Below are 266,661 nucleotides of genomic sequence, written 5' to 3'. Positions count from 1 at the left end.
GTCTGCTACTGTAGGCTTTTCTACATCATCTCGTCCTTTCTTTCTTTTTTTTTTTTTTTTTTGAGATGGGGTTTAGCTCTTGTTGCCGAGGCTGGAGTGCAATGGTGCAATCTCGGCTCGCTGCAACCTCTGCCTCCTGGGTTCAAGCGATTCTCCTGCCTCAGCCTCCCAAGTAGCTGGGATTACAGGTATGCGCCATTGTGCCAGCCTAATTTTGTATTTTTAGTAGAGACAGGCTTTCTCCATGTTGGTCAGGCTTGTCTCGAACTCCTGACCTCATGTGATCCGCCTGCCTCGGCCTCCTAAAGTGCTGGGATTACAGGCATAAGGCACTGTATTGAGCCCATCTCGTCCTTTCTTAAAATGAGTTTTCCATTTGCAAACTGCTGATTTACTTTGGGGCATTGTCTCCATACACGTCTCATTAAGCATCAGTGACTTCGCCATTCTTCCATCTAAGCCTCACCATAAATATGATATTTTTTCTTGCTTTGATTTTATCAGGATACATGTTGATCTAATAGGGACTCCCTCCCTCCCTCCCTCCCTCCCTTTCTTCCTTCCTTCCTTCATTTTTGAGACAGGCTCTCACTCTGTCACCCAGGCTGGAGTACAGTGGCACGATCTCAGCTCACTGCAACCTTTACCTCCTGGGTTCAAGCGATTCTTTTGCCTCAGCCTCCCGAATAGCTGGGACTACAGGCGCATGCCACCATGCCCGGCTAATTTTTGTATTTTTAGTAGAGACATGGTTTCACCATGTTGGCCGGGCTGGCCTCAAACTCCTGACCTCAAATGATCCGTCTGCCTTGGCCTCCCAAAGTTCTGGGATTACAGGAGTGAGCCATTGCACCTGGCCTTGAAATACTTTATTGGATAAATACAATACTAAACAAAATTCATTCAAATACTTTCCCCACAAAATCAATTTTTGCTCGGGTTCAGTAGCTCACACCTCTGATCCCAACACTTTAGGAGGCCAAGTTGGGAGGACTGTGGTGGCGAGTGCCTGTAGTCCCAGCTACTTGGGAGGCTGAGGAGGGAGGATCACTTGAGCCCAGGAGTTCAAGACTACAGTGAGGGGTGTTCACACCACTGCACTCCAGCCTGGGTGACAGAGTGAGAGCCTGTCTCAAATATATAAGGCCTTTCTATTCAGGCCAATGAGAAACACAACAAAGATAGATATGCTAGTTTAATGTAATTGGCTGATTTTTTTTTGTTTGTTTGAGACGGAGTCTCTGTCGCCAGGCTGGAGTGCAGTAGTGCAATCTTGGCTCACTGCAACCTCTGCCTGCCTGGTTCAAGCAATTCTCCTGCCTCAGCCTCCCAAGTAGCTGGGATTACAGGTACCCGCCACCATATACTGCTAAATTTTGTACTTTTAGTAGAGACAGGTTTTGCCACATTGGCCAGGCTGGTCTCAAACTCCTGACCTCAGGTGATCCACCTCCCTTGGCCTCCCAAAGTGCTGGGTTTACAAGAGTGAGTCACCATGCCTGTCCTATGTTTTCTTTAATTAAAAAAATGCTTGGCTGGGTGTGGTGGCTCATGCCTGTAATCACAGCACTTTGGGAGGCCAAGACAGGTGGATCGTGAGGTCAGGCATTCAAGACCAGCCTGGCCAAGACGCTGAAACCCCGTCTCTACTAAAAATACAAAAAAAATTAGCTGGACCTAGTGGCACGTGCCTGTAATCTCAGCTACTCAGGAGGATGAGGCAGGAGAATCGCTTGAACCCAGGCGGCAGAGGTTGCTGTGAGCTGAGATTGCACCACTGCATTCTAGCCTGGACGACAGAGCGAGACCCATCTCAAAAAAAAAAAAAAAAGAAAAGAAAAGCTTAATTAAGACAAGGTCTCATTATGTTGAACTCCTGAGCTCAAGTAATCCTGCCACTGCAGCCTCCCAAAATGCTAGGAGTACAGGCATGAGTTACCGTGCCTGCACCCCTCTCTTTTTTTTTTTTTGTATTTTCAGTAGAGATGGAGTTTCACCATGTTGGCCAGGCTGGTCTTGAACTCCTGACCTCAAGTGATCCACCCACCTCAGCCTCCCAAAATACTGGGATGACAAGTGTGAGCCACCACACCAGGTGCCAGTTTCCATTTTTTAAATTACACAGGAAATTCATTAAGTCACATTCCTTACATGATGAAATTTGGAGAAAATATTTAATACGAGCACAAACAGAGCTATCATGCAGGCTTGTTTGCAGCTGTGAATTTGCCCAGTGTAACAAGGTGTCAGGTACTGCTTTCCCTCCTTCTGTGGAATTGCTGAATGCAGTTCATATCCATGCACAGAGGAGTCAAGTACCAAAAGCTGCACATCTACACTGATCTCCAGGGTTTAGTAAGAAATGTCTGAGCTGGCCAAATCACCCAAAGCCATCACTCTAGGTGCCTCCTCCTCCTCCTCCCTGCCTACATAACAGACTAGAGAGGGAGAGATTAGCAGAGTTTTGGATTGTTGGACTGGGAGTTTCATTGCAAATGTCCCCTTTGCAGAAAGTGCACAAATGCTAGATCTCTTGGTGGTGAATATATGAGTTTCATGCTGGGAGTAGGGAGGATAGGTCATGGGGAACAGGTAGTGTGAACCAGGTAGATCTACAGACCTCCACACTGCATAATTTCTGAAAGACCCACTTCTGCTCAGTATATTGGAATTAGTTCCCCCATCTCTGTCTCCACAGCTTCTTTCTTCTCCAGGAGTCTCCTTCTCCTGGGACCATGGTAGTTAGTCTCAATGTTGGCCTTCCAGTGCACTACAACTCTCTTGCATAGTCTCCTCCCATGCTGAATCTGGTTTGGTCTTCTGATCTGCTTTACCAATAAAAGGAGTTGGAAATGACACTGAAATTTCTGAAACTGGGTGATAAGTCTTGTGGTTTCCAAGTTGGCTTTTCACAACATGCACTCTAGGGAAACCAACAGCCATGTAAGAAGTCCTATTACTCTGGAACCAGCACGCTGTGAGGCTGCTCATATTGAAATACCTGATCAGGAGCTTTCTGCTCCATCAACTGCTACTGGAGAGGAAAAATAGCTGTGTGTCCTCATTATCTCAATGTTGGTAGCTTAAAAGACAAGATGATGAGAATTGCAGAGCTTTGGCCCTAGCTCATGAAAAGGCAGTAAATTGGGGGGATCATCATGGAGGATCATGGCAGACAGGAGACAGGACTAGATTGCAGCTCCCACTTGGACAGCAGTGTGTGGAGTCTTGCTTCGTGATCTTTTGCTCCAGAACTACTCAGGAATAAATCAGAAAGCTGAGAGAACCCACGAACCCTCTGGAGAAAGTGGATTGCTCCTGTAGGACACCGCAAATAGTGTGCTGGTATCCACAGCTGAGAGACCCACAGACGGCTCATATCAGAGGACTCTGTACAGACAACCACAGTACCAGCCTAGAGCCTGGTAGACTTGCTGGGTGGCTAGATCCAGAAGAGAGATAACAGTCACTACAGCTTGGCTCTCAGGAAGCCACATCCCTAGGAAAAGGGGGAGAGTACTACATCAAGGGAACACCCTGTGGGACAAAGTAATCTGAACAACAGCCTTCATCCCTAGACTTTCCCTCTGACAGAGTCTACCATGACTCTGTCATGGGAACCAGAAAACCAACTCTGGTAATATGACAAAACAAAGTTCTTTAACACCTCTAAAAAAACCACACTAGCTCAGCAGCAATGGCTTCAAACCAAGAAGAAATCCCTGATTTACCTGAAAAAGAATTCAGAAGGTCAGTTATTAAGCTAATCAAGGAGGTACCAGAAAAAGGTGAAACCCATTTTAAGGAAATTAAACAAAAAAAAAAAAAGATACAAGAAATGAGGGGAGAAATCGTCAATGAAATAGATATCATAAATAAAAAACAATCAAAACTTCAGGAAACAATGGACGCACTTAGAGAAATGCAAAATGCCCTGGAAAGTCTCAGCAATGGAGTTGAACAAGCGGAAGACAGAACTTCAGAGCTCAAAGACAAGGTTTTCCAATTAACTCAATCCAACCAAAGCAAAGAATAAAGAATAAGAAAATATGAACAAAGCCTCTAAGAAATCTGGGCTTACATTAAATGACCAAACTTAAGAATAATTGGTGTTCCTAAGGAAGAAGAGAAATCTAAAAGTTTGGGAAACATACTTGGGGGAATAATCAAGGAAAACTTCCCTGGCCTTGTTAGAGACCTGAACATCCAGATACAAGAAGCACAAAGAACACCTGGGAAATTCATCGCAAAAAGATCATTGCCTAGGCACATTGTCATCAGGTTACCTAAAGTTAAGAAGGTGGAAATAATTTTTGTTTTTCTTTCTTAGAAAGACATTTATTCAGCGTTATGATCAGACTATCACATTTAGCAATCGACAGCATGGGTGCAAAAAAAGAAAAAAATCTACATTAAAACCCTTTGTTGGAATGTTTTACACTTTCCACAGAACAGAAGCTAAAATAACCTGTTATACAATTAGTCACAAATACAGTCCTCTAGTTTTTTGCCCATACACATGAGTATTTGTCTAAAACATGTCTTCTTTGTAGCAGCTAGGCCCTGCCACTACTGTGCTTGGCTGAGTTCACAAATGTGTTGTAACCTGTAGCTTCCCTGTCACTTCTCTGGCTCTCCTCTCCTGCTAAGCTTTGTTTCCTAATTAAAATCTTCTGCCACTGCTATAGCTACTGCTGCCGCTGGAACCGCCATAGCCACCTTGGTTTCATGGTTTTGCCAAGTATTGGCCTCCACTGCCATAGGGGCAAGAGCTTCTGCCTCCAAAATTTCCTCCCTTCATGGGTCCAAAATTTGAAGACTAATTGTTGTAATTGCCAAAACCACTGTAGCTTCCACCACCTCCAAAATTGCTTCCATCATTACCAAATCCATTATAGCCATCCCCACTGCCACCATATCCATCACCACCATGGCTGCCACCAAAGCCACCACGACCACTGAAGTTTCCTCCATGACCAAAGTTGTCATTCCCACCAAAACCACCTCCACAACCACCACCAAAGTTTCCAGAACCACTTCGACCTCTTTGGCTGAATGAAGCACTAGCCATCCCTTGCTTTGACAGGACTTTCCTAACTTCACAGTTGTGGCCATTCACAGTATGGTATTTCTGAATGACAATCTTATCCACGGAGTCATGGTCCTCAAAGGTTACAAAGGCAAAGCCCCTTTGCTTGCCACTGCCTTGGTCAGTCATGATTTCAATCACTTCAATTTTTCCATACTCCTCAAAATAATCTCTTAGGTGATATTCTTCAGTGTCTTCTTTAATGCCACCAACAAATATGTTTTTCACAGTTAAGTGGGCACCTGGTCTTTGAGAATCTTCTCTTGAGACAGCTCTCTTTGGTTCCACAACTCTTCCATCTACCTTGTGTGGCCTTGCATTCATAGCTGCATCCACCTCCTCCACAGTGGCATATGTGACAAATCCAAAGCCCCTGGAACGTTTGGTGTTTGGATCTCTCATTACTACACAATCCGTGAGCGTTCATCATTGCTCAAAATTGCTCCTCAGGCTCTCATCGGTTGTTTCAAAGCTCAACCCTCCAATGAAGAGCTTCCTCAGCTGTTCGGGCTCTTTAGGAGACTCTGACTTAGACATGAGGGCAGGGAGAAGAGAGACTTTAACGATGCTTCTTTGGCGGTGTCCACAGGCAGAAAGCAGCAAGCTGACGAACGTATCTCTGAGTAAAGAATCTTAAGAGCTATGAGGGAAAAGCACCAGGTAACCTATAAAGGAAAACCTATCAGATTAACAGCAGATTTCTCAGCAGAAACCGTATAAGCTGGAAGAGATCGAGTCCTTATCTTTGGCCTCTTTAAACAAAACAATTATCAGCCAAGAATTTCGTGTCCAGCAAAACTAAGCTTCATAAATGAAGGAAAGATGCAGTCTTTTTCAGACAAACAAATGCTGCGAAAATTTGCAACTACCAAACCAGCACTACAAGAACTGCTAAAAGGAGCTCTAAATCTTGAAACAAATACTGGAAACACATCAAAACAGAATCTCTTTAAAGCATAAATCTTACAGGATCTATAAAACAAAAATCCAATTAAAAAAACACAAAAAGGCCGGGCGCGGTGGCTCAAGCCTGTAATCCCAGCACTTTGGGAGGCCGAGACGGGCGGATCACAAGGTCAGGAGATCGAGACCATCCTGGCTAACATGGTGAAACCCCGTCTCTACTAAAAATACAAAAAAACTAGCCGGGCAAGGTGGCGGGCGCCTGTAGTCCCAGCTACTCGGGAGGCTGAGGCAGGAGAATGGCGTAAACCCGGGAGGCGGAGCTTTCAGTGAGCTGAGATCCGACCACTGCACTCCAGCCCGGGCAACAGAGCGAGACTCCGTCTCAAAAAAAAAAAAAAAAAACAAAAACACAAAAAACAAATGTATACAGGCAACAAATAGCACAATGAATGGAATAGTACCTCACATCTCAATACTAATGTTTAATGTAAATGGCCTAAAAAATGCTCCACTTAGGCCGGGATGGTGGCTCACACCTGTAATCCCAGCAGTTTGGGAGGCTGAGGTGGGCAGATCACAAGGTCAGGACATCGAGACCATCCTGGCTAACATTGTGAAATCCCGTCTCTACTAAAAATACAAAAAAATTAGCCGGGCATGGTGGCGGACGTCTGTAGTCCCAGCCACTGGGGAGGCTAAGGTAGGAGAATGGCATGAACCTGGGAGGCGGAGCTTGCAGTGAGCCAAGATCACGCCACTGCACTCCAGCCTGGGGGACGGAGCAAGACTCTGTCTAAAAAAAAAAAAAAAAGCTCCACCTAAAGGATACAGAATTGAAGAATGGATGAGAATTCACCTGCCAGCTATCTGCTGCCTTCAAGAGACATACCTAACACAGAAGAACTAAGCAAAAAGAAGAAATCTGGAGGCATCACATTACCTGATTTCAAACTATAGTGTAAGGCTGTAGTCACCAACCAGCATGGTACTGGTATAAAAATAGGCATATACACCAATGGAATAGAACAGAGAACCCAGAAATAAACCCAAATACTTACAGCCAACTGGTCTTTGACAAAGCAAACAAAAACGTAATGTGAGGTAAGGACAACCTATTCAACAAATGGTGCTGGGAAGCCAAATGTAGGAGAATGAAACTGGATCCTCATCTCTCACCTTATACAAAAATCAACTCAAGATGGATTAAGGACTTAAATCTAAGACCTGAAACTCTAAAAATTCTAGAAGATAACATCAGAAAAACTCTTCTAGGCATTGGCTTAGGCAGGGATTTCATGACCAAGAACCCAAAAGCAAACACAATAAGAACAAAGATAAATAGCTGAGACTTAATTAAACTAAAGAGCTTTTGCATAACAAAAGGAACAGTCAGCAGGGTAAACAGACAACCCACAGAGTGGGAGAAAACCTTCACAACCTATACATCTGACAAAGGACTAATATCCAGAATCTACAAGGAACTCAAACGAATTAGCAAGAAAAAAAAAATCAAACAATCCCATCAAAAAGTGGGCTAAGAACATGAATAGAAAATTCTCAACAGAAGAAATACAAATGGCCAAAAGACATATGAAAAAATCCTCAGCATCACTAATGGTCAGGGAAATGCAAATCAAAAACACAATGCGATACCATCTTACTCCTGCAAAAATGGCAATAATCAAAAAATAAAAAATAGTAGATGTTGGCATCGATGTGGTGAACAGAGAATACTTCTACACTGCTGGTGAGAATGCAAACTAGTACAACCACTATGGAAAACAGTGTGGAGATTCCTTAAAGAACTAAAGTAGAACCACCATTTGATCCAGCAGTCCCACTACTGGGTATCTATCCAGAGGAGAAGTCATTGTACGAAAAAGATATGTGCACACACATGTTTATAGCAGCACAATTCACAATTACAAAAATGTGGACCAACCCAAATGCCCATCAGTCAGTGAATGAATAAAGAAACTGGTATTTATATACAATGGAATACTACTCAGCCATAAGAAGGAATGAATTAATAGGATTTGCAGCCCCCTGGATAAGACTGGAGACTTATTCTAAGTGAAGGGACTCAGGAATGTAAAACCGAACACTGAATGTTCTCATTCATAAGTGGGAGCTAAGCTATGAGGACGCAAAGGCACAATAATGACACAAGAGACTTTAGGGACTCAGGGGGGAAAGAGTGGGAAGGGGGTGAGGGATAAAAGACTACAAATTGGGTGCAGTGTATACTGCTTGGGTGATGGGTGCACCAAAGTTTCACAAATCACCATTAAAGAACTTACTAATGTAACCAAACCCCACCTGTTCCCCAATAACCTTTGGAAATAAAACATTTAAACAAGAAAGAAAGAAAGAAAAAAATACCTGATCACCTCCCAGCTATTTCTGCCAATCCAGCTGAAGTGTCAGACATGTGAGTAAAGAAGCCACCTTGGAATGTTCAGCCCAGTGAAATCTGTAGATGACTTTGGCCTCTGACGTCATCTGACTGCAAACACACAAGAGACATCAAGCAAGAACTGCCCAGTGGAGCCCAGCCACCCTACAAAACTCTGAGAGGTAATGCATTGTTGTTGAAGCAACTAAGTTTTGGCTGAGTTCTTAGGCATCCATAGTTAACCAAAACTATGGCCAACTATCTTGGGTGAGATACTGGCAAGACAGGTTCAAGTTCAGGCACCTTCCTTGGTGTTAGTAGACAAAGGACCACGTGGGGCTGGGTACAGTGGCTTGTGCCTGTAATCCCAACGCTTGGGGAGGGTTATGTGGTGAGGCCAAGAGTTTAAGACCAGTCTAGGCAACGTAGTGAGACCCTCGTCTTTACAAAAACCATTTAAAAAAATTAGCCAGGCATGGCTGGCCACGGCGGCTCACAACTGTAATCCCAGCACTTTAGGAAGCCGAGGCAGGTGGATCACCCTAGGTCGGGAATTTGAGACCAGCCTGACCAGCATGGAGGAACCCTGTCTCTACTAAAAATACAAAATTAGCCGGGAGTGGTGGCGCATGCCTGTAATCCCAGCTACTCGGGAGGCCGAGGCAGGAGAATCGCTTGAACCCAGGAGGCGGAGGTTGCAGTGAGCCAAGATCATGCCATTGCACTCCAACATGGGCAACAAGGGCAAAACTCCTTCTCAAAAAAAAAAAAAAAGAAAAAAAAAAGTAGGTTCCAAGTTGCCAGGCATGGTAGCTACTTGGGAGGCTGAGGTGGGAGGACTGCTTGAGTCCAGGAGGTTGAGGCTGCAGTGAGCTATGATTATATCACTGCATTTCAGCCTGAGTGATAGAGTGAGACCTTCTCTGTAAAGAAAGAAAGGACCATATGAAATCATATGTCAGTAATTAATTTTTATTATATTTTAAATACTACCCTCAATAGATTGGAAGTATTAAAAATCTCTGAAACAGACTTTAAAAATATTTTATTTCTGAGATAGAGTCTCGCTCTGTCACCCAGGCTGGAGTGCAGCTGTGTCGTCTCTGCACACTGCAACCTCTGCCTCCTTGGTTCAAGCGATTCTCCTGTCTCAGCCTCCGGAGTACCTGGGACTATGGGCATGTGCCACCGTGCCCGGCTAATTTTTTTTTTTTTTTTTTTTTTTTTTTAGTAGATGGGGTTTCACCCCATTGGCCAGGCTGGTCTGGAATTCCTGACCTCAGGATCTGCCCTCCTCGGCCTCCCAAAGTGCTGGGATTACAGGCACGAGTCACCGCGCCCAGCCCAGTCTTTCCTTGTTTTTATTTTTATTTTTTATTTTGAGATGGAGTCTTGCTCTGTTGCCCAGCCTGGAGTGCAGTGGCAGGATCTCGGCTCACTGCAACCTCCACCTCCTGGGTTCAAGCAATTCTCCTGCCTCGGCCTCCCGAGTAGCTGAGATTACAGGCTCCTGTCACCATGCACTGCTAATTTTTGTATTTTTCGTAGAGACAGGGTTTCACCATGTTGGCCAGACTAGTCTTGAACTCCTGAACTCGTGATCTGCCCGCCTCAGCCTCTCAAAGTGCTGGAATTACAGGCATGAGCCACCATGCTCACCCCTTTCCTTGTTTTTATGACCTTGACATGCTTGAAGAAAACTGGTCAGGTATCCCGTAGAATGCCTCTCAGTCTGGGTTTGTCTGATATTTTTTCTCATGATTGGAGTGGTTACGGGTTTTTGGAAAGAATACCTCAAAGGTAAAATGCCTTTCTTATCACGCCGTATGAAGGTGTACCTAATAGCCACATGACATCACCAGGAATGTTCACCTTCCTCACTTGGCTAAAGCAGTTGTTGACCAGGTTTCCCCACTGTAAAGTTACTGTTTGGAAGAGAGTCACAAGTCTAGCACCCTCTTAAGAGGGATGTAGCAGAAATTAAGCTCTACCTCCTGAAGGAGGAAGTATCTATCTATATATTATTTGGAATTCTTTTATGAGGAATATTTGTCTCTTCTCCCCATTTATTTATTTATCCAGTCTTTTACTTGTATCAGTATGGACTCAATGTATATTTACTTTATAGTTGGATCATAATCCACAACAATATTATTTATTTTGTTTTGCGAATTCTTCCAGTGTTTGCTTTTGGAATTTCTTTTATGTTGGCTTCTATGTCCCTTTGACATGCCCCATAATTTTGTTTTCTTAAGCAATTCCTTGCTTTGTGATACTTTGTGGAGCCTGATGCTCCAGGCTTAGCTTGTATTTTCCCTATCTCAGGCCTAGAATCAGCCATGTCACTAAGGAGCCCTGGTTTCCCTTATTGCAGAATGATATTCAGAAACCAAGATGTGGATTCTGAATGTGCTCACTGCTACTGGATATCACTGCTTTTCGGGCCTCTCAGTCAACAGAGCTAGGCAATATATATGTGTATAATATTAAACCATGTGTATATACATATCTATAATTGGTTTTTATAAATCCACATCTGTTTATAAAGTAAGCTAAACATAAATTCAGAGCATAACTTTTTTTTTATTTTATTTTAAGAGATGGGGTCTCCCTACGTTGCCCACATTGGTCCTGAACTCAAGGGATCCTCAAATCTCGACCTCCCAAAGTGCTGGGATTACAGGCATGAGCCAACATGCCCAGTCCAGAGCATAACTCTTTTATGTGAACTCCCTCAGGGATTTTAGGAGGGATTAAACTTCTTAGCAATGTTTTTGATATTTTATTTTTGATTTTTGGTTAAAGTAACATTCTATCTGTGGCTGATCTGAGTACAGTGGTGTTTACAACTAATTGATCACAACCAGTTATGGAAGAAACAGATTTCTTTGTTTCTTCTTTACTCCCACTGCTTCACTTGACTAACCTTAAAAAAATTCTATCTGTGATAGGATACAGACTATCCTTATCTTCCTCAAGTCTACGTCAAATCAGCAACAGAAATCAGAAAGAATACAGAGTGGTTTATAATTACAGAGAATGCCAAAACTGAAAATCATAACATATACGTTTAACGAAAAAAAATTTAGGTTACATTCAATTAAAAAATATATTAGAGTCAGCTGGGTGTGGTGGCTCATGCCTGTAATCCCAGCACTTTGGGAGGCCGAGGCGGGCGGATCACGAGGTCAGGAGATCGACACCATCCTGGCTAACACGGTGAAACCCCTTCTCTACTAAAAAAAATACAAAAAAATTAACCTGGCATGGTGGCGGGTGCCTGTAGTCCCAGCTACTCCGGAGTCTGAAGCAGGAGAATGGCGTGAACCCACGGGGCGGAGCTTGCAGTGAGCCAAGATCGTGCCACTACACTCCAGCCTGGGTGACAGAGCAAGACTTCTCACAAAAAAAAAAAAAGACAAATGTCATAAATTATTTATTAATAAACCACTGTGACCCTAACCTCAGGTGTAATAGTTATTGTACTATTTGTGGCCCTAATTTTAACACTAACAATTTGATTTTCAATTGATTCATTTCTTTTAGAGCACAATTCTGTCTTAGGAACTGAGGCTGGAGAGTTCAAGATGAAAAAATTTAAAATGTGGAAGGGGAAAAGGTCATGTTGGAAAGGAGGAATGTATATGTGGGGCCCCCTGTGGAGTCCTAGTGAAGAAGCAAGTTGAATTATTTGAAGGCTTAAGAAGTGGTTAAAGGCCGGGCGCGGTGGCTCAAGCCTGTAATCCCAGCACTTTGGGAGGCCGAGGCGGGCGGATCACGAGGTCAGGAGATCGAGACCATCCTGGCTAACACAATGAAACCCCGTCTCCACTAAAAATACAAAAAAATTAGCCGGGCGTGGTGGCGGCGCCTGTAGTCCCAGCTACTCGGGAGGCTGAGGCAGGAGAATGGCGGGAACCCGGGAGGCGGAGCTTGCAGTGAGCCGAGATCGCGCCACTGCACTCCAGCCTGGGCGACAGAGCGAGACTCCGCCTCAAAAAAAAAAAAAAAAAAAAAAAAAAAGAAGTGGTTAAAGGGGCAGATGAGGTTGTGGTCCCTAGTCCCCACTCCCGAACTGTACTGTTTACACTTACCACTGAAGCCTGCAGTCGAAATCTGCTTAAAGCTTCCATCAGCATCAATTTGTGTTTATTAAATTCAGGGTTTGACAGCCAAGTCGTATCCATAATAGGGAGATAAGTTACCTTCCTCCAAGGTAACTGGAGTCATTTGAGAGTATCTTCCTCTGGAGGGGATTAATTTACAGACTATAACTTAACTGGACGAACATAAAGTAAATAAATGCTTCCTCTTCCTCCTTCCCTAGGAGAACGTCAAAGACACACTTTGTGTAAAATTGAAAGACAGTCGAATGGGAAGGAAGGAGGGAAGGAAGGAAGGAAGGAAGGAAGGAAGGAAGGAAGGAAGGAAGGAAGGAAGGAAGAAAAAGAAAGGGAGGGAGCGAGGAAGGAAGGGAGGGAAGGAAAACTATCAGATAGGTTCAAATGCAATGATTGAGATACAATTATTTTAATAAAACCTCAGTATAAATCTTCTCTTTATTTCCTCTTCATGCAAACATGTAACTTTCTGATCATAAGTTGTTAAAAGAGAATTATTTTTGGCCACCTCGGCATCTGTGAAAACACCCTGTTAACTCTCAAACAGCTTGTTTACAAGTGTGGAGTGGCCATATGAAATAGTTCAGAGATGTGGTAAAATCAGTTTTGAAGCAAGGCAACTCATTTAAGTTGAAAAAGAATGGAAAAGAGGCTGGGTATGGGGTCTCACAGCTGTAATTCCAGTGCTTTGGGAAGCTGAGGTGGGAAGATCACCGAGCCCAGGAGTTTGAGGCTGCAGTGAGCTATGATGGCACCATTGCATTCCAGCCTGTTTGACAGAGCAACACCCTGTCCATTAAAAAAAAAAAGAGAGAGAGAGAGAGATTGAGATTGGCTGGGCGTGTTGGCTCACTCCTATAATCTCAACGCTTTTGGAGGCTGAGGTGGGAGGATTGCTGGAGCCCAGGAGATGAAAATCAGCCTGGGAAACACAGCAAGACCCATCTCTATTGAAAAAAATTGGTTAATGAGAGTAATCTGTCTACATTTCGATTGATTGAAAACAGTTCAGTGTCATCTGCATTAGATATAACACTATCTTGTCCTGAATTCGTGTATCTCCCTTGTCTCCCCTTTGGGATTTTTATGTCCCTCATCATGCCCCAAAACTTCCGCAGTTATAAAAGATGCTAGGGTTCAGAGTGAACACTGAAGCTAGTGTGTCCGGAAATGGTTCCATCTGGTGGGTTCCTGGTCTCACTGACTTCAAGAATGAAGCCGTGCACCCTTGCGGTGAGTGTTACAGTTCTTAAAGATGGTGTGACCAGCGTTTGTTCCTTCAGATGTTCAGATATGCCTGGAGTTTCCTCCTTCCGGTGGGTTTGTGGTCTTGCTTGACTTCAGGAGTGAAGCCGCAGACCTTCGCAGTGAGTGTTACAGCTCTTAAAGGTGGTGGCGTCTGGAGTTGTTTCTTTCTCCCGGTGGGTTCGTGGTCTTTCAGACTTCAGGAGTGAAGCTGCAAATCTTCGCACTGAATGTTACAGCTCGTAAAGGTAGTGTAGACCGAAAGGGTGAGCGGCAGCAAGATTTATTGTGAGGAGTGAAAGAACAAAGCTTCCACGGGATGGAAGGGAACTGGAGCAGATTGCCAAGGCCGGCTGGGAGTGGCCAGCTTTTATTCCCTTATTTGGCCCCATCCATGTCCTGCTGATTGGTCAGTTTTACAGAGCTCTGATTGGTCCATTCTACAGAGTGTTGATTGGTCAGTTTTTACCGAGTGCTCATTGGTGCGTTTACAAAAGTTTAGCTAGACACAGAGTGCTGATTGGTGCGTTTACAAACCTTTAGCCAGACACAGCGCTTATCGGTGTGTTTACAACTGTTTAGCTAGACAGAAAAGTTCTCCAAGTCCCCACACGACCCAGTCGGCTTGGCCTCTCAGTAGGCCCCATGATTTTGAATCCTGGCTCTAGGCCGGGCGCGGTGGCTCAAGCCTGTAATCCCAGCACTTTGGGAGGCCGAGGCGGGCGGATCACAAGGTCAGGAGATCGAGACCACAGTGAAACCCCGTCTCTACTAAAAATACAAAAAAATTAGCCGGGCGCGGTGGCGGGCGCCTGTAGTCCTAGCTACTCAGGAGGCTGAGGCAGGAGAATGGCGTGAACCCAGGAGGCGGAGCTTGCAGTGAGCTGAGATCGCGCCACTGCACTCCAGCCTGGGCAACAGCGTGAGACTCCGTCTCAAAAAAAAAAAAAAAAAAAAAAAAGAATCCTGGCTCTAATACTTGCCTATTATGTAACCTTGACCAAGCTGCTTGACTCCATCATAACAGTATAGACTTCAGGGAGTGGCTATGTGGATTGAGATGATGCATTAGTTGACTGAAATCATTGCCTGTATATCCTTTCACTCATATGAACAATGATTCCCAAATGCTTCTACATAGATACACTGCATTAAAACCCTAAGTTCAGTGAAAAATATGAGACTCACAGCAAAGTCCATGTAAATGGGAGAATCAGAATCCTACTAGGTGGTTATTCTGAAGATCATTCACTTTGGCAGTGGAGGAAGTTCTGGGGGTTTACATCCTGGTTCTGCTCTCAAGGATGAACACTGTTTTGCACTTATTTCTGTTGCATTTGGCTCCACACTCTGGAAGATTCTTCCTTGTTTATTATTCTCCAGAGCCACATGTTAAGGGGGCACTGGAAAGTAAACCCTCCTAGGAGGCTTCACAGTTTAATTTCTTTTTTTTGAGACAGAGTGTTGCTCTGTCGCCCAGGTTGGAGTGCAGTGGTGTGATCTCAGCTCACTGCAACTTCTACCTCCCAGGTTCAAGTGATTCTCCTGTCTCAGCCTCCTGAGTAGCTGCGATTAGAGGGGCTGACCACCATGCCTGGCTAATTTTTGTGTTTTTAGTAGGGACGGGAGTTTTACCATGTTGGCCAGGCTGGTCTTGAATTCCTTACCTCAAGTGATCTGCCCGCCTTGGTCTTCCAAAGTGCTGGGATTATAGACGTGAGCCGCCGTGCCTAGCCCACAATTTAATTCGTAATAACGAACAGTGGCTGGGTGTGGTGGCTTACAGCTGTAATCCCAATACTTTGGGAGGCCAAGGTGGGAGGATTGCTTGAAACTAGTAGTTTGAGACCAGCCTGGGCAACATAACAAGACTCCCTAATCTGCAAAAAACAAACAAACAAACAAGCAAAAACAATAAAAAGTTAGCCGGGCATGGTGACACATGCCTGTAGTTCTAAGTACTTGGGAGGCTGAGGTGAGGCGATAGCTCGAGCCAGGGAATTTGTTAAAGTGAGCTGTGATCATGGCACTGCATTCCAGCTGTGGTGGCAGAGCAAGACTCTGTCTTAAAAAAAAAAAAAAAAAAAATAGAGTCCAGAGGTCAGGAATGAAAAAGAATTCAGAGACTCTTTGGTTTCCTGGCCTTGAAGAAGCAAGCTGCCACGGGTTCTACAGCTGCAAGAAAATGAATTCTGCAAGCAATCACATGAACTTGGAAGAGGACCCTGAACCTCAGATTAGACTAAAGCCATGTCCAACCCCTTGATTGCAACATTGTGAGACTCTGAGCAGAGAACCCAGCTAAGCTGTGTCTAGAGCGCTGACCCTAGGAAACTGAGAGCAAATAAACATGTGTTTTAAGCTACTAAATTTGTGACAATTTGCTAGGCAATAGGAAACTAATATGCAGTTAGTCATTTCCATTCTCTGGTACCTTCAACTGCCTCCCCCTTCCCTGCCCTTGGCTCTCTCTTATCAGCAATTAAATAAAGTCAAGTCTTTCTTGTCTTAAAAAAACTCTCCCTAGGCTGAGTATGGTGGCTCACGCCTGTAATCCCAGCACTTTGGGAGGCGGGTGGATCACCTGAGGTCAGAAGTTCGAGACCAGCCTGGCCAACATGGTGAAACCCCATCTCTACTAACAATACAAAAATTATCTGGGCATGGTGGTGGGCACCTGTAATCCCAGCTACTTGGGAGGCTGAGGCAGGAGAATCGCTTGATCCCAGGCGGTGGAGTTTGCAGTGAGCCGAGATGGTGCCATTTGCACTCCAGCCTGGGTGACAAGAACAAAACTCTGTCTCAAAAAACAAAACAAACAAACAAAAAAACCCAAAAAAGACTATCCCTAATCCAATGTCTTCTTGTAGTTACTGGTCCACCTGTCCTCCACATCATTACCAATATCTTAAAAGAGTAGGGTGTCAGACAGAAATTGCATATGCTTATACAGGGGACTTCATCAAGATAGGGCCTCTTCTTTCTCTTCTTTTTTGAGTTTATTGGTTTTGATTGACTCATACTAATTGTACTTATTTTTAGGGTCCAGTGTGATATTTAGAATCATGTAAACAATGTGTAATGATCAAATCAGGGTAATTAGCATATCCACGATCTCAAACATTTATCGTTTATTTGTGTTGGGAACATTCGAAACCTGCTCTTCTAGCTATTTACAAATACGCAATAAATTGTTGCCAGTGATAGTCACTCTATTGTGGTACACAAAACTTGAGTTTATTCTTCCTAAGATAGGACCTTTTCTTTCATGTGACAAAAAGTCTAATGCCAGGTAACCCAGGGTTGTGGCCACAACTCAAAGGATGTCGTCAGTGTCCTTGGCTGCTTCTTTCTGCTGCTCAGTGTGTGGTTACTTTTATGACTTCCCCAATCATTTCAACCGCATCTCAGGCAGGTGCTTGCAGAGGTGATCTCTTTAAGGAGCTATCTCAGACAGCCCACTCAATGACGTGCTTATATATCTGATTATACAGAACTGTGTCACATGGCAACATCACTTCTATAGGTCTTTGGGAAAGATAGTTATTAGTTGGGTATTTCCCTCAACAAATCTGGGTGTGGTTAGTGAGGGAGATGGTGTCTTAGTCTGTTTGGGTTTCTATAACAAAATATTTTAGACTGGGTAATTTATAAACAATAGAAATTTATTTCTCACAGTTCTGTAGGCTTAGAGGTCCGAGATCAAGACACCGGCTGACTTGATGTCTGATGAGGGCTCCATTCCTCGAAGATGGCACCCTTTTGCTGTGTTCTTTCATGGTAGATGATGCAAGAGGGCTCCCTCAAGCCTCTCTTATTATGATGATTATAATTTTTGAGAAGGAGTCTCGCTCTGTCACCCAGGGTGGAGTGCAGTGGCATGATCTCAGCTCACTGCAACCTCTGCCTCCTGGGTTCAATTGATTCTCCCACCTCAGCCTCTCAAGTAACTGGGATTACAGGCACCCGCCACCATGCCTGGCTAAGTTTTGTAATTTTAGCTGAGACAAGATTTTGCCATGTTGGCCAGGCTGGTCTCTAACTCCTGGCCTCAAGTGATCCGCCCGCCTCAGCCTCCCAAAGTGCTGGGACTACAGGAGTGAGCCACCCACCGCACCTGGCTCAAGCCTCTCTTATAAAGGCACTAATCCCATTGCCCTCATCACCTAATCACCTGCTAAAGACTCTACTTCTTAATGCTATCACATGGAGATTAAGTGTCAACACATGAATTTTTGGGGGACAAACATTCAGATCACAGCAATCTATGTGCCTTGCTCCTGGACTTTGCAGCCTCAAGAACTGTAACTAAGGTATTTTGATATAGCAGCTTAAATGGACTAAGATGGTTGGAAAGAATGAATATTGGTTCAAGAACTAGCCATCTATGCCAACGTGGTTGCACTATCTCACCTTCCTTGAATTTCTTAATTCTTCCATCTATTGTAGTCTGATTTGTGCCACCATGAAGCTTCTGAAATTACTCTTCTCAAGGTCATCAGTGTCTTCTTTGTTCCTGTGTCCTTTAGATCCTTTTGGTTTTCATGTTTTCCTTTCTTCAGCTGATATTTCTCCTCCAAGCTTCCAAATTATGTTTAAAAAATTAACACTGGTCTATGTTGCGGTGGCTTACGCCTGTAATCCCAGCACTTCAGGAGGCCAAGGCGGGCAGATCACCTGAGATCAGGAGTTCAAGACCAGCCTGGCCAACATGGTGAAACCCCGTCTCTGCTAAAAATAAAAAAAAATTAGCCGGGCGTGCTGGTGCATGCCTGTAGTCCTGGCTACTCAGGAGTCTGAGGCAGGAGAATCGCTTGAACTCAGGAGACGGAGGGTGCGGTGAGCCGGGATCGCGCCACTGCGCTCCAGCCTGGGAGACAGAGTAAGACTCTGTTTTAAAAAAAAGCAACCATGCTTTTGTTGTTCTCTGTCTCAGTGAATGGCTCTACCCTTTCACTTGGTTGCCCAAGCCAGAAAGCTGTAATTGCACTGGTCCAGGTCACCATCTTCTCTCTATATTAGTTTGATGGTCTGCCAAACAATTTCTCTGACTTAAACCTCAATCATTTCAAATTCATTATTTATAATGCGACTAAATTGCTTTTTGTGAAATCCAAATTTGATCATGTCACTCCCTCCTTCAAACTCTAATAGCTTCTCATTGCTTTTAGGATAAATTTCAACACAGCCTTGCAGGCCCTCTACTTCTCTCTCTTGTTCTTTGTTGAAGCCATGCAGATCTTTTGGTTTCTCCAGTGTTTCATGCTTTCCCCCTCTTGTGCCTATGGGCCTTCATGTATGCGGTCCCTTTTACCTAGAAATTTGGAGTTGTCTTTTTTACTTTCAACTCCTGAGCGAATTGGCCAACTTCTACATACCTTTCAACCCTTGGTTAAAAATATTTCTTTGATCCATTAAAATGGACTTAAGTGCCCCTTTCTGGGTTTATTCCCATCAAATACACTTATCTTTCTGAATTGTATGTACCTGAGTATTGGTCTTGATTTCCCACCAGATTATAAGTTTCTGGGGTGCAGTGACTATCTTTCTTAGTCATCAATCAACCTCTAGCATGCAGGTACTTTATTTTTGTCTAGCTTCTTTCACTCAGCATAATTATTTTGAGATTCATCCAGGGTGTTGCATGTTTCAATATTCATTTCTTTTTATTGCTGAGTATTATTCTGTTGTATGACTATACTGCAAGATGCTGATCTATTCACCTGTTGAAGGACAGATGATATTTTTGCCAGTTTTCAACTATTATAAATAATGCTGGCCGGGCGCAGTGGTTTACGCCTGTAATCTCAGCACACTGGGAAGCTGAGGCGGGTGGATCATGAGGTCAGGAGATCGAGACCATCTTGGCTAACACGGTGAAACCCCATCTCTACTAAAAATAAAAAACATTAGCTGGGTGCGATGGTGGGCGCCTGTAGTCCTAGCTACTCGGGAGGCTGAGGCAGGAGAATGGCGTGAACCCGGGAGGTAGAGCTTGCAGTGAGCCGAGATCACGCCACCACACTCCAGCCTGGGTGATAGAGTGAGCTTCCATCTCAAAAAATAAATACATAAATAAATAAAGCTGTTGTGAACATTTGTGTACAAAACTTTGTGTGAATATGGAGACTTCAAAAACTTTGTGGAAAAATGGAATTAAAAGATAAAAATTAAAAATGCAAACTTTATTTCCTAAAGTAAGTGCCATAAAGTTTAAGACACTTTTGTAAGCAATGATTCTAGCCATTTTGTCCATCCTTAAAGAACGGAGGGTACTGAGAATTTAACCATATTGATACAGTATTTTTTACATTAAAGAAGAAGAAAAATGTGTGCCCTTTATTGAAGTAAGATGAGTGCCCTTTAAACATACACACACACACACACACACACACACATATATATATATATATATTTTTTTTGATGGCCATGCGTGGTGGCTCATGCCTCTAATCACAGTACTTTGGGAGGCTGAGGTAGGCAGATCACTTGAGGTCAGCAGTTTAACAGCTGCCTGGCCAATGAACATGGCAAAACTCAGTCTCTACTAAAAATACAAAAATTAGCTGGGTGTGGTGGTATGTGCCTGTAATACCAGCTACTAGGGAGGCTGAGGCAGGAGAATTACTTGAACTCAGGAGGCAGAGATTGCAGTGAGCCGAGATCATGTCGCTGCACTCTAGCCTGGGCAACAGCATAAGCCTCCATCTAAAAAAAATTATATATATATATATAATTACACATATATAATTACATACATATATAATTACACATACACATATATAAGATACACACACACACACACAGACACACACACACACACACAGACACACACACACAGACACACACACACACACACACACACACAGACACACACACACAGACACACACACACACAGACACACACACACACAGACACACACACACAGACACACACACACACAGACACACACACACACACAGACACACACACACACAGACACACACAGACACACACACACACACACAGACACAGACACACACACACACAGACACACACACACAGACACACACACACACACAGACACACACACACAGACACACACACACACAGACACACACACACACACAGACACACACACAGACACACACACAGACACACACACAGACACACACACACACAGACACACACACACACACAGACACACACACACACAGACACACACACACACACACAGACACACACACACACAGACACACACACACACACAGACACACACACACACACACACAGACACACACACACACAGACACACACACACACAGACACACACACAGACACACACACTCACACACACAGACACACACACACACAGACACACACACACACACAGACACACACACACACAGACACACACACACACACAGACACACACACAGACACACACACACACACAGACACACACACACACAGACACACACAGACACACACACACACACAGACACACACACACACAGACACACACAGACACACACACACACACACACACAGACACACACACACACAGACACACACACACACACAGACACACACACACACAGACACACACACACACACAGACACACACACACAGACACAGACACACACACACAGACACACACACACACACAGACACACACACAGACACACACACACACACACAGACACACACACACACACACAGACACACACACACACAGACACACACACACACACACACAGACACACACACACACACAGACACACACACACACACAGACACACACAGACACACACACAGACACACACACACACACAGACACACACACACACAGACACACACACACAGACACACACACACACAGACACACACACACACACACAGACACACACACACACACACACACAGACACACACACACACACACAGACACACACACACACACACACACAGACACACACACACACAGACACACACAGACACACACACACACACACAGACACACACACACACACACACACACAGACACACACACACAGACACACACACACACACAGACACACACACACACACACAGACACAGACACACACACAGACACACACACACACACACAGACACACACACACAGACACACACACACACAGACACACACACACACAGACACACAGACACACACACACACACACACACACACACAGACACACACACACACACACACAGACACACACACACAGACACACACACACACAGACACACACACACACACACAGACACACACACACACACACACACACAGACACACACACACACAGACACACACACACACACACAGACACACACACACACACACACACACACACACACACACACACACAGAACAAGAAAGAGAGAGAGAGTGAGAGACAGAGAAACAGGATTGTCCTTGCTCTGTTGCCCAGTCCGGAGTCGTGCGGTAGCTTGATCTAGGCTCACTGCAACCTCCACCTCCTGGGCTTAAATGATCCTTCCACCTCAGCCTCCTGAGTAGCTGGGACCACAGGCATGTGATCAAAAAGCCTGTCTAGCTTTTTGATTTTTCTGTAGAGATGGGATCTTGCTATTCATGACTAGGCTGGTCATGAATTCCTGGGATCAAGTGATCCTCCTACCTTGGCCTCCCAAAATGCTGGGATTACAGACCTTGAATATTTTTTAAGATTAGGAAACAAACTATTTTTAAGGTTAGTAAACAAAAAGAAGTTAGGAAACAAACAAACAAAAAAAGCCAAAGCAGGACTGTCAGTTGGATGCCTAATGATTTCCCTTCAAAACTCTCACAAAATATCCCTTGTTTGAGGAGAGGAATGAGTAGAAACACTGCTGTGGTGGAGAAGAGCTCTCTGGTGAAGGTTTTCTGGATGTTATTCTCAAAACACTCTTGTAATAAGCAGATGTTATTGTTTTTTGGCTCTCCAGAAAGTCAACAAGCAAAATGCCTCCAGCATCTCAAAAAACTGTTGCCACGACCTTTGCTTTTGACTGGTTCACTTTTGCTTTGACTGGACCACTTCCACCTCTTGGTCGCCATAGCTTTGATTGTACTTTGTCTTCAGGATCGTACTGGTAAAGTGGTGTTCCATCTCTTGTTGCAATTCTTTGAGAAAATGCTTCAGGGTCTTGATTCCATTTGTTTAAAATTTCCTTTGAAAGCTCTGCTCTTGTCTGCAGCTGATGTGAGTGAAATAGTTTTGGCGCCCATTCAGTGGAGAGTTTGCTTGATTTTGATTTTTCAGTGAGAATTGTGTAAGCTGAACCAACTGAGATGTCTATAATATTGGTTTGTTGTTGTTGTTGTTGTTTTTGAGATCATAGTTTCCTACAGTCGTGAACTCCTAGGCTCAAGATTGCTTGATTTTAATTTTTCACTGAGAATTGTGTAAGCTGAACCAACTGAGATGTCTATAATTTTTTTTTTTGAGATCATACTTTCCTACAGCCTTGAACTCCTAGGCTCAAGTGATCATCTTGCCTCAGCCTCCGAAGTAAGTGGGAGCTGGCTACAGGTGTGTGCACCTACACTTGGCTCATTTTTATTTTTAGTTTTTAAAAGCGACTGGGTCTCACTATGTTACCCAGGCTGGTCTTGAACTCCTGGCCCCAAGCCGTTCTCCCACCTCAGCTGCCCACGTAAGCCTTCTGAGGGAATAAAGGTGTGAGCCACACCACCTGGCTGGTATTGCCTATTTTTGTGCTGTTAATAGTTGGTCCTGTTCAATTAGAGCATGAACAAGATTAATTTTTGTCTTTACAAATTGAGGTGGAGGGTCTGCTGCAGTAGGCTTTTCTACATCATCTCGTCCTTTCTTTTTCCTTTTTTTTTTTTTGAGATGGGGTTTAGCTCTTGTTGCCGAGGCTGGAGTGCAATGGTGCAATCTCGGCTCACTGCAACCTCTGCCTCCTGGGTTACAGAGATTCTCCTGCCTCAGCCTCCCGAGTAGCTGGGATTATAGTTATGCACCACTGTGCCTGCCTAATTTTGTATCTTTAGTAGAGACAGGGTTTCTCCATGTTGGTCAGGCTTGTCTCGAACTGCTGACCTCAGGTGATCCGCCTGCCTCGGTCTCCCAAAGTGCTGGGATTATAGGCATAAGGCACTGCGCTGGGCCCATCTCGTCCTTTCTTAAAATGAGTTATCCATTTGTAAACTGCTGATAACTTTGGGGCATTGTCCCCATAAACGCCTCATTAAGCATCAGTGATTTCGCCATTCTTCCATCTAAGCCTCACCATAAATATGATATTTGTTCTTGCTTTGATTTTAGCAGAATTCATGTTGCTCTAATAGGGACCCTCCCCTCCCCTCCCCTCCCCTCCCCTCCCCCCTCCCCTCCCCTTCCGCTCCCTTCCACTCCCCTCCCCTTCCCCTCCCTTCCCCTCCCCTTCCCCTCCCTTCTCCTCCCCTTCCCCTCCCTTCCCCTCCCTTCCCTTCCCCACCCCTCCCCTCCCCTTCCCTTCTTCCCTTCCCTTCCCTTCTTCCCTTCCCTTCCTTTCTTTACTTTCTTTTTTTTTTGAGCCACAGTTTTGCTCTGTCACCCAGGCTGGAGTGCAGTGGCATGATCTCAGCTCACTGCAACCTTTACCTCCTGGGTTCAAGCGATTCTTTTGCCTCAGCCTCCCGAATAGCTGGGACTACAGGCGCATGCCACCATGCCCAAGTAATTTTTGTATTTTTAATAGAAACACCATGTTGGCCAGGCTGTCCTCGAACTCCTGTCCTCAAATGATCCATCAGCCTCAACCTCCCAAAGTGGTGGCATTACAGGCATGAGCCACCCCGCCTAGTCAGGGACTCTTTTCAAACTACTGTCTTATCCTTCTTAGTGCTTCAAACTAGATCCTGTTTAGACATGTTATAACAAGTCAATAGGAGTTAATTTTGGCACCAAAAAATATAACTTTATGCAGTTTTTTCACAATACACATTTTCCATGAACATTTTCAAGTCTCCTTGTGTATCTTCTTTCCTTTTGGGTAAGTACTGAAGGGTGGAATGGCTGGATCATATGGCAATATATGATTGTTGATTTTAAGAACCTGCTGGCTGGCAAGATGGCCAAATAGAAACAGCTCTCGTCTGCAGCTCCCAGCGAGATCGATGTAGAAGGCGGTTTCTGCATTTCCAACTGAGGTAACCGGTTCATCTCAGTGGGTCGGTTGGACAATGGGTGCAGGCCACGGAGGGCAAGCTGAAGTAGAGTAGGGCATTGCCTCACCCAGGAAGTACAAGGGGTTGGGGGAAATCCCTCCCCAAGCCAAGGGAAGCCATGAGAGACTGTACTGGGAGGAACAGTGCACTCTGGACCAGATACTGTGGTTTTCCCACAGTCTTCACAACCAGCAGACCAGGAAATGCCCTCCGGTGCCTATGCCACCAGGGCCCTGGATTTCAAGCACAAAACTGTGGGTGGTCATTAGGGCAGACACCGAGCTAGCTGCAAGAGTTTTTTTTTTCATACCTCAGTGGCATCTGGAACACCAGCGAGACAGAACCGTTCACTCCCCTGTAAAGGGGGCTGAAGCCAGTGAGCCAAGTGGTCTGGCTCAGCAGGTTCCATCCCCACAGAGCCCAGCAAGCTAAGATCCACTGGCTTGAAATTTTCACTGCTAGCACAGCAGTCTGAGGTTGATCTGGGATGCTCAAGCTTGCTGGGGGGAGGGGCATCCGCCATTGCTGAGGCTTGTGTAGGCGGTTTTACCCTCACAGTGTAAGCAAAGCTGCCTGGAAGTTCGAACTGGGTGGAGGCCCTCTGCAACTCAGCAAGGATGCTGCAGCCAGACTGCCTCTCTAGATTCCTCCCCTCTGGGCAGGGCATCTCTGAAAAAAAGGCAGCAGCCCCAGTCAGGGACTTATAGATAAAACCCCCATCTCCCTGGTACAGAGTACCTGGGGGAAGGGGCCGCTGTGGACACAGATTCAGCTGACTTAAATGTCCCTGTCTGACAGGTCTGAAGAGAGCAGCGGATCTCCCAGCACAGCGTTTGAGCTCTGATAAGGGACAGATTGTCTCCTCAAGTGGGTCCCTGACCCCCATGTATCCTGACAGGGCGACACCTCCCAGTCGGGGCTGACAGACTTCTCATGCAGGAGATCACTGGCTGGCACCTGGTAGGTGCCCCTCTGGGATGAAGCTTCCAGAGGAAGGAACAGGCATCAATCTTTGCTGTTCTGCAGCCTCTGCTGGTGATACCCAGGCAAACAGGGTATGGAGCGGACCTCCAGTAAATGCCAGCAGACCTGCAGCAGAGGTGCCTGAGTGTTAGAAGGAAAACTAACAAACAGAAAGGAATAGTATCAACATCAACAAAAAGGACATCCACTCAGAGACCCCATCCAAAGGTCACCAACATCAAAGACAAAAGGTAGATAAATCCACGAAGATGGGGAGAAACCAGCACAAAAAGGCTGAAAATTCCACAAACCAGAATGCCTCTTCTCCTTCAAAGGATCACAACTCCTTGCCAGCAAGGGAACAAACTGGATGGAGAATGAGTTTGACGAATTGACAGAAGCGGGCTTCAGAAGGTCAGTAATAACAAACTCCTCCGAGCTAAAGGAGCATGTTCTAACCCAATGCAAGGAAGCTAAGAACCTTGAAAAAATGTTAGATGAATTGCTAACTAGAAAAACCAACTTAGAGAAGAACGTAAATGACCTGATGGAGCTGAAAAACATAGCACGAGAACTTGGTGAAGCATACACCAGTTATCAATAGCTGAATCGATCAAGTGGAAGAAAGGATACCAGAGATTGAAGATCAACTCAATGAAATAAAGTGATAAGACAAGATTAGAGAAAAAAGAGTGAAAGGTAAAGAATAAAACCTCCAAGAAATATGGGACTATGTGAAAAGACCAAATATATGTTGGATTGGTGCAGCTGAAAATGATGGGGAGAATGGAACCAAGTTGGAAAACACTCTTCAGGATATTATCCAGGAGAACTTCCCCAACCTAGCAAGGCAGGCCAACATTCAAATTCAGGAAATGCAGAGAACACCACAAAGATACTCCTTGAGAAGAGCAATCCCAAGACACAATCATCAGATTCACCAAGGTTGAAATGAAAGAAAAAATGTTAAGGGCAGCCAGAGAGAAAGGTTGGGATACCCAAAAAGGGAAGCCCATTAAACTAACAGTGGATCTCTTGGCAAAAACCCTACAAGCCAGAAGAGAGTGTGGGCCAATATTCAACATTCTTAAAGAAAAGAATTTTCAACCCAGAATTTCATATCCAGCCAAACTAAGCTTCATAAGCGAAGGAGAAATAAAATCATTTTCAGACAAGGAAATGCCAAGAGATTTTGTCACCACCAGGCCTACCTTACAAGAGCTCCTGAAGGAAGCGCTAAACATGGGAAGGAACAACCGGTACCAGCCACTGCAAAAACATACCAAAATGTAAAGACCATGGACGCTATGAAGAAACTGTATCAACTAATGGGCAAAATAACCAGCTAGCATCATAACAACAGGATCAAATTCACACATACCAATATTAAACTTAAATGTAAACAGGTTAAGTGCCCCAATTAAAAGACACAGACTGGCAAACTGGATAAAGAGTCAAGACCCATCGGTGTGCTGTATTTAGGAGACCCATTTCATGTGCAAAGACACACGTAGGCTCAAAATAAAGGGATGGAGGAATATTTATCAAGCAAATGGAAAGCAAAAAAATCAGGGGTTGCAATCCTAGTCTCTGATGAAACAGACTTTAAACCAACAAAGATCAAAATGACAAAGAAGGGCATTACATAATGGTAAAGGGATCAATTCAACAAGAAGAGCTAACTATCCTAAACATATATGCATCCTATACAGGAGCACCCAGATTCATAAAGCAAGTTCTTAGAGACCTACAAAGAGACTTAGACTCCCCACAATAATAGTGGGAGACTTTAACACCCCAATGTCACTATTAGACAGATCAACAAGACAAAATTAACAAGGATATCCAGGACTGGAACTCAGCTCTGGACCAAGCAGACCTAATAGACATTTACAGAACTCTTCACCCCAAATCAATAGAATACACATTCTTCTCAGCACCACAGTGCACTTATTCTAAAATTCTGATATTGTTATATGTGAATTGATCCTGTCATTATAAGGCTAGCTGGTTATTCCACATCATTGGGAGTAAAACACTCCTTAGCAAATGCAAAAGAATGGAAATCATAACAAACAGTCTCTCAGACCACAGTGCAATCAAATTAGAACTCAGGATTAAGAAACTCACTTAAAGGCCGGGCACGGTGGCTCAAGCCTGTAATCCCAGCACTTTGGGAGGCCGAGACGGGTGGATCACAAGGTCAGGAGATCGAGACCATCCTGGCTAACGCAGTGAAACCCCGTCTCTACTAAAAAATACAAAAAAATAGCCAGGCGAGGTGGCGGGCGCCTGTAGTCCCAACTACTCGGGAGGCTGAGACAGGAGAATGGTGCAAACCCGGAAGGCGGAGCTTGCAGTGAGCTGAGATCCGGCCACTGCACTCCAGCCTGGGCGACAGAGCGAGACTCCGTCTCAAAAAAAAAAAAAAAAAAAAAAAAAAGAAACTCACTTAAAACCGCACAACCACATGGAAACTGAACAACCTGTTCCTGAATGACTACTGGGTAAAAAAGGAAATTAAGGCAGAAATAAAGATGTTCTTTGAAACCAATGAGAAGAAAGACACAATGTACCAGAATCTCTGGGACTCATTTAAAGCAGTGTGTAGAGGGAAATTTATAGCATTAAATGCCCATAGAGAAAGCAGGAAAGATCTAAAATCGACATTCTAACATCACAATTAAAATAACTAGAGAGGCAGGCTGCAGTGGCTCACACCTGTAATCCCAGCACTTTGGGAGGCTGAGGTGGGCGGATCACAAAGTCAGGAGATCGAGACCATCCTGGCTAGCATGGTGAAACCCTGTCTCCACTGAAAATACAAAAAATTAGCCAGGCGTGGTGGTAGGCGCCTGTGGTTCCAGCTACACGGGAGGCTGAGGCAGGAGAATGGCCTGAACCCAGGAGGCGGAGCTTGCAGTGAGCCGAGACAGCGCCACTGCAGTCCAGCCTGGGCGACAGAGTGATACTCCATCTCAAAACAAAACAAAACAAAACAAAAACCTAGAGAAGTGAGAGCAAACAAATTCAAAAGCTAGCAGAAGACAAGAAATAACTAAGATCAGCGCAGAACTGAAGGAGATAGAGACATAAAAAACCCTTCAAAAAAATTAATGAAGCCAGGAGCTGGTTTTTTGAAAAGATCAGCTATGTAGATAGACCACTAGCCAGGCTAATAAAGAAGAAAAGAGAGAAGAATCAAATAGACACAATAAAAAATGATAAAGGGTATATCACCACCAATCCCACAGAAATACAAACTACCATCACAGAATACTATAAACACCTCTACGCAAATAAACTAGAAAATCTAGAAGAAATGGATAAATTCCTGGACACATACACCCTCCCAACACTAAACCAGGAAGAAGTGGAATCCCTAAACAGACCAATAACAAGTTCTGAAACTGAGGCAATAATTAATAGCCTAACAACCACAAAAAGTCCAGGACCAGACGGATTCACAGCCGAATTCTACCAGAGGTACAAAGAGGAGCTGGTATTGTTCTTTCTGAAACTATTCCAAACAATAGAAAGAGAGAGAATCCTCCCTCCTTCGTAAGACTCATTTTAGGAGGCCAGCATCATCCTAATACCAAAACCTGGCAGAGACACATCAAAAAAAGAAAATTTCAGGCCAATATTCCTGATGAACATCGACGCGAAAATCCTCTATAAAATACTAACAAACAGAAGCCAGCAGCACATCAAAAAGCTTATCCACCACGATCAAGTCTGCTTTATCCCTGGGATAAACACTTTGGGAGACTGAGGTGGGAGGATTGCTTGAGCTCAGGAGTTCGACACCAGTCAGTCCGGCCAGGGAAAATAGTGAGATCCACGCCCCAAAAAGCTCCCCGGCTGCCCCCTGCTCGCCTCTGCCAAAAATACAAAATATTAGCTGGGCGTGGTTGAGCGTTCCTGAGGTCCCAGCTACTCAGGAGGCTGAGGTGGGAGGATCCCTTGAACGCAGGAGGAGGAGGTTGCAGTGAACCGAGATGGCGCCACTGCAGTCCAGCCTGGATGACAGAGCGAGACTCTGCCTCAAAAACAAAGCAAAAAAAAAAAAAAAAAAAAAAAAAAAACCAAACCAAAAAACATTTTATTTCAGTACATAATAATTCCTTGGGTACATTTTACATCACTTCTCTTGTCTTTCCCCTTGATTATCCATTCTGTTAGAGTTTCCTCTTGACTATCAGGAAAAGCAACAGTTTATGCTAACAATGCATGTTGACAGTGCCAACAGTGCTGGCCTGTGGAAACAACGGTTTTAAACCCTACGCAGCATAATGTCATTTGAATAATGGCAACCAGAAACTTCGTTTATAATCCTCGAATCTTCCTTTGAAGGTTGTATTTTGTAATTAGGGACTAAATTTTTTCGTGAGTGGAGGCAATTATTAATGAGTCTACCTACCACCCTACTTGTGCATAAACGCAAGACACACCTTCTAAAAGGTTTTACCATGGCTCACAACATTCCATACCATGCTGTTCAGCTTAAAAACACACTACTAACCACCTGCTCTGTCTGGTTTTAAATGTTTTCTTTTTTTTTTTTTTTTTTTTTTTTTTTGAGACGGAGTCTCACGCTGTTGCCCAGGCTGGAGTGCAGTGGCGCGATCTCGGCTCACTGCAAGCTCCGCCTCCTGGGTTCACGCCATTCTCCTGCCTCAGCCTCCTGAGTAGCTAGGACTACAGGCGCCCGCCACCGCGCCCGGCTAATTTTTTGTATTTTTAGTAGAGACGGGGTTTCACTGTGGTCTCGATCTCCTGACCTTGTGATCCGCCCGCCTCGGCCTCCCAAAGTGCTGGGATTACAGGCTTGAGCCACCGCGCCCGGCCTAAATGTTTTCAATTTACACCCACACAAATACAGGTCGCCCTGAATCGGTGGATGTATTTCTGCCTTCGTTAAAAAAGAAGACTAAAAGAATATGGAATCCCCTATTCACACTTAGTTCGCCTAGGAAAACTAGCAGTCAGTGAAAAACTGGCCACATCACAGCCGTCCAATTTCGGCAGCCGGGGTAGCCTCCCTACCCTCACTTTCTCCAGCCCCGCCTCCAGGACGGCCCAACTGCTTTCCTCACAGCTCATTGGGCGCGCGGCACCATCGGGCGGCAACTCCAGGGATCCGCCCCTCCATCGCCGGAGGCTGGGGTTGGGCTTCCCATCCGCCCTTTTTCTAGACCGCGCGCATGCGCATTCTCATTGGACCCTGGAGTGCCGCTTAGGGATCGGTTTTCTCCTCCTTTCTTCCCGCGATCGCGCGGCTCCCCGAAACCCTTCCCACTGTATTATTGCCGAGGATCCCCCTCCTAGACGCTCTGAGAAGGTGCCGCTCCGGCCGTGGGTACGGCGGTACCCGGATGTGGAGCCGCTCTCGCCGGGCTGGGACTCTGTGGCGGGGCGGAGCGCGGCGGTTGGTGCGGGGGCAGAGAGAAGGGGGCCAGAGGGCCCGGGCCCTCGCCGGACGCCGGGAGGTACCACCGCTGCCCACGGGGGAGGAGGCGGCGCCGGCGCTCGGGCTCCCTCCCCGGAGCCAGGGCCCGGGGTCGCAGAAAGGCCGGCAGTTAAGCTTGCTCCCCGCCGCCCTCGCCGCCCCCCCCGGGCTAACCTCCCCCGGCCCCCTGCGCTCCTCGCGCTCCCGGCCGGGGGAGAGCGTGGTTTCCTGGCGGCCGTCGCTGTAGCCTGGCCGGGGAGCCCGGAGGAAGCGGGAGAGTCCCCGCCCACGGCCCCCTCCCCTCCGCCCGCTAGCAGCCGCCGCCTCCGAGCAGCCGCGGGCCGCCCTCCAGTCCGAGCGGGGGGCGCGGCGGCGACGGCTGGGCAGCGGCTTTGGGCTCCGCGGGGACCGCGCCGCCGCCTCCGTGAGTTATTCCCACGTCCCCCGGGGCTCGCTGCCGCCCCCGCCGGCGCCGAGAGTCCGGCCCGGGCCCAACTCCCTCACGGGCCCCCCGGCGGCAGCGGCGGCGGCGGCGGCAGCGGCGGAGCCCACCGCCCGGGCCCCGATGAGTAACTCCCGGAATAACCGGGTGATGGTGGAAGGGGTTGGCGCTCGGGTAGTGCGCGGCCCGGACTGGAAGTGGGGGAAGCAGGACGGCGGCGAGGGCCATGTGGGCACCGTCCGGAGCTTCGAGAGCCCCGAGGAGGTGGTGGTAGTGTGGGACAACGGCACCGCTGCCAACTACCGCTGCTCCGGGGCTTACGACCTCCGCATCCTGGACAGCGCGCCCACCGGTAAGCCGCGGCCACCTGGCCCGGGCCTGCGCGCGCGGGGGGAAGGGTCGAGCTGCGGTGGACGTCGGTGGCGCGGGGAGAGGTCTGCGGTGGGACACCTGGTGGGCAGCGCCCGGCTGGAGTGAGCGGAAAGGGAAAGCGCAAAGGGAATTCTAGGTTCAGAACGGGTGAACAAAAACTTACAGAAAAGACCCCCTACCCCCAAGGGAAATGATGGCAGCACCATCACCGGGATGCTTTCAAGCCTGGAAAACACAAAGCACCGGGAAGAGAACAGACACAGCTCCCCCAACCCGACTCCTCCTCTTGGGAAGGAGTCTGGAGAGGCCTATCTAATAAGCCATTGAAATTAATCAGCCACCAAGTGATAACTGTCTGAAGGGAGGCTTGCCTTGCCATATGGTGCTCAGTTGACCGTTTACAATTGCCGAGGGGCCGTTCATACCTCGGATTTGTGGAGATGCCTTTTTTCTTACCGCCTGTGACACAGAATGACTTGGAGTTCAGTAGCCAAATGTTACTTGGGACTCTGTGGAATGATTTTTCATCCATATTGTTCTATTTTGTATCTTTATATCAATAGAGGGAAAACCAGCCTGAGCTCTTGAACCATTTCTTTGTGTTAAATACTTTTTCCAAGTGGCAGATCGGCATAGGGGACACCTGATTTTATTTTTTGTTACACTAACATCCGTCTCAGTAAGGTGATGTCAGAATCTTACCCATTCACCTAGCAGTGAGTCAGGATCCTTGATTAGTGAATCTTGATTAGTGACTTTTAGGGGTCTGTTATTGACGCTAGAGTTTCTAAATGATTAAACCAAAGGCTTGCTTTCACAAAATAAATTTCAAATTCATTTTCATATAGATTCATCTTTGGTATTATTTATCCTTGATTCTGTAGAAAATAGTTCACATTTAAAATTGGGTACTTTTCAGTATTCCTAAATGAGCTGCTTCTAAGACATTGATTGAGTTTGGCAAGGCCTTACAAATCTTGGAATGGGCTCATAGTTATTATTAGTAGCAATAAAGAACTTAACACAAGCCAACTCAATTTTTGAACAGCTAATTCAACAAATTGTATTCCTTAGCCAGTTTTTTAAAAACAATTATTAAAAAAAAATTTTTTTTTAAAGCGACAGTTGTCTCGCTTTATTTCTTGGGCTGGTCTTGAACTCCTGACCTCAAGCAGCCCTCCCATCTTAGCCACCCAAAATGCTGGCATTACAGGAGTCAGCCACAAGGTCAGGCTTTAGATAGCTTTCTGAATATTAAAAAGAGTGTATGTACATGACCAGAAGAAAATGAAAAGATTCAACAGCCCAAAAAGGGGCAGCCATTGTTATCAGTTTTTTGTGTAGTCTTACAGAATACTCTATTGCATGGCAAGCATGTGTGTGACTATACTATAAATCTAATCCCCTTTTAAGTACAAATGATAACTATATTCACTCCTCTGCATTTTTGTTTCTTTCACTAAATTATATTGGTGATTGTTCCATTGTTTCATGGCTGCATAGTATTCCAGTGATTGGATACGGTGATTTATCTAACCAGGAGTTTATCGATGGCCGTTTTATTATTTCATGTTTTCTTTACAATGATGCAGTGAATAGGTCCTTGCACATATATCCTTATGCATATGTGCTGAGTATTTCTGAAGAAGTGGAATTGCTGAATCAAAACATTGCACATATTTAACATTTTGGTAGATACTGACTAATTGCTTTTTGAAGACGTTTTATGAGTTGACACTGCCAGCAACAGTGTTTGAGGCCTAATTTCTGCCTACTCTTTTTTTTTTTTTTTGAGACAGGGTTTTGTTTTGTCACCTGCAGCCTTGAAGTTTTGTTGTCATGCTAGCTCAAACTAAAGTCTGACCACAACCCGTATTTGGAGGAATTCTTGGTATCAGTAATTGTAGCTTTATGAGGAAATTTAAATATCTAGGGTAAAGTGTAACAGATTCTTTACTACGGTGATTTTTGAAGGGATAGTAATGTTATCTATATGTTTGTAGTATGGGGTATATCTATCATATTAATAGTTTTATTATCTTACTATAAAAGTAGATTTTTTCAGAAGTAACTTTTAGAATCTTTGTTTAATAAGATCATTTTATATATTGTTATATGTAGTGGTTTATCTTGTTCATCTAATCTTTTTTTTTTTTTTTTTTTTTTTTTTTGAGACGGAGTCTCGCTCTGTCTCCCAGGTTGGAGTGCAGTGGCCGGATCTCAGCTCACTGCAAGCTCCGCCTCCCGGGTCCACGCCATTCTCCTGCCTCAGCCTCCCGAGTAGCTGGGACTACAGGCGCCCGCCACCTCACCCGGCTAGTTTTTTTTGTATTTTTTAGTAGAGACGGGGTTTCACTGTGTTAGCCAGGATGGTCTCGATCTCCTGACCTCATGATCCACCCGTCTCGGCCTCCCAAAGTGCTGGGATTACAGGCTTGAGCCACCGCGCCCGGCCTCATCTAATCTTTTAATAAACCTTTTAAGAGCAGGATGGACACAGGACAGCCAATCTTCATATGAAATACTTGTTGAAATATATTTTAATTTCTATGGTTTAAATTCTTCAGGTTTTTTTTTTTTTAAAGAATTGAACAAAATTGTAAGCTCCTGGCTCTTGTTTTGCCCCAGTACTATACTACTACTTTCAGTGTTTTTTTTTCTTCAAAAGATTTAATAATCAGTGTTCATTGACATTTTGTTACATTCTATAAGATTTACTCAATATTTATTAAGTACTTGATATTTGTTTGCATAAAATTAACATTTTAAAAATTAACTTTTGTTTTTGAAACAATTGTAGTCTTCCAGAAAAATTACAAAACTAGTAAGAGTTCCCTTTTGCCCTTTACCCACCTTCTGCAGCTGTTAATATCTTAGCAAGTACAATGATCAAAACCAGAAAATTAACACTAATACGGTAATACCGTATTAACTAATCTATACACCTTATTCAAATTTCATTTATTCAAATTATATGTAGTGGTTATTATTAGTGTCCTACTAATATTCTTTTTCTGATCCAAGATCACACGTTGCATTTAGTGGTCTCTTCCAATCTGGGCGAGTTCTTCAGTCTTTAGTCGGTGTCAAGATAATGAAAAACAATCTTGTTATCTCTCAAATTGGGTATTTCTGCTGCTTTTTCATGATTAAATTCAGATTATGTATTTTCGGCAAGACTATCGTAGAAATGATGTTTTACCCTTGTTAGTGCATGATACCAGGAGGTAAATAGTATCCATGTGTCTCATTAATGACAGGGTTAACTCAGCTAAGTCACCAGAAATTTTACCAACTGTTGCTTTTGTACCAGCAATGTGATGCCAATATGAAAAAGATAACTTGTATCTTACGTATTATTGTGAAAATACTTTTGACCTCATGAAGCCCTTCAAAGGGTCTTGAGGATTTCCCTAGTGGTTGAAGAACAACACTCTGAAAGTCACTGTCCTGGAGAGAATCTCTGTTTGAGCACATGGAGGCTTGTATAAGAATGTTCACAGCAGTTACTATGGTTTTGAGATAAATAAAATAAAATTTAAAAAAGAATGTTCACAGCAGTGTTGCATGTAAAAACAGAAAATTGGAAACAACTTAAATGTACATTAACAGGAGAATGGATAAATTGTATGAATTTATATAGTATAGTACTGTATATAAAGAGAATGTTAAGCAAATAAAGTAAGTTGCAAAAGAAAACCTATGGTATGTTAAAGTGCGGAACAAAACTATTTTAGGGTAGGGTTTTGCAACCTTGGCACTATTGACATTTTAAATTGGATAGGATAATTTTTTGTTATAGGAATGTCCTGTGCATTGTAGGCAGGCATCCCTGGCCTCTACCCATTAGATGCAGTAGCACCCCACCTCCTTGTGGCAACCCACAATATCTCCAGACGTTGCCAGATGTCCCCTAGTGGGGGCAAAATTGCTCCCAATTGAGACTCATTGGTTTAGGGATATGTACATGTGTGGTAAAAGTGTGCCACATAAAGTTAATGATAAACACTAAATTCAAGGGAGTGGACTGGACCTCCTTATGGTGAAGGGAGTGGAGAGCACAATTGGTAGAAGTACACCAGGGGCTTTTAAGTATTTTGGTAATGTTCTGGGATTAAACCTACCCCGTGGTGAGTGCATAGGTGTTATACACACACACACACACACACACAATTTTATTTTTTTTGAGACAGTCTCCCTCTGTGGTCCAGGCTGGAATGTAGTTGTGTGACCTCAGCTCACTGCAACCTCTGTCCCCCAGATTCAAGCGATTCTCCTATCTCATCCTCCTGAGTAGCTGGAATTACAGGCATGCACCACCACACCTGACTTTTGTATTTTTAGTAGAGATGGGGTTTCACCATGTTGGCCAGGCTGGTCTCGAACACCTGACCTCAAGTGATCCATAGCTTCAGCCTCCCAAGGTGCTGGGATTATAGGTGTGAGCCACCGCACTCAGCCCGTTCTATATTTTTGTGTGTGACATATTTTTATGCTTAATTAAAAAAAAACATATTTATCAGAGGGAGAACTGAGGTTGCCTTTGATTATTCATCCTTTGTTCCCTAGTTCCACCTACATTATATGAGTAGAAAATTTATTGCAGTATTATTGAGAATTAAGAAATGGGTAACCTTCAGCATAAGATTCCTTGCAACTTTTCTGGGAGTTAAGGATTCTGGAGTGGTTGGATCATTGTGAATCTTTCTGATATGATTTTTTTCACTACATTTTGAAGATTTTGTCTGGGAGTTGTATGCGGGTCTGTAATATTTTGGCATATCAGCTTTATTTTTTCTTTCAGGACACACATGATATGTTTGAATTTATGGTCTAGGATAGTTAAACTTTGCAGAGAGGAGCATTTAGTATCTGTTTGAGTGATATAACTTCTATCTTGTTTCCAGATTCATTTGGCTCATTTGTAGTGAGCAAGAAGATTTTGGAACTATATGGGATGTTATTTAATTAGTTTGGATTTAATTTTGTAAAGTCTGTAGTCAAGTAGGTGTAGTTGACATTTTATCATCTAGGCACTGATTTTATAGGAGTTGGGGAGAAATGTGTTTTTATTTATGCTTGTTTTGTGTTCACTTGACTACACTGTTGTAGTGTTACCAGAGGTAATAGAGAAAATGAATGTAGCTTTCCTGTTAAGGTTCTATCATTCTTGGTATAGATAATACAAAGTTAAAGGTATAGAAAATCAGCTTTATTCAAAACCAGCTTCGGGTCATTGTTCATTCAAACTGTTTTGGGGGTAGTTCTTTGTCCTTTTCTTTGACCACTAGCAAAGAATGCCTCTCCGGTCATATGTGGAAAAACTTATCAGATGTTTTGTATTCAATTGAAGGTTTAAAAGGGCTGACCCTGGATTAAAAAAATGAAATGAATTAATAATCCTCAGCTTTTCCTTTTCTGAGTCCGCTATTCTGATCTGTTTCTAGAACTACAGTAGAAAAGGGTATTTGTCAGGACACAAAGCCGTAGGAAAAAACAGGACTTGAGGGAACAATGTTTGGGCAGCAGGATGCCACACCTGGAAAGGATGAAATATCACAAAATGTTTTTTACTAATGACATCTGCAAGGAAAACTTTATTTCCTCATATATCCTACCTATTTTAAAAACTTCTGTAAAATGTCTTTCTTATTTCCTCCACTAAAACAATGTTGTAAATTATGAAAGTCTATCTAGTTCTTAATAGTCCCTGTAGATTGCAGCTTAGTTGAGCTGAGGACTTCAAGTAATCAACTAGTAGACCCCTGTGTCAGTACTTCTCAAGCTTAAAGCGCACAGATCACCTGGGGACCTTTTAAAATGCAGATTCTAATTCAGTAAGTCTGGGATTCTGCGAGAATATTTCTAATAAGCGCATAGGTGATGCAGATACTGCTGGCTCAAGGACACACTTTGAACAGCAGAGTACTGAGTGACTGTTTGTCTACTTGAGATTCCCTGCGTTTCTGTTTTCTCCTTTTCCTTTCAACAGATTTCAAGCCTTGATTTTTTGTTGGTAATACATGTTTTTAAAACTAGATTGGCATTATTAGTTGGGGAGAAGAGAATTGTGTGCAACTGAAAGGAGCATGTAACACCTTTCTAATATATGTACTTTTTGTAAGTGTAATGCTATCTTAAGGTATATTTTCGATCCTATACTTTCCAGCCTGTCCCTCTGATTAGATTAGATGTTTCTTTTTGAATGTGTTCTCAGGTAGCCATCCACCAGGGTCTCTCCTCCACCCTCTTTAATTGCTAGCTAGTGTGATCTCATCACACGTGTGCTTTCATCTGTTATAGCAGGGTATGCTGTGTTGTAATTGTCTTTTGCACTAGATTATTAGTTTAAGGGAAAGGGTCTGTGTTATTCTTGTATCTCCATTTTCCAGCAGAGCCATGTCTCTGGATGAGTATTTTCTGAATCAAACACACTTTTCAAAGAGCTTTTAACTCATTGGACCCGAGATTAGATAGATATTATCCTAAAACAAGATAAAAGGAAACTGAGGTTCAGAGAGATTAAGAAATTTGTTCAGTCACAAAGCTGGTGAGTGGCAGATAGTAGGGATGAATACCAGTTCATTGCTTTTCCTCTGTATCATTCTCTTTTTCTTTTATAGTATAGTCATTCAGAAACGTGACCACCTGTAATACTTTGCTTGTTGGAAAATTGATAATGAAATGTAAACCAATTTAGAAATGAAACTTTGTGATATATCCTGTTGTAAATTGTTTAGTGCTCTTTTCAAAATCATTCTTTTTTAATTTTTATTTTCTTCCCCTCTCCCTCCCCCTTCTCCCTCCCGACCCCTCTCTCTCACTCTCTCCCCCTCTCTTCCCCCTCCCCCTCTCCTCCTTTCCCTCTCTCCCTCTTTCTCTCTCTCTCCCTTCTCCCTTTCTCTTCTTTCTTTCTGGAGTTTCACTCTTGTCCCCCAGGCTGGAGTGCAGTGGCACAGTCTCAGCTCACTGCAGCCTCCGCCTCCTGGGCTCAAGCCATCTTCCCACCTCATTCCCACCTCAGCCTTTGAGTAGCTGGAACTAGAGGTGCGCACCACCATGCACAGATAATTTGTGTATTTTTTTGTAGAGACAGGGTCCTGCCATGTTGCCCTGGTTGGTCTTGAACTTGTGAGGTCAAGTGATCCACCTGCCTTGGCCTTCCAAAGTGCTGGGATTACAGTTGTGAGCCATCGTGTCTGGCCTTTTTTTTTTTTTTAAAAAAAAAAAAAAAAAAAGTTTCACTCTGTTGCCCAGGCTGGAGTGCAGTGGTGTGATTGTAGCTCATTGCAACCTCGAGTTCCTGGGCTCAGGTGATCCTCCCACCTCAGCCTCCCGAGTAACTAGGACTATAGGTGCACTCCACCGAGCCTGGCTAATTTTTTTTATTTTTTATTTTTCTTAGAGTTGGGGTCCTGCTGTATCACCCAGGCTGGTCTCAAACTCCTGGCCTCAGGTGATCCTTCAACCTCAGCATCCCAGATTGCCTGGATTACAGGCATGAGCCACTGAGCCCTGCTAGTTTCTTTCTAGTGTGTTCTTTTTGCACAGCTAAGGTTTTATGGTATACATAGTTTTGTTTCATTCCTTTTTTCTACTTGACATATGTGTTTTCTGTTTTCCTTATAAGTAATCTAATATGTACTTCCTATATGGTAAAACAAGGTGACAGTTATTTTTATGTGTTAAACTTAACTACTTATAAAGAAATATATATGTATTCCCATATAGGTATGCCATACGTACTGTTCTTCAGTTTTCTTTTTAAATATATATTGTCTTGGACATCTTGCAGTGTTAGCACATAAGAATCTGTCTCATTCTTTTTATTAGGTACATGGTATTTAACAGTTAAAAAATATTTTACTTAACTATTTTGATAGACATTTATAGTGTTTCCTTTTTGTCATTTTAAACAACACTGCAACAAGTATATTTGTGTATATATACCTTTGTTTACTAATTTTTAGCTTTTAAATTGATTTGTTATAGCAATTTCTGTTATAAATGACATGGTTAAATATTATCCTCACTGACTTTGAGAACCTTTGTCTTTTAATAGAGGAATTTAACTTGTTCATATGTATTGTGGCAACTGATACATTTTTTCTGATGACTGCTACCTGACTTTTTTTTTTCTTTTGAGACAAAGTTTTCCTCTTATTGCCCAGGCTGGAGTACAATGGCGCGATCTTGGCTCACTGCAAACTCTGCCTCCCGGGTTCAAGTGATTCTCCTGCCCCAGCCTCCCGAGTAGCTGGGATTACAGGCATGCCCCACCACTCCCAGCTAATTTTTTATATTTTTAGTAGAGACGGGGTTTCTCCATGTTGGTCAGGCTGGTCTCGAACTCCCGACCTTAGGTGATCCGCCTGCCTCGGCCTTCCAAATTGCTGGGATTACAGGCATGAGCCATCGCAGCTGGCTGCTACCTTACTTTTTAACTTTCCAGTTTTCTTGTATTTTTTTTTTTTAACCAGTGAGTTAGAAATTTTATCACCTTTTTTTTTCTGCTCTGCTAATTATTACCTTTTAATATGTAACAAACAGATAAAAAAATTAGTTTTTTTTGCATTAGTTTTTTTTTGAAAACTAGTCAGTCTCTTAATTACTCCTGCCCATACTTCTTTCTTTCTTTATTTTTTTGAGATGGAGTTTCACTCTGTTACCCAGGCTGGAGTGCAATGGCATGATCTCAGCTCACTGCAACCTTCACCTCCTGGGTGCAAGTGATTCTCCTACTGGGTGCAAGCAATTCTTCTACCTCAGCCTCCCAAGTAGCTGGGATTACAGGCGGGTGCCACCATGTCTGGCTAATTTTTGTATTTTTTTTTTTTTTTTGAGACGGAGTCTCGCTCTGTTGTCCAGGCTGGAGTGCAGTGGCAAGATCTCTGCTCACTGCAAACTCCGTCTCCCAGGTTCACGCTATTCTCCTGCCTCAGCCTCCCGGGTAGCTGGGGCTACAGGCACATGCCACCGTGCATGGCTAATTTTTTGTATTTTTAGTAGAGACGGGGTTTCACTGTGTTAGCCAGGATGGTCTCGATCTCCTGACCTTGTGATCCGCCGGCCTGCCAAAGTGCTGGGATTACAGGTGTGAGCCACCGCGCCCAGCCTAATTTTTGTATTTTTAGTGGAGATGGGGTTTCACTATGTTGGCCAGGCCGGTCTGGAACTCCTGACCTCAGGTGATCCACCCGCCTCACCCTCCCAAAGTGCTGCGATTACAGATGTGAGCCACTGTGCCGGGCCATCTCCTGCCCCATACCTCTTACCTTTTTCATTGTGTTGGTTTTATGTAAATTTTCAGGAAAATTAGTCCCAAATTTTTGTTTGCATTGTCCTCTCTCCCCCACCATACTCCTGTAAATACTTGCTTCTTTTTATGTTGTAAGATTTGCTCAGCTGGGCACAGTGGCTCTCGCCTGTAGTCCTAGCACTTTGGGAGGCTGAGGCGGGCAGGTTGCTTGAGCCAAGGAGTTTGAGACCAGCCTGGGCAACATGGCAAAACCCCGTCTCTACAAAACAATATAAAAATTAGCCCACCATGGTGGTGTGTGCCTGTAGTCCGAGCTATTTGGTGGTGAGGCTGAGGCAGGAGAATCAGTTGATCCTGGGAGGCAGAGGTTGCAGTGAGCTGAGATCATGCTACTGCACTTCAGCCTGGGTGACAGAATGAGACCCAGTCTCAAACAGAGGAGGGAAAAAAAAAAAGATTTGCTCATAAAATTGCATTAAACGTCACAGTTATTATTATTATTTTATTTATTTATTTATTTTGAGACATAGTCTGTCGCCCAGGGTGGGGTGCAGTGGTGCGATCTCAGCTCACTGCAACCTCTGACTCCTGGGTTCTAGTGATTCTCCTGCCTCAGCCCCGCAAGTAACTGGGACTACAGGCATGCACCACCATACCCAGCAAAGTTTTGTATTTTTAGTAGAGATGGGGTTTCACCATGTTGGCCAGGCTGGTCTCTCAAGCTCCTGACCTCAAGTGATCCATCCATCTCTGCCTCCCAAAGTGCTGGGATTACAGGCGTGAGCTACCACGCCGGCTCACAGTTATGTTACTAGTAATTAATTGGATTTAAAATTGTAGTTCTCTCTTATTACTCCTTCTTATACTATATCTCATGTCATTCCCTTCTCATTTTCTTGGGGGAAAAATCCTTTTCCCTTCCTTTCTTTCTTCCCTTTTTTCCCTTTTCTTTCTTTATAGGAGTTTGAGTCCTTGCAGGCCTGAAAATTGCTTTATTTTGCTACACTGTCTCTCTCACCCCCAAAACTGACTGATAATTTGGTTGAATACACAATTCTATTCAAAATCTTTTTCTGTCAGAACTGCCTCCCTGTTCTAGCATTTAATGTTGGATATCAGAAGTCCTATGCTAGTCCATGCTGTGGTTATTTGATTAACTTAATGTTATACCATTGTTGGACATTAATAGGTTTTTGGGAGTGTGTGTGTGTCTACACAATATGTCACAGGTAGTTTATTACATATAATTATATTTAGCTTCTTGTAAGAAAACGTATTAGTCCCATGAAAGTTTTTGTTGTTAAAGCAAGTAATTGAGCTTCATATAAGGCTGTCAGATCCTCCAGTTTGAGCTGGTCAAACTTCACTGTTATAGTAGTACTGGGGTCCTTTATCTTTTATTCTTTATTCCAAACACATTGGGCCAAAGTCCCAGCTCTGCTCTTGAGGACAAGCTCTGCTCTTGGCAGAAGATGTGACATTGTCATATCTACTCAACTATCATATCATTGTTAGTATTCAAATTACTGAAATGTTAGGTTTTTTGTAAAGTTTTTTTTATTTAATGAGAAAAATTGACCTATTAATATTTATGTTTGTATGTGGTCATGGATAATTACATTACCTGGTAAGGCAGAAAATTTTCAGGTAGCAGTTAGAATTGGGCCAACCAGCTGTCTTTTTCCTTTAGGAAATAAATGGATTAGATAAATTTAAATATAAATATTTCTCTGGCTTTGAAAAAGCTAATAACTATAATTATTCACACAACGAACTCATAGGTAACCTGGGAAGTACAAATGAAACAAAAGATATCTTTTCACTTCAGTTAGATTGACAAAAATTAAAAGTCAAATTATAGTATGTATTAATGAAGAATATAGGGAAACAACTCTCCAGGCCTTGTGGTAGAGTAAATCCGTACAACCACTTTGAGAAGCAAGTTGGCAACATCTTGTAAATTAAAAAACAAACAAACAAAAAACAACAAAAAACACATGTTCTGCAGCTGAAAACATCTTCCAGGTGTATATTCATGAGATTCTCAGGCACATATTTATAAAGATGTGTATGAAGAAATTCATTGCAATATTGTTTATGAAAAATAACAATTGGGGAATTATTAAAAGTTTATATACAGACTAATGAAAACACAAATAAGTAAAATATTAGCAGTTAAAGTGGAAGAATTGGATGTATGTTTGCCAAATATATGTTGAGTGAAAAAGCAAGTTTCAAAGGACTAACATAGATACTGTGCTTTTTCTTTTTTTTTCTGCCCCCTCCCTACCCCAATATTGTGCTTTTAATGTAAATTTTTGAAAGGCTAAAATATTATTTATGGGAAAATATATGTAGAAAAAGGATGAATAGACTGAAAGGATTAAACCTTCAGAATGATATTTTGGTATTTTGTTTCTCAAAATATTCTTTATTTTTATTTATTTATTTTTGAGATGGAGTTTTGCTCTTGTTGCCCAGTCTGTAGTGCAGTGGCACGATCTCGGCTCACTGCAGCCTTTGCTTCACAGGTTAAAGCGATTCTCCTGCCTCAGCCTCCTAAGTAGCTGGGATTGCAGGTGCCCACCACCACACCCGGCTTATTTTGTATTTTTAGTAGAGACGGGGTTTCACCATGTTGGCCAGGCTGGTCTTGAACTCCTGACCACAAGTGATGCACCCACCTTGACCTCCCAAAGTGTTGCAATTACAGCATGAGCCATCATGCCCAGGCTCAAAATCTTCTTTTTTTTTTAAATGAGATGAGACCAATTTGATTTTATTTTTGAAAATTTCAATGTAACAGTAAGTCAAGTCTAAGTTTTGTTTGTTTCAATTCTTGGTTTTACTGGATGCTGTAGCTAAAACATAGACCTCACAGTGACAGATCATAGAGCCTAATAAAAGAAGTACATTTCTTTTTCTTTCTTTCTTTCTTTTTTTTTTTTTTTTGAGATAGAGTTTCATTCTTGTTGCCCAGGCTGGAGCACAGTGGCGCGATCTTGGCCCACTGCAACCTCTGCCTCCCAGGTTCAAGTGATTCTCCTGCCTTGGTCTCCCAAGTAGCTGGGATTATAGGTGCCTGCCACCACGCCCAGTTAATTTTTCGTGTTTTTATTAGAGATGGGGTTCCACCATGTTGACCAGACTGGTGTGGAACTCCTGACCTCAGGTGATCCACCTGCCTCAGCCTCCCAAAGTGCTGGGATTACAGGTGTGAGCCACGGCGCCCGGCCAAAAAGTGCATTTCTGATGGATGTATGCTGGTTATTAACCTCACCTCCTAACCCCCATCTCTGCCCTGTGAGGCTGGACTGGTTCTGCACACTGTATTTCTCCTTTGCCAGTTGGATATTTCTCCTTTGCCAGTAGGAGGCACTAGAGGGAGACTGGAAGGCTAGATTGGGAATCTGACTTGCTCTTTCCTGTTTGGTGTCGTTCTACCCAGCAGGCTAGGATGGGATGTTGATTTCCGTATCAGTATTTGATTCTAGTTTACATATAGTAGTCCCCCTTTATCCATGGTCTTGCTTTCCTCATTTTCAGTTATCTGAGGTCAACCATGGTCTGAAAATATAAAATCAGAAATTCCAGAAATAAACAATTCATACGTTTTAAATTGCACAGTATTCTGAATAGTGTGATGAACTCTCCTGCCTGGGACCAAATCTGTCACCGTGTCCGGCTTCCCTACACTGCCCACCTATTTAGTCACTTAGTAGCTGCCTGTTATCAGGTCAACTGTCATGGTATTGTGTGGCTCGTGTTCACGTAACCCTTATTTGACTTTATAATGGCCCCAAAGCTAAGGAGTAGTGATGTTGGCAATTCAGACAGGTCAAAGAGAAGCCATCAAGTGCATCCTTTAAGTAAAAAGGTGAAAGTTCTCAGGGAAATAGAAAAAATCCTGTGCTGAGGATTCTGAGATCTACAGTAATGAACTGTCTATCCATGAAATTGTGAAGAAAGAAAAAAATTTCATGTTAGTTTTGCTGTCACATCTTAAACTACAAAAATTAGGGCCACAGCGCATAAGCGCTTAGTTAAGATGGAAACAGCACTAAATTTGTGCTTGGAAGACGTGAACAGAAATGTGTTCCATTTGGCAGCAGTTGGGGTCAGTGTTATCTGCACTTTAAGGCATCCATTGGGGAGTGTTGGAAAGTATTCCCTTTGGATAAGGAGGGTCTACTGTATTTCCGACAACAGCAAAACTGGACTTTGTACCCTCCTCCAGGACACCTGTATCAACCAGTCATAGCAGCTTTTTAAAGGTCTGTATTCTAGTTCCTTGGGGCCTCATTAAGTCCTTTCTTTTCCCGTTGTTTCCCCACTTCTAGGGGTGGTGTATTATATGGTTTCTATTTCCTGATTGGATCCTAATACAATGTGTTTACTAAATCTTGATTCTTATTTTTCTATCTCATTTACCAGTTAAGTAAAAATTTCCATTGAAATTTAGCTGCTGTTTGCCCATCTTTTCTGATGCTAATCATTTCTTGCAGACTAAATTGGAAGGCATTCACTTTTATATTTTGAACAAATGAATTAAACATCCATTGAATTTAAAATTAAGTAAATATTACCGTCTTTTAAGGATGCAGATGAGTTTGTTGGTACTACACATCATTTTAGCATTAAGAACTATGTAATGATGGAAACAGCTCCAACATCCGCAATCAGTTTCACATTGTTCATGTTAGTTTCTTTGGGAAAGCATCTGACATTTATTGCCAGATATTACCTTTCCTTGGAAGGGACAGATTCAATAGGTGTAATTAGAAAAAAAAAATTCCTAAGAGGTACACCACCAATAATTATTTTTCATCACAGAATGAGTGTACAGTTTTGCAACACTATTATTTTGTAAAAGAAAAATATGAAACTCATTCTTAATTTTGACTCTTCTAAGTACTCTGTTTCAAGGTAATCAGTGACATTTTATTTTGTATCATTAGGGTATACGCCACAAAAATGCCGAAGTAGGTACACAAAAGCTGCGGCATGTGCTAATGTGTCAGAAGCACACAACACAGAGGAGCTTTGTTAACTCCCTCATGTTCTCAAACTCCCACTCACCGTCAGTATACCTTTTGTGTTCCAGGTGTTTCATGTGGGTTTTTTTCAGGGACCCACTAGGATGTTAATGTCAATAGACTGATTTACAATGAGTGAAACTTAATTTTATTCTTCTGTTTTTAGGAAAAAAAGTAAATATAAAAGTTGACATTTTAAGGGAAGTTCACAACACCTTTTTGAGAATGCTTGGCACTGAGTTTATGAACTTTTGGATTTTAGCATTATATGGTGTGTTTGCCATGTAGCACATAACATGCACTTTGAGATCTACAGCTACAGCCTATAAATAAAGAAATACAGGCCGGGTGCGGTGGCCCAAGCCTGTAATCCCAGCACTTTGGGAGGCCGAGACGGGCGGATCACGAGGTCAGGAGATCGAGACCATCCTGGCTAACACGGTGAAACCCCGTCTCTACTAAAAATACAAAAAACTAGCCGGGCGAGGTGGCGGGCGCCTGTAGTCCCAGCTACTCGGGAGGCTGAGGCAGGAGAATGGCGTAAACCCGGGAGGTGGGGCTTGCGGTGAGCTGAGATCCGGCCACTGTACTCCAGCCTGGGCGACAGAGCGAGACTCCGTCTCAAAAAAAAAAAAAAAAAAAAAAAAAAAAGAAATACATTAATACTTCTGCAGCAAAGCACAGGAATAATTCTAAGGGGATAAATAAAGACTATATTCTGTATGTAGCCTTTTGTTTGTTCAGATGAGTTTACCATTAAATGAGTTTGCTGCTAACTTACTAAAAAAACTGTTCTGGAGTTTGGAGTTTTTTTTGGATTTTGGCATTATAGATAAGGGATTGTGGACAGATAAAGGATTTTCTCTTGCATTTCAAAGGTCATCTTCTATATCTCCTGGGTCATGTAACTCACTTTTGGAAACCATTGCTTTAAGTTATCAAACAGGAGCTTGTGCATTTTAAGTACCTGTAGGAAAGTGGCTCTTTAAGAACATTCCTCCTCATGCTTTTAAACCCATTTCTTTACTCACATACATTCATACGGCTGCACACCATTTAGCTTGTCTTATCATGTCTGGGAATATAGTTAGAGCAGTTTAACCATTTCCTCAGATGGAACTAGGAACACAACATGTTTTATCTTTTAAGCCTGCAGATTAGCGCTATGTAGTGTAAACAGGTTCTTGTGAACTAGTCTGGTACCTAAGTTACCTTTAAACTTTTGTTTCTGAGGGAAAATGGGTTCTGAATTCTAAACAACTGGCTTTTTTTTTTTTTTTTTTTTGAGACAGAGTCTCGCTCTGTTGCCCAGGCTGGAGTGGAGTGCAGCGGCGTGATCTCGGCTCACTGCAAGCTCCGCCTCCTGGGTTCTTGCCATTCTCCTGCCTCAGCCTCCTGAGTAGCTGGGATTACAGGCACACACCACCATGCCCAGCTAATTTTTGTATTTTTAGTAGAGACGGGATTTCACCGTGTTGGTCAGGCTGGTCGCGAGCTCCTGATACCTCATGATCCGCCTGCTTCAGCTTCCCAAAGTGCTGGGATTACAGGCATGAGCCACCGCACCCGGCCAGCAACTGACTTTTATAAAATGGACTTGTGGAACATGACTAAGATAAGGTAGCATTTAAATTAGTGGAGGAGATAATGTCATAAGAAATGGAAAACAGCAGATAGTCCAGACATTCATTTTTGGCTTTGGAATACTTACTTATTTATATATTTATTACTTTTTAAAAGCAAATTTACTTTCATGAATATTTGCTTGGGTTAGAATTCATTTATATTCTCAGAGCACACTTATGATAAGAGTATTTGGTTTCCCCCAGGAGTGGATTTATTGTCTTGATGATAATTTTGTTCCTAAACCAACAAGAAATGGAGCAGAGACTTTGTAATATCAAAATAAATTATTGTTTGATTTGTGGCAGTTTTGCAGGGCTAGTGATAATAAATCCAGAGAGCTTTGAATCGTAATATTTTACATCATGGTGCCTTACTGTCCCTTACCCCCCAGTTTCTTTGCAGGGGATAGTAGAAAATGCAGTAGCTTAGGAGCCGGGAAATTAAGGATTTTATCAAGTGAGCCTATTAAGTAGTGGAATGAATTAACATTTACTGAACTCCAGTCATGTGTCAGGCATTGTATACTTTATCTCATTGTTGTTTGTTAGGCTTCATTTTATTGATGATAAAATAGGCCATGAGAAATAAACTAATTTGCCCAAGACTCCACGAGTAGTAAGTTGATGGTGGAGATTCGAGTCTTGGTCTGTCAGTCATTTCCCCCCCCCCCCATTTCGAGCCTTCATTCGTCACCTGTAAAATGAAATCACAGTAGTTCAAGGTACACAGGTGTTGTGCTTCTAAAATCAAATAATGAGTTTTTACCAGTTAGTGCAGTTATTTTAAAAGGTATAAAAATCTTTTTTTTTTTGAGATGAAATCTTGCTCTGTCACCCAGGCTGGAGTGCAGTGGCACAATCCTGGCTCACTACAACCTTTGCCTTCTGGATTCAAGTGATCCACCTGTCTCAGCCTCTCGAGTAGGTGGGATCACAGGTGTACGCCACCGTGGCAGGCAAGTTTTGTATTTTTCGTATAGATGGGGTTTTGCCATGTTGGCTAGGCTGGTCAAGTAGCTGGGACTACAGGCGTGTGCCACCACACTTGGCTAATTTTTGTATTGTTAGTAGAGATAGGGTTTCACTATGTTGGCCAGGTTGGTCTTGAACGCTTGACCTCGTGATCCACCTGCCTTGGCCTCCCAAAGTGTTGGGATTACAGGCATGAGCCACCACACCTGGCTGACTTGTACATTTTTTTTGATGTTAGGTGAAATCTTTGAATTTGGGCAAAGTTTAGGGTATAGCTAGGCACCATACTAGTCTAGAAGGAATGTTTCTTTTTAAGAAAAGTTTTAAAATTTATTGCATAATATTTAGCATATACAAGTGAATAAACAAGTAATATAACCAATAACTAGAATCCATCTAGAAAGAAAGCATTACTAACACATTTGAACACCCTGTGTAGTATTTCTCACTTGCATTCCTTCCCCTCTTCTCCTAAGGTAACCAACTGTCACAAATTAGTTTTTATCATTCCCATGAGTTTCTTTATGTTACACATTTTTCTATATCTGTAAATAATATGTATTTACATTCAACACTTTGTATTCTTTCTCTCTCTATATATTATATATATACACTATATATATATTATATATATACACACTATATATATGTGTGTGTGTATATATATATATTTTTTTGAGATGGAGTCTGGCTGTGTTGCCCCGGCTGGAGTGCAGTGGCGTGATCTCGGCTCACTACAGCCTCCTCCTCCTGGGTTCAAGCGATTCTCCTGCCTCAGCCTCCCGAGTAGCTGGGACTACAGGTGCGCACCACTGGGCCCGGCTAATTTTTGTATTTTTAGTAGAGATGGGGTTTCACCATGTTGGCCAGGTTGGTCTCGAACTCCTGACCTCTTGATCCGCCTGCCTTGGCCTCCCAAAGTGCTGGGATTACAAGTGTGAGCCACCGTGTCTGGCCTTTGTATTCTATATTTTTAAAAATTCAGCATTATGGTGAAGGGTATGTCCATGTTGAATTGTGTGGCTGTTGAACATTCATTTTTGATATTCCATTGTATCCCTAATATATATATCCATTCTGTTGTTAATGAACAGTTATGTTGTTTACTTTTTACTTTTGCTGTTTTATGAAGTGATAATTTAGAGATTTTTGTTCTGTTGTTGAAGCACTTCATATGTATTTAACTGCTTGTAGTGAAAACTCTACTTTTCTCTTTCAGCCATCATTTCTACCCAGAAATTTAACATTTTACTTAAATCAGTGCTTTGTGAGTTTGAGCTATTTTCATTAGGTCTGTTAAGAATGTAGTTATTGATCTTAAGCAACATGTTTTACTATATTCATAAAATTTTCCAACAAAAATACTTCAGTTATACAAATTCTCTAAATTATTAAACTCAGGCAAGATACCATTAAAACTTAGAGCAGATGGTCATTTGAGTATTAGTAGAATGAGTCAAAAGCTATCAGGTGGTTCATTTAACGGTGGCAGATGTCTTCATAAAGCTTAGCAAAGGAGAAAAGGACATTAACTCCTTAGGGGTAATATGGTATTCTGTAGAAAGGAAAAAAAAGGAAAAAAAAAAAGGTTCAGTTAAGGAGTTAAATTTTATGAAATAAAAATTTTTAAGGAAAAACTCTTGCCAGGGCTAATGGTTTTAGATGAAAATGAATTGGGTGGATGTAGTGAGGGAAACAAAAAAGCTACCATGGTACAGTAAGAGATTAGTAAAATGTTGGTCTTGTTTATTTAATGCCCTTTCTTCTGTTTTATGTTTTCTTTAAATATCAACTTTTGTTTCAAAGTCAATTAATTGTATTCTCATTAAAAATTCTGTAGTGCTCATTTTGATAGAGGAATGGGTTGCTTTGTTTACGTTTTTCAGTTCTTAGTGTTAGTCTGTTTCACAGCTGTTCAGTAGCTTTGTTGGCATTTGAACTGTGGGAACCAAGAAAGCAATTGGATGTGCTTTTGTGTGCATTAATGGTTTTCCTGAGGTATTCTTTAAAACCATGAATTTTTTTAACCGGTTGTCATTGTGTGTTTAAATGGTTCCTTTTAAAGAAAGCCTGTACATAGATTATGAGCTCATGACTGTTATCATTGTATGTTGTGGAAAATGAACTTAGAAATGAAAAATATGTAAATGAGGCAGTGGTTGCAAACTGGACAGTTTTTTTCTGTTGTTGTTGAGTTGGGTAGTTGGGGATACATTTTCCCTACGTCTTTCATCAACCAAGTCACATTTGAAGAGCTGCACAGTTAATTCAGGATAAATTCAGGATAAACTGCTTAAGTGTGTAGTGAGTACTGATTTGTTTAGTGCATTTTACTTTTTTGTGATGATGGAACTAAATCAGATTTATTTTAGACCTTGTTCAGAAACTTAGCCATTTTGTGGACATTTACTATGATTGGTATTTGATATTAATTGTGATATTTTTCGTCAGCTTTCCTGTGCTAAAACAGATACGGTTATTAGAATCTAACTTCAGGCGTGTGGCAGTGAGGTTGCTTTAAATCAATATGTAATCAATTCCATATAATGTCCATTTTGGAAAAATAATTCTATAATTATTTCTGTATTATTGCTTCTAACACAAATATCAAAAGTTTACAAAATTAGGTACAGAACTATTCTAGGTCACACAAAGTTTTCTTTTTCTTTTTTTTAAAGGTAAATTGTGAAACCCATAAACAGAAAAAGATTTTGAAGAACTGTCATAGTTGTCTGGTGCAGGGCTATTAAACTGAATATTAAATTTTCATAGAACTGCCATTTTTAAAGAGAAATGCCAACTATAACAATCCATTTAATTAGTTTTTTTAAATTCACATTTTAATACTGAAATACAGGCATACCCCTGTTTTATATAGGCATTATACACAGTTCTATTCCTGGAAAACCAAGTTATATTTAAAATGGAGGAGAGGCATGCCAGGTGGTATTTTTCAAAGATGGCCGCACCAATCTACATCCCATCTCACGTGCTCTTCTTAGGAGACAATGATATTCCACCTCAAGAGGCTGCTTCCCTCCCTCAGTGGACCTGGGTAGACATTTGTAACTGCCTCAATTAATAGAGTAAAGAGGAAGTAACACTGTGAATTCTGAGGTTTGGTCACAAAAGGCAAGGCAGATGTCGCTTGTCTGTCTGTGTCTGTCTGTCTGTCACTCTCTCTCCCCTCAGGATTCACAACCTGCCTGCACCGGGAGCTCTGAGCCAGTTCTGAGAAAACCATAAAAGTGCTAGGTTAAGAGTTGAATAGTATATTTTACCATTTTAAGGAAAGTCTTTCTAAGCATGAAGCCTCAGAAGTCACACACACGCCGACGAGAGCACACATAGAAAATGTGTACCCAGAAAACAATCTGGAAACCCCCACCAAACTGCTAACAGTGGGTGGGAGTGCACGATGACGGGGGACTTTCACATTTTGTTCTCTATGCTTTTGGGTTGTTTAAAGTTTTATGATAAGTGTGTTATTAATTTTAGAATTTAAAAAAGAAAATAAACAAGAAATACCAATTTTTTCCTCTCAAATTGGCACAGATTAAAAATACTACTTCAGTGCATGCTAAAGATGTGTCAAGAAGGCCAGTCAGATACTGCTGAAAGGGAAATATAAATGGATACAATCTCTATAGAAGGCACTTACAGAGTGTTTCAGATGTGGTCAGACTTTGACCCTGCCTTCAATGTTTAAAAAAGGCACATTCAAAGATACTTGTTTGTGGCAGATAAAGACAAAAAGTTAACATAACCAGTGTTGAAAATATGGGACTATTATATGTAAATTATGTTAATCCATAGAGGGAAATTCTATACAGTTATTAAACCATGTTGTAGAAGAATTATTACTGACATGGTAAAATATCATTTTATAAAGTAGTTTGCAAGAAACTACAATGTGACATTTTTGCATCTAAATTGTATGTTACATGTAATATAAAAACTAGAAAGATAATTCCCTGGATGTGCTGATGGGATTAGCCTTTGTGGTTTTCCAGGTTTTCTACGCTGAGTGTATATTAATTCTAGGAAGCAGCTGGGTGAGCAGGAGCATTTAACATGAAGTATAAGCATCAGAGATGTCGTGTATATCACTTTAAACTAAAAACAAACAAAAACATGAAGGAACCTAAGCAAATCTTTACACAAACCAACTTTCAAATTACTTTAGTTACTTTAGTAATACGGTATATAATTGCTATTTAGAAGTTTTTATTTTTTTAATCTTTTAATTCACAGATGAATAATTAAATGTTCCCCATATACAGTCTCTGAAAAATTTAAACTTTTATTAAGCTCTTTGATTTCTGTATAAGTATTGCAAAATTTGTCTGGGATAGTTGATGATTCTGATTATATTATTTAAATAGATGACTAGTGCATTTACTAAATCTATATTAAGATGAAGTTAAGTGCAGTATAATTCTTTATATGTATATTTTGCTTTAAAGTTTTTCAAAGTGTGTTTACCTATCACTTTAATTTTTTTTCTTTTTTTAAATGAAGTTTCTGTTTCTAGGAATGTCTAACAATTTAGCCTCACAATGTCTCTTTCCTTGTGAAAGGAAGTGTTTTCTTAATTTATAGATGAGAATATTGGCCCCAGAGTATTTAAGTTGATTTTGAATATTAAGTAAGTTATACAAGTAAATTCTTAAATCACATACGCTTGTTTTTACCATTTGAGATAGCAATTTAAATACCGTATTGTATACAGGTTAGAAATCATGTCTGATCTTGTTAATTTCTAGCCTGACTCTATAATTTATCTCCAGGTCTCTGGCTGTATTGCATGTTTCTGCTAAGCAAAGTCGTTCCTGGTTCGTTGAACATACTCTGTTTTTCTGTGATTTCTTCCTTTCTTTGAAAGTTCCACTCATCCATCATTTCTGTGGAACTTTTCCTCATTCTTTTTCCTATTTAGTTTCTCAGGCGAATTTCTATCAATGGAGACCTGGGCTTGTATTTTTTGATTAGATATTCTTATTTTTTGTTGGTGACTCCATTCTAGTTTTTAAGCAGAGCAGTTCTAGATTTCAGTTTACTGTACTGTTTAATTGCTAAATATCTCTAATACTTCACCTGTTTTCTCTTGAACGATCTCGTTTAGACTTTCTCATTTATATCCTCTATATCTTTTGTCTCCTGACCCATAGCTACCAAGCCCTAAATATCTCTGGAACCCATTTCTCTCAATTTCTACTGTCATCACCTTAATTTAAGCTACCATTATCTTAGCTGGGCTGCTACTAACTTCTTTTAACCTGACTCCCTTTCTCTAGCCGTTTTTACTTTTTTCATATCTTTTTTCTCCACACTACAGCAGGCGTGATTTGTAATTTTTTAATTTTTTTTGAGTTAGAGTCTTTCTTAGTTGCCCAGGCTGGAGTGCAGTGGCGTGAACATGGCTCTAAGAGTGATACTTGAAAGCAGCAGAGGGCATGCCTGCAGTAGGAATAAAGAAATAGTTTTGAATGAATCAGTAGACACTCATGTCCACTGTCTTCTGTCCCTACAGTCAGGCATTTATGTGGCAGGAGACTGCAGAAGGATTGCACATAAAACATATTTGGTGTTGGGGTATAAGGCTTTTTGTAGTCCATTAGTATCCCAATTCTTTCAGGTGTTCGTTCCTTCCTCCTTCCTTCCCTGCTTCCCTCCTTCCTGCCTTCCCTCCCTCTTCCTTCCTAATCCTTGCCCCTCCCCTCCCTTTCCCTCAAAACAGGCATACACTCAAGTTTGGCCCTTTGTTTAGAATCTGGTTATTTGAATATAGAAAATGAATAACATAGGTTTTTTTTTTTCCTTATCAGGAAGTAGCAGTAGTGTATTATGTTAGTAATATGACTACTTTTGTACTCTAGTTTTTACATATGTAGCATGTTATTTGATTTTTAGAACATGTTGTCTCACCTTTAAAGAATATATTACATTCTCCAAAGGGGACGAGGCTGTGAGAATGAAAGGGCTCCTTTCTTCTATTTAATTATGGAAATGTTCTAAATGGATACAAAGAGAAAGATAATGTAATGAACTCCCATGTACCCATTACCCAGCTTCAACATGGCTAATCTTGTTTTACCTGAATCCCACTTTACTTTCTCTCTGCCTCCCTGCAATTATTTTGAAAAACAAAAACAAAAACACAAAAAAAACACAACACACACATTATTTTATACGTAAATACTTCTGATAAAACGACCTTTTCAAGGGCGTAAAAGTAAATACAGAGGCAGAACTTGAATCCAGGAGAATGTCACTTTTGCACAGATAATACAGCCCTTGTTTGTTCAGCATTGAGCTTGACCATTCAGGATGTGTTTATAAAGTAGTGACACTGATGTTGACAAGCCACATATTGTTGAAAAAAAAAAAATCCTAGTTTTTATTTATTGAACAAGTGATACTAATATAACAATAGAATAGTAAAGGAGTTTTACCCCCAATTATTTCACCTGAAAATGAAGGGTGTTTTCATTACCTATATTGGTACCTTTTATAGTTTTAATGTCTGTCTCATTCATCCATGTGATTAATTTTAGTGGAGGTCATTTTACCAAGTGTTTATTTTTTCTAGAGCTTATTATTTCTTGTTCCCTAAGGGGATAAAGCCCCACTATAGTGTACTGTTTCCTTTAAAATAGGGAAACTTGTTTCCTAGTCATTTTCTAAATTTTCTTGACTATGGGAAAAACTTGTCAATATCTAAGGGTAGTAAATGCTTAAGTTCATTGATAGTTTGTTTCCATGATATCGTAAGGGCAAAATGGTCTTTTCTTTTGGAGTAATTGTTTACCTAGAAAATAGTTGAAAATTCTTTCAAAGATTTCTGAGGTTTTGTAGTCTGAAACATCTCCTTAGTGATAAAGGATTCTTTCTTTCTGTGTGTCGAACATAAGTTCTAGTTTGTGGATGAGAATGAGGAAAGAGTTACTGAGATGTGTTCTTACTAATGAAAAAGGAAGCAAAGGGAAAATATAACTTGCATTGATTAAAATAGTGGAGATCTATTATCTTGAAGCTATATGTGTTAAATTTGAAGTGTTATATCCCAGTTGATTAGAGTATCTTGTAAATGTTCTGATCTTATTTTTTTCCCCCAAGGAATAATATTCAGATAAATAAAATTTGAGGTTAATCAGAGCATGTGTCCTTGTTTTAATAGGCATCAAGCATGATGGAACCATGTGTGATACCTGCCGCCAGCAACCGATCATTGGCATTCGATGGAAATGTGCCGAGTGTACAAATTATGATTTGTGCACAGTGTGTTATCATGGAGATAAACATCATTTAAGACATCGCTTTTACCGAATTACTACACCAGGAAGTGAGAGGTAGGGAGAACCCTTTTTTTCTTCAACCGAGGGTTTTTGTTTGTATTCAAGTTATGTACTTCTGGGCCTTAAAAATAGGATTAGCAAATAGCTTCTGACAGTTGGTTTAGTAACAGGAGGTACCAAATAGTAGGATAGATGTGGACCAATCTGCCTTATAACAAGTGAAGAGCTCTGTGAAGATGGAGCTGTCTGTACTTTTCCAAGGTAATCTGGACTATTATTTCTCTGGCTTAGAGGGTTAGCACTACTGTACATTTGGAAATACAAGGGCATCCAAAGAGATAGCAATTATTTTCTTCTCACTATGCCTTCTATTCTGTTAATTGATATCAGATGAATGGTAGGGCCCATTGATTGAGTCAATAGGCATTTATTAGGACTACACGGGATCTACTATGTTTATGGACACTAGAAGATAAATAAGACACCTAGTAGTCTTAAGGAGTTTACAAATTAAAGGAAATAGTGAATCAGTGATTGTCATGTGATGTTTTAGACTGTGTTGGAGATATGTATTAAGTGTCTCAGGAGCAATGAGAGAGGAGTATTCATTGTTAACGGGCGCAGAGTTTTAGGCGATGGGATCTTCTCATGTAGATACAGATAATGCAAAGGAGCAGGAATCCAGACAGTCATAGGGAGGCAGCTAGGAGTAGGAGTAGATAAATAGATTTTGGAGTCAGACTCTCTTGGTGTAGATCATAATCGTGCCACTTATTAACTGAGTAATTTTGAACAAGTTGGTTATTTTTGTCTTTTGTTTGCAATTAAAATTAAGGAATAATAAAGACATTGCAAAAATGAATAGGACTGGGCGTGGTGGCTCATGCCTTTAATTCCAGCACTTTGGGAGGCCTGAGGTGGGAGGATTACTTGAGGCCAGGCATTCAAGACCACCCTGGACAGCATAGTAAGACCTCATCTCTATTAAAATAAATAAGTGAAAAGAGTAGAACAGTGAAATAAAGTTAGAAAAACAAAGCAAAAATCTCCAAACCTTTCTGATTATGTGAATGAGAAGGATGTAGAACAATAGGGATACATGGTCTTGGAGAACCAAGCTGGCCCAGATACTTGACTGTAGAATCTTTATCAAGGTTCATAATCTTCTGTAAGTATGTAGTACTGTGAGAACAGGTTAGCATAGGTAAAATCCAGACCACAGATGTATTTTACTGATATATACGTTTATTAATCCATTTTCATACTGCTGTGAAGAAATACCTGAGACTGGGTAATTTATAAAGGAAAGAGGTTTAATTGACTCACAGTTCAGCATGGCTGGGGAGGCCTCAGGAAACTTTTAATCATGGTAGAAGTGGAAACAGACATGTCCTTCTTCATATGGCGGCAGCAAGGAGAAGTGCTGAGCAAAAGAGGGGGAAAGCCCCTTATTAAAACCATCAGATCCCGTGAGAACTCACTATCAAGAGAACAGCATGTAGGTAACCGCCCCCACAATTAAGTTACCTCCCACTGGGTTACTCCCATGACATGTGGGAATTATGGGAACTACAGTTCAAGATGAGATTTGGGTGGGGACACAGCCAAATCATATCAATACAGTACTCTAAATTTTTGAATAATGGCTAGTTTTTTTTTTTTTTGAGATGTAATCTTGCTCTGTCGCCTAGGCTGGAGTGCAGTGATGCGATCTCGGCTCACTGCAAGCTCCGCCTCCCAGGTTCACATCATTCTCCTGCCTCAGCCTCCCAAGTAGCTGGTACTACAGGCGCCCGCCACCATGCCCAGCTAATTTTTTGTATTTTTAGTAGAGATGGGGTTTCACTGTGTTAGCCAGGATGGTCTTGATTTCCTGACCTCGTGATCCACCCGCCTCGGCCTCCCAAAGTGCTGGGATTACAGACGTGAGCCAGCACGCCTGGCCAGAATAATGGCTAGTTTTAAAAAACAGGTGATTTCACACAAAAATCTGTTGATGGATTCATAGAACACCTTGCTCCCCTCCCCCCCCCATACAGAAGACTATCAATACTGGGCTTACGTTTGTTCCTGGCAACAGTTTGTTGAAGCAGTGGAGCCCTTTAGAGATCCTTTAGATTGATGATGCTTTTGAGTCAACCAAAGTCCTTGCCATTCCCTGTTACCTTCCTAAGTCTGAGGTCAAGTGCCATTTGCCACTGTAGTGCTGTCTTTCTTAGGCTGTCATTTATATTACTCACCTGGAAGCTATAGAGAATTTGAGTTTGCCACCTCTACAATAGTGAAGAGTATAGTGATAGATACCCTGAATTGCTTAGACTAGGATCATATGTGGAGTCTATTACATTTGAACTTTTGTGGCCTTGGGCACATTACTTCTTTGAGACTGAGTTTCCTCATTTATAAAGTGGGTAATACAGTGGTAACTTTCTCTTAAGGAGTGTAACACACTTTACTCCTATGCAAGTGCTTTTACATATTATATAATAAAAGCTCAGTAAAAGTTAGCTGTGATTATTATTACAACTACTACTGCCATCATCATCATCACCTGTGGAATATAAAAGGTATTCCTGTGTCATGCTGTTATGGAAGTAACCAGAACAATTAAGAATCCTTTTACTTTCTTTTTTTTTTTTTTTTTTTTTTTTGAGACAGAGTCTCGCTCTGCCGCCCAGGCTGGAGTGCAGTGGCGTGATCTTGGCTCACTGCAAGCTCCGCCTCCCGGGTTCACGCCATTCTCCTGCCTCAGCCTCCCGAGTAGCTGGGACTACAGGCGCCCGCCACCTCGCCCGGCTAGTTTTTTTGTATTTTTTAGTAGAGACGGGGTTTCACTGTGTCAGCCAGGATGGTCTCGATCTCCTGACCTCGTGATCCGCCCGTCTCGGCCTCCCAAAGTGCTGGGATTACAGGCTTGAGCCACCGCGCCCGGCCAAGAATCCTTTTACTTTCAAAATAACATTTTTATAATTTTGTTTTAAAAAGTAAATTATTATTACCTATTTTTACATAAACTTGAAAATAAATAACTTTATTTTTAGGGTTCTGTTAGAGTCTCGTAGGAAATCTAAGAAGATTACAGCCAGAGGAATCTTTGCAGGTGCCAGAGTGGTGCGAGGAGTGGACTGGCAGTGGGAAGATCAAGATGGAGGAAATGGACGTAGGGGAAAGGTACAGTATTTTTCTTAATTCATCATGTATTCTAGAGTATATGTGTTCAGAAGCTTTTTATCACTACTGTAAATGAATTTCTTGGTCCATTGTTTTCTATGCCAGTAAAAATTTTTAAAATCTTGATTTCTTTTTTCTCTGGAAGTAGAAAGATTGTTCTTGCTTTTTATAAGCATTGATGTTTCTTAGAGGGTCATTAGATAGGTTTTACCTTCCCACCTTCAGGTTTCATATTGTCATTTTGTTACCTAGCATGCTTTTCTGAATGCATTTGGACCAGTCTTCCCTAAACAGTGTCTCATGTCCTCGACTTTCCTGCTATTCAAATTTCATTTGAATTGACTTGTTTTATATTATCTTCCCTCAAAGGTCTTTTTCTGAGGGACAGTGGACAATTACGCTGTTATCTAGCCCGCCTACCTCTGTTACCCTTTGCAGATAGTGTAGTGGACTCAGAGTTTTAGGAGTAGGTCAAAGCAGAATATTCTGTGTGGTGAAATGAGAGACCTCAGCTGGTCTAGGTGGCAGGGAATGAGGGTGAAGAGGAGAGTGGGAATGTCATCATTACATAGTCCAAATAAGCCAAGTACACTTGAGACTGTGAGTCAGGTTCACTTGGGCAGTGTGTCCACAGTTGAATAAAAATGGTACAATGGTACAGTGGCAGTAGGGATAAGAGCCTTCAACTTGTTTGGCCCCCACGTATTACACGGCTGCAATCTGGACGGGTCACTTTCAATACCTGGTGCCCAGCAATCATCCTGGAAGCTCCCTTTGAAGCCCTGTGATGAACAGAGATGCCTTTGCCTCTCTTCCTGACTGGATCTCATGTTTTCTGTATCCCATTATATCATCTTACTTAGCTTACCATCTCTTTTGGTAGAACACACATTCTGGTAACTTGTTTTGAAAGAGTATGTGAGAAGTAAAATTTTAATACTTTTATTTTGAAAAATTGACTTTATAGTCTTCCCCATAGTTAATTATGTGGTCAGAGGGGGTTGGAAGTCATCTTTCCTCATCAGCTTTTGAAGGCATTTGCTGTTTGAAGCCACATAAATGGAACTTTCTGTTTTTTGCTATATTGGCACTTTTTTTGGGATAAAAGTAGGCATTCTTGAGGCTTTGAGTCATTCGTGTTACATTTTTGGTTTGCTTTGATTTAACAGTTTTGAGAACAAAATGAGGGCCAGGCATGGTGGCTCATGTCTGTAATCCCAGCACTTGTGGGAGGCTGAGGCAGGTGGATCACTTGAGATCAGGAGTTTGAGACTAGCCTGGCCAACATGGTGAGACCCTGTCTCCACTGAAAATACAAAAATTAGCCAGGCATGGTGGTACACGCCTGTAGTCCCAGCTACTAGGGAGGCTGAGGCAGGAGAATCGCTTGAACCTGGGAGGCAGAGGTAGCAATGAGCCAAGATTGTGCCACTGCACTCCAGCCTGGGTGACAGGGTAAGACTCCATCTCCAAACAAACGAAAAGAACAAAATGAAAAAGAAATGAAACCGTCTTGTACATGTGACTCCAAGTGAGAGAACTTCGTAAAATAAATCTTTAGAGTAACATTATTAAGCACATTTTTAAGACCAAATGTGACTTCTATTGTCTGACTTTTTTGTTTTGGCCTATGTATGTGAATGAAGAAAGTTAACATCCCTTTTTCCCCTTCAGTGCTGGATGCTTTATCCCACTCCCCTGATGTAACCCATATTCATTGTATGTAGTGTATTCTTCCTTTTTGTTTTTTAAATGTGTATTAGAGATGGAGTCTTGCTGCGTTGCCCAGACTGGTCTCAAACTCCTGGGTTCAAGCGATTCTCCTGCCTCCACTTCCCAAAGTGCTGGGATTACAGGCATGAACCACTGTGCCCAGCCTGTTCTTAAAGGGTTTCTTAAGTCTTGCTATACATGTTAGTCTTTTAAAGCTGTTTTTTATACAAGTATGATTAAATATACTAGATCATAATTTTTTTTAACTCTTTATTATGGAGTATTTCAGACGTACACTTGAGTAGAAAGTATAGTATAATAAATTCCCATGCACTCATACCCAACTTCAACAATTATTAACTTAAAAAAAATACCATTTATTTGTTGAAGAAACCAGATTCTATTTGGCCAATTGATTCTTTATAGTATTCTTTAACTTCTTTAACTTGTTCTTTTAATCTTTGTATTTCCTGTAAACTAGTTGTTAGAGCTAGAGGCTTGATTAGATTCAGGTTCAATTTTATTTTGGCAAATATACCTCGTATGTGATGCTGTATATTTTCTACTGTATCACATAAAGGGGCACATGAAGTCTGATGATCTTGCTATTAGTGATGTTAAGATTGATGAACAGGTGCAAATTTTGTCAGATGTATCCTTTACAGAGTTTCTTGGCAACATTCTACCTAATGGTTTTAGCAACTGTTCCTTGCATGTGAAATTACTATAGTTACTTTCTTATGCCTTCCACTTTGTTTCCCCCTCAGTAATAAATCAAGTCATATTAAAAATGAAGGAATTTCGTTTAATGATTTGGACCTTGACTAATGAACTTACTTCTATTTCAAGTAATTTGAAATTTAAAGTAAATTTGATTTAAACAAAATTTGTCTTTGTTTTTTAGGTAGTTAAATGCTTTTTACTCATCCTATGAAATACAGACTTAATATAGCATCACATTTTTGAAAACAAATGAAGTTAAATCTGAATATATTAGAATCAGAAGGAACTTTTTACTACAGATTGCATGTTTTACCTTCGAGTGCTAGAAACTGTTATTTTGGAAGGTTATATAGTGGTTAGTAGAGCAGAAATCATAAAGCAAATTAAGGTAAATGGTGGACTTTAACTTCAGGATGGTAGTTACCTCTAATGGGAGGCAGGAGTATGGGATTGATGAGATGGACATAGGGGACTTGAAAAGTATTGGTTATATTTTTTTTCTTAGGTTGGGTAATAATTACATGGGTGTTCCATTTATTTTTTTCTTTAAAGTTTATATATGCTTTGGGAGGCCGAGGCAGGTGGATCATGAGGCCATGATCACGAGACCAGCCTGGCCAACATGGCGAAACCCCATCTCTACTTAAAAAAACATACAAAAATTAGCTGGGCATGGTGGTGGGCACCTGTAATCCCAGCTACTTGGGAGGCTGAGGCAGGAGAATCACTTGAACCTTGGAGGCGGAGGTTGCAGTGAGCTGAGATCGTGCCATTGCACTCCAGCCTGGGTGACGAGCAAAAAAAAAAAAAAAAAAAATTTACATATGCTGTATTTTATAATGTGTAATGTATGTCAAAATTTAAAAGAATAAATGGACTAATTTACTAACAATTTAAAATACGTTTCAAGTGATTCATCAGATCTTAAACATAAAACCTTTTTATTTCCACAAATACATCATGAAATACCTGGCTTACAAAACTGTTTCTTTAGTACAGGATGAAAAAGAATGGTCATTATATATCTTATTTAAAGTAATAGTTTTTAAGTGTATACCTTAAAAGTTATACTTCAGCCTGTCATTCTAAGTAACTATGAAGGATGGCTGTGATTGTAAGTATCAAGATGGAGAAGAGTAATATGAATTGCATGTGTACAGCTTCCCACTCTTTGCTGTAGTCAGGTTTACTTGAGAAGGTCCAAGTTTAATACTGTTTGTCATTTTTGTGTACAGGTTGAACATTCCAGATAAAAAAATCTGAAACCCGAAATACTCCAAAATCTGAAACTTTTTGAGCACTGACATGATGTTCAAAGGAGATGCTCATTGGAGCATTTAGAATTTCAAATTTTTGGATTTGGGGTGCTCTGAGTACAGTGCAGATATTTTAAAATCTGAAAAAATTTGAAATCTAAAACATTTCTTGTCCTAAGTATTTCAGATACGTACACTCAACCTGCATGTGATTCTAGGCCTTAAAGCAATGGCAACCCCAGTATTTTTTTTTTTTTTAATTTTAATCCAGTGAATTCAAGAATCAGACTAGTTGGGTGTGGGGCTCGGAGATAGTGTCTGAGTTTCCATGGTAGGCGTGCCATTTTAGGTGGCCTGCAACTGTGGGATACTGCTGGAGGAGCAAAAGCAACTCAAGACCTACTTAAACATTGCCACCAAGGCTCTTCAAGAGCTTTGTGCTTGTTAATTTTTAACTGACCAAAAAGGTTTATCTTGAATCATTTTGGGGATTTAAAATTTCATATTGAGTAATGGGCTTAAAAGAATATACTGTTTTGGCCGGGCGTGGTGGCTCACACCTGTAATCCCAGCACTTTGGGAGGCCAAGGCGGGCAGATCACCTGAGGTCAGGAGTTTGAGACCAGCCTGGCTAACATGGTGAAACTCCATCTCTACTAAAAGTACAAAAATTAGCCAGGCATGGTGGCAGTCACCTGTAATCTCAGCTACTCAGGAGGCTGAGGCAGGAGAAGCTTGAACCCGAGAGGCGGAGGTTGCAGTGAGCCGAGATCACACCACTGCACTCCAGCCCGGGCGACAAGAGCGAGATTCCATCTCAAAAACAAACAAACAAACAAACAAAAACCAAAACTGTTCTTAAAGGAATCCCTTTAAGATTAAAAATATTTTAAATTTTGTATCAAATTCTATTTTCTGATAATCTATCACTGTAATCCCCAAGCCTCTTGATTTCACATTTCTACAGTGGTTTTAGAAATTACCTTACAATTCTGGAAAAATATGGCTCTAGTGATAATTTAAATATATGTTAGGAGTGACATATTTGGCAAATAAGTATTTTTCATGATCCTGTTCCACAGGTTGCTAGATGAAATATTTTTAAGATTTACATGTAATAATTAAAAGAACTAAGCTCTTCCCTCCCCTTTAAAAAACTTCTTTTCTCAAAAAACGTCTGTTAGGTAACAGAAATCCAGGACTGGAGTGCATCAAGCCCACATAGTGCAGCATATGTCCTCTGGGATAATGGTGCTAAGAACCTTTACAGAGTTGGCTTTGAGGGCATGGTAAGTAGTGAAGAGCCATAGCAGGTGAAAGAAAATGTTGGATGGATGAATAGCTCTTACTGCTCTTTTATTATTTTTCCTTTGTCATCTCCCCTTGTCAGAACCTTTACGTTTTTACTATGTTTCTCTAAACTATGTAATAGTCAATATGATTTGCCTTTAGTTAATGTTTGGGTACCTTACTGTATATTGGTTGTGTAGAGCTGACCCATTTTCAGTGTAAGTCCAGGGGGTTTATTTACGAAAATCTGTCAAAAAGATTGGAAATCATCTGTAAGACCACTCCTTGGCATGGATGGACCTGGAAGACAGTATTATAATGAGATTTTGTGATATATTTGTATTCTGTGCTCTGGTAGCTTATAAAAATATAAATTACAACAGATATTAAAATTATTTTTTAGGAGATTCCTCCCCGCCCCTTGGTATTTTTTAAAGTATAGTGTTGATAATTGAAAATGATTGACTTAGAAACACCTTGAATTACTTAAGTGTTTAGAAAGATAGTGGAGGTTTATTCAATGAGTTGTCCTGTGTTTTTGTATTTTTCATGGACCATTGTTCAAGCGCTGATCTTGGCTGGACGCTGTGGCTCATGCCTGTAATCCCAGCGCTTTGGGAAGCCCAGGCAGGTAGATCAGTTGAAGTCAGGAGTTTGAGATCACACTGGTCAACATGGTGAAACACTGTCTTTACTGAAATACAAAAATTAGCTGGGTTTGATGCCATGTGCCTGTAATTCCAGCTGCTTGGGAGGCTGAGGCACGAGAATCGCCTGAACTGCGAGGGTAGGGGTGTAGAGCTTGCAGTGAGCCGAGATCACGCCATTGTACTCCAGCCTAGGTGACGGAGTGTGACTGTATCTCAAAAAAAGTTGATCTTGCTATTCAGTTTATAGAGTGTAATAAATAAATGCCAAAATATTAATGCCTTTCACATCCTTTTCATCTTGAATACATTCCATATTCAAAGAATTCTTTAAATTTCCTTTTTTAAAATCAACTGGCTGTGTTCTTGTTAGGAATGGAGACAGTATCCCAGTGTCCCCTTAATTTATTTCCATTTATTTATTTATTTTTTGAGACAGAGTCTTACTCTGTTGCCCAGGCTGGAGTGCAGTGGCATGATCTTGGCTCACTGCAAGCTCTGCCTTCTGGGTTCACACCATTCTCCTGCCTCAGCCTCCCAAGTAGCTGGGACTACAGGTGCCCACCACCATGCCCTGCTAATTTTTTGCATTTTTAGTAGAGATGGGGTTTCACTGTGTTAGCCAGGATGGTCTCAATCTCCTGACCTCATGATCCGCCCCCCTCAGCCTCCCAAAGTGCTGAGATTACAGGTGTGAGCCACCAGGCTTGGCCTTATTTATTTACTTTTAGAGACAGGGTCTTGCTGTGTCACTCAGGCGGGAGTGTAGTGGTGCAATCATGGTTCATTGAAGTCCTGAACTCCTGGGCTCAAATAAGCCTCCCACCTCAGCCTCTGGAGTAGCTAGGACTGTAGGCGTGTGCCACCATGCCCAACTAATGTTAAAAAAAATTTTAGTAGAAATAGGCTCTTGCTATATATATTGTCCACGCTGGTTTTGAACTCCTCTGTTCCAAGTGATCCCCCACCTTGGCTTTCCAAAATGCTGAGACTACTAGCATGAGCCACTACACCTGACCAATTCATTCCACTTATATATTAAAAGCCAGCCGTGTGAATTTAAACAAATACTTTAGTTGCCAATTTTTATTATTGTATATAGCAGTGGTTATCAGCTTTTCATTTTCTTCATGCCTCTGCCTGTTTTTAAATTGTCAGTTTTTTAGAATTCCAATTGATTATTAATTTTCTTCAAATGAAGCCTATGTGCTATATGTGCTCAGGTAGTTAAATGAATGGTATTTATGTAGACTGATGGCCGAGTATGTGGTTGTGCCATTATTTATTTAATGAGATTTCTCTTGATGGGGATCTGAGTTGGATTTTGTTTCCCCTACTGCTTCAAGCAGTGTGTCAGTAAGCATCCTTGTGTATATGCCTTTGTACATTATGGGTATATTTCCTTAGGATAGATTCCTAGAAGTAAAATTGCTGGGGTAAAGTATTATATTAAAACAATTTGACAGCCGGGAGTGGTGGCCCACACCTGTAATCCCAGCACCATGGGAGGCTAAAGCCAGTAGATCACTTGAGTCCAGGAGTTTGAGACCAACCTGGACAATGTGGCAAAACCGTGTCTCTACAAACAATAAAAAAATTAGCTGGGTATAGTGGTGTGCACCTATAGTCCCAGCTACTTGAGAGGCTGAGGTGGAATGATCACTTGAGCCCTGGGAGGTGGAGGCTGCAGTGAGCCGTGATCATGCCACTGCACCCCAGCCTGGGCAACAGAGAGACCCTGTCTCAAAAAAAAAAAAATCCCAAAAAAACAGTTTGACTCTTATGTCTCTTTGGCCAGGATTCAGTGACAGTAAAAGATGCTATAAAATAGTTGGGTCCTGTGTGTGTGTGTGTGTGTGTGTGTGCGTGTGTGTGCACATGCATGTGCATGCGTGCAGGTGCGCACGTGCATATGTATTAGAGGAGCTCCTTTCCTTGATAGGGTAAGATGTTCTAATCATCTACTATATACACCTGTACTATTAGGTACTTTAAGTAAATCCAAATCCAAATTTTCACAGTATACACAAGGTTTTTCCTCTAAGCCCACATTTTCTGTACTTTTAATTATACCGCAGCTACCTCCTCCATTCAGATACTTAGTAACTTGTTTTCTTGTAAAAGATAAGTGGGAAGGAACTTTAGTTAACCAGGTTATGGCGAGGTAAGGACTAAAGTTGATGTAAGGCCGGGCGTGGTGGCTCACACTTGTAATCCCAGCACTTGGGGAGGCAGAGGCGGGCAGGTCACTTGAGGTCAGGAGTTCGAGACCAACCTGGCCAACATGGTGAAATCTCGTCTCTACTGAAAATGAAAAAATTAACCGGACGTGGTGGCACATGCCTGTAATTCCAGCTACTGGGGAGGCCAAGGCAGGAGAATTGCTTGAAACCAGGAGGTGGAGGTTGCAGTGAGCCGAGATTGCGCCACTGCACTCCAGCCTGGGTGACAGAGTGAGACTCCATCTAAAAAAAAAAAAAAAATTGATGTCAGTAGGAAAATCAGCTAGACAAGGAATCAAAAGACTGTATTTGGTTTCGTTATTTTCTACTTTGTATTGGCTATTTAGTTTTGAATAATTTCCAGGTTTTGGTTTGTTTTTGGTAAAAGTGTCTTTAAAATGGAATGTGGTGGCTCATGCCAGTAATCCCAGCACTTGGGAGGCTGAGGTGGGTGGATTAGTTGAAGCCAGGAGTTTGAGACCAGCCTGGCCAACGTGGTGAAACCCTGTCTCTACTAAAAATGCAAAAATTAGCCAGACCCGGTGGTACATGCCTGTAATCCCCAGCTGCTCAGGTGACTGAGGCATGAGAATCGCTTGAACCCAGGAGGCGGAGGTTGCAGTGAGTCACTGTACTCCAGCCTGGGCAACAGATCAAGACTCTGTCACACACACACAAAAAAGAATGTGCTATGCACATTTCCAGTAATAGATATTTGTTCTTTTTTAGCACGTGGTTTTCAAAATATTATAATTAATATTTATTAATTATAAGTATTTTGGTTTAATGTAATAAGATTCAGACATTTTATTTTGTTTATTTATTTTTTGAGACAGAGTCTCTTGCTCTGTTGCCCGGGCTGGAGTGCAGTGGTGTGACCTCAGCTCACTGCAACCTCTGCCTCCCGGGTTCAAGCGATTCTCCTGCCTCAGTCTCTTGAGCATCTGGGATTACAGGTGCCCAGCAGCACACACGGCTAATTTTTTTGTATTTTTAATAGAGAAGTGGTTTCACCACGTTGGCCAGGCTGGTTTTGAACTCCTGACCTCAAGTGATCCACCCGTCTCGGCCTCCCAAAGTCCTAGGATTACAGGCGTGAGCCACTGTGCCTGGCCAGATTCAGACATTTTAATTTTGAACTTTAAAAGAAGGCTAAAAGTAAATAAAATATGACCTATCTGAAGATCAGGTTTCTAGTTTTTACAAGTTTTTACAAGTACTTTTGAAAGCAGTATTTAGTGTGATTGTTGACCTAGACTATTCTTGACTTCTGTTTTGGGTATGTTCTAAATGAATATTTTTGCCTATTTCAGATATTGAGCCATATTTGAAGTTTCATGGGTGATTTTTCTGGTTTCTTTTCTTCTTAGTCTGATCTGAAATGTGTCCAGGATGCCAAGGGAGGTTCTTTCTACAGAGATCACTGCCCTGTGCTAGGTGAGTGAGAAGATTAGAGAGTATTACTAAATAATGGGTCAGAGTTCGTGGAATCGGTAAAATGTTTAAATTCGACTTCAGAAAAGTTAATTACCACTGAAGTTACTTAGAGAAATTTTTTTTTTGGCTTTACTTTGGTCTTAAAGTATTTTTCCTTTTATTGTGGTTTATTTGGACTCAGTTGTCATGTCTTGAGAATTGATTGGCCATTTATGTCATAATGTATTTGAAACTTTTATGTTTTAACTGTAAATTACATTGTTGAAAAATTTTGCATTAGATTAAAACAGTTGTATGTCATAGACTATTGAGAATAGGATTTGACACTTTTGTGCTTAAAAATTCCTTAGAATTTTTGTCAAATTGTCTTCCTAAGAACAGCTCCAAGGTTAAGATAATATGTATAATTTCATGTATCATTAAAATGAAAAAAAAGGGAACAAGAAAACCAAAACTACCTTCATTTTATAGATTTATTGTTGCCTGGATGAACTTTTACCACACTCTCCTGATCTTTATTCTCTGGTTTCTTTCTCATGTGAACTGTGTTTCTCCTTCAAATCATTTGACTTGCCTTTGTAGCAAAAAGTGCTGTTTTTTTGCAGTATACCTTAATTTTTTTTTTTAAAAGGAGAAGGCATAAAAAAATTTATGTGTTTTAATGAGCTCATCTATTTATCTTGCTTTCACAAAACAAGCTTTCTTGTTTTGTGTCTTGTTTTCATAAGAAAAATGCAAAATCAACATGCATATTTTGGATCTCAGCCTAATGTTTCATGATCTTGAATTCATCTCAGAACTAGCTTTTGAAAATAATCTGGGGAATGGGCTTTGACATATTTTAAAATGCTCTTTAGGGCAAGAATCACAGGAACCATTTGTTAAAATGAAATAGTACTAAACACTTAAGGGAAAAACTAATTCCAGGCTTTCATTCATATTCTCTAGTTAGTTATTGTGGTTCTGATACAGTGGTAGTAAGTTATCCAGGCATAAAAGTGAGTATTTTCAACACCTGGAACTTTGTGTTCTGATGTAAGGTTGAATTGTCTTTTATAGACTCTACTCTTACTCAGTCTTTGTTATAACTCATCATATTATTTCAGTTTTTGAGTCTGTTTGGCTTTTTTCTTTTTTTAAAAAAAGCTTTCTAGTTCTAAAATTTTATACTTACAGTGAGTTCTCAAGACCTTTTAAAACTAGACGGTACCTGAAACTAAAATATCTACATGTTATTTAAAGATAACACAGCTGCATGTTGTTGTGAGTTTTTTTCCCTCCTTTATTCAATTGCCTCTGAAATTCACCTGCCATTCTACAGGTGAGCAGAATGGCAACAGGAATCCTGGTGGATTGCAGATTGGTGACCTGGTAAATATAGATCTCGACCTAGAAATTGTACAGTCTTTGCAGCATGGTCATGGAGGATGGACTGATGGAATGTTTGAGACTTTAACTACAACTGGAACTGTTTGTGGCATCGATGAAGATCATGACATTGTAGTACAGTATCCAAGTGGCAATAGGTTGGTGATATCTATCAATTTTTGATGATGATAAATAAAGCTAATATAGAGAAAAGAGTCTTAGAGAAAGCAAATAATGTGATACACCCAAATACTCATTAAAGCTAGCTTTTAGATGGTAAGTAAAAATCCAGAGTATATATTGGTAAGGTGGAGAGAAACAAATGGTAAGAATTACGTGTGTGTGTGTGTTTGTGTCTTGTGTGTATATGTGAATTTATATGAGGATGTTTATGATACAGTGTTCTGTACACTGTTTTTCCTTCAAGAGGAGAATACATTATATCACTATTAGGTCTAACTACAGCCTGAAAGTTCTGTGTTGGTAATGGACTATATCAGTCTACCCTGAATGGGAAGGGTTTTACATTAAAACTCCTTTGGTGCATATCTCCAGGGTCATCTCTTATTTTTTCTTTTTATTGATACACAAGAGGTGTACATATTTTGGGATACATGTGATGTTTTCATCCATGCATACAATGTGTAATGATCAAACAGGCAATTGGGACAACCATCAGTATTAACATCACCCCTTCTTTACATTGGGAACATTCTAATTCCTTTCCCCAGCTGTTCTGAACTATACAAGTTGTTAACTATAGTTGCCTAACTGTACTATCAAACATTAGATCTTTTTCCCTGTTTCTAACTGTAGTCTTGTACGCATTTACCATCTCTCTCATCCCCACCTTTCTCCTACTGTTTCCAGCCTCTGGTAACCACCAATCAACTTTCTATCTCCATGAGATCCACGCTTTATATCTCCTCATATGAGTGAGAACATGTGGTATTTGTCTTTCTTTCTTTGTCTTATTTCACTTAACATAATGACCTCCAGTTCCATTCATGTTGCTGCAGATGACAGGATTTCATTCTTTTTATAGCTGAGTAATATTTCATTGGGTATATGTACCACTGTTCTGTTCTGTTCTGTTCTGTTCTGTTCTATTCTATCCTATTCTCTATTTAGAGAAGGGGTCTCATTGTATTGCCCATGCAAGTCCTGAACTCCTGGTCTCAAGTGATCTTTCTCCCTTGGCCTCCAAAAGTGTTGGGATTACAGGAATGAGCCACCATACCTGGCCCACATTTTCTTTATCTTTTCAGTCTGTTTATGAACACTTAGGTTGATTTCATGTCTTGGCTGTTGTGGATAGTGCTGCAGTAAACATGGGAGTACAAATCTCCCTTTGACATACTGATATTCTTTCTTCTGGGTATATATACCCAACAGTGGGATTACTGGATCATGTGGTAGTTCTGTTTTTAGTTTTTTGAGGAACCTCCATACTGTTTTTCATAGTGGCTGTACTAATTTACAGTCCCACCAACAGTCTACGTGTGTTCCCCTTTTTGTGTGTTCTTGCCAGCATCCGAAAAGCCATTTTCTTTTTTTCTCTTTTTAAAAATTTAAATTAAAAACTTTTTTTGTAGTAGAGACAGGGTCTTGCCATATTGCCCAGGCTGGCGCTGAACCCCTGGCCTCAAGTGATCCTCCCACCTTGACCTCCCAAAGTGCTGGGGGCTTGAGCCACCTCGCCTGGCCGATAAAAGCAACAGTAGTTTGAGAAGACTGATATTTGTTCTTATTTAAATGTTTGGTAGAATCTAGCATTGAGACCTTTAGGCCCTGGGACTTTTCTCTGATGGGAGACATTTTTATTACTTCTTTGATCTTGTTACTCATTATTGGTCTGTTCAGGTTGTATATATATATATATAAATAATTTTTTTTAAACAGGGTCTCCCTCTGTCACCCAGGCTCGAGTGGCACCATGTCAGCTCACTTCAACCTCTGCCTTCCAGGTTCAAATGATTCTCTTGCCTCAGCCTCTTAAGTAGCTGGGATTACAGGCATGTGCCACCACACCCAGCTAATGTTGTATTTTTTAATAGAGGTGGAGTTTCACCATGTTGGTCAGGCTGGTCTTGAACTCTTGACCTCAAGTGATCCGCCCACCTCGGCCTCCCAAAGTGCTGAGATTACAGTTGAGCCACCTTGCCTGGCCAGGTTTGATATTTCTTCATGTCTCAATCTTGGTAGGTTGTTTATGTACAAGAATTTATTTCTTCTAGATTTTTCAATTTGTTGGTATATAGATGTTCATGATATTCTGTCATGACCCTTTGCATTTCTGTGGTATCAGTTATGTCCCCATTTTTGTTTCTGATTTTATTTGGGTCTTCTGGTTTTATCTTAGTTAGTCTACCTAAAGATTTGTTGATTTTGTTTATCTTTTGAAAAATCCAGCTTTTCATTTTGTTGATATTTTCTCTTTTTATTGTGTCAATTTCATTTATTTCTGCTGATCTTTATTACTTCTTCCTTCTACTATTGTATTTGCTTTGTTTTTGCTTTTCTAGTTCCTTGAGCTGTATTGTTAGGTTATTTGAAATCTTCCTACTTTTAAAATTATTATTATTTTTTTGATACGGAGTTTCACTCTTGTTGCCCAGGCTGGAGTGCAGTGGCGTGATCTCAGCTCACTGCAACCTCAGCCTCCCGGGTTCCAGCGGTTCTCCTGCCTCAACCTTCCCGAGTACCTGGGATTACAGGCATGTGCCACCACGCCCGGTTAATTTTGTATTTTCAGTGGAGATCGGATTTCTCTATGTTGGTCAGGCTGGTCTTGAACTCCCAGTCTCATGTCATCCACCTACCTCGGCCTCCCAAAGTACTGGGATTATAGGCATGAACCACTGCACCTGGCTTTAAATGATTGATTAGGTGTTTATTGCTATAGATATCCCTCTTGCTACTGCTTTTTCCATATTTCATAGATTTTGATATGTTGTGTTTACATTTTCATTTGTTTCAAGAAATTTTAAAATTTCCTTCTTAATTTCTTTATTGACCCTTTCATTGTTTAGGATAATGTCTAATTTCTTTCTAGTGTTATTCTATTGTGGTCAGAAAAGATACTTCATACCATTTCAACTGTTTTGAATTTAGTGAGACTTGTTTTGTGACTCAATATGTGGTCTCTTTTGGAGAATGTTCCTTGTGCTGATGAGAACCGTGTGTGTTCTACGGCAGCTGGATGAAGTATTCTGTGTGCCAGTTAAGTATATTTGGTTTGGATTGTAGTTTAACTTTGATATTTCTTTGTCGATTTTCTATCTGGATGGTGATCTCTTCATTAGTGAAAGTTAGAGGTTGAAATGTCCCCTCCTATTAAAGATATTGCAGTGTATCTTTCCCTTTAGATCTGTTGATGTTTGTGTTTCATATTTGGTTGCTCCAGTGTTGAGTGCGTATGTAATTGTTATATCCTCTTGCTGAATTGACCACTTTATAATTGTATAGTGACTTTTGTCTGTTTTTACAGTTTTTGACTTAAAGTCTATTTTATCTGATATAAAAGTGTAACTATTCCTGTTCTTTTTTGGTTTCCATTTGTGTGCAATATCTTTTTCCATCCCTTCATTTTCAGTCTGCATGTGTCTTTATAGGTGAAATGAATTTCTTGTAGGGAGTACACAGTTGGGTCATTAAAGCTGTTTTCTTTTACACATTCAGCCACTCTGTGTCTTTTTTTTTTTTTTTTTTTTGAGATGGAGTCTTACTCTGTCACCCAGGCTGGAGTGCAGTGGCACGATATTGGCTCACTGCAACCTCTGCCTCCCGGGTTCATGCAGTTCTCCTGTCTCAGCCTCCCAAGTAGCTGGGACTACAGGTGCCCTCCACCAAGCCCGTCTAATTTTTGTGTTTTTAGTAGAGATGGGGTTTCACCATATTGGTCACGCTGGTCTCTAACTCCTGACCTCAGGTGGTCTGCCCGCCTCAGCCTCCCAAAGTGCTGGGATTACATGCATGAGCCACTGTGCCTGGCCTCACTCTATGTCTTTTAGTTGGAGAATTAGTTCATTTACATTCATTATTGTTATTCATCGGTAAAGACTACTGCTATTTTTGTTATTTGTTATTTGGTTGTTTTGTAACTCTTCTCTTCCTTTTTTTTTTTCTTGCCCTCTTCCTTTGTGGTTAGGTGATTTTCTTTGGTAGTATGTTTTAATGTATTTTTTAAACAAATTTTATCACTTTTTGTTTTTGAGACAGGGTCTCACTCTGTCATTCGGGCTGGAGTGCAGTGACATGATCATAGCTCACTGAAACCTTGAACTCCTGGGTTCAAGCGATCCTCCCACTTTAGCCTTCCAAGTAGCTGAAACTACAGGTGCACACCACCATGGTCATTAAATTTTTTTTTTTATATAGATGGGGTCTTATGATGTTGCCCAGGCTGGTCTTGAACTCCTTGCCTCAGGCATTCCTCCTGCCTCAGCCTCCCACACTGTTGGGATTACAGGTGTGAGTCACTGCGCCCAGCCTGCGTTGTTTTATTTTTTTGATATGGAGTCTCGCTGTGTTGCCAGGCTGGAGTGCAGTGGTGTGATCTTGGCTCACTGCAACCTCTGCCTCCCAGGTTCAAGCAATTCTCCTGCGTCAGCCTCTCAAGTAGTTGGGACTACAGGCGCATGCCATCACGCCCAGCTAATTTTTGTATTTTTAGTAGAGTCAGGGTTTCGTCATGTTGGTCAGGCTGGTCTCGATCTTCTAACCTAGTGATCCACCCTCCTTGGCCTCCCAAAGTGCTGGGATTACAGGCATGAGCCACTGCGCCCAGCCCTGTGTTGCTCATTTTTAGTATAGCTACTATATGTTTTTTCTTCCTGGTTACCATGAAGCTTACAGAAAGCATCTTATATGTGGGTGGCAAACCACACAGGTGCTGAGGCAAGAGACCAAGGGCACAAGCTGTTCCAATATAATAAAGAAAATATATAGAATAAGAATAGTTATAATAGTTATACTAGAAATAGATTATAGATTTGATTATATATGAATATTATTAATCATTAGTTTGTAGCATTACTCTTTATTCCAATATTATAATAATCTTTGTTCTACAGTTATAACCTAGGAAAAACCAGGCCATACAGAGATAGGAGCTAAAGGGACATGGTGAGAAGTGACCAGAAGACAAGTGTGAGCCCTCTGTTACGCCCAGACAGGGCCACTAGAGGGCTCCTTGGTCTAGTGGTAACACTGGTGCCTGGGAAGGCACCCATTACTTAGCAGACCTTGGTCTAGCGGTAGTGCCAGTGCATGGGAAGGCACCCGTTACTTAGCAGACCGGGAAAGGGAGTTTCCCTTTCCCTGGGGGAGTTAGAGAAGACTGCTCCACCACCTCTTGTGGAAGGCCAGACATCAGTCAGGCCCGCCCACAGCCATCCGGAGGCCTAAATGTCTCCCTGTGATGCTGTGCTTCAGCGGTCACACCCCTGGTCCATTCTCATGTTTTGCCCTGTACATCTGGCGCTGCCTTCTAGATAGCAGTAGCAGAATTAGTGGAAGTATTAAAGCCATTGATCTCTCCGAAAAGTGCATAGAAGAAATAATGACGTAAGCTGTCCGCTCTCTCTTTCCGCCTCAGCTACCAAATAGGGAAGGGCCCCCTGTCCGGTGGACATGTGACTTGTGTGACCTTACCTATCATTGAAGATGACTCACACTCCTTACCCTGCCCCCTTGCCTTGTATACAATACATAACAGCGCGGCCAGGCACTTGGGGCCACTACCGGTCTCCATGTCTTGGTGGTAGTGGTTCCCCGGGCCTAGCTGTCTTTTCTTCTATCTCTGTCTTGTGTCTTTATTTCTACAATCTCTCGTCTCTGCACACGAAGAAAAAAACTCACAGGCCCAGTAGGGCTGCACCCTATATCTGGCGCCCAATGAGGATTTCTCTCTCATCTCTGCACACGAAGAAAAAAACCCATAGGCCCAGTAGGGCTTGACCCTATATTATACATATAACAAGTTATTTTAAACAGTTGACATCTTAACTTTGATTACAAAGAAAATCAAACAGAGGAAAACTAAAAGACTCTACACTTTTTAATTCCTCACATTGTGACTTCTCGTTGTCTCTGTCTACATCTTTTGATATTCCGTATCTCTTAACTGTTTGCTTTTGATAAATTTGTCTTTTAGTCTTATACTAGAGTTATGAGGGGATTGCACATAATTATAGTATTAGAGTATTCTGAATCTGTGTAATTACTTTTACCAGGGAATGTTGTATCTTCACATGTTTTCTTTTTGCTATTACTATCCTTTTCTTTTAGATTGATGAACTCCCTTTACCATTTCTTGTAAGAACTGATGGTGATTAATTTCCTCAGCTTTTTTTCATCTGGGAAAGGTTTTATCTCCCCTCCATGTTTGAAGGAAAGCTTTGGTTGGTACAGTATTCTTAATTACCAGTTTTTTTCTTTTAGCATTTTGAATATGTCATCTTGCTCTCTCTTGTCCTGTATGGTTTCTGTTGAAAAGTCTGTTGCTAGATGAATTGATGCTCCTTTATGTGTTATTTCCTTCTCTTCTGTTGCTTATTTTTGGATCCTTTCTTTGTCTTTGACCTTTTAAGAGTTTGGTTAGTATATGTCTTGGGGTAGTCTATTTGGTTATTATTTGGTTTTTATTTGTTTGATGATTTCTGACCTTGCTGTACATTGATTTTTTTTTTTTATAGTTTTTGCTTTTATCTTTCTCTAGATTTGGAAAGTTTTCTGTTATAATTTGAATAAACTTACCCCTTGTTCTTTCTCAACTCTCTCTTGAATGCCATTGACTCAATTTTGCTTTTTGGAGGTTAGTCTGTGTATCCTGTAGGCCTTCTCCATTCCTTTTCATTCTTTTTTCTCTTCTGTGTATTTTCAAATAGCCTATATCCAGTCCCACTGTTTTTATTTTTTTCCACTGCTTAATTAATTCTGCTGTTGAGAGCCTCTGATGCATTTTTCATTTCAACAAATATATTTCTCAGTTCTAGGATTTTTGTTTGATTTTGAAAACGTATTTCCACCTCTGTTAAATTTCTCTGATAACTTTCTGAGTTGGTTTTCTGTGTTATCTTAGAGTTCACTGAGTTTCTTTAGAACTGCTGTTTTGAATTCTTTAACTGAGAGCTTACACATTGCTGCCTTACTAGGGTTGGTCGTCACTTTGCTTTGTCCATTGGCTTCCTGTTTATTTTGTTTCTTATCGGCCTTTTATGGCTTCATATTGAAGGATCATTTTTTTTTTTCTAGTTTTTGCTGTCTGCTTGTTTTGGTCTTTCTAGGGCATACTTGCTTAGAGGTTCTTTTCAATTGCCTGTTGAATCCCCTCAATTCTAGATTGCTGCCTCCTTTTCAGAACTAAATGGTGCTTTAAGCCCCAGTTTGCGTTGGGTGTCACAAATGTTTGGAACTCTGTTCATCCTGAATTGGGCGGAAAGGAGTGGGAGCGGATCCCAAAAGTGGTACCTCGGCTGTGTGGGAAGTCTGGTTAGGGATTTATGGCCAGAAGACCCATGGAATGTGTGCCTCCTACAGTATAGTGCTGCTGAACAGCCACTCTGATTTGATGTCTGTTTTGGCTGAGATAAAGAGCAGAGTTTCAAGGGCCAGGCTTGCTAGTCCTGTATCTTCTCTTTGACTGTAGCTACCCTTAGGGATTTTTCTTCCTGCAGGTACTCATAAGGCTTCCTGTGGATTGAGGCAGGAATAATTTTCCTGCAAGGGAACCCAAGATGGTGGGGAAGCTGGCTCTCTGCCTTGATCTCACTTTTTCCAGGGTGGAGACTGTGATTCCTGGGGGAATTTTCTGTGCTTTGTGCCTGGTAGAAGGGGGAAGGATGTTGCAGATTCAGAAATTTGTTTCTTTTATTATCTGCTTGGAGTTTTTCATATCTCTGGCCCCAGGGATCATTTCAGCTTCAGACTTGAGTTCTGGGATATTGCTGGTGATAATCCTGGTGCTAGATATTTTTTTTTTTTGGTTTTCTATTGGGGAGGGTGAAGCCAGATTGTTTCTGCTCTGCGATTTTGGTGTTGCCACAGATATGTACACACACACTAATCCTTATCAGCAATATAAAATTGTGTGCATTTCCTCACTTCTGTACCTTTTAACATACTACTCCCTTTAGGTAAAATGCCCGCTCCTCTTTTTCTCCCTCGTTACCTGGATTAATTCCTCTACATCCTATAAATATTGAGTTTATATGATATGGGAACCTCCTCTCTCCTTTTACTCTCCATAGTATTATATATGCTTATACTCTTCATCTATTTAGGTTTACTTTTACCTATTAAAATTCATTTGATTTCTAAATTGCAAGTTTCTTGGAGGCTAGGGATGTCTTTTTAATTTTATTTGGGCCAAAATATATCTAATTCACTCTAGTAAGTTTATAATATTTTAAAGAAAAATCAATAAATTGAATAGTTGTCTTACTGACATGTACATAAAGAAGCTAACTCCCTGAGGTTCTTTGGGGGAAGGGATGTTATACAGAATAAGAAAAGTTAACATTAAGTTGCTTACCTAGGTATAGCATTAGGTCTGATTGTATTCAAATCTTATGAACATACATGATCATATCAGTAGATGCAGAAAAAGTACTTGACAAAATCCAACACCATTTCGTGATAAAAACACTAAAAATACTGGGACCAGAAGGGAACTTCTTTGGCTTGATAAAGGACATCTATGAAAAACCCACAGCTAACATCATCTTTAATGATGAAAGACTGAATACTTACCCCCTAATATCAGAAATAAGACAAGAATGTCCACTTTACTACTTCTGTTCAGCATTGTAGCAGAGGTTCTAGTCATAGCAACTAGGTAAGAAAAAGAAATAAAAGGAAGAAGTAAAAGAAAAAGAAGATGTAAAACTAACTCTGTTTACAGATGACCTGATATCGTATATAGAAAAACCCAAAGAATCCACAAAAGCCGTTGTAGCTAATAAATGAGTTCTGCAAGATTGCAGGAACCAAGATTGATACAGGAACATCAGTTGTATTTCTGTACACTAACAGTGAACAATATGAAAATGAAATTAAAACAATTTCATTTATAATGGCATCAAAAAGAATAAAATACTTAAGAATAAATTTAACCAAGGAGATGCGAGACTTGTACAGTGAAAACTACTGAACATTGTTGAAAGAAATTAAAGAAGACCTAAATAAATGACAAAACATTCCATGTTCTTAGATCAGGTTTAATATTGTTTAGATGGTGTATTAGTTTCCTAGGGCTGCTATAACAAATTACCATAAACTGGGTGGCTTAACAGAGATTTATTCTTTCACAGTTTCAGAGGCTAGAAGTCCACATTATGGGTGTTGGCAAGATTGGTTTGTTCTGGAGACTTTCAGGGAGTATCTGTTGTATGCCTTTCTCTGAGCTTCTGGTGCTTCCCAGCAATCCTTTTTCCTTGGCTTGTAGATGCATCACTCTATATTCTCTGCCACTCTCTTCACATGACCTTCTTCCCTGTGAGTCTATATTTCTTGGTGGGTATCTGTGCATGACTCTCTTATAAGGACATTAAACATTGAATTTAGGGCTTACCCTAATCCAGTATGACCTCACTTTAACTTGATTACATATGTAAAGTCCTTATTTACAAATAAGGTAACATTAACAGATACCTGGATTAGGACTTCAGCATATTTTGGAAGGGGGCATAATTCAACCCACAATAGATGGCAGTATTTCCCAAACTAATCTTCCGATTTAAGTGTAATCCCTATCAAAATCCTGGTACTTTTTTTGCAGATATTGACACACTGATACTAAAATTCATATGGAAATTCAAGGGACCCACAGTTATCAAAATAGTCTTGAAAAGGAAGAACAGAGTTGGAGATCTCACAATTCCTGGTTTCAAAACTTAACCACAAAGCTACAGTTATAAAGATAGTATATTAGTGATGTAATGTTAGACATGGATTAATGGAATAGAATTGAGAGTCCAGAAATAAGCCCCTTGCATTTAGGTCAATTTATTTATTTATTTATTTATTTTTAAGAGATGGAGTTTCGCTAGATTGCTCAGGCTGGAGTTCAGTGGGGTGTTCATAGGCACAATCATGGCGCACTATAGCACAGAACACCTGGGCTCAAGAGATCCTCCTGCCTCAGCCTCCTGAGTAGCTGGGACTACAAGCATGTGCCATTGCACTTGGCTGGTTAGTTGATTTTTGACAAGAGTTCAAGATACTTCAGTGAGAGATGAATGGTCTTTTCAACAAATGGTACTGGGATAATTGGATATCAACAAACAAGTTGAACCCCTACTATACACCATACACCAATATTATATCAAAATTGAACATAGACCTAAAGGTAAAAGGTAAAACTAGAAAACTCTTAGAATAAATCATAGCCATAAATCTTCATGACCTTGGATTAGACAATGGTTTAGTAGATATGACCCCAAAATTAGAAGCAACCAAAGAGAAAGTGGAGAAATAGTACTTCATCAAAATTAAAAACTTTTGTGTTTTAATGGAGACTATCAAGAAAATGGGCAACCCATGGAATGAGACAGAAAGTTTGCAAATTATATGGGTTAATAACGGACTTCTATGTAGAATATATAAAGAACTCTTAAAATTCAATAGTTAAAACCTAATAGAAAAATGGGCAAAGGATTTGAATAGACAGTTTTCCAAAGAAAATACGCTATAGAGATGGTTAATAATGCTATTGTATTATTTGGCTAGGGTTGCCATAATAAAATACCACAGACTAGGTTGCTTAAACAATAGAAATTTATTTTCTCAGCTTGGGTAACATAACAAAACTCCGTCTTTACAAAAAATACATAAAAAGAAAAAATTAGCCAGCTGTGATGGCATGTACTTGTTATCCCAGCTACTCAGGAGGATGAGGTGGGCAAATTGCTTGAGCCCAGGGAGGTCAAGGCTGGAGTTTGCCATGATCGCGCCACTGCAGTCCGCCATGGGTGACAGAGTGAGACCCTGTCTCAAAAAAGAAAAAAAAGTATTTTCTCACACTTTTGGATGCTAGAAGTTCAAGATCAAGGTGCCAACTGTGTTGGTTTCTGTTGAGGCCTTTTTTCCTGGTCTATAGATGGCCACCTTCTCTCCTCATTATGGCCTTTCTTCTGTGTGCACTTGGAGAGGGAAATCTTTGATGTCTCTTCCTCCTATAAGCGTACCAGCCCTATTGTATTTGAGACCCACCTGTAATACCCAATTTAATCTTAATTACTTCTGTAAAGGTCTTATCTGTAAATACAGTTACATTGGGGGTTAGGGATTCAGCGTATGAATTCTAAGGGGACATGGTTCTGTTCACAACATTCATGAAAATATGTTTGATATTACTATTAGGGAACTACAAAGCAAAACCACAATGGCATACCACTTCACACACTAAGATGGCTTGAATAAAAAAAAATAACAACTTTTGTTGAGGATGTAAAGCAATTAGACCCATCATGTATTGCTGGTAACACTGTAAAACAGTTGGGTTGCTTTAAAAAACAGTTTGGTAGTTTCTCAAAATGTTAAACATAGAGTTACCATAGACCCAGCAGTTCCGCTCTTAGGTGTGTACCCAAAAGAATTTAATAATGTATGTCCATACAAAAAACTGTATATGAATATTGTGGAAGCATTATTCTTAAGCTCCAGAAAGTAGAAACAACCCAAATGCCTATCAACTGGTAAATATGATATATTCATACATACCACAAAGGAATCAAGTACTGGCACATACTGCAACATAGATGAATCTTGAATTATGCTAAGTGAAAGAAGCCAGTCACAAAAGATCACGTTGTGTGATTTTATTTATATAAAATATCCAGAATAAGCAAATCCATAGAAACAAGAAAGTATATGACTGGTTATTTAGGGCCTGGGGAAAGGGGTGAATATGGAGTAACTGCTAATAGTTATGGGGTATCTTTATGACATAATAAAAATGAAATTAGATAGTGGTTATGGTTGTACGACTCCATGAATATACTAAAAACCACTGAATTATATACTTTAAGTGGGTAAATTTTATGGTGCGTGAAATACATCTTAAAGCTGTCATTAATAAAAGAAGTAAAAAAAAGGTACAATTATTGCCTATCAGTCAATAAATAAAAAGGAAAAAAATCTTAAGGATATGACTTAAGTTCTGATTAGCATGTACTAACACATTTTGTGTTAAATAATCTCTTTGGTAATGTTAGGTTAGCATTAATTAGGAGGAGTATTTGCAGAATTCTTTCTTTCTTTTTTTTTTTTTTTTTTTGAGACGGAGTCTCGCTGTGTCTCCCAGGCTGGAGTGCAGTGGCGTGATCTCGGCTCACTGCAAGCTCCGCCTCCCGGGTTCACGCCATTCTCCCGCCTCAGCCTCCCAAGTAGCTGAGACTACAGGCGCCCGCCACCACGCCCGGCTAGTTTTTTGTATTTTTAGTAGAGACGGGGTTTCACCATGTTAGCCAGGATAGTCTCGATCTCCTGACCTCGTGATCCACCCGCCTCGGCCTCCCAAAGTGCTGGGATTACAGGCTTGAGCCACCGCGCCCGGCCCAGAATTCTTTCTTGTTCGAAATTTTTCTTGGGCAGTAGAGTGCTAACAGTAATATGATACTTGAGTTCTAGAAGATCTTTTTGTTCTTTATCCAACAGAACTTACTAAGTACTTATTTTGTATTAGGCCCTGTGATTAGTACTAGGATCACAAAGATGAGACATCGTCTCCTGCTTTGAAGGGGTTTCCTTTTTAGCTTGGATAGATAGAATGGGAAATAACTGTGATAACATGTTAAAATTAATATGATTGGTAAGTATTCAGAATTTTTTGAGAGTGCAAGAGAAGAGTGGTCATTACTGGGCAAATTAGAGAAAACTGCAGAGGGATAATTAACACTTGGAGTAAACCTAAAATATAGACTGGGTTTCACTGGGAAAAGCACTCAGCAGAGGGAGCACTTGTGTGGTGGCTGCCCTGTTTGGGCAGGATAGTAAGTCTAGTAAATTTTGGGTAATTGAGAATGAGATAAAAGGCACTGTTGTTGATATGGCTGAGAGAAAACTTCGTGTATATGATTTTTATTTTTAACTGGTCAGAGGCACTTTTTTCTCTTTGTGATTGCTTTGGAAAGAACAGTTTACTTGGCCGGGTGCCGTGGCTCACGCCTGTAATCCCAGCACTTTGGGAGGCTGAGGCAGACAGATCACTTGAGCTCAGGAGTTCAAGACCAGGTGGGCTAACATGGTGAAATCCAGTCTCTACCAAAAATACAAAACTTAGCTGGGGATGGTGGCACGTGCCTGTAATCCCAGCTACTTGGGAGGCTGAGGCAGGAGAATCACTTGAACCTGGGAGGCGGAGGTTGCAATGAGCCGAGATCACGCCCCTGCACTCCAGCCTGGGTGACAGAGCAAGACTCTGTCTCAAAAAACAAAACAGAACAAAACAAATATATATGTATATGTATATATATAAAAATAAAGGAAACATAAGTCGTTCAGGATATAATTGCAAAGGATTGTCTTACTCTTTTGATCTTCAGTGTTTACAAATTTTGTATTAAAATTAAGCAAACCTATCCATTTTGAGGTTTAGCTTTGCTCTTGTAGGTGGACCTTCAATCCTGCTGTTCTCACTAAAGCGAACATTGTCCGAAGTGGAGAAGCTGCTCAAGGTGCAGAAGGAGGCACCTCGCAGTTTCAAGTGGGTGATCTTGTACAAGTTTGTTACGACCTGGAACGAATTAAACTTCTACAAAGAGGACATGGAGAATGGGCTGAAGCGATGCTTCCGGTAAGTATGTATAGAATGATTCTGGGCTGGAAATTACAGTATGCTTATGTCGTTTTTTAAAAGTAAATTAATGTAGAAATTAAATTGGCATAAAACTTCCTAGAGTTGTATTCTCCATGTACACCTAGACATACTCATGCTTTTAGTTTTCTAATTTATCCCAGTTAAATTAGCCTGGGAAGGTCCAGAAAAGGTTACAGTTAATATTTAATATTTTTTGATAGAGTAGTTATTGGAGAATGTTATGTGGTGCAAGTCAGCAGTGGTTTTCCTGATACTTAACCCCAGAATGATACAGGTCTGTGCCCATCTGGTCTCTAGCAGTGCTGGACCAGTGCAGCTTTCCTGATTTGGGAGCCTGCGTCTAAAACTTGAGCATGAAAGAGCAGCTCAAAATGTGTGTGCTTTCATAGAGTGAATTTGTTTCCAAAGAGCTACAGTTTAATTTTTTATTTAGTCATTTTTTCATCAAATGTTCAGCAGCAAGAAACAAATTGGCTTGTTCTGCCCTCTCTTTAACCATCCTTCCCTTTCCCTGTCTGTATCCCTTGCTTCTGTCCTTCTGTTCCCACCTTTGGTATTACTGTGTCACCCTGCCATCCCTTATGCTGCCTTGTTCTGTTTCCCTTCCTCCTCCACCTTGCTGTGTCTTCTTCTGTAGTTCTCCACCTTGCCTACTGCCATCTCCTGTCTCATTCAGCCTCTCAGCTCCTGTCCTGTCTGTCCCTCCATTCCAGTCCCATTCAGTGCCTCCATCCTGTCCCATGTACTTCATCTCACATCCCTTTTAGTATCCTGTCACCCCCACTCTACTGTAATTGTTCAGTCTCTTCTCCTGGCCAGCACCTCCTTCTCTTCCTATCCAGCCCCAACACCTGCTCCATCTCATCCCCTCCCATCCTGCCTAGTCCCTGATCAGTAGTGGGACCATGCCTGTGAATAGCCACTGCACTTTAGCCTGGGCTAATGTGAGACTGACTCTTAAAAAAAAAAAAATGCAAAAAATAAAAAATGAGCTAAAAGAAATTAAGAAAATGAAAAAATGTAAGAGAAGGAAATCAGAAATGAGGTGATATAACTTAAGAAATAATTAAAAAGAAGTGAAAAAGTCGTAAGTGAAGACTAAGCTGGAAGGAACACAGAGCAGAGCAGATAAATGCAACAGATAATGCCTAAGAGAAATGGAAGGTGAAAAAGCAGGAAAATTTTAAAAATAAAAAAGGCAAAAGGTATTTCAGAGAAAGCAACAAACATGAAATAGCATATATATATACACACATACATACACACACTCACACACACATACACACACACATACACACACACATACAAGGTATCCTTGTAGAAAGGAGAAACAAAACCCAAATAAATGAAACAAATATGAAAATTTGTAATTTTAGAAAAATTTTCCTGGAATGGAGAAAACAATTTGAAACTAAACGTTGAAGGGGCACATTGCATACCTGGGAAAACTGACCCAGAACAACAAACACTGGGCCATATTCTGGTAAAATAACTGAATCTTCAAGAAGAGAGAAAGTATCCAGGAAAAAAGACCAGGCAGGTTATTGGTCCTAAAGGAAAGAAAATTATTTTGCTGTTAAGAAAAAAATCTCGTCTCAGTGTTTTATGCCAGAAAACAGTGAGATAGCATTTAAGATACTCAAGGAAAGAATATAAGCTGAAGATTTTATATGTAACCAAACTGACTTTCAAGTATAACTGTGCTATGAATATGTGAGAATTCTTGTTCCCATGAGTCCTTTCTAAGTAATTTGCTAGAGAATGAGTTTCAGACAACCAAAACAACTGAAGAGACATCAAGTGAAGGACTAGTGATCATGGAATATGTATTGATTTGTTGGACTAAGATTAAATGAATGTTGTAAAGGAAAGGGTAGAATATATAATGATTATGTGTTCTAACAATGTAAAGTATAGTTGTAAAAAACAGGGTGGAAATTGAGCACATGAAAAATTTAATATGTTTGCCTTTTAGTTGTATTAACTGGGACTAAATATTATTTTAGATCAAAATATTAGAAAAGAGAAAGGGTAGGGTAAGGACACATGAATGACTAATTTCAGTATTGCACATACTAGGGAACCAAGTTGATATATATATGTATTATATATATATAAAATAACTATTAGGACAATGCAAACTGTATTAAAGCAGACAGTGCAATGATAAACTATGAAGTTAAAAATAAGTGTCCCTATATAAAAAGGGAATAGGATATAAGGGGCAAAGAAGTAATGGAGACCTCTTTGAATATGTCTTGTTTTATAGATTTGATTTGAAATCACATACATATTTAATACAATTGTAAAACAAAATTAAATTTAAAAAGAAAATTCCTAAAAGTGGAAAATAAAATGAAGCAAATGAAACTAAATGTGTTTCTGTTAGCATAACCATGTAGAGAGAAAATTCCAAGTAATTTTTTAAACACAGTTAATTTTTCTTTATATCTTCATAGGAAGAATAGACCCTAAAGAACTGCATGGAAATGAAATGTTTAACACTTTTCAGAAATCTTATTGCATGTAGTAGTGTTGATACTGTTATTCCGAGATTGTTAGATGTACCAAAAAACAGATGAGTACTTGTGTGATAATTCTGTTACTCCTTTGACTTTGAGGATCAGAATTATCAGAGTTGTGAAAGGAGATGCAGATATAATATAGAGGAGGTAAAGACCCTGTAGTCTTGAATTTGAATGAAAAGAGTGTTTGAATTCATGATTTATGCTTCTTTAAAAACAAAACAAATGTCTTCTTTTGAGAAGTGTATGTTCATATCCTTTGCCCACTTTTTGATGGAGTCATTTGTTTTTTTCTTGTAAATTTGTTTAAGTTCTTTGTAGATTCTGGATATTAGACCTTTGTCAGATGGGTAGATTGCAAAATTTTTCTCCCAGCCATAAAAAAAAGAATGAGATCATGTCCTTTGCAGGGACATGGAAGAAGCTGAAAGCCATCATCCTTAGCAAAGAAACACAGAACAGAAAACCAAACACCGCATGTTCTCACTCATAAGTGGGAGTTGAACAATGAAAACACATGGGCACAGGGAGGGTAACAACACATACTGCGGCCTGTCAGGGGGTGAGGAGCAAGGGGAGGGAGAGCATTAGGACACATAACTAATATAATGCAATGCGAGGCCTAGAACCTAGATGATGGGTTGATAGGTGCGGCAACCACCATGGCACATGTATGGCTATGTAACAAACATGCACATTCTGCACATATATCCCAGAACTTAAAGTAAAATTAAAACAAATAAGAAAAAAATGCCCCAAACAAAAACTCCTATTTCCTAGCTGTATTCATGAAAATGCCTCCACAGTGACCATTTTAGTAATAACTAAACTTAGTGCCCAGGTTATGGTTTGCAAGCAGCCTTTCTCTTAGTAAGGAGCCAAGGATTTTTGGAGAAATGGCTAATTCTAGCTCTTTGACAAGAGGTGAACAAAATGAGCCTCATACCGGGTAACAAGGAAGCTTTCACTGGTTTCTTAGGGCCATTAGCAACCAACTTGAAGGGGTTCTTGCTGACTATGTACAGAGAGCCAACGAGTTACTAAACTACACCAATTAGTAAAATTCAAATGGTAAGAAACTTTGTAAGACAAAGAACTGTTTTTCAACAAATAATTTGCAAAGAAAAAAATGTACGTATGGACTTTATGTGGATCTTGATTTAAACAAACTAAAAAACTGGTAATTTATGAGGTAATTGGAAGTTTGAACACTGAAATGTTGTGATATATAACTATTGTAACTTTGAGTTGATAATAAATAGCATTGTAAAATATGTTACTAAAAAAAGAGTTCTTACTGTTTGGAGGTACACACTGAAATAATACTGGAGGGCAGCATGGGTAGGGAATAAAGGAAACAAGATTAGCCATGAGCTGATAATTGTTACAAATGGTTGATGGGTACATGAGGATTCAGTATGCTATTGTCCAGTTTTGTATCTCTTGGAAGTTTTCCATAATAAAAAGTTGAGGAGAAAAAAACGAAAGAATGTAGCCTCATAGAGTTTGAGATGATAATGGAAAATTCCAAGTGAAAATGTCTAATAGGCAGTTAAAAAATTAGAATTACTATATGTATGTGGGGGTGAGGGGTAATTTTGTGTTTTCAAAAAAAAAAGGTGATAGTTGTCAAAGTGGGTTGAATTTTCAATGAAGAAGAGTAAAAACCTATGGAATAAAATTTTGGGAAAATGCACAGGTTTAGGAATATGAGGAAGGGAAGGAACTGGCAGAAATCAGATGATTCCAAAAAGGGTTTAAACATAGATGTAAGCTTGAGCCGTTCTTGTCCAAATTAGTTTTTTGTTTTTAGAAATCCGATTTTCTTTTTTAGGTTTTATTGATGATAGATTTTAGACTACTTGAGTTGCAAGTTCTCAAAATGTACCTTATGGGTTTAAAAAGGAAGGATTGAATATCAAAATAGATTTTTATAAACTCATATGAATAGGATAGACTTCATCATGATTTGTCTCATATTCTTGTAGAAGTAGTTTTATTATTATTAAAAGATATTTTTTAACATTTGTACTTATTCAAATAACCCATTTCCGTATGGTTATCCTTTGAAAGTTTTTTCATTAGTAATAAGTAAAATTATTACTTTAAGCATACAAAAACTAGTGATTGATTTTATGGCATATACTTTAGACTTGGAAATATGAATCTATTTCTTTTCCCCAAGACTTTAGGTAAAGTTGGCCGAGTACAACAGATTTATTCAGACAGTGATTTAAAGGTGGAAGTTTGTGGAACATCTTGGACATACAATCCAGCAGCAGTTTCCAAGGTGGCATCTGCAGGATCAGCCATTAGCAATGCATCTGGTGGTATGTTTTATATTGTGTTTCTTTAAAAGTAATATGGTTTACATTAAAACCTTTGCTAATTCCCCAGTTCTCATATACGGATAATGTTGTACATGTGCTTAGCTTTGTTCCAGATTACACAGCCTTACTTGAATATTGATCACCTTTAAACTTTCACTAAAAATTATTATTATTTTTTAGTGTGTTGAACAACCTTTATTCTGGCCGAAGTACTCCCTGGAGAAGTTCCATAAAATGTGTGCTTTTTCTTGGATGTATTAGGGGATTTTCCACATCAAATTAGAGATTCCTAAAATTCAAGATTCTACTCTTTAGTCAGAACTTTTGTTTTCTGCCAAAGAACCATCACTTTCTTAGACTGCTTCATTTTTTCTGTATTTCCAACATTATTGCTAGCAGATGGCTTTCTTCTTGTATATTTTTACATATCAGTTATTTTTTCTCTTACCATTTAATGAGTTATTATACGTGCTACCATGAGTAGAAAACTATGTTAAAATGTGAATTGCTGGATGCTTGAGTAGATCATTCACATAGTCTTTCTTTCCTGTGCTCCAGCTTTGTATACACAGACTCAGTTCATTTTACAACATATTACAAGTTACTGTATGTACATGCTGTCATCCGGAAAAGGAGATAGAACTGTAACTATAAATAGTAAGAAACAAAAGGAAAGCATAAAGTAACTTCCAATTTTACTTTTGTTCTGCTTTCTGCTTCCTCTGCCTTTTTGTTTATTCTTTCCTGCTGTCATTTGCTAGTATGCTTAACATTTAAATCCGGTGTTTATTTTTACCTTGAGGTTAAATGACATTATGGTAGGTTGACTACATACAGAGTAGAAGAGTGAAGGACAGTTAATAGCCTAGTCTCAAATTATGTGGACTTGGCCCACTTTGTCATTTGTCCCTTGCCCTATTTTGTGATTTCTCTGCTTCATAATAAGTACCCCAAGAATTCAGGAGTAGAGCTTTGTAGCTTCTGTATTGATTGATACTGTTTAGAAAAAAATACCTTATGAAAGGGTTTAGGTATATTCATCCCTGGTTCATTGTTGTTTTTGTCAAAACCAATCAGTTGGCACTTATTGAAAGTTATTAGCACTTAAATGTCTGGTTTCAACCTAAAGAAAATTGGTTTGTCCCTAAAATATGTCCCCAGATATTACAGAGATTGTTGCTTTTGCTTTTTTTTTTTTGTTTTTTTGAGACGGAGTCTCGCTATGTTGCCCGGGCTGGAGTGCAGTGGCGCGATCTTCGCTCACTGCAAGCTCCGCCGCCTCCCGGATTCATGCCATTCTCCTGCCTCAGCCTCTTGAGAAGCTGGGACTACAGGCGCCCACCACCACGCCTGGCTAATTTTTTTTTTTTTTTGGATTTTTAGTAGAGACGGGGTTTTACCATATTCACCAGGATGGTCTCGATCTCCTGACCTCGTGATCCGCCTTGGCCTCCCAAAGTGCTGGGATTACAGGTGTGAGCCACCGCATTCGGCCAGATTGTTGCTTTTGATCATAATCATTGATTGAATTATTTTAAAGTCTGTAGTATTGAGCTCTGAGAGTCACTGTAGTGTCCTTAAAACCTGAAAGGAAGTTTGTATCATTGTGGTACTCCCATAGTACTGTATTTATTCATAAACTTTTTACGATGACTTTTAAATCTTGAATTATTAGTATATAATGCACTACTTTTTCTAAAATTATAATTTGATATACATGAATTGGAGAAAACTTGGAATACTTAAGGGCTTGCATTTAATGCAGCTTTTTATAGTAGGGATTATAACTTGCATGGGTAGTTATCTGTAGCATAGTAGAAAAATAACATTAGTGATGGAAATAATAAAATAGGAAAAGATTATAGAAATATTGGGTAATATTTGTTTCTTGATAGTTAAGGTTTGAGATCCTCCTATATTAGCAGCTTTATTTGATGCTTTACAGAAAGACTCTCACAACTCCTGAAGAAATTATTTGAAACCCAAGAATCTGGTGACCTCAATGAAGAATTAGTTAAGGCTGCTGCCAATGGAGATGTTGCTAAAGTGGAAGATTTGCTTAAAAGACCAGATGTGGATGTGAGCATTTTAAAAATTATTTTGAAACATACAAAAAGTAGAATAGTATAATGAACCTTATCCTCAACAATTACTAAGATTTTGTCAGATGTGCTTCATTTATTCCTTCTTTCTTGTTTTTGTGAAGTATTTTAAAGCAGATATCAGACATTCTTCAGTGTGCATTTCTAAAAAAAAAGAGATATTTTTGTATTTAACATTATGACCCTTTTTATGATTGACACAACTTAAATTTTGGTTTTTAAAGACTAGTATCCTTTTGGGAAATTCAGCAATTTTTTTTTCTCATGTAAACATCATTTTATGACATCTTCTAAGTATGTTTTAGTAAATTTTATAAGCAATTTTATTTTTTATTTTTTGTGAGTACATAGCAGATGTGTATATAAGCAATTTTCAATCCCTCTTTTCAAAATATTTAATGTAATTCCTCTCCACCTCAATGATAGTTGACTGTTTCACAATTTATAAGGCAGATGAATTAAAGGCCATATATTTTATAACTATTCCTAGGTTATGTTGTATTTTTGCCATTCATACAAGCCATCTTTTAAGTGGGCAGTTTTGATTCTAGTCATTGTGCTTTGGCTTTGGCATTGACAACTTGCTGGCACCAGTATTATGTTCGGTGCCAGCCAAAAGTTGTAGTTGGAGTGACAATTTGAATCATTCTCACTGTACTGTAAGGGCTTTTGTTATCATACCTTTCTTTGCATGTTTGTTTGTTTTTAAGTATGCTAGACAGTTTGAAGATCGGATCTATAATTGTAAAGTATTAGTGTCTTATTTCTTCTATAAGCTCAACATGTTAGCTTTATTATAAAGATCAGTTGTAGCAATATAGCACAGCAATTTGTTGATTGGTTGTGAGCTGTGTAAAAATAATTTGCCTTAAATGTTGAAGTACCAAGTATTTTTTGTGTTTGAAAGATGGATTTCCTTTGTATTCCAGTCAAGCAAATTTAGATTTTACTATAATTTTTTTTCATTTACTTAATAATTTATTTTAAAATTATTTTTTAAGAGCGTTACAGTACTAAAAATTTAAAGGAAAATACAGTTCTATAAGGTTTGTTATGAAAAATAGCATCTCCTCTTTCTCACCCCTATTTTCCTGTTCTTCAGAGGCAACTATTCTTAGCTGGCTAATAGCCTTCATATTTACCTCTACATTTTCCAGTAACATAACGATATACCTCTGTTATAATGTCTTAATTTTCTTTCTTCCTTTCCTTTCCCTTTTCCTTTCCTAGATCTTTTGATACCTCACTGTGGAAGGTGAGGATTTAGCTTTATTTCACCACTTCCATCCCATCCCCACCAGACACACACATACTGTTTCCAGCTTCATCATGTAGTTATATTATATTGTAATTTTGTTTGGATTAAAATTAGTTGTGCATGTTATGTAAATGACATTCATAGCCATGCTGTGGAGTATATTAGATTATGTTTTCCTACCTAACTTTTTGTTTTTAATTGGAGTTCATAATTGTCATTTTTAAAAAAATTGAAGTATAATTTTCATACAGTGAAGTACGTGGATCAGCCAGTTTTGACAAATGCATACCACCCACATAGTCCACACGCTCTATTAAGGTGTAGAATATTTCCTTCATTCTTAAAAGTTACTTGTGGTCTTTCGCAGTCCCTCTGCTTACACATAATTTTTATATTTTTTCATTTGTTAGTAATCTGTATTCTTATACTTAATTTCTTCCTAAATTCCTCTTTAATCGTAACATACCTCAATTGCTCGAGACATTTAAGTACAACAGATGAAATGTATTCATTTTCATCTTCTGGGAGACATTTCTCTTATGCCTTCTGATATTCTCCATCTGAACAGGGTTTCCTCTGCACTGGATGCCCACTTGGAGTGTCTTCTCACCCATCGTCCTGAGGGTTCCCTTCTCTTCTCTCCTATGTTGAATTTCTTGTTTTCTGTATCCCCTGTCTTTTTGTTTCTACATTTTCTCTCTTTTTGGTGAGGTAAGGCTTTTATTAGCTTCTGAGAAACGATGCATGGGAAATAGACCTTTAATATCTGAATTTTTTTTAAACTCCACAGTTAAGTTTTAGATTGGAATAGAGTTCTAGGTTAGAAGTCATTTTCCTGTAGAATAATTCCAGAATTACTATTGAGAAGATATAAGCCATTCTGATTCCTGAACTTACATGTACGCTGTTTTTTCTCTTAAGCATGATGATATTTTGTTTTGGTCAGCATTAAGAACTTGCACAATGATACACATTGATGTGGATCTGTTTTCATCCATTGCTTTAGGTGTTTGACTTTTTAAAACTGGAAATCATGTCTTTCATATCTGCAAATTTTCTTTAGTTGTTTTATTGGTTATTCTTGGACTATTCCTCGGATTTTCTTTTTCTTTTTTTTCTCCTGTTTTTTTCTTCCCCCACTTCCTTTCTGAGAGGTTCCTTAACTTAATTTTCTCACCCTTTTTCCAAGATTTTTATTCCATCAGTTTTAAATTTCAAGCTTTTCTTGGTTGCCCTTTTCACATTCCTTTTGATAGTATCATGTTGGTGTTTAAAGAGGATACAATATCATTTTTTTCCTTACTGAGCGTATATGATAGGTCTTTATAAGAAAACAAGTTCTTGTGTCTGCTTAAGTTTTTTGTCTCTTCTGAGTTACTGTTTTCACATCAGAGCCATTCCTCAGACGTCTGGTAATCCTTGGTTGTTCGTTCATCTATAAGAGGGGACAAATCTCCAATCCTTGGTTGTCCATTCATATCTCAATAGGACATTACAAAGCTGATTGATAGCTCTCCTCACCTGGACTTACTGACTAACTTTGCATTATGGTGATTGGGTGTGTAGAGTTTTGGGGGATCTCTAAATACCATCCTATAGAAATCTATTCTCTACAGTTGTTCAAGTTTTCCTGTCTGGGGATGAGATGCAGGCAGCTAGTGTTCTGTCCTTGAGTTTGAGGAGTGGGCTTGGAGTGTGACCATTGCACATCAGACTTACACCTGAGGCCCCCCTTGTTACCTATGATGTGCTTATGTTTGTAGGCTTTGAGTTTGTCTGGGATTTCCTGTGCTCTTTACACTGTGGCTTCCTGTTCTCTCTAAAGTGAGATAACACTTTTCCATCTGTTTTCTCTCTTTCACAAAATGTGTTACTTTTTCTTGTTTTCTGATGTTCTCCCTTTATCTTTATGGATTTTTACTAAAATAAAATTATTTTAATGTCGTTTTAGTGTGGTTTCAGGAAAGACAGTATATAAACATGTGGCCAGGCTACCATCTTTAACCATCTTTAATGGTTTTGTGGATGGGAGTAAAAGGGGTAGAATTAAAGAATTGCACTTGGCCTTGGGTATGTCCATGGATTAGTTATACATGTACATGACATCTGGAGTGAAGGGAAGGTTGGAAATTGCTGCTTTATAATAGTTGTATATACCTACCTTGTGTATCCTTATTTATTATCCTTGCAGTTTGCCTGCAAGTTGATGTTTGGTATTTTTGTTGAATTGAATTTATTTATCCTTAGCAGCTAATATCTTTTCTAAAAGTTTTCTTTTCACTTCAGTGCGTTTTTTCATTGAACCATGGACTCAGAGATTAATCTAAAAAGAAGTATATATACAAAACTAACTTAACTTACTTCCTTTCTTTCCTCCCTTCTTTTTTCCCTTCTTTCAACTTTGCAGATTGCCTAACAGTTATTTCGTAACTCTTTGGACAATGGAACTTTTGTTTTTTAAAACAATGCTTGCTTCCCTTCTCTGAATTAAGAAGTCTGTAGTTATTTGAACTATGATATATGGAACACCAACCTAAATTATTCTCATGGAATCATACAGTATACTAGATTTAAACCTACACTGTATGTATATATTGCCTGTTTCTGATTATTCATTCATTCATTCATTCATTCTTTTTTAAAAAAAATTTAGGTAAATGGGCAGTGTGCTGGCCACACAGCTATGCAGGCTGCTAGTCAGAATGGACATGTTGACATTTTGAAGTTACTTTTGAAGCAAAATGTGGATGTCGAAGCTGAGGTAAGTAAACTTGAAAAATATTTTAAGTAAACATTTATTTCCTAGAAATAATACTTGTATATCATGAGATGGATTGTTTTTATTTTTGAAATTTAATATCCACCTAAGACTTTTCTGATTGAAAATAAAAATCTGACAGAGACTTGTCTTTCTGTGATCCTTTATATTTTAGCCATACTCCTAGGTAAAGATAGGAGTTGAGTTTCATGCTACTGTGGTGTAACCATCATGTTTTACGGAGCTAAAGGTGGGCTCGTCCAAGTATCAGGAATCATAGTAGGGAAATTGAAGGACGAGGAATGTAAGTCCACTGGGTCAGAATCTTTCCTGATCTCTGTGACACTTGGAAACATTTTTTGTTGTTGTTTTGTCGTAACTGAATTAGCATTTTTAAAGTTTTATTGTTTCTTGACCTTAATGTGAATATTTGAAGAGTTCATAATGCATGTTTATCACCGTATGTGTGTATATATGCTTCATTTAATTTAGAATATATTCTTATAAAAGAGAAACACTTCTTAATATCATTGGAGTCTGGATTGGGGATCTCTCTATATCTCTAGTGTAAAGGATGGCTTGCTTTGTCTTACTTAGCTACTCATTACTAAAAATGTATTTGAATCACACTTATTTTAGTATAGTGCAAGATTATTTAGAATAAATCAAATTGTAGCAAATTTAAATTAGGCAGAAAATTGCAGTTTTGTCTAAAAAACACTCTCATCTGTGAGAGCTTAATGAGGACTTGAATTGCTGAGGGCTAAATTGGATCAGCCTGATTTTACTAATTAAAAAATTTAAAAAGACGCATATTGGAAAAGAGAAGCCTTTTCTAGTCTTATGTTACTTTTTCTTTTTTCTATAAATGTATGTATTTTGAATTGTTGGACAGCTACTAAAGAGCCTGTGGTTTTTAAGGTTAAACAGGTCATCTGTAATGTTGGAATTTTCTGTTGGCTAGAAATAACTTGAAATTAATTAATTAATTAATTCATTTTTTAAGCAGAATCTCATAGTGTTGCCCAGGCTGGAGTGCAGTGGCCTATTCTCAGCTCACTGCAACTTCTGCCTCCTGGGTTCAAGTGATTCTCGTGCCTCAGCCTCCCCAGTAGCTGGGATTACAGGCACCTGCTACCACACCTGGGTAATTTTTGTATTTTTAGTAGAGACAGGGTTTTGCCATGTTGGCCAGGGTGGTGTCGAGCTCCTGACCTCAAGTAATGTGGCTGCCTCAGCCTCCCAAAGTGCTGAGATTACAGGTGTGAGCCACCACGCCTAAGAACTTGAATTTTAAATTAGCAGATTAGATATCTATGAACTATACAATAGTTTTATTACTATGATGTCTTTATGAATGAGATTATATAATTTGATTTTACTTTTGCACTAGTAATTTTTAAGTTGCATCTTTCTTGGTTGTGAATTTAGGAACCTAGTGTGTGTTACAAGGTTTTTTTTGGTAATGAAAGTTAATTTTAGTATTTTGTATATAGAAGGTAATTACTTTACTTTCTTATTATTTTAGTTTTATTTGGTGGAATGGTATGAAATTTCTTGAGCTGAATATCTGATTTTTAATTTAGTGAATCCAGAAACCCCAATAGCAACAACTACTGAAAAACCAAAGTTCTTCTGATTACAGCTAATAAGGCAAGAAGCTGGAAAACCACATTTCTTTTTGCCTAAGTTTCTTTTTAAAGTATGCTTTCTGATTCAGAATTTAATCACCAACCTGGCAGCATGGGATTATTCATATATTTGTGTTTCTAGAGATTTTTATTCACTTGAGAGGTTTTGCAGAATGGGTTTGCAGCTTTGGAATTAGGAATGAAATTGGCATTGTTTTTCGAGAGTAGATTTTCTTTCCTTTTTTTTTTTTTTTTTTTGAGACAGAGTCTCCCTCTGTTGCCCAGGCTGGAGTGCAGTGCCATGTCCTTGGCTCACTGCAACCTCTGCCTCCCGGATTCAGGCGATTCTTGTGCCTCCGCTGTCCGAGTAGCTGAGATTACAGGAGTGCACCATTGCGCCGCGCTAATTTTTGTGTTTTTAGTAGAGTTGGGGTTTCATCATGTTAGCCAGGCCAGTCTCAAACTCCTCCTGACCTTGAGTGATTCGCCCACCTCAGCCTTCCAAATGCTGGGATTACTGGCATGGGCCCCATACCCGGCCAGATGTTTTTTATTTTTTGTTTTTTTGTTTTTTGATACAGGGTCTTGCTCTGTTGCCCTGACTGGACTGCAGTGGCATGATCATGGTTCACTGCAGCCTTGACTTTCCAGGCTCAAACAATTCTCCCACTTCAGCCTACCAAGTAGCTAGGACTACAGGTGTGTGCTATCATGCTTGGCTAATTTTTAAAAATTTTTTGTAAAGACAAGGTCTCACTGTGTTGCCCAGTTTGGTGTCAAACTCCTAGACTCAAGTGATCCTCCTGCCTTGGCCTCCCAAAGTGTTGGAATTACAAGTGTGAGCCATTGCACCCAGCCTCTTTTTTTCTTAACTGTACTCAAATATAAAACAAACAGTTAATAATATAAACATGGAACGACGGGAGTTGAAGTGAGTCTTGGTAGTCTAGATATTTATAAATAATGGTTTTTGTTTGTTTGTTTGTTTGTTTGAGACGGAGTCTTGCTCTGTCGTTCAGGCAGGAGTGCAGTAGCACAATCTCAGCTCACTGCAAGCTCTGCCTCCCGGGTTCACGCCATTCTCTTCCCTCAGCCTCCGGAGTAGCTGGGACAACAGGCGCATGCCGCCACGCCCGGCTAATTTTTTGTATTTTTGGTAGAAAGGGGGTTTCACTGTGTTAGCCAGGATAGTGGTCTCCATCTCCTTACCTAGTGATCCACCCGCCTAGGCCTCCCAAAGTGCTGGGATTACAGGCATGAGCCACCGCGCCCGGCCAAATAATGTATTTTTAAGTTTGCAAACTGACTGCTAACTAGAACAGTAAGATAGATATATGGGACTTTTACTGTATTCCTCATTTGGATTTCCATTTTGTGCATTTTTTATTTTAAAATTCATTATAAGAAAATGCAATTTGTAAAAGTGTGAAAAGGGGTATTAATAACACAGTTTCCCAATTGGTAAAGGAAAAACTATATTGAAAAATTGAGTTAAAATATAAATATCGGCCGAGTGCAGTGGTTCACGTCTGTAATCCAAGCACTTTGAGAGGCTGAGGTGGGTGAATTACTTGATTTCAGGAGTTCAAGACCAGCCTGGGCAACATGGCAAAACCCTGTCTCTATTAAAAATATAAAAAATTAGCCACCTGTGCTGGCGCACTGCTATAGTCTCTTCTACTTGGAAGGCTGAGATGGGAGAATTGGTTGAGCCCAGGAAGCCCAGGCTGTGGTGAGCTGAAACCGCACCACTGCACTCCAGCCTGGGTGGCAGGAGTGAGACCCTGTCTCAATCAAGACTTCAGCCCAATACTAAAAAAAAGTTTATCAAAGTTTCATTTTTCTAGGATATAAGAATTAACACTGCCTGTTAAACAACTGTATAGTTTGTTTAATACATTGGTTCTTAGCTGGGGGCATTTAGGTTCCACAAGGGACATTTGGAAATGTCTAGTGGCATTTTTAATTCTTACAAGTGGGTGGGTGGAGGAGGTACAGCTGACATCTAGAGGATAGAAGCTAAGGATGCGCCGGGCGCGGTGGCTCAAGCCTGTAATCCCAGCACTTTGGGAGGCTGAGACGGGCGGATCATGAGGTCAGGAGATCGAGACCATCCTGGCTGACACGGTGAAACCCCGTCTCTACTAAAAAATACAAAAAACTAGCCGGGCGAGGTGGCGGGCGCCTGTAGTCCCAGCTACTCAGGAGGCTGAGGCAGGAGAATGGCGTGAACCCGGGAGGTGGAGCTTGCAGTGAGCCGAGATCTGGCCACTGCACCCCAGCCTGGGCGGCAGAGCGAGACTCCGTCTCAAAAAAAAAAAAAAAAAAAAAAAAAGAAGCTAAGGATGCTACTGAATGTCCTACAGTGCTCAGGACAACTCTCACAACAATGATCTGGCTTTAAATGTCAGTAGTGCTAAAGTGGAGAAAAGAGTTAATTTTGCAGATGCACTTAGATTTGTCATACATAATTTGCCATATTGTTTATAAAGTGATTTGTTTTTTATGAACTTTTTTATCGTTGGAAACATTAAACATATACAAAGGTAGAGATAATAGTATAATAAATCTTATGTACCCATCGCCTCACATGAATTAATACTCATGGCCAGTTTTATCTATACACCTTTCCTCCCATTCCCTCTACTGAATTATTTTGAAGGATATCTAGACAGATACCATATTATTTCATCAGTAGATATTTAATATGTATTCTAAAACGTAAGGGCTCTTTTAAAAAGTTTCTCACCTTTATCACACCTAAAAATGTTAAAAATCTTTGTTACACCTAAAAATGGTAATAATTGATTTTTTAAAATCTAATTTTATTAAAAGTTTTGGAGTTAGCAGAAGAATGAAGGAAATAATATATTTTGTTCTCTAGTTATCTCATTTGGTAACCTTTCATTTTTTCCATCTGTATTAGGAAGTAGGCTCAAGAGAGGTATAGATCATGGTCTGCAGACTACAGCTCACAGGCCAAATCCAGCCCTCCATAAAGTATTGTTGAAACACAGCACAGCCATTCATTTATTTACTGTCTGTGGCTCCTTTAGTGTGACAGTAAAGTAGCTGTGTAGTTTCAATAAGAGACTATATGGCCTGTAAAAAGTAAAATATTTACTTTCTGGCCCTTCACAGAAAAGTTGCTGACCCGTAGCATAGATGACTATTGAGGAATTTTTGGTTGATTTAAGCTATTATCAAACAATTATTTGGTACATAGCATACCTTTGGAACATGTGATAAGATTGTATTTTGTTTCCTATTTCTTTTTCTTAGGGAAACCTCAAAGAGCTGTTTTGGAAAGTTGATTGTCTCCATATATTGACCTACTGAATTCAGTAGGATTACATTCTGTTTCTTCCTTAATGTATAGGTAAAGGCATCAAGGACTATGCTATCTTAGGTATGTTGATATAGGTGAGCTAATTTTGGATCTGCTGTGGACTCTATATTTTTTTCCCCCACTGATGAAGTATAATAGTAAAGGCATGGAGATTTGGATGGGAGATGAGTTTTTAAAAATATGTCTTTATTATGAGTTTCCAAACACAGTACATCTGCTTAAGTTATAAGGACATTTGGGGTAGTTTGGGGTAGTTTCATCATTTAATTAAAAAAAAAAAAACTGCTTCAAATGGAGAAGATTAGTATTAGGGAACAATACTAGACTTTGTCAGATAACCCAAATTTTTTGGCTAGATGGACTAAGAAAAAAGAAGACTCAAATTACCAAAATCAGAAATGAAAGTGGGTACATTACTACTAATTCTACAGAAATAAAAAGGATTATAAGAGAGTACTATGAACAATATGCCAACAAATTGGATAACCTAGATGAAATGGATGAATTTCTAGAACACAAAACCTGTTAAGACAGAATCATGAAGATATAGGAAACCTGAATAAACCTATAACTGGTAAGGAGATTGAATCAATAGTTGAAATTTTCCTAACAAGGAAAAGCCTTGGACCTTATGGTCTCAGTGGGGATTTCTGCCAAATATTTAAAAAAGAACTAGTATCATTCTTTCTCAAACTTTTCCAACAAATTAGAGAGGAGCGAAGACTTCCTGACTCATTCTAAAAAGCCAGCAAAACCAGTATAAAGCCAGAAAAAAGACACTACAAGAAAACTACAGACCAATATACCATATTAACATTGATACAAAAATCCTTAACCAAATATTAGTGAGCTACATTCAGCAACATGAGAAAGGGATTATACACCATGATCAAATGGGATTTGTTCCTGGAATGTTAAAGATGGTTCAACATAGGAAAATTGATCAATGTAATACACCATATTAACATAATAAAGGGAAAAACTGCATAATCATTCCAATTGATCAGAAAAAGCATTTGACATAATTTAACACCCTTTCATGATAAAAACACTCAGTAAACTTGGAATAGTAGGGAATGACCTCATTGTAATAAAAGCCACATATGAAAAACCCCTAATGAACATCGTATTAGATGGTGAAAGACTGAAAACTTTTCTTCTTAGAATAGGGCAAGGATACCTGCCTTTACCACTTCTATTTAACAATACTGGAAGTGCTGACCAGAGCAATTAGGCAAGAAAAAGAAAAGACATTCGAATTGGAAAGGAAATAAAAATTATCTCTGTTTGCAGTGATCTTATATGTGGAAACCTAAAGATTTCAACAACGACAAAAAAAACTTTTAGAACAAATTTAGCAGTTTAGCAGAATACAAAGTTAAAACACAGAAATCAGTTGTATATCTATACATTAACAGTGAACAGTCTGTTAATTGAACAATCTGTTAACAATGAATCTTTCAGGAAATTGAGAAAACAACTCCATTTACAATAGCATCAAAAAGAATAAAATACTTAGGCATGAACTTTACCAAGGAGGTAAGACTTACACACTGAAAACTACAAAATATTGCTGAAAGAAATTAAAGAAGACAATTGGAACTACCTCCCATGTTCATGGATTAGAAAATTTAATATTGTTAAGAGGTCAGTACATACTCAATGAAGTTCTGTCAAAATCCTAAAGATGTTTCTTGCAGAAATAGAAAAATCTATCCAGAAATTCATAAGGAATCTCAAGACAGCCCCAAACAGCCAAAGCAATCTTGAGAAAGAACAGAAGTTGGAGGACTCACACTTCCTACTTTCAAGACTCACCACAAGGCAACAGTAATCAAGACAGTGTATTACTAACATAAGGGTGGACGTAAAGACCAATAGAAGAGAATTGGGAATTCAGAAATAAACCTTTGCATTTAAGGTCAATTGATTTTTGGGGTCCAAGACAATTTAATGGAAAAAGAGCAATCTTTTAAACAAATGGTGCTTGGGCAACTAGATATTCACATGTAAAAGAATAAAGTAGGAACTTTACCTAACACTGTATTCAGAAATTTGATTCAAAATGCCTGAAAATCTAAATGTGTGATATAAAACTATAAACCTTTTTGAAGGAAAAGAGGGCAGAAACCTCACAGCATTGTATCTGGCAGTGATTTCTTGAATATGACACCAAAAGTACAGTTAACAAAAGAAAAATAGGCAAATTAGACTTCATGAAAATTAAAAACTTTATGTGTATCAAAGGACATCTGTCAACAGGGAGAAAGGCAGCCTATGAAATGGGAGAAAATATTTTCAAATCATGTGTCTGATAAGAGATTAAAATCCAAAATATATATAGACTCTTAAAACTCTACATCAAGAAAACCTGAAAAACTCCATTTGACTTGAATGAGTTGAATAGACATTTCTGCAAAGAATATATATGAATCAATAAACACATGAAAAGATGTTTAACATCACTAATTATTAGGGGAATGCAAACCAAAACCACAGTGAGATACTGCCTTACAGCCATTAGAATGGCTGTTATCAAAACAACCAGAAAAAACCTGTCAGTGAGGATGTGGAGGAATTAGAACTCTTTGCACTGTTCGTAGGAATATAAAATGGCATAGCCACTGCTGAAAAGAATATGACTGTTGCACAAAAGATTAAAAATTGAATTACAATATGATCCAACAGTTCTGCTTTTGAGTATATATCCCAAAGATTGGAAAGGAAGTCTTGAGGAGGTATTTGTTCACCTGTGTTCTTAGCAGCATTATTCGTAATAGCTAAAGTATGAAAGCAGCCCAAAAGTATCCATTGACAGAAGAGTAGATGAGCAAAATGTGGTATGTGCTTATAATGGTATATCATTAAACTTAAAAAGAAAGGAAATTCTGACACATAAGATCCTTGAGGCCATTATTCTAAGTGAAGTGAGCCAGTTACAAAAAGACAAATACTGTATGGTTCCACTAAGTATAGATAGTAGTCAAAATCATGGGAACAGAAAGTAGAATGTATGGTGGTTTCCAGAGATGAGGGGGTAGGAGGAATAGGATGTAGAGTTTCAGTTTTCTCAGTTTTTAATGGGTATAGAGTTTCACTTTTGCAAGATGAAAAAAGTTCTAGAGATGGATGGTGGTGATAGTTGCACAATGATATGAATGTACTTAGTATCACTGAATTGTACATTTAAAAATGGTGAAGATGGTAAGTTTTATGTATATTTTGCTACAATAAAAATATTTAAAAAACATGATGGTTATTTAAGGATTATATTCAACACCCATTTTTATTCTTACTAGTTAATAGGCACTGTGCTAGCTCCTGGAAATAAAGATGACTAAGACACAGTCATAGCCCCCAAGAAGCCCACAGCCAGCTAAAAAAGACTTCAAACAAATAATTACACTATAGTGTGAGAAATGGTATAATAAATTTTGTGAGAATCGGGATATTTCACAGGAGAAGTGATGCCTGAACTGAGTTTTATAAGATATCTAGTTTCCAGTCCAAGAGGGTGACGACAAAGAGCATTCCAAGTCTAGGGAGTAGCATATGAAAATACATAGGATCCCATAAGTTGACAAGTTGGAGCCTGAGATCTGAGGGGACTGTGGCAGCAGGCGAGGCTGGAATGGTTCACAGAGGTAGGTCTCAAAAGAGATTTGTTTTGTACATAGTAGAGAGACATTGAAGAGGTTTAAACATAAAATTTGTGTTTTACAGAGAGAATTATGACTTTGGTGTGAAGAATAGATTGGGATAAGAAAGTGAAGGGAGGTTGAGTTGTGGGAATCATCCAGGTGAGTAAGAATGAAGGCCTGAATTAGTTTGTGGTAGAGTTGGAGAAAAGAGAATAGATTTGAGCATAAATTGAGGAGAAAAAGCTGTAGAGTTTGATGATTGAACATAGAGGCTCACAGAGAGGAAGCAGTTGACTGTGACTTACAGATACTGATTTTGTTGACCATATGATCTGTAGTTCTATCGGCTAAGATAGGCAGTATTAAACAAGAGCAGGTTTTGGAAAATGGGTAGAGAATAGGGCAGGAGGATAGAAAGAAACACAATCAGTTTTAGATTTAATTTGAGGCCTCTTTATGAAATTCTTTGAGATAATCTTATAGAGGTTAGCTGTAACCTTGTTCCTTAACATTCTCTTTTGGTACTAGTAACAGGGACAGGCACATGAGCTGTGTTTTAGGTTTATTTGGAATATTTAAGATGGATTCAGAAGAAAGCAACAAAACTTACAAGTTCAGGTTTTATTATAACTGTAGTTTTCTAATTTAGAAGAGAAACCTGGAAGTAAATTTAATTATATTTAATTGTAATTTTCTAGTATGCATGTGTATTTTCCATAATTTAAAAATTGTTCTTATTTATTTCATTGTGACAAACATATCAGGGTTTTATAATTCTTTGGTGTTTATTTTTATGTGAATTATTGACAACCTGCATTAAGTGTTTCAGTAGTGATTTTCTTTTTTTTTTTTTTTTTTTTTTCGAGACGGAGTCTTGCTCTGTCGCCTAGGCTGGAGTGCAGTGGCCGGATCTCAGCTCACTGCAAGCTCTGCCTCCCGGGTTTACGCCATTCTCCTGCCTCAGCCTCCCGCGCGGCTGGGACTACAGGCGCCCGCCACCGTTCCCGGCTAGTTTTTTTTTTTTTTTTAAATGTATTTTTTAGTAGAGACAGGGTTTCACCGTGTTAACCAGGATGGTCTCGATCTCCTGACCTCGTGATCCACCCGTCTCGGCCTCCCAAAGTGCTGGGATTACAGGCTTGAGCCACTGTGCCCGGCCTCAGTAGTGATTTTCTAACAACCATACAGTGTTAGTGGCCTGATGTTCCCTTTTTTAATGGAAGGTAAATCACAAAATAGGGTTAAAAACTGTAACAGAAAAAAAAAAAAGACTGGAAGTTGGGAAGATCTTAACTCTAGGATTCTGAACTATATGTGTTACTAGAGAGATTAATTTATATATACATGCATATATATCTTATTTTTGTTTTGTTTTTTAAAACACTTGTTTTTCTGGGATGTTTAAATATAATGCTACTCGGAGACACAAGAGTTGAGAGAGGTGCCAAATCCTAACCACAAGACCGCCAGGGAAAAGGCACAAGAGTTGAATCTTAAATCTTGCATGTGGTTGTTTGCCAGTTCCTTTCTCAAAATTGACAGGTAACAAAAACTGATTCAGCTGGAAATGTCAGTAAGGTAGAAATATCCCTGAGTTGTAGTTCCCTACCGTTTCAAAGTGATTGTCAAACTGTCGTGGATTCCTACATGAGTGCTTTTACCTTTAATACCTGTTTGAGAAGATATGCAAAGACCAAAATCTACTTTGAGTTCTGTAACTGTTTTGAATGAACTATTTAAGTGCATTTAATCATAACAGTGTTTATCTGTGTTATCTTTGAAAGTAGTTCAGAAAATCCTGGGTGCCATATGGATTGTCAAACCCCTTGCAAAACTAGGGAGTCCACCAGGGGTGGCACAGTGGTATTGGGAATCAGAAACCACTGCTCTGGATGGAGGAAGTCTTAGAGTACCAGTATCAGGGACAGACAGATGGTCTTGGTGGGTGTCAAAATTTGCAGTGCAGTACTGGAATAAATGCAATACCCTTATACCTAACACCCTTTTCCATCTGCTTCTGGCAAGGCAGTGAGACTTCTTTTTGTACTTTTTGGTATGAACTATGTATGCTACCTTCATGGCATAGTGCAGGCAGTTTTCCCCCTTTCCAAAGTACTTTCTTTCAGTTTTAAAAAAAAATTTAAGCAATTAGGTCTTTCCTGCTTTCTCATTTCTTCAGAAATATGCCTATTACAGGAGGTGAGGCAAATTGATTTGATTCTTCTGAAATAGTTTTGAAATTTTTGATATATGGAATTTTGGGAGTTTATGCTTTGTTTTTATCTTTTAATGGTGTATTTAATTTTTTTTTTTCTGTTCTCGAATATACAGAAAAGTGTATGCTCATCACTTAACCAGTTTTAATGTGTTGGTAAATTGCTCCCCATTAAAGCCAGTTGAGATCACATTGTTTGGCATTCTTTTTTTTTTTTTAATCACACAACTCATCTTAGTTTACTTTTTATGTCATTAAAAAGTCTTTGTAGGACATGCACAGTAGCTCACACCTGTGATCCCAGCACTTCGTGAGGCTGAAGTTGGAGAATTTATTAAGTCCAGGAGTTCAAGGCTGCAGTGAGCTATGACTGTGCCACTGCATTCCAACCTGGGTGACAGAACAGGACCCTGATTCTTTTTTTTTTTTTTTGAGAGGGAGTCTTGCTCTGTCGCTCAGGCTGGAGTGCAGTGGCTCGATCTTGGCTCACTGCAACCCCCACCTCCCGGATTCAAGCAGTTCTCCTGCCTCAGCCTCCCAGGTAGCAGGGATTACAGGCATGTGCCACCATGTCTGGCTAATTTTTGTATTTTTAGTAGAGACGGGGTTTCTCCATGTTGGCCAGGCTGGTCTTGAACTCCTGACTTCAGGTGATCCGCCTGCCTTGGCCTCCCAAAGTGCTGGGATTACAGGTGTGAGCCACCGTGCCCAGCCTAGGACCCTGATTCTTTAAAACAACAACAACAACAACAAAACTGTCTTTGTAAAAAGTTTTAAATGGCAAAAAAAGTTGGCTTACTGTCATGGCTGATAAATGAGGAGTGCTGAAAGAGTGATACTATAACTGTTGGTCTGATATATATATATATATATAAAATGATCTAAGTTTATCATTTATCTTTGGGAGTTAATCACTGTTCAAGTCAGTTTCTAGGTTTAAAAAATTTTTTTTATAGAGACAGGGTCTTACTCTGTTACCCCAGTCGGAGTGCAGTGGTGCCATCATAGCTCACTGTAACTTGAAACTCCTTGGCTCAAGCAATCCTTCTGTGTCAGCCTCCCAAGTAGCTAGGACTACAGGTGGGTGCCACCATGCCTGGCTGTCTCTACAAAACAGAATCTTGCTATGTTGCCCAGATTGGTATTGTTGGAAATCTTACTCAAATTTACAATTTACTTGACCTCAAGTGATCCTTCTGCCTTGTCCTCCCAAAGTGCTGGGATTATAGGCATGAGCCACCTCACCTGGTCAAGTTCTAGTTATTTTGTTGGCTCCAACTTATGTTTCCTTTTCTCAAATTAATCTGCTTCTTGGTGTATTATTACAGCTTCAAGTTTTTTTTTTCTTTCTAAAATATTCACTAATTCAGATTTCAATGCTAATGATTAGGATAAAGATGGTGATAGAGCAGTTCACCATGCAGCTTTTGGAGATGAAGGTGCTGTTATAGAAGTACTACATCGAGGTAGTGCTGATTTGAATGCTCGAAACAAGCGCCGACAGACACCACTTCATATTGCTGTCAATAAAGGTCATCTTCAAGTTGTGAAGACTTTATTGGACTTTGGCTGTCATCCCAGTCTCCAGGTAAAACCTTTAAAGAAATACATCCTGCAGGTATTGCTCGGATCCTATTAAAGGGAAACATTAAGTTCTATGGTAAGCATTCCTTTGTTATCGTTCTCATATGGCCATGGTCATAGTAAATGATACCAAAGGCATAAGATGTTGCAAAATTGGTAGCTGTTTCTTTTTTAAAAAGTTTTTTGTTTGTTTGTTTGTTTTTTTAAGGAAAATGCCAATAAACTGGGTTTAGATTGGGCAGGGAGAATGGGGACTTCTTTGTAAAAATGTCAGCTTATGAATGAATTCAACTTTATTGATCATGACAGTGAGCCTCAACAGCTTAAAGAAGTGTAATAGGCTATATTTCATAATAGTTACTTCATAACTATTTAAATTATTTGAATTGTATTTTTTATTGTAGCTTAGGGACTTCGAATAGTCATTATTGTAATCTTCAGACATTTTCTGTTTTGGAAAATGTATGGGATTTTAGAGTTGATTTACAGTAGGATCTAATTTTTGAAGCAATGGTTGCCTAAGAAATGATTATCCTCAGCTACAGTTCTATAACCAGATAAATTAAACCACAAATATATGGAAAATGTAGTCTGTGTCCATTATCTACTTAGTTTGGTTACTAAGCAACTTGTCTTTTGTGTGCCTGTTTAATTAAAAGTTCTATACTTAGTAATTTTGTAGCAAAGTAAAATAGGACCAGACCCTAATTTGCCAATTTTTAGGTACCTTAACCAAATAGGCTTGAAATAACATATTATTTTTAAATACAAATGTTCCCTGAAACATTGTTTGAATATGTAAAGCATAATTTGTTTCCATTGGAAACTCAATAATGATTTTTTAAAAGGTAGGGCAGTGGTTAGAATTGTAAGCTGCTTATAGTTTAGATAATTTAGTTTACAGCATCCAGGAATTGGTTGCTGGATTGGATAGATCTCAGAGAAGAAATAAAGTAGTAGTGGGAATGAGGGCTTGAGAAGAACTGAAAGAATAGATTTTGTTCAGCTAGATAATTATTAGAAACTAAGGTTTTTGAAGTACAACTGTTTTGGAACTGTTGGGATCTAGGCTATGTCCTTGTAAGTGGGAGGCAGGATTGGAGGATGAGGGAGAATTGGGGAGTGTTAATCTGTAAGGAGAGGTGATTTATACCTGCTAACGTTTTTTGTCTGAAACGGGAGACAAGTTCATCTGTTGAGAGTGTGAGTGTGAGGTGGCGGGTAGAGAAAGAGTAATTGAGAAGAGTGATAAGGACATGGGGACCTGGAGAAGGGTGTTCCAGTCATGATAGAAGCCCATTTCAGGTTGAACACTACAGACTTTTAGTGCCACGAGATACAGGAGTAGAAGGTAGATGGTTGGATTGAACTTGGGTTAGGAATTTTTTTTTTTTTTTTTTTTTTTTTTAAGACAGGTTCTTGGCTGGAATTCAGTGGCATGATCATGGCTCATTGCAGTCTTGACCTTCAGGGCCCACCTCAGCCTCCTGAGTAGCTGGGACTACAGGTGTGAGTTGCCATGCCTGGATAATTTTTTTTGTAGAAATGCCTAGGCTGGTCTCAAACTTCTGGGCTCAAGCAGTCTTCCTGCTCCCACCTCCCAAAGTCCTGGGATTACAAGTGTGAGCCATCTTGCCTGGCAGGAATTCATTTTTTTTTTTTTTTTTTGAGAGGGAGTCTCGCTGTCGCCCAGGCTGGAGTGCCATGGCGTGATCTCGGCTCACTACAAGTTCCGCCTCCTGGGTTCACACCATTCTCCTGCCTCAGCCTCCTGAGTAGCTGGGACTACAGGCGCCCACCACCACGCCCGGCTAGTTTTTTGTACTTTTTAGTAGAGACGGGGTTTCACCATGGTAACCAGGATGGTCTGGATCTGCTGACCTCGTGCTCTGCCTGCCTTGGCCTCCCAAAGTGCTGGGATTACAGGCATGAGCCACCGTGCCCGGCCAGGAATTCTTTATGTAGGTGGACGAATATATTCCTGGGATTAGCAAACCTTTTCTGTAATGGGCACAGATAATAGTTTAGGCTTTCATTTGGCGTCTGCCACAACTATCTAACTCTCATTGCAGAGTGAAAGCAGCCATAGATAATACAGAAATAAATGGGCGTGGCCGTGTTCCAATACAACTTAATTTACAAAAACAGGTGGCTCCAACGTGTAATATCCTGGGAGATCATTTTTTCTAGGCTCTGTCTGCATGGCTTAGGGAAGCATAGGGCTCTGCCCCATGATGTACAGTCCCTTTCCACAGTGTTAGAAATGAAGCTGGGTCTGGTGTTTGCACTTTCATATTCCTGTAACTTCTCAGAATCCTGTGGACAATGACTGGGGAGACAAACCATGCAGGAAATATGTCTAGTAAAAAAGAATTAAACAAAGAAAAAACAAGTGGCAAGCTGGATTTGGCAACTGTAGTATATGCTGTAGGCTAGATTATGTATTACTGAGAATAGCATCTGTGAAACTATGAAATGAATGAAATCTAAATTATTCATGTATGTACATGACTGCTAATGAATAAAAACTTAACTGCTAAGTCAACTGATTAATGTAAAAAGTAGTCAGCTTGAAAAAATGGTAGACTGAGACTGCTAAATTTTCATTTACAATTGTTTTACCTTTGGCTAACTAGCCACTTTCCTGCCCTTTGAAAATGCTTAGATTAATGATTCTCAACTGTGACTGCAAAATATGTTCATCTGTGAAGCTTCGAAAAATTACTAATGCCTCACTGTCACCTCTAGAGATTTTGTATGGTGAACAGCCTGGACATCAGATTTTTTTTTCTCTCTCTCTCTTTTTTTTTTTTCCCCTCTGTACAACAGATTTTAAAAGATCTCAATCCCTGCAGGTACTAATGAGCAGCCAAGGTCAAAAACCACCGACTTTCAATTCATTGTTAGGTGTAGGTTTGGTGTGGAATTTCAGGGTATGACAGTTAAGGCCATTTTAAACTTACTTAATTTGGGGGGCAGCTTTTTCACTTCGTTAGCTTTTGTCATTAGTTATATTTGAGGCTACTTCTTTTCTTTTTTCTTGGTAAAGCTTCAGCATGTGCTGGGAACAGTGGCTCATGCCTGTAATCCCAACACTTTGAGAGATTCATGTGGGAGGATCGCTTGAGCATGGGGGTTCAAGACCAGCATGGGCAACATACTGAGATCCCCGTCTCTAAAAAAAAAAAAACTTTGCCAGGCAAAGTGGCTCATGCCTGTAATCCCAGCAATGTTGGAGGCTGAGGTGGGCAGATCACAAGGTCAGGAGTACTGAGACCAGCCTGACCAACATGGTGAAACCCCGTCTCTACTAAAAATACAAAAATTAGCCGGGCGTGGTGGTGGGTGCCTGTAATCCCAGTTACTCGGGAGGCTGAGGCAGGAGAATCACTTGAAACCAGAAGGTGGAGGTTGCAGTGAGCTGAGATCACGCCACTGTACTCCAGCCTGAGTGAAAGAGCGAAACTTGATCTCAAAAAACAAAACAAAAAAAACCTCCAACATGCTTATTGTGTTTTCCAACTAGATTTGAGTGTGATTTTCCTTACTATAATGTGGCCAGTGTTTCTTGCCTGTATGTTTGTTTTTTATATTTTTGGAGATAGAGTCTCGCTCTGTCATCCTGGCTGGAGTACCGTGGCGTGATCACAGCTCACTGGAGCCTTGAACTCCTGGAGTCAAGCCATTCTTCTGCCTCAGCCTCCTGAGTAGCTAGGACTATTGGTGCATACCACTGTGCCCGGCTCTAATTTTTAAAATTTTTTATAGGAACAGAGTCTCTATATGTTGCCCAGGTTGGTGTTGAACTCCTGGCCTTAGGTGATCTTCCCGCCTCAGCCTCCCAAAGTGCTAGGGTTACGGACATGAGCCAGCATGCCTGGCCTTTGCCTATATTTTTATAGTTACCACAAAAAATGCTCTTTTATTGGTATTTGTTGGAGGTGGTCTCTGTTTCTGTTTGCTTAGCATTTGGTAAAAGTATTACTATTAGATGGGATGATTAATTGAAGAACTAATGGAAGTTTCTTTAAACTTAAAGGATTCTGAAGGTGATACCCCTCTTCATGATGCAATAAGTAAGAAACGTGATGATATCCTAGCAGTTCTTTTGGAAGCTGGAGCAGATGTTACCATCACAAACAATAATGGATTTAATGCTCTACATCATGCTGCACTAAGGGGAAATCCCAGGTATGTCACCCCTTACTATTTTAGGTGCAATTCAAAAATATTTTCCTACTGCTGATTCTCTTTTTCTGATACTGATGAAGAAATAATTTTGGCTAATTTAGTATTTTAAATCATTTTAAAGTTTTGTGAAAATTATGCCTTTAGTTTTATATGATGATTATTTGATTGTTAATCTAATACAAGTATTATGAAATGATTATTTAAGTTTATATTAAATGTGGATATAAAATATCAGGAATGCTGGTTTCTTTCTAAAGATTTAATTAAAATGCATTTTATTTTGAGATTTATATTTCTTCAAAATGATTATCTGGGTGTCCTCTGATTTCATGTTACCATTTGCATGATAATTATTTTTTAAAACTTAAGACTAAATAAATATTAAGTTACCTAATTCCTTGTTAATAATGTAATTAGTTATATAAACTTCTAGTGTAGCTATCCCCTCATCCATTGTTACAGCAATAGTATTCTACTGAAAAAAGTATTTGCTGGTTGACATTTGAGGAAGACTGCTTTTGGAGAATCACATTCTTTATAAAGGATCTGCAGTGTCCCACAGAATGGGAAAATGCTTAGCTTGGCTTAATTTAGAGATTTCCATTAACTCACTTTTTGGAGCAACTTTACCCTAAGCATTTTAGGAAATTCTGCATTAGATGTCTTCTGTTTATGTTTGAGTCAAACCTGTATATCTGGACTAAGAAAAGTGTTCACTTTGATTTTTATTTTGATAATTTTATCTATTCTGAACATTTATTCTTTGGTTCCTTATTGTATTTTTATATCATGCTTCCTTTTTTTTTTTTTTGGCGAATTTTAAGCTTCTTAGGATCACCACTAGAGGGTGACCACAGAAAACAAAAAGATTTTATTGCTACTGCTTATTGGTAACTGTAACAGTGGGTATATATTGTAGGCTGAAATGAATGATCATATTTTAGATCACATCTTGACTTTTTTTCCAAATTGCAAACATTTGAACACTTCAGATTTTGGCATTGTGAAGGAGACAGTAGTAGCATATTTTCCCTGCCCTTCAAACAGAAGATTATGATAGCACTTACCACATGCCAGCCTCTGCAAAGTGCTTCACATGCATCATCTCACTTAATCCTTTCAACAGCTTTTTGAGGCAGGTGTTAATATCCTCATTTTACATGTGAAGAATATGAGGCTTATAGAGATGAATTTAATTATTCAAGAACACATAGCTGATTACTGAAGCAGCTGTAACTTGAGCAAGGTCTAGGTGACTTTAGAATCATAACTGTTAAACCACTTTACATCACCTTTTTCTGTATTATGGTCTGTTTGTGAAGCAAAACCAAAACACATGGGCAGTGAATGTATCAGTACCTCATTCCTCTTGCTACCTCATTGCTTAGAGTTATCTTTGCTCTCTCACCAATTATCAACTTCCAACTAGTTTTAAAATTTTATTCATTCTACCAGTCCTTCCCATCCATTCCATTCTGTTCCCACTGTTGCTGACCCAATTAAGTACTCACCACATTTACCTAGACTATTATACTATTCTTCTAATATTTTTCTTTGGTTTCAGTCTTATTCTTGATTTAAATTTTATACATTTACAAATTATCCATTCTGAAAGCATAGGTCTAAATGGCTCTCTTCCCCTGTTTCCCAACTTCAGTTTTTGTTTATTAACATAGAATACAATTTACCTACTTTGGCTTGGCATTCAGACCCATATTCTGTGTGTCCTGAGTCTGTCTAACTTTATCTCCTGCTAATCCAATGCCTCAGCCCGCCTTGCCCTTCACCTATTCTCCTTTCCTAAAATACGCTGTCTGCTTTCTTCTTCTATTTTTTGGAGCATTTTCTTTGATTGGGGTGCCCCATCCCACCTCTTTATCTTAACCATCTTTCTTCCAGAGCTACCTCCTGTGTCATCATTGGAATTATTTTGTTTGCTCTGTACTTCCTTGTTCTGTGTTCTTATTTATTGTACTTACTGTACTCAGCTTAGTGCTGTTTATTACTGTGTGCATTTCTGTCTTTCTTTTAAAATTGTGGGCATTCATATTCATCTGTTCATCCTACATAGGCTCTGGCTATACAAGGCACTCAGTAAATGTTAGCCTTACTTTGACAGTGAGGACACTGTTGAATATCACAAGACGTTATATGATCAGTTACGGAATGAATTCTGTAGAGAAACTGTATTAGGAATTCAAACAGCAATTACTTCAGATTAGAATGGTCAAAAAGATTTTTTTGAGGGAATTTAGGATTTATTGAGGGAATATGAAATCATGAAGTTTAGGATAAACTGAGAATTGCAGTGTTTAGGAAACAAGTATCTTTTAAATATTTTGAGTGGTTTCATTTTTATCGAGAGTAGGCATAGTATATTCAATAATGCTAAGCCTATACAAGAAAGAGAAAATTTACTTTTTTTTTTTTTCCAATTCTTGCATAAATCTTGAGGGTGCCCCTGAAAATTTAAAACAGCAACTCTTCCAACCAGATATTTGGTGTCAGGTGACATTTACAAAAAATGCTTTTATTCTTCAGCAAAGTAGTGCTTCAGGTAAAGCTACATGACTTCTTTATTCCTACTTCCTTAAGACATTTTTAGGTAGTTGTGACTATAGATTGCCAGATAGAGTGTGATTTTAATTGGACACTGAAGAGTATCAGAAGATGACACAACTTATATTACCAGTTGTAGTTGCAAATTGAGATGTTTTGAGTTCTTTTTTTCATATCAAATTTCTTTTTCTTAAGGTTGTTTTTCCTCTTATACTGACCAGTGATGTCAGAAGACAGAAGGAACCATTTTTAGTGTACTTGGAATTAAAAATAACAACCAATCTTTTTGGCCTTCATACTATAGAAAACCAACTGGGTGTGGTGATTTACGTCTGTAATCCCAGCGACTTAGGAGGCTGAGGCAGGAGGATTGCTTGAAGCCAGGAGCTTGAGATCAACCTGGGCAATGTAGCAAGACCCTGACTCTAAAAAAATTAAAAAATTAGGTTGGGTGCGGTGGCTCATGCCTATAATCCCAGCACTTTGGGAGGCAGATCACTTGAGGCTAGGAGTTTGAGACCAGCCTGGCCAACATTGTGAAACACTAGCTCTATTAAAAAAACAAAAATTAGCTGGGTATGGTGGCGTGCACCTGTAGTTCCAGCTACTCGGGAGGCTGAGATGTGAGAATCACTTGAACCCAGGAGGCAGAGGTTGCAGTGAGCTGAGATTGCGCCACTGCACTCCAGTCTGGGTTCCAGAGCAAGACTCTGTATCCAAAAAAAAAGAGAATCAGCTGCGTGTGGCATCACAGACTTTTAGTCTCAGCTACTTGGGAGGCTGAGGCGAGAATATCGCTCAAGCCCAGGAGTTTGAGACTGCAGTGAGGTATGATCGTGCCACTGTGCTGTAGCACAGCCTGAGCAACATAGCAAGACCCTGTCTCTTAAAAAAAAAAAAAAAAAAAAAAAAAAGAAAACCAGATAAAGCACATTGTTATTTCCAGAACCTGATGAAGTGTCTAGATGCCCTGTATTTTTGAAGATTGTCCTTTGAAGTCTCTATTTCAAAGCTGCAGATCAATATAGAGTCTAGATTTCAAAGCTGATCTTGATGTTTCCTCATAGTTTGATAGTAACTGAAATAAACACATTAAGAGGAAAAGAGTTATAAAGCCATTTATTGTTTTTTAGAATTGTGAAAGAGAATATAAATTTTTGCTATAAGACCCTGAGTACTTTGGCTGTGCTTTATAAAGTTTGGAGCATTTTAAGTAGAAATTACACCATGTTTTAATATAGTAGTTTTGTTTTTTTAAGAAATCTTAACTAAGAACAATGCTGTTCGTCTATTCTGATAGTTAATATTTATAGGCATGTTTTCATCTAGAGTTTAGCCATTTTTATCATCTCTTAGTATACAGGTAAAGTTTCTGATTTAAAGTAAGAGCAGAAATTATTTCTGCTGATAAAAGTGAAAACTGAATTTCTTTGGAGTAGCATAATCAGCATGCTACTTAGGTACTTTCTGTAAAGATGCTGCATTTTTAGCTAAGTTTTTAGAGCTCCCTCACAGGCATGAAAATAAATTAGTCAGCAGTATTCTCTGCAGAGCTGGCAAAAATAATCAGGTATTTTGGAAGTACAGATAACATTAATATAAAGTTTATATAGTATTTACAAATTTTTCTTGAATAGAAATTGAATGTGAAAAGAAAAGTAAAATATGAGTGAATCACCTGATGTGATATATGTTGTTTTTAGGTTGGTACTAAGATAATTTCACAGGCGTTTCTTATTTAGTTACTAATTCCCACAAAAAATCTTACTGAATATATGAGCAACTCATAGTTTTCCCTCTAGAATGTTGTGATGCTTTTTTTTACTTTTTAAATTCTGAAATATGGTCTGTAAACACGACTCTGTTGACTATTTGAAGATTTGATATGCTGTACTGTATTTTGGTGTTTAATGCTTTCCTTACAACTGTGAACATGCTGAGTGCTATCTACAAAATATAGCTGAGTCTATTCAGTAATAGGATACTTAGAGTGTGTTTTCTCTAATGTATGCTCATGCATCTACTGTCAAACACCATATGCCTTGTAATACACAAATGTACTTACTGTGACTGAGATGTAATTAATAGGAGGAAGAGGATCTTGAATGAAGTGATAAGATATGTATTTAGATATGTCTCCTTTTGCCCACAGTCTTTTAGAGAATGATGTTCATTTTGAAATGGAGGAGTGGTCTGGAGTTGAGAATGTGTGAACATCTGGGTTTTTAAACTATTCTTGTCTTCAGTAATCTTCATTAATTGCTGAAATGTTTGTCTCTGTTAATTAAATAATATTAAATTATAGTCTTATTGCAATCATTAAGAAGACTATATGGATGTTTGAATAATTGTCATTTTTTTTCTTTCCTTCAGTTTATCCCCACTGAAGGAGAATATTGTGTGTATATTTTTTATAAGGGACAAAGAAGACAGTGAGGAGAGTCATAGTATTTATTACTAGCAGAGTTCTTCATTTTACAGCTGTGAAAACAAATATGAAGAGGTGAAATATTTCATGAGTAAAAGTAGTGATGCTTAGCATTTTGTTTCTTTTTTGAGGACTAAAAAACTTTGATTCAGGGTCAGAAGAACTAGATACTGTTTTAAGCCTTTCCTCAAGATATCCTACAGTATCATCTTTTTCACCTTACCTGCTAACATTCAGGTAAATAGTGGTAAAATTAAAGGCCAATACTGTGGAAGATAGTGACTGAACATTTCTAGAGTGTTATATAATGTTTCTTTAATTTAAATATGCATACATCCATGTAAACCACACTGTACAATCCCATTGTGTTTTCAGGTGGGTTATAGGTGACCTTTCCAGATACTTTCTTCCTTTGAAGGAAGTTCTTTTTTTGATTGTTATTATAAAGCATAACCTACATTTTATTGCCAGTTCTTTTCTTTTCTGAAGGATAAGAAATTTAATACCAAGAGACGATAGTAAGTAAAATTTTTATTTGAAATCCTTAAGTCATCCATACATTTTTCATAAGCTTTTAATAAACATCTTTAACCATTCTAGCTTTTCCAGGTAGAGTTAACAGTAACAAGTTATTTGATTATAATCACAGTCTGAATAATGTAAATAAGTTGAAATTAGTTGACAAGTAATTGATATTCACAAATGAAAACGTAGTCCCGTGGTAATCAATGCATAGCTACAGCTGGTTGAAGGGGACCAAATCCATTGAAGAGGCGATTTGGTTCCATTTTACCAGCTCTAGCAAAGCATTGTAGTACTGCTAGTATGGAATCCAAAACAGTTCGTAAAATCACAGTCATGGACCTTCTACAAGTGTTAGAAATTATCATACCAATGCTTCAGTCACCGAATGTCAAATTTTCCATTTTGAAGTCACTTTCCTACTGTTTTCCTGCGCTTAATGGTTTAAAAGTCTTTTCTTTTTAACACATTACTGCATTAAGGAATGATCAATGTACATCTTTGTTTTCAACATCTTTGCTTCTTTTTCTAATCTTGTCCACAGCCAAAGTCTTTGCTTAATTCTTACATGTAGACTATAAGCTGTTTCAAAACCAATAGTATTTAAAGGAACAAATAGACCTTGGTGTATTTTAGAGTAATGTTTTCCATTTATCTTTAGGCAGTAAACCAGATTACTTAAGTAGGTAAGCTAAAAGGTTGGGGAAGAGTTCTGTTAGTCACCCCCTTTTACTGCCACTGCTGCTTTTAGCATTATAGTTGAGAGCTAATACAAATTGTTGATGGGTGTAGGAATATCAATGGCCTTAAGAAAGTACCGCTGCCCTTTGAGTTATAAATAGATCACATGTGTATTCAGTGTATTGCTTGGACTTGTGTCGAAAGGAACTACCGTACATGCCAGTTTTTCTTTGTTTTTGCGTACGTAGTGTTACTAATCATAGGTTAGTAATTTAACCTTCTTAAAGGTCTGTTTCCTTGACTAAGTTCTCTGTCATTTTGGGTACAGATCGCCTAGTTACTTCTCATTATCGACTTAGTAATACATGGTGATTAGTTACAATCCATGAATACAAGTATTAAAATCTGTCGTGTGAATACTACTTGAAAAATCAGAGTAAAATTTTGTTATAATGTGGTTTTACTGTTGATTTCAATATCCTGGGCAGGGTGTCTTCTTGCATAAAAGTTTGATAAATTATAATTTGCCTATAAAGTTAAGTGCTCTCAGAGAAATATGGAGTAGAGAAATATTCTTTACAGTTACTGTTTTAAACTAAACTGGGAGGTCAGCACTAATTCTGGCAATATGCAAATGATTCTTGTACTAAGTATATTCTGCGTCTGTTGGTTGGTAAGTATCATACTGCTGGTGAAATTAATGTAACTATAATTCTTTTTCATCATTTATTCTAGTAGAAGTGAAACAGGTGTTAAACTGCCTGAACTTCAGTGCTGAAGATAGCAATAACACTGGCTTCTATTTTTACTAGTTATATGGAAGCTGTTTAGCAGATCCAGTTGCTCAAGTGTGCTTTTGGATGGCAGTTCAGTTTCATATACTGGCCATATCGGGGCAAGGAGAGGCCATGGGAAAAAAATAGTACAGCATTTGATAATGTCAGCATCTGTTATCCCTGTCAGGGAGACAGTTGAAATGTTTGAGTTATACCAGTGTCAGCAGATGCCCAGAGTTTAATATGTACTCAGTTAAAAATGAACAGCTGATCTAAGTGATAGATGTGACATTTTAGAGTGATTGAAAATACTCTTAGATAAGTTAAACTTGGAAGCACCAGAATCAGTATATAATTTTACTTTTAAAAATGAATAACCTGTCATTTTATTTTCTAAGGATTATTTATATAGTTTTAATATTATAGCAAAGAGATTCTTAGTTGCTGGGATGTTTGAGGATTATTAAACAACTTGTATACCTATAGAATGACTAATATAATTGTTTATTATAAAACATGAGTAATACTCTTTGAGTATTTTTATAGAAGAGCCTCTACTTTGAGTTCTAGGTATTTAGGACCTGTACAGGTAAACTTACCAAATAGACATGAATCATTGCCATTCTGTTTTGTGGATGATCAAAAGGGCTAAGCTTTGAACTAATTTCTTTGAAAATACAGAATTTTAAAATTATGTGCCTTTTATAATTTCCAATAAACATGCAGTAACATATATGATGCCATGTGTAATAGTCATTTTCATTGTAATCTGCTGATAAAGTGAAAATCATCTTTGTATTAACTAGTTGTCTTATTAAACAGAGAGAAAATGAACTGTAGTTAAACTTAGTCATTTCCATTTAATTTCTGATACAAAAAATTTAAAATATGCTTTTTATACATGTATAAATATTTCAGTTGAAATAATACTTTTGGTAAGAAATGGTTAGAATATGTGAATACTACTCTTTCTTTTTTTCTGACTTTGTCATTAGTAGCGTAAAACAGGTACTGCTTATAAATTTTGCTAAGAGCATTTGGAATTTAAAAAAAAAATCTACAAACTGCATGAAATAAAAGTATTTCGATATTTCTAAACAATGGATTGATCATGTTTAGAGAAGTTGAATTGTAATTGCATAGTACCAACAAAAACAGTTATTCGATCTGTATAAATTGGTTCTTGACTATAGTGCTTTCATTTTACATGCCCTCTTTGAAGAAAGCAAATTCAAAGATAATACAGATAGTAAATTAATTTATTTTAAATATTTGGTAGTCTATTACCAATATGCCCTGCTGACTTACAGCTATGGGCCAGAATTTTGTCATTTTTCATGCTTAAATCTTACATTTTAATTAATTTTAAGTTTTAACTTCACATTTGAAGTAGAGATTGGATTAAGACCCTGATAAACTTGAGAAGGAAGGACAAGGGCCACTATATTTGTAGCTGTCAGAAAAGAAAGCCTTTTTAAAACAACAAAACTTTTGGTCAGAAATTCCTCTAATATTAATAGATTATACATTTATCAAAATGAGAAGAAATAGCTTATCATGTGAATGAAACTAGCTCTTAGTATCTTATTTTTCTATACAAATCAGTGAGCCCTACTAATGAGATATACTTAAGTTAAGATTGAATTGTGGAGACAGAAAATAGGTCATGTATATTCCTCATTCTTTTGTGCTAGTAATACTATTTTCCCTTTTGCAGTCAAATTTTAATAATGAGAGTACTTAATTTAAAAATGTAAGATGTATGTTTTAAACTTAGATGATTTAAAAGGAGTTTCATGATAATTGAAATCTACTTCACTGGATCTTCTTTTCCTTCATGAAATAAAAACCTTAGGGATAGTTTCTATCTGTAAGTAGTAGATAACCTTTTTTTTTTTTTTTGGTGTTAGTATTGCCAAAGGTCATCTATTCATGAGTAGGTTAATTTACCATATGAAGGTCATTCACGTAGAAAGAAGCAAGAGCTTCTTTTAGCTCAGTTTAATTCTCTTTTGGTGGTCTATTGCCTACCAAAAATACATACTTCTTTACATTCCATAGCATTGTATGTTCATATGGGTACATAAAGAAGTATGTACTCTGAGTAGGTATTAAGTTGTTAGCTGTAAAAACATGAAATATTTTATTTTCTTATTTGTTAGTGAAACATTCAGCTTACTGATGTAGAGCAATGGTAAATCATTTGCAGAGACTAATTTATCGAAGACTAAATTTTGTAACAAGTTTACCTGAAGCATGGCATTAACGGTTCCATATTCTTGGTGGACATAGACATTCCTAAACATTTGACCAGTTATCTGTTGAACTTTGTCCTGGTTTGATTCTTTTTGCAAGAGATTCATAGAATCAGTGTAGTGTTACAGAGTGTATTTCAGAAACTTAAGATCAGCCTAGTGTTTCTTCAGTCTTCAGGGTGAATTTCTTCTTTTTTTGTAGTCTGCTTCTAGATCCTACAGGTAGATAGTAATTAATTAAATTGAATTTTTTTTTTTAACACAAACTAGATATCTTACTCAAAACCTAACAAATTAACCAGTAACTCTTTCTGATATTGACTCTGGAAGGTGAAACAACAAGGAGAAAAACCAGGATGAGTGTGGATGAATTGAACTTTTAAATTAAAAGATTATGAATTTTTGTTAGTGTTTTATAAGGTCACAGATAAGGACTCATGATCATTTGAAAATTTGTCATTCTTTTTTTATTAGTTCCTTACCTGAATTTTGCACTTTGGTGCTTCTCTTTGGGTTAAATACAATTATGCATTGAATACAAATTCAAATAGATGTAGAAATATCTAATTTTGGTGAGTTTAAGTTGTTTTGATTCTTTAATCTTTTTAGTATAAAGGATAACTGTCAGAATCATCAACTTTTACAAAGTATCACTTCAAAGAACTGAAAGGTTTTAGTCTATGAGCACCTGGGTTTTATTTACCTTGATGATTTAGCATGAAAAGAAATTATAGTTGGTAAGTAGCCTTCAGTTATTATGGTATTAGAAGGTTAATTTAAAACCTCAAGAAATTTTCAGATTTGGCAAAGGAGAAAAAAAAAGGGCAGGGATAGTAGAATTTCTGCAGCTTGTGACAAAAAGCTAGTGCAGCTTATAGAGAGCAAATCAGAATGTGGCAGTAGATAGCCCAGCACTACAGCAGTTTCAGCAATGCAGCATTAGAATTACACCATGCACGTTCTGATTTATTTTTGTGGCCAATTAATAGTAAGCATTCAAAAGTATTTTATGATCTGCCAAGTTTTTTGATTGACTAAACGTTGAAATAGAAGCTAATAGTTTTAGAAAATAAGTATACTTTGGAAGCAGGATATGGCTTATTAGAGATGCAAAATCATCACTTAATCTGAAACAATAACGACTAAATCTTTAATAATGTAAATGACAGTAATGTATTTGTACATTTTTAAGATCAAAAGTTACTGCCATGGTATTTGAACAATATTCCTTTTTACACTGCGTTAGCTCTCAACTTGAATTGTGAAATTAGGCTATGGTTAGATAGAATTTAATTTAACAATGAGAACATATATCGAGTCAATAATAGGTAAGCATGCAGAAAGTCATAAGCATCCTTAAAAGTACAGGCCTGTGGTGCTCTGTTACCTGTAAGCTTAGTGTCATGCAGCATTTGCAGCAGGAAGAAAGGTAATGACCTAGAGAATCACATCAGCAGCAGCCATCTCATCTTGATTGTTCGTTCACTCTATTCGCTGATTCAGCATTTCTTTTCATGAGCCCGGTGAAGGAAGGGGATGTATCAGTGAGCACAGAACCTCACCTTTTAAGATAAATTTGAAAAACAAACGAGCAAACAAAAAACAAGCTTACTTTTCCCTCTCCTCCCCTCTTCCCTTTACCAAAAAAAACAAAAAAACAAAAACAAAAAAAACCCACCAACAAAAAAAACTCTACAATAAAATTGAATTATTGTTGGCCATCTGATTTGGAATGTCATATAACACTCTTGCACAGTTATGTATGGAAAGTTAAGCAATCAAAAAGGTTGCTACAAAGGCCAAGAAAATGAACCTAGCTTGTCAGATGAAATGCTTCAGAAGAGGGGAAAAAGTTGGCAGAAGTTAATTTTATAGTCTAAAAAAGACAAAAAAAACCAAAAAACCAAAACCAGAACCCAAAACACACCTTATTCCCCCCAAATAACTGTAAACATTCACCCTGTTTTTCTTTGCCCTCCAGAATACATTGGGTTCTTCTGACTTCTTAGGAAATAGTCTGCATCTGTCTTGCTTTTAGATTTTTTTTTTTTTTTTTTTTTTTTTTTGGTTTTTCGTTTCCAGGATTAAATAGTAGATCTGTAGTGAAGCTACCTTGTCACATCCAGAGGTCAAGTCTGCAAGCGAGGTCAGGACTTCCACATGGTCACTACAAGGCTAACTTATATTCTTCCTCAGTGACCACAGGCTAAACTGCTACAGCTTTATAGGCAGCTAAGCATTTGAAACATGCACTCCCAGGCAAACAGGCTCTCTTGTGCCTCTCTCTTCCCTGACCATATTTAGTCAACCATAGCAAAAAATAGCCTCTCAGCTGTCGATTGTCGATCCAAAAGCTGAGGAAGCCTCAATCTTGCTTTCTGCCTATTGATTGTTCATCCTGCGGTCCAAACACTGCTTTGCCATTTGTCCTGCCCCCCACTTTTTTTTTTTTGGGGTAAGCACTGCCAAATAAAGCGGTCTCTCATGTTTCCACTTACATTTCCCAGATTTTCACTGAGCTTGCGCTGAGACTAGGAAAGCCTGATGCACTGTCACTATACTTAGAAGCACTGCAGAGAAAAAAGGAAAGAGGAAAAAAATTACCCTGGCTAGTAGCAAGACAATCTTTAGACAGTTATGGAACAAGTGAAGTCCCTCTGCTGCCAAAATATATTTTATAACCTGATTTTTTGATTGATAAAAAGTTATGGATGGTGATATATTACATAGCTAACGGCCTGAAAGGATTTTGTAGGGTTATCTTTAGAGCTAGTTGTTGCCATATACATGCTTTTAAAATTTATTGAATAGTATTTGAATGGAAAATGTATAGAAATGGTAGGTAGGACCTGTATATTGGTGATGGAGAGACACCATTAAAGGAGAAGAAAATAGTATGTAAATGATATCTTGGAAGTGCTACTTAAAACAATTCACTGTCAATTTCAGTTAATTTTTTGTAATAATGCTTTAGTAAAAACAGGGTCCAGTATGCTTTTGAGAAATTATACAAGTATTCAAGTGCATTTTATTATGAATTCTACTTTATATTCAAATGTGTAGTGTTTTTTCTGTCCCTTCTACATTGTCATGTTTCTCTAATTTTCTGAAATAACTTTTAGGTATGATCATTGCATACTTTACACAGATTGAGATAGTCATTAACCTGTCTATAACTGTTACATAGTATGTGACTCAGAGGTAAAAATACTTTTGTTTTGAATTTTAATAGCATAGTCACAATAGATTTTGATATTGAAAATTTTTTAATCAGAGAAAAAATATTAAAACATGAAATCTAGTAAATCTGTGGAGATATAGTTTAAGATCTCACATAAGAGTGCACAAGAGAAACCAACTATACTTTGTTTGTAATACAAATATGTCCTCTTAAGAAACAATAAGAACTATTACGAGTTTTCTGAGCTTACACACCTACAGAAGTTTGTCCTTCACATTCTTTTTGTCTTTAGCATTTAATATCATAGCAGTTTAATTATTTTGAATGTCTATTTACAGTGACATAAGGACTACTACTTTAGATATTGGGCAATTTTAAACAACTTTCCTAGATAATGAAGTAATTTTGCTCATATTATGAGAAGATGACTTGTCTCAGAGTATAAAGTAGGTTAATTTTCAGTTTTCTCAAGTACCCCATTTTGGTAACGATTTTGTGGCAGTGAAAGTACTTATTTTTTAAGCAAACACTTATATAATGTGTTACGTGCCAGATTCTCTTTCTAAGCCCTTTATAAATATTAACTCATTTAATTTTTGTAATGGCCCTATAAAATAGGATTTGTGATTCTTCTCACATTTTACAGATGAGGGAACTGAGGCACAGAAGTTAAGTCATCTGCTGAAGTCACTAGCCGTTGTGGCTAGAGCCAGAATTTGAACTCAGATAATTTGGTTTCAGACTGGGAGCTCTTCACCACTATGCCACACTGCTCCTCTGATTTGTGATAATGAAATGAGTTAGGAAATTATTCCTCTTGGGAACTCAACCATGCACCAAATATATATTGCTAATATCTTTGCCTCAGTATATTCAGAAAGATGATTGATTATTTTGTTATTTGTTTATTCATTTCTTCCATTCAACAAAACTTTGAGTTCCCTATACTAGGTATACGAAGTATACCTTTTTGATCAAAACGTGCTCAGTTGTATAGTAACCTGCTTTTAGCATGCCCAGAAGAACTACTGGCAGTTGATCAGTTTTCTTAATAAATTCCTTTTTGAATTCTGGACTAATCTACTTTACCTATTTGAGAGGTTGTTCATTAATTTAGCAAGCATTTATTGAACACCTAATATGTACTACAGTACTATTCTAATGTTGTTTTGCGTTAAGTAATGCTAATATATAAGTCCTCCACAGTTTAGCTAGTAGGGTTTGGGAAAATGTTGCCTGCCTCTGAAGAAAGATTGCAAAGCATGGCAGGCCGTAAAAATTGACCCAGTGCCACTTGAATACTACATACCAGTGTAGACAGCTGCTTGTCCCCTCTACTTCTTAGAACTCATTTGTTCATCATTCAGCAAACGTTTGAGTACTATCATGTGCCAGGGATTATGTTAGGCACTGCTATTAGTTGTTCCGGAACTTAATGCTTCTTTGGCACTATTCACAAATGCCTGCTTAACTGGTAGTAAGATCTTATCTTTAAAACATCCATGTCCTTAACCTCTTGGAAAACAACCAAATTGAGCATTAGGAAAAATATCTCCAAATCTCATATACTATACTTCACAGGTGAGACAGTCTATTGGCTTAACAAAATTACTGAATTCTCAAGCTGGTAACACCTTTATCCCAGTAACTCTACAGACCTCAGCTCTTGCAGCTTAACAGTCTCCTCTTAATTAACTAAAGTGCTGCAGGAAACAGCCTGCAACTGTCCTTGTGATTATAGTATGTCTTCCTAAGATTGCCTGTCCCATGGAAAGAGAGGGGACAGGCTGCTCTGAACTACTGCTGTTGACATGAGAGTGAGGGGACCAGAAGCTGTTTTGCTTAACTTTCCCTTAGCATATCTTGCAGGCTGGGCCCAAAGATGACCTCTTTTCTTGTGGTCCTGTATTATTATTTTTTTTTTGAGGGGGTTGGCAATTTTTGATTAAGATGAGCGGGCTATAGGTCTTGGTTCAAATAACTTACGTAGCTACTTCACCCTCAAGGAGGTGAAGTATAATTTCCCGCTCCTTAAATGTGGGCTGTATGTAGTCACTTCCTTCCTAAGAGCATAGTTTAGAGATATGGAAATGTTTACACTGGAAAAACATGAAAAACACTACTTCAGCCAGGTGATCAAGGTTAACTTCTGGAGTCACATGGCACGCTGATAGTATGTATCCTTGGTGTGATGTGATTAAATGGCACTTTATCTCTGTGGCCTTCTTACTAAGAACCAATAGCACAGTGTAATCATGAGAAAAGCATCAGATGAATTCCAACTTGGGAATATTCTACAGATATCCCATTAGTACTCTTCAAAACTGTCAGACTCATCAAAAACAAGGAAAGTCTGGGAAACTGTCACAACCTAAGGGAGCTAAGGAGAAAAGACAACTAAATGTAATGTGGTATTCTGGAGCAGAGAAAGAACATTGAATAAAACTAAGGAAATCTCAAGTGTGGGCTTTGGTTAATAACAGTGTTTCATCATTGGCTTATTGTAACAAAGGTACCATACTATGTAAAATGTTAATAACAAGGATGAGGAGTATATGGAAACTCTGTACTAGCTTTGCAGTGTTCTATAAATCTAACATTGCTCTAAAATAGATTATTTAAAAACAAAACCAAAAATTAATTCACCCTCTCCTGGCTAGTTGACCCTTGCATTAGTTTTGATTTGGGGCTATCTGTAGTGTTTCTCCACAGCTTAGTAAAAATCAAGTCGATTTTGCTGTAATTGATTTCACAAAAATATTACATTTAGTCTCATGTTCTTTTAAAAGTATATTAAAGGCAGGGAAGTATATTTTATAATTTTTTTTTAAATCAAGACTAGTCTTATTTTTAAAAGATTTTTTTAAAAAGAATATGTGAAAATTGTGAAATGGTCAGATTTGTGTGGGGTGGTATAGAGAATACAGTGGAAGGGAGACTGGGGGCCACTGGGAAGAACAGTTTAGTTTTAAAAAGGAGAAATGGCAGGACAAATTGAATGTGGACATAAGAAGAGGGGAAAGAGTCTAGAATGATTCCCTGGTTTCTGAGTAGAATGACTGATTAAATGGTAAGAAGGGTTATCAAGATCAAGAATATAGGAGGAGGCTGGGTGCGGTGGCTCATGCCTGTAATCCGAGCACTTTGGGAGGCCGAGGTGGGTGGATCATGAGGTCAGGAGTTCAAGACCGGCCTGGCCAAGATGGTGAAACCCCGTCTCTACTAAAAATACAAAAAAAAAAAAAAAAAAAAAATTAGCCAGGCGTGGTGGTGTGCGCCTGTAAGCCCAGCTACTTGGGAGCCTGAGGCAGAGAATTGCTTGAACCCGGGAGGCGGAGGTTGCAGTGAGCCAAGATCGAGCCGCTGGACTCCAGGCTGGGCGACAGAGCAAGACTCCATCTCATACATATATGTATGTATGTGAGAGGAGTATTGGGAAAGAGGAGGGGGCAAAGAGGAATTTGTACTATGTTTGAGTATATGTCTATAATCTTAAAAGTTGTCATAATACTATTATATTGAAGAATTTGAGACCATATACTGAAACATTTTTACATATATTAACTCATTTAATTTTTACAACAGCCTTATAGTTTTTTTTTTGTTTTTTTTTTTTTTTTTTTTTTTGAGTCAAAGTCTTGCTTTGTACCCCAGGCTGGAGTGCAGTGGTGTGATCTTGGCTCACTGCCAATTTCCACCTCCCAGGGTTCAAGTGATTCTCCTGCCTCAGCCTCCCAAGTAGCTGGGATTACAGGCATACACCACCATGCCTGGTTAATTTTTGGATTTTTTGTGGAGACGGGTTTCACCATGTTGGCCAGGCTGGTCTTGAACTCCTGGTCTCAAGTGATCCACCTGCCTCGGCCTCCCAAAATGCCACCTGCCTTGGCCTCCCAAAGTTTCATGTTACAGGTTATAGGTATGAGCCACCACACCTGACCCTTATAGGTATTTTGGAAGAGATTTCTGTAGCACTTTTGGTATTAGATATGAATCATGACCATTTGTTGTAGTTAAGAGATATGAGCTAGAGATGTTATAGGTGAGAATGCTTAGTGAGGGCTTCACAGGGTCCAGGTTTGGGCATTAACTTTATGGGTCCAGAAGTAATTGGACTTGGGATGACTGACTAACATTATTTAAGCTTGTAAGAGATTGATGTGTAAGTCAGAATGTCAAATTACTATTTACAGAAAGAAATATTATTGCTAAGTACAGTTCTCAAAAATAGCTAATCAGTAGATTTTTTTTTTTTTTCTCTGCTAGGGGAGAAAACAGATCTAGTCTGAAAAGCTAAATTAAAATTGGAAATTAATTGGCGAGCAGGACAATTGGTTGGATGATCTTAACAGTGTCATTAACCTGTGATAATTTTCCATGTGATGATGTCGTATTTTACTGCAGGGCAAAAAAGAATACCACGGTTGCCTGTCAGGAGACTTTCTTTGTGGATAATTTTGAAGATACATAGACAAATCCTTTTTCTCCTTATTTTTCCAGTCTTCACACAAACTGTTTTCTCTCTCTCTCTCTTTTAAAACCAGTTATTATTTTCCAGATAAAGACACATAGTTGTTATCTTTTTTTATTGTGATTCCATCCTGGTGATTTAATTTTTAGCTTAATTGGACTTCTGGATTTCCTTTTCTACAAATCTTTTTCTCTAGTTGTTATCTGTATGTTTTATTTACTCAATTAACTTATCTGATGTATTCATTTGCCAATAGAACATTATTTCTATGGGAGATCTCAAATCACCATTTCTATTTAAAATACCTTGCTAGTGTTTTAACAGTTCATTTAATCAGTTTAAAATGAGGCATTTCTATTAAATAATGCCACATTTTTTTCAATTTTTATTTTTATGGTGTATTTCTCAGTATTTTAAGGGGAATAAAGATGGTATTTTAATTCTGATTATTTAATATTGTAATTTGCAACATTTATGTAAGTGGGATTAATTAACAGAGTAGATTTGTTCTGAGATGAAAACTACCTCCCTGATGTGTGGATAGTCATGATGTGAATGCCATACATTATCTCTTACCCTACACATTTGAGCACGTAAGAAACAGAACTTACAGGGGTAAACAGTTCTGGAAAATTTTAAAGATACAAGTATTAAATCATGTGAAAAGCGAAAAAACATTTTATTAAATGCATTACCTTTTCATTTTAATGTTAGGATTTGAGTACTTTGTAGAAGGTGATCTGGAAGAGAGTAGGACAATTTTTGTCACTTAAGTGATATCCTGGAATTACTGTCTTTCCCTTGTTCTAACGGTTCAGTTATATATATATATCCTACTGAGAGAAAAACCCAAAAAGACACAAAGTAAGGAGACAGCAAAGAACCAGCAGGCTTTCAAGAATACATATCTGTTTCTGTGTAAGTGTCTTAATAACTTTCTGAGCCATGGCCCTTTTGAGGGACTTCAGCTTCCCCTAGCTTGTTTGCTTATGACATGCAAGACCAGAAGAACAAGTACATGATGGCTTCATCTCCACCAGCAGCTTGTGCCCAGAGGAGGAATTGCTCTCCTACCCGTTTCCTTTCTTTGAGCTGTTGGCATTGTATTAACTTTTAATGGCAAAAACTGCAATTACTTTTGCACCAACCTAATAATATGAGAATGTACTTCTGAAACTAGAATGGAAGACAATGGGAAACATGATTCTGTTAACCAGCTTCTCAGAAATATCTATTCACTCAAAGACTTTAAAAAAAACATGAAGTTACTGTGAACCACACTATAATTTAATACTTTCTGTAACAGTGGTATATCTAAGAGGTTAAAAGGAATACAGGTGCATATTAAAAATACTTCAAGGCAATAAGCCCAAATATTATCTTAGTGTTTTGATTTCAAAAACGTTTTTAGACTGGGCATGGTGGGTCATGCTTGTAATCCTAGCACTTTGGGAGGCTAAGGCGGGTGGATGGCTTAAGCTCAGGAGTTCAAGACCAGCCTGGGCTGTTACATGGTGAAATCCCATCTCTACAAAAAATACACAAAAATTAGCTGGGTATGGTGGTATGTACCCATACTCCCAACTACGCGGGAGGCTGAGGCAGGAGGATCACTTGAGCCTGGGAGGTTGAAACTGCAGTGAACTCTGATTGTGCCACTAACTGCACTCTAGCCTGGGCAACAAAGAGAAACTTTGTCTCAGAAAAAAACAAAAAAAAGTTTTTAATCAAGCTAATATATGTACATAGTTAAGTCAAATGTTACTACAAAACTTATAATGAAAGATAAATATCTTCTGCTTCATCCCTCCTTACCCGTTTTTTGTCTGCACCAACAACTTGTAATTTATCCTGTAATTTCTTAATTTATCAATTATAGGCATCTAGTGATTTCATGTTATGGAAAATGAAGATTTAAAAGTAATACCCTCTGTTACTACCATTCCTCTCAACATGATTATATCACAATTTTTGTTTAAGTCAATGACAAGTATTTACATTATTATTTTTACATTTTGATTTTAATAAAATGTTTTTTCACTTTTCACATGATTTAATACTTGTATCTTTAAAATTTTCCAGAACTGTTTACCCCTGTAAGTTCTGTTTCTTACGTGCTCAAATGTGTAGGGTAAGAGATAATGTATGGCATTCACATCATGACTATCCAAACATCAGTAGTATAATGTGTTACCAATACTTTTTCCCATTGAGAATCTCAAAGTCTGTATAATATCTAGTATTTTATTTTAATTTATGGAATGAGGAGGAGTAAAATCCTTACTAGTGACTGAAAACAAAAGCAGAAAACCTTAGTCTTACATGAAGCCCATGAATGGGATTTAGTGGTTTGTAGACTCACCCAAAATTGTATTAATAGGTAAAGATTTTGACATGCATTTCTCTGGAGGAGAGCCCATAGCTTTCCAAAGAAGTCTGTTATCCCCAAACAGTGATTATAACTCAGTTACAGCCATGGAAGGGGCTCTGTAAGCTGTGATTCTCAGTATACTTTGGGTTCATAAACCTGTTTAAAAAGTCTAATAAAAGGCCGGGCGCAGTGGCTCACGCCTGCAATACCAGCACTTTGGGAGGCCAAGGCGGGTGAATCATGAGGTCAGGAGATCGAGACCATCCTGGCTAACAAGGTGAAACCCCGTCTCTACTAAAAATACAAAAAATTAGCTGGGTGTGGTTGTGGGCGCCTGTAGTCCCAGCTACTCGGGAGGCTGAGGCAGGAGAATGGCATGAACCCGGAGGCGGAGCTTGCAGTGAGCCGAGATGGTGCCACTGCACTTCAGCCTGGGCGACAGAGCGTGACTCCATCTCAAAAAAAAAAAAAAAAAGTGTAATAAAAGTTTCCAAGTGATTAAGTGTAATTTTAGAGGTTCTTCAATCCTCCACAACCCATTCTCAGACTTCTTTTTTTTTTTTTTTGTTCATTCTCAGACTTCTTGAACTTAGTTCTGCTCTTCGGTGCCTGGAGTTTACCTCTTTAATTCTCTTTTGTATAACTTTCTATTTTTTGCTTTGGAAATATTTTTTTACTGATTTTTAAATTTTAAATATTAAATTATAATGGTCATTTTGTGTGTTTTGCTCCAAACTTGGTTTACCACTTCTAAATGATGTCAAATTTTAACTGCAATTCATGATAACCAGCTACACAATAATCTGTCAGCTAAGATAGTTCAGCATATATAGTGTTTTAATTATCAAAGTTTTTCCTACTTCTAAAAATTGTTATCTGGCTGTTCTTCATTAACTGTTTCATTAATAAATACTATTGATACTGAACCTGAGAGGTTCCACAAAGCCAAAGTGGTGCCCTCATTAGGGTATATTTCTTTTCTCTTTGGTTTTTCCCTCTTGTGTTTCCTCTTTGTAGCACTTCCGTTCTGTTTTGATTCTATTTCCCAGATAGTAATAGTGTGTCTACCTCTCAAAATACCAAAAAGCTAGCTGGGCATGGCGGCATGCACCTGTAGTCTCTGTCAAGGCCAACCTGGGCAACATAGCAAGACCTCATCTCTTAAAAAAAAAAAAAATTAAATTAAAGCTGCACATTTGAGATTTAGAAAAGTGGAATTTCTATTTGTCTCTAAGAGCATGATTTTCTTTAAAGAGGAGTATCTTCATTTGATTGCAAAAGTTTCTTTTGAGTATTTTCTAAAGAAAATATATCAAATTATGCAAATGTAGAAATAATGTGAATTTAACTTTCAGTGCAATGCGTGTTTTACTATCTAAATTACCAAGACCATGGATTGTGGATGAGAAGAAAGATGATGGTTATACTGCCTTACATCTGGCTGCCCTTAATAATCATGTAGAAGTGGCGGAACTGTTGGTACATCAGGTAAGAAAAGAGTTAAATAATTCTCTCTCTCTCTTTTTTAAAACAATTTGGGACCATTGCCATTCATTTATTTATTGCTTTATAAATTGCCTGTTAGTAGGTTCCAGTAAAACCTCATGATGATGAAAATTCAGATATAATGCATATTCTGTCTTCTGCCCAATACTTCTTAAATGCAGGATGGTAATGTGTGTGTGAGAGTGAGTCCCTTAATTCCCAGGATTTCCTGTGCACAGTCTTCCTGGATGGGTGCTACAAAATGGGCATCAACTAACAGAGATTTCCCAGAATGGCTGCCACTGTTATGGAAGTATCATCAACCACAGCACCAAGACCATCTGTGTTGATAATTAAACAGTGTGGCCAGTTGTCAGCAGACTGCAGTTTGTAGCTAAGATTAGGGGATTTATTTCATAACTACTGCTGACCCCTGGAATTTATGACTTGATAGCATTACAGACTCACCTTAGTCATTTCATTCATCTCAGAATAGGATGACACTATATTTTTATGAGATTGGATTTTGCAGGGAGCCTATTTTGTGGTTTTAGGATATTTTAGTAATTTCAGCAAATTTTTCATATGCTTCAGTAAAGCATATGCCATATAGATGCACTGAAATTACCAAAGAATTATCTGTGGTTCCTGACTTCAAGGAATTTATAGTCTAGTTAAGAAGATGAAACAGAAAAATTTAGCAAATAATATATGTAATTAAATACCAAATTATAAAGTATACATTCCAAAAACTACAGAAATTTAAAGAAATATATCAAAAGTTAAGCTACCCCCCCACTACTTTAAATCTTTACTATTAAAATTACTACTCTCTGTTAATTATGATAATTCCTTTTTATTCAAAAATCTAAGTGAACTTGTAACACTATCTTGATGTCTTGGTTATTGTTGCCTTGTAGTAAGTCTTGAAATCAGATAGATTAAATCCTCTTTCTTCTTCTTTCTCAGGATTCCTCTAATGTTCTAGATCTTTTGCATTTGCATGTAATTTTTTGTTTGCTTTTGAGACAGGATCTCACTCTGTCACCCAAGCTGGAGTACAGTGGCACAATCACGGCTCACTGCAGCCTTAACCTCCCAGGCTCAAGCAATCCTCCTGCCTCCCAAGTATCTGGGACTGTAGGCATGCGCCACCATGCCTGGCTTTTATTTATTTATTTTTTCTGTAGAGACAAGTTCTATGTTGCCGAAGCTGGTCTCAAACTCCTGGTCTCAAGCGATCATCTTGCCTTAGCCTCCCAAAGTGCCACCATGCCTTGTCCATATAAATTTTAGAATCAGCTTATTAGTTTCTATTAAAAAGTCTTTTGGGAGTTTGATTGCTCTTGCATATATTAGATTTGTTCTTCAGTAAGCTTTTGCGGATGCTATTATAAATTGTATTTTAGCTGGATGTGGTAGCACGCCCCTGTAATGCCAGCTACTCAGGAGGCTGAAGCAGGATTGCTTGAGCCCAGCAGTTGGAGGTTACAGTGAACTGTGGTAACACCACTGCATTCTGGCCTGGGCAGCAGAGCGAGGCCCAGTCAATCAATGAGTCACTCAACAGAATTGTTTTTACATTTCAATTTCCAATTGTATATTGCTAGTAGATACAAATACAATTTTTGTATGTTTTCCATATATCCTGTGACCTTGCTTAAACTTATTCTAGTATCTTCTCTGTGGATTACTTAGTATTTTCTATATAGCAATCATACAAACCAAAAGAATAAAAAATGCAGAAGTAGAACCACACATGTATAAACAGCAACTCAAATTACTTAAGAAAAAAAGAACCATACATATATAGTCAATTCCTTTTTTTTATAGAAGTGCCAAAGTAATATGGGAAAGGATTGTTTCCCAAAAATAGGGCTAAACCAAGTAGATATCCATATACCAAAAACAAAAAAACCCAAACAAAAAACCTTGACTTTACTTCACAACTTATCCAAAAATTAAATGGGTCATAGACCTGAACATAAAAACTTAAACCATAAAACCAGCCAGGCCTGGTGACTCATGCCTGTAATCCCAGCACTTTAGGAGGCTGAGGCAGGAGAATTGCTTGAGTGTAAGAGTTCGAGACCAGCCTGGGCAACATTGTGAGAACTCATCTCTACTACACACACACACACACACACACACACACACACACACACACGTGTGTATATATATATTTTAATTAGCTGGGTGTGGTGGCATGTGCCTGTGTCCCAGGTACTTGGGAGGCTGAGATGGAAGTATCACTTGAGCCTGGGAGGTTGAGGCTTCATGCCACTGCATTCCAGCCTGGGTGAAGAGGGAGTGAGACACCATCTCCAAAAAATAAAAATAAATAAAAGGACAAATATAAAAATGGTCAAAAGATTTAAACATCCACTTTACTAAAGGAGATGTACAGTTAGCAAATAGGCAAGTGAAAGTGTCATTGGTGATTAACAAAATAGAAATAACCACAACCAGATACTACCAGTTGCCCACTAGAGTGACTAAAATTAAAAGACCAATAAAACCAAGTATTGGTTAGGATGTGGAACAATTAGAATTCGTATACAGTGCTGGTGTTTTTTTAAAGCAGGCACTTTGAAAAGCAAATTGGTGGTTTCTTACAAAGTTTGACATAAATTTACCATGTGACTTAGCTATCCCACTACTAGGTATGTACTCAAGAGAACATTGGACACCTTTCTAAGCAAATACTTGTACTGAATGTTTGCAGCAGTTATTATTAGCCCCATACTGGAAGCGAAGCCAAATGTTAATTAAGCTAGTGCCTGGATAAACAAATTGTGCAAATTGTGGTGCACCCACGCAATGAATACTATTTAGTGAAATGTCAATGCTGGAAAAGCTCAGGAAACTTAAAGAAAATCCCCATTGTTCACATTTATATGAGAAATAGACATGATAAAAAATTAAGCTGACACTCGGGAGGCTAAGGCGGGAGTATTCCTTAAGCTCAGGAGTTTGAGGCTGCAGTGAGCTGTGTGCCACTGCACTACAGCCTGGGTGACACAGTGAGACTCTCAAAAAAGAAGAAAAGAAGCTGAGATCAGGTGCCCTCTGACCACACATCAAAGAAACATAGTAAAAACAAATGAGAAATTCCCATCTTGAAGAATATAATATAACATTACCAAAGTTTCAGCTCCATATACCCCTCCCCAGTATCAGAGTTGTAACCAGAGGGCATGCGTGGTTCTAAGACCTAAACGAAATGATCAAAGTTTATCTTTTGAATCTTCAGCTCTTTTGTTGATCTCATTTTTTAAAAATTTAAAATTATGCTAGACATTTGCTAGCCATTTTTATATGTTATTTTTCTTAATCTTCACATTAACCCTGTGAAATAGGTTTTAACTGTCACCATTTTGGAGCTGAGGGAATAGATGATGGAGCTTTGACCTAGGTCCCCAGACTCCGAGGTGCACTTATTTTGTGCCTCAGTCTTTTTCTTCATCAGGGTTCAGCTTTTCTCATATGATTCTTTGGCTGCCCTAGGATCTGGGGTAGGACTTTCTGCTTACTTTAATGCATACTTTTATGTACGAATTAAGCATTGCCTTCTCACCTAAAGCAAAATTTCTTTTCACAGATTGAGGAAGAGCTCAAATATGCAGCAAGGGGAAGTGAAATTATTAGGTCATTAAAGTAAATCTAAATCCAGTGTGCAGACTCATTAATGTAACTTTTCAGGGAATATTTACAGTTCTAAGGAGTTAATTATTTCCATTGCTTTATAGTGGAGATTGAAAGAGATCTGTCTTTGAACTGTACTGTGCTTTGTCCTTTTTAACTGTTCTTAGATGGAATTAGCATAATAAAGATGATTTTTAAAACTTACTGTTTTACTTTGGAAAGTTAGTTGCCCCATCCATTTTTCTACTTTAACAGCAACTGTTACCATATGAGAATAACCTTACAGCAGCGGAAGGAGAAAGTAGCCAGCAGTGTTCGGTGTTATTTATTCCTTATGAGTAGTTAGTTTTCATGTTCTTTACTGTTTTCATGTTTACTTTACTTTAACCATTTAAAATTTGTTCTTCTTGTTCAGGGTAACGCAAACCTGGATATCCAGAATGTGAACCAACAAACTGCCCTACACCTTGCTGTTGAACGACAGCATACCCAAATTGTTAGGGTAAAGTATTGACATACATTTTAGCTTACAATTACATTTTAACCATACAGATTCTTAGAACTTCCTGAAAATTGAAATGATACAGTGTTACATGTCTCAAAATGGCATAGTTAGATGTAAGTAAATCTGAATACAATGTGATTTGCCAAGACACATAAGACTATATGCTTGAGATTGGTTTCTATATATAGATGGTACTTTTCTAAAGCTCTTCAGTAAGTATCCTAGAAAGGATTAGGGAAATTGGTAAAGCACCATAAGCAAAGTTAGAATAAACTTATATTTACTGCTAAAGTAATCTATTGAAATGTCAACTATGCATTTTTATTTAAGGGGTTGTAGTTTAGCAAACACTGTTCACATTTATTGTTATTTGAAATTCCTCTTGCTATCCTCCATGGCTTTCCTCATGACCATACATTTGGAGAAAATTTACCAAAAGAAATGGAATCAATAATAACAGTTGCTTGTTTGTTTACATAATAAAAGAATTTTGAACATTATGATTTGGTCCTGGTGGAAGTGCTTGACATATCTCAAGTCATATATCTAAAGTTAAAAAGAGAAATAAAGTCCTAAATATCCCCCCATTATCATCATCTTAGAGTAGATGAATTAAGTAACATATTGATTCTCATATATTTTTATTTTCTCTAATTCAATATATTTAAATAACCAGAACACATCAGTCTTTGTAAGGAGCCACAGGGTTGGAGAAGAATAGAAGGCAAAAGCATAAAAATGATTAGCTTTAGTGGTAACTTCTTCAGCAGGTCCAGGGTGCTCTCACCATTACTTTAGATATGTTGAAGTTTCTTATGTATGTGGACACGTTACCAATATGAGACATCTTTCTCTTTTAGCTTTTGGTCCGTGCAGGTGCCAAGCTGGATATTCAGGATAAGGATGGGGATACTCCTTTGCATGAAGCTCTAAGGCATCACACTTTGTCTCAGCTACGTCAGCTCCAAGATATGCAAGATGTGGGGAAGGTGGATGCTGCCTGGGAGCCATCCAAAAACACAGTGAGTAAAGATCATCTTTCATTCAGTACCAGTGGAAGAACCTTTTTATGCAAGATCTTATATTTACTGGTAATCTAATCTGTATTGGATAAAATATTTTATCAGACCTACGTACTTAGAAACTTAGTTTATGAACTTAGTCAGTACTAACTTATTGCTCCACATTTTTACCAAAAGTTGTTCAGTTCTGTTGTTGTTGTTGTTATGGACTCTCACTGTGTTGCCCAGGCTGGAGTGCAATGGCTTCATCTCTGTTCACTGCAACCTCCCGGGTTTAAGCGATTCTCTTGCCTCAGCCTCTCAAGTAGCTGGGATTACAGGCGCCTGCCACCATGTCCAGCTAATTTTTGTATCTTTAGTAGAGACGGGGTTTCACCATGTTGGTCAGGCTGGTCTTGAACTCCTGACCTCAGGTGATCCACCTGTCTTGGCCTCCCAAAGTGCTGGGATTACAGGCCTGAGCCACCACGTCTGGCTGTTCAGTTCTTTTTGACATCAACCATTCATAAGTAGATATGTGGTGGTATCTTACTGTGGTTTAATTTGCATTTCCCTAATGACTATTGGTATTGAGCATCTTTTCATTTGCCTATCACCACATGTATTTTACAAAGTGTCTGCTCAAATCTTTTGTTCATTATTTTGTTGTGTTTGTTGTTTTCTTATTACTGAGTTTTGAGAGTTCTTTATGTAATCGGAATACAAATTCTTTATATGTGAATGCACATATTTTCTCCCAGTTGGTAGGAGATTTGTCTTTTCATTCTTTTTTTATTTTTTATTTTTTGAGACGGAGTCTCACTGTGTCGCTCAGGCTGGAGTGCAGTGGCATGATCTCGGTTCACTGCAACCTCTGCCTTCTGGGTTCAGGTGATTCTCATGCCTCTGCCTCCTGAGTAGCTGGGACTAACAGGCGCCCGCCACCATGCCCGGCTAATTTTTTGTATTCTTTTTAGTAGAGACGGGGTTTTGCCTTGTTAGCCAGGATGGTCTCGATCTCCTGACCTCGTGATCCGCCCGCCTCTGCCTCCTGAAGTGCTGGGATTACAGGCGTGAGCCACCACGCCCAGCCCTTTTCATTCTTCTAATAGTGATTTGGAAGAGTCAAGTTTTTTAATTTTGAAGAAGCCTAATTTATCAAGTTTTTCTTTCATCATTTATGTTTTTTTTTGTGTTCTGTCTGAGACATCTTTGCCAAACCCAAGATCACTAAGGTTTTATGTTTTGTACTAGAAGTTTATAAAGTTTTAGCTGTTATGTTTAGGTCTATGATTCTTTTTGAGTTAATTTTTATATATTGTGTGACGTATGGATCCAGGTTCATTTACTTGTGGATATCCAGTTGTTCCAGTACCATTAGTTGAAAAGACTGTTTCTTTTCTTTTTTTTTTTTTTTTTTTTTTTTTTTTTGAGACAGAGTCTCGCACTGTTGCCCGGGCTAGAGTGCAACGGTGTGATCTTGGGACACTGCAACCTCTGCCTCCTAGGTTCACGCGATTCTCCTGCTCCAGCCTCCCAAGTAGCTGGCATTACAGGTGCACACCACCACACCCCACTGATTTTTTGTATTTTTAGTAGAGATGGGGTTTCACTGTGTTGACCAGACTGGTCTCGAACTCCTGACCTCGTGATCTACCGGCTACAGTCTCCCCAAGTCCAGGGATTACAGGCATGAGCCACCACACCTGGCCGAAAAGACTTTCTTTTTCTACTGAATTGCCAGTGTACTTTTATCCAAAATCAGTTAATTGTTTATGTGAGGATCTCTTTCTGGATCATGTATTCTGTTCTATTGGTCTATGTTTTTAGCTATTTCCCCCAGTCTTGATTACTGTCTACATAATACGTGTTGAAGTCAGGTAGTGTAAGTCCTCCAGTTTTCTTGTTTTTTCGAAGTTAATTTGACTATTCTAAGTCCTTCACATTTCCATAAGAATTTTTAAATCATTTTTAAGAGGGTAAAAAGGTTCTGAGACCAAAGTGTTTGAGACCTCTGCCTTATTTATGACCATGGGTAAATTCTCTTAGCTCTGTGTGCCTCTTTTTTTCTCATTTTAAAATGGGAAGAGGAGAGCACTTACCTTGATAAGGTTGTTGTAAAGATCATGGAAAGTGTGTAAAATAATACTTGATCCATTTTAGACACTCAATAAATGTTAACAATTATTGCTACTATTTTCACATAAGATGATGAGAAGAATCTCAGATAATATGATCAGACCCTAATTTGTCTCATTCTCTATATCTTGGCTCAGTTCCTAGTCATTGATTCTTTTCTCAGTTTTCTCTCCTGTCATTGTTTCAAGTTGGTTGCTAACTGCTTCAGAGCCAAATTAATTAGTATCTCAATCGGAAGTCCCACTTTTGAGTTCCGTTGGGCTTAATTGACTTGATTTGGGTTATTTGTCCATCCCTGTACTAGCCACATAGGTAAGGTAGAGATATCTGACTGGATTGGGCCATTTTTGGTCCACCCTTGCAGCTGGAGAATGTAGGTCCACCTCTACAACTGGAGAAAGCATACTTGTGTGTATGCTTGAGAAAACCGGGGTAGAGCGGTGGGGAGGGAACATTAGGACTGGAAGTCACAAATTTCCAACACACACACACACACACATATATGTGATGGCAAGAATTGATGGCAGATTCTTAGAGGGAAAATCATGACTCTTTTTATTTTATTGCAGTTAATAATGGGACTTGGTACCCAGGGGGCAGAGAAGAAGAGTGCAGCATCTATTGCCTGTTTCTTGGCAGCCAATGGCGCTGACCTGAGCATTCGAAATAAGAAGGGCCAGTCGCCACTTGATCTCTGTCCTGATCCGAATCTCTGCAAAGCACTGGCAAAGTGTCATAAGGAAAAAGTCAGGTTTGTATAATTTATTATCATAAAACTTAATATTCTGTACAGAAAATATCATGTGGTTTCATAATGGAGGACGTGGCTACTTGAAGATGTCTTTATCTTTGCTTTTCCTGTGTCTTTTTGTTGACCCTTTCGTCCCTGAAATTTTTCTTCATTGAAGATTTTTCTGCAGGCAGCTTGTCTCTTATTTTATGCCACATTCCACACATTATTAAGTGCAATGCTCTATACTTAATAAGTTCCAAGAAACTAAACTAGTCTGATCTTCTGGTACTCCCATGTGTTAGAGGGATTTATAAGAAAAAGTCCTCTAGCAAAATTGCTTTTATTAATGTTATATGTATTTTAAATTGTATTTATTTTTTATTTTATTATTATTATTTCTTAAAAATAGGTCTCGCTGTGTTGCCCAGGTTGGACTTAAACTCCTGGGCTCAAGCGATCCTTTTGCTTCATCCTTAGTAGCTGGGACTTTATGCATGTGCCACTGTGCCTGGCTCTGTATTTAAAATTTAAATAGAATCTTCCTAAGAGAGGCAACTTACACTCTGTGAACAGGGTATATATCTCACACAAACTCTGTAATAAATCTTAGCACCCTGCTCAGTGCCTGACAGGTGCACTCAGTAACTATCAATGGAGAATTGACAGAATTAATACATGAATGCAACACTTCCTGGTGGAGTTTTCTCTAAAGATGATCATTTCACATTTGTCTCTTTTTCTGAAAGATATGTCAGTGATTTTAGTTATTATTTATGACATAACTGATTTCCTTATGAGATTTTATGGCTGTACAAAAAGGTACACATCTCATTGCTTTTTTTAATCTGAACAGTGCTGTGCAACTGTTGTTGCCCTTTATACCTGGTTCTTGTCACTGAAATTTCAGTAGCTGTTCCTTAACCTTAGTGTTCCTTGCCTCTCTTTTAATTTATGTGTAGTGATGAAATATTATCTCTTTGGAATCTGTGCATAGAACTGTGTTATAGAGGAAATTAATATAGTGAGGTATATACATTTCTTTAAGTGTATTCTTAAGGAACATTAAATTCTATTACAAAAAGAGCATGCATCGGCCAGGTGCGGAGGCTCACACTTGTAATCTCAGCACTTTGGGAGGCTGAGGCAGGTGGATTGAGGTCAGGAGTTCGAGACCAGCCTGGTTAACATGGTGAAACCCTGTCTCTACTAAAAATACAAAAATTAGCTGGGCGCACGCCTGTAATCCCAGCTACTTGGGATGCTGAGACAGGAGAATTGCTTGAACTGGGAGGCGGAGTTGCAGTGACACAAGATCACACCACTGCACTCCAACCTGGGCAACAAGAGCAAAATTCCATCTCAAAACAAAACAAAATAGAAAAGAGAATGTGTCTATAAATATAAAGATACAAGGCACTATAATTACTGCAGTAATAACTTTTAAACAATGGGGTCTAAGATGGACCCTCTTTGTGTACGTGTGTGTATGTGTTCATGAGTTTCTGAAGATTGTGGTAGAAACAGGACATCCCTTTTCTGTAGCTGTAGGTGGTCATATGTATTTCTGTGCCTTGTGTCTGTGTTTACAGATGCATTCTATCTTTCTGTAATATAATTTTATATGCCTTAAGGATACACTTAAAATGTCAAAACAGCAGCTGAAGTGTTATATTTTCCAAAGTGCCCTATCTGTTGTGGACTCTGATGACACTTTGTTCCATCTTTGGTTAGGATAAATAACATGGGGGCTGGTGGGGATTTTTGTTTTATTCCTATGCCTTCCTTTGCTGGTTCTATATAGATACAACAGGTTCTGAGCAAAATTTTGTTTATGCTAAGTTTTTTTTTATTGCTGTTTTTTATTTCATTGTTAGAAGATTCATCCTTTTCCACTGGGTGAGTGTTCAGTTTGAAGTTTGAATTGTGTTAGAAGTACCTAAAGATGCAGAGATGTATATAAACACAAAAATTTAGTGTTTCACATACAGATGTTAAAGCTTAATTCTTTTATATGACTTTTTATGTATACTAGTGATGCTCCAGGTGTATTTTTAAACATTTTAATTAGTGAATTTGTAATAAGATAGGCTTGATTTGAAATACTTTCTTTTGTTAGTGGTCAGGTGGGTTCTCGGAGTCCTTCTATGATTAGTAATGATTCTGAAACCTTAGAAGAGTGTATGGTGTGCTCAGATATGAAGAGAGATACTCTTTTTGGCCCATGTGGACATATTGCTACCTGTTCTTTATGTTCTCCACGAGTCAAGAAATGCCTCATCTGTAAAGAACAGGTTCAATCCAGGACAAAGGTAAGATATATTTAATATAGTATTTTGTCATTTTATGCAGTTCTTTGAGACTAGAATTAATAATAAGATTAAATGACGTCATGCATCTGTGTAATTTTGCTCTTCCAAACAATGATTTAAATACAGGAATATATAATTTCTGTATTTATCAGGAGATCAGAATTTCTTAATTTATTGCTGGTTTACAATCTTGCTTATTAATGTACTGATTTGCTAAGTTAATTATTATCTGAGTTTATCGATACACCATTTTTACTGCCAAATTTTTTTAGCTGTTTATGTGTTCCCTTCATTATATCTAAAGTATGGTAAAGTTAAAATTATCTGCCATTTTGCTTTCAAAGCTCCCTGTAACCTAAAGATAGATTTATTCTACTTTGGATTGTAGTTACTTGTATGTTGCACTTTTTTTGAAGTACACAAACTGTTTTGTATTCATGTTTGTAAAATACTTAATTCATTTATTTGGTAGATTGTCACACATTCTAGATTTGATTGTTTTATCAAGTTGTTGTTTAACTTGCTGTCTTCTGTGTTTCCTGTAAGCTGGAAGTTAGATGTAATAGTTTGATCAGGGTCTGCTTAACATTTTTGGCAAGAAAGCTTCACAGTTGATGCCACACACTTTACATTATGTCCCATCTGAAGGCAAATAAAGTCTTGTCTCCCTGTAATTAGTGATGGCCAAAATCTATATCTGCTCTGAACTTTTTCTCTCTCTTGACTCCTTTTGCTTTTTGGGAAGTATAGTTCTTTTCTGAGTTTTATTGTTTCCCATGTAACTTAGTGCTTTATTATAACTGTACCATATTACTAATTTTGCTTTACTGAAATAATTTATTTTTTAGTTTTTCAGTACTCAAATGTGTGTGTGTGTTGCATATAAAGTGAAATTTGAGTTTCTTACAAATGTTTCTCTCGAGGTGAATAGTTTAAACCAAAGAGTATGTTGGTTTTGAAGTAAAAACTCATGGAGTTTATATTTCTTTTTCCATTCCCTTCTTTTTATAATCTTTATTTCTGTCTTGCTATTTATTTTTTCTTAAGCTATTCATTAACCATCATTAATAAGAAAGGAGCTGTTAGTAATTCTCATAATGAATTAGCTGGCAGTGACTTAAAAGGTGTTGCCTTGATACTGCTTCTTCTATTTTCAACCTTCTAAGCCTGGGTGGTTTTTATGATCCAAATTAATGTATCTTTCATAGAATTTTTGGCACAGGAAAAAGCACAAGGAAGTTAGTTTTGATAGGAGATACTGGAGTGCTTGTATGTATGTAGCTGCTTGATCAATTCATAAAGCTGAGAAGGGTGAACTAATAGCACTTACTGTGTGCCAAACACTGTGTTGGCATTTCATTTGTATTAAATAGGTGTTAACCCTGCTTAATAAATTAATGTGAATCATTCTACTTGGCATTTATAATTTGCTTTAGGTGCCTGCTTACAAAGTAATAGTTTGGGAAAGAATATAAAAGAAGAACAAAAATTTAAGCCATTCTTTTGTTTTTAGATTGATCTGTGTATTCTGCCATTGTGTTTGAAACTTTTTGTTAGATTAAACCCTGTTTCAACAAACCTTTATTGAACTCCTGTTTTATAGTCAAGACAAAGATGTATATAATAATCACCTGCTAAAAATTTGTAGTCTATTGGTAAACTATGACTTATATATAAGCTACTCTGTCATATTGGGTATTATAGGTGCTTTAAGAGAGTTATAAACTGAGTAGGAGTTTAGAGCCTCAAGTTGTCAGAAGCAGAGTCTTAGCTATGAAGTTATTCTTACAAAAGCTGTGGCTCAAAGAAATATACTGACAGCTGGTTCTTGAATGCAGGTCTCTTGATTCTTAAGCCCCTGTTCTTTTCAGGTGCATAGACAAAATTAAGAATGATGTCTGCAAGGGACAGTTGATGGAACAGAGAAAGAGAGAGGAAAGAGGAAAGAATATGCTTTCATTCTTTTTCAGACCTTTTGAATATAGTTATTTCAAGAATTAATAGGCTTGCAATTTGATTTTTAAATATAAAAGTTTTAAATCTGTAGAAAAGTAGAAAAACTATTGATACACCCACCCAACAGATTTGCCAGGTTGGTTGTAGAGCCTTTGACTATGAAGAAATAGTGACCCCAAGTGGTTAAAGGATAATGAACATCTTCATTGAAGAAAAACAAATTACAGTATTTGGAGGGTGGTATAAACAAGCATGGGATCCTTTTCTGTTAGAGAAATACAAAGAAAGAAATTAATTGAATTAACATGAACTATTTCTGTTGAAATAGCAAATATACGTTTTAAAAAATGCTAGCAAGGAAAGTGGCAAACAGGCAGTCTCTAAACTGGAGTCTAGGAGGCCAACCCGGCTGTATGTACAAACATGACACAGTATGCTTTGGTTTAGTGACTCCACTCCTGGAAGTCTAACCTGAGGACATAATTCAGGAGGAAAAGGTATGGCCACAATTTTTTTCTTACAATAGGGGAATAGGTACAGATATGGTTTTTTTTTTTTTTTTTTTTTTGAGACAGAGTCTTGCTCTGTCGCCCAGGCTGGGGTGCAGTGGCCGGATCTTAGCTCACTGCAAGCTCCACCTCCCGGGTTTAGACCATTCTCCTCCCGAGTAGCTGGGACTACAGGCGCCCGCCACCTCGCCCGGCTAGTTTTTTGTATTTTTTAGTAGAGACGGGGTTTCACCGTGTTAGCCAGGATGGTCTCGATCTCCTGACCTCGTGATCCGCCCGTCTCGGCCTCCCAAAGTGCTGGGATTACAGGCTTGAGCCACCGCGCCCAGCCACAGATATGGTTTTTAGAGCAGTTGGCTATATTATTTTAAACTCTTTAGAAACAATTCAGACAGAAAGACAAATGCAGTGGAAACCATTTTAAAAACCAACACGTTATATAGAAAGGAGAAGATAATTATTATGTATTAGGCACTGATTTTATATATTACACATTGAACTACTTTATATCTATCTGATTTACTCTTTATCACCCTGTGAAGGATTATTCTTTATTGTTTAGATAAATAATGTTGTAGCCCAACAATGTTAGGTAATTTGTTGGTGTTGGAGGTAGATTTTGAATCCAGGAATGTCAGTGTCTTGATCAACCATGTCTTACTGCATTCCACTTTTTCTATACTTACATAAATTCTGTGTGCATACTGAGGTGTAAGTTGGGAAAGTCCATAGAGAGAAAGAGAGAGAGCATGCGTACATGTATTTGGTTGTTTGGGTGATGCTGTAGGTGAATAGTAGTTGCCATTTTTGAACAGTAATATTAAGTGACGCCAGAGATGGCTAAATGTGACTGTGTGTTAGAAGGGAGAATAGGTGAAAGACAGATGAGTAGCCAAGGGCTGTGGGGTGGGGATACAGGAAGCCAGAGCCAAGGTAATTAATAGTTAAATGTCCAAGCTCAGATTAAGTGGACATGAAGAGGAGGTGAAAGTGAGGGAGATTATGGATAGGCTGTGGAAGTCTTGCTAGAGATCAGGGAGAAAGAACAGCCCAAAGCCGTGGGCTTCAGGCAGCATGGGAACTGACCAAGTTCTGGAAAAGGGCACTTTAAGGTAGAGTATCTTAAATGTGGGTAAACAGAAAAATCCCTCTTGGATTTTAGCAATTTGGCTAGTCTAGCTAGATTTTTATTAATATTAGAAATCTGTCTTCTTTTAGTCATTTCTTTCAGTCATTTCTTTTTTTTTTTTTTTGAGATGGAGTCTCGCTCTGTCGCCTAGGCTGGAGTGCAGTGGCATGATCTCGGCTCACTGCAAGCTCCGCCTCCTGGGTTCACACCATTCTCCTGCCTCAGCCTCCAGAGTAGCTGGGACTACAGGTGCACGCTGCCACGCCTGGCTAATTTTTTGTATTTTTAGTAGAGATGGGGTTTCACTGTGTTAGCCAGGATGGTTTCAATCTCTTGACCTTGTGATCCACCTGCCTTGGCCTCCCAAAGTGCTGGGATTACAGGTGTGAACCCCTGCACCCGGCCTAGTCATTTCTTATTTTACTACTTTATTTGTTCATTGTCTTTTTTAGTTCCCCCTCAAAAGTAGTTTTTGGGGGAAAAAATATTGAAGCCTCCAGAGGCTTTCTCAGAGGAAGTGGAGTTTTTTTTTATTCTATATTTTAGGACAGATAGGGAGATGAAGGTAGAATAGAAATAAGTGCCTGTTAAGCTAGGATATATAAAGATGTGAAAATGAATAACCAGGAAAGTAGAGGATGAGGGGAAAGTGTGTGTTAAATTTCTCTGTGCCTAGAGTGTTTTCTTATGGAGGAAATACATTTGGATATAATCGAACTTGTTAACGTTACTAGATTTATCTATAGATGGTCACTCTGTGCTGTAACCTCTTTTTCTATAGATTGAAGAATGTGTGGTATGCTCTGACAAGAAAGCAGCTGTTCTTTTTCAACCCTGCGGCCACATGTGTGCTTGTGAGAGTAAGTAGCTTATACAGAGTTCCTCAATATTATTATAAAAATAGAAAGTGAAACAAAATTATGGTTTTGAGGGTTTTTTTGCTTTTGCTTTTGGATAACTCATAAAAAAGTTGATGGGCCCCGAGTACCTTCTATTTCTTTCTCCATACTAGAATGTCAGCTGTTTCCCTCCATGCGTCTGAGCATTAGGGAAGACTGAATATGCTGTGTTTTATTTCAGTTGTATTAGCACAAAAGGGTCTCTTTCTACACATAATAGACATTTATTTTGAAAAATAAATATTAAAACATTTAGTCTAGCCTTTGTTCACATATAAAATTAGCATGTCTTCATTTGTCTTCACCTTAATATTGCCTCTCCTGTGTACTTTCCTCACTGCAGAAGAATCAACAGCAACCGTTTCTGGGGCTGTAATTTCTGGCCTTCTGTAAACTTTTATGCCAAGAGAGCTTTTAGAAATCTTTTCTTTGTGAGGATAGTATTAAAATTTAAAAGATGTTTTAAAGTTTCTTTTAAATATATTGTCTTGAAGGCCTTTGCCCTTGTTTCTTTTCAAGTTCATACACTGTTAAATATTCTCTTCCCTTTGCTTTTCTTCATTTTGTCAGTAAAGGATTTTATTTTATTTTATTTTTTATTTTTGGCAGAGTCTCGCTCTGTCACCCAGGCTGGAGTACAGTGGCACAATCTCAGCTCACTGCAACCTCTGCCTTCCCAATTCAAGCGATTCTCGTGTCCTCAGCCTGGGCAACAGACTGAGACTGTCTCAAAAAATAAAAATAAAATAAAATAAAAAATTGCAATAGGCAGCTGGTCAACTGAAGAAAGGGTGAAGGTTTTCTTTTGTGACATTTTGCCTAAAGTGACTGTTTTTGTTTACAAAAGAGTGGTATAATGGCTATTACCCAATACTATCAAAAGGGCACATAAAGAATTCTCTGTCTTAAGTAAAAAGGACTCAGGTTACTTAAGTTTTCATAGGCCAGAGGTTGGCAGACATTTTTTGTAAAGGGTGAAATAGTAAATATTTTTGGCTTTGTAGGCCACATGGTTTCTGTAGTAACCACTCAACTCTTTCCCACTGCTCTACTCTGCACTGTGGTACAAAAACAACCATGGAAAATATGTAAATAAATGGGTCTGACTGTGTTCAATGAAACTGGTTTTATAAAAGCAGATGACAGGTCAGATTTGGCCCTCAGGTATAGTTTGCTGATATCTATCATTCACAATAGTGATACCTACATGAGACTTGGAAGATGATTATAATTATTAGTTGATAACACAGATTCTAGAGCCTTAATATAATATTTCCCCCCAGGAGCTTCCAGAATTTTTGCCATGGCCTTTGTTCCTTTTTAAATTTTTTTAAAATTAAATTAAAAATTTTTTTTTATTTAAAAAGCTTCAGCTTTAAATTTAGCCTTCTGACTCTGGGCTTGTGCCTTCAACATTTTCACAATGACATTCTGCTCTTTGAAAGGAAAGCATTCTTGATCCTGTCATGGGTACATTTAGCAGTCATGGAAACGCTATCGGCCGTGCTGACAGTTTTTAAAATTTTAGACAACCTTACAAGAACTTTAGGTCTCACAGCATGAATCCCTTGAAGTCTGCCTGAGCACACGCCACATGCAGACATTGGTGCTTTCCCTACCTTCTTGATATAAAGTTAACAATACCAGGGTTTGGGACAGCCTAGTTTTGTTAAATGCTGTGTTGTAGGAAAGCCTATGATGGTGTGTCAAAACTAGATCATGCTGAGTGCCTCTAGATAGCATCCCTGGAAGAGGAAAAACAGTCTTTGCTTTAAAATGTATTTAATGACAAGAGCAACAACCAACTTTTATTGAGCTCTTAACTCTGTACCAGGCATTTTTAATCTCTTTTTGAGTATTTCCTCATTTATTTTCAGAACAATCCCAAGAAGTAGATGGTTTTCTCTATTTTATAGACATGCTCTTAAACATTTATTTGCTAAGGGAGATGAAACTGAGGTGGAATATATTCCTTTCCCAAGGAGGATACGGTAACGTAGTTAGTGCAGTACTGCCATCACAGTCAGGTTAGGCGGTGAAAGTGCCTTGGCATGCCAAAGGAAGGAGAGATTACATCCCTTTTGGAGGTGCTGAAGAAAGATTAGAAACAATATAGATAGAAACAATACAAACAGAGAAGATAGAAGCAAAGATAGAAACAATACAATAACTAAACAGTTAATTTTAGATAATTGTGTTTATATATTATATATTTAGTCAATTAGTCCTTATGTTTAAGAAAAAAATCTGCCTTCAAATTGAAGACAAATCCCAAACCAGATTTCCACTTAGCGTTAGCTCCTACCTAGTGCATCATGTATAACCAAGCATCAGACCCATTTATGTTTAGGTTTTGGCATGAGGTCAGCCTTGGTAACTAACTGTTCTCCATCCATCAGTGTGCGTAGTAAACTGTTAGGAATGTAGGCCCTACTCTGTCCACATCAGTGGTTTTGTGCTTTGTTCAAATCTAGTGGTTTGCCGTAACCTGGATATTCTGCCATGGTTTCCATTATTTTTCCCATTTTTGAAATGACAAGACACTTGATATGTAGGCTAAGATATGGAATACATTTTCATAATGTTAACGAGAAAGAATATGTTGAATTGCTGTGTGTTATTTTATAATTAATTAACAAGTTTAGATGTAAGGTAGTATTAACAATTCACAACATACAGTTGTGTCTAGATATTTCTTATTGGAATGGGAATGCATTCTTCTGAAATATTGTTTATAGCCTTTGCAAATCAAATATTAGAAAGATAATCTTTTATGAAAATTAAATTTTTTTCCTGAACTGCTATATTAAAAAAGCAATCAGTAAGCAATTTCCTTGTTACATTGCATCAATTTGGTAAGAGAAGGAAAGAATTGTTCAGTATATTTTAGCACTTTTAGAGAAAAGCCATTTATAATAGAAAATATTTTTAGAAAATTATTATGTTGGCGGGGTGGTGGGCAGGGTGGGAGAGAGCATTAGGACAAATAGCTAATGCCTTCAGGACCTAAAACCTAGGTGATGGATTGATAGGTGCAGCAAACCACCATGGCACACGTGTACCTGTATAACAAACCTGCACGTTCTGCATATGTATCCCAGAGCTTAAAGTAAAATAAAAATAAACAAATATAAAGAAAATTATCATGTAAACAAGCTTATAATTCTAGTATTAGTTGACATTTGTCACTATTATCTCTCTCCTTTATTCTCAAGTCTTAAGATCTTGAAATATTTATTGTTTCACTTATTTCTTTAAAAAACAAATTTCACAGTTTATTCAGCTGTATTAGAAAATGTCATTTTTTTTTTTTTTTTTTTTTTTTGAGACGGAGTCTCGCACTGTCACCCAGGCTGGAGTGCAGTGGCCGGATCTCAGCTCACTGCAAGCTCCGCCTCCTGGGTTCACGCCATTCTCCTGCCTCCGCCTCCCAAGTAGCTGGGACTACAGGCGTCCGCCACCTCGGCCGGCTAGTTTTTTGTATTTTTTAGTAGAGACGGGGTTTCACCGTGTTAACCAGGATGGTCTCGATCTCCTGACCTCGTGATCCGCCCGTCTCGGCCTCCCAAAGTGCTGGGATTACAGGCTTGAGCCACCGCGCCCGGCCAGAAAATGTCATTGTTTTCATAATGGAGGGCTCTCTATTCTGGAGGCTACCGATGGAGAATACTCATTCATAGGTTGATAACATTTTAAGGAGGTAGAATTGCATATTGATGTAACTTGTATAACATATATTTCAGTGTGAAGTTTAAGTCATAAAGATTAGCAGAGAAAGGCAACACTCTCATTAATGTTCTCTTTTGTAAGAAGTGTCTGTGTTACCATTTTCCAGACTGTGCTAACCTGATGAAAAAGTGTGTGCAGTGTCGAGCAGTAGTTGAACGAAGAGTGCCTTTCATTATGTGCTGTGGAGGGAAAAGTTCAGAAGATGCCACTGATGATATCTGTAAGTCAATTGTCTTAAGCATTTTCATATTTTGCTTTTTTTGGGGACTTGCATGAATACCTCTTCTCTTTCGTAATATACTACTGCCTTATAAAACCTAAGATGTCTGACTTGGATCCACAGTGGAGCAGGTATTGTTTTCTGGTGCTCTTGTTATATTACAAGAAACCTGAAATTCTATTTTTCTGTGATTATAGAACTGTAACATCAATCTTTTGAGAAACATGTATGCTATTAAGAATATTGTTGTGTTCTTGCATAAAGAAAATTTGTGCTCTATTTTAAGATGAAGTTTAGTGTGTTTTGTCCAGGGGCGGGGCACCATATTACAATTTATTTTTCAGTTTACTGAAAGTATTAACCTGCTTCCATTATTCAACAGGTTTGTTTACTTCGTTTAGGTTTTTTATGGAATGGTAATTATTTGGGGCAGAGTAATTAGAGGCAAACAAAAATGTTAACAGTGAAAGGGTGGAAAAATGAAAAATAAATGATTTCCCCTCAACATTTTCAGTAGTACAGCTATTTCAAAGTATTTTTTCTCTTTGCACTAGATATTAGCTGAATGTTTCTTTGATTTTATATTCTCTGAACATGTTTTATGAGCAGATGAGGAAGAGCATTAGTGTGTAGCAACTTCTGCGTGAGATTTTTGTCTTTATCACAAATAGAACAGAATAAAAATCTCAGGGACAGATTAACTAGAATAAAAGACCAAGGATCTAGAGAATAGGAAAAGTGAAATCAAAGATTTCCCTTCATGTTTGCGTACTATGAATGATGGCCTTTCTTGAGTTCCTCATCTCAAATCAGTAATAACAAGGAAGTTTAGTCATAAAGAAAGGAGACTAGATTTTTGTATGTCCTCATAAAAATCATCTAAGAGATTTTAATTATTGCTGCCAAAGCTGGCCAAAACTCTGCTGGTTACTTTCTTGGTTCATATGGTACAGGAACAGAGGAAACAAGCATAGAATGTATTGGTGAGCTTGCCAAAGGAGGCATGTAGAGCCTTGGAAAACCCAGAAGTCTGTGTATGGATTGTGCTCTGGCTGAATTAAATATAATTATAAATTAATGTGCGAACTATTTCTTTTTGGAGTTCATAAATGGAAGAGTGTAACAGAATGTCACTACTGTATCTGTTGTCCAAGAGTGAGAAAAATTTTGAAAGAGGATTGTAATAATAGTTTTATGTTTTTAATAAACAAAACTAATAATTTTATAAATACAATGTCATTCTGTCAAAGCAATAATAACCGAAAATCTTTTAAAATCTACATTACAGCAAGTGGGAATATTCCAGTGTTACAAAAGGACAAGGATAATACCAATGTCAATGCAGATGTGCAAAAGTTGCAGCAACAGTTACAAGACATTAAAGAGCAGGTAATAATGATTTCATGTAAACAGTGACGCTATGAATGGCACCGAATATTTTCCCGTAAAACTACTAGTGTTTCTGTAATAAGTATGGTTTATATTAGTGTATCACTTGTATTATTTGAATATTTGCAATGATTAGAGGGTTTAATCGGCACTTTCCAAAGCAGGTAACACACAAATGGCCAATGAACATGAAAAAATTGTCCAATCACATTAGTGATCAGGAAATGAAAACTAAAACCACAAGGAAGTTCTTTTTCATAACTGTTAGATTGAGGAAAATGTTAAAGACTGTCAGTATCAAGTGTTAGGCAGAATATGTAGCAGCCATAACTCATACACTGCTGGTGGGAATATGTATTAGTAGAAACACTTTGGAAGACAGTTTGTCATTATCTAATAAAATGGAACAGATTATTGTTTAGGAATATAAACTTGGAAAAAACCCATACAGATGGTATTAAAAGTCGAAGGTAGTCCAGGCACAGTGGTTCATGCCTGCAATCTCAGCACTTTGGGAGGCCAAAGTAGGAGGATTTCTTGAGCCCAGGAGTTCAAGAGCAGCCTAGGCAACACAGTGAGACCTCAACTCTACAAATAATAATAAAAAAAATTAGCTGGGTGTGGTGACCTCCCAACTACTTGGAGGCTGAGGTGGAAGGATCACTTGAACCTGGACAATCGAGGCTGTGGTGAGCTGTGATCGCACCATTGCACTCCAGCCTGGGTGACAGAATGAGATCCCGTCTCAAAAAAAAAAAAAAAAAATCAAGGATAGTGGTTTTCTTGGCAAGAGACGGCTGGAAGGGGCACAAGGGAAGAAGGGAAGTCTCTAGGTCTGAATGCTCTGTTTCTTGATCTGAGTACCAGATACATGAGCTTGATCAGTTTGTGAACTTGTATTAAACTGTACACTTATAAGTCATGAACATTTCTATATACGTGTGATACTTTAATAGAAAGGGGCCGACATGATGGCGCACGCCTGTAATCCCAGTACTTTGGGAGGCTGAGGCAGGCAGATCACCTGAGTTCAGGAGTTCAAGACCAGCCTGGCCAACATGGCAAAACCCAGTCTCTACTAAAAATACAAAATTTAGCTGGGCGCGGTGGTGCGTGCCTCTAGTTGCAGCCTACTCTGGTGGCTGAGTCAGGAGAGTCGCTTGAACCTGGGAGGTGGAGGTTGCAGTGAGCCAAGATCGTGCCACTGTATTCCAGCCTGGGTGACAGAGTGAGACTGTCTCAAAAAAAAAAAAAAAAAAAAAGAAAGAAAGGAAAAATGTGTCTGTACACACATATACCATAAAGAAAAGCAGGGGAAAGATAATGCAAAATTCACCATAGTAGTCATCAGTGAGGGATACATGGAAAGGACTGGGGAGGATTTATAGAGGGGCTTCAAAAATAAGAGTAACATTCCATAGTTTAAACTGGGTGTTTGTTATGTTATTCTTTGTATCTTTTTTTCTTTTTTTTCTTAGAGTCTCACTCTGTCACCCAGGTTGGAGTGCAGTGGTGCAATCTTGGCTCACTGAAACCTCTGCCTCTCAGATTCAAGTGATTCTCATGCCTCAGCTTCCCAAGTAGCTGGGACTACAGGTGCACACCGCCACCCTCAGCGAATTTTTGTGTTTTTATTAGAGATAGGGTTTTGCCATGTTGTCCAGGCTGGTCTTGAACTCCTGGCCTCAAGTGATCTACCCACCTTCCCCTCCCAAAGTGCTGAGATTACAGGCGTGAGTCACCGTGCCTGGCTGTTCTTTACATCTTATATGTATCAACAAATGTACTCTTTTATATCTACCTAATATTTAATAAAAGCAACAATAAGATAAAAAAATTAGCAAAAACTTGTAGGTTTGTTATGTTAAGTAAGACAGCAAGTCTTTTTTCTTTTTGGCCATACCTTACCATTTGACCAAGTTACTAAATCTGATTTACAGGCTTGAGCAGTTCTTTATTTAGCCAATCACGTCAGTATTGCCATTCAATTGTTAGAATCATCACTCCTGTGTTTTCTATCTGAATTTATAAGAAAATAACATGGTCAGTAGTTAGCAGCCCAGGATAACTAATGACCCTTGTGATAAGTAATTAAGAATTGGTCAGTTGCAGTGATGTGTGCCTGTAATCCCAGCTGCTCAGCATGCTGAGGTGGGAGAATTGCTCGAGCCCAGGAGTTTGAGATCAGCCTGAGCAACATAACAAGACCCTGTCTCAACAAAATTTTTAAAATAAATCAGCGGGCTGTGATGACACATGCCTGGAGTCCCAGCTCCTCAGGAAACTGAGGCAGGAGGATGACTGGGGCCCAGGAGTTTGAGGCTGAAATGAGCTATGACTGTGCCACTGCACTCCAGTCCAGATGGCAGAGTGAGAAACCATCTCTTTGTGGGGGTTGGGGGGGGAAATAATTGAATGTCTGAATGTATTAGGCATTTTAACCCCCATCTGAAGAGATGAAAACTCTGATTGGACCAGTTTTTCTTTTGAAATCCAGCATCTAGTGATACTTGTTAGAGAATGAATAAGTAAAGATCAATATGAATTTAAAGGTTCTTAATGTAATTTGGAACATATTTGGCTAGTTCTAATATAAAATAAAACATTTAATGTATCTAATACATCAAATATAAAATAAAAACATTTTTAAACATTTGAAGCTCCTAGCATCTTGATTCCTTTCCCATAAGACATCTACAGAATAAGCTGATTTTTGAACATGTCTTCTATAAAAAGCATTTTATATTCTAATTGTGAGTTAAAATTGTTAACATGAATAGTGACATTTATTGAACCCTATATGGATCCTAAAAGAATAATTCAGCTCTATTACATCCAAAGGTTAGCATTCTACCCAAGTTTATTCTCCCTTAAATAATCCTCATCACCATATTTTATCACTGAAGTATTTAAGCAGTTTTATTGAGGAATGATGGGATTTCTTATAGGGACTCCCTTCAAGGTTGTTAAAAACAAACAAAAAAACAACCAGAAAACATTCAAATAACTCTCTTCATTTAAATCTCCAGTCTGTTACCACAGTGTTTCTTTAACAGATAAAATTTAATTTAACTTGGTATTAAGGATATACTAATCTCAAAGTAAACGTAACACAGGCTGCACAGATGTGTCTACTTTTGGAAATAAGAGTTATCCAATATTACAAATACCTCTTGAAAATTTAATAGACATAAAATTATTAATGACATTATCAATCTATTTTTTTTTTTTTTTGAGACAGGATCTTACTCTGTCACCCAGGCTTGAGTGCAATGGCACAATCATGGCTCGCTGTATACTGAAACTCCTGGGCTCAAGCAATTCTCCTACCTCAGCCTCCCAAGTTGCTGGGACTACAGGCATGTGCTGCCATGCCTGGCTAATTTATTATTTTTTGTAGAGATGATGTCTATGTTGCCCAGGTTGGTCTTGAATTCCTGGGCTCAAGCGATCCTCTTACCTCGGCCTCCCAAAGTATTGGGATTACAGGCGTGAGCTGCCGTGCCTGGCCGGCTTTTTAAAATCCAAAAAGATGGGATTTTCTACAGCTTTGCTTCTCAAAACTTTAAGACAGTTTGCTTTGGAGGAGTGGGTCTAACAATTTAGGCTACAATTCCTTTTACAGTGATCTCTGGTATTCTCAAAGTTGGTAACAGTTGGTAACAACATGTCATATAGGCTTTAGGCCTAGTTTTTTAATGAAGACATTTCTTTTTAGTTATTTCCATGTTATTTGGGAAAGCTATAAATCAGAAAGTATTATGATACATTAAGGCAAATATGATTTTATAAATGTAAAATGTGTTTTGTGAATTTCATATATAGCTGACATACTTCTACATTCTTGCAAGTTCATGAAATTTACATTTATTAATATGTAAGGTTAATTTGTTTTAATTCAGGGGAATCTACATTGATAGTAATACAGTGCAGCACAGTGTCTAAGAGCAAGAACTCTGGGGCCCTGAGTTGGTTCACACTAGGGCTTGCTTTGAGGAAGATTTTTCAATCCTGCTGAGCCTAGTTTCCTCATTTTCCAAGTGGGAGTGATACCAGGACTGAGATTGTATCCTATCTAAGCATAGTGCCTGACAAGTGTTCTCAGCTACTTCTCAGCACTGCTTCCCACCCTGCACTATGTATTGTGTGACACAGCCTTCTTTTTATACAAGAGCAGCTGAGTACCTAGATTCAGGGAATTTCAGTTAGACTGAATGGAGCTGTTTTCATCCATTTCCTATTATGTTTTGGTTTATTTAGTTTTTTGTTTGTTTGTTTGTTTTGAGACAGAGTCTTGCTCTGTCGCCCAGGCTGGAGAGCAGTTGATGCAGGATTTTTCTCAACCCCTTTGTCAGACTTGTGACAGAGGTGCCCTGTTTACTTAGCCACTGTGCTCAGGTGCTTGCGGGAGGGAGCACATGAATGAGCAATTGCAGGATCCATGCGGTGGCACCCAGGTAGGGGTGCCTGCGATTCCAAAGTCCCTTAGGGTGTGTGTTAGAGTGCTCTCTTAGTTCTGCCTTCCATGGACAGCGGTGTGTTATCAGCTCAGTTGGCCCCTTGCCTCATCATGTGGGGTAGCTGCCCTCTGCCAGTGAGGGCAAAGGGCCAGTGTTAACAGCCTTATTTTGGGTACCCACACTTGGTGTGTCCCGAGCTCTTGTCCAGTGTTCAAGAAGAATGAGGTTACCTGGACACTTGAAGGATGGTGAAGGCAGAGAGTTTTATTAAGTGATGCAAATGGCTTTCAGCAGAGAGGGGAACTGGAGTGGAGGTGGGACAGGCAGGTAATCTTCCCCTGAAGTCCGGCTGTCTCTTCCCTGAAGTTAAGCCATCTCTCCTCCAAAGTCCAGTCATCCCTTTGAAGTCAAGTTGCCTCTCTCCCCTCTACCACCTGAGTCTGGAGTCTTTAAAGACACAACATGGGAGGAGTGGGCAGGGTGGGCTGTGGGTAGTTTTGGAAAAGGCAACAATTGATTGGTAAAAAGACATTATTTAGAAAGAACTAATTGGGCCGGGCGTGGTGGCTTATGTCTGTAATCCCACCACTTTGGGAGGCTGAGACAGGCAGATCGCGAGGTCAGATCAAGACCATCCTGACCAACATGGTGAAACCCCATCTGTACTAAAAGTACAAAAAAATTAACTGAGTGTGGTGGTGTGCACCTGTAGTCCCAGCTACTTGGGAGGCTGAGGCAGTAGAATCACTTGAACCCGGGAGGCAGGGGTTTCAGTGAGCTGAGATTGTGCCACTGCACTCCAGCCTGGCAACAGAGTGAGACTCCGTCTCAAAAAAAGAAAGAAAGAAAGAAAGAAAGAACCAATTGGGAGACAGTGGGCAAACAGGAATAGAAGTTCTCACTTTGGCCTGTGGGTTTCAGGCTTTTCAGTTCAGAGGTTGGGTTTCACTGGGGACCCGCCCCGTCTGCCTAGAATTTCTTTGCCTCCTGCCTCTATCACAGTGGCGCGATCTTGACTCACTGCAATCTCTGCTGCCTGGGTTCAAGCGATTCTCATGCCTCAGCCTCTTGAGTAGCTGGGATTACAGGCATGAGCCACCATGCTTGGCCATGTTTTATGTATTAATAGTTTTTAGTCTTATGTAGTACCTTTTATACTATCCTGATAGTACAACCAGTGTTTCTATTTTTGTAGGGATGACATTTTAACTATTTAAAAATGTTAAAATATTTTTAAAAACTACCAAAATACTATTTGACTAAAACGACTAAAGAAAAGTATGATATATAATAGTCTGTCACTTTCCGAATATAAAGTGTCTAATTTATTACTTGGTTATCTCACATTACAGACAATGTGCCCCGTGTGTCTGGATCGTCTGAAGAATATGATTTTCCTCTGTGGTCACGGAACCTGTCAGCTCTGTGGAGACCGCATGAGTGAATGTCCTATCTGTCGCAAGGCTATTGAACGAAGGATTCTTTTGTATTAACTAAGACACATGGTGTATTTTGTTAGCTAATGTATCTAGTCATGAGATCTTAGTAGGCTTTTGATCTAGTTGGAAGTTCTGATGAGTTAATTTCTAATATCATAGTTTAATTAGGTGGTAATTAAACTGGATTATAAGTTTAATTAGAGTATAATTAGGCTGTAAAGGTACCAGAACAAAAAACCCTACAAAACGGTGTTGGAAATTGTGTTTTTTGTTTTTGTTTTAAATTTGAAAAATCAAATTCATGTAACTCATAGGTAATTTACCTTTGGCTTCTAAGAGGAAAGTCCTTTAAGGATATCCTTTTTTTAAAAATTGCATTTTTCTCTTATAATTTATAAATCTGTTAGATCTCAAAAGACATAATTCTTTGTGATCAGTTATCCTTCATTTCATCATGGTTTTACACAGTGAGTTGATACAGGTTCTCTGAAAAGTCATGCATCAAATAAAAGGGGCAGGTCAAACCATTATGTCACATGGTAAATTATAAAATGACAGTACAAGTTCCAGATAGTTAAGGGAATACCGAAGGGATGATTCTCTTTTTAAGATAACAGGAAGTTATCCACATGTTTCTTTCTGAATTCTTAGAGTAAATGGAAGCATAGAATGAGGGAATAATGACTTTGCATTTATCTTATTTTCTAGATTCAAAAGGAACATTAACTTGAATCAGATTACCAGTTTCAAGATGACTGATAGACGAGAAAAGGAAAAATAAGCAATAATAGTGGGCAACTGAAAAGAAAAAAAAAAACAGGAGTATCTATTAACTGGCCACTAGCAGTTGCCTTTCCTATATTAATTCATACACTATTTTGTTCAGCCAGTGTTTTTTAAAAAATCCATGAAAAGCGTACTTCAGGTTTTCTGTGATTACTCATCTGGGCTTGAGCTTGATCTGAGCAGTGAAATGACATTGCCCTATTTGGACCTCTGAGGTTCTATTTAGCTTTGCTGATGTACTGAATAGTACCCCAGTGATCTGCAAAAAATAATGCCTTTTCCAAAGGCAGCAGTCTTTTCTTCTTTGTATCAGTTAATTCTGACAGTGTTACTGATTCTGTCTTCATTATAGGCCTTATTTCCATTTTCTCTTTCTTTATAGTAAGTTTTACTGTAAAGAAAACAGTCTTTCTATGTATACCTACAGATGAGGATATTATTTCAACAATATCCAAGACATGGTCAATAACCTAATTATAAGTACTTTAGAAAGAGTGACCAGGACATTTATAGAAATGTCTGCTTACCGGTAGACTTTAAAAACAACAACAACAACAACAAACTTTAGCGCATTTAATCATTTGGTTTTTTCTCCTTTGAATGATCTCCTTTGTAGTCTTATTGTCTCCTGAGTAAATGTACACATAAATAAGTGTTTGGGCGTTCATTGCTGCTAGACTATATTAGCTGTTTACATAGTGTCTACTATATGCTGTTGATAAGCTTTTTCCTAAAAATAGTTATCCTCTTTTGTAGTTTTTTTTCCCTCCTTTAAATCTGGCTAGCTTTTCCTACTTCAGTTTTTGTAGAACACCAACTAAATTTGAAAGTATGAAGTCTCTAGCCCTCATAACACTGTTTCTGGCTGTTTAATCATTGCTGCCTTTGCAAGTCCTGGTGAAAGCAATGGGAAGCTTTGCTTGCTGGTTTTGTAGTCTCAACAATTCCATGTCTATGTTTAGCTGAGTAACTGCTATCATTTAGAACAGTACAATTTTTATAGATTTCAAATTTGAAAATTTAAATAGACTCAGTTATCTAATAAGGGGCCACTGAGCCTGTTTTTAAAAAAACTATTTTGAAGTTATAAAAAGGTAGAACATCTGACTGATGATGTTCACATAAAGAGACAGACAGACAATCTCCTTGCAGACATGAAAACAGCATGTTAGGTTTTTCCTTTCCTTCCATGCCATGGGCTACCCATCTCTTTCCACTAGATCACCTGGTGAGGAGGGAGCACCTGGCTGACTCCTGCAGAGTTGGCCAATCAGAGAATTGTGTGGTCCCTAGCTCTACTTTCCTTAAACAAATCCTTTCTGTTTTCTGGCTGCAATGCTAAAACAGATCTCTCAAAGGTAATAGCATCTTCCAGACTAGTTTAATTATTTCTTTATAAGAATATGACATACATTTTTATTATAGAAATAATGTCGTTATAATTTTAGTGCTAGTACTTGTGGATTTTCTGTATTCGTATCACCTTGAAATTTGTTGCGTGAATAGAAAATACTTCTTTATTCATGTTTTCAATCACCTAAAAATTATTTTACATTTATTTTGGGTTTGTGAGAGATAATAAGATTAAGAACTTCATCATTTCAGTGACTTTCCTCCAACTCTCTGAATCTGCTACCTCTTACTATATGTCCCTTAGCAGTACTTTTCCAATTAGGTTTGTTACCCTCCTCATTAGCTAAACCTCTTTATCTTGTGCCTCAAAAGAGCTTTTACTTTTCTTAGAATCATTTAAAAAAAAAAAAGAAAAAAACTGACACGCATTCATGCAAAAAAGTATTTATTGGGCTTCAGGGATTAGATACATAACAGTGGAAAAATGGCATCTTAGCACACTCAGAATTTATTGTGCAGCAGTTGTGTATTTTAAGGAATCTGTAGTTAAAAGGAAGAGATCCAAAGGTCCTGATAACATTTCTTGATGTTTCAGAAGAGTTGTCAATGAGTAGTGTCTGGATTTCCTCTCTGTACCCCTCACCCTGCCATTTTCTCCTTTATTCTTCTAAGATTGTTAGCGTTGTTACTCAAAACATACACATACAATATACCGGATGGTGCTATTCTAATGGTATTTGTTCACATAATCTAACATTCTTACTGCTTATACTATATACATATTTAATTTTGTTGGGAGCAAGAAGGTTTTCAAGAAAAGATAATTTTGTATTAGTGTAGGAATATATTAGACAAATGTTTAGCTGGCCAAATTATGCATAAGATATTTGTAACTTTAAACATTGCTAATTGACCAGCTAGCTATGGAAGCATAAAATTAATTGATAATTCATGTTGGAAATACATTTCTTAAATTTATATTTTTATGGCTTTAGCCCGTAAGAGCATTTTAGCATATTGAAATGCATGCTGCTTAAGATGTGTCTGGTTCAAATATGAAAGCTTGCTGAGTCATTTTTACATAGCAGAAACATACTGTCTATGTGTTGCCCAATTGCTGTTTGTCTATTCTGAATTCTGGACCGTTTTTGGACTAGGAATTAGTTAAATTCATGAACTAAGAGAATTAAAGATGGGGTAGAGTAGGATCAGTACAGTGGGGTTACAACAGATAGGAAAGTCAGCATTTGAGTGTAGAGAAAAAAAGAGGATCATATAGATGTCATCTATAGGCTTTAATACAGCTTGCTTTTTTTTAATCCAAAAGGAAAAGCACTTATCCTATCAGAATGTCTACCATGTTTTATAGTAATAATTTGTGTAAAAAATAGAATTTTTGAATAGTTTTTTTGTATTTTTTGTGATGAAAAACTCATAACATAAAATTTACCATATTAACTGTTTGTAAAGTATACAGTTCAGCCATGTTAAGTATATTTACATTGTTGTGAAACATCTCCAGAACTTTTTCATCTTGCAAAACTGAAACTCCATACCCATTAAACAACTCCCCTTTTTGTCTTCTCCTCAGTGGAATAGAATTTTGACTCCATATAAATCAAGAAACATCTAAATTCTTTAGTTTGTGTTTGCAATATCTAAGATCATGGTAAACATTAAGTTCTTAAAATTTTTGGGAGGGCCAATGTACCTCTCCTCTGAATTGTTAGCAATTAAATTGAGTAGGTTTTAAATATCTGTTAATTGGAAGGGTTTGTTATTTCGTTTTGAGCCAGAGGGGAGAGGCATATTTTAAATATCAGAATTAGATTAACTTTGAGTTTGTACTAAATTGGGAACATAATAGATTTTCATAAATTATGTGTGCCTTGTTGGAAATGTCCACTGTCTTTATGTCTGCTTGTAAAAGTTTCAAAATATGTTTTCCCTCAAAAAGGCAACGTTACTTCATTTGCTTGATTATGATAGGAATGCTTACTGATATTACTTGATAGTCATATATAGCCTAGGAACTTTAACATATATATAACTATAGCAGTATTAATAATGATAGTTGTACTTCTTTAAAACATTAAATTTGAGGAAACTTTAATGCTGTCTCGTGTACATTGCTTTACTACAGTGAGGGGGAATATCCTTTAGATTGAGCCTCAATTTACTGGTTAGTAGTATGTGAAACTCTGGTATAAAAACATGAACTAGACAGTAGAGCCGATGAATTAAAATTGTAAGTTGCTACATTGGCATTTTCTACCTCCTTTTCTGTCTGAGTATTACTTTTTCCAGCATTTATTCTTATTTGTGAGGAAAGAGGAAATGGGAACCTGAGGTTAAAATTGACGTTTTTGTTTCATTGAGAATTTAAGCAGTAGGTACAGGAGAATTGACTTGTCACATTAATTTGGTGCCTAAATCCGTAACTGCAAGTTATAATTGACAAGTACAAAATGTCTAAGAAAGGTAATATGCTGAATATTTTACTTTTCCTGTATAGTCTGCATGATTTGTTTCATAAACCCAGCTTATTTCCTCCAAAAAGCAAAATGGTCCTGTAATTTTTAAAATAAAATAAACATGCCGTTTTGTCTGTAATCTATAATTTCAGGAAGTTATTGAAAGTTCTGACTCAGGGCTTTTTAACAGTTCAAGCAGTTGTCAGTTATATTTTGGAAGCTCCATCTGTGTAATTCTTCAGTGCCTTGAAAGAATTATTAACTTGGCAACACTATTAAAACTTTATAAAAGATGGTCTTTAGTGCATGTGTATCATTATATACACGTTTTAAAGTCATATTGCTTAGCTTGTTGTTAATGATTCTGCATGTGTGCTGGGTTTGGGTAATTCTTTAAAGGATGTTTTCTAGATTTGCAATTGATGTTTGTTTTTTAAAAACTGATTATTTATGGCCATGACACTGTTACCAGAAAAGTAATTCTAATTAAGTTATTATGCAAAGTCATCTATAAGTAGTGTCTGGGAAGAGGAGTCGAGGTCACAGTTTGCTATTTTAGAATGAAAGGAGGATCTGTTTGGGAAACATAGATTGTCTTCCCCTCAAATGAGAGAAAAAAAAAAGACCCTTTGTTCAAATGGATTCTGTTTTAAAAAATTATTTTTAAAGGAAATCACAAATTGCATGTCATTCTTAATGCTAGTCTTATAGACTAAATCCCTAAAATTGTTTTTATGTTCAGTATGTTTGTGTCATTGTAAATGCAGTATATTCAATGATAGCAGTTCAATTGACTCATAGCAGTGTTTTGTATTTTTTCCAATTCTTTAGCTTTCAATGTTGGATTAAAGGCTTGTTTGTGAATATAGTTTCTGTATGGCAAATGATTCTGCTTATTAGCTTTTGTTAAAGAATGCTTAGTAAGAGCTAAGCTTTTAAAAGTAATGCAAACATTTGTCATTAATAAAACCTATGGTATAATATCATATAGTGCTTTGATCTTTTGAGAATTATTCTTTTATAGTAGTATACATGAATTTTGATTTTTAAAGCATTTAAAAAATCTTAATACATTAAAAAACTTGTTATTGTTAAAAAGGAAATTACCATGCCTTTAAGAAACAAGGGTGTACATCTTCAACTCAGCGTAAGTGTCCACATCTAGAAGGCTCTCCTTGCAATTGTTTACAATTAAGGTACCTCTATCTAAAGGGCCAAAGAAGCTTTTCATATTTTAACACCTCACATTCTTCAGGATTAAGACATATGAAAATAATCTGAATAGGATAAATTTGATAGGAAGTAAATTAACCAGTCTGGAAGATTCATCTTTTTCTATAAAAAGATTATTCCTCTTCACAAGTCAGATGTAGATTTCATTTTCAAGAGGTAGACATTTTGAAGCAATGATCTATTTGGTTTTTAGTTTTATGAGTAAATCATTAATTGTATGCTTTGGGGTTATTTTATTTTCCATGTTAATATAAGCACTTATTTCTGAAGTTATTGAGAGGTCATCTAGCTCCAGTTCAAAAGATTATGTGTATCTGATGTTTAAGAGGAAAAACATCTGAAAAAATCTTTTGTTTATTTGATAAAAGCATATATATTCCAACATTAAAATTGTGAATTTATTTTGAGTAACCTCTAATTAACTGTATTTTTTTGTTTCTGTTGCTGTATAATTAGAAATTTCATGGCAATATTTTTTACTAAATTGAAACTGTATAGGTTTTAAAAATAAAGATGTTTTAGAAAACTTGCTTTATATTTTTTATCATTGATAGTTTTTCATTCTTCACAAAGGTTAAAATTATTTGATAGTCTTTTAGCATAACATTTCCCAAATGTATTGACAATGAAAACATTCAGGCCAGATGTGGTGGCTCATGCCTGTAATCCCAGCACTTTGGGAAGCTGAGGTGGGTGGATTGCCTGAGCTCAGGAGTTCCAAGACCAGCCTGGGCAACATGGCAAAACCCTGTCTCTACAAAAAATACAAAAGTTAGCCAGGCATGGTGGCGCACACCTATAGTCCCAGCTACTTGGGGGGCTGAAGTGGGAGGATTGCTTGAGCCCGGGAAGTCAAGGCTGCAGCGAGCTGAGATTACACCACTGCACTTCAGCCTGAGTGACAGAGTGGGACCCTGTCTCTTAAAAACAACAACAAAAACCTCAAAACCTTTAATGGGTGCATAGGCGTTTATAAGATATAATGAGTATACAGATTAAAGTAGAACACCAAGAATGATTTCTCAGATAAATTATTTGTTGAAGAATAATCATTTGGCAAATAGTTTTTCCCTTATAATAAAACTAGTTGATAAATTCATTTTTATCTTATTAAGGACAAGAAAATGATAGACCTTATTTGGAAATGGAAGACCAGACCTGTAACAGATCATCAGTGAGGGGATGACATGTGAAGGAGGCCATCAGGCAGTGCTGCCTTTGCCCGTAACTCATCAGATGTGATGCATTCAGGCTGCAGGTAACACTTCATGCTGGGGCTCTGCATTTACAGTTAGAGCAGCTTTCTGAAAGGCAGATTTCCAAGATAATATATTCATTATTTTTCATATATTTGAAAGTATTGTCTTCTTTCCCTTCTGTGTTCTTTCTTTGACACAAAACATTAATATTAAGAGTGTGACACTGACAGGCAGTTAGGGAAATACTTTTGTAGGTGAGGTTACCCTAATTTAATAGGGAAACTAGAACCAGCAAGCATGCCAGAGATTCTGGAATTATCAAAGTAGGAATTTAAAACAGCAACAATTAATAGGCTGTGAGCTCTGATGAAAAAAAGTGGACAATTCAGGTAATTCCAGCACTTTGGGAGGCCCAAGTAGGGAGTTGCTTGAAGCCAGGAGTTCAAGACCAGCTTGAACAACACAGCAAGACCCTGTCTCTACAAAAAAAAAAAAAAAAAAAAAAAAGGCCAGGGATTGTGGCAGGTGCTTCTAGTCCAAACTACTCAGGAGGCTGAGGCAGGAGGATCACTTGAACCCAGGAGTTCGAGGCTGCAGTGAGCTTTGATTGTGCGGCTGCCTTCCAGCCTGAGCAACAGAGCAAGATAATGTCTCAAAAACAAAAAACAAAAACAAAAAACCATGGGTAATATAAGCAGAGAGATGGAAGCTCTAAGAATCAAAAGATTCTTGAAATAATGTTTCAAATGGGAATACCAGAAGATTTAAAAAACATTTTATTTATTTATTTTTGGAGATGGAGTTTCACTCTTGTCACCCAGGCTGGAGTGTAACAGTGCACTCTCCACTCACTGCAACCTCCACCTCCCAGGTTAAGCGATTCTCCTGCCTCGGACTCCTGAGTAGCTGAGATTACAGGCGCCCACCACCACGCCCAGCTAATTTTTGTATTTTTAGTAGAGACAAAGTTTTCAGCATGTTGGCCAGGCTGGTCTCAAATTCCTGACCTCAGGTGATCTGCCTGCCTAGGCCTCCCAAAGTGCTGTGATTACAGGCATGAGCCACCACGCTCAGCCAGAAAATTTAAAAAAAATTTTTTTAAAGGAATAGAAGAAACATTTGAATCTATAGTGACTGAATATCCCAAAGATAATGATAGACACCAAACCACAGATCCAGGAAGCTTAGAGAATATCAGCCAGGATAAATATTAAAAATCAAAAAATTACCATCTCATATTCAAAGTACAGAAAATCAGAGACAAAAAAATCATGAAAGAACTCCAAGTGGGGTTGGGGTGTTGGGGAGGGGCCTTGTTGATAGAGGAGCAAGGATAAGTACTATATTGAACTTCTCCAGAAACTATGCAAACAAGAAGAGTAAAAGGAAATAATTAAAAGGTTGAAAGAAAAAAAGTACTAAATAAGAATTCTGTATCTAGTGAAATTATCCTTCAAAAGTAAAGGAAAAGTAAAGGCTTTCTAAGAGAAACAAATATTGAAGGGATTTGGTGCTAGTAGACTGGCCTTACCAGAAGTGTTAATACTTCTATTTAATTTTTAATTTTTGTTTATTCATTTTTATTTTGATTTAGCAATAAATTAAAACATATGGCCAGGTGCAGTGGCTCATGCCTATAATCCCAGCACTTTGGGAGGCAAAGGTGGGCAGATCATGAGGTCATGAGTTTGAGATCAGCCTGGCCAACATGGTGAAACCCCGTCTCTACTAAAAATACAAAAATTAGCTGTGTGTGTTGGCGGGCACCTGTAGTCCCAGCTACTCGGGAGACTGAGGAGAATCGCTTGGAACCGGAAGGCAGAGGTTGCAATGAGCCGAGATTACACCACTGCACTCTAGCCTGGACAACAAGAGCGAAATTCCGTCTCAAAACAAACAATAAACAAATAAATAAACATTTTATTGGAGATAAAATTAACCACAAAGAAAGACAGGAAGAAAGGAAGAGAGGAGTTATTTAAAAAAAAAAAAAAAAACCCGAAAACAAAGAACAAAATGGCAGTACTAAGTTCTTAATAATAACATGGAATGTTAATGGACTAAATTTCCCGAAGAAAAGACAAACCAAACTCAAAATTTGTAGAAGGAAAGAAATAATAAAGATCAGCACAGAAATAAATGAAATTGGGACTAGGAAAAAAACAAAAGTTGAATAAAATGAAAAGTTGTTTTTTTTAAACGATAAAATTGACAGCCTTTTAACTAGACTAAAAAAAAAGAAGACCCAAATAAAATCAGAAATGAGAAAGGTAACATAACATCTGATACCACATAAATACAAAGAATCATTGGAGAATATTATGAATAACGATATGCCAACAAATTGGAAAACCTAGAAGAAATGGATAAATTCCTACACATATACACCCTGCCAAGATTGAGCCATGAAGAAGTAGAAAACCTGAACAGACCAATAACAAGTAATGAGATTGAAACCCCAATAAGGTCTCCCATCAAAGAAAAGCCCAAGGACCTGATTGCTTCACTGGTGGATTCTACCAAATATTCAAAAGAAGAATTAATACCAATTAAACTCTTCCAAATATTGAAAAGGAGGGAATACTTCCAAACAAATTCTATCAGGCTAGCATTACCTTGTGTATTAGTTCATTCTCACACTGCTATGAAGAAATACCCAAGTACTGCGTAATTTATAAAGAAAAGAGGTTTAATTGACTCACAGTTCCATATGGCTGGGGAGGCCTCGGGAAACTTACAATCATGGCGGAAGGCACCTCTTCACAGGATGGCAGGAGAGAGAATGAATGCCGAGCAAAGGGGGAAGCCCCTTATAAAACCATCAGATCTCATGAGAACTCACTCACTATCATGAGAACAGCATGGCAGAAACTGCCTCCATGACTCAATTATCTCCACCTGCTTCTGCCCTTGACACATGGGGATTATTACAAGTCAGGGTGAGATTTGGGTGGGGTCACAGAGCCAAACAATATCACCCTGATACCCAAACCAGGTAAGGACACAATAAAAAAAGAAAACTGTAGGCCATTATCCCTGATGACTATAGAGGCAAAAATCCTCACCAAAATATTACAAAATACAACAACACATTAAAAAGATCATTCACCATGATCAAGTGGGATTCATCCCAGGGATGCAAAGATGGTTCAACATATGTGTCATGCCAGACCCCTAGTGACTCCAAAAGAGATGGCATTGTGTCTGAGAGGCCCAGAAGAGACCTAGAGCCAGTAACTTACTACCAGACATGGTTTATAGAGGACGTACATACAAGGCAGTCCAGAGGTGACAGGGTGGACAGGAGCACTGCTACTGTTTGTAAAAAACATGCAGTTTATATGGCATTTTCATGTAGCAACACCAACCTAGCAAACTTCATTTAACCCAGAAAAGGGGCCTCATTTCCTTGCACATCCTATGTTCCAAGGAACGGGCAGAGGGGTTCAATGTCCTTCATAAGAAGTGAATCTCTGGGTTAGCCACTACTGGATTCCTTAGCTTGGAACTCTGAGCATACATTCTTCTTAGGCCATAGGGTCATTCTCAGGGTATATGCTTAAGTTACTGCTGTCAGGTGCATCTGCCATACAATACACAAGTCAATAAACATGATACATCACATTAACAGAATCAAAGATAAAAACCATGTGATTATTTTAATAGATGCTGAAAAAGCATTTGATAAAATTTAACATCCCTTTATGATGGGTGTTGAAGGAACATACCTCAAAATAATAAAGGCCATCTATGACAAACCCATGGCTAACCATTGTACTGAATGGAGAAAAATTGAAGGCTAAGCAATTAGGCAAGAGAAATAAATAAAGGGCATCCAAATTGGAAAGGAAGACATCAAATTAGCCTTGTTCACAGACGACATGATCTTATACCTAGAAAAACCTAATATCTTCACCAAAGTATGTTAGAACCGATACATGAATTCAGTAAAGTTGCAGAATACAAAATCTACATACAAAAATCAGTAGCATTTCTATATGCCAAAAGCAAACAACCTGGAAAATCAAAAAAGTAATCCTATTTACAACAGCTACAAAAAATATAAAATACCTAAGAATCAATATAACAAAAGTAGTGAAAGATCTATACAAGGAAAACTATAAAACTGATGACAGAAATAGAAGAGGACACACATACACACACAAATGGGAAAACATTCCGTGCTCATGGGTTGGAAGAATTAATATTTTTAAAGTGACAATAGTACCCAAAGCAATTTACAGATCCAATGCCATTTCTATCAAAACATGAATAACATTCTTCACAGAAATAGAAAAACAATTCTAAAATGTATATGGAACTATGAAAGACCAAATAGCCAAAGCAATCCTGAACAGAAAGAGCAAAGCTGGAGACATCACACAACCTGGCTTCAAAATTTATTACAAAGCTATACTAACCTAAATAGCATGATACTGGCATAAAAACAGACACATAGACCAATGGAACAGAAATAGAGAACCCAGATATGAATCCATGCATTTACAGCCAACTCGTATTCAATCAAGGTGCCAAGAAATTACAATGTAGAAAGGAGAGTCTTTTCAGTGAATGCTGCAGGGAAAACTGGAGAACTATATGCAGAAGAATGAGAATAGACCCCTACACCTTATCATACACAAAAATCAAACAAAAATGAATTAAACACTTGAATCCCAGACCTGAAACTATGAAACTACTAGAAGAAAGCATTGGGGAAATACTCCAGGACATTGGCCTGAGCAAAGATTTCTTGTGTAACACCTCAAAAGCACAGGCAACCAAAGCAAAGATAGACTATTAGGATTACTTCAAGCTAAAAAGCTTCTGCAGAGCAAAGGAAAGAGTCCACAAAGTGAATAGACAGTCAACAAAATAAAACATTTACAAACTATCCATCTGAAAAGGGATTAATAACTAGAATATACAAAGAGCTCAAACAACTCAATAGCAAAAAACCAAAAACAATTTCATTTAAAAATGGGCAAAAGATCTAAACAGACATTTCTCAAAATAAGACATACAAATGGCCAACAGGTATATGAAAAAATGCTCAATATCACTAATTATCAAAGAAATGCAAATCAAAACCACAATGAGATATCATCTCACCCCAGTTAAAATGGCTTGTATAAAAAATATAGGCAATAAAAGATGCTGGTGGCTGGGTGTGGTGGCAGGGTGTAGTGGCTGAGGGCTGTAATCCTAGCATTTTGGGAGGCCAAGGTGGGCAGATCACTTGAGGCCAGGAGTTTGAGAACAGCCTGAGCAATATGGTAAAACCCCATCTCTACTAAAAATACAAAAATTAGCCAGACTTTGTGGCATGCACCTGTGTCCCAGCTACTCAGGCAGCTGAGGTGGGAGGATTGCTTGAGCTCAGAGGAGGTTGTAGGGAGCTGAGATCATGCCACTGCACTCCAGCCTGGGTGACAGAGGGAGACTGTCTCAAAAAAAAAAAAAAAAAAAAAGGAGGGGCACCCAATATGGCCAAATAGGAACAGCTCCAGCCTCCAACTCCCAGCGTGAGTGACACAGAAGACAGGTGATTTCTGCATTTTCAACTGAGGTACCAGGTTCATCTCACGGGTGTGTCGGACAGTCAGTGCTGGTCAGTGGATGCAGCCCAACCAGCGAGGGCTGAAGCAGGGCGAGGCATCGCCTCACCTGGGAAGTGCAAGGGGGAAGGGAATTCCTTTTCCTAGCCAAGGAAGACTGAGACACACACACCTGGAAGATCGGGTGACTCCCACACTAATTTTGTGCTTTGCCAAGGGTCTTGGCAAGTGGCACACCAGATTGTATCCCACGCCTGGCTCAGAGGGTCCCACGCCCACGGAGCCTCCCTCATTGCTAGCATAGCAGTCTGAGATCTAACTGCAAGGTGGCAGCGAGGCTGGGGGAGGTGCGCTCGCCATTACTGAGGCTTAAGTAGGTAAAGCCACTGGGAAGCTTGAACTGGGTGCAGCCCACCACAGCTCAAGGAGGCCTGCCTTGCCTCTGTAGACTTCACCTCTGGGGACAGGGCATAGCTAAACAAAAAGCAGCAGAAACCTCTGCAGATGTAAATGTCCCTGTCTGACAGCTTTGAAGAGAGCGGTGGTTCTCCAAGCAAGGAGGTGGAGATCTGAGAACAGACACACTGCCTGCTCAAGTGAATCCCTGACCCCGTGTAGCCTAACTGGGAGACATCCCCCATTAGGTGCAGACTGACACCTCACACCTCGCATGGCTGGGTACACCTCTGAGACGAAGCTTCCAGAGCAAGAATCAGACAACAACACTTGCTGTTCAGCAATATTCTATCTTCTGCAGCCTCCGCGGCTGATACCCAGGCAAACAGGGTCTGGAGTGGACCTCAAGCAAACTCCAACAGACCTGCAGCTGAGGGTCCTGACTGTTACAAGGAAAACTAACAAACAGAAAGGACACCCACACCAAAACCCCATCAGTATGTCACCGTCATCAAAGACCAAAGGCAGATAAAAACCACAAAGATGGGGAAAAAGCAGTGCAGAAAAGCTGGAAATTCAAAAAATCAGAGCACATCTCCCCCTCCAAAGGAACGCAGCTCATCGCCAGCAATGGAAGAAAGCTGGACAGAGAATGACTTTGACGAGTTGAGAGAAGAAGGCTTCAGTAGATCAAACTTCTCAGAGCTAAAGGAGGAACTACGTACCCAGTGCAAAGAAACTGAAACCTTGAAAAAAGAATGGAAGAATGGATAACTAGAATAACCAATGCAGAGAAGTTCATAAATGAACTGACACAGATGAAAACCATGACACGAGAACTATGTGACAAATGCACAAGCTTCAGTAACCAACTCAATCAACTGGAAGAAAGAGTATCACTGATTGAAAATCAAATCAATGAAATGAAGCGACAAGAGAAGTTTAGAGAAAAAAGAGTAAAAAGAAATGAACAAAGCCTCCAAGAAATATGGGATTAAGTGAAAAGACTAAATCTACGTCTGATTGGTGTGCCTGAAAGTGACGGGGAGAATGGAACCAAGTTGGAAAACACTCTGCAGAATATTATCCAGGAGAACTTCCCCAACCTAGCAAGGCAGGCCAACCCTCAAATTCAGGAAATACAGAGAACGCCACAAAGATACTCCTCGAGAAGAGCAACTCCAAGACACATAATTGTCGGATTCACCAAAGTTGAAATGAAGGAAAAAATGTTAAGGGCAGCTAGAGAGAAAGTTCAGGTTACCCACAAAGGGAAGCCCATCAGACTAACAGCAGATCTCTCAGCAGAAACTCTACAAGCCAGAAGAGAGTGGGGGCCAATATTCAACATTCTTAAAGAAAAGAATTTTCAACCCAGAATTTCATATCCAGCCAAACTAAGTTTCATAAGTGAAGGAGAAATAAAATCCTTTACAGGCAAGCAAATTCTTAGAGACTTCGTCACCACCAGGCCTGCCCTACAAGAGATCCTGAAGGAAGCACTAGGCCTGCCCTACAAGAGATCCTGAAGGAGTGCAGTGGCATGATCTTGGCTCACTGCAACCTGTGCCTCTTGGGTGCAATTCTCCTGTCTCGGCCTCCCGAGTAGCTGGGACTACAGGCGCACACCACCACACCTGGCTAATTTTTGCATTTTTAGTAGAGATGGGGTTTTGCCATATTGGTCAGGCTGGACTCGAACTCCTGACTTCAGGTGATCTACCCGCCTAGGCCTCCCAAAGTGCTGGGATTACAAGCGTGAGCCACCATGCCCGGACTTGTTGTTTTTCTTTTTAACTTCATTTCTATGAACTCTACAGAGAAGTATAGTCAACAGGTCTTTAACAAGGAGCAAAGACAATTAAATGGAGAAAGGATAGTCTTTTCAAGAACAGTGCTGAAACAACTGGACATCCATTTGCAAAAAAAATTTAAAAAAATAAAAAAAAATTTAGAGACAGGCCTTACACCATTCACAAAAATTAACTCAAAATGGGTCATAGACCTAACTGTAAAATGCCAAGATACAAATCTTCTAGAAGATAACACAGGAAAAAATCTAAGTAACTTTGGGTTTGGTTATGATTTTTCAGATACAACACCAAAAGCATCATCTATGAAAGAAAAGCCTGATAAGTTGTACTTCATCAAAATTTAAAAGTTCTGCTCTGTGAGAGGCATTGTTAAGACCATGAAAAGAGTCTGGGCACAGTGGCTCATGCCAGTCCTAGCACTCTGAGAGGCTGAGGATCACTTGAGACCAGGAGTTTAAGACCAGCCTGGGCCACAGAGCAAGGCCCAGTCTTTTTTTTTTTTTTTTTTTTTTTTTTAAAAAAAAGGTTAAAAAGAAAAAAGGAAATAAAAATAGCCACAGATTGGAAGAAAATATTAGCAAAATTCACTTAATAAAGACTTTTTTCCAAAATTACAAAGAAGTCTTAAATCTGAATAAAAACAAAACGAAAAACCCAATTTAAAAAATAGGCAGCCAGGCGCAGTGGCTCACACCTTTAATCCCAGCACTTTGGGAGGCTCAGACAAGTGGATCACTTGAGGTCAGGAGTTCGAAACCAGCCTGGCCAACATGGTGAAACCCCATCTCTACTAAAAATACAAAATTTAGCTGTGTGCAGTGGCGGGCACCTGTAATCCCAGCTACTCAGGAGGCTGAGGCAGAAGTATCACTTGAGCCCGGGAGGTGGAGGTTGCAGTGAGCTGAGATCACACCACTGCACTCCAGCCTGGGTGACAGAGCGAGACTCTGTTTCAAAAAAAAAAAAAAAAAAAAAAGAAAGGCAAAAAGGTTTGAAAAGACAACCTCCCTAATGAAGATATAGACATATGTGTATCTATATATATGACAAAGAAGCATATGAAAAGATGCTCAGAACCAATGTCATTATGGAATTGCAATTTAAAACCGTGAGATAGTACCACCAACCTATTAGAATGGCTCTAAAATCCATAAAATGAACACCACCAAATGCTGGCAAGAAAGTGGAGTAACAGAAACTCTTATTCATTGCTGGTGGGAGTGCAGAACAGCCCATGTGGAAGAAAATTTGGCAGTTTCTTATAAAACTAATCACAATATTACCATACAATCTAGCAATCATATTCCTGGATGTTTACCCAAATAAGTTGAAAAACTTACATCCACACAAAAACCTGCACGTGAATGTTTGTAGCCCCCAAAACTCAAAGCATAATTGCCAAAAACTAGAAGCAACCACGACGTTCTTCAATAGGTGAATGGTTAAAGAAGCTGTAGGTGCTCGCTTCAGCAGCACATATACTAAAATTGGAATGATACAGAGATTAGCATGGCCCCTGTGCAAAGGCCCCTGCGCTACATTAAAATAAAATGAGTAAACAAAAATGAAAAAATTTTTTTTTCTATGAAGATCTTCTATTAACACTTCTGGTAAGGCCAGTCTACTACTCATGCCTGTAATCCCAGCACTTTGGGAGACCAACGCAGGTGGGTAACCTGAGGTCAGGAGTTCGAGACCAGCCTGGCCAACATAGTGAAACCCCATCTCTACTAAAGGAACAAAATTAGTCAGGCATGGTGGTGTGCACCTGTAATCCCGGTTACTCAGGAGGCTGAGGCAGGAGAATCGCTTGAACCCGGGAGGCAGAGGTTGCAGTGAGCCGAGATCGCGCCCCTGCACTCCAGCCTGGGTGACAAGAGTGAAACTCTGCCTCCAAAAAAAAAAAAAAAAAAAAAAAGACCAGGTATTCAACAGACCAGTAGGGTGGCTATACTGATAGTAGGGTTAATTGGTTGTATATTTCAAAATAACTACAAGAAAGCTGGTCGCGGTGGGTCATGCCTATAATCCCAGCACTTTGGGAGGCCAAAGCAGGCAGATCACCTGAGGGCAGGAGTTCCAGATCAGCCTGGCAAACATGGCGAAATCCCATCTCTACTAAAAGTAAAAAAAATTTGCCAGGCGTGGTGGTGGGCACCTGTGGTCCCAGCTACTTGGGAGGCTGAGGCAGGAGAATCACTTGAATCCAGGAGGTGGAGATTGTAGTGAGCCAAGACTGTGCCACTGCATTCCAGCCTGGGCAACAGAGCAAGATTCCATCTTAAAAAAAGAAAACAATAACAACAACAACAACAAAATAGCTAGAAGAAAATAACTCAAACATTCCTAGCATAAAGAAAAGATAAATATTTAAGGTGTTGAATATTCCTATGTACTTATACAAATGTATCCTGTTAGCATATACACCCTGAAAATGCATATATCTAATATGTATAAATATTTAAAAATAAATGTCAAATTGAAAAAAGAGTTATCAGGCCATAAAAAGATATGGAATGGCCGGGTGTGGTGGCTCACGCCTGTAATCCCAGCACTTTGGGAGGCTGAGGCAGGTGGGTCACGAGGGCAGGAGATCAAGACCAGCCTGGCCAACATGGTGAAACCCAATCTCTACTAAAAATACAAAAATTAGCCGGGTATGGGGCGCATGCTTGTAATCTCAGCTACTCGGGAGGCTGAGGCAGGAGAACAGCTTGAACCTGGGACGCAGAGGTTGCAGTGAGCCGAGATCATACCACTGTACTGCAGCCTGGTGACAGAGCGAGACTGAAAAAAAAAAAAAAAAAAAAGTCAGGAAAGATCGTTAAATACATATCCTTAAGTGAAGGGCACTAGGCTAACAGGCTGCATATGGTTCCGATTCCGATGATATGACATACGGGAAGAGGTAAAAGTATGGAGGCAGTAAAGAGACCAGTGATTGCCAGAAGTTCAGGTAGAAATAGGAAGGGATGAAGAGGCTGAGCACAGAGAAATCTTAGGGCAGTGGAACAATTCCGTATGATACTGTAATAGTATCATACATATCATACATGACATTATGCATTTGTTAAAACCCATAGAACTGTACAACATAAAGAGTGAAGCCTAATATAAACTATGAATGTTGTTTAATAATAATGTGTTCATATGGGTTCATCCATTGTAACAAATGTACCACACCCATGCAAGATGTTAATAATTTAAAAAACTCTACGTGGGGAAGTGGATAAACGGGAACTCTTGGTACTATCTGCTCAATATTTTGGTAAACCTAAAGCTGTTCTAAAAAAAACAAAGCCAAGTGTAGTTTGAACCATGTTTGGCTTTTTGTATAATATACCATACAGAGCAAGTGTTTTTTTCTGTTCTTTGGCAAATTGTCATACTCCTTTCTGTCTGATCAGCTTCCAACATGTCATCTTTGTGCTTTCAATGTCATAACATATCTCCCAGAGTCCCTTTAATGTGAAATTTTTTGCCTTCATTGCTTTCTTCAGGTCACTTTCATCCTTTTTGTCACACTACTTTCCTCATTTATGTTGGTCAGGCCACCTTCACTGGCTGTCTATAGTTTCTCTTATGGTGGCATTGTCAGTGTTCCCATGGTCATGCATGTGGGGGAGAAGGTAAATAGGAACTCCATGCTCACGTATGTCTTCTATAACCCCATTTCTATTCTATTTGATTTTCACTTCCAGCATTATCACTTTTCATTGCTTTAGCGAACTTTTATCTTCAAGGCTAAATTACCTGTTTCAATTATTCATTTTTGTAAAGCGTCACTTGGGTTTACCACTGCGAGACGAGGAGGCAACACAACAACATTCTTTGCTGTCTGCAGGTGAACTGAGTAACAGATCTGCTTTGACCAGTCACTAGTAGCCTTGGAAAGAAGTATGTGGATTGTCAATAATCATAATATGCCTGTTATTTATGTACTGATTTGTAGACTGGAGAGATAGCTGCAAAGTTTGTACTTCATGCAATCACTTACAGTTAATATGCCATGGTAACAGAAATCTAAGCCGTGATGTTGTGATACTGGTGTATTTAACTAAACTGTGCTAACTGAAATGTGTACCTAGAGTAATTGTGCAAAGCACAAACTGTAGTTCTTTTATAAAATCCAGTCTACAAATTAGTCTTTTAGTTGGAACACCTAATCCATTTATATTTAATATAATTATAGTTATAGTTGGATTTATATCTATAATCTTACTGTTTTCTATTTAGTTCTTCTGTATATTTCTTTTTCTTCTTTTGAGCTAATTCAATATTTTAAGTTCCATTTCCCCCTTTGATTAACTTGTTATGAGTTATTTTATAGTTATATTTTTAATGGTTACCCTACATATTATATGTATTTTTGAACTTTTAAAGTGTAATATGAATTATGACTTCACTTTTCTAAAATAGCTATAAACTTAGAAATGTAAAATTTCAGTTTACCCTCCTCTAACTTTTTACGTTGTTATTGTTACACATTTTAGTTGTACCTATAATTTAAATACCATATGATATTACCTTCATTGTTTTGTTCAGTTAATACTTATTTATATTTAGTCACATATTTACCTTTCTGGTGTTTGTCATGATGTTTGCATTTTCATGTTTCCATCTGAGATCATTTTCCTTCTGGGAAGGAGAAGGGATTACAATTTTATTTTAAATGCAAAAGAAAACTGCTGGAAGCTTTTAAGCAAGGGACTGACATAATCTAATATTTTAAAAGATCATGTTGGGGCCAGTGGTGACGGCTCATGCCTGTACTCCCAGGACTTTGAGAAGCTGAGGCAGATGGATTGCTTGAGGCCAGGAGTTCAAGACAAACCTGGGAAACATGGCAAGTCCTTGCTGCTACAAAAAAATTTAAAAACATTATCTGGGCATGGTGGCATATGTCTGCGGTTCTAGCTACTTGGGAGGCTGAGGCAGGAGGATACATTGAACTCAGGAGTTGGAGGATGCAGTGAGCAATAATTGCGTCACTGTACCCTAGCCTGAGTGACACAGTGAGCCCTCGTCTCTTAAAAAAAACAAAAACAAAAACAAAAAAACTAAACTAAAAAGAAATCATGTTGGTTGCTCTGTTGAGAATGAATTGTACTTGAGAAAAATGAAAACTGGAAGATCAAATAGAAGACTATTGTATCAATCCAAGTAAGAAATTACAGTAGCTTGGCCAGGCGCGGTGGCTCATGCCTGTAATCCCAGCACTTTGGGAAGCCGAGGTGGGTGGATCATTTGAGATCAGGAGTTTGAGACCAGCCTGGCTAACATGGTGAAACCTTGTCTCTACTAAAAATACAAAAATTAGCCGGGCATGGTGGTGGGCGCCTGTAATTCCAGCTAGTTGGGAGGCTGAAGCAGAAGAATTGCTTGAACCCTGGAGGCAGAGGTTGCAGTGAGCTGAGATCGCGCCATTGCACTCCAGCCTGGGTGACAAGAGCAAGACTGCATCTCAGAAGAAATAAATTACAGCAGCTTGGATGATGGTGGTAGCAGTGGAGTTGGAAAGAAGTAAATGCATTCAGGATATGTTTTGTATAATAAGTGGAGCAGATATGACTTGTCATTGAATTAGATGTAGAGGGTATAAGGAGGAATCAACAATGACTAGAGTAACTGGGTAAACAATGGTGTTGCTTAACCAAAATGGTGAGTGGTAGGAGAGGAATATGTTTGGAGAGTGACTGAAAAAAGATTAAGAGGAAAAAATAATGAATTATATTTTGGCTACATTTGGTTTGAGATTCTTCTTAATATGCAAATGATCTAAGTAGAAGTTGTATTTAAGATCCTGATGTTAAGGGAGATGTCTGGATTGGAAAAATGTATTTAGAAGTCACTGTGGTATAAACAGGAGTAGTCCAAGTTTTGAGGAATCTGAAACATACAATTTTGAGAGCCATCTTTAGAAAATGTAAATGATGAATAAAATGTAATATAAAAATGAATATCTAAAAGAGAAGAGTAAACACAAAATAATTACAGAAGCCTTAGAGATTCAGGTTCTTTCTTCTGAAATCTCTTTAGGCAATTGGCCAGAAATGCTTGCTAATTGCTACTTGGCTACCCATCCCTCACTAGTACATTCTGCCAGCACCTCTAACTATTCACAGAAGCCTATGCAAGCTTAATATTCATTAACATCATGGTAATTTTGTAAATCTTCCTCTGAATACAAATATTTTGGGAAAGAGTTTGGCATTATATGTTAAAGTTGAAGATATGAATACCCTGAAATCCAGAAATTTCATTCTTAGATAAGTATCTAACAGAAATGTGTATACAAGTGTAGCAGGATGCATGTACAATAATGTTAGAGCAGTGTTGTTACACCCAAAAGTTTTCAACAACTCAAATGTCCCTCAGCAATTAAATGCCATTAAACGATGGTAAACTCATGCAAGGGAATACTATGCAGCAATTTAAATGAATGAATTACAGCAAAATGTCCTAGAAGAAGAAAAAAGAAAAAAGAAAAACATTTTGAAGAAATAATGCCCCATACTTCCTAAAATTAATAAAAAAATTAATCTACACATGCAATAAACTCGATGAAATTCAAGTAGAATAAACCCAAGTAGGATAAATTCATTCAAGCAGTAGAGATGCACAATTAGGCACATCATAAACTGTCGAAAGCTGAAGAAAGAGAATCTTGAAACCTGGAACACAGAAGCTACTCATCGTCTGCAAGGCAGTCTTCCTAAGATTAACAGCTAATTTTTCATCAGAAACCATGGAGTAAGGCAGTACAATGACACAGTCAAAGTACTGAAAGGAAAAACCTGCCAGCCAAGAATTCTATATATGGCAAAACTATCCTTTAAAAATTAAGGAGAAATTAATAAATTAACAATTGAATGAAAACAGATCTCCATTGTATGGATATACTACATTTTGTTTATCAATTCATTAGTCAGTCGAAATTGGATTGTTGTTTCCACTTTTTGGCTATTATGATTAATACTGCTAGCATGTTAGCTATATTTGTGAAAAAGTTTTTGTGTCACTATATGTTTCTCTGGAAAACACTGTTTCTCTATACCATCACAGGCAACAACTCTGACACCAGATGTGCAGGTTTTCTCACAACAACCAATTCTCTGACATTGAATGGATGTCCTACAATTCAATTCAATCCTGGCATCATCTTCCTAGAGTTAGTGTCAGATTTTATTGAGGTGGGCTGATCATGAGGTCAGGAGTTTGAGACCAGCCTGGCCAACATGGTGAAATCCCGTCTCTTTTAAAAATACAAAAATTAGTAGGGCATGGTGGCAGGCGCCTGTAATCCCAGCTCGTTGGGAGGCTGAGGCAGGAGGATTGCTTGAACCCGGAAGACGGAAGTTGCAGTGAGCCGAGATCACGCCACTTTACTCCGGTCTGGGCGACAGAGAGAGACTCCGACTCAAAAAAAAAAAAAAAGAGCTACATGCCACAAGACTTCCTCCACTTCAGATGCTAACTATGTCTTGGCCTCCCATATTGCTGACCAATGGGCTATAACTGGCCGTTCCAAATCTTCTCCTTGGGTCATTCTAATATTCTAATATTCAAAATCATTCTAATATTTTGTTAGAATGGCTTACAGAACTCAGGGAAACACTTTACTTACATTTTACTGGTTTATTATAAAGGATATAGAGAAATAGCCGGATGAAGAGGTACATAAGGCAAGGCCAGGAAGGGTCCTGAGTGCAGTTTCTGTCCATGTGGAATAGAGGTGTGCCACTGTCCCAGCACCTAGATGCATCCTTCAACCTGGAAGCTTGTTGAATCTCTTAGTTCTAGAGTTTTTATAGAGCTTAATCTCCAGCCCTGCCGCACTTCTCAAAGGTTAGTGATTAGGGCTGAAAGGTCCAACCCTCCAATCACTTGATCTTCCTGATGACAAGCCCCATCCTGAGGCTATCTAGGGGCCCACCATAAACCACCTCAGTAACATAAATTCAGGTACAATCAAAAAGGTCTCATTATGAAAAACAAAAAGCAGTCTGATCACATAGGAAATTTCAAGGGTTTTAGGAGCTCTGTGCCAGGAATGGGGAATAAAGACCAAGTATATTTCTAATTATGCTACAGTTTCCAATTATCTTAGTCTATAACTAGAAGTGGAATTGTTGGGTCATATTTACAATTTGTTTAACCTTTTGAGAAATTGCCAGACACAAAAGGCCACATATTGTATGATTTCATTTATATAAAAATGTGAGGCCAGGCACAGTGGCTCACAGCTGTAATCCCAGCACTTGGGAGGCCAAGGATGAGGTCGGGATTTTGAGACTGGCCTGGCCAACACGGCAAAACCCCGTCTCCACTAAAAATACAAAAATTAGCCCGGCGTGGTGGCACATGCCTGTAATTGCAGCTACTTGGGAGGCTGAGGCACAAGAATCGCTTGAACCTGGGAGGTGGAGGTTGCAGTGAGCTGAGATTGCACCACTGCACTCCAGCCTGGGCAAAACAGTGAGATTGTCTAAAAAAAAATTAATAATTCCAGAATAGACACACCTATTCCATAGGGACAGAAAATAGGTTTTAGTAATTGCCAGTGGCTTGGGGGAGAGGTTAACAGGAGTGACTGCTGGTGGGTACAGGGTTGCTTTTTGAAGTGAGGAAAATGTTCTGGAATTAAATAGTGACAATGACTGGACAACTCTGTGAGTTTATCAAACCCCACTGAACTGCACATTTTGGAGTGGTGAATTTTATAATATGTGAATGGTATTTCAACTTAAAAAAAGAAAAAGAATATTGATGACTTTCACAAGTATCTTGCTGAGTTTGTCCCTGTCAAGACTCCTATCTAGAAAATTGAAAGTATGGCTTGGGGGCTCCAAGTCCCATCTTCACCTGATGTACTTGTTAACCAGGATTTATTTAGCTCCTCTCTTCTCAGCATCAGAAACAGGGTCTGTGTCTGGTCATGGTCTGTCTCCTTCAAAGCCTTCACAGCGGACGCAGAGCTTTGCTTCTGCGTGGTATATTCCCTCCTTACTCCTGCTAAAGGAAGGCAGCGACTGGTTATTTCTTATGTATTTATTTATTTTTTTGAGACAGGGTTTCGCTCTGTCACCCAGGTTGGAGTGCAGTGGCTGCAGTGCTGGCTCACTGCAACCTCCGCCTCCCAGGTTCAAGTGGTTCTCCTGCCTCAGCCTCCTGAGTAGCTGGGATTACAAGTGTGCGCTACCACGTCTGGCTAATTTTTGTATTTTTGCTAGAGATAGTGTTTCACCATGTTGGCCAGGCTAGTCTTGAACTCCTGACCTCAAGTGATCCACCCACCTCAGCCTCCAAAAATGCTGGGATTACACCGTGCCCAGCCATTTCTTATTTTATTGATTAATGAGTTGGTCCTTAACATCTTCCAAAGATGACCAAATATGTTTTTTAAAAATAACAGTACAAATCCAAGGATTTAAACATGTTTTAGATGCTGTAATGTATTTCAGTTCTTGTCTTCACTGATGCTCACATTGCCCATCTTTGGCTAGCGGACACTTATTCAGTGGTCCTATTGACACAAATCTGTTCTTCTTCGATGGCTTTCTTGTTTTTGAAATGCCTGACCTGAAATAAAACATTGCTCCAAGAAGTCCTGATTTTTGTTTGAGGAAATGACATTTAGAGACCACAATGTGGGTGTCAGGGGTGTCAGTGCTACTGGCTGGTCCTTATTTCTTAGATTTTTTCTTTTCAGTGGAAAGAGCTAAGAATGTTTTCTGTTTGTTTGATTTTTTTTAAAAAAAGAGACAGAGTCTTACGCTGTTGCCCAAGCTGGAGTGCAGTGATGCAACCATAGCTGACTGTAGACTTGAACTGCCTGGCTCAAGGGATCCTTCTGCCTTAGCCTTCCAAGTGGCTAGGACTACAGGTGAGTGCCACCATGCCTGATTAATTTTTTATTTTTTGTAGAGTCGGGATCTTGCTATGTTGCCAAGGCTGGTCTCAAACCCCTGTCCTCAAGCAATCCTCCTTCTTTGGCCTCCCAAAATACTGGGATTATTGGTATAAACCCCAAACTCAGCTGGTTAAGAACGTTTTAAAGAAAAAAATATGTGAGTTCAAACTGAACTTTGCAATTCAAATTCAGGACTGCTTACAACCTTACTGTTTTTTTTTTTTTTTTTTTTTTTTTTTTTGAGACGGAGTTTTGCTCTTATTGCCCAGGCTGGAGTGCAGTGGCGCGATCTCAGCTCACTGCAACCTCTGCCTTCCAGGTTCAAGCGATTCTCCTGCTGCAGCCTCCTGAGTAGCTTGGATTACAGGTGCCAGCCACCACTCCTGGCTAATTTTTTGTATTTTTAGTAGAGACAGGGTTTCACCATGTTGGCCAGGCTGGTCTCGAATTCCTGACCTTAGGTGATCCACCTGCCTCCCAAAGTGCTGGGATTACAGGTGTGAGCCACTGCACCCAGCAACCTTACTGATCTTATACCTACATTTCCTTTTTTAAAAATGTTTTAAAAAATTATTTGATTTATTGTACAATAACAATATTAGTGTTAGTAACAATATGATTTCTGAAAAGTTGAAATTTTTTGTTTGGCTCTGTCATTAGGGTGTATCTAACTAGAGACAGATCATGAAATTATCGTGTCTTACAGTCCCTTGGTATATAGTAGCTATGTAGTTATGCTGTCAACTGGGTGCAGAAGTTTAATTTTACTTTTGGATATTAAGAATTGTTTTATTAATTGATTTATTAATTTCATTTTAAATTATGAAAAATATGTACACTGTTCCAAAGTCAGTTCTCCAAAACAGTATATTCAAAGAAGTCTATCTTCTTATTTTTTTCTAAATGATGATAATGATTATTACCCAGACTGCTCATCTGCAAGGAAGAAATCTCTCTTCTATCCCTGTTGCTTCCACTCAGCTCCTCATTCTCCTATAAACAACAGTATAGTTTATTAACTTTTTTAGTAGAGACAGTGTTTAATGTATTTTTAGTAGAAAAATACATTGTTTTTATTTTAATATTATGAAATACACACATGTATATACTGGTATCTCCTTTTTTTTTTTTTTTTTTTTTTTTAAAGATGGAGTCTCACTCTGTCGCCCAGGCTGGAGTGCAGTGGCGCCATCCAGGCTCACTGCAAGCTCCGCCTCCCGGGTTCACGCCATTCTCCTGCCTCAGCCTCCCGTGTAGCTGGCACAACAGGCGCCTGCCACCGCGCACAGCTAATTTTTTGTATTTTTACGAGAGATGGGGTTTCACTGTGTTAGCCAGGATGGTCTCGATCTCCTGACCTCATGATCCGCCTGCCTCGGCCTCCCAAAGTGCTGGAATTACAGGCATGAGCCACCGCACTCCTTTCTTGTTAAAAACATAAATATAGCATACATGATGACCTCATCTAACTTTTCACATTTTAATAACAATGACTTTTTTTTTGAGACAGGGTCTCACTCCGATGCCCAGGTTTTGCTCCGTTGCATTCTCTGGAGTGCAGTGGCGGGATCTCAGCTCACAGCAGCCTCAACCTCTCTGGCTCAAGAAATCCTCCTACCTTAGCCTCCCAAGTAGCTGGGACCACAGGCATGTGCCACCAAGCCTGGCTCATTTTTGTATACATACATACATATATATTATATATATAAAATATATATACATATATATATTTGGTAGAAATGGGGTTTCGCCATGTTGGCCAGGCTGGTCTCAAACTCTTGGCCTCCAGCCATCTCCTGCTTTGGCCTCCCAAAGTGTTGGGGTTACAGGCGTGAGCCATTGCCCATGGTCAATAATGACTTTTAATATCTTACTATACATAGAAGAACTTATTTTTTCTATTGCTCTGTAGCGGGACACAGAAAAAGGAAAAGTCGGAGACGCTGCCATTCCAGAGCAGGGGGACCTGGGGAAGGCGGCCTGAGGAGGTCATGATTCTGGGCTGCACTGGCTTAATGAGCAGGGAGGTCAAGCAGCCTGGAAAGGTGTGGGATTCACTCCAGGGGTCTGGCCAAGTGGTTCCAAGCCAGGCAGTTCGTTTTCCTCTAACCCAGTCTCTCCGGTTTAGTTGTGTCTGTTATCCTTCAGCCCCATCTCCCCTCCCCTGGGGACGAAGGGGAAAAGAGTGAGGAGGCATTGCCCAGGCCCCTGGTACCTGCCGTGGAGGGAGCGAAGCAGGCCTTGTGCGGTCTTCCCGCGCCCCTCCTCTCCATCTAACCATGGAACCGCCCTGCTCAGGAGCCCACTGCCCTGGAGGGCTGAGGGCTTCTTAGGCCAGAACATCTGGAGGCTGGGGAAATGGGAATCGTCTCCTTCCAATCGCAGCAAAGATAATGTACTTGCGTAGGACCCTAGGCATCTCCTATGGGAAGAGTAGTGAAGACACACGGCCGAGCCAGGCTGCCCCGCCCGCTCTACAGAAGGGGTGCTGCTCTCCGTGACCCCTCCCAACCTCCCCACCCCGGAATGGCCTGCACGAGGTAAGCCAGGCTGCCTGGACAAGAAGTGGTTTCCATCTGTGTATACTGTCAGAGACTATGTCAAGCCTGGGCTCTGCTGAGGAAATTCTTCTTTAAAAGGAAACTTCTGTTGTTTTTTTTTTCTTTCAAAAGATGTGCTATATAGTAGTGTGAAGTAACTGTCGAATGAGTATCATGATACTGAGTAAATATGGCAGCATCATGTTTAACGATAACAACATAGACACTTATTTAGCATCCACTGTGTACTGCGCACGGGCACTTCATATTCACCACCTGATTCAATCATTAGCATTATGAGTTTCATTTCACCTGTGAGGATAGGGAGGCCCAGCGAGTTAAACAAATTGCTTACAGTCTTTGATTTGCCAGTAGCTGTGCTAAGATCCCCAAATTCTTTTTCTTATCTTTCCTCCCTCCCTGCCTGCTTCCCTCCTCCCTGCTTTCCTTCCTTCTTTTTGTTTTTGAACACCCAAAGCCCATATTCCTGACATCAAACTTCTCCTGCCTCTGATAACTCTAAAGAGTGTCAGGAAAGAAGTTGATCTGAGCAGTAACTGTAAATAAGAGTTTCGAGTTGAATGGGAAGAACTCGGGCAGTTAGTAACCTACCTCACCTTTCTGTTCCTTGAATTTTTCGGGTGAAGGACTACAGGAAAACATGTTTCCCAAACTGGGATCTTTATTGGATGCACCAACCTCTTTTCCCACAAGGGGTCAGTAAAATCTCCTTAGTGAGTAGAATGAAGCCCTGCTCCTCCCTGGCTTAGCGTTGGGGCAATGAGGATCATTGCATTGGTGAATGGACTTCTGACCTTTGCACGTTCTCCTCTCCATCACCTGGTTTTACTCAAGCTGAATTCATCCAGCGCTTACACTCCATCCTCATGCTACCATGTGGTGGGAAACAAAGGGACCGAGAGCTCCAATTCATTCTGTTTTTTTCCTTAGGGTTGAGGTCTTGCTTTTTTGCCCAGGCTGGGATGCAGTAGCGTGATTATGGCTCACTGCAGCCTCAAACCTCTGGGTTCAAGCGATTCTCCTGCCACCACCTCCCAAAGTGCTGGGATTACAGGTGCGAACCACCGTGCCTAGCCCTAATTCATTCTTTTCTTTTAGTTTAGAGTGGTGTTTCAGTTAAAAATTGCCGTACATAAAATATCACAAATGATTTCTCAAAATTCTGTATCTTGCAATTATTGTAACTGAATAAAGGTTTAGAACAAGAGAGGATATGTCTAAGTCTAATAATAATATAGTGAATATTTACGAAGTGTTATGAATTGACACTCTCTAAGTGTCTGTGGGTCATGCCTTACGTGGCATTTGAACTCTGGCATTCTGGCCCCAGAGTTCCTGGCACCTAAGCATCGTAACATACTGCCTCTCTACCAGAGAAACAAAAATCAGTGCTTTCCATGGTCCTGGCAAGGATGATTATCAGTTCTATGAGCTAATATGGACATTCAGGAGGTGGATCAAGATTTTGTGAGGCCCGGAGTGTATATAATTTGGGTGTCCTCTTTAGGAAAATAATAGAAAATGACAAATACAAATGTATATGTGAAAATAAATTTTTATTTAGAATGAGAAAATAAATCACAACAGATCCACAATTAGAAAAAAAGACTCCAAATGTCTCCAAATCCAGAAAAAGTGCACATTTTTATTACTGAGCCCCCTTACATATCTAATGCTTCTTCCCCCCATGTCCTTAGCTTTATACTCCTTGATGGTCTTTCAATGTGTCTGCAATTTTCTACAATCACTTGTAATAGAGAAAATAGAAACATAATTCAGCTGTTCCTATTCGCGTGGTTGCTTGGTAATTATTATTGGCGGTTGGGATGCAGAACACATGGGATTTCACATGTGACTATCACTTGCTGTTTGTAGTGCTTCTGCAGTTTTATCCCATACCTATAGAGAATTTCTGAAAATTGTATTTTGTATGATCCCCTTCAAAAAGAAGAAAAGCAAAGTTTGTTCATAATTGTATGTGCCGTATTATCAGGGACATTCTTGACAGGAGAGAAATTCCATTTTGATGAGTTTTTTCTTTTAATTTATTTTTTAAATAGAGACGAGGTCTCACTATACTGCCCAGTGTGGTCTTAAACTCCTGGGCTCAAGTGATCCACCTGCCTTGGCCTCCCAAAGTGCTGGGATTACAGGTATGAGTCAACATGCCCCACCATTGATGAGTAGTTGTTAATGGAACCTTTGGCTTAGCCTTTTCCATGTCTGACAGTTGGAAGAATTTTTCACAGACCACCTTCTGTCTTGATTCATTTCAGACCTTCTTTTTCCTCCACAACCTATGTGCTTCTCATGCCAGATGCCATAGGACACGGTGTACATGGATAGCCCTGGTTCTTCCCGTCATAACACTAGGCAGGGAGAGAGATGAGGGTGCTCCTAAGATGGCTTAGTAATAAGTGAAGAATCCACAGAATTAACTGCAAACCACATAAATGTATCCAAAAAACCCCAAATAAATGTACCCTCAATGCACTCTCATCTGCCTCAATGTACCCTCAGAAATGCCCATGGCTGGTCCATCCCACCTGGCACAGGGAAAGAGTGGAAAAAGGAAAGTGAGAGTACAAACAGAAAATAGTCATTTAACTGATGGCAGTTAAATATATTATTTTTGGCCAGGTGTGGTGGCTCACACCTGTATTCCCAGCACTTTGGGAATACAGTCAAATCAGGAGGATCCCTTGAGCCTAGGAGTTTGAGACCAGCCTGGGTAATATAGTGAGACCCCATCCCTATATAAAAAATAATAATAATTAGCCAGGCATTGTGGTGTGTGCCTCCAGTTCCAGCTACTTGGGAGAATGAGGCAGGAGGATTGCTCAAGCCCAGGAGGTTGAGGCTGCAGTGAGTTGAGATTGTGCCACTGCACTCCAGTATGGGTGACAGAGTAAGACCCTGTCTCAAAAAAGAAAAGAAAAAGAAAAAACAATGTAATTACGCGAATGTGAAAACACTGCTGAACCCTTCCCAAGCCTTGGAGGGCCTGTGCAAATGAGGGCCCTGCAGCCTAAGCTGCATTAGCTTTAGGGCCGGTCCCTGTATGGAACATCCTTAGAGACCTAACTCACCCACCAGCCTGAGGCAGCTGCAGGGGAGTGCCAGCAGACAGCAGAGCAATGATCCCACACCCATGGCAAACAAGGACGCGTTGTCCACCAACTAACAGGACCTCACCACCTGTAGGCGGGCAGATCCCAAAGTTTCCTGATATTCCCTACTGTTGCAGTATCTGCTTGGGACAAAGTGCATTGCTTTTGCCATGAGTCACTGTGTCAGTAAAAAAGGTTAGGGGATATTCATGGCACAAGAGCAAGTGCTCAACTGGGACCTGAGAAGAGACAGCCTTCTTGGGTCACAACTCTCCACTTTCTCCAGGTGATATGGTTTGGCTGTGTCCCCACCCAAATCTCATGTCGAATTGTAATTCCCAGTGTTGGGGGAGGGACCTGGTGGAAGGTGATTGGATCATGGGATTGGGTTTCTCCCTTGCTGTTCTTGGGGTAGTGAGTGAGTTCTCACGAGATCTGGTTGCTTAAAAGTGTGTAGTGCTTCCTTTTTCATGCGCTCTCTCCCATGCTCTGCCATCATAAGACGTGCTTGCTTCCTGTTCATCTTCCACCATGATTGTAGGTTTCCTGAGGCCTTGCAGCCATGCTTCCTGTGCAGCCTATGGAACTGTTGTTGCGGGAAGTCAGGGACCCCGAACAGAGGGACTGGCTGAAGCCATGGCAGAAGAACATAAATTGTGAAGATTTCATGGACACTTATCACTTCCCCAGTCAATACCCTTGTGATTTCCTATGCCTGTCTTTACTTTAATCTCTTAATCCCATTATCTTCTTCCTAAGCTGAGGAGGATGAATGTTGCCTCAGGACCCTGTGATGATTGTGTCAACTGCACAAATTGTAGAGCATGTGTGTTTGAACAATATGAAATCTGGACATCTTGAAAAAAGAACAAGATAACAGTGATGTTCAGGGAGGGAGGTAACTGAACTGGCCACTGGTGAGCCAGACAGGACAGAGCCATATTTCTCCTCTTTCAAAAGCAAATAGGAGAAATACTGCTGAATTCTTTTTCTCAGCAAGGAACATCCCTGAGAAAGAGAATGCACCCTGAGGGTAGGCCTCTAAACAGCCGCCTTGGAAGTGTGCCATCTTTTATGGTCGAAGCCGAAGGGGTGAAATAAGCCCCGGTCCCCAGTAGCACTCCCAGGCTTATTAGGATGAGGAAATTCCTGCCTGATAAATTTTGGTAGACTGGTTGTCTGCTCTCAAACTCTGTCTCCTGATAAGATGTTATCAATGACAATGTGTGCCCGAAATTTCATAAGCAATTTTAATTTCGCCCCATCCTGTGGTCCTGTGATCTCACCCTGCCTCCACTTGCTTTGTGATATTTTATTACCTTGTGAAGTATGTGATCTCTGTGACCCACACCCTATTCGTGCACTCCCTCCCCTTTTGAAAATTGCTAATAAAAACTTGCTGGTTTTACAGCTCGGAGAACATCACGGAACCTGCCGACATGTGATGTCTCCCCCGGACACCCAGCTTTAAATTTCTCTCTCCTACTCTTTGCCTTTATTTCTCAAACCAGCCGAGACACCTAGGAAGTAGAAAAGAACCCACGTAACCATCGGGAGCATGTTCTCCTGATAACTGTGAGTCAATTAAACCTCTTTTCTTCATAAATTACCCAGTCTCGGGTAGTTCTTTATAGCAGTGTGAGAACGGACTGATACACCAGGCTCAGGGATGATGAAAGCTTTGCTCATGCTCTTCCCTTTCTAAATCTTCCCCATCCAGCGCACATCCCCATTCTGACCCCCGGCCATGAAACCTTCCCAGCAGCTCTGAGGCCCATGGATCTCTCCTTCATCTGAGCTCTTAGAAGTTCAAAAAAAAAAAAAAAAAAAAAAAAAAAAAAAGAAAGAATGAACGAAAGAAAGAAAGAAATTCTGAAACACATATTTGTTAAGCACCCATCCTGGGCGAGCCTGCAGTTAAATCTTACTGAATTGCTTACAAAGCATTTTGCGTAAGCAGATCTCTGTTTAGTCAGATTATAAACAAATTGGTGACAGGGATCAGAATATCTTGCTGGCCGATCCCAGTTCTGGGCTTGTCAGCACTGAATAAATACTGACTTGATTGATACAGCTTTGTCTCCTCTCTGAGGACCAAATCTCTTGGCAGCTTCCTCCTAAACAGGCTGGGGACTCCCTAACTGGGTGGAGAAGGTAGGGTTATCTCCTGCAGAAATTCTAATGCAGTTCCCCCAAATCTTGCTAATGGGTTCTTGGACACTCTGCAGCCTGTGGTGGAAGCAACTTTTCTTCTTCAGTAAACTGATTAGAAATTTGGATTTTTAACCAAAGTAGAAGTCTAAATCTAATTTACTGACCCCCTTCAACCCCACCCCAAATTCCTTACTTTGTGAGGTAGCAAGGTTTGAGAATGGATCAAACTGACTATCCCATAATGCAAGCAGGCATGCAGCCTCCTGGCTGGTTTTACCTTCACTTGTCTTGCTGCTGTCCTGGGGGGCAGTGCAGAGAAGAGGAAAGATAAGGCTTGAGTCTCCCTCGACCTGGGTTCAGTCAATACTGGCTCTGCCCTCACAAGCTGTGTGAGACCTTGGCTAAGTCATGTCACCCTCCCAGCCTTGCTTTCCTCTGCTGGAAACGGGGTGCCACAGAACCTGCCACATTGGGTGGCTGCGGGATTTATTTTGTAAGGATTCAGGAGGACAGTGAGGGTATGGCTGATGAGTTTGTTCCCCTTTTGTGCAGGTTCTCTTCTCTGGCTCCCAAAGCCAGTAGATTTATTTCATCTCAACAAACACTTGAAGCAAACACAAGCATTTGTTTCTACCCTAAGTTTCAGAGCTCTTAAACTTTCTTTTTTGAGGCAGGGTCTTCTCGCTGTCACCCAAATGATCATAGATCACAGATCACAGGTCACAGATCCCTGCAACCTCCAAACCCTGGGCTCAAATGATCCTCCCACCTCAGCCTCCCGAGTGACTGGGACTACAGGCATGTGCCAGCACACCTGGCTAATTTTAAGAGATGGGGTCTCACTATGTTGTCTATGCTGGTCTTGAACTCCTGGGCTCAAGCAATCCTCCCACCTCACCCTCCCAAACTGTTGGGATTACACACATGAGCCACCACGCCCAGCCATATTTTCTTGTTTATTATTAGTCTCCCCCAACTGGAACACACATCCTGTGAGGCTAGGGTTTCTGTCTCTTTTGTACACTCTTGCATTTTCAGTGCTCAGAAGGGTGTCTGGCACATGGTGGTCGGCATTCATTAAATATGTGTTAAACATTGGACTAGGTGAAATAATATGAAATTTACGAAATGCCTATCATAAAGGGGCCATGTAAAGTGGGTCATGCAACAATGCAACAATAGCTAACAATTATTATTTACTACAGCTAATTATTGTTGTATTAAGGGTTTACCATACATTATTATCTCATTGAATCCTCGTAACACCAATGAGAGAAAGACCTATTATTATTTGTTATTTTATCTATTGATATTTGTCTATTTCTATTCTTATTTTTGAGACAGGGTCTTGCTCTGTCACACAGGCTAGAATGCAGTGGCATGATCATAGCTCACTGCAGCCTTGACCTCCTGGGCTCAAGTGATCCTCCTGCCTCAGCCTCCCGTGTAGCTGGAACCACAGGCATGCACCACCATGCCTAGCTAATTTTTTTATTTTCTGTAGAGGTAGAGTCTCACTATGTTTCCCAGACTGGTCCCAAAACTCCTGGGCTCAAGCAATCCTCCCACCTTGGCTTCCCAAAATGCTGGGATTATAGGCGTGAGCCACCGTGCCAGCTGGGACGTATTATTTTTAGTAAAGGAAATTATTTTTATAGTAACTAAGGTGCCAATGAGAAAGACTGAAAGTAGAATTAGCTGGTTAAAATGTTACAAACCTTGGCCAGGTGCAGTGTCTCACATCTGCAGTCCCAGAGCTTTGGGAAGTGGAGGTGGGAGGATCACTTGAGCCTGGGAGATCGAAGCTGCAGTGAGCTATGATCATGTCACTGCACTCCAGCCTGGGCAACAGAGCGAGATCCTGTCAAGAAAGAAAGAGAAAGAGAAAGAAACAGTGACTTGTCATTATTTTTTAAATGGCACTGCGGTGTCAGCATTGCGTCTGTTTCCCCAAACCTACTTCTATGAACGAGGCTGAGCTGGGCGTGAGGACAAGATGTTGTGTAATGCAAATGGTCCCCTTGCAAATACACTGGCCTCTTGTTCACTCATCTCTCTCTCGTCCTAATCTTCTAATAACTTTATTACTGGGAAAAAGGCCAACTAGGGAAAACCCCACTGGCGGCCTGTGGATTCTTGATCTGAAGGGGCCTTTGAGATCACGGGGCTTGCGTCCTGCCTTTGGTATGGGAGGAAATTCAGCCCTCAGGAAGGCAGTCTCCAGATGGGACAGTATTTCTTTAATTAACCAAACTCCTTGTCCAAAATCAGATGAACCATGCTCTTCATCTCTTCATCTGTGTAAGCTGAACTTCGTAAGCTACTTGATGACTGTAAGGGATGAGGGGCCATGCTACCTCTATTTTAGCTGTTCTTTTTCTGCAGGGCTCATCCAGGTGTTTTACTTGGATCCTTTTAAAAAATATCCTATTATTCTCTTGAGTGATACATGAGTGTCTGTTCTGATGACAGCAAAATCATAGCATTCTTGGTTAAATGAAGTGATGGAGTTTCACCGTGCAGTATAATGGCACCTCTTCCAAAATCCTGCTGCCAGAATCTATTATCACGAGTCAGAAATCCCAGCCTGGTGTGGAAACCAGTTTTTAAAAGATTTGTAAGCAGCAGATAAGATGGCTTTGTTCAGGAGAGAGGTACAGCATTTTCTTCTTTCTCATTGTGAATTATACACAAGAAGAGCAAAGAGGAAGAGTGGAGAGAAAGGTCTCAAATTACTTTTTTCCTTCTTCATTTTTATTAGTTCAAGAAATATTGTTTCATTTCAAAACGTGTGCCTGCTATTGTTTTTGCTGAATAAATGAAAGCAATGATAAAATGTCTCTTATGTCTTTCCAGGATTCTGATTGTCAGAAGCAGGAAAAGATCTGAATTTCCCATGAAATGCTAGCGTCAGCGTAACATGGTGGTACCACCCAGTGCCACTCCGTCAGGCATATCCTGGGTTTCTCACAAAAATATTATTTTTAAAAGATATTCAGAATGCTTCTGGTGCCAAGTAGGTGCAGCCTGGATACTCTGTGATGATGATGAACAGCCTTCTAAGTGCGTGTACTGAGTTTAAGAAACATAACACCACAGCACGTAAAATCCTGTGCCAGATCTCACACAGCCGCCAAATCACATCTGCCTCTATCTCTCTGGATGATCCTTCTCCAAAATCAAGGCCTGGCACCTTGCCCTGAACATCAGCCAACTGGACATTAGCAGATCAGGACGGAGAGGGAAATCCAGTTGCGTTCCCCTATAAATCTCAACCAAAGCCAAACCTTGATTATCTGTGTTTGTGGGCAGTGGAGGAAGGGTGCCCTGGGGAGTGAGTAGGTGGAATTTGCAGACAGACCCAAATCTTATATTTTGCATGATCGAACAAAAAACACATCGCTTCCACCTTCTTTGCTTTTGAACACATTGATGAAAAGGGCTAATACATACCAACACTTTTCTGTCTTACTGAAAGTTGATTTTCTGGGTGAGGGACTCATGAATGAGAAGTGAAATGGTCAAAAGAGGGGTACCCAAGTAAAGCTGAAAAAGCAGAGGGACAGAGGAGTTCTGTGACGAGGAAAGTGATAATTGAGAGTTAACTATAGAACTAGTTTCTTTTATAATTACTCCAAAGTCAGCTTCTACCGGGCAAAGGGTGTAAGCCAACTGCAGAGATGAAATTCGTATCCAGAGGTTCAAGTTAATATTTAAGTGTCTCAGGCCGGGTGCAGTGGCTCACACCAGTAATCCCAGCAATTTAGGAGGCTAAGGTGGGCAGATCACCTGAGGTCAGGAGTTCAAGACCAGCCTGGCCAACATGGTGAAACCCTGTATCTACTAAAAAATACAAAATTTAGCCAGATGTAGGGGCGGGTACCTGCAATCCCAGCTACTCAGGAGGCTGAGGCAGGGAGAATTTCTTGAACCCAGGAGGTGGAGGTTGCAGTAAACTGAGATAGCACCACTGCTCTCCAGCCTGGGCTACAAAGTGAGACTTCATCTCAAAAACAAACAAACAAACAAACAAAGTGCCTCAGCTTAGATACCGTAATCCTTAAGTAAGGAATTGCGTATTTAAAAGGCAAATACTATATACATATGTGTAAGTAAATGCCCAGAACATGGCCTGGCGGGACAAACACCAAATAGCTGACAGGGGTTACATCTGGGAAGAAAGGTAAGGCTGGTTAGGGGTAGGGGTGGGAGGGGGCAAAAGAGGGTGCTTTCAAAAATTTTTTAAAAAATTATAATTTTTTTAAGAGATAGGATCTCACTCTGTCACCCAGGCTGGAGTGTAGTGGCACAATCATAGCTCACTACCGGCTTGAACGCCTGGGCTTGAGTGATCCTGTTGCCTTAGCCTCCTAAGTAGCTGGGACTACAGGTGTGCACTGCCACACCTGGCGAATGTTTTTTTTTAAAAGTTTTTAGTTTTTGTAGAGATAGGGTCTCAGTATGCTGCCCAGGCTGGTCTTGAACTCCTCGTCTCAGGTGATTCTCCCACCTCGGCCTCCCAAAGTTGGGATTATAGATGTGAGCCACCATGCCTGGCCTGTTTACATTTTCAATAAGAAAGTATTCATGTAAGAGAGATTTAAACAATTCGTTATGAAAGCGAAGTATCTTGAATGGAAATTTTAGAGGGCTGGATGTTTCCTGTATACCCAAGTCCCTGGCACGTCAATATACATGCGCTGACCCAATCTGAAAGCACACTTTAGAAGTTTCTTTTGCAATTATACTTGTCTAGCTGGGATAATTTCATTTGCTGAGAAATCATTTGCGGTATCATTTGTGATTTGACATTTACGGAATTCTTATTTTCTGATAGTGCTTTTAATTTACTTTCTGTTTCATTAGTCTTGAAAGGTAGGTATATATAGGCTTTTCTTTTTTTTAATGGATAAATAGTTACGACAAAAAGATGAAAAAGATCTTTTCGAGGTCTTACATAACTGCAATTAGTTAGCAAAGAGTAGAAATTATTGCTTATGCCTTTACCTTTTTCCTAATGCTTTCCTTCCCGATCTGATTTAATGATTGCAGTAGTGTCCGATTGGATCTCCCGAAGTCATTTGTTTCCTAAATGTTTGGGAATTTTAAAGTGATACCTCTTCACTAGTCAGGACTGGAGACAGATGACTAGGGAAGTGGGTCCTTCCTTTCTTCCAGTTTCTTTTGAGAAAGTTTCCCTGTGAGTTCCTTAGGGTTCCTCCACCACAGACTGACTCAGGGCCTAGCTACGTGTGCAACCATTAGGATGATGCTTGGAATGGAGTGACGTGGGTGACAGAGGGTGACAAATATTCAGGAAAATGACTTCTACCAAGGAGGATCTTAGAACCTGTTGAATTTTTGGAGGGACACATTGATATGTCTCATTTCTTGACAATGTGGACGTTGCTTCTCTCTCTTACCCAGCTCAGACTTCATAAATTCTGAGAAAGGACAATGACTCTCATAAAGTGAGAGGAAACTGAGTTGATATATTTTTCTCTCAACTAAGCAGCCTATGTTTTCTTTTCAATACGAATTAGGATCTGGAATAACATGACAGTAATTATAATATGCAGAAGAGATTATGCCAGCCAAATGAAGATACATTTTCCCCTTCTGTCTTTATTCTTTTTGTTGTTGTCGTTATTGCTGCCCCATTGGAGAAGAGGAGAAAAATCTCAATAGAGAGGCTTTGACAGGTACAGTATAACTTATCAGGCTTTAAAGGAACTAGCTGAGGTTAGCCTTAGTTCAGATATGTCAGAGCTGTCAGAGGCCAGCCCCGAAATCTGTAAGACATTACAGACTGAAAACTCAGCGAGGATGGCCGAAGGGCTCAGCGGGCATTCCAACACACACGTGAGCCTGGAGTGTCTCCATGCCTCGACCTGACCCTGGATAATACTTGGAGTTCGCTTTTTGTTGTTGTTGTTGTTGCAGGATTACTAAGTTCTTTGGGTTTTGGTTCTTTGGCTCCTGAAATTGGTCCATCACACTTGGGGGACAATTTGTCATTGCATAGGGGGAGTGAGGATGGCCTCTGTGGACAGTCCACCCCGGCAGCTTGAGGGTTAGGGCTTAGCAAGCAGAGCCAATGCAATCCTCTGGGTTAGCAAGGGAGGGGATGAATGTGGGCATGCAGAGATAGTGTCTGCAGACGCTTTAAATGGTTAAGATGGTGTCAGAGATGTCAATGCAAGCAAACTCATGGGAATAAAACAGAGAATTCTGAAATATGGTTTCTTTCTCTATCTTGCCCGCCCCAGGGTGAATGAGAACATGGAATGCCCACCAAAGAGGCAGAAAAAAATACTTTAGTGGAAAGAAATGGGATTTAGAATAGGAACTGTGTGCCAAATTTACCAGTGGCCTTCAGAAACCACGTAAACCCTTTGACCCCTGGTCTTCCTATATGTATGTATATTTTTGTCTTGGCTGGGCATGGTGGCTCACACCTATAATTTCAGCACTTTGAGAGGCTGAGGTGGGAGGATTGCTTGAGCCTGAGAGTTTGAGACCAACCCTGGCAACACAGGGAGACTGTCTCTACAAAAATTTTAAAAATTAGCCATTTGTGATATGCACCTGTATTCTCAGCTATTAGGGAGGTTGAGGCAGGAGGATCGCTTGAGTCTGGGATGTAGAGGCTGCAGTGTGCCCTGGTCATGCCATTGCACTCCAGCCTAGGCAACAGAGCAAGGCCTTGTCAGAAAAAAGAAAAAAGAATTGTCTTAAAAAAAAAAGAAAGAAAATCCTGTGGTGCAATGTGATGGATTTATTTCCTGTCTGTATAATCTTGGCCTTCTCACAGTTGTTCTGTTTCTAACTAACACCCCAGTTCATGTAACTTCTCTTAGAGAGAGAGCTCACATTGCATGAGATGATGCTTTTGTTATTATTTTTTAAATTTAAAATCTAATAATCTTTGTTTCTGTCTCTCTATCTCTTTCTGATTGTTGTTCTTTTATTCTTGTTTATCCAAAAGTCAAATTTAAGATTCCAAAGTGCTGCTTCCAGGCTGGCCCTGAGAACTCACTGCTGGTTTTGTAAGGAATACAGCAGAGGTCAGGAGATAGGAAGGGTGAAGTGGAAGGAATTTGCTCAGATCTACTCTTGTTTTATTTTCCATGGAGTTTCACTGCCGTTTGTGTTATGAATACAGTCAGTTACACAAAGCCCCATGAAGTAGGGATATAGGTTGGCTTGCTTGTTTATGTCTAGGAAGCCATACATTTTGTACTTTAAGATAAAAATCTCCCCTTTTTTGGATGAATGTGCTCTTTCAGTAACACATCCAGGCTACAGATGACGTGTGAACTACACGTAAAATAAAACCAATTTACTTTACTTTTAAAAGTCAATTAGTTCATTCTTCCATTTGTCCCCTGTCCAAAAATGCGCTGACATTTCCTTCTTTGCATCATAGAAGGCCCAGCTTCTTTCTATCTACCCCAGTCCCTCTATCCTTCACAGCCCTAGCTCCATGAAGCCATCTTGCTCCCAACCAACTCATGGAGCTCTTGTTACAATACCTGGCACATGGTAAACACTCCAGAAAGCTCAGCTGTTACTCTATGACCAAGTATTGCAAAGGACTCACAACTTACTCCTGTACCATTCATTGGCACAGGAAACACTTTTATTAATGTTGGTTATTTACTTTCCCCCTAGAAAGTCTCACTGAGTTGGTAAGTAGTAGGGTCCCTGCTTTAAAAAATAAAATCTCCATACAATTCTCATGTGTAGTCAGGTTTACTAAGCACTGATTTTTTTTTTTTTTTGGAAACAGAGTCTCACTCTGTTGCCCAGGCTGGAGTGCAGTGGCATGATCTCGTCTCACTGCAACCTCACGTTCTGGGTTCAAGCGATTCTCCTGCCTCAGCCTCCTGAATAGCTGGGATTACAGGCATGTGCCACCACGCCCGGCTAATTTTTGTATTTTTAGTAGAGACAGGGTTTCACCATGTTGGCCAGGCTGGTCTCGAACTCCTGACCTCAAGTGATCTGCCCACCTTGGCTCCCAAAGTGCTGGGATTATAGGCATGAGCCATGGTGCCCGGCCAGCACTGATTTTTAAAAGTACTCATGTGGTTCTTTTCACTTCCAATTGTGAATGTCTTCGCTCCTCCATTCATTGTAAAATACCCAAAGGCAAGGATGTACATTGTTTATGCTTCTCTGTGTCTTCCCCAAAGCCCTGTGTCTGGAGGCCACTATCAATCTGAAAGGACAAGGTGAGTGTTCTGTGAAGTCACCTACATCTATAGGGAAAAAAATCACTCTCCATGAAATGGTTAAGACAGAAATGGGGAACCGGGTGTGGTGACTCGCCTGTAATCCCAGCACTCTGGGAGGCCAAGGGAGGCGGATCACCTGAGGTCAGGAGTTTGAGACCAGCCTGACCGACATGGGGAAACCCCATCTGTACTAAAAATACAAAAATTAGCCAGGCGTGGTGGCGCATGACTGTAATCCCAGCTACTTGGGAGGCTGAGACAGGAGAATCACTTGAACCTGGGAGGCGGAGGTTGCAGTGAGCCAAGATTGCGCCACTGCACTCCAGCCTGAGCGACGAGAATGAAACTCCATTTCAAAGAAAATGAAAAAGAAACGGGTGGCTGTTGTTGATTGCAGTAACACACAGCACAGACTCTTTTAATCCCACAACAATCCTGTGCTGTCGTTACTTTATGTCCCCATTTGATGGATTAGGAGAGTTGAACCTCAGGGAAGCTAAGTGCTGCACCCAAGGTGAAGCCAGATGTCCAATCCCTCTCAAGGATCACTAAACTTACTGCACGCTCTTTGAGGGGATCTGAAGATATCACACAGTAGGCACTCCATTAATATTTGTTGAAGGAAAGAAGAAATAAAAATGATAGTAGTCTAGACCTGGACATATTTCATAGATATATGTCTATAGAGAAGCAGCAAATCTGGAAAAATGATCTCAGTTGCATTGCATGGAACATGGCTTCTAAGGGATAGGAATGAATGTTACGGGGTTCCTTAGGGTGTGGATTGGGTGACCAGGTGGCCCGTTTGCCTGGGCCAGTCCCCGTTGATGCCTGTTGGAATTAGAAGAGTTCTGTTTTCATAGTCTGTGTTTGGATGATAAGTTATATGGTCACTCTGAGTCTAGAAATGGTGTGGAAAGAGGCAGGGTCACCAAGTGCAAAGGGGAACACAGGGAAGTAGTAGTAGACTAACTGGTGCTTCCCTGAGGTCAACTTCCTTCCCTTTTTAATGCATGAGTATTAGGATGGTTCAGTGCTGTGTGAAGACATGGTCTCTTGCCTCTGGTCTGTGAAATGGATCCCAGGCATCCTTTGTTTTCTGGGAGCTTCCCAGGAACTCTGGTAGGTTTGGTGACTGCACGAGATTGCCCCGGGCAGCTGAGATTTCAGTTATGCTGCCTCATCACCCTCAGAAGCACACTGGTGATCATCGTCACATCTCCTGCTGGTTTTAGGTCTGAAAATACAGTGTACTGATGTGCTTAAGGTTACCACCCAGAAAACCAGAATCCTTGCCTCAGTACTTACTAGTTTTGTCACTTTGCTTGCTCTCACTCTCTCTGTGCATAAAACCCCTTCTTTATAAGAAAATTGCAAATAATATTGACCATAGTGATGTTGTAGGGATGTTGACTTATGGTAAAATGATGGGAAACCACTTTACAAATAATATTCCATGTAAAGGTTCAAGGGCAATTGCTGGCATGGAGCATGTGCCAGGTATAGCTCAAAAGTCAGGTTATTATCCTAAAGCCTAATTTCCCTAGAGATGACCATGACCTTGCTTCCATTTACTTCCTGGGCCGAAAGAGCTTGAGCTCTTTTGCAAACTCATCTGAAGAGAGGCCAGGTGTTTTCCACAGATCAGTGGAATTCCCCAGTTGCAAAACTTCCTTCCACTACCGTTCTGCCACAGCACGAGGTTGCTGACCTTCAGGAAGACATCTTAGGGGTCTCTCTTTGCCCTCATTGGCACATCCAAGGTGGCAGAAGAGGGGAGATTTTATTGTCCTCCAGGTGTTAGAGGCTATTGTGAAAAACCTTTATTTTATTGATGTCGGAAATGAATACTTTGTACTTCGGCCTGACCGATATAAGATAACTTGTGGTGGTAATTAAATTTTATTTTAAAAATTGCAGAGAATATGAAAAATGCTTTTTAATGGACTTGTTTGACTTAATTTCATTTTTTACTTTCCAAAAAAATTATTTTTTAGAGACAGGATCTCCCTCTGCCACCGAGGCTGCAGTGCAGTGGTATGATCATAGCTCACTGCAGCCTCAAACACCTGGGTTCAAGCAATCCTCCCACCTCAGTCTCCAGAGTATCTGGGACGGACGACAGACTTGTGACACCATGCACAGCCTAATTTAATTTTCAAAAATTGTATATTTTCAAGGTGTACAGCATGATGTTTTGAAATATATATACATAGTTAAATGGTTCCAACAGGCAAACCAATTATTAGGTTGGTGCAAAAGTAATTGCGATTTTTGCCATTGACGTCTCAGAGCCATTTCTGCTGCAGCAGATGAAGTGAGGCTTTAGCCAGCCTCCACGGAAGCCTGCTAGTTTCCTAGAATCACAGCCTGCCACACCAGTGACCCTGGCTGCTGCAGCCTGTGGGGGTCGCTGTGGGCTCTGCGTTGGGAAGGCTGGAGGGGATGGGATTTGGAAGAAGCAAGTTGTGATTGGAAGTGGATAGTGCCCAGGGTGTGCTAGGGCCAAGAAAGCAAAGGACTAGGAGGATCCAGACTTCAAGCTGATGGGGAAAATCCCATGTCTCCCTTTTCCTTTTAGATGTCTGTACCTTTCACTCATTTATGATGCCGGTAAAAAGAAAACCAGAGCTGGCCGTTCCCAAATCCTATACAACAGCTCCTCCCGGGTTCTCTGTGTTTGCAGATGTAAATGCTAAAGGTCAGTAGGGTTTAAAGCACCTTTTTACCTCCAGCCATTTCCTTGCCCTTTAGAGGCCCAAGCTGGTTCTGAAAAAAGTGTCCAGCAGGGAAAATCCTGCACCAACCTATCCACCATCACCCCAAATAAACCAGGGCCCAGAGCTCTGCATTGCTTGCAGCTTCTGTGCCTAATGGGCCTGCACTCTGGGTTTTGGAGAGGCCTTGTTTCCAGCCGGTTACTAAGGCTGGTGCTGCCTCCAGGTGTGTTATCAGGAGGAGGACAGTTTAAACAGGGCTTATCACTGTGTATTCAATCAAGGTTTATGAGGCCTGATAAAGATGTCACCTAGTTGCTTGTGTGTTCATTAAAACTCTATTCCCTGGTGGGGATAGAAATGCAGGGGTGGGGGTTGTTTTAAAATTTTTTAAACACAAATTTTGGAATAACTACATGTTGTTCTTTTGATAAAGATGGCGCTGTGGTCAAGTCCATCTGTGTGATCAAACCCACAAAGCAGTCAGGACAGTCCTCTCGGGCACAGTGCATTCGACCTCCACCTTCCCCGGCAATACAACACTGTCTTTAATACCATAGGTTATCATAATTGCTTATTTAAGAATTCAATGAACAGCACCACCGTTGGCCTAGGTGCAGCAATAAGCCATTGTGTGCTTTTAATTTTGTGTCTTTTTATATTACTGGATCATTATAACAAAAAGATATTTGCTTTAGTGTTTTATTTAATAAAAGGTTTCTAACTAAGTGTGTTTGCCATAGTCCCCCTTTCATAGTCCCTCTTCCTCTTGTATTAGATAGAAAAAAAAAAGCAAAATAGCCCATATTTTCTTTACTAAACCCATAAGTTTGTACATCTAACTAGAGCTGCAGGGAGCGTAGTGCAAGAAATGGGCCCTGCTCTGAATGGCTTTGTGTTCTGTGAGCCTAATTGCTGCTTTATAATGAGACCCAGTGTCTCTCAATGGCTCATTGAATATATTTTCTGTTTAATGTTACTAAAGAAGAATTGCAGAATGGAGCGTAAAAAATGTTTTAACTTTTCAGGTTTTTTTTCCCTCACCTCCAGTTCAAAAGGCACCATTGCTTGTTGACATCTTCTATCTCCAAACCTAATAATGCTACTTGACCAGTTAAAGATAGGGATTTGCTAGCAGGCTACATGTAGACTTTACCTGCATTCTGAACATTTTTAAAAAACAATATTCAAGTTTACTAAACAAATATTTTAAAGTATTATAATTTTTTTTTTTGAGACAGAGTCTCACTCTGTCACCCAGGTTGGTGGGCAGTGGCATGGCATGATCTCAGCTCACTGCAACCTCTGCCTTCCAGGTTCAAGCGATTCTCCTGGCTCAGCCTCCTGAGTAGCTGGAATTACAGGTGTGTGCCACCACACTGGCTAATTTTTGTATTTTTAGTAGAGATGGGCTTTCCCCATGTTGGCCAGGCTGATCTTGAACTCCTGATCTCAGGTGATTCACCTGTCTCAGCCTCCCAAAGTGCTGGGGTTACAGGTATGAGCCACTGTGCCCGGCCCTTAAAATGTTTAACTTTCATCAGCTTCAAGGTTATGTTTCTTCCAAATTTTGCATACAGCTGAACTTTCAAATCTGCTGACACCCGCTGAATTGATTCCACTCTGTCAGTTTCCTCTTGCATGTTTCTTTGCTTCTTCTAACATTTTTTGTGTTTCTTCTTGAGAATGGCTAATGAAAACATGACCAATTGGATAAGGTATCATTAAACAGTCATCATCTGCAAGCATGAGTTCATCACAAGCATCTTCTAAGTTTTGGAGTTGCTTCTTTTTTACTTCTGATGTATGCTTTTGTTGTTTTTGTAGAGGCAGGGTCTCCCTATGTTGCCCAGGCTGGTGTCCAACTCCTAGGCTTAGGTGATCCACCTGCCTGGCCTCCCAAAGTACTGGGATTACAGGCTTGAGCCATTGCACCTGGCCTTCTCTGATGTATGTTGATGATTAAATGTGTCTGGGGGATAAAATTACTTGCTCGTTTAATATTATTTAAGTTTAATTTATTTTTTTTCTTTAAACTTGTGGACATGCCTTATCTCCACCACTGGGGGTCAGGCTCAGTATGGGGAATTTCTGCTCATTCCATCCCACAATGCAGTTCTTGGGGGCAGCAGAGGGAAGAGGAGTTAAGTAGACTGAATAATGAGGAATGATGGGAAGGTAGAGGTGGTGGGATGGGGAGGGGTTGAGAGAAGCTGAGAAGTCAAAGGGAAGACTGGGAGAACTGGGACTGCAGGGAGAAGTTAGGAGGGGGCAACATTCAGGTTCAGACCCCAGGAAAATCCTGATGTTGAGGGGAGGGATGCTCATGACTTTTTGTGTCAGATGATGGCCAAATGCTGCAAGGTCCTTGATGAAACTGCTCCTTCTCTTAGGTTGCATCTCCCCAGAAGAAGACACTGAAACAAGGATTTCAGTGCAAGTCATTTGAGGGGAGACTTCAAGAAGCATCAGGGTTGATCCCAGCACTTTGGGAGGCCAAGGTAGGAGAATTGCTTGAGCCTAGGAGTTCGGGACCAGCCTGGGCAACAGAGTGAGACCTCATTTCTACAAATTAAAAGAATTAAATTAAATAAAAAAATAGAAGCATCATGAGAGAGTAGAGAAGGGACACAGAGGAGAGATGAAAGCCGGTGGAAGATGTGATCTTGAGCAGCTCCTTTTGTGGGTGGCTGGGCCTCAAGCCCCCTAGGGAGTTCTCAGAATTGATGAAGAGACCAGCCTCAGAGTCCCTTCCTTGAAGAGCGAGGAACCTGAGGCATTTGATCTCTAACTCCTTCTAACTTGCCCTCATCATTGACTGACAGCTACTCCCAGGGGTAGCAGTTCTCTGGAATTTTTGACTTGCCCTGTGAGCAGCATCAGCTACCTGTGGGATGCAGGAGGAGTACAGGGGACTGTGGGCACAGCACTGACGGCATCTGTAGCACTCATGTCACCTTCTACCGAATGCGTTTGAAAACACTTGCCATCACTTATTAATATGATTTATTTATTGTGAATATCATACTGTATTCACTAATTCTAGGATGGCTCTCCGCTTACCACTTCTTAAATTAGAACAACTCTTATAATTCACAGGACTTCTTTCAATGGCTCCTGGCCAACTGGTGGCTTTCCGTTCCTGTGCATGAATGACCTTGGATATTATTTTTGGTGGCATGACTGGACACCTGCAGCCTCTTGATGTTTCCAGTCAAAAAGATATTTAGGCCGGGCGCGGTGGCTCAAGCCTGTAATCCCAGCACTTTGGGAGGCCGAGGCGGGCGGATCACGAGGTCAGGAGATCGAGACCATCCTGGCTAACACGGTGAAACCCCGTCTCTACTAAAAAAATACAAAAAAAAAACTAGCCAGGCGCGGTGGCGGGCGCCTGTAGTCCCAGCTACTCGGCAGGCTGAGGCAGGAGAATGGCGTAAACCCGGGAGGCGGAGCTTGCAGTGAGCTGAGATCCGGCCACTGCACTCCAGCCTGGGTGACAGAGCAAGACTCCGTCTCAAAAAAAAAAAAAAAAAAAAAAAAAGATATTTAAGAAAAAGAGCAGTAATATCTTGGTCATTGGTCATTGTCTTTAAAACAACTTTCCATTGATATCTTCTGGGGAGAACAAGAGAGCACTAGTGTCAAAACTTGCAGAATAGGCATCAACCAGCTTGGAAGAAAATTCTAGAGATAAGAGAGCAATCATTTTTTAGGTTGAATCACATAATTTTGCCATCCTTTGGTCAAAAACAGTCGAATGAGCAATTTCACTTGGTCCTATTTATAAGAAAAGTTCCATCTCTAACACTCTTGATGGGAACTGTGTGCAGAAATAAGGGCATTGACAGGTCGGAATTAAAACATAATCTAGAAGGGTTGCATTCTGAATATAAAAAGTTTTAGGAATATTTAAACCAGTTTGTTTTACTTATATTTTCCTTCTTTATATATATGACATGAATAATATTTTTTAAAAAATTCTTTAAAGCCCTATTAATAGCTTGAAAAAAAATTCTTGCAGTAAAAGCAGTTGGAAAAGTATGAAATAAAATTTGACATGACAAGGAAGCATTGTATCATTAATTGGCAGCTTTTCTTCTTTAGTGACATAAAATAATGACCTCATAACAAGAGTGTCTCAGATTTGGTGAAATATGATTTATTCCCCCATGGACCTCAGAGGCAGAGAGTGAAGTTTATCATAATTCTTGGTTTCAGGTCATATTTTCACCAATGGTTTTTGCTAGACCTATCTCTGATTTTATCATCGAATATTGGGTGGTATTATCTCAGCCATATAGATAATAGAAGTAAGAAATGGGGATAAGAGGGAAAATTAGGGTGAGATATTCTAAAACCTTCTTAGTTTTAGACATTGCAAATATTTTCTCCCATTTCATCTTTTAACGTCATCTATAGTATATTTTGTTAAACAAAAATTCCTAATTTTTATGTAATTGAGTTTTTTAACATTGTTGCCTGAGAGCTCATGTTTTTGAAGTTTTGTTGAAGGAGTCCTCTTCCTCTAGGTCACAAAGATTTTCTCCAACATTTTCTTGTTTTGACTTTGTAGTTTTTATTATCTTTCATTCCTAAATTTTTAGTCCATCTTGAGTCCACCTTTGTTTGAGGTGTTAGGTGGGGATTGAGTTTTATTTTCCATATAGTAAAAAAGTTTCCCCCGGGCTTCTGCTAAACAGACTTTCTGCCACTCACTTATGGTACCACCTTTATCATATGCTAAATTACTGCATATGCATGAGGGTATATCTGAAGTCTCCTTCAGTTCCATTAGTCAGTTTGTCTGTTCATGAGTATGTTACCACACTGCTTTTATTATTATAGCTTTTAAATATATCTTAATATATGCTAGAGTATGTCCCCCTCTTCAATCTTTTATAAAGTCAATTAGGACTTTGGGAGCCCGAGGCAGGCAGATCACTTGAGGCCAGGAGTTTGAGACCAGCTTGGACAATATGGTGAAACCCTGTCTCTAACAAAAATACAAAAAATTAGCTAGGCATGGTGGCACACGCCTGTGGTCCCAGCTACTTGGGAGGCTGAGGTAGGAGGATCCTTTGAACCTGGGAGGCAGAGGTTGCAGTGAACTGTGATTGTACCACTGTACTCCAGCATGGGTGACAGAGTGAGACCCTGTCTTAAACAAACAAACAAAGTTAATTAGGTATTTTTGGTGGACACTTCTTCTATATAAATTTTAGAATGTGTTTATTGAATTTCTTCAAAAGTCCAATTGGAATTGCACTAAATTTGTAGATTAATTTGGGGGAGAACTCAGGGAATCCATCCAAGAGCATGGCATAGCTCCACACTAACTCAGCTCATTTTGTACATCCTTTGTTACAGTTTAAAATGTTTTCCATCAGAGGATTTATAAATTCTTGACTTATTTACTTCTCAGTTACTATATATTTTTTGTTGCTGTTATGAATAATACTATATTTTTAAAAGTGATGTTTCCTAGGCAGTTATCATCAGTTTAGAGCAGAGATAGGTGCACTTTTTCTGTACAGGGCCAGATAGTAAATATTTTAAGCCTGGCAGCCATGTAAGGTCTCTGTTACATATTCTTCTTTTTCTTTTTCTTTTCTTTCTTTTTCTTTCTTTTCTTTTTTTTTTTTACAACCCTTTAATAAATGTAAAAACCATTCTTAGCTGGTGGGGTCTTACAAAAACAGGCCTTAGAGGGCATTTGGCCCACAGCATCTTAGTTTTCCAGTTGCTAGTGTAGAAAAATAATATTGACTTAAGTATATTTCTCTTTTACTCTGTAGTGTTGCTGAGCTCTCTTATTAGTTCTAATGATTTGCCTGATTGTTCTGTTAGTTTTTATACATAGGTGAATAATACAATTTTTATGTCTTCCCTTTTAATTCTTACCTCTCTTGCTTCTTTTCCTCTTGTAGGGTTGGCCAGGACTTTTCCTTGTAATGTTCAACAGACGTAATGACAATGGACAGTCTTATCTTGTTCTTATCTTAAAGGGAATACATCTAAAGTTTTTTCTTAACTATAATGTTTACTGAAGGCTTTGGTGTATTACTTTTACAAAGTTAAGAAAGTTTCCTTCTATTCCTAGTTTTCTAGGGATTTTTAAAAAAATCATAATTAAATGGTGACTTTTATCTGAAACTTTTTCATCATTTGAGATAAATTTACCTCTTGTAGCCTACTAATGAGGTAAATTGATTTGCTAGATTTTCACAGATTGAACCATCCTTGCATATCTGAGATAAACTTCATTTGATCAGGATTCAATTAGCTATTGTTTTATTTAAGAATTTTATATCTACATTTCTAAGAGTAAGAGGCCTGTAATTTTCTTTTCTTATCAGATTCTTATCTGACATTGAAATCAAGATTGCATAGGTCTCATAAAATGAACTGTGAATGTGTTTTATTTTCTGGCACAACTTGTATAATATAAGAATTAACTGTACTTTTAAAGTTTGCTAGACTTCCTCTGTAAATTATTTAAGGTAAAGTCTTCTTTTTGTGAGGGGAGGTTTTGTTGACTACCTTTTCAATTTCTTTCATGCTTATTGGCTTATTTAAATTTTCTATTTTTTTCTTGCACCAATTTTGTCATTTTTTCCCCTAGGAATTTATTCATTTCATTTTGGTCATAAAATATATTAGTGTATAATTGTTAATAATATTTCTATAATTATTTTCTAATCTATTATATCTATTCTTTTCTTTATTTTATTCATTTAAATATTTTCTCTTTTTCTTCATCAGTCTTGCAAGATGTTTGTTACATTATTAGTCTTAAAAGAAAATAGCCCTTTAGTTTTGTTAAGATTCTCTTATTTTTGCCCTTACTTCATTAATTTCTACCCTTATCTGTGTAATAATTTCCTTCCTTTTTGCTTTAAAAAATTTGTCCTGTTATAGTTTACTCAATTTTTTGACTTGAATCTCACTGGCGTATAACCTTTGTTGCTTCTTGGTAGAATTGTGTGGCCAGGTGCGGTGGCTCACACCTGTAATCCTAGCACTTTGGAAGGCCAAGGTAGGTGGATAACTTGAGGTTAGGAGTTTGAGAACAGACGCCAGCATGGTGAAATCCTGTCTCTACTGAAAATGCAAAAATTAGCTTGGTGTGGTGGTGCATGCCTGTAATTCCAGCTACTTGGGAGACTGAGGCATGAGAATCACTTGAACCTAGGTGGTGGAGGTTGCAGTGAGCCAGGATCGTGCCACTGCACTCCAGCCTGGGTGACAGAGCGAGATTCTATCCCAAAAAATAAAAAAAAGACTTGTTTAAAAATATAACTTTTCCTTTAGCATTGCTTTAGCTATGTCTTCCAAATTTTGACATGTATCCCTGTTAACATTTAATTCTCAATATTTATTAATTTTTAAAAATCAAGTTATTTAAAATGTTATTTAGTTAGGAAACAGTATTATTTTGTAATATGCTTTTTAGTTTTGATGCATATAGTATTTTTAAGCAACTATTTTGTTTTTAAGTTTTAATTTGTTATTTTATGAATTTATTGAGGTTACCTTTATGGTCTAATAAATCATCTTGTTTTGTAAATGTTCTACATGCACATGACAAGAATGTGTTTCTATGTTTGTTGAATGTAGAGTTTATCTGTTTTTTTTCCTTCTTCTTCTTCTTCTTTTTTTTTTTTTTTTTTTTTTTTTTTGTTGAGACGAAGTCTTGCTCTGTCGCCCAGGTTGGAGTGCAGTGGCGTGATCTCAGCTCACTGCAACCTCTGCCTCACAGGTTCAAGCAATTCTCCTGCCTCAGCCTCCCAAGTAAACTGGGATTACAGGCATCTACCACCATGTCTGGTTGATTTTTGTATTTTCAGTAGAGATGGGGTTTCACCATGTTGGCCAGGCTGGTCTCAAACTCCTGACCTCAGATGACCTGCCTGCCTCGGCCTCCCAAAGTGCTGGGATTACAGGCCTAAGCCACTGCGCCTGGCCGAGTTTATATATTTCTAAAAGTTTGAGGTTGTTAACTGTATTGAATATCTCATTTCTTTTTTATTAAACTATTAGTTCCTGAAAGTAGTCTGTTTTCCAACTATAATCTGTTTTTCCTTAGAATTAGGTCAATTATTTATTGCTTTATATATCTTGAGATTGTATTGTTAAGTGTATATGTGTTTTGATGGTTATGTCTTCTTTCCTTTTTTTAAATTTTATTTTGACTGGGCGTGGTGGGCTCACACCTGTATTCCCAATACTTTGAGAAGCCGAGGTGGGAAGATCACTTGACCAGCCTGGGAAACATAGTGATCCCAGATTTGGACTCAAGTGATCCTCCTGCCTCAGCCTCCTGAGTGGCTGCAATTACAGGTGCACACCATCATGGCTGACTTTTATATCTGCTTTTCATTTTCCTCCTTTTCAGTTTATATGTTTTTTCCTTTTCTCTTTTGATACATTTTTCAGAAATTGATTTTCTCTATATTAAGATAGCTATATCTGTTTTCTATTGGTCCATAGCTACCTAGCATGTGTTCATCCATTCTTTATTTTTCAATGTTGCTGTGTCTTTTGTGGCCAACATATTATTTATAATTTTTTTAATTAATTTTTTTTTTTTAGAGACAGATTCTCACTCTATTGTCCAGACTGGAGTGCAGTGGCACTATCAGAGCTCACTGTAACCTTGAACCCCTAGGATAAAGTAATCTTCCAGCCTCAGCTTCCTGAGTAACTAGTACCACAGGCAAGTGCCAACATGCCTAGCTATATATATATATATATATATATATATAAAAATAATTGTAGAGGCAGGGTCTTGCTACGTTGCCCAGGCTGGTCTTAACTCCTGGGCTTAAGCAGTCCTTTTGGCTTGACCTACCAAAGTGCTGGGATTACAAATGTGAGCCATTGCACCTGGCCCAATATATTTTGTGTTATTTTTCAAATCTAATCTGAGAGTCTGTCTTTTAATTGGTGAGCTACTTTGAAAAAAATTCTAAAATATTTTTCTTCATAATTTGTTCACATATTCCCTGCTTGTATTTTAAACACTCTCCTTCTGGGACTCATATTAGATATTGATATGTTTTCTGCCCTTCAAATCTTTTAACTTTTAAAGCACTTTAATGAGTCCTTATCTTTTCCTGCTGCGTGCTAGAGAGTTCATCTAATTTTGCTTTTGTCTTCTATTATTTTTTCTTTTTTTTTGAGATGGAGTTTTGCTCTTGTCACCCAGGCTGGAGTGCAGTGGCACACTCGGCTCACTGTAACCTCTGCCTCCCGGGATCAAGTGATTCTCCTGCCTCAGCCTGCCAAGTGGCTGGGATTACAGGTACGTGCCACAATGCCTGGCTAATTTTTGTATTTTTAGTAGACAGGGTTTTACCATATTGGCCAGGCTGGTCTGGAACTCCTGACCTCAAGTGCTGGGATTATAGGCATGAGCCACGGCACCCAGCCTTCTATAATTTTCTGTTATTTTTTTCTATCTATTGTGTTCTTTACGTCAACTTTTATGTATTCATAGTCAACTTTTCTACCTTTTTGTTATAGTTTTTAATTCTTAGTTTTTGGTCCTGAAATATATAACCCCTTGTTTATATATATAAACATATATATATATAGTGTTTATTTAAAATTCTTGATCCATCTGTTTCCATTTTGCTTTAGCTAGTATCTGTGTTTAGTTCACTGTTTGTCTGTTAGAGACGTTCTCAGGTATCTAGTTATGTGTGCCTGTGAGCTCATGTTCACCTGGGAATAACAGCTGCTCTTTCTGGTAATGTGTTTGGGGAAAGGTATGAAGGCCAGACCCTGAGCCAAGTCTCCCTGAGTATTACGGAGAGGGGAGTCGGACATCCCAGTGCAAAGAGATTCCCTCAACTACTGTTAATTATTTCTTTTGCAGGAGTGATATCCACCAGTCAACTCTGTTTCAGGAATGCTTCTTTAAACTCTTTGAAATAAGCAGTAGAAGTCAGTTTTCCTCGTTTGTAGTATCCCAGCCATGCACAACTGGTGTGTGGGGGACCATCAGTCCAGGCCTGTTTTTATTAATATCTCGCCCCAGCAGGACTTTTGTGCTGCCCTGATATTGCCATTCTGACATGGGACAGGCTGGGGGCTGTTGCTGTCGATTTCTCTGGAGATGGGTGAAACACATATTTTTATTTTAATTTGGATTCCTTGATAACAAATGAGGTTGAGCTGTACATACATGTGTTATATATGTTTGTGCATATATATATATATGCACACACACACTATATATAAAATTTACAACAAGGATTTCTTTTATGAATTGTGAATTCACTTTGCCCATTTTATTATTTATTTATTTATTTGTATCGATTGATAAAATGTCTTTGTGTGTGATAGTTTTTCTTATGTAGCTTTTATATTCTCTGTCAGTGAGTTGCCTTTTACAACTTTATTTGTGGTATTTGTTTGCTAAACAGCCTTTTTAATTGTTATATAGCTAAATATGTCTTTTATTTTTCAGTTATGGCCTCTGGGTTTTATGCCTCTACTTAATTTTATTGATGCAAATAAAACCCCTGACACATAGACAAATGAGGATTTTAAACATTGGATATTTATTTTTTACTTTTACTATTTATTTATTTTAGGGATGGGGGTCTCCCTATATTGCCCAGGCTGGTCTTGAACTCCTGGCCTCAAGCAATCCTCCTGCCTCTGCCTCCCACAGTACTGGAATAACAGGCATGCACCACCGTGCCTGACTTATTTTTATTTTTTAAACTTGCTGTTCTTTTTTTAAAAATGGGATCTTGCTATTTTGCCCGGGCTGGAGTGCAATGGCTCGTCACAGGTGACCACAGTGCACTGCGATCCTGAACTCCTGACCTCAAAGCGATCCTCTCACCTCAGCCAAGTAGGTGTGCGCCACCATACCTAGCTGTTACTAGATTTTTAAACTTAAAAAGTACACACTTGACATAAACAAATTAAGCAATTTGAAAGGCTATAAAGTTAATATTCTTCCCCTCCCCCATGATCAGTCTCTGAGATAATGAATGTAAACACTTTTCTCACAAATGTATACACTTATAGAAGCTTCTATCTCTCACGTCATTACTCTGTAATTTTTTTTTTTTTCCTTTTTTCCCTAAGAAAGAGTCTTGCTCTGTCACCCAGGGTGGAATACAGTGGCCTGATCTCAGCTCACTGCAACCTCTGCCTCCAGGTTTAAGCGATTCTCCTGCCTCAGCCTCCTGAGTAGCTGAGATTACAGGCATGTGCCACCAGGCCCAGCTAATTTTTGTATTTTTAGTAGAGATGGGGTTTCACTATGTTGGCCAGGGTGGTCTTGAACTCTTGACCTCCAGCAATCTGCCCGCCTTGGCCTCCCAAAGTGTTGGGATTACAGGCATGAGCCACTGCAACTGGCGTTGCAAGTTGTTTTTTAAAAAGAAGGCATGGTATTTATAGCTATCACATCAGACCAATATTTATGATTTAATTCATTATTTTCTTTTTTTTTTTTTTGAGACGGAGTCTCGCTCTGTTGCCCAGGCTGGAGTGCAGTGGCCGGATCTCGGCTCACTGCAAGCTCTGCCTCCCGGGTTCACGCCATTCTCCTGCCTCAGCCTCCCCAGTAGCTGGGACTACAGGCGCCCGCCACCTCGCCCGGCTAGTTTTTTGTATTTTTTAGTAGAGACGGGGTTTCACCGTGTCAGCCAGGATGGTCTCGATCTCCTGACCTCGTGATCCGCCCGCCTCGGCCTCCCAAAGTGCTGGGATTACAGGCTTGAGCCACCGCGCCCGGCCAATTCATTATTTTCTTAGAAAAATAAAGTTTTGGCTGCGTGCAGTGGTGTGAGCCTGTCGTCCCAGCTACTCAGGAGGCTGCGTATGCGGGATCCCTTCAGCCTAGGACTTTGAAGCTGTAATGTTCTGTGATTGCACCTGTGAATAGCCACTGCACTGCAACCTGGGCAACACAGTGAGACCCTGTCTCAAAAAAATAATACTTAAAAATAACGTTCTGTGATATGGATGTTCTACAATCTCTTTATCTATTCTCTTACTGATAGATATGCTAGTTTTTTCCAGCTTTGGTGAATATAAATAACAATAAACAAGCAACAAATATCCTTGGATCAGTGGAAATGGATAGAGTCCAGAAATAGTTCAAAGAATATACAGCAACTTGATACGTCATAAAAATAACATTTTAATTCAGTGGAAAAAGGCCAGGTGAGGTGGTTCATGCTTGTAATCCTAGCACTTTGGGAGGCCAAGGTGAGAGGATCGCTTTAGCTCAAGAGTTCGAGACCAACCTGGGCAACATGGTGAAACCCCATCTCTAAAAATACAAAAAATTAGCTGGGCATGCTGGCGCATGCCTGTAGTCCCAGCTACTTGCGGGGCTGAGGCAGGAGGATCCCTTTAACCTGGGAGGTTGAGGCTGCAGTGAGCCAAGATCGTGCCACTGCACTCCAGCCTAGGTGACAAAGTGAGACCTTAAACAAACGAAACAAAGATGATTTATTTAATAAGTAATACTAGCATAACTAAAAATTTCCACCTGGGACAAAAATAACACTTCTTTTTTATACCATGTATAGAAATAAGCTCCAGATACAATAAGACTAAAATGTAAAAAAATTAAAATATTAGGAGAAATTTAGCAGACTATTTTTGTATAATTTCAGAGTTGGGAAATTTTTTCTTTTAGAAATTTTGGAAACCTTGAAATCATAAAAGAAAAATCATGAACAGGTTTAAATGTATAAAAAAATTAATGTTTTATGTCTCCACATGACACAGATAACTCTAAAGTTTTTTACATGTCATTTTAAGGACAAATGTTCAGGTCTTGGATTCTGTCTGATGAGAAATGGTGGAATTTTATTACTACAAAGTCTGCATGACTATATCTGTACATAACTACACCTAATTATATATCGATATGTATATAACTATATCTGATATGTTGTAATGGGATTTTGTTCTAATGATTATATTTCTTGAAATTGCATCTCTAAAATCTGAAAATTTAGCAGTACTTCCTTATTGGGAATTGTTGTGAGGAAAAGAGTTACATAGTTTACACCACTCCTCATTCTACAGTATTTACGTATATGGATGTGGGTTGAATTTTCTTCAAGAGGGGATTTTGGAAATTTCGTTAAGTAAGTGATGAAACTGGTATGATGGCTGAAGATAACTGAAGGGTAATTAGAGTTCTTTTGTTTAGCTTTTAGGTGGCAAAAAGTTTAGCTGTGGCTGACATATAAATATACAATTGGATATTTCTTTTAAAAAGTTGACTTTGCTAACAGATACCAGATTTTTTTTCTTTGTTCTGGATGATGAGTTGTAAGTGGATCAAAAAGAAGTTTTGATTGTTCCACTGGCACACTAAAGGAGCATTCAGTGTTTTAAATCTTTAACAAGACATTTATTGCCCTAATCACTAAAATCAGTGGTTATAAATTAGGATGTTTCCTGCAAAGTTAGGTTTATAACCAGCTTCTTGTTTAACCGGGAACTTTAAAGATGATCCAGTTTTAGTCCCATCTCATCTGTGAAATGAGGACACTGGGGCCAGAGGGATTAAGTCACTTCTCAGTTAGTGAAGAGCAAAGCCCAGACTAGAACCCTCCTGCTGTTTTGAACTCTTCTTCATAGGGAACCAGGGATGCCAACAACAGGGGGCAGAAAAAGACTAGGGGCAAAGGCGTTTGAATTGGGAATATAATAACGTCTCCTCAAAGATTTCCTGCTGCTGTAGAATCCTGTATTTTATGGGCACTGGCCACTCCTGGACAATTTCTGTTGCTTCCTTGGAGAGGCCACTGAAAGCAGATGTCTGCAAGGTCTCATCCTGACTGTCCATGCCCTGAGTCCTGACTCGTCAAATGCCCATGCTTCTGTGCATCCGGACAATTGTGGAGTGAGCAGACAAGGCAGGGAGAAGTGACTTATAGGACGTGATTTGGCAACATAAAAAGAGGCGCTTACTTATTTCATACATTCATGCTGAACTCATCCTAACTGGATCATTAAATTACTGACTTAACTTCAGTAATATGATTATCTCAGTAGAATCTACTTGGGCTTCTGAATCAAGGTAAATTGTGATTGTATCACACGTAAGTTGAAAAGATATGAAATGGAGGTGAGGAAAGGGACACCTTTACAAAAGAGGCTTGGTTGTGAATTCTTGTAGGGTAGATGACCAGGGAGAGGTATGGGTTTGCGTGGGGGCTGGAAGGAAGCAATTAATAATGTACACGGGGCCCTCTACAGATGGCTCTATTTTTTCTTGTGAGGATATGCATTGGTCAGATGTTTTCAAATTCACATAATGTTTGGGTCAGATGATAACCTGTTAACTCATTAGTATCTGTCCCTTGCTTTCTGTTCCCGCTGCTGTATTTGGGTTTTAGCCATTCATTATCTCTTGCTTGGAAATTGTCAATGGTCTTCTCCTTAGTCTCACTACTAGTGCCAATCCCCTTCCTAGCCATTTTCTATGTGACTTCCAATGTGACCCTTTTGAAAGCACAGAGAAGTATTGCTACACACCTATTAGAATGGCCAAAATTAGAAACCAAAATAAAACAAAAAAAAATCATGTGGCTGACGGGGGAGGATTACTTGAGGCCAGGAATTTGAGACCAGCCGGGGTAACATAGTGAGACCCCTGTCTCTACACACAAAAAGTAATAATTTAAGGGCCGGGTGTGGTGGCTCACGCCTGTAATCCCAGCACTTTGGGAGGCCAAGGCGGGTGGATCCACTGAGGTCAGCAGATTGAGACCAGCCTGACCAACATGGTGAAACCCCTTATCTACTAAAAACCACAAAAATTAGCCAGTCATTGTGGTGGGGACCTTTAATCCCAGCTACTCAGGAGGCTGAGGCAGGAGAATCCCTTGAACCTGGGAGGCAGAGGTTGCAGTGAGCTGACATTGCGCCATTACACTCCAGCCTGGGCAACAGAGCGAGACTCCATCTCAAACAAACAAACAAAAAGGAATAATTTAAAAAATTAGCCGGGCATGGTGGCATGCACCTGTAATCCAAGCTTCTCAGGAGGCTGAAGTGGGAGGATTCCTTGAGCCCAGGAGTTTGAAGCTGCAGTGAGCTATGGTCACATTACTAAACTCCAGCCTGGGAGACAGAGTGAGACTTTGTCTCAAACAAAACAAAACAAACAAACAAAAAAACAAAAAAGTTTCTGTGTGAACATAAGTTTTTACTTCATTTGGGTAAATATCTAAACATGTGATTGCATGGTTGAATGGTAAATATAAATTTCACTTTTTTTTTTTTTTTTTTTTGAGATGGAGTTTCACTCTTGTTGCCAAGGCTGGAATGCAATGGCATGATCTCAGCTCACGGCAAACTCTGCCTCCTGGGTTCAAGCAATTCTCCTGCCTCAGCCTCCCAAGTAGCTGGGATTACAGGCATACACCACCATATCTGGCTAATTTTTGTATTTTTAGTAGAGATGGGGTTTCATCATGTTAGCCAGGCTGGTCTTGAACTCCTGACCTCAAGTGATCTGCCTGCATTGGCCTCCCAAAGTGCTGGGATTATAGGCATGAGCCACTGCACCTGGCCACAAAAACCTTTATGCAAATGTTTAAACAGCTTGATTTGTGATTGCCCCAAACTGGAAACAACCCAAATGTTCTTCAAGTGGTAAATGGTTCTACAAACTATGGTACATCCATGACATGAACTTTATTCAGCAATAAGAAGAAATGAACTCCCCATACTGAGGTAACATGAATGGATCTCAAATGCATTACGCTAAGTGAAAAAAGCCAGGCTCTAAAAGGCATGTACCATATGATTTCATTTTTATGGCTTTCTGGAAGAGGTGAAACGATAGGAACAGAAAACAGATGTGGTTTCCAGAGGCTGGGTGGGGATAGAAGAGTGATTGATTACAAAGCCTGGGGAAATATTTTGGGTTGATGGAACTGTTCTTTTTTTTTTTTTTTTTTGAGACAGAGTCTTACTGTGTTACCCAGGCTGGAATGCAGTGGCACCATCTTGCTCACTGCAACCTCTGCCTTCCAGGTTCAAGTGATTCTCCCGCCTCAGACTCCTGAGTAGCTGGGATTACAGGCATGCACCACCACGCCTGGCTAATTTTTGTATGTTTAGTAGAGTCAGGGTTCCACCCTGTTGGCCAGGCTGGTCTTGAACTCCTGACCTCAAGTGATTCTCTCACCTTGGCCTCCCAAAACTGGGATTACAGGCATGAGCCACCGCACCTGGCCTGATGGAACTGTCCTATATTTGGGTTGTGTGAGTAGTTATGTGACTATATCCATTTGTCAAAAGTCACAGAACTGCACACTAAACCGTGTAAATTTTAATGTATGTAAATTATATCTCAATTTAAAAATAATACCTTGTTTAGGTATGAGAACCAATGAGATGTGGCTGTTGAATTTCAGCTTCTCATCGTGTCTCTGTCATTCTGCACTGAGCTGTATTGTAGAGTTGGCAACATCTTGGGCTGTGGGGTTATGGTGGCTTCCACTCTTCTCCTCCCTAGGGGAGAGGCACATTTAGCCAGCTAAGAACAAAACCACATATTCCTACCCAAATTTCTCCCATCCAAGTATTAGCCAGGCCCAACCCTGCTTAGCTTCTGAGATCAGACAGGATTGGGTGCTTTCAGAGTAGTATGGCAGTAGGCCCTAACCAACTTTCTTTTTTTTTTTTTTTTTGAGACGGAGTCTTGCTCTGTCGCCCAGGCTGGAGTGCAGTGGCGCGATCTCGGCTCACTGCAAGCTCCGCCTCCCGGGTTCCCGCCATTCTCCTGCCTCAGCCTCCCGAGTAGCTGGGACTACAGGCGCCCACAACCGCGCCCGGCTAATTTTTTGTATTTTTAGTAGAGACGGGGTTTCACCGTGGTCTCGATCTCCTGACCTTGTGATCCGCCCGCCTCGGCCTCCCAAAGTGCTGGGATTACAGGCGTGAGCCACCGCGCCCGGCAGGCCCTAACCAACTTTCTATCCATAGAACCCTGCCCCCTTCAGGTTCAGGAGCCTCTTGATTAATCTAGTGGGTCATTCATCAAATATGAATTGTAGGTTCGTTGGTTATTTTTTCTTTAATTCCACCAAGTGAGTAGTTCAGATGCATTTTAGGGATTACACTTTGCTTTGCGTACAAATGGATGCTTGAAGGCAAATTAGCTTTTCTGGGCCCTGAGCTTACAACATCCTTCATTACTCTTGCTGGGCTGCCTGTTTCTTCTTCGGTGTTCCTGGTCTGTACTGAAGAGTCCAGGGAAAAGACCTCACTGATCGGAAAATCACTCACTGCCTTACTCTTCTGTCCTACTGTCAGGGGGCGGCTCTGATTTTTGCTTCAGGATGCGTGATCATCCTCAATCCAGCCTCCAGAGGCGTCAGGCTCACTGATGGTTCTGAGGCCATCCTGATTCCAGAGCAAGCAGCTGATTTGCTTTTTCCTTGACTTCCTGTTCCTGGTGACAGGTTTGATCATACTAGGTGTTGGAAACCCAGCAAGAAAGGAATGAAATACAATTTAGTGACACACATTGGTAAAACATTAACATTTCCCAAGTCTCTTGATTATGATGAAAAGGGGGCTTGTTCTAGATGATGATGATGATGATGATGATGATGATGATGATTACTTCTTGTTTTAATTTTCTTGCTTTAATCAAGTGGAATGTTAATCCATTTTCTCAGAGCTGAATTTAGAATTTGCCAGGATGCGTCTGGATCCAGTTCTGCTGACACAAAATATTTCCAGTCTTCTTTCTACATTAAAGATAAGAATGGCCAGGTGCGGTGGCTCACACCTGTAATCCCAGCACTTTGGGAGGCCAAGGCGGGTGGATCACTTGAAATCAGGAATTAAGGACTAGCCTGGCCAACATGGTGAATTCCCATCTCTACAAAAATACAAAAATTAGCTGGGCATGATGGCACATGCCTGTAATCCCAGCTACTTGGGAGGCTGAGGCAGGAGAATTGCTTGAGCCTGGGAGGTGGAGGTTGCAGTGAGCCAAGATTGCACCATTGCACTCCAGCCTGGGTGACAGATGGAGATTCCATCTCAAAAAAATAAAATAAAATAAAATAAAATAAAATAAAATAACCAAGATTTCTCTGTGAGAGTAAGCAAGAGTGCTCACCATCTATGCAACACAGAAGAGAAAGCAGGGGCCTCCTTCCCACCCCCCGGTTTGATGACATGGAAGAGGAGGAGTGGGGCAGAGGCCAAGATGCAGCGTTTCCTGGAGCCCCAAGCCCTCATTGGAGCACTTTCTCTTCCTGCAGTGAAGGCCAGCATTCTTCCGCAACTCCACAGATGACCCTGCTACACAGATTTATTTTTCCTGAATCTAACGTGTCAAAAAATTCCAAGGCCCGGACCCTTGCTATTTCCAAGCCAACCTTTCACCCTAGAGTTTCCCAGTGATGTTCTTAAGGAAGTCAGACATTTGGTTTGCTTCATACCAGCTGATTCAACTGACCCAGGATAGGTTGTAGTTAATTCTTTTGTTGTTCTTATTTTTTTTGAGATGGAGTCCCTCTTTGTCACCCAGGCTGCAGTGCAGTGGCGTGATCTCAACTCACTGCAGCCTCTGCCTCCTGGGTTCAAGTGATCCTCCTGCCTCAGCCTCCCGAATAGCTGGGACTACAGGTGTGCACCACTACACCCAGCTGATTTTTGTATTTTTAGTAGAGATGGGGTTTCGCCATGTTGGCCAGGCTGGTCTTGAACTCCTGACCTCAGGTGATCTGCCCACCTCGGCCTCCCAAAATGATGGGATTACAGGCGTGAGCCACTGTGCCTGGCCTGGTCGAGGTTAATTCTGCCACTGCTGCCTTGATGGGCCACTGTGGGAAACAGTGTTTTTCCAACTAAGCCAGTAAGATGGCAGCACCAAAGGAACCCCTCGAGCACCCACCTGAGCACTCTCTCTGGTCCCCTGTCGTCCCAATGTCTCAAAGCTAGTTTCATGCCATCTTTGCCAAGGATTTTCTCTAAGCCCTGGCTTTTCATGTGGATGGCATGTCTCTCCCATAAGGCCTAGTTGTGTTTCTTTGGAAACCTCCCACGGTGCCTAATGCAATCCCTGGTACATATATTGAGTTACATGCTTGGGGCTGTTCTGCAGTCTGCCTGGGGCTTGGAGCCAGTTTCATCTTTTTTTAAGAGCATAGATCCAATTGTGGGCAGGTAGGTACCTTTCAGCCTTAGGGGCTCTAAGCTCTCTGTGAGGGTTGGCTGGGTGTTTCTAGATGTTCGCTCTCACTACTGGTGTGTTTCTTTGCCTCCTGTAACTGTTTCTGCCTCCCCTAGTTTTGCCACCATTTAGTGATACTGACATTGAAAATGACAATGGCAGCAAGAGGACTGAGAGGCAGTATAGAATAGTGTGGATTCTGCAGGCCGACTACCTGGGTTCACATTCTATTTCTGCTGCTTACTAGTTGTGTGACCTTGGGCAAGTGGCCTAACCTCTCTGTGCTTCAGTTTCTCATCTGTAATAGTCTCTATTTCATGTGGTTGTCATGAATTAGAAGTGAGTGAATATGTGTACATTCTTAAAACTTCACATGTCATCTATTATTTTTATTTTTATTGTTAGTACAGCTACCATTTATTGGATGCTCAGTAAATGTCAGGCACTATTAAAAGTATTTCATAGTTATTTTATTTAAATCCTTCCAATACCCTTGTGAGAGGAGTATCCCTATACCCATTTTAAAGGTAAGGACATTAAGGCTCAGTAACTCATTCAGATTGTTCCGCTAATGAGTGGTAGAACCAGGATACAAACCCAAGGCTGCCTGCATCTGATGCCTTGCTCTTTAAAAAAAAAAAAATGTATTTTTATTTTGTAAGACAGGGTCTTACTATGTTGCCCAGGCTGGTCTTGAACTCCTGAGCTCAAGTGATCCTCCCGTCTCAGCCTTTCGAAGTGCTAGGATTATAGGTGTGAACCATCGCACCAGCCTGATAACTTGCTCTTAATCAGTTTGCTAATATATCTTCTTATATTGACATGGCTAATCACAAATATGGTACATTAGCTATTGTAGCTCCTTTCCTTTTCATCTGCATTTGGAGAGACATGTCGTAACTATTTTTTTTTCTCTTCTTCCATGATCTCTTTTCTTCCACTATGGTTGGCAAAAATACCTTGCCAACGTTTTGGAGTGACTGAAAGCTGAGGTAACCATCTCAGCCACAGCTTCTGAGGTCTTCAGGAGGGCTAGGTTCCTCAAAGAGGCAGGCATTTGTGAAGTCTATGCTGCCCAGGGCTGGAAGAAATTTTGGCTGACAGAGAAGGTTTGTGGTTATACTTTTGTCTTTATTTCCAAATTGCTTCTGTGATGGGTTGATCAAGTGGTCTAGATTCTGAGGCTGCAGACCTACCCAATGCCCTTGTTTGTGGTCTCATTAGCTTGTGGTACCTGATATAGGTTAGATAGATCTAGGACCTATATGCACTTTTGGGCAAGCCTACAAAGTCATTTAACCTCCCTGCGGTTCTCTGAAAACAAAAAGAATAACACTTGATTTATCAGGTTGGGAGGGAGTTAAAAATATATATGTGGAAGCTCTTAGCAGGCACTCAAGAAGTGTTTGCTTCTCTAGTTCCAGGCTGTAGCTACAAACGTTGGCAAGAATTTTAAAATGAATAACAGAAGGATATTTTATGTATCAGACTTAGCTATTGTCACTAAGTAGAAAACATTCAATGTGTGTCCTCCAGGCCCACACTAAGATGACTGAGCACTAGCCAGGGTGCACTATGCTAGATGAATTAAACTCTTATTGATCCTCCTAGCTCCCACATAAGAGAGGGATTTTCTCCATTTTGCACATGAGAAAACAGGTTCAGAGAGATAAAAGTTTCCCAAGGTCATACAGCTAGTTAGGCTCTAAAGAAGCACCATCTTTATATGAAAGGAATAGAACAAATGTTATTAATTTGTCATGTTTGCTGATCATTTGGTATGTGCTTGGCACAGATTTAGGTGTTATGTGTATAAAGCAAAGAAATATACATGGAGACTGACACTTTAGTTGAAGAGATAATCACACAGACATTGCAAGCTTAAAAGCCTGAACTCTGCCTGCCTCTCATTACAATACACTTGAAAATTCTGGGCCAAGCGTGGTGGCTCATGCCTGTATTCCCAGCACCTTGGGAGGCCGATACGGGTGGATGACCTGGGATCAGGAGTTCAAGACCAGCCTGACCAACATGGTGAAATCCCGTCTCTACAAAAATACAAAAATTGGCCAGGTGTGGTGGCATGCAACTGTAATCCCAGCTACTTGGAAGGCTGAGGCAGGAGAATCGCTTGAACCTGGGAGGCAGAGGTTGCAGTGAGCCGAGATTGTGCCATTGCATTACAGCCTGGGGGACAGAGCAAGACTCTGTCTTAAAAAGAAAAAAAAAAAAGAAAATTCTGGATAAAATAAAATATAATATAGATAATAAATATATAATTATAGATAATATAATATATAATTATATATCATATAATTATATTAACATAATTATATGATATAAAATTATAATACATTTAATATAATTATATATTCTAGAATTATTTATATGTATAATTATATAATTATATATTAATTACATATAACTAATATATAATTATATATAGTTATATATAATCTATACATATAACATATAACACACACACGTATATAAAACATGTATGTGTGTGTGTGTGTGTGTGTGTGTGTGTATATATATATATGGTGGGAGAGAGAGAGGGAAGATCTCCTTCTGTTACCTACCCAGGCTGGAGTGCAGTGGTGTGGTCATGGTTCACTACTGCCTCCTGCCTCCATCTTCTGGGCTCAACTGATCCTCCCACCTCAGCCTCCCCCTGCCGCACCCCAGCTGGGTAGCGAGGATTACATGTGAGCACCACCACACCTGGCTACTAATTTTTTTGTATTTTTTGTAGAGATGGGGTTTCACCATATTGCCCAGGCTGTTCGCAAACTCCTGGCCTCAAGTGATCCGCCCGCCTTGGCATCCCAAAGTGCTGGGATTACACATCAACAGAAATATTTTAATTGTATAACTGAATTCATAAAAATGTAAAGGAAACCTCCAAGGTCCAAAAGAAGAAGAGGACCCTGAAAAGCAAAGTGGTAAACTTGTGGCTGACGCTGCGGCTCTTTTGGGGATGGGAGGTGTGCGGTCTCCCTCACTTTAAAGCATGGCTTTAATGCCAGAGGAATGGAGGGGATCTGAGACCTGCATCCATCTAGGACATTCAAAGGGTCACACTCTCAATAAAAGCATGGACTTGGTTGGGCACGGTGGCTCACGCCTGTATCCCAGCACTTTGGGAGGCTGAGGCGGGTGCATCACGAGGTCAGGAGTTCAAGACCAGCCTGGCCAAGATGGTGAAAGCCCATCTCTACTAAAAACACAAAAATTAGCAGGTCGTGGTGGTGGGTGCCTGTAATCCCAGCTGCTCGGGAGGCTGAGGCAAGAGAATTGCTTGAACCTAGGAGGTGGAGGTTGCAGTGAGCTGAGATCGCACCGCTGCACTCCAGCCTGGATGACAAAGCGAGACTCCATCTCAAAAAAAAAAAAAAAAAAAAGGATGGACTTGAGGAGAGGAGATTAACCCCTCAGCAAGTCAGACAACAAGGGAACTTAACCTGGGATCTGGTGAGAATAAGATGTGTGTTATGAAAATCCATAATAGGCCAGGTGCAGTGGCTCATACCTGTAATCCCAGCACTTCGGGAGGCCAAAGTGGATGGATCACTTGAGGTCAGGAGTTCCAGACCAGCCAACATGGTAAAACCCTGTCTCCCAAAAATACAAAAATTAGCCAGGTGTGGTGGCTCACGCTTGTAATCCCAGCTACTCGGAAGACTGAGGCAGGAAAATCACTTGAATCCAGGAGGTAGAGGTTGCAGTGAGCCAAGACTGTGCCACTGCACTCCAGCCTGGGTGACAGAGTAAGACTGTCTCAAAAACATCCGTAATGATGAGTCCCTTAAACCCTATGTTTAAACTGATACTACCCATGTGAACCAGGAGCCCCCAAAGCCAACTCTTTAATGCAAAAATAGTGCTTCAATGATACTACCCTGGAGCACCTGGTGGAAGAGATGCAAAACTGATCTGGAGGGATATCAAGCCAGGCTGCTCAGGAGTCACAGATCAAGCTCCATAGAATACGAACTCAGAATGCCCGGTTACAACACACACACACACACACACACACACACGCATGCACGCACTCTACACCACAAACCAGCATGAGCGCACACAGCACACATGGTGATTGTGGAAGATGTCATGGAGCAGCAAAAGTCTGAAGCCTTCATGGGCTGAAGTTTAAAGGCTGAAGTGATCTGGGGTTGGCTGCAGGTGGACATGCGGATTCTTGGCACAAAGACAGGGAGGTAGGTCTCTACACGTCATGGTTAAGGGTGGCGAGTGGTTAAGAGTAGCAGGTGGTGAAAATTTTGTTTAGAGATTTGTGAGGGATGTGACTGAAATACTAAATGGTGGCCAAGTTGTGAAGGACTTTGAGTGTCTTACCAAAGTGTGGAGAGGTTATATGATGGAAGTTTTTGAAGAGGTATTTCTAGAATTTCTGGAGGAAATTCTGAAGGAATTTCTGCAAGGAAAGAGCTGGAAAGGAAGACCAGGCTCAGCATCTGGTGGGACGTGTGGCAGGTAGGAGAGAAGGATAGGGAAAGGTATAGCTCGGTCTGGAGTCCGAGCTGGAGGAAAGCATGTAGATCCCTTTATTTAACCCAGAAGGTTCGGACTGTGTCCTGCAAATCCAGAGGACTCCTCTGAGATACCTCAGGGGGCCCTGTGTGAGAGAACAATTTGCTTATTATATTTCATGCAACTTGGCTTCGCATAAGCTTTCATTTGAAAATTTTTGACAAAAATAGGAGAGCTTTTTTTTAAAAAAAAACAACAAAAAAACATGTATTTATTTAGAGACCGAGTTTTGCTCTGTTGCCCAGGCTGGAGTGCAGTGGTGCAATCATGGCTTACTGCAGGCTTGACTTCCTGGGTTTAAGTGGATTCTCCCATTTCAACCTCCCAAGTAGCTAGGATCACATGTGCATGCCACCACACCTGGCTAACATTCTAAAATTTTTTTGTAGATATGGGGTCTTGCTATGTTGCCCAAGCTGGCCTACCACTCCTGGGCTCAAGTGATCCTCCTGTCTCAGCCTCCCAAAATGCTGGGATTACAGGCCAGACTTCTTTTTATTTTTTAAAACAAAGGGGTAAGCTAAAGCCTAAGGTGAAAACATCCTAGGGGAGAAGGTATTGGGATAGTACAGTTTTCCCTGTACAGAATCATGTACAATTTGGTGCTTAATACATAATGTTCTTTGGAGAGGGATGTGATGCCCATTGGTCAGCTCCTCCAGAGAATTCTGTGTGGCATTTTGTCAGCTTCATGAGGTCATCTTCACCCCTCTCAGATTTACCATAACCACAGTGGCATCTAAAGGAAACCCTCACACTTGGCAAGAACTGTCCACCTACCCAAAGACAGATTGGCATCAAAAAACTAGGAGTATAAGGGTTGGGTGCTGTGGTTTATGCCTGTAATCCCAGCTACCTGGGAGGCTAAGACGGGAGGATCCCTTGAGGCCAGGAGTTTGAGACCAGCTTGGGCAACATAGTGAGACCCTGTATCAAAAAACAAAACAAAATAAATCTAAGACTCTATTTATCCCACAAATATGTGTGAGTGCAGAGTTTTGTGCTAGAAGCAGCACGTTTACAGGTGAGAACGAGCCCCTTTGTCTGGAGGAGCCATCGTCTCTCCCCACTGCTAGGGCTCTGTCATTTCCACTCTGCAGCCAGGGAGAGCCAAAGAGGTTGAACCTGAACAGAAGAAAAGCCCAGGAGAATTTGCATGTGCTTTGGTCTCTGTGCTCTAATCCAGCTTCCTTAGGTCCTTGGCAGAGGAGGTAAAATGAGCAGTAGAGATGTGAGGGAATTGGGTCCAAACTACTAAGAGATGCAAATTGATAAATAAACACTAAAACAATGAGGCTCGTCTAATCCTCTGACAAAGGACAAATTGCTAATCTAACCTCACTGCCAGGAAGCCTGCCTCAGTTGAACAAAGGCAGCATTTTCAGCTGCTGTTGTATATGTAAACTGGCCATGCTGGTCAGTTAAGTGGATTTACTCTCACCTGCCTCCTGGGGGAGGGGTGGCAGTAATCCTTCCTTTCTCTAAACGTCTCAGTGAAACGGTCATCTGATCTGACCAGGAAAGGCCTGGGAGGATGTACCAAATTTTAGCCACTTTAGAATAACTGCCAAATTGCTCATGGACAAAAGGCCCAGTGTATGAAGGGGCAGGGGCTGGCAGTGGCAGTTCTTCCAGCTCAGGATTCATAAAAGGTCTTGGGTGTCCCATGCCAGGGTTTGAGGCCTTCCCTGGGGAGAGGTGGTTGTCAGTGCTCCTGGGTGCTAGCGATGTTCTGACAAGTGTCTGTCACCCGAGGCCTTGCTGTGGGATGCAGACTGCCTCCCTGTGGACTCTGCCCTCCCCTGCTTCCCAGTGCAGCCTGTCTCCCACTCAAGGCGTCAGCTCACTCATGCTTCCAACGGACCTGCAGAGGAGCATCTGGCACTGAGATGACACCTTCACAGACAGAGTGGGCCCAGAGCTAATCACCTGGGGATATTGCAGATAAGCCCCAGTCTCAGTGGCCTCTGGCCTCCTTTACCTTCTCCTGGCTCTGCCTCCGGTCAGCCCATGTCCTCCTCCTCAAAGGCATCCCTCTGGCTGGGCTAACGCGTGGCTCCCTAAGGGAGGAAATGGCAGTTTTTCTGCAGCAACCGGTGCTCTTTAGACACACCCTGCTGTGATTTCACACACAGGAGTCTTGCTCAGGGGGCACAGCCTGGGTCTCTTTACGGTGTCAGAATTCCAAAGCATCTTCACACTCCCAGGTTTGAGGCCTAGGGAGGACCTTTGAAGTCATTTCTGGAAATGCTACCAAGGAACGGATGATTTCAAACACAGATTCAGAATCGATCAAGAATAAGCACAACTGAGCCCTGACAGGGCCTTTGAGAGGGCGCCTGGCTGATGTTTGGAATCCTCCCCACATTCGGGGATGGAGTTCTTGCTGCTATGCCCCTTCCACGCGGGACTGCAGACACAGAAGACTCTTGGTTCTGTGACCATCTGACTTGTATGTTAGGACTCACGACAAATTTTCTGTTTGGTCGGGTGTGGTGGCTCATGCCTGTAATCCTAACAGTTTGGGAGACCAGTGTGGGCGGATGGCTTTAGCCCAGAAATCTGAGACCAACCTAGGCGAAATGGAGAAATCCTGTCTCTACTAAAAAACAAAAATTATCTGGGCGTGGTGGCGCACGCCTGTGGTCCCAGCTACTCAGGAGGCTGAGGTGGGAGAATCCCTTAAGCAGGGAGGCAGAGGTTGCAGTAAACTGAGATCATGCCACTGCACTCCAGCCTGGGCAATAGAAGGAGACCCTGTCTCAAAAAAAAAAAAAAATTCTGACTGTTCAGGCTCAGATGCCTACTTTACGGCCCCAATTCAAATGCTGCCACTTGGGACTGAATCTCCAGGGGCCTATCACAGAGATGGAGGGTGAGGGTGGGTGAACGGGTGAACGGGGCTGAACTGCTGAAAACCTTTATTGGTTTTGGTCCGAGGCTCCGCTCGCAAAGCCCGCTCCCCTCCATGAGGGACACTCCTTTACTCCTGCTGGCTTTTTCGGAGCGTCCACTCTGGAAGGCTCCCCTGTCATGCCTTTTGGAGGATGGTAGTTATACTGATTCTGAATTCCATGCCCCTGTCGCTGCTCTTGTCCAGGTGCTCCTCCAAGTCTTTGTGGCAAATCCACCTTCCAGGCTCCATCTTAGCGGCAGCACTGGCAGGCTGACCTCTTGCCCTTTGGCCCTGTCTCTCTCTTGGCTTTCTGGGCTGCACACTCTGGGTTCTCCTCCCTCCTCCAGGCCCTCTGCCGGCTCTTGCTCCTCCCTCGTCCTCACTCAGCTCCTACACATCCTTCAGGGCCCAAGTGGAGCTCCCTCAGAGAGGAGTTGCCCAAAACCTCTGCATCTGCCCTGGTCCAAAGTGTGTTCACTCTCTTATTCTCTTATTGCATCCTGTTCCTTCCCTCCAACAAGCTTCCATTGCTCATTCGCTCATATTTATATAGATTTACTGTCTGCTTCCCTCTTTCAGACTAAACTCCATGACGGAGACCATGTCTGTGTTGTTCAGATGCTATAACCATGCCTTGCACAGGGCTTGGTGCATAGTAGGTGCTCAATAAATCCTTGTTGAAGGAGTGAATGGATGGCTGAATGCATGCTTATAGTGTGCTGTGTGATGGTGATGCTGAGCGATTCTATATATTATCTTATTTACTCCTCATGTAGATCTTATCGAGCAAATGTTATGATCATTGTACAGGTGAAGAAACTGAGGCTTTGAGAAGTTAAGTGAATTCCTTAAGGTCACAGTTGGTGTCGGTGCTGAGATTAGAACTCAAATCTCTCTGACCCCAAGCCCTAGACTCCATTTCTTATAACTGCTCACTGGGGAAGGTGGGGTTGCATTCCTCCAACATTGTTTCCATCTTATCAGTTTCTTACTCAAGAACATTGGTGGTTCCCTATTATTCATTGTATCCCTGCGAAACTCTTTGCCTGACCTTCAGGGCTGGACACTGATGACTGTGATGGCTCTTTACTCTTTAACACAGAACTTAAACTTCAGATAAGCAAATTAAGGACCGTTTAATTACGGTAAGTTTCTATTTTCTTCATGTTTGTTTAGGCAGCTAAGCATGCAGTTTCCAGATCAATCAGTCTAGGATTCAATTCTGGCTTCATTGTCCCTGTGATCCTCCCTCCTTTGTCTTTGAATTTGAGAGGTTCTTTAAAAACTACCGTTTCTTAATCTTATGCAAAAAATATGTCTTACTTAAGAATGTAATGCACATTTTAGTTGAAAGGTAGGGAGATAACTGGTATTTCTTAAACCCTGGTCTCTCTTATTTCTTTAGTACAGAGGCTGATTTTACTCTTGTTTTTTTTTTTTTTTGAGACCGGGTCTTACTCTGTCACCCAGGCTGGAGTGCAATGAGATCACGGCTCATTGCAGCCTTGACCTCCTGGGCTCAAGAGATCCTCCCAGCCTCCTGAGTAGCTGGGACCACAAGTGAGCACCACCATGCCCAGCTAATTTTTAATTTTATGTAGAGATGGGGTCTCCCTATGTTGCCCAATTTTTCTTTTTCTAATTGTGATGCTATTGTAGTTAGGAATTGATGTAGGATCATGAGGGAAATGCAAGTCAAAAACAAAATAGATACTCCTTCTCTTCCATTAGGATGAGTATCATAGGAAAACACGCACACATACACACAACAGAAAATAACAGGTGTTGGTGAGGATTTGAAGAAATTGGAACCCTTGTGCATTGCTGGTGGGAATGTAAAACAGCATATCCATTGTGAAAAACAGTGTTTTTGGGATCTTCAAAAAATTAGGCCAGGCACAGTGGCTCATGCCTGTAATCCCAGCACTTTGGGACGCCAAGGTGGGCGGATCACGAGGTCAAGCGATTGAGACCATCCTGGCCAACATGGTGAAATGCCATCTCTACTAAAAATACAAAAATTAGCTGAGAGTGGTGGCGTGCACCTGTAGTCCCAGCTACTTGGGAGGCTGAGGCAGGATAATCGCTTGAACCCAGGAGGCAGAGGTCACAGTGAGCCGAGATCACACCACTGCCCTCCAGCCCTGAGGCAGAGTGAGACTCTGTCTAAAAAAAAAAAAAAAAAAAAATTAGACATAGGCCAGGTACAGTGGCCCACGCCTGTAATCTGTAATCCCAGCACTTTGGGAGGCTGAGGCGGATGGATCACTTGAGGTCAGGAGTTTGAGACCAGCCTGGCCAACATGGTGAAACCTCATCTCTACTAAAAATACAAAAATTAGCTGCGTGTGGTGGTGCATGCCTGTAATCTCAGTTAATTGGGAGGCTGAGGCAGGAGAATCACTTGAACTTGGGAGGCGGAGGTTGCAATGAGCTGAGATAGTGCCACTGCACTGCACTCTAGCCCAGGCAACAGAGTAAGACTCTGTCTCAAAAAAAAAAAAAGTTATACATAGAGTTACCATATGTTTCAGCAATCTGAATATATACCCTAAATAATTGAAAGCAGGGACTGGAAGAAATATTTAGATACCCATGTCCATAAGCAGCATTATTCACAATAGCCAGAAGATGGAGACAACCCAAGTGTCCATCAGTAGGTGAACAGACAACAAAAGTGATACATACGTGCCATGAAATACTATTCAGCCTTCAAAAGGGATGAAATTCTGATAATGCCGTGACATGGATGAGCTTCAAGAACATTATGCCAAGTGAAATAGCCAGTCACAAAAGGACAAATTGTATGATTCTACTTAAAAGAGATACCTAAAATAGGCAAATTCATAGAGACAGAAAGAGCAGAGGTGACCAGGGACTGAGGGGAGGGGCAATGGACAGTGACCATTTAACAGGCACAGAGTTCCAGTTACGGATAATGAAAAACTTCTTGAGAAGGATGGTGGTGTTGGTCACATGACTGTGTAGATATACACACATAACACCACTGAGTTGTGCACTTAAAAATGGTTAAAATGGGCCGGGTGCGGTGGCTCAAGCCTGTAATCCCAGCACTTTGGGAGGCCGAGACGGGTGGATCACGAGGTCAGGAGATCGAGACCATCCTGGCTAACACGGTGAAACCCCGTCTCTACTAAAAAATACAAAAAACTAGCCGGGCGAGGTGGCGGGCGCCTGTGGTCCAGCTACTCCGGAGGCTGAGGCAGGAGAATGGCGTAAATCCGGGAGGCGGAGCTTGCAGTGAACTGAGATCCTGCCACTGCACTCCAGCCTGGGCGACAGAGCCAGACTCAGTCTCAAAAAAAAAAAAAAAGGTTAAAATGGCAAATTTCATATTATGTATATTTTAAATATACATAATATACATACATACAATACAAACATGCATACATACAATTAAAAAAGGAATCAGTATAGGAAATCACTACATGCCAGGCACTATTCTAAGTACTTTATGTGCATTAACTCTTTTAAATTTACAACATTCTAGCAAATAACAATGAGCTGTAATAATTAGCATATTATTTCTGTGCTAATAATAATTGAACTATCTGGGTCATCTTAGGGTAAATGCTATTTGGACATAATAATCTATAATGTGATATACTCATTTAATTCAATTTTCTAAGACTTCTTTTAAAATTTTCTTATCTCCTACAGAGTGATCTTTCTAATATGTAAATGTGAGCAGGCTGGGCATGGTGGTTTGCGCCTGTAATCCCAGCACTTTGGGAGGCTAAGCGGGGAGGACTGCTTCAGGTCAGGAGTTCAAACCAGCCTGGGCAACATAGTGAGACCCCACCTCTAAAGAATTTTTTTTTTTTTAATTAGCTGGGCATGGTGGCATGAGCCTGTAGTCCCAGCTACTGAGGAGGCTGAGGTGTCAAGATTGCTTGAGCAATGAGCTAGGATGGCGCCACTGTACTCCAGCCTAGGTGACAGAGAAAGACCCTGTCTCAAAAACACAAAACAAAATATATATATATGTGTGTGTGTGTGTGAGCAAATCATTTCAGGGTTGACATTTGTGTTGTTTCCTGAATTTCATCTGTCCTGCATAAGCTGGAGTCTATTCTTTGAATCTCCTGGAATCTACTCCTTGAACTGCAATTAACTCTTCCTTTGACAACTATGTGCTTTTTTGCTTTTTTTTTTTTTTTGAGACGGAGTCTCGCTCTGTCACCCAGGCTGGAGTGCAGTGGCGCGATCTCGGCTCACTGCAAACTCCGCCTCCTGGATTCACGCCATTCTCCTGCCTCAGCCTCCCGAGTAGCTGGGACTACAGGCGCCCGCCACTACGCCCGGCTAATTTTTTGTATTTTTAGTAGAGATGGGGTTTCACAGGGTTAGCCAGGATGGTCTTGATCTCCTGACCTCGTGATCTGCCCGCCTCCGCCTCCCAAAGTGCTGGGATTACAGGCGTGAGCCACCGCACCCGGCCTATGTGCTTAAATCATACTAATTTTTTGTGGGTTCTCTGGGTATGTTATCTTCTTCCATGCTAATGTGTTTTTGAAAAGGCTATATTCTTTGCCTGAAAACCACCTTTTGTCCCCAAGTCGTGCAAAAGTCTTGCTCATCCTTCAAGTTTCACCCAGAGGTCACCACCCTGTGTAGCCTTCCCTCTCCTCCCCAGCAGACCTCCTCGCTCCCTCTCTGTGCTCTTTTAACCTCCCAGGGACAGTACTTATCACATCGTGTGCACCGTGTTTGCTCCAGGTCTTTCTCATCCATTAGCCCAGTGGCTTCCAAACTGGAGCTCGAGGTTACCAGGGTGTAAATGCAAGAAGATTCATCGTGGGGGGGATTTTATAAATTCTATTTATATTGTTTATCTCCTCCATTTCAATGCATTTTATTTTTATATTTGTATATTTTTATATTTGTATATTATGTAATACTTAAGTATGTTAGTATACTTATGTTTTATTATATGTGTATATATACACACATATATTGGATTACTATTATATTTTATAGGCTTTATATGTATGATTAATACATAAACAAATTTACATATGGGGGATATCTGCTCAATTTTTTTCACTGATGGAACAAATAATAAAAGTCATTGGAGACCATGGCACAAGACAATGAGATTCTTGAAAGTGAGGTCTTATTTTAGCCTCAATATTTTTTTTTTTTTTTTTTTTTTGAGACGGAGTCTCGCTCTGCCGCCCAGGCTGGAGTGCAGTGGCCGGATCTCAGCTCACTGCAAGCTCCGCCTCCCGGGTTCACGCCATTCTCCTGCCTCAGCCTCCCGAGTAGTTGGGACTACAGGCGCCCGCCACCGCCCCCGGCTAGTTTTTTGTATTTTTTAGTAGAGACGGGGTTTCACCGTGTTAGCCAGGATGGTCTCGATCTCCTGACCTCGTGATCCGCCCGTCTCGGCCTCCCAAAGTGCTGGGATTACAGGCTTGAGCCACCGCGCCCGGCCTAGCCTCAATTTATATCCACCAATATTCCTGTAGGTAAGGCAACATATATGCCCAATATATATTTGAAAGGTTAAATGAGAAAGTATGGAAAAGGTAGAACTCTTTAATACAAGAGTAATAAATAGTGAATTATACAGTGATCCAACGCAAGTTGTGGTTACTAAGGTTGATTTTTATTTTATTTTTTAATATATAGGCTCTCACTCTGTCTCTCTGGCTGGAGTGCAGCGGCACGATCATGGCTTACTGCAGTCTCAACCTCCCAGTCTCGGGTGATCCTTCCACTTCAGTCTCCCAAGTCGCTGGGACTACAGACATATGCCACCATGCCTAGTTAATTTTTTGTATTTTTTGTAAAGATGGAGTTTCACTGTGTTGCCCAGGCTGGTCTCAAGTGATTCACCTCAAGTGCCCAGGCTCAAGTGATTCACCTGTCTCGGCCTCTTCAACTGTTGGAATTACAGGTGTGAGCCACTGCACCCAGCCAAGGCTGATTTTTTACAAGAATAAAAGTCTCCAAAGGGAGAGGAAATGAACCACTATGACCAGGTTCTTCTCCCTATAGCTGGGTGTCCATTTAAGCGCCCGGAGCCTGTTCCACAGCAGGCAACAGGTGCTCCCAGGTAAGCGTCTCTGCACCAGGTCTGTAGGTTGGTGCCACATCCCTGGTTTCTCTGTATTCTCCCTGCCCTGACCCCACCATTCATTCTCCACTGTCCTATCCCCAATTCAACCTTGATGGTCCCACTGGCTAAATAGTAGGGTTGCCAGATCAAGTACAAGATGTCTAGTGAAATTTGAATTTCAGGTGATCAGTGAATAATATTTCAGTATAAGTATGTCCCAAATATTGCATGGTTTTTATCTGAAATTCAGATTTCATTGGATTTCCTGCATTTTTACTTGGTAAATCTGGCAACCCTGCTTAATAGACTCAGGGGCGTGCTCCAAAATAGTCAACAGTAGCTACTATTTGAGGCTTCCTCCCTGTGCCAGGTACAGTTGCTATGCACTTTGTATACAGCATCTCTTTTAAGCCTTATATTAATGATCTGAGACAGGTATAATCATCTCTATTTTTACAGCCAGGGAGACTGACAACAGTCCAAGGTCACCCAGTAGGAACTGGAGGAATAATAATTTGTACTTGGAAACTTGGGTCTGTCCAACTCCGGAGCCTATTTCTTATAGGGATACAGATTTGAGTTAAACATATAGGGCACTTTGGACCAGGTAAAAATGCCTGAAATAGGGTTTGGGCATCGTGAATTGTGGTGAATCTGCCAGCAGGAGCTGGAAGCAGGGATGTTGCTGGATTCTTTACCCCAGACATAAGATTTGGATCAATGTCTTCGGAAGCCTTTTATTTTCTGTTCAAGCTGAAAAACTCCTTGAACATTATTTAAAGAATTACACATACATGCGTGTATTTTGCAATGGAAATGGGAAAACAATTTATTTTTTTTGTTTTGAGGCTGAATCTTGTTCTGTCTCCCAGGCTGCAGTGCAGTGGTGCAATCTCGGCTCACTGCAACATCTACCCCCGGGGTTCAAGTGATTCTCCTGCCTCAGCCTCCCGAGTAGCTGGGATTACTGGCATGTGCCATCACGCCTGGCTAATTTTTGTAGTTTTGTAAAGACAGGGTTTCACCATGTTGGCCAGGCTGGTCTCAAACTCCCGACCTCAGGTGATCCACCCGCCTCAGCCTCCCAAAGTGCTGGGATTACAGGCGTAAGCCACCACGCCCGACCTGGTTTGTTCTTTTTAGAGACGGAGTCTCACTCTATCACCCAGGTGGAGTGCAGTGGCACAATCATAGGTCACTGCAATCTCAAGCTCTTGAGCTCAAGCGATTTTCCCGGCACTACAGGCACGCGCCACCATGACCACCTAATTTTAAAAATTTTCTCACTATATTGCCCAGGCTAAGTGACTTATATAACAGATTTATCATTAAGATTACATAAGTTTATATTAGACAGATAGTGACTTTTGGGATCTCAGTGTTAACTTCTACTACCAACAAGAATTATTTGAGATCTTTATGCAGTGCTTTCTGCAATGAGGGATTCTGACTATGTTTTGATAGTGATTCATCAACAATTGCAGGAAATACCCAGCTGCTGAAACAGGATGTGCATATGAAATATAGCAACTTAGACCGGCACATGGTGGCTCACACCTGTAATCCCAGCACTTTGGGAGGCCGAGGTGGGTGGATCACGAGGTCAAGAGATCGAGACTATCCTGGCCAACATGGTGAAATCCTGTCTCTACTAAAAATACAAAAATTAGCTGGGCGTGGTGGCACGTGCCTGTAATCCCAGCTACTCAGGAAGCTGAGGCAGGAGAATCGCTTGAACCCGGGAGGCGGAGGTTGCACTGAGCCGAGATCGTGCCACTGCACTCCAGCCTGGCAACAGAGCGAGACTCCATGTCAAAAAAATAATAATAATAATAAAATAAAATAAAAAAGGAAAGAAAAGAAATACAGCAGCTTGTATAACAATAAGAACAATCTCTCCTGGGGGTTATCTGTAGAATTACTGCAGAGGTGGAATCTCCCCAAAGCTGTGTCCACATGTTTTACAGCAGAAGCCCATGGAGCATGATGGTGGGGTGCAGAGGCCGTGGGACTGGACAGACCTGAGTCGTATCCCAGCTCCACCGCTTACCAGCAGTTTGAACTTGTATAGAACACTTGACTTCTCTCAGCCTCAGTTTCTTCATTTGTAAAAAGGGGATGATAAAACCTCCACCACTGGACTGTAGTGAAGATTAAGTGAGACAGAATGCATGAAAACCGGCCAGGCGCGGTGGCTCACATCTATAATCCCAGCACTTTGGGAGGCCGAGGTGGGTCGATCGCTTGAGGCCAGAAGTTCGAGACCAGCCTGTCCATGGCAAAACCCTCTCTCTACTAAAATACAAAAATTAGCCTGGCATGGTAGCATGCCTGTAATCCCAGCTACTCGAGAGGCTGAGGCAGGAGAATCACTTGAATCTGGGAGGTGGAGGTTTGCAGTGACGCCGAGATCGCGCCACTGCAATCCAGCCTGGGCTACAGAGTCAGACTGTCTCCTAAAAAAAAAAAAAAAAAAAAAACAGTGTGAAAAACCCCTAATACATTGCTTGACACACAGTGGGTAACATCAGTCAGCAAGCAGCAAAAAGTCCAGCACACATCAGCTTCAATAACAAGGGAATTGATTGCTTCATGTCGTTGGAAATTCAGAAGGCAGGCTTCAGGGCTGTTTTATCCTAGTTGCCCAATGACTGTACCAAGGCCCTCTGAGATGTTGACCACAGCTTCTCCTCCTTGCGAGATGAATGCAGGAAGACATGCATCCTTGTCAGTGTCAGGAAGAGAGGCTATCTCTCCTTCCACCATGGATTGAAAATCCTGGGCTTCCTTCTGATTAGGCTCTACTTGGTCAGGTGCTGTCCTTCCCTGAACCAGTGGCTGTGAAATGTTAAGTGCTGATTGGCTCAGGTCTGCATTGGGTTCCTATCCTTGGGCCAATCATTGTTGCCAAGGGTATGAAATAACTGATCTGCTTGAACCAATCAGGGTTCACACCTTCATCTGGCGGGGGGCAGGTTAATCCTTTCCAAACTTCATGCCTTGAAGAGGGCATGTTACTGAGACAGCCACAGGCGTACTACAGCAGGTGCCTGATAATTATTGTTATTGTTCTTATCAATAACAAAATTCCACATTGTGGATAATACATTTCCTTAGGGCTGATACTGAGTATTACCTCCCATTATGGTCTGAATGTTCGTGCCCTTTCACCCTCCAAATTCATATGTTGGAACCTAGCATCCAATGTGATAATCTTGAGATGGGCTTTTGGGAAGTAAGTCATGGGGACTCCACCCTCATGACTGGGGTCAGTGTCCTTCGAAAAGAGGTGGAAGGACCCTCCCTGCCCCCTTCCATCACGTGAGGATACAGCAAAAAGTTGCCATGTGTGAAGCGTGGAACAAGCCCTCAGTAGAAACTCAATCTGGCGGTGCCCTGATTTCCCAGCCTCCGAACTCTGAGCAATAAACTTCTGTTGTTTCTAAGATATTTTAGCATAGCAGCCCAGATGAAGTGACACTCCCTATATTTTATTTAATTTTTGAGACTGTTGCCAAGGCCAGAGTGTAGTGACTCGATCTTGGCTCACTGCAACCTCCGCCTCCTGAGTTCAAGGGGTTCTCGTGCCTTAGTCTCCTGAGTAGCTGGAATGACAGCGGCCACCACTCCTGCTTAATTTTTGTATTTTTAGTAGAGACAGGGTTTCACCATGTTGGCCAGGCTGGTCTCGAACTCCTGACATCCAGTGATCCACCGAATAGCTGGAATTATATGTGCACGCCACCACGCCCACTTAATCTTTATGTTTTTAGTAGAGACGGGGCTTCACCATGTTGGCCAGTTTGGTCTCGAACTCTTGACGCCAAGTGATCCACCCGCCTCGGCCTCCCAAAGTGCTGGGATTACAGGTGTGAACCACTGCACCCCGTGTCTGCACCCCCTCTTGTCTTTTGAGTTCTAAAAAATATTATATTGTTTTATTCAGGCCTATCCCCCAGTCATAGATCTACATTCTTCAAGTGCTTCTTCAGTGAATTTTAAGTGAATTTTTAGGTTCATAGTTGACCTAGAGCCAAAGTGTTTTTTTTTTTTCTTTGAAGGTGATGATAGTGATGGTGGTATCCTCATTTGTCTGAAGCTAGAGCAAGCTGGAAAAAATGTATAGGTCATTGGCTATTTGAACCTGCTAACTAGCCTGCGATTGGATCATTTATCACGTGGAGCTGCACACTGGGGCTAACTCCACAAAGTGAACACAGCACACACAGTAGATGAGAAGCATGTTTGGGGCTTTGAAAGAGGATGCACATGAAGCAAAACCACATGCAGACTTTTCAGCATGAGTGACCTGTAGGCGGACAGGTGCTGTGGTTACAGCGGAACTCTGGAACCAGGTAGGAGGAGGAATGCCGTGGAGGGCAACTTGTAAACGTCTTTTTTTTTTTTTTTTTGAAACAGAGTCTTACTCTGTCTTCCAGGCTGGAGTGCAGTGGTGTGATCGCAGCTCACTACAACCTCCACCTCCCGAGTTCAAGCGATGCTCCTGTCTTAGCCTCGTGAGTAACTGGAACCACAGGCACAGGCCACCACACCTGGCTAATTTTTGTAGTTTTAGTAGAGACAGGGCTTCACTGTGTTGTTCAGTCTGGTCTTGAACGCCTGACCTCAGGTGATCCACCTGCCTCAGCTTCCCAAAGTGTTGGGATTACAGGCGTGAGCCACTGCTCCTGGCCAACTTGTAAACTCAGTCTTGCAGCTCCCACCTGAAGCTAACACCAGCAGTGGGGATTTAAAAAAAAAAAAAAAAAAAAAAAAAAAAGCCTATTGACTTTGACGTCTGTAGACCTTGCTCAGCATCTGTACAGGGTAATGACGTCTTACACGTTCACAAGACTTTGGAGTCCTGTCTGTCATGTACGTGTATCTAAGAAGAGCAATAGCTCAGCATCTCTCTGGAGGGGTGTGTGTGAGATGCTGGGCTGCTTTGCCATCGATGTCTTTTACACCTCATGGGACAACACAACTTTGCCCCTTGTGGTTCGTTTCTCCTCCCCTCAGGGGTTTAGGAGACGTGTGGGACTCAGCTGTGCTTCCTGAGAATGAGCATTGGTGAGGCGGTTATCGGGGAATGCCATTTTCTGGAAGGAACGGGATGTTCGCGATGGGATTGGTTTCTTATTGCTGCTGTTACGGATTTGAAACCACAAATTTGGTGGTGTTAAAACAACACACATTTATTATCTTACAATTCTGGAAGTTAGGAGTCCTAAAATCAAGGGGTGTGCAGGGATGCCTGCCTTCTGGAGGCTCCAGGGGAGACTCTGTTTCCTTGACTTTTTCACTTCTAGAGGCACCTGCATTCCTGACTCCAGGACCGCTACCTCTGTTTTCCAGGGCCACAGTGTACCATCTTCAGCCTCTGTCTCTCTCTGTCTCTCTCTGTCTCTCTCTGTCTCTCTCTGACTCCTGCTTCCCATCATCATGCCTCTTTTTCTGACTCTGATCTCTAGCCTCACTCTTATAAGGACCCTTGTGATGATACCAGGTCGACACAGATAATCCAGGGTAGTCCCCTCACTTTAGGCTCCTTAGCCTTAATCACACCTGCAAAGTCCTTTTGCCAGGTAAGGTAACCTATTTACCAGCTTCAGGAGTTAGAATGTTCACATCTTTGGGACCTATTATTCTGCCTACCATAGTGATCTAGTTTCTCCTGGTGTACCTGACCTTTATATGTTTCCTTTTAAAATTGACTTATTTAAAAATTTCAAATAGAAAATATATGCATAGGGTTCTCAAAGAAAAACAAAACCTAAGAAGATATATAAACAGCCAACAAGTCCATGAAAAAAATCTCAATATTATTAGTCACTAGGAAAATGCAGGTAAAGAAACCACAATTAGTGCGGTGGTTTGAACATGCCCTCAAAAATCATGTATTGCAAACCTAATCACCATCGTAACAGTATTGGGAGGTGGGAACGTTAAGAGGTGACTAGGCCATGAGGACTCTGCCCTAATGAATTGATTAATGCCATTATCATGGGAGTGGCTTCTTTTCTTTTCTTCTTCTTCTTCTTTTTTTTTTTTTTTAAAATCTCCCTGTGTCGCCCACACTGGAGTGCAGTGGCGTGATCACAGCTCACTGCAGGCTTACTGGGTTCAAGCAATCCTCCCACCTCAGCCTCCTGAGTAGCAGAGACTACAGGTATGTGCCACCACACCCAGTTGATTTTTGTATTTTTTGTAGGGATGGGGTTTCACCATGTTGCCCAGGCTGGTCTTGAACTCCTGAGTCAAGCAATCCTCCCACCTCAGCTTCCCAAAGTGCTGGGATTACAGGCAAGAGCCACCATGCCCAGCCTAGTGTGTTCCTTATAAAAGGATGAGTTTGGCCTCCTTTTCTCTTTCTCACCCTCTCTTTGACCTTCCACCAGGAACCAGCACGAAGGCCCTTGCCAGATGAATCGTCCTTAGTCTTGGACTTCCCAGTCTCCAGAATTGTGAGAAATAAATTTCTGTTCAGTATAAATTACACAGTCTTAGGAATTCTGTTATAGAAGTGCAAAATGGACTAAGACAATGAGATAGCACCTCATACTTAGTAGGATGACTATAATAAAAAATACAGAAAATAGCAAGTATTGGTGAGGATGTGGAGAAATTGGAACCCTAGTACATTGCTAGCTGGAATGTAAAATGGTGCAGCCACTGTGGAAAACAGATAGGTGGTTCCTTGAAAAGTTAAATGTAGGATTACTATATGATCCAGTAATTCCACTCCCAGGTACATACCCCAAAGAGTTGAAAGCAGGGACTCAAACAGATACTTGTATACTAATGTTCATAGCAGCATTATTCATGATAGTCAAATGTCTATCAACTGATAAATAGGTTTGGAAGATGTGGTATATCCTTACGATGGAACTTCAGCCATAAAAAGGGATGAGGTACTCCTAGATGCTACAACGTGGGTGAACCTTGAAAACATTATGCAAAGTGAAAGATGCCAGCCACAAAGGGACGAATCGTGTTTGATTCCATTTATATGAAATATCTAGAATAGGTAAATTCATACAGAGAGAAAGCAGACTGGTGTTGCCAGGGGCTGAAGGGAAAGGAAAATGGGGAGTCACTGCTTAATGTGTACAGAGCCTTCTCTTGTGGTATGAAATGTTTTGGAACTTGATAAAGTTGGTGATTGCACACATTTTGAATGTATTAAATGCTACAGACTTGTATACTTTAAAGTGGTTAATTTTATATTATGCAAATTTCACCTCAATTTTGTAAAAAAGGACAATAAGCAAGGTATACATTGAAAAATCATGCTCCTACCTCTGTCCCTATCTACCCCAGGTAATTACTTAATATTTAAATATTTTTAGAAACAGGGTCTCTGGAGTCTTGTTATGTTGCCCAGGCTGGAATCAAACTCTGGGGCTCAATGAATCCTGCCTCGGCCTCCCGAGTAGCTGGGATTAACAGGCTCATGCCACCATATCTGGCCTAATAATTACTTTTATTAGTTCATTGTGCATTGTGTATCCTTTCAGTGCTTCTTATATAGAAGCAAGCAGTTGTGAATTATTCTGATTTTCTCACATCAAAGATAGCAAGCTATATAGGATTTTTACTGTTTTTCACCTAACAATACATTCAAGAGTTCTTTCTACATCTTCAATATTTTCATATCTGGATGATATTCCACAGTGTGGGTGTAACATAAGTTATTTAATGTAAGCATTGATACTATAAATTTAAGCAGTGTTTTAGTTGCATTTCACAAATTTTGATATGCTGTATTTTTATTATTTTTATTATCATGTAGTTCAGTATATTTTAAAATTTCCCCTGAGACTTTCTCTTTGATCAAATTGTTAGGGGTCCGGGCGTGGTGGCTCACTCCTGTAATCCCAGGACTTTGAGAGGCCGAGGCAGATGGATCATTTGAGGTCAGGAGTTGGAGACCAGCCTGGCCAACATGGTGAAACCTTGTCTCTGCTGAAAATACAAAAAATTAGCCAGGCATGGTGGTGCACGCCTGGGATCCTAGCTACTGGGGAGGCTGAGGCAGGAGAATCGCTTGAACCTGGGAGATGGAGGTTGCAGTGAGCCGAGATCACAGCACTGCACTCCACCCTAGGCTGTCACAAACAAACAAACAAACAAGCAAACAAACAAAGTATGTTGATTAATTAAGTACTTGGATATTCTGTTTTTTTTTTTCCTTTGGTTATTGATTCCTTGTCTAATTCCATTATGATCATAGAACATACTTTGTATGAGTTTAATTCTTCCCATACTTTCCCTTTTATCCTTTTTTCTATTATTAAAAAAACCCTTTTTATCTAGAGATAATTATATATTTGCAGGTAGTTGTGAGAGGTAGAGAAAAACCATGTTTACCTCTTATGGGTTAAATTGCTTCCCCTCCAAAATTCATGTCAAAGTTCTAACTCTGGTGCCTCACAGCGTGAGGATTTGGAGATACGATCTTTATAGAGGTAATCAAGTTAAAGTGAGGTCATTAGGGTAGGCCCTAATCCAAAATGACCGGTGTTCTTAAAAAGAGGAAATGTAGACACAGAAACACACGTAGAGGGGAGGTGATGTGAATAGACAGGCAGAAGACGGCCATCTGGAAGCCAAGGAGAGAGGCATGGGACCGATTTTCCCACCTAGCCCTCCGAAGGAACTAAATTTGCTGCCACCTTGATTTTGGACTTCTGGCCTCCAGACCTGTGAGACGGTAGGTAAATTTCTGTTGTGTGAGCCACACAGCGTGTGTTACCAATACAGTAGCTTTAACCCAGCCCTCCCAATGGCACCATCTTGCATAATTGCAGTACAATCACAACCAGAAAATTGACATTGATACAATCCATTGAATTTCTTCAGATTTCACCAATCTGACCTTACTTAGATGTATGTGTACTCATGTGTATATGTGTGTATTTAGTTCTGACAAAATACATACATATGTATGTAGATATACGTAGATATGCATGTACAAATGTAGATTTATGTGACCACCACTATGGTCAAGATACAGGCCGAATGCGGTGGCTCATGCCTGTAATCCCAGCACTTTGGGAGGCTGAGGCAGGTGGATCCCCTGAGGTCAGGAGTTTGAGACCAGCCTGACCAACATGGTAAAACCCCGTGTGTACTAAAAATACAAAATTAGCCAGGTGTGGTGGTGGATGCCTGTAATCCCAGCTACTTGGGAGGCTGAGGCTAGAGAATCGCTTGAACCTGGGAGGCAGAGGTTGCAGTGAGCTGAGATTGTGCCATATCACTCCAGCTGTGGCAACAAGAACGAAACTCCATCCCAAAAAAAAAAAAAAAAAAAAAAGATACAAAATTGCTCCATCACGAAAATCCCTTGTACAATCTTCTTATAGCCACAGCCACCCCCTTTCCTTCCCCCTGCTTATTAACCCTTAGTACTGCTAATCTGCCTCTGTCTCTATATTTTTGTTATTTCAAGAGTGCTATACAGATGGAATCCTGTAATACGTGATCTTTTGAGATTGGCTGTATTCACTCAGTATAATTGAAGATGTTGGGTGTATGAATAGCTGGTTCCTTTTATTTGCTGAGTATTCCAAGGCATGGGTGTAGCGTAGTGTGTTTAATCATTCATCAGTTGAAAGACATTTGGATTGTTTTTAGTTTGGAGCTATTACAAATAATGCTGCTGTAAACATACATGTACAGGTTTTTGTATGTACATAAGTTTTTATTCTCTGGAATGTGCTACATCCTTTTACTTTCAACCTTCATACATAATTTTAAGCTAGTTTTCTTGTAAAACAGTGTATAGTTTGGTCATTTTAAAAGTCCATTCTGCCAATCTCTTTCAATTAATTTGTTTAGACTGTTTACATTTAATGTGATTATTTATGTTTGGATTTAAACCTACCAGTTTATTATTTGTTTTCTGTTTGTTTTCTTTGTTTTTTTTTTGTTCTTCAGTTTCCCATATAGTGCCTTCTTTAGGGTCATTTGAATATTTTATAGCATTCTGTTTTATCTATTCTGTGTGTGTGTGTTTTACTATATCTCTTTGTATAATATTTTTAGTGATTGCTCTAGAGATTAGAAAATACATCCTTACCTTTTCATGACATTTTTTAACTTTTATTGCCCCCAAGTAGAAGCTCCCTTTTCAGGACATTTTACCACTTCGAGTAGAATGTAGAAACTTTACCATCATATAGGTCCCTTCATTTCCCCCCGGTTCATTTTGTCACTATCTTTTTTTTTTTTTTTTTTTTTTTGAGACGGAGTCTCGCTCTGTCGCCCAGCCCAGGCTGGAGTGCAGTGGCGCGATCTCGGCTCACTGCAAGCTCCGCCTCCCAGGTTCACGCCATTCTCCTGCCTCAGCCTCCCGAGTAGCTGGGACTACAGGCGCCCACAACCGCGCCCGGCTAATTTTTTGTATTTTTTTAGTAGAGACGGGGTTTCACCGTGGTCTCGATCTCCTGACCTTGTGATCCGCCCGCCTCGGCCTCCCAAAGTGCTGGGATTACAGGCGTGAGCCACCGTGCCCGGCCATTTTGTCACTATCTTATGTGTTACACCTACGTACATTGTATCAAACGATGTTGTGCTTTTGGTTTTCAACCATCAAGCCTTTATCTATATGTACAATCTATATCTGTATGTATGTATCTATATCTATATTTTGAGACAGGGTCTTGCTCTGTCGCCCAGGCTGGAGTGCAGTGGCACAATCTCAGCTCACTGCAACCTCTGCCTCTTGGGCTCAAGTAATCTTCCCACCTCAGCCTCCTGAGTAGCTGGGACTACAGGTGTGCACTACCACGCCCAGCTAATTTTTGTATTTTTAGTAGAGATAGGGTTTCACTATGCTGGGCAGGCTAGTCTCAGCTCCTAGCCTCAAGTGATTTGCCCACCTTGGCCTCCCAAAGTGCTGGGGTTATAGGTGTGAGCCACCACACGAAGTCCATCAGGCCTATTTTTAAGAACCAGAGAGAAGAAAAATAGTCTATTACATTCATCTATATTTACCACTTCTATTGCTCTTACTTCACTCCTGGTATTCCAAGTTCCTGCTGGTATCATTTCCCTTCTTCTTGAAGAATGTACTTTTAGAGCAGCTCTGCTGTCAACAAAATTCTATTTTCTTGTTCTGAGACGGTCTTTACTTAACCTCCTGAAGTACGTCTTCACTGAAAATGAAATTCTGAGTTGACAGTTTTCTTTCAGCATTTAAAAAATGCTGTTCTGCTTTCTTCTGACCTCCATGATTTCTGTGGGATATCTCCAAGTTACTTGAGTTATTGTTCCCCTATAAATAACATGTCATTTTTCTCTGGTTTCCTTCCTTCCTTCCTTCCTTCCTTCCTTCCTTCCTTCCTTCCTTCCTTCCTTCCTTCCTTCCTTCCTTCCTTCTTTCCTTCCTCTCTCTCTCTCTCTCTCTCTCTCTCTCTCTCTCTTTCTTTCTTTCTTTCTAGATGGAGTTTCACTGTGCCACCCAACTGGAGTGCATTGGCATGATCTCAGCTACTGCAACCTCTGCTTCCCAGGTTCAAGCGATTCTCCTGCCTCAGCCTCCTGAATAGCAGGGACTATAGGCATGTGCCACCACGCCCGGCTAATTTTTATATTTTTAGTAGAGATGGGGTTTCACCATGTTGGCCAGGCTGGTCTTGAACTTCTGACCTCAAGCAATCTGCCTGCCTCGGCCTCCCAAAGTGCTGGGATTACAGACATGAGCTACCGTGCCCGGCCCTCTAGTTTCTTTTGATATTTCAATTTTGTCTTTAGTTTTAATTAGTTTGATTATAATATTGGGGGACATGGATTTTGGGGGGGTTTAGCCTCTTTGGGGTTTGCTGAACTTCTCAAATCTGTAGGTTTCATGTGCTTCACCAAAGTTGAGAAGTTTCCAGTCATTATTTCTTCCATTTTGTTTCTGCACTGCACTCTCTTTTCTCGCTCCTGCTAGTGCCTTGAGGACACAAATGGTCATTGTGGTTGTTGCCCAAGTCCCTGAGGCTTGTCCACTCTCTCCCCTACTTATCCATCTTTTTCCTTTCCTTTCCTTTCCTTCCCTTCCCTTTCTTGTTGTTTATTTTCTTGTCTTTTTTTCCGTATAGTGAAGTTTGTGGTAAACCGTCATTATTCTTTCTGTTGTTTAGATTGGGGAAGTTTTGCCGATCTGTCTTCAAGCTCGCTGACTCTTTCCTCCGTCATCTCCATTCTGCCATTCAGCCCCTCAGTGAGTTTTTACATTTCAGTTATTGTATTTTTCAGTTCAAACACTTCCATTTGGCTTTTCTTTATATTTTCTATTTTTTTTTTGTTGGGACTATCTTTTTTTCCATTTATTTAAAGGAAGTTTGCCCTTACTTGTTGGAGCCTTTTTGTAATAGTTGCTTTTAAGTCTTTGTCAGCCACAATAAAAAATGATAAAGGGAATATCACCAATGATCCCGCAGAAATACAAACCACCATCAGAGAATACTGTAAATATATCTATGCAAATAAACTAGAAAATCTAGAAGAAATGAATAAATTGCTGGACACATACACCTTCCCAAGACTAAACCAGGAAGAAGTTGAATCCCTGAATAGACCAATAACAAGTTCTGAGATTGAGGCAGTAATAAATAGCCTACCAACCAAAAAGAGCCCAGGACCAGATAGATTTATGGCTGAATTCTACCAGAGGTGCAAAGAGGAGCTGGTACCATTTCTTCTGAAATGATTCCAAACAATTGAAACTCATTTTATGAGGCCAGCATCATCCTGATACCAAAACCTGGCAGGGATACAACAACAAAAAAAGAAAACTTCAGGCCTGATGAACATCCCTGATAAACATCGATGTGAAAATCCTCAATAAAATACTGGCAAACCAAATCCAGCAGCACATCAAAAAGCTTATCCACCACCATCAAGTCAACTTCATCCCTGGGATGCAAGGCTGGATCAACATATGCAAATAAAAAAATATGATTAATCACATAAACAGAACTAAAGATAAAATTATATCTGTATTGAGGCATGATTATCTCAATAGACTCAGAAAAGGCCTTTGATAAAATTCTATATCACTTCATGTTGAAAACTCTTAATAAACTAGGTATTGGTGGAGCATATCTCAAAATAATAAGAGCCATTTATGACAAACCCACAGCCAATATCATACTGAATGGCAAAAGCTAGAAGCCTTCCCCTTGAAAACTGGCACAAGACAAGGATGCCCTCTCTCACCACTCCTATTCAACATAGTATTGGAAGTTCTGGCCAGGGTAATCAGGCAAGAGAAAGAAATAAAGGTATTCAAATAGGAAGAGAGGAAGCCAAACTGTCTCTGTTAGAGACATTTAGAAAACCCCATGGTCTCAGCCGAAAAGCTCCTTAAGCTGATAAGCAACTTTAGCAAAGTCTCAGGATACAAAATCAATGTGCAAAAATTACAAACATTCCTATACATTAACAACAGACAAACAGAGAGCCAAATCTTGAATGAACTTCCATTCACAACTGCTACAAAAAGAATAAAATACCTAGGAATACAGCTAACAAGGGAAGTGAATGACCTCTTCGAGAAGAACAATAAACCGTTGTTTAAGGAAATCAGAGAGGAGACAAACAAATGGAAAATCATTTCATGCTCATGGATAGGAAGAATCAATATTGTGAAAATGGCCATACTGCCCAAAGTATTTTATAGATTCAATGCTATTCACATTAAACTACCATTGACATTCTTCACAGAATTAGTAAAAAAAAAAAACAAAAAAAAACCCCTAAAATTTATATGAAACCAAAAAAGAGCCCATATAGCCAAGACAACCCTAAGCAAAAAGAACAAATTTGGAGGCATTACACTACCTGACTTCAAACTACACTACAAGGCTACAGTAACCAAAACAGCATGGTAGTGGTACAATAACAGAAATACAGACCAATGAAACAGAATAGAGATCTCAGAAATAAGTCCACACATCTACAACCATCTGATCTTTGACAAACCTGACAAAAACAAGCAATGGGAAAAGGACTCCCTATTTAATAAATGGTGCTGGGAAAACTGGCTAGCCTTATGCAGAAAGTTGAAACTGGACCCTTCCTTATACCTTATACAAAAATTTAACTCAAGATGGATTAAAGACTTAAATGTAAAACCAAAACTACAAAAACCCTAGAAGAAAATCTAGCCACTACCATTCAGGACATAGGCATGGGCAAAGATTTTATGACAAAACACCAAAAGCAATTGCAACAAAAGCAAAAATTGACAAATGGGATCCAATTAAACTAAAGAACTTCTGCATAGCAAAAGCAACTATCATCAGAGTGAATAGACAACCTACAGAATGGGACAAAATTTTTGCAATCTATCCATTTGACAAAGGTCTAACACCCGGAATCTATAAAGAACTTAAACAATTTTACAAGAAACAAAAAAAACCATTAAAACATGTGCAAAGTGGCCGGGCGCGGTGGCTCACGCCTGTAATCCCTGCACTTTGTGAGGCCGAGGCAGGCGGATCACGAGATCAGGAGATCGAGACCGTCCTGGCTAACACGGTGAAACCCCGTCTCTACTAAAATACAAAAAATTAGCCAGGCACGGTGGCGGGTGCCTGTAGTCCCAGCTACTCGGGAGGCTGAGGCAGGAGAATGGCGCGAACCCGGGAGGCAGAGCTTGCAGTGAGCCGAGATCCCGCCACTGCACTCCAGCCTGGGCGACAGAGTGCAGACTCTGCCTCAAAAAAAACAAAACAAAACAAAACATGTGCAAAGGATATGAACAGACATTTCTCAAAAGAAGACATTTATATAGCCAACAAACATGAGAAAAAGCTCAGCATCACTGATCATTAGAGAAATGCAAATCAAAACCACAGTGAGATACCATCTCACACCAGTCAGAACAGCAATTATTAAAAAGTCAAGCAACAACAGATGCTGGTGAGGCTGTGGAGAAGTAGGAACGCTTTTACACTGTTGGTGGAAATGTAAATTAGTTCAACCATTGTGGAAGACAGTGTGGTGATTCCTCAAAGATCTAGACCCAGAAATACCATTTGATCCAGCAATCCTATTACTAGGCATATACCTAAAGGAATATAAATAATTCTAGTATAAAGATACATGCACACGTATGTTCACTGCAGCACTATTCACAATAGCAAAGACATGGAATCAACTCAAATGCCCATCAATGATAGACTGGATAAAGAAAATGTGGTACATATACATGATGGAATACTATGCAGCCTTAAAAAAAGAACTAGGTCATGTCCTTTGCAGGGACATGAATGGAGCTGGAAGCCATTATCTTCAGCAAACTAACACAGGAACAGAAAAGCAAACACTGCGTGTTCTCACTTTAAAGTAGGTGCTGAACAATTAGAACACATGGACACAGGGAGGGGAACAATACATACTGGGGCCTGTCGGGGATAGGGGTGGGAAGAGGGAGAGCATCAGGATAAATAACTAATACATGTGGGGCTTAATACCTACGTAATGAGTTGATAGGTGCAGCAAACCACCATGGCACATATTTACCTGTGTAACAAACCTGCACGTCTTGCACAGGTATCCTAGAACTTAAAATAAAATAAAATAAAAACACAAACAAACAAAAATAAAATATTTGTTAGCTAATTCAAACATATGTGTTATCTCAGCATGTTAATTGAGATTTTCCTAGTTCTTCACAGGGTGATAAATTTTGTATTGTATTCAGGACATTTTGAATGTTATGAGTCTCTGGGTCTTGTTTAAAATTCTATGGGAAACATTTTATTCTGTTTTTTAACGTTAGTGGGTTGTAGATATGGTTGGGTTCAGGTTGTAAGTTCTGGTCAGCCTTCAGTGCTTTGTGGTTTCAATGTTCCACTAACACGCACTGCTATTCAGAGCAGTCCTGCGTGTGCGCCACCTGGTGACCAGTCTAAGAGGTGGGAGATGGTTCACCTCATAGTGTACGGTTGGATCTTAAAGCTTTTGATATACTGTTTAGGGTCAGATTCATGAATGTGCCACTTGTGGATAAGCCCAGGGGTTCCTAAACAACTTTATCAAGTCCCTTTCCCTCATACCTCCCTCTCTATAATGTCGCTAGTACTTTCTGAGTCCTGGGCTCCCCATTTCAGTCCTCCAACCTGAAGAAAAACAAAAAAGAAGATGGGGGATTTCTCCCTCTTCTTTGAGCATTAGGAGACCACGTCCTTGAGCCAGAACCAGAGGGTTTCTCTTGAACTTCTCTCCATTCATGCAGATGCCCACGTCCAGGTTCCACACTACCTTACATCTAGTCTGGGCAACACTGAAGCTAAAAATACGGTAGACTCATGACCCATTCAGAGGTACTTTAAAGTCTGGTCTTCCTTTCCAGTCTGTCTGCTACTAGATGCTCGTGGTACCCAAGTCATTGTTCCGTGCATTCTGTCCAGGTTTACTGCTTCATCCGGTGGGGAGATAGGGTCATCATAACTACATGACTCAAAACTCAGCCCCATCTTACCTGAAACCTGGGGCTAAGTTTTGAATCATGTAGTTAATCTAATTAACACTGATTAATGGATACTTGGGCTATTCTTCCTGCCTTTCAAATTGTCGTGTTTCTGGAATCTGTTTTAATATTTCTATCTTATCCCTTCATAACACTAGTTCTCAACTTGGGTTTTCGTTAGGATCACTACACAGATTTAAAAAAAAGTTAATGTCCAGGCTACATCCCAGCCAAATTAAACCAGAATCTCTGGGAATAGGATCAAGGAATTAATACTTACATTAAAAAAATATATTTCACACCCCTTACCCCATCCTCTAATGCTCCAAACCTGTTCTTCCTATAGTCTGCCTTGTTTCACTTAATATTGTCACCATCCACCAAACTCCCAAGTAAGATACCTTGGAATTGGCCTGAACTCAGCTCCAGAATTTTGCATTCAGGCTACCCTCTGCCCTGTCATTGCCAACTCAGAAATGTCTTCAAATGTGGCCCTCATCTCTATTCCTTTTTTTCTTTTTTTGACAGGGGGTCTCGCTCTGTCGCCCAGGCTGGAGTGCAGTGGTGCAATCACCGCTCACTGCAACCTTGACCTCCTGGGCTTAAGTGATCTTCCTGCCTCAGCCTCCCGAGTAGCTGGGACCACAGGTGCATGCTGCCATGTCTGACTAATTTTTTTATTTTTGGTAGAGACGGGGTCTCACTTTGTTGCCCAGGCTGGTTTCATACTCCTGGACTCAAGCCCCCAACCTTGGCCTCCCAAAGTGCTACAATGACAGGTGTGAGCCACCATGCCCAGCCATCTCTATTCTTTTAATCAAGCTCATGTTGCATAGCTGTCATTGGTTTCCCTCTCACTGGGCTGTCTTGGCAAACACTTTCACTGCTGCCAAAGGGATCTTCCTAAAAGAAGACTCTGTCAAGCCCCTTGTAAAACCTCCCTAGCACCTCCTGGTCCCCAGTCTAGAGTCTAAACTCCTGGGCAAGGCACACGAGCCTTGCCGTACCTGGCCTAGACTTCTTCTCCTAACTCCTCCCTCATCACCCGTATATCTCTTCTCCCCACCTCCCAAAGACACACAGACATTCCTGAAATACCTCTGGCCCTGGGACACCTTATTGTGGTCCTACTGAAATACTCACTTCCTACTTTGATGTCTGGCCAGCTCCTTTTCAACCTTTAAGATCCAACTGAAATGTGAAACACTCGCCGGTGCTTCCCAGCTGATGTCATTACTGATCCTCCAGCTTTAGCCATAGTGTGTTGTCATGGTCACAGGCTGGGCATGGTGGCTCATGCCTGTAATGCCAGCATTTTGGGAGGCTGAAGTGGTCAGATCACCTGCGGTCAGGAGTTTGAAACCAGCCTGACCAACATGGTGAAACCCTGTCTCTACTAAAAATACAAAATTAGCTAGGCATGGTGGCGCATGCCTGTAATCCCAGTTACTTGGGAGGCTGAGGCAGGTGAATTGCTTGAACCCGGGAGGCTGAGGTTGCAGTGAGCTGAGATCGCGCCATTGCACTCCAGCCTGGGCAGCAAGAGTGAAACTCGGTCTCAAAAAATAAATAAGTCATGGTCACAAATCTCCACTGAAACTGTTTGCAAGTCATGGTCACAAATCTCCACTGAAACTATTTGCATGACCGTCTCTCCCACTAGACTGGGAGCACCTTGAGGGTGGGAACTTGTTAACATTTGTCTTTCTGGGAAAGCACACAGTGCCTGACTCAGAGCAGACCCATAGTGGGCGTTCAAACAAATAAATGAATATAGAGCAGACAGGCGCCCAGGAAGCAGCCCTGTGAGATTAGAGAAGTAAAAAAGAAAGAGGATGAAACGTAGGTATTTAAACACGGCATGAATGTTTGCAAAATGGAACAAGATTGCCAACGTTTCTAAGCTCAGACAAAGTAGTCATTTCTGGTTTAGGTCAAGGTATTGGTACTATTTCAAAACCAGCCTGGGTGTTTTCTTAGCTGAAGGAAAAGGAGATGCTAGGGAGATACAATGGACTTGCAAAACAGGTATAAAGCCAGGTTCCAAGAGGAAACGCCTGTGATCTGGAAAGCAGCATCACTTGTCAAACTTGAATTCAATTCCCAGCTCACTGCCTGCTGCTGGGGAAACATAGGCAAGTTAATTAACTTCATTGAGCCTCAATTTTCTCATCTGTACAACGGGTACAATATTTCTACCTCATAGGATTGTGTTGAGGATTGAACGAATTAATTCATATTTCTAGTATGTAGTTAAGAGCCTGATAAATAGTGTTATTTTTATTTTCTGGTGATTTAGGGAATGAGTTGGTGGAAGTAGGTGAAAAGAGGCATGTGTCTGTTTCAGTTAGAGTCTTTATTGTCTTCAGCTTCTTAGAGGAGAAAGCCTTTGAATTCTCATGTCCTCACGTCTAGGGATGGGCTGACAGCCCAGGTTCCCCCTCTGGCTTTTGGCCGCCACTCTTGGTCCAGCTGGCCCACTTCCCCACTCAGAGCCACGGAGCAACAAGGAGCCAGCACTGTCCCTTCATACAGGGAAGTGCCTCATTCCTCATCCAAGTGTCCTTGACTCCTGAAATAATAGGGCAGCATTTGAATATCCTATACCTGGACAGGCCCTATTTGCCAAGGACATTCTAAAAATACACTGTTGGGATTTAAAAACAAAAAACAAAAAAACTTGCTGATTCTAAAGATCTCTGCAAGTGGTACCTTCTTAATTTATGTGCACAGAAGTGCCAGCCCTTGAGATGTCCATTCAAGGTATATGAGGGTGCAGTGGCCTGTGTCTGGAATCCCAGTTACTTGGAAGCTGAGACAGGAGGATCACTTGAGCTCAGGAGTTTGAGACCAGACTGGACAACATAGTGAGACTTTGTTTCTATAAAAAATATGTGCATGATACATTCAGCCACAAACATGACTGGATTATCTTTGGGTGAGCAGCTCACTAAAACATTAAAAGCCAAGCAATCAGTGTTCCTGGAGATCGTGTCTGTCCGTCTGTCATCTCTCCTCTTACTGGGCACATGAAAAGAACCTCATCTTGCCAGCATTGTGTGTGGAAAATGCCTCAGTTTCAACAGGAGAGGAAAGAAGGAAAGAAGGAAAACTGATATTGACCAAGAGTCTACCATGTGCAAGGCATTTTCTACATCTTCTCATTTAATCCTAGAAAAAATTATACAGGAAAACTTATTCCCATTCTTACAGTTCAGGAAATGCAGACTTATATAGAAATGACTTGCCCAGGCTCACTCATCCAGCAAGCGGCAAAGCTGAGATTTGCATCTAAACCAGCCACTCTAAAACCAACATTCAGCCCAGTGCCCAGGCAGCAAGAGTTGTCGGCTGAAGCACACAGCAATTGAATTTTCACATACTTCTCATTTCCCCTTTCCAACCCTTCTCCACCTCCACCTTCCCCACCCCTTTCCCCCTTCTGCAAGCTTCTCTGTGACGTTCCGCTGTGGAGTGATCCCCCAGCTACAATCAGCAACGTAGCCACAGGAATTACTGAAGGGCAGGCAGGGTTGGTCATACATGCAATCCATTTGTTGACTGCACTTGAATGTACATGGAATTATGCGAGTGCAGGGAGGGCCCCGGAGGGAGGCACACATCTATATTTCAAATTAGCAAGTCAGTCACGAGTTACAGCTCCATGCCAGGGGCGTTTTTAGATAGCCAGACACGCAGATAATGAAGGCACAGATTAACTGCATCTGACTGTGCGGTAACTTAAAGCTCTCAGCCTCTATGGCCAGTCTGTGTGGTGAAACAAACATTCCTCCAGCATCTGGTAAGTTTTAGGAGAAAGTTTGCAGTGAGAAGTGCGGGTCCCTGTCAGACGGGTGAAGAACATGTGGTTGATATTACAGCATGCGTTCACCTCTCAGACCCACTGGATTCGCCCCATTCTCTCTCCTTTCCCCAGGGCCACTTCTATTTTTTGGAAAATAGGGACAAGATGTCACTGTGTTGCCCAGGCTGGTTTTTAACTCCTGGGCTCTTGAACTCCTGGCCTCTCAAACTGTTAGGATTATAGGCATGAGCCACTGTGCTTGGCCCAGAACCAGTACTTGACTGGCTTCTCTGCATTGAATAAAATAAAATCAAATCTCCACTCATGCAGCTCTGAGCATGTAACTATTTCTCGGAATTTTCAATAAATTAAAGTATTGAGTTAAATAGTAGCAAAGTGCTTAAGATTGGGAACAAGGAGGTCAGATTCTCATCCTCCACCCGCCTTAAATGGCCTTGAACAAGTCACAGTGTTTTCGTCAAGAGTATGAAATATTTTCTCTTTTTGTTATTTTTAAAAAGTCTTTTTCTTACTTAAAAGCAGTGGCTCATGCCTGTAATCCCAGCACTTTGGGAGGCTGAGGTAGGCGGATCGCTTGAGCTCAGGAGTTCAAGACCAGTCTGGGCAACATAGTGAGACCCTGTCTCTACCAAAATACAAAAAATTAGCCAGGTGTGGTGGCGTGTGCCTGTGGTCCCCGCTACTTGGGAGGCTGAGCCTGACTGCGGGGAGCTGAGGTTGAGTCTGGGTGGAGGGAGCAGAGGTTGCAGTGAGCTGAGATGGTGTCACTGCACTCCAACCTGACAGAGCAAGACCCAGTCTCAAATAAATAAATAAATAACATAAATGATTGTTTGGTTGAAATTCTTAATTTTTTTTTTTTTTTTTTTTGAGATGCAGTCTTTCTCTGTCACCAAGGCTGGAGTGCAATGGCTCGATCTTGGCTCACTGCAACCTCCATCTCCTGAATTCAAGCGATTCTCCTGCCTCAGCCTCCTGAGTAGTTGGGATTACAGGCACCTGTCACCATGCCTGGCTAATTTTTATACTTTTAGTAGAGATGGGGTTTCACCATGTTGGCCAGGCTGGTCTCGAACTCCTGACCTCAAGTGATCCGCCCTCCTTGGCCTCCCAAAATGCTAGGATTACAGGTGTGAGCCACCATGCCCCGCCAACTTTAAATTTTTGAAATGAGTATTTTCTGAAAGATCACCTCCAGCTCTGGAATGCATTGATTCTAATCACTAGCATCGGAAAGAGCAAAGCTGCCAGGGCTGGACGTGTGAATTCCAGGCTCTTCCTAAGGAGACAGAGGCCATGGAGCAAACCCTTTTGACTTCATCACCTCTCCACATGCCTTTCCTGTATCCCTTCTCCCATCCTTCTTTGAAATCTCTAACAAGTGTTCTCCATCCTCTCAAAAGCTGGTTCATACGCTAGAACGGGGCTCCTCAAACCACCCAGGGATCTTATTAAAAACAAAGATCCTGGTTCAGATGATCTGGAGTGGGACCTGAGATTTTGCATTTGTAGCAAGCTCCCAGGTGAGGCTGATGCTACTGGCCCTGGGGCCACACTTTGAGTAGTGTGTATTAGTTAGTGAGGGGCACCACAGCAAAATGCCACAGACTGGGTGACTCGAACAATGAAAACTCATTTTCTCACAGCTCTGGAGTCTGGTGGTGTCCACGATCAAGGTGTTGGCAGGGTTGGTTTTGGTGACATCTTTCTCCTTACCTTGTGGACAGCAGCCTTCTTGCTGTGTCCTGATGTGGCCTCTCCTCTGCATGGCACCCCTACTGTCTTTTCCTCTCCTTGTAAGAACACAAGTCCTATCCAGTTAGGCTCCTATGACCTCAATGACCTCTTTAAAGGCCTGTCTCCAAATATAGTCACATTGGGGGTTATGACTTCAACACATGATTTCAGTCCACAGCAGATAGCAAGGGTCTAAAGCAGCTCTGGCCAAGTCACACATATAATTTAAAATTTTCTGAGAGCCACATTGTAAAAAAGTAAAAAAGAAACAGACATTGGTGACGTAAAATTGTCACTAAAGAAAAAGAAAGGAAACAGGCAATATTAATTTTTATGATCTATTTTATTTTACCCAGTTGACCTAAAATGTTATCATTTTAGCATATAATTGATATAAAAATTATTGAGATACTTTACATTCTTTTTTACACAAAACTTGTGAAATCTGATGTGAATTTCACACTCAGACATTTCTCAGTCTGGACTGGTCACATGTCCATGCTCGGATGGTCACATGTGGCTGGTGGCTACCATATTGGACAGCACAGGTCTTAATCTTTTTCTTTTCTTTTTTTTTTTTTTTTTTTTTGAGACGGAGTCTCGCTCTCTGGTCCAGGCTGGAGTGCAGTGGCCGGATCTCAGCTCACTGCAAGCTCCGCCTCCCAGGTTCACGCCATTCTCCTGCCTCAGCCTCCCGAGTAGCTGGGACTACAGGCGCCCGCCACCTCGCCCGGCTAGTTTTTTGTATTTTTTAGTAGAGACGGGGTTTCACCGTGTTAGCCAGGATGGTCTCGATCTCCTGACCTCGTGATCCGCCTGCCTCGGCCTCCCAAAGTGCTAGGATTACAGGCTTGAGCCACCGCGCCCGGCGCACAGGTCTTAATCTTTTTCTACCTCATGATGTCATGACGTCTTTGGTATGGGGCCTAGGAGGAGACAAACCTGCCAGAGGTAGATCCTAAGAAAGGATATTTGCTGATTACAGAAGACCTACCTACACCAATGTCACGGAGTGGTCACAGATCTGCCCCTGTTCGTCCCTGACCTCCTTCCTGTCCTACACCTTTTCCCTCTTACCCACTGTACACTGGACTGTTCCAACACACACCAGACCAGGGCCTCGTTGCCTTTCCAATTCGCTTCAGGACTTTACTCAGATAGTAAAGAGGCTTTCTCTGGGCATCCTGGCTTAAATTTCAACTCCCACCTTCCACTTTCTATTTCATTCCCTGTTTTAATTTTATTCTCAGTACTCATCGCTAGCTAACATACTATGTATTTTACCAATTTATCTTATTTGTCATTTGAATATACTACTAGAATACACATCTTGTGAGGGCAGGGATTTACCTCTGTTTTGTTCACAGCTGTATCTCCCTTCAATGCCTAGAGTGATGTGTGGCACAGGACATGTTTCTGACTGAGTGGATGAGCATCAGAACCACGCCATGGGTCAAAGGACAACTGGCGTTCAGGCCCTCTGCTCCTGCACTTGCCACCGTTTCTGGGGAAGTGCCCTAAGCCGTGTGTCATCAGGTGAAAAGGAGGGATCATGAGTGGTCTCAGTCCTTAGGGGAACCTGTGTAGAAGACAGTATCTGAAGAATTAAGAGGAACAGAAATGGCACTTACAAACAAGACACTGGGAAAGGCTCCAAGGTTTTAAAAAAGGAAGTAATGAGGCAGTGGCTCATACCTGTAATCCCAGCACTTTGTGGGGCCAAGGCAGGTGGATCACTTGAGGTCAGGATTTCGAGACCAGCCTGGCCAACATGGTAAAACCCCATCTCTGCTAAAAAAATACAAAAATTAGCTGGATATGGTGGTGTGTGCCTGTAGTCCCAGCTACTCGGGAGGCTGAGGCAGGAGGATCATTTGAACCCAGGAGATGGAGGTTGCAGTGAGCTGAGATCACGCCACTCCACTCCAGCCTGGGTGACAGAGCGAGGCCCTGTCCCTGCCTCCACAAAACCTAAAACCATTTGCTGGAGGTTTATATGTTAGCCTTTTTCAGTACATCACAAAAAAGGAAGTGATGTATTGAAAAAGGCTAACACATAAACCTCTAGCAAATATATTAAGTAAAATGCTTATTGATCGCAACAGTTGACTTCAAAGATGCTGCAGATATTTTATGTGTCAACTTGGCTAGGGTATGGTACCCAGTTGTTTGGTTAACAACCAGTCTAGATGTTGCCATGGTATATATTTTTAACTGTGATTAACATTGAAATCAGTAGACTTTGAGTAAAGCAGAATAATCTTCATAATGTGGGTGGGCTTCATTCAATCAGTAGAAGGCCTTAGAAAATTGAAGTCTACAGAATAAAGAATTCTGGGCCAGCCACCATGGCTCATGCCTATAATCCCAGCACTTTGGGAGGCTGATGTGGGAGGATTGCCTGAGCCCAGGGGTTTGAGACCGGCCTGGGCAACATGGCGAGATCCTGTCTTAAAAAATAATAATAATAAAAAGAGAAAGAATTCTGTCTCTAGCTGGGTGTGGTGGCTCATGCCTGTAATCCCAGCACTTTGGGAGGCAGAGGCGGGAGAGTAGCTTGAGGCCAGAAGTTCAGGACTAGCCTGGGCAACATAGTGAGACCCTGTCTTTACAAAAAATTAGCCATGTACAGTGGCATATGTCTGTAGTCCCACCTACTTGGAAGGCTGAATTTGGAGGATCACTTGAACGCGGGAGTTGGAGGTTAGAGTAAGCCATGATCACTCGAATGCGCTCCAGCCTGGGTGACAGAGAAACCTTGTCTCAATACCCACCCCCACCCACCCCCCAAAAAATCCTGTCTCCAGACTGCCTTCGAACTCAAGACTGCAACGTTAACCCTTGCTGGAGTTTTCTGCCTGTTTCCAGCCTGCCCACCTGTCCTGCAGGTTTTAGATGTGCCAGCCTCCGTCATTACATGAGCCAATTCCTTAAAATCGATCACTCTCCCTATACACATATCCTATTAGTTCTGTTTCTCTGGAGGACCCTGACTCCTACAAGCAGTGCTTCTCAAACTTTCGTGTAACTACGAATCACCTGGGGATTTTGTTAAGCTGCAGATTCTGATGTAGTTCTGGGGTGGGACCTGAGATTCTGCATTTCTGGATTATCAGAGGATGCTGATGATGTGGGTTTATGGGTGACACTTTGAGTAGCAAGAGCATCTTCCCTGGGTTCTCAGAGCATCTGGGCTTCTTGAAAGGAGTAGGACAAGTCCTCTCAGAATCTTCAGAAATTTAAGGAGTCCACAGTTAATTCCTTCCTCTAAAGCAGGGGTCATAGCCAGGTGTGGTGGCACGCACCTGTGGTCCCAGCTACTTGGGAGGCTGAGGTAGGAGGATCACTCAAGCCCAGGAGGTTGAGGCTGTAGTGAGCTGTGATTGCATCACAGCGCTCCAGCCTGGGTGACAGAGTGAGATCCTGTCTCAAAATAATAAATAAATTAATAAAAAAATGAAAAGCAGGTGCCAACAAACATTTTCTGTAAAGTGCTAGATAGTAAATATTTTAGGTTTATGGGTCATATGATTATTTTTCAAAGCTACTAAATTCTGCCATTATAGCATGAAATTAATTACAGAAAATACATAAACTAGGCTGGGCACAGTGGCTCACACCTGTAATCTTAGCACTTTGGGACATGGAGGCAGGAGAATCACTTGAGGACAGGAGTTCAAGACCAGCTTGGGCAACACAGCAAAGTCCCATCTCTACAAAAAATTAAAAATCAGCCTGGCGTGATGGGACGCACCTGCAATCCCGCTACTCAGGAAGCTGAGGCAGTAGGATCACTTGAGCCCAGGAATTCCAGGCTGCAGTGAGCTCTGATTATGCCACTGCACTTTAACCTGGGTGACAGAGTAAAACCCTGTCTCTTAAGAGAAAAACCACAACAAAACGTGAACTAATGTGTATGGCCGTGTTCCAATAAAACTTTATTTATTTATTGAGACATAGTCTCGCTCTGTTGCCCAGGCTGGAGTGCGGTGGTGCAATCTCAGCCCACTCTAATCTCCATCCCCTGGGGTTCAAGTGATTCTTGTGTCTCAGCCTCCCAACTAGCCAGGATTACAGGTGGCCACCACCATGCCTGGCTAATTTTTGTATTTTTAGTAGACAGGGTTTTGCCATGTTGGCCAGGCTGGTCTCGAACTCCTGACCTCAAGTCATCTGCCCTCCTCAGCCTCCCTAAGTGCTTGGATTACAGGCGTGAGCTGCTGCGCCTGGCAGAACTTCATGAAAACAAGCCATGACTGGATTTAGCCTATGGGCCATAGTTTGCCAACCACTGGTTTATAGAATCACTTGACAGTGAGGTTCTCCAGGGCAGGGTTCTTATTCATTTTGGCAGTTTCAGGACCTCATGCATCAGAGGCATTTAATAGATGCTTATTGAAAAAAAGTGAATATATTGAATGAGGCCATTAAGATTTGGCTGCCCATAATCTGCAAAGCACAGATTCTCAGTTAACAAGTAACTACCCTTTTTTTTTTGAGATTGAATCTTGTTCTGTTGACTAGCCTGGAGTGCAGTGCTGTGATCTCGGCTCACTGCAACCTTTACCTCCCAGGTTCAAGCGATTCTCCTGCCTCAGCCTCCCAAGTAGCTGGGACTACAGGTGCACGCTGCCATGCCTGGCTAATTTTTTTATTTTAGTAGAGAGACGAGGTTTCACTGTGTTGCCCAGGCTGGTCTCGAACTCCTGAGTTCAGGCAATCCACCTGCCTCGGCCTCCCAAGTAACTATCTTTTATTGTCTTTTCAGTTTCTGTTTCAGATAGTGAAATAAGAATGCGTCATAATTTTTGTATAAGTGAACTTTCTGGCACCTGCTTGCTTCCCTCTGCTGTCCTATTCCTTAGGCCAGAGATATATAGATAGAATACATAAGAAGATGGATAGGAAAATTCAATGTATGATATGGAAATGTATAATGAGAATATCATGGTCAAAAAATGGAAAAATAACAGTGCAAGTATAGCTAATGCATACAAGCAAATTCTTAAATTTATTGTGAAATATTTTGCACATATAAAATGAATAACATAATATATGTGGCATAAAAATTGGCATGCATCTGTAGTCCCAGCTACTCGAGGGACTAAGGTAGGAGGATCACTTGAGCCCAGGATTTCAAGGCCAGCTGGGGAACATAGTGAGACCCTATCTCTTTCTCTCTCTCTCTCTCTCTCTCTCTCACACACACACACACACACACACACACAAATACAAATTTAAAATGATGACTACCAATGCAAGTGATTTTTATGTGTTAGAAACTATTTCAAGGCCTAGTGCGGTGACTCACACCTATAATTCCAGCACTTTGGGAGGCTGAAGTGGGAGGATTGCTTGAGCCCAGGAGTTTGAGACCAGCCTGAGCAACATGGTGAGACCCTGTCTCTACAAAAATTAAAAAAATTAGTGGGGGGCCGGGCGCGGTGGCTTAGGCCTGTAATCCTAGCACTTTGGGAGGTTGATATGGGCAAATCACATGAGGCCAAGAGTTTGAGACCCTCCTGGCCAACATGGTGAAACCTCCATCTCTACTAAAAATACAAAAATTAGCTAGGTGTGGTGGCGCATGCCTGTAATCCCAGCTACTCGGGAGGCTGAGGCAGGAGAATCACTTGAACCCAGGAGGTGGAGGCTGCAGTGAGCTGAGATTGTGCCATTGCACTCCAGCCTGGGCAACAGAGCGAGACTCCGTCTCAAGAAGAAAAAAAAAAATTAGCCGGGCACGGTGGTCCCAGCTACTTGGGAGACTCAGGTAGGGGAATGGCTTATGCCTAGGAGGTCAAGGCTGCAGTGAGCCATGTTTGTACCACTGCACTCTAGCCTGGGTGACACAGTGAGATCGTGTCTCAAAAAAAAAAAAAAAAAATTCAGGCCGGGCGCGGTGGCTCAAGCCTGTAATCCCAGCACTTTGGGAGGCCGAGACGGGCGGATCACGAGGTCAGGAGATCAAGACCATCCTGGCTAACACGGTGAAACCCCGTCTCTACTAAAAAATACAAAAAACTAGCCGGGCGAGGTGGCAGGCGCCTGTAGTCCCAGCTACTCGGGAGGCTGAGGCAGGAGAATGGCGTAAACTTGGGCGGCGGAGCTTGCAGTGAGCTGAGATCCAGCCACTGCACTCCAGCTTGGGCGACAGAGCGAGACTCCGTCTCAAAAAAAAAAAAAAAAAAAAAAATTCAAGTAAAATGCATTTTATATAATATGTATCACATACTCATTTCAGAAAACAAAATTAAAAAAAAAATCTGTATAATTTCACATGCCAAGGATCAGTGAAAATGGAAACTTAGAGTGGAATTTGGAAGCCCCTATGTTGACATTATTGGATGACAGAATGTATTGGTCATTGAGGCAGGCGGCTCAGTGCTCAGTGGTTTTATATATGTATATACACCTCACCTGGGCCCAACTTTTTGAGATCAACTGTCACAGGTCATGCTCCTTACCCCACTGTCCTTCTTCTTGCTACAAGCTCTAAGCTCAAAGGAGATTCGAGGAGGATGTGGGGTGGAGCCCGTGCAAGCCCATGGTCTTAATGCCAACCTTTTGGATGGCGGGTTCAGGTGCAGTGGGCTGCATGCCAGCCTCAGCACTATGGCTTCTCATGTAGAACAGCAAATGTAATTTTTACACTGAGCTAAATGGAACCACTATTTCCCAAGAGCAAAGTACGTTTGCTCTCCATGGTTGCATTCATATTTGCATATAAAATTAGCTCCCTCCCTGTCCAAATACTCCATTTCCACATAGCAGGTGATGGTTATTGATGATGGAAAAGACCTGTTAGTAAATGATTAGAAAGTACTTGGCTAATCAAAATGAGGGCAAAATAGCGCTCCGATAAGGCAGGGCCGTGGTGAGCATTGATAACCTGGACCTCGTTGTGAGGTTTAGCTTTGGCAGGCCCCGCATGATCCGTATTGCCTCTTCGTCCCAGCACTCCACGTGGATTGGTGTGTCCTGGGAGCTGGGCACTGTGCAGACTGTGCAGAACCTGGACAATGCATGGTCCCTGCGTCCTAGCTTAAAACTGATCCCACTGTGATGGCATGACCTAGCCTATGGGGGGTCAGTTTTTGCTAGCTTGTCACATAGGCTCAAGGCAGTTCGTACACTGCAGGAACACATAATTTTAAATGTTTGAAAACACCACTGGACAGATACTTGTACACCCATGTTCACAGCAGCGTTATTCACAGTGGCCAAAAGATGGAAACCACACAAATGTCTATCGGTAGATGAATGGAGAAACAAGATGTGGTATGTACGTACAATGGAGTCTGAGCCTTAAAAAGGAATGAAATTATTTAAAAAAAAAAAAATTTTTTTTTAAATAATAGAGACACGGTCTCACTCTGTTGCCCAAGCTGGTCTCAAACTCTTGGGCTCAAGCGCTCCTCCCACCTCAGCCTCCCAAAATGTTGGGATTACAGGCATAAACCACCGTGCCTGGCCTTCTCCTCTTGAATATCAATATATTGTCTTAAAAGAATGGGGCCTGAGGCTGCGCACGGTGGCTCACACCTGAATCCCAGCACTTTGGGAGGCTGAGGCGGGTGGATCACCTGAGGTCAGGAGTGTGAGACCAGCCTGGCCAACGTGGTGAAACCCCATCTTTACTAAAAATACAAAAATTAGCTGGGAGTGGTGGTGGGTGCCTGTAATCCCAGCTTCTCAGGAGGTTGGGACAGGAGAATTGCTTGAACCCGGGAGGCGGAGGTTGTAGTGAACTGAGATTGCACCACTGCACTCCAGCCTGGGCAACAGAGTGAGACTCTGTACAAAAAAAAAAAAACAACAGAGAAAGAACGGGGCCTGCAGTTTCCTATGTGTGTATGCATGTATTGGAAAATTCGTGCCTGCATTTGTTGTTCTTCCCTCACTATTCAGAAACCTCTGGGAATTCAATGTTTCCTAATAACTGGAGCTACAGTTATCACTTCAGTTGCCAAATGAGTTGTGTAGGAATCTGAACTTGCTGTTCTGCTCTCACCGGAAGCAACACCAAACGTTGAGGTGCTGAGGGCTCCTGGCAGGGTGCTGTGGGAAGTGCAGGGAAGCCCCTGACACTGGATCCCAGGGATGTGCTGCTGCCATAGGGAGCGGGCAGGAAAGGGAAGGAATTGGACACAGCTGGTCTAACCTTCCAGCTTCCCCCTGGCCCCACCTGCCTCCTCGAGTCTCTGACTGCTTAGGATTTCTTTGGTTTTTTTTTTTTTGTTTTTTGTTTGTTTGTTTTTTTTTTTTTTTGAGACGGAGTCCCGCTGTGTCGCCCAGGGTGAAGTGCAGTGGCCAGATCTCAGCTCACTGCAAGCTCCGCCTCCCGGGTTTTTACGCCATTCTCCTGCCTCAGCCTCCCGAGTAGCTGGGACTACAGGCGCCCGCCACCTCGCCCGGCTAGTTTTTTGTATTATTTAGTAGAGACAGGGTTTCACCGTGTTAGCCAGGATGGTCTCGAACTCCTGACCTCGTGATCCGCCCGTCTCGGCCTCCCAAAGTGCTGGGATTACAGGCTTGAGCCACCGCGCCCGGCATGCTTAGGATTTCATGCTCAACCTTTGCTGAACTCCCTCTCTCCAAACCAGCCTCTTAGAATTTTGTCTGTTTCTTTGATAGGTAGAAATGGATTGCATTTTAAAATGTTTCCCTCCTCATTTATATAATGGCAAGTAAAAGAAAAAAAAAGATTCTCCCTCAGCCAAGTGCGGTGGTGCATCTGCAGTCCCAGTGACTCAGGAGGCAGCAGAATCATTTAAACTCAGGAGTTCTGGGCTATAGCACGCCATGACTATGCCTGTGAATAGCCACTGCACTCTAGCCTGGACAACACAGCAAGACTCTGTCTCTAAAAAAATCCAGAAAACAAAAAACAAACGGTTTCACCTGGAACTTTCATTTCAGGTACCAGCAAGACTTGTTTAGCCAGAAACAACTTAAGAGAAGAAAAAGACATGAGTAGGCATGTCATAGAAAAGAAAATGTATGCGATTACAATACATGCAAAGAGACACCCAGAGTTATCAATAGCCCGCAAAATAAAAATCAAGGCAACTGTTAGCATACCATTTCGCATCCTTTGATTGGCAAAAAACAAAATGTCTGACAATACTAAATGTTGGAGAGGATCATCTTACTCATGCTAGTGGGTGTATAATTTGGTATAACCATGTTGAAAAGTTGATTGGCCTTAGTTCCTAAAGTGGAATATTTACACACCTTATGACTGAACAGTTCTACTCCATGGTATACCCCAAAGAGTGATTTCCGCATCATCACCATCACAACAACAACAACAACAACAGCAGCAGCAGCAACAATAAAAGGGGTACGTACAAGAATGATCAGACAGTACTGTTCACAATAGCGAAACACTGGAGACATCAGGAGAATGAATAAATAAGTATTATGTAGCAATGGAAATGTATGGACTAAGCAATATATAACAATGAGGATGAATCTTTGCATATGTTAAAAGTCCCGGAAGATTAGTGACAGCATGGTACCCCTTTTTATAATTAAAAACAATGATGATAACGATATTCTTTAAAATATACATATAGACTCAATACAACTATTTACAAAGGAAAGCCAGGGCAGGATGAACAGAAGATTCAAGCAGCTATGAAGGAGGCTAGGATGGGGCCACATGGTGTGATGAGGGCTATCACCCGATTCCTTGCTTTTATTTTGGGTGGTGAGTTTGAGGGTGCTTATTGCATTGTTAAAAATAAGTACCCAAATAATGGCAGGTGCAGAAGTCAATGAAGATGGCTGGGTGTGGTGGCTCACACCTGTAGTCCCAGCACTTTTTGGGAGGTGGAGGCAGGCAGACTGCTTGAGCTTAGGGGTTTGAGACCAGCCTGAGCAATGTGGTGAGACCCCGTCTCTACTAAACAACAACAACAACAACAACAACAACAACAACAACAACAACAAGAACAACACAAAACCCAGGTATGGTGGTGCCCGCCTGTGGTCCCAACTA

General features: G+C 40.2%; 1 protein-coding gene, 1 long non-coding RNA gene, 3 other non-coding genes and 3 pseudogenes across 6 annotated transcripts; 3 read left to right on the top strand and 5 right to left on the bottom strand.

Moving 5' to 3' along the window:
- Positions 1–4,474: 4,474 nt before the first annotated feature.
- Positions 4,475–5,708, bottom strand: LOC701251 (heterogeneous nuclear ribonucleoprotein A1-like; annotated as a pseudogene).
- Positions 5,709–31,122: 25,414 nt separating this feature from the next.
- On the top strand, positions 31,123–159,161 carry MIB1 (MIB E3 ubiquitin protein ligase 1). Of its 2 annotated transcripts, XM_001092086.5 has the most exons (21): positions 31,123–32,149; positions 56,242–56,413; positions 59,401–59,530; positions 64,407–64,511; positions 68,752–68,818; positions 70,140–70,344; positions 83,801–83,984; positions 88,719–88,863; positions 90,809–90,942; positions 94,877–94,984; positions 107,208–107,405; positions 111,441–111,592; positions 132,192–132,324; positions 136,382–136,468; positions 137,332–137,493; positions 140,181–140,362; positions 142,461–142,653; positions 147,029–147,107; positions 150,982–151,095; positions 152,384–152,484; positions 158,297–159,161. In XM_001092086.5, the coding sequence occupies exons 1-21, from the start codon at positions 31,921–31,923 to the stop codon at positions 158,435–158,437; spliced, it is 3,021 nt and encodes a 1,006-aa protein (XP_001092086.1). In that variant the 5' UTR covers positions 31,123–31,920; the 3' UTR covers positions 158,438–159,161. The 2 variants fall into 2 exon arrangements, with proteins under 2 accessions (XP_001092086.1, XP_014977142.1); XM_015121656.3 differs by lacking the exon at positions 64,407–64,511.
- Positions 109,556–109,760, top strand: LOC114673876 (small nucleolar RNA SNORA73 family). Its single transcript, XR_003724730.2, has one exon. It is a non-coding gene; the product is annotated as a small nucleolar RNA SNORA73 family (small nucleolar RNA).
- On the bottom strand, positions 117,098–123,203 carry LOC144336393 (uncharacterized). Its single transcript, XR_013408145.1, has 3 exons — positions 122,926–123,203; positions 122,201–122,375; positions 117,098–121,029 (listed from the first exon to the last, which is right to left on the bottom strand). It is a non-coding gene; the product is annotated as an uncharacterized LOC144336393 (long non-coding RNA).
- Positions 117,305–117,392, bottom strand: MIR133A (microRNA mir-133a). Its single transcript, NR_031969.1, is given in 1 exon segment — positions 117,305–117,392. It is a non-coding gene; the product is annotated as a microRNA mir-133a (primary transcript).
- MIR1-2 (microRNA mir-1-2) lies at positions 120,592–120,661 on the bottom strand. Its single transcript, NR_032351.2, has one exon. It is a non-coding gene; the product is annotated as a microRNA mir-1-2 (primary transcript).
- Positions 148,506–148,889, bottom strand: LOC114673861 (large ribosomal subunit protein eL34 pseudogene; annotated as a pseudogene).
- A 15,492-nt stretch (positions 159,162–174,653) lies between the features above and the next one.
- Positions 174,654–174,775, top strand: LOC114673872 (U6 spliceosomal RNA; annotated as a pseudogene).
- Positions 174,776–266,661: the final 91,886 nt, after the last annotated feature.

The sequence above is a fragment of the Macaca mulatta genome, chromosome 18 (assembly GCF_049350105.2).
Source record: "Macaca mulatta isolate MMU2019108-1 chromosome 18, T2T-MMU8v2.0, whole genome shotgun sequence".
In the NCBI taxonomy this organism is placed as follows: Eukaryota; Metazoa; Chordata; class Mammalia; order Primates; family Cercopithecidae; genus Macaca; species Macaca mulatta.
This window is presented reverse-complemented; position numbering and strand designations above follow the sequence as displayed.

Coding starts and splice junctions, on each gene's coding strand:
- MIB1 (XM_001092086.5), top strand. CDS start 31,921: ATGAGTAACTCCCGGAATAACCGGGTGATGGTGGAAGGGGTTGGCGCT. Junction 64,512..68,751: donor GAGTTGGCTTTGAGGGCATG/GTAAGTAGTGAA, acceptor TTTTCTTCTTAG/TCTGATCTGAAATGTGTCCA. Junction 137,494..140,180: donor GGGAGCCATCCAAAAACACA/GTGAGTAAAGAT, acceptor ATTTTATTGCAG/TTAATAATGGGACTTGGTAC.